Source organism: Salvelinus namaycush, chromosome 12 (assembly GCF_016432855.1).
Source record: "Salvelinus namaycush isolate Seneca chromosome 12, SaNama_1.0, whole genome shotgun sequence".
Classification (NCBI taxonomy): domain Eukaryota; kingdom Metazoa; phylum Chordata; class Actinopteri; order Salmoniformes; family Salmonidae; genus Salvelinus; species Salvelinus namaycush.
The window spans coordinates 22,629,559-22,891,590 of record NC_052318.1 but is presented as its reverse complement, the minus strand read 5'-3'; the positions used below and the strand labels follow the sequence as shown (position 1 = coordinate 22,891,590).

At 43.3% G+C, this 262,032-nt stretch overlaps 6 protein-coding genes and 2 pseudogenes across 9 annotated transcripts; 3 read left to right on the top strand and 5 right to left on the bottom strand.

The window, feature by feature from the left end:
- Positions 1 to 28,975, top strand: part of LOC120057440 — a 41,438-nt pseudogene extending 12,463 nt beyond the window's left edge.
- Positions 28,976 to 36,742: 7,767 nt separating this feature from the next.
- sim2 (SIM bHLH transcription factor 2) lies at positions 36,743 to 50,134 on the bottom strand. Its single transcript, XM_039006059.1, has 11 exons — positions 49,960 to 50,134; positions 47,202 to 47,284; positions 45,922 to 46,011; positions 43,052 to 43,160; positions 41,110 to 41,195; positions 40,060 to 40,259; positions 39,806 to 39,912; positions 39,316 to 39,463; positions 38,828 to 38,993; positions 38,029 to 38,464; positions 36,743 to 37,524 (listed from the first exon to the last, which is right to left on the bottom strand). The coding sequence occupies exons 1-11, from the start codon at positions 50,132 to 50,134 to the stop codon at positions 36,743 to 36,745; spliced, it is 2,382 nt and encodes a 793-aa protein (XP_038861987.1).
- Positions 50,135 to 81,852: 31,718 nt separating this feature from the next.
- LOC120056997 lies at positions 81,853 to 183,712 on the top strand. Its single transcript, XM_039005330.1, has 22 exons — positions 81,853 to 82,123; positions 94,140 to 94,230; positions 99,597 to 100,180; positions 146,861 to 150,275; positions 150,394 to 150,438; positions 154,228 to 154,343; positions 157,262 to 157,421; positions 157,840 to 157,979; positions 160,123 to 160,249; positions 160,490 to 160,525; positions 160,706 to 160,827; positions 161,684 to 161,813; positions 162,741 to 162,886; positions 165,287 to 165,413; positions 165,605 to 165,640; positions 165,763 to 165,872; positions 166,137 to 166,263; positions 167,450 to 167,577; positions 167,850 to 167,973; positions 182,081 to 182,239; positions 182,441 to 182,600; positions 182,962 to 183,712. The coding sequence occupies exons 1-22, from the start codon at positions 82,014 to 82,016 to the stop codon at positions 183,060 to 183,062; spliced, it is 6,294 nt and encodes a 2,097-aa protein (XP_038861258.1). The 5' UTR covers positions 81,853 to 82,013; the 3' UTR covers positions 183,063 to 183,712.
- A 1,998-nt stretch (positions 183,713 to 185,710) lies between these two features.
- LOC120056498 (B-cell CLL/lymphoma 7 protein family member B-A-like) lies at positions 185,711 to 193,877 on the bottom strand. Of its 2 annotated transcripts, none has more exons than XM_039004675.1 (6): positions 193,717 to 193,877; positions 193,108 to 193,183; positions 192,943 to 193,042; positions 190,899 to 191,063; positions 190,656 to 190,732; positions 185,711 to 185,964 (listed from the first exon to the last, which is right to left on the bottom strand). In XM_039004675.1, the coding sequence occupies exons 1-6, from the start codon at positions 193,806 to 193,808 to the stop codon at positions 185,848 to 185,850; spliced, it is 627 nt and encodes a 208-aa protein (XP_038860603.1). In that variant the 5' UTR covers positions 193,809 to 193,877; the 3' UTR covers positions 185,711 to 185,847. The 2 variants fall into 2 exon arrangements, with proteins under 2 accessions (XP_038860603.1, XP_038860604.1); XM_039004676.1 differs by lacking the exon at positions 185,711 to 185,964 and adding an exon at positions 186,751 to 188,068.
- Positions 193,878 to 195,745: 1,868 nt separating this feature from the next.
- LOC120056497 (transducin beta-like protein 2) lies at positions 195,746 to 201,683 on the bottom strand. Of its 3 annotated transcripts, none has more exons than XM_039004671.1 (7): positions 201,267 to 201,683; positions 200,072 to 200,190; positions 197,889 to 198,073; positions 197,324 to 197,475; positions 197,027 to 197,153; positions 196,784 to 196,936; positions 195,747 to 196,654 (listed from the first exon to the last, which is right to left on the bottom strand). In XM_039004671.1, exons 1-7 carry the CDS (start codon positions 201,394 to 201,396, stop codon positions 196,195 to 196,197), a joined length of 1,326 nt encoding a protein of 441 aa, XP_038860599.1. In that variant the 5' UTR covers positions 201,397 to 201,683; the 3' UTR covers positions 195,747 to 196,194. The 3 variants fall into 3 exon arrangements, with proteins under 3 accessions (XP_038860602.1, XP_038860599.1, XP_038860600.1); XM_039004672.1 differs by having other exon boundaries at positions 200,072 to 200,187; XM_039004674.1 differs by lacking the exons at positions 200,072 to 200,190; positions 201,267 to 201,683 and having other exon boundaries at positions 195,746 to 196,654; positions 197,855 to 197,940.
- A 1,578-nt stretch (positions 201,684 to 203,261) lies between these two features.
- On the top strand, positions 203,262 to 206,626 carry LOC120057438 (annotated as a pseudogene).
- A 3,156-nt stretch (positions 206,627 to 209,782) lies between these two features.
- Positions 209,783 to 218,291, bottom strand: pom121 (POM121 transmembrane nucleoporin). The gene is made up of 13 exons (XM_039005329.1): positions 217,719 to 218,291; positions 216,729 to 216,944; positions 216,371 to 216,538; positions 216,159 to 216,239; positions 215,842 to 216,013; positions 215,352 to 215,443; positions 215,167 to 215,246; positions 214,908 to 215,020; positions 214,714 to 214,813; positions 214,353 to 214,628; positions 212,793 to 214,238; positions 212,457 to 212,564; positions 209,783 to 212,297 (listed from the first exon to the last, which is right to left on the bottom strand). Exons 1-13 carry the CDS (start codon positions 218,267 to 218,269, stop codon positions 212,197 to 212,199), a joined length of 3,504 nt encoding a protein of 1,167 aa, XP_038861257.1. The 5' UTR covers positions 218,270 to 218,291; the 3' UTR covers positions 209,783 to 212,196.
- Positions 218,292 to 232,593: 14,302 nt separating this feature from the next.
- Positions 232,594 to 237,355, bottom strand: ypel2a (yippee-like 2a). The gene is made up of 4 exons (XM_039004670.1): positions 237,090 to 237,355; positions 235,250 to 235,293; positions 235,007 to 235,115; positions 232,594 to 234,509 (listed from the first exon to the last, which is right to left on the bottom strand). Exons 1-4 carry the CDS (start codon positions 237,195 to 237,197, stop codon positions 234,420 to 234,422), a joined length of 351 nt encoding a protein of 116 aa, XP_038860598.1. The 5' UTR covers positions 237,198 to 237,355; the 3' UTR covers positions 232,594 to 234,419.
- Between the last annotated feature and the right edge of the window lie 24,677 nt (positions 237,356 to 262,032).

The window sequence follows — 262,032 nt, the reverse complement described above, 5'->3', positions numbered from 1 at the left end:
GCACAGGTCACCCCCACCACCATAGACCTGCTAGAGGAGTAAGTTAATGTTACTTGCACCTTGCTCTGGGACAGGGAGGGGGGGGTAGCCGGTCAGTAAGGGCCAAATTCTAACCTAAGACTTACTCCAACTTGAAGTTTCACAGAACTCTCCTTTGACGTCAATGCATGATTTACGCAGAAGTACAAGTTGGCTGCACTCATATCTCCAGTTAGCATCTGGGGCTTAGCGGGTGTGGGTGGTAAATTTTGAGTTTACAAGCGTTGTTAAATGAACATTGACACATACAATGACAAACGCACTGTGATACACTTGTCAGCGTAGCGCCACGAGGTGATTGGGGGTTTAGTAGTAGTGTCTAAATGAAAGTGAAGTTGTCAGACACCAGTGTGGCGAGAGCAGTGCCTGCACCATTACAGGGGATCTGGAGAGATTGATAGAGTGATAAAAAGAGAGAGAGAAAGCAAATGCGATGGAGAGAGAGAGAGAGAGTGGTTGGTCCACCAACCATACTGTGGGTTGGCGGGCAGTCTGCTGGGCTGGAACTAATTTAATGGCTGAGTGACCTCACTGTAGCAGAGGCAGACTGCACCTAATAGAGGTCTTTGTCTACATCCCTACATCTCACTGGGAACTTGCCAGTCAACAGGCGGGATCCTAGGAACAGGTGGAAGCTATTAGAGCTGTCATAAAGTTTGAAAAATGGATTCTGGACCTGCGCTGAAGTGATTGGAACTGACAGTGTTGTCATTAAGGTTGTAAGGTAACGAAAGAGGGAGGAAAGACAAGGGCACGTGAAAAAAAACTGGTCTCCAGTTTTGAGTTTTGATTTCTCTCCCTCTGATTTTTCAGCGTTTTAATTTCCAGATGGTCCCCAGTCTTGATTAAGTGGTATTATTCTAGAGGAAAGCCACTTGATGGATTGCTTTTCTTTGTTTTAGCCTATCCCTCAAGCGTATGGAGTTCTGTCAAGTGTATGGAGTTCTGTCTATTATTTGAAATTATAGGATGACTGTGAGGGAACTGCCATTGTTTACCTGGACCGCACTTGCTCCTATCAAAAGGGAGCACCTGGGTTGTGTTCATTATTAAGCACCAAATGGAAGAAAATACTCCAAAACAGAGTGAAACAGGGAGGTATTATCTATACTTGTCCAATAATAACTCTCGTTTTCATTTTCCATTGCAAAACACTTTTTCAACGCTGTGTCCTAATGAACACAGCCCTTGTGATGTCAATTTAACACTCACCGACACCAACCATATTGGCACCTGGCCGCCTACCCAGTATTGAGTGTATTTTGGCATTATGATATGGACTGGTAATGATAGTGAAACTACAGTAGGTATCAAGTATGTGTGACTCTCAGTCATACTCAGTAGGTCTTTATTTAGTCTGTGCAACATGCTTTTCTCAATGAATTTGCCGGCCTGTGCTCTTAGATGTGGGGCCTGTTTTTGTGCAGTTGGTAGTGGAATACTGTACTACTGATCCATGACAGTTTAGGAGCTCCTCATGGAGGTCCACCAGGACACTGGATTTAATAAGCGTTCCCTTTATTATCAAGTGTTTATTTAATTCAAAAGGGGGACTATTTTCGATGCAGGGAGGGTAAGTGCAAAACTAATAAGTTATTCATCCATAGAGCAGATTTCTTTTTTTCCCCTATTATAAACCAAAGAAAGACAGGAAGTAAAAATAGGCTGAATAATTCATGGATATAATTGAACTGGCATAAAACAGCAATTAGCTGCACATTCCTATGTAAATGCTTTTTTTATGGTGGTGTAGTCGTCAGTGTTGGCAAGGAAATGTAATTTCAAATTACTTACCGCAGGGAAGAAATGTTCTGACCAATGTATTACTCAAGCAACAACAAAACATGTTAGTTTTTTTACCTTATTTTTCTACAGAATGATGCCATTGTTGTATGTATATCTTTTAGTATACAACAAAATGCTCACAATTTTTTGCACCTCTTCCTCTTCAACTGAAGTTTAATTTAATCAAAGGCTATACTTTGTATAATTTCCAGGTAAACTTTACTGTCCATTTGCAAATTTTTTAACATTCTTGATCATGTTTCAGTTAAAAATAAATTGCTAAAATATATTTTTTTAATTATATAAACGTACTCCCCAAAACGCAGCTTTAATTATAGATTAATCAGTTCTTCAACTCAATGGTTGAGATTTTATTTTATTGTGGGGATAAATAGTGGGCCATTGAAGAGGAGATTAATAAAAGGGGAATTTGTGGGGCGGGGGTAAAGTGCCTGGATCATTGGCTGAGGGCGCTGATGAAGATAGGGGGTTGGTATAGGGTGGTTGGGGGGGACTATATTGACGGCCAGGCCGGGTCTGAGCTCAGGGAGGAGGCGGTATGTTTGTCCAGAGTATTAGTGCTTTGTTTGGCCAGGAGCAGCTAATAATAGGCTGAACCGAAGACAGAGGATAGTGTTCTCACAAGGTCACAACCAAGCTGGAAGCCAGTGGGCAGGTTACACACCTACTAACCCCACCGCTACACACTAACTAACCCCACCGCTATACACTCACTAACCCCACCGCTACACACTCACTAACCCCACCGCTACACACTCACTAACCCCACCGCTACACACTCACTAACCCCACCGCTACACACTCACTAACCCCTCCACTACACACTCACTAACCCCTCCACTGTACACTCACTAACCCCTCCACTACACACTCACTAACCCCTCCACCTCCACCTCACAATCACTAACCCCACCACTACACACTCACTAACCCCTCCACTATGCACTCACTAACCCTTCCGCTACACACTCACTAACCCCTCCGCTACACACTCACTAACCCCTCCACCTCCACTACACACTCACGAACCCCACCGCTACACACTCACTAACCCCGCCGCTATACACTCACACACCCCAAAGCTACTCACTCACTAACCCCACCACTACTCACTCACTAACCCCACCGCTACACACTCACTAACCCCACCGCTACACACTCACTAACCCCACCGCTACACACTCACTAACCCCACCGCTATACACTCACTAACCCCACCGGTATACACTCACTAACCCCTCCACTACACACTCACTAACCCCTCCACTATACACTCACTAACCCCTCCAACACACACTCACTAACCCCTCCACCTCCACCTCACAATCACTAACCCCACCACCTCACAATCACTAACCCCACCACTACACACTCACTAACCCCACCGCTACACACTCACTAACCCCACCGCTATACACTCACTAACCCCACCGCTATACACTCACTAACCCCACCGCTACACACTCACTAACCCCACCGCTACACACTCACTAACCCCACCGCTACACACTCACTAACCCCACCGCTACACACTCACTAACCCCTCCACTACACACTCACTAACCCCTCCACTATACACTCACTAACCCCTCCACTACACACTCACTAACCCCTCCACCTCCACCTCACAATCACTAACCCCACCACTACACACTCACTAACCCCTCCACTACGCACTCACTAACCCTTCCGCTACACACTCACTAACCCCTCCGCTACACACTCACTAACCCCTCCACCTCCACTACACACTCACTAACCCCACCGTTACACACTCACTAACCCCACCGCTACACACTCACTAACCCCACCGCTATACACTCACTAACCCCACCGCTACACACTCACTAACCCCACCGCTACACACTCACTAACCCCTCCACTACACACTCACTAACCCCTCCACTATACACTCACTAACCCCTCCACTACACAATCACTAACCCCACCACCTCACAATCACTAACCCCACCACTACACACTCACTAACCCCACCGCTACACACTCACTAACCCCACCGCTATACACTCACTAACCCCACCGCTACACACTCACTAACCCCACCGCTACACACTCACTAACCCCACTACCTCACAATCACTATCCCCACCACTACACACTCACTAACCCCACCGCTACACACTCACTAACCCCACAGATATACACTCACTAACCCCACCGCTACACACTCACTAACCCCACCGCTACACAATCACTAACCCCACCACCTCACAATCACTAACCCCACCACTACACACTCACTAACCCCACCGCTACACACTCACTAACCCCACCGCTATACACTCACTAACCCCACCGCTACACACTCACTAACCCCACCGCTACACACTCACTAACCCCACCGCTACACACTCACTAACCCCTCCACTATACACTCACACACCCCACCGCTACTCACTCACTAACCCCACCACTACTCACTCACTAACCCCACCGCTACACACTCACTAACCCCACCGCTATACACTCACTAACCCCACCGCTACACACTCACTAACCCCACCACTACACACTCACTAACCCCTCCACTACACACTCACTAACCCCTCCACCTCCACCTCACAATCACTAACCCCACCACCTCACAATCACTAACCCCACCACTACTCACTCACTAACCCCACCGTTACACACTCACTAACCCCACCGCTACTCACTCACTAACCCCACCACTACTCACTCACTAACCCCACCGTTACACACTCACTAACCCCACCGCTATACACTCACTAACCCCACCGCTACACACTCACTAACCCCACCGCTACACACTCACTAACCCCACCACTACACACTCACTAACCCCACCACTACACACTCACTAACCCCTCCACTACACACTCACTAACCCCTCCACCTCACAATCACTAACCCCACCACCTCACAATCACTAACCCCACCACTACACACTCACTAACCCCACCGCTACACACTCACTAACCCCACCGCTATACACTCACTAACCCCACCGCTATACACTCACTAACCCCACCGCTACACACTCACTAACCCCACCGCTACACACTCACTAACCGCTCCACTACACACTCACTAACCCCTCCACCTCACACTCACTAACCCCTCCACTACACACTCACTAACCCCTCCACCTCCACCTCACACTCACTAACCCCTCCACCTCCACCTCACACTCACTAACCCCTCCACCTCCATCTCACAATCACTAACCCCACCACTACTCACTCACTAACCCCACCGCTACTCACTCACTAACCCCGCCACTACTCACTCACTAACCCCACCTCTACAAACTCACTAACCCCTCCACTATACACTCACACACCCCACCACTACTCACTCACTAACCCCACCACTACACACTCACTAACCCCTCCACTACACACTCACTAACCCCACCACTACACACTCACTAACCCCTCCGCTACACACTCACTAACCCCACCGCTATACACTCCCTAACCCCACCGCTACACACTCACTAACCCCACCGCTACACACTCACTAACCCCACCGCTATACACTCACTAACCCCACCGCTACACACTCACTAACCCCACCGCTACACACTCACTAACCCCACCGCTATACACTCACTAACCCCACCGCTACACACTCACTAACCCCACCGCTACACACTCACTAACCCCACCGCTACACACTCACTAACCCCACCGCTACACACTCACTAACCCCACCGCTACACACTCTCTAACCCCACCGCTACACACTCACTAACCCCACCGCTACACACTCACTAACCCCACCGCTACACACTCCCTAACCCCACCGCTACACACTAACTAACCCCACCGCTATACACTCACTAACCCCACCGCTACACACTCACTAACCCCACCGCTACACACTCACTAACCCCACCGCTACACACTCACTAACCCCACCGCTACACACTCACTAACCCCTCCACTACACACTCACTAACCCCTCCACTATACACTCACTAACCCCACCACTACACACTCAATAACCCCTCCACTATGCACTCACTAACCCCACCGCTACACACTCACTAACCCCTCCACTATACACTCACTAAACCCACCTCTACACACTCACTAACCCCACCGCTACACACACACTAACCCCTCTGCTACACACTCACAGACTCCACGGCTACACACTCACTAACCCCACCGCTACACACTCACTAACCCCTCCGCTACACACTCACTAAACCCACCGCTACACACTCACTAAACCCACCGCTACACACACACAGACTCCACGGCTACACACTCACTAACCCCACCGCTACACACTCACTAACCCCTCCGCTACACACTCACTAAACCCACCGCTACACACAAACTAACCCCTCCGCTACACACTCACTAACCCCTCCGCTACACACTCACAGACTCCACGGCTACACACTCACTAACCCCACCACTACACACTCACTAACCCCACCGCTACACACACACTAACCCCTCCGCTACACACTCACTAAACCCACCTCTACACACTCACTAACCCCACCGCTACACACTCACTAACCCCTCTGGTACACACTCACTAACCCCTCCGCTACACACTCACAGACTCCACGGCTACACACTCACTAACCCCTCCACTATACACTAACTAACCCCTCCGCGACACACTCACTAACCCCTCCACTACACACTCACTAACCCCACCGCTACACACTCGCTAACCCCTCCACTATACACTCACTAACCCCTCCACTACACACTCACAAACCGCTCCACCTCACACTCACAAACCCCTCCACCTCACACTCACTAACCCCTCTGCTACACACTCACTAACCCCACCGCTACACACTCACTAACCCCACCGCTACACACTCACTAACCCCACCGCTACACACTCACTAACCCCTCCACTACACACTCACTAACCCCTCCACTGTACACTCACTAACCCCTCCACTACACACTCACTAACCCCTCCACCTCCACCTCACAATCACTAACCCCACCACTACACACTCACTAACCCCTCCACTATGCACTCACTAACCCTTCCGCTACACACTCACTAACCCCTCCGCTACACACTCACTAACCCCTCCACCTCCACTACACACTCACGAACCCCACCGCTACACACTCACTAACCCCTCCGCTATACACTCACACACCCCAAAGCTACTCACTCACTAACCCCACCACTACTCACTCACTAACCCCACCGCTACACACTCACTAACCCCACCGCTACACACTCACTAACCCCACCGCTACACACTCACTAACCCCACCGCTATACACTCACTAACCCCACCGGTATACACTCACTAACCCCTCCACTACACACTCACTAACCCCTCCACTATACACTCACTAACCCCTCCAACACACACTCACTAACCCCTCCACCTCCACCTCACAATCACTAACCCCACCACCTCACAATCACTAACCCCACCACTACACACTCACTAACCCCACCGCTACACACTCACTAACCCCACCGCTATACACTCACTAACCCCACCGCTACACACTCACTAACCCCACCGCTACACACTCACTAACCCCACCGCTACACACTCACTAACCCCTCCACTACACACTCACTAACCCCTCCACTATACACTCACTAACCCCTCCACTACACACTCACTAACCCCTCCACCTCCACCTCACAATCACTAACCCCACCACTACACACTCACTAACCCCTCCACTACGCACTCACTAACCCTTCCGCTACACACTCACTAACCCCTCCGCTACACACTCACTAACCCCTCCACCTCCACTACACACTCACTAACCCCACCGTTACACACTCACTAACCCCACCGCTACACACTCACTAACCCCACCGCTATACACTCACTAACCCCACCGCTACACACTCACTAACCCCACCGCTACACACTCACTAACCCCTCCACTACACACTCACTAACCCCTCCACTATACACTCACTAACCCCTCCACTACACAATCACTAACCCCACCACCTCACAATCACTAACCCCACCACTACACACTCACTAACCCCACCGCTACACACTCACTAACCCCACCGCTATACACTCACTAACCCCACCGCTACACACTCACTAACCCCACCGCTACACACTCACTAACCCCACTACCTCACAATCACTATCCCCACCACTACACACTCACTAACCCCACCGCTACACACTCACTAACCCCACCGCTATACACTCACTAACCCCACCGCTACACACTCACTAACCCCACCGCTACACAATCACTAACCCCACCACCTCACAATCACTAACCCCACCACTACACACTCACTAACCCCACCGCTACACACTCACTAACCCCACCGCTATACACTCACTAACCCCACCGCTACACACTCACTAACCCCACCGCTACACACTCACTAACCCCACCGCTACACACTCACTAACCCCTCCACTATACACTCACACACCCCACCGCTACTCACTCACTAACCCCACCACTACTCACTCACTAACCCCACCGCTACACACTCACTAACCCCACCGCTATACACTCACTAACCCCACCGCTACACACTCACTAACCCCACCACTACACACTCACTAACCCCTCCACTACACACTCACTAACCCCTCCACCTCCACCTCACAATCACTAACCCCACCACCTCACAATCACTAACCCCACCACTACTCACTCACTAACCCCACCGTTACACACTCACTAACCCCACCGCTACTCACTCACTAACCCCACCACTACTCACTCACTAACCCCACCGTTACACACTCACTAACCCCACCGCTATACACTCACTAACCCCACCGCTACACACTCACTAACCCCACCGCTACACACTCACTAACCCCACCACTACACACTCACTAACCCCACCACTACACACTCACTAACCCCTCCACTACACACTCACTAACCCCTCCACCTCACAATCACTAACCCCACCACCTCACAATCACTAACCCCACCACTACACACTCACTAACCCCACCGCTACACACTCACTAACCCCACCGCTATACACTCACTAACCCCACCGCTATACACTCACTAACCCCACCGCTACACACTCACTAACCCCACCGCTACACACTCACTAACCGCTCCACTACACACTCACTAACCCCTCCACCTCACACTCACTAACCCCTCCACTACACACTCACTAACCCCTCCACCTCCACCTCACACTCACTAACCCCTCCACCTCCACCTCACACTCACTAACCCCTCCACCTCCATCTCACAATCACTAACCCCACCACTACTCACTCACTAACCCCACCGCTACTCACTCACTAACCCCGCCACTACTCACTCACTAACCCCACCTCTACAAACTCACTAACCCCTCCACTATACACTCACACACCCCACCACTACTCACTCACTAACCCCACCACTACACACTCACTAACCCCTCCACTACACACTCACTAACCCCACCACTACACACTCACTAACCCCTCCACTACACACTCACTAACCCCACCGCTATACACTCCCTAACCCCACCGCTACACACTCACTAACCCCACCGCTATACACTCACTAACCCCACCGCTACACACTCACTAACCCCACCGCTACACACTCACTAACCCCACCGCTACACACTCACTAACCCCACCGCTACACACTCACTAACCCCACCGCTACACACTCTCTAACCCCACCGCTACACACTCACTAACCCCACCGCTACACACTCACTAACCCCACCGCTACACACTCCCTAACCCCACCGCTACACACTAACTAACCCCACCGCTATACACTCACTAACCCCACCGCTACACACTCACTAACCCCACCGCTACACACTCACTAACCCCACCGCTACACACTCACTAACCCCACCGCTACACACTCACTAACCCCACCGCTACACACTCACTAACCCCTCCACTACACACTCACTAACCCCTCCACTATACACTCACTAACCCCACCGCTACACACTCAATAACCCCTCCACTATGCACTCACTAACCCCACCGCTACACACTCACTAACCCCTCCACTATACACTCACTAAACCCACCTCTACACACTCACTAACCCCACCGCTACACACACACTAACCCCTCTGCTACACACTCACAGACTCCACGGCTACACACTCACTAACCCCACCGCTACACACTCACTAACCCCTCCGCTACACACTCACTAAACCCACCGCTACACACTCACTAAACCCACCGCTACACACACACAGACTCCACGGCTACACACTCACTAACCCCACCGCTACACACTCACTAACCCCTCCGCTACACACTCACTAAACCCACCGCTACACACAAACTAACCCCTCCGCTACACACTCACTAACCCCTCCGCTACACACTCACTAACCCCTCCGCTACACACTCACAGACTCCACGGCTACACACTCACTAACCCCACCACTACACACTCACTAACCCCACCGCTACACACACACTAACCCCTCCGCTACACACTCACTAAACCCACCTCTACACACTCACTAACCCCACCGCTACACACTCACTAACCCCTCTGCTACACACTCACTAACCCCTCCGCTACACACTCACAGACTCCACGGCTACACACTCACTAACCCCTCCACTATACACTAACTAACCCCTCCGCGACACACTCACTAACCCCTCCACTACACACTCACTAACCCCACCGCTACACACTCGCTAACCCCTCCACTATACACTCACTAACCCCTCCACTACACACTCACAAACCGCTCCACCTCACACTCACAAACCCCTCCACCTCACACTCACTAACCCCTCTGCTACACACTCACTAACCCCACCGCTACACACTCCCTAACCCCACCGCTACACACTAACTAACCCCACCGCTATACACTCACTAACCCAACCGCTACACACTCACTAACCCCACCGCTACACACTCACTAACCCCACCGCTACACACTCACTAACCCCACCGCTACACACTCACTAACCCCACCGCTACACACTCACTAACCCCACCGCTACACACTCACTAACCCCACCACTACACACTCACTAACCCCTCCACTATACACTCACTAACCCCACCACTACACACTCAATAACCCCTCCACTATGCACTCACTAACCCCACCGCTACACACTCACTAACCCCTCCACTATACACTCACTAAACCCACCTCTACACACTCACTAACCCCACCGCTACACACACACTAACCCCTCTGCTACACACTCACAGACTCCACGGCTACACACTCACTAACCCCACCGCTACACACTCACTAACCCCTCCGCTACACACTCACTAAACCCACCGCTACACACTCACTAAACCCACCGCTACACACACACAGACTCCACGGCTACACACTCACTAACCCCACCGCTACACACTCACTAACCCCTCCGCTACACACTCACTAAACCCACCGCTACACACAAACTAACCCCTCCGCTACACACTCACTAACCCCTCCGCTACACACTCACTAACCCCTCCGCTACACACTCACAGACTCCACGGCTACACACTCACTAAACCCACCACTACACACTCACTAACCCCACCGCTACACACACACTAACCCCTCCGCTACACACTCACTAAACCCACCTCTACACACTCACTAACCCCACCGCTACACACTCACTAACCCCTCTGCTACACACTCACTAACCCCTCCGCTACACACTCACAGACTCCACGGCTACACACTCACTAACCCCTCCACTATACACTAACTAACCCCTCCGCGACACACTCACTAACCCCTCCACTACACACTCACTAACCCCACCGCTACACACTCGCTAACCCCTCCACTATACACTCACTAACCCCTCCACTACACACTCACAAACCGCTCCACCTCACACTCACAAACCGCTCCACCTCACACTCACAAACCCCTCCACTACACACTCACTAACCCCTCCACTACACACTCACTAACCCCACCGCTATACACACACTAACCCCACCGCTATACACACACTAACCCCTCCGCTACACACTAACCCCTCCGCTACACACTAACCCCTCCGCTACACACTCACTAACCCCTCCACTACACACTCACTAACCCCACCGCTACACACTCACTAACCCCACCGCTACACACTCACTAACCCCACCGCTACACACTCACTAACCCCTCCACTACACACTCACTAACCCCTCCACTATACACTCACTAACCCCACCACTACACACTCACTAACCCCTCCACTATGCACTCACTAACCCCTCCACTATACACTCACTAACCCCACCACTACACACTCACTAACCCCTCCACTATACACTCACTAAACCCACCTCTACACACTCACTAACCCCACCGCTACACACACACTAACCCCTCTGCTACACACTCACAGACTCCACGGCTACACACTCACTAACCCCACCGCTACACACTCACTAAACCCACCGCTACACACTCACTAAACCCACCGCTACACACACACAGACTCCACGGCTACACACTCACTAACCCCACCGCTACACACTCACTAACCCCTCCGCTACACACTCACTAAACCCACCACTACACACAAACTAACCCCTCCGCTACACACTCACTAACCCCTCCGCTACACACTCACAGACTCCACGGCTACACACTCACTAACCCCACCACTACACACTCACTAACCCCACCGCTACACACACACTAACCCCTCCGCTACACACTCACTAACCCCTCCGCTACACACTCACAGACTCCACGGCTACACACTCACTAACCCCTCCACTATACACTAACTAACCCCTCCGCGACACACTCACTAACCCCACCGCTACACACTCGCTAACCCCTCCACTATACACTCACTAACCCCTCCACCTCACACTCACTAACCCCTCCACTATACACTCACTAAACCCACCTCTACACACTCACTAACCCCACCGCTACACACACACTAACCCCTCCGCTACACACTCACTAACCCCACCACTACACACTCACTAACCCCTCCGCTACACACTCACTAAACCCACCACTACACACTAACCCATCCACTACACACTCGCTAACCCCTCCACCTCACACTCACTAACCCCACCGCTACACACTCACTAACCCCACTGCTATACACTCACTAACCCCTCCGCTATACACTCACTAACCCCTCCGCTACACACCAACTAACCCCTCCGCTACACTCTCACTAACCTCACCTTTACACACTCGCTAACCCCACCGCTACACACCATCTAACCCCTCCGTTACACACTCACTAACCCTGCCTGCTGCCCACTCACACTTATTTTATCTCATGACTTTAGACATCAAACCAAAAGCCTTTGAAACATTTTATAAGGATGCTGATATCTTGCATATATCTCTGCTTCTTGTCGCATTTTAGTCATCTTTATTATTGCATTGTATGATGTGTGGTATTTTGGCCACATTCAATCAGACTGTGACAACTAGTTAGTATTGTTTGATAGTCAGAATAATTTCTCAATGGTGGTGTGTGGCATCAAAACAGATTGGTAGCAACCCCTCACCCAGACAGACATCTCCCTCGAGTTCACTGGGGAGGCGCATTCTGCATCCGATAGCCGTTTAAAGAGCCTGTTTTGTTAAGGCCAATTGGCTGCCAGGCTGGTTGTTAACGGCGTGGAAGTGTTTATTTGTGAACAAGGTGGGAATAAGACCCCATGGTGTTCCTGAACACTACTCCACTGGGCCCAGAGAGACATAATGATGCTTTTCCTGCTCTGGTGAACCTGATCCTAGCCCCTGGAGCGCCACACTTACTTTTGTCCGGCGGTCTCTCCTTCCATTTCTCTCTCTATCCCAGGCCAGGCAGCAGGCCCCGTACAGAAAACCCAAGGGCCCACTTTTCCTCTCCTCTAACTTATTTTCTTTTTCTAACTAAACAAAGTTTGGCCCTGGTGAGAGGAACAAGTGATGGATGTAAAATACAAACAGAACATTTCCTCTGAAAATGTTCTGTCTTCTATAATGTGGTTTATCCTTTATCATACTTCTCAGTTAGTTTTGTTTGAGCGAGAACAATTATTTTGTCCTTCATTACCACCAACAGCATATGCTTGACTTTCTGAATTTGAGATACTTTCTAAAAAGAATGACTTGAAAGATGACCACCAGCAGTGTAATTTAGCAGTGAAAACCCACCATGTATTTGGTTTGAGTTGCAGGGACATAAACAGGACCCTGTTTAGCTAATGGGAGCAAAACACCTTCCTCCTCTGGAAGTGGGAATAAGAAAAACACGGCGAACAAGGGGCTCTTCTGGTTAAAGCGGCCCAGTTGTTGAGCCAAAGCACTGGCAATCACTGTTTGTTTTGACAGGGAATCCAAAATCCAAAACGACACTGTATGGAATTAAGGTCCTGTTTCCTGTGAAAAATACGAACTTTGTGCAGCGAAAAACGAGAGAGGGAGAGCGAGAGAGAAAGAGAGAGAAAATGGACGCCTTATAACTGCATAAAAATAAAATTGGTCCAATTGACCTTGCATGCTCTACCTGCAATTATCTAAAATTGTAAGCAGATGCCTAAAGTCCTCATTTCATATTCTGGTGAACATCTGGCACGGCAGGCTGGCGTTAAAGTTTCCATCTCTAGTGAGTCGGCATTATAAGGAGATGGAATCTGCAGGTTAGGCTGGAGGAGAGGGCATTGCAGAGCACAGGCTTCAGATAAGAGTTCAAGTGGAGAAGGAGAGAGAGAGAGAGACACACACACACACTTGCACAAGTGGAAAAACACCCTCTGGAACACATGAACAACACACGGAGGAGTTAACATTATGAGCATATTTTGTTGTCAGAAATTCAATAGGTATCATCATCAGGGAGCAGAACAATATGGGCTCAACACTTTGTGATAAAGGTTCTACCTATGTCATGAAAACACAAGCTCCAAGGAAAGACCAACATCCTCTCCAAGACATACAGTGCCTTGAAAAAGTTTTCACAACGCCTTGACATGTTCCACATTTTGTTGTTACAGCCTAAATTTCAAATGGATTCCAATTTTTTTTACTGGCCTACACACAGTACCCCATAACGTCAAAGTGGAATTATGTTTTTAGAAATGTTTACAAATTAATAAAAAATGAAAAGCTAAAATTTCTTGAGACAATAAGTATTCAACACCTTTGTTATGACAAGCATAAATAAGTTCAGGAGTAAACATTTGCTTAACAAGTCACATAATACGTTGCATGTATTCACTCTGTGTGCAATAATAGTGTTTAACATGATTTTTGAATGACAACCTCATCTCTGCACCCCACACATACAATTATCTGTATGGTCCCTTAGTCAACCACAAATACCAGACCTTTCGGTAGATGGGTAAAAATAAAAAAGCAGACATTGAATATCCCTTTGAGCAAGGTGAAGTTATTAATTACACTTTGGATGGTGTACCAGTCTCTAGAAAGATACAGACGCCCTTCCTAACTCAGTTGCTGGAGAGGAAGGAAACTGCTCAGGGATTTCACCATGAGGCCAATGGTGACTTTAAAACAGTTACATAGTTTAATGGCTTTGATAGGGATGGGTCAACAACATTGTATTCACTCCACAATACTAACCTAATTGACAGAGTGAAAAGAAGGAATATTCCCTTAACATGCATCCTGTTTGCAACAAGGCACTAAAGCAAAAAATGTGGCAAAGCAGTTAACTTTATGTCCTGAATACAAAAAATGTATGTTTGGGGCAAGTCCAATATAATACATTACTGAGTACCACTCTCCATATTTTCAAGCATAGTGGTGGCTGTATCATGTTATGGTTGTAATCATATATGTATGCTTGTAATCATTAAGGACTGGGGAGTTTTTCAGGATAAAAAATAAATGTTATGGAGCTTAGTACAGGCAAAATCCTAGAGGAAAACCTGGTTCAGTCTGCTTTCCACCAGACATTGGGAGATTAATTCACCTTTCCGCAGGAAAATAACCTAAAACACAAGGCCAAATATACACTGGAGTTGCTTACAAAGAAGAAAGTCAATGTTCTTGAGTGACTGAGTTACAGTTTTAACTTAAATAATGGGCAAATGTTGCGCAATCCAGGTGTAGAAAGTTCTTAGAGACTTACATAGAAAGTCTCACAGCTGTAATCGCTGCCAAAGGTGCTTCTACAAAGTACTCAGAGGTGTGAATACGTATATAAATTAGATTTTTCTGTATTTCATTTTCAATACATTTGAAAAAATATATATAAACATGTTTTCACTTTGTCATTATGGGGTTTTGTGTGTAGATGGGTGAGGAAAAAAACCTATATAATCAATTTTGAATTCAAGCTGTAACACAACAAAATGTGGAATAAGTCAAGGGGTATGAATACTTTCTGAAAGCACTGTAGGTCCTAAAACAAAGACATCACAGAAAAGCACTAACTCTAAAGAGAGACATCAAGTGGCGTCCCTCCATATGTTCTAAAGAGTGGGCTTTCTGACTGAAACTCTATTAGGGCCATTAAAGGGTCAGTCTAGCCTGGTCCAGCAAAGTCAGGGAAAAGAGGGCATCCCGCCCTCGTCTGCCCTCAGTAATGGACGACGCCTCCCATTGAACCCCTCCAAGGGTGCTATTTGAAAATGATAATTTGCTCCGCTCTTTGACGAAACAGGATTAGCGCAATTAATCACATTTCCAGATTAGTTTTTCCTCTCCTATCGACCATCACTTTTTGCCGGCGGATGATCAATGCAAACTTGCTTATACTAACCATGGCAAATCCAGTTGTGGAAATGAGCATCGACAGCAGAAATAATCTCTTAATTTTAGATATTTTGATCTGGGGGATTGGATAGGGATTGGATGGGAGAGTTATTTGGGGGGAAATGGCTTTCAGTAAAATATCCTCCAATAAACGACTTATATCACTCTGCCTGATGAGTTATATTTGAATTAAAGTTGTATTATCGGAAAAGAAAATCCAGTCAAATCAAACAATTTTGACATTGTCTGAAAGTTACTGTCATGATTTATGTAACATGGAGGCCGTCATCCATGTCAGTGTGGTCAAAAACGGGTTGCTCTTTATTTGCCAACACCACAACAGCCATTCCTTGTGAGTCTTCATCTGGTGTTTGAGAAGAACCAACAGAGCAAAGCTTCAACCCTAGGTCTACTGAGGGCTAAAATCCACTTTCTGTCTGCTGTGTGTGATGTGTTAAGTATAACCCCCCACCCCCCACTGGTGTACCACACAACCCCGCAGCCCCCGCAGCTAAATGTGTAGAGTTGCAGGAAAACAGCAACATTTTCTCTCAGCCCCATGACAAAATGTGTAGAATTGCAGGAAGTTAGCTGTTTAAAAAAATACATTGTTTTGCTGCTCAGACCTTGCAGACCTTGCAGGGAGCCCTTGCCAAAATGGGGTACACCCCCCCCCCCCCACCCCCACACACACACACACACACACACACCGTTCTCCTCCATACTGGGCCTTTACGCTAATCCAGGACACACACATACACCCTGTCTATGTGTCAGTCTAGTGGGGTGTGAGTTACCACTCCTCCCCACTTGTCCCACAGATGACTTGGCTGGTGGCTATTTATCCTCTGACCCCTTGGCCCTGGGTAAGTGACCCCTTTGGCTCAGCCCCCCCCAGCCACACAAAAGCCTGGCCAGACTTAAAAGGACCCTGCTCTTCTGCTGGGAGAGTTGGTCCTCTCTTTCATCCCCAGATGTGCTACTTTGTAATGTCTTTGTTCTGGGCTTGTAATGTCTTTGTTCTGGCCGGGCCCGGTCAGCGGCGATGAAATGGATGCTCCTGCTGGATGTAGTTGGTGATTGAGTAGTAGGGGTTACTACTGCTTTACTACTGCTGCAGTGTTTGCACTCAGAGTCTCTCTTTCACTCTACCTGTCTCTCGCTCTATCTTTCGCTCTCTCACCCTCTCTCTTGCTCTTTACCCCTATTTCTCCATCTCTCTTTATCTTAATACCTTTTTGCCTTTCCTCTCCCTACTTGAAGGTATTGCTCTTTCAGGTTTAATAGTAGTGGACCTGTAACTGTTTGCCTGAGGTCTTCAGACTTCAGTTCCCTCTGGTTAAAGGTCACAGCATTGTTTTGCATCCAACAGGTTAAAGTGTATAGAGAGGGTTGGAGGGGGAGGGGGCGAGAGAGAGAGAGGTAGAGAGAGGGCGGGGAAAGAGTGTGTGTGGGTGCACGGTGCAGGTTGAGGAGGGAGTCCCTCCATGTGGCTGCTGCTGTTGTTCCCAATCAGTGCCATGCTGCTGATTTGAGGAGACCAACCTAGAGCAACACAGCTGTTTTGTGCTACAGGCCCAGGCTCAGGGAGAAGCAGGCCATATCGTTGGGCCACCACCAGCAACCCAGATATATTGGAGAAGATTACACAGAAGATTATACAAAATTCTTGCCTGATGATCTTCTGAACTTCCCAATGCCTTTCTGGTGCATTTCAGTCACTTCAAACCATTATTCATTAGGACTAAAGTACTGTCAGACTGATTTGTAGTAGACTGTCATAGTCCAAATTAAAAAAGTTGACATTGGCCTTTGTTTACATGGTGGGTCGTGATTTTCTTTGTATCAAAATGGAGTCGCGGGCCAAAAAAGTTTGGGAACCCCTGGGTTAGAGTGTCCGCCATGCGATTGGAAGCTTCGGAATGCAATCCCCAGCCGAGTCATACCAAAGACTGTAAAAATGGGACTCGATGCTTCTCTGCTTGGCACTCAGTATTAAGGAGATAGATTGGGGGTAAGGCCCTGTCCAGAGGGTGTACATGTACATCACGCTACAGAAACAGGAGATGGGCTCCTGCTCCTATGAGCCGCTCCGGCTCGCACAAGTCAAGGCTTGTGTAAGGCTACTTACAGTGCCTTCAGAAAGTATTCACACAAGTCACATAATAAGTTGCATGGACTCACTCTGTGTGCAATAATAGTGTTCAACATGATTTTTGAATGACTACCTCATCTCTGTACCCCACTCATACATTTATCTGTAAGGTCCCTCAGTCGAGCAGTGCATTTCAACCACAGATTCAACCACAAAGACCAGGGAGGTTTTCTAATGGCTCGCAAAGAAGGGCAACTATTGGTAGATGGGTAAAAACATAAAAGGCAGACATTGAATATCCATTTGAGCATGGAGAAGTTATAAATTAGACTTTGGTTGGTGTATCAATACACCCAGTCACTACAAAGATACAGGCGTCCTTCCTAACTCAGTTGCCGGCAAGGAAGGAAACCGCTCAGGGATGTCACCATGAGGCCAATAGTGACTTTAAAACAGTTACATGGCTGTGATAAGAGAAAACTGAGGATGGATCAACAACATTGTAGTAACTCCACAACACAAACCTAATTCACAGAGTGAAAAGAAGGAAGCCTGTACAGAATAAACATATTCCAGAACATGCAATCTGTTTGCAAATCAAATCAAATGTTATTGGTCACATACACATGGTTAGCAGATGTTAATGCGAGTGTAGTGAAATGCTTGTGCTTCTAGTTCCGACCGTGCAGTAATATCTAACAAGTAATCTAACAATTTCACAACAATAAGGCATTTTAAATATATATTTAAATATATATACCACTTTTAATATATTGAAGCATTGTGGTGGCTTCATCATGATTAAAAAATAAATAAAAAATAAATCACCTTTATTTAACCAGGTAGGCCAGTTGAGAACAAGTTTTCATTTACAACTGCGACCTGGCCAAGATAAAGCAAAGCAGTGCGACACAAACAACACAGAGTTACACATGGGATAAACAAACGTACAGTCAATAACACAATAGAAAAATCTATATACAGTGTGTGCAATATAGTAAGATTAGGAGGTAAGGCAATAAATAGGCCGTAGTGGTGAAATAATTACAATTTAGCATTAACACTGGAGTGATAGATGTGCAGAAGATGAATGTGCAAGTAGAGATACTGGGGTGCAAAGGAGCAAAATAATAAATAACAATATTGGGATGAGGTAAGTGGGTGGGCTATTTACAGATGGGCTATGTACAGGTGTAATGATTGGTAAGCTGCTCTGACAGCTGATGCTTAAAGTTAGTGAGGGAGATATAAGACTCCAGCTTCAGTGATTTTTGCAAATTCATTCCAGTCATTGGCAGCAGAGAACTGGAAGGAAAGGCGGCCAAAGGGGAAGTTCACTTTGGGGATGACCAGTGAAATATACCTGCTGGAGTGCATGCTATGAGTGGGTGCTGCTATGGTGACCAGTGAGCTGAGATAAGGCGTGGCTTTACCTAGCAAAGACTTATAGATGACCTGGAGCCCGTGGGTTTGGCGACGAATACGAAGCCAGGGCCAGGAAACGAGAGCATACAGGTCGCAGTTGTCACACCCTGATCTGTTTCACCTGTTCCTGTGATTGTCTCCACCCCCTCCAGGGTGACAGCGTGTTTTTCCCGTACTCCCTGCCCGACTCTGGACTACTTTCCCGCCTGCCTGATCATCCTGTCTGCCCTGACCTTGATTCTGCCTGCTCTTCGGTACCTTTTGGACTCTGTACTGGTTTTGACTCTTTTGCCTGTCCACGACCATTCTCTTGCCTTACCCTATTGGATTAATAAATATTGTAAGACTCCAACCATCTGCCTCCTGTGTCTGCATCTGGGTCTTGCCTTGTGTCATGATAGCAGTGGTGGGTGGTATATGGGGCTTTGGTGACAAAACGGATGGCACTGTGATAGACTACATCCAATTTGCTGAGTAGAGTGTTGGAGGCTATTTTGTAAATGACATCGCCGAAGTCAAGGATCGGTAGAATAGTCTGTTTTACGAGGGTATGTTTGGCAGCATGAGTGAATGATGCTTTGTTGCGAAATAGGAAGCCAATTCTAGATTTAATTTTGGATTGGAAATGATTAATGTGAGTCTGGAAGGAGAGTTTACAGTCTAACCAGACACCTAGGTATTTGTAGTTGTCCACATATTCTAAGTCAGAACCGTCCAGAGTAGTGATGCTAGTCAGGCGGGCAGGTGCGGGTAGCAATCGGTTGAAGAGCATGCATTTAGTTTTACTTGCATTTAAGAGCAGTTGGAGGCCACGGAAGGAGTGTTGTATGGCATTGAAGCTCGTCTGGAGGTTTGTTAACACAATGTCCAAAGAAGGGCCAGAAGTATACAGAATGGTGTCATCTGCGTAGAGGTGGATCAGAGAATCACCAGCAGCAAGAGCGACATCATTGATGTATACAGAGAAAAGAGTCGGCCCGAGAATTAAAACCTGTGGCACCCCCATAGAACAGGTCCTCCGATTTGACACACTGGTTATGCTTATGGGTATGCTTATTATCTGAGTTTTTTGGGCATAAAAAGAAACGGAATAGAGCTAAGCACAGGCAAAATCCTAGAGGAAAACCTGGTTCAGTCAGCTTTCCAACAGACACTGGGAGACAAATTCCCATTTCAGCACGACAGTAACCTAAAACACAAGGCCAAATATACACTGGATTTTCTTACCAAGCATGTTGAATGTTCCTGAGTGGCCTAGTTACAGTTTTGACTTAAATCGTCTTGAAAATCTATGCCAACACTTGAAAATGGCTGTGTGGCAATGATCAACAACCAACTTGACAGAGCTTGAAGAATGTTTTAAGAATAATGTGCAAATATTGTACAATCTAGGTGAGGAAAGCTCTTAGAGACTTACCTAGAAAGACTCACAGCTGTAATAGCTGCCATATTGACTAACATGTATTGGGTGTGAATACTTGTGTAAATAAAATATGTATTTATTTATTTTGAAATACATTTGCAAAAATGTCTAAAAACATGCTTTCACATGTCATTATGGGGTATTGTGCGTAGATGGGTGAAATTTTGTTTTGGGGAATTCAGGCTGTAACACAAAATGTAGAATAAGTTAAGGGGTATGATTTTTTTCTGAAGGCACTGTACTTACTTACACTGGCAGGAGGAGTTTTTCTTTTTGTTATTGGAGCAGTACACTGGCATGAGGAGTTTTTCTTTTTGTTATTGGAGCAGTACACTGGCATGAGGAGTTTTTCTTTTTGTTATTGGAGCAGTACACTGGCATGGGGAGTTTTTATATTTCTTATTGGAGCAGTACACTGGCATGGGGAGTTTTTATATTTCTTATTGGAGCAGTACACTGGCATGGGGAGTTTTTATATTTCTTATTGGAGCAGTACACTGGCATGGGGAGTTTTTATATTTCTTATTGGAGCAGTACACTGGCATGGGGAGTTTTTATATTTCTTATTGGAGCAGTACACTGGCATGGGGAGTTTTTATATTTCTTATTGGAGCAGTACACTGGCATGGGGAGTTTTTATATTTCTTATTGGAGCAGTACACTGGCATGGGGAGTTTTTATATTTCTTATTGCAGCGGTACACTGGCATGGGGAGTTTTTATATTTCTTATTGCAGCGGTACAGACACCACCATCCAAATGATCTGAAGTACTTGTTGCTTCCCTTCAGTATAGACCATGAGGTTTCTCATCTAAAACAGTGTGAATTAACTCCTCGTCTTTTGTCTCCCACTACATTTTCTCTCCTCTGCTCTTATTCTATTCAGGGAGAGGAGAGTTTCCTTGTCCATTTGTTTCACTTGCAGGTGAAAGCCCCGCCATTGTAGCCATCTAATTGCTAATTGTGGGCCTTTTCTCTCCCTCTTTGTGGACGTTACTGAGAAATTTTCTAATGCGTTTGGGCTTTTCTCTGAGCCAGTGGCAACGACGCTCCGTGGATGTGCTTTCAAAATGAGATTAACTTTCTAGAGGAATGCATTAGCCCCCCAAGCTTTACAGCCCTGGACTGGCTGAGCTGGCCCTTATTAGAGATGGCTCTTCACTCAAGCACACACACACACATACACTCACATGCACTTGCTTCTACGCACTCATATACATGTACACGCACAAACACCCATACCCCCCACCACCTCCTTTATTGACAACCTCCCATTGAGCATATAAGAGCATTACCATGTTTAGGAGTGAGATGTTTTGTGTGATCCGTTGCTGATCTCATATTTGCGTTGCAGAAATTAATTTGATGCTGGTTTGCAATGCTAAGCTGGCCCAGGGAGAGAAGGGGGAACTGATTTCAGAGGGGACAAAGCCCCTGAAAAAGAGACATTGGGGGGGGGGCTCATTTTGAAACGGCTCATTTTGGTTCCCAGCTTTGGGACAATGCAGCTTTTCTTTCTCCTCTCTCTGTGGCTAGGCTGTGGACTGACTCTATAGTGGAAACTGGACCAGTCTGGGACTCACTGCTGGGCTGGAAGAGACAGACTGGAAGTGGCTCTCCTTTTCTTTCTTTTTTTCTTTCTTTCTGTCTCTCTCTCTGGCACTCTCTCACTCCAGTTCCAAATTCTACCACTCACCACAGTAACCTTACCACTGTTTTTTAAAAAGCTGCTTTTGAGACATTGGACTAATAAGGATGCTGGAGCAAGCAATTGACTTGCACTTATTTTACCCATTACCAAAGCATATGAATCAGTGGTCCACGATTTGGGCGAATATTGCCAATTGTGAAGGTAGACTTCCATATGGATATTGCAATACACTTCAGCTAGAGCTAAACCTTAGTGTACGTTTTATGTCACACTTACTAACTTAAAAAGTGCATTGAGTATTCATCCCAGTGTTTTTTTCATGAGGTGCTTCAAACGTACTACCCTTGGATGCATCTTCTCACATTGCCAGTAGTACATCTCCTCTTTTTTCACCCACTTCCCACTGCATCTCAGTCCAATGCATCTCAGTCCACTGCATCTCAGTCCACTGCATCTCAGTCCACTGCATCTCAGTCCATTACCTTCCTCCTTGGCTGTAAACAACGTAAAATCACACACGCACACACACATACCTCTAACACACACAAATTGAAGTGCACGTGCACACCCACATGCTGCCCACACCCCCAGCTGTATCCGACACTTATTGGTGGACAACGCTATCCTGGCAGCTTGGTGAGAAGGTCAGCGCCTGTCTTCCTAGCCTTGTTAAGGCGCTGATGTTCTTATTAAAAGCTAATTCCTGGGGCTGAAGGACTCCAAAGAGCTAGCCTGGCCCCCCATTCGCCTCCCCTCAAGCCTTGATTGGCGAAGGGGCGGCCGTCGTCACGGAGCAGCACGCAGGGTTCTCCGGTGGTCCTGCCAAACTGCGCCAGCGCTCAATTAGGGCCCCTGCGCGGTGCTGCGAGCCTGGCCACCTCCTAACTGGCCTCAGCCACGGGGAGGTCATGCTCCTGCTAACAGGGCTCACACACGGCTCTCACATACACACAGCTCAAACTGCAGCTACACACTGTCACGGGGAGCAGCCGGCTGCCACCCCTCGCCTGGTTGGGAGGTGTGTGTGTGTCTGTGTAAGGGAAGATTTATAAAAGCAGTGTCATATTTACTATGCCAGTATACAGGATCTCATGCCTTTTTTTAACTAAACCATCCATGAAACTATTTTCTCATCACAGGTTCATGGCCAAGCATTACTCAACATCATCCTAATTGATTAGCCTGAATTACATGGTACTTTTTTATTTGTATTCCTTCACCATTTTATTAATCTTATTTTGTCAAATAAAGTACAGCAGAATAAAACATGTTTTCCTTGTGTCTAGAGATTTCCAAGGCTTAAGTTTTTTGACACAGCAACCTCCCAAGTTTTTTGTTTTTGTTGGTTTTTACTCGTAGAGCACGTGATGGCAGTTTTTTGGCCGTTGGGCCATTATACCACGTCCAATTTAATTACTATCAGTTTGAGAGGACAAATTCCGACATCTGCAAAATCAGAATCTTTTTTTTTTACATTTTATTTTCTCTTATTTCTCTTTTTGGCTTCCACCAGTCTCCGCCATGCATCTCTCTGACACATTTGCAAAGATCAAGGGATTTGCAGCTAACAATAACATTATGAAATGACTACAAGAAATATATATCTTGTCTGCAGCTCAGTAGCTCCCCAACCCACTCAGGCTACCATTTTTCATCTGAGAGATTGGATTTATTTGGTTTTGATTAACTTTTTGAAAATGTGTTTTTAAAAATGTATTGTGATAATTCTACATTGCTGTACATCCAAGCACAATGAACAAGTCCCTACAATAAAGTGAGCCCTAGTAACATCCAGCCAGACATACCATATGTTAGGTCCTAGATTGAGTCATCAGGGGGGGCTGTAGCCCCAACCATCCCTTTGATAAACACTGTCCCTAAACAAGGCTCTTTAGATGAAGGCTGTTTGGCCACAGAGTTTGGGAGGATTAACACGGGACTGTTCTAATCTGATTTGCTGACACGGCCTCTTTGCATCAGAAAAGCCCACATTCCCCTTCTCTCTCATCTGTCCTGCCAGCTCCACAGTCTTTGAGAATGGGCCAGTAGATGAAGGGCTTCTTAGCTAAGACCTCTGGGTCAATTCATTTTCTCTGGAGATGACAGCTTGTTCAAATATTTCACTTCACGGTTATTGACAGTGTGTTGCATCCAACTGTCAAACGCTGTCTATTTTGGCAGTGTGGATTTGTTTGTGGTTTTCAAGGTGTACATTGGCCATGGGGTCTTGTCAGTCTTTGAATGACTCCAGAGTCATTCAAGCTAGGTGTGCTTACATTAATGTGCATTTTCTACACACTGCACAGTGTATACACACACACCATCCTTACATGGCAAAGACATCTTGCTGACCAAATGTTTAAGATAAGATTGTGTCCAGGACCTATGTGTGTGTCTAGCATTCGTGGTGTGGGTTTGGGGTGAAAGGAGAGGTGCAGAGTTAACACCTCTACTGGCTGAGTAGTTTATCTTTAACAGAGTGTGATTAATGCAGGGTGGCCATGCAGCGCGACACTAGTAGCCCAGGGCCTTCTAGAAAGGAAACATTAACTACCAGGCGCCTGCAGCCAAGCTACTTGAGGAAACATTCTAAAATGATTGATAAACAAAGTCCTCTTTTTACTCTCAATGGAAAGGCAGTTGCTTGTGTATTTGTGTTTGACTAGTAATCACATATGAAGTAGGCCTATGTTTTTGGTGAGTTGTTGAAGTAGACATACGTCACACATAGGGAAGCAGACTACTTTGACTATGTGATTAATTAGCATTAGATCCCTTCATTGACACCTTGTTACTGTGTGTGTCATGTGTGTGTATGTGTGTGTGTCACAGGGGTCAAGTGGACACTTGTTTTCTTTGGTGGGGGGGATTGTTTGACTGGAGCACCTGGTGATAGGAAGGTCAGTGGTTCAACTCCAGTCCAGAGGGGCTAAGGGCTGGGCACTGATGGGATGGGGGGGGGTGTACATGTAAGTGGGCGTGTGTGTGTGAGAGAGTGATAGAAGGACCACTCGACTCAGCCCTTCCCCCTCAACTACCTAATACTTTGGGAAATGATTTCTCATAGCGACACCAATGAGTGAATGCAGAACTAATGTAGCTACTCAACTACCATTTCTCTTGGAGCTTTTCATTTGTGTTGCAATTGTATGAGTAATACTTGATCACTATAATCAGTTATGTGAAGGCAACACTTTCCTCTTTTGACAATTCTTCTTCCTTCCCTCCTGTCCTCCCCAGGTTGATGCTCCAGCTGCCTGAGGAAATGGGGTTAATGTCTGTAGCTGCTCGACAGACCCAGGGTAGAGGTCAGTTTCCACCACAGCTCTATCTCTCTCTGTCTCAATGCACCTACATTGGTTAATTGTTGTACCTCGTCCCAAATGAATAACCTAAATTGTTACATCGTGTCTCCTCTCTCTCCCTCTTTGTGTTTTTGTTGTTGTATTTTCTGTGTATGTCAGGCCGCGGGGGAAGGCGTGGCTGAGTCCTCTGGGATGTGCTATGTTCAGTGTGCAGGTGTCTGTGAGCTCCAGACTGGGCCAGAGGATCCCCTTCCTGCAGCACCTGGCTGCGCTGGCCGTGGTGGAGGTTGTACGCACCCTGCCCGGTTACCAGGTACAAACACTGCATACTGCTGCGTGGTACCACCATGCTATCTCCAAGCTATAGCCATAGACCCACCCTATCCCAATCCATGTCACTGAGCTTCAGCCTGTGATCACTAGACTACCTTACTTACTACACTAATACATTTCCATTGGGAGCACTCCTTATCCTGAACAAAGGACTCCAGGTTTCACACAGCTGTTCATAGCCAGTCAGGTGTCCCTCTTCTTATTGTTCTATTCAGCGCAATGCACTTCCCTCTCCAAATGGATGGTGTGTCCAACTCACTGATCAAAGGGTTTTGTGCTAGAACCCTCCTTTCTCCCCTTCTCATTAAACATTTATTTTATATGGTGTAAGGGCCCTATTTTGCTTCCAGGTGCGTGCGTGCGTGTGTGTGTGTGTGTGTGTGTGTGTGTGTGTGTGTGTGTGTGTGTGTGTGTGTGTGTGTGTGTGTGTGTGTGTGTGTGTGTGTGTGTGTGTGTGTGTGTGTGTGTGTGTGTGTGTGTGTGTGTGTGTGTGAGAGAGAGAAAATATATGCACTGCAGTGTGGGAGTCTGATGAGAAACACTCTGGTGTCACACTGCCCAGTTGTTTATGGGCTCTGGCCAGTCAGCCAACATGTAGAACAGGCCAACGCATGGCACAGGATGTATTACCGGACGTGATGAAATAACAGCCAATGCTAACTTTGCCTAAATATTTATCTTAATCAAGACTAGAGGTCTTGGCTGGATATGCCATTTTTGGAGGTACTATAGGCCTGTCAAAGCCATTGTAGAAATGTAGACGTGGGGCATGAGTTATGGGTAAATATAAACAGACATGGTGGCCGTTTTAGGTGATGTACTGCAGATGGGGCAGAACCTAACCTTCAAAGCCGGCCAGACTCAGAAGAGCTGCTCAGGTTGACAGATATACAGCATGGCATTTTGAACCCATGGAGACACTTGTACAGATTGGTTTTACAGACAGGCCATGTAAAACTCCGATTTCTTTTTCTATCTCTGATTTAGCTTGTAGTATTAGATCTGCTGTTTGTATGTGTAGCATCATGTCTTACAAGTGATGTCTTTTAAGTGGATACTGTATCATAATACTTGTACTTATGTACCTGTACAGTATATACTAGTAATGTATTGTACCTCTGAGTGCCACTTATTTGTCATACATGTTTGTGTATCTCATATTCAGTTTTGGTCTCTTTCTAGGACATTGACCGCGGAGTGAAGTGGCCTAATGACATTTACTACAGTAACCTGATGAAGCTTGGAAGAGTGCTGGTGACATTAACAGTCATGGGACCAACCTTCCATCTCCTCATTGGTCAGAATCCTCTTATATTTATGTTAATGCCAGTGCACGGTAATGGATGACCTAGTCTAGCCTTAAATCATAACATGGATTTAAGGCTAGATTATGTTGATGTTTATGCCGGGGCTTGGATAAAAAGTCATTTATATTACTCTTGGTGAAGAGTGTGTTCTTAATGAACGTCTTTAAACAATCTCCTTCTCCAGGCTGTGGCTTCAATGTGAGCAACTGTATCAACTGTATCAACAACCTGGTGATGCAGCACAACCGAGAGTGTGGCACCAGCATGGAGGCCCTGAGCTCAGCACAGCTCATAGGTCGCACCCTCACCTCCCTGGAGCAGCTCATCTCTGCCTTCCAGGAGAGGGGTCAGAGGCCGTCCTGCCCCTCTACTACAAGAGATGGGTGCACAGGTAAACAAGCTGCAACACCCCTACTGTAATCTGTGGTACACTCCACTCCTCCTCAGTGGGTTTGGTTTCATGAATTTTTCACATAAAATAAACATTTTCATTGGTCCTGATATTTATTTGAGGGCATTGTGCAACAGAGCAATTCTGCTAAAAGAGAACGAGAATGCACCGGTACTCTGCATGCTATCTGTAAAATCTGCAGCTGCTGATCATGATATTAATTGGCATTCTAGAGGAAATTAATCCCACATCTCGCCACAGTCAAAACAATAAACATCTCCTAATCTCCAGACGTAACGTAACATGTCCACATGTAAACATGGGGTTGCGTTTACACTACATTGACCTTGATGTGCCCTCTGCCCTGTCTCAATGGGACCCAGGTGTGTCTGTGGAGCGAGGACGGCCCCCATGCCGACGTGGTGGGCCTCGACGACAAAGGCTTCCTGTAGGTGCGCTCTGAGGAGCAGGGTTTGGTCTCCGTGCAGCCTAATGGCAACTCCTTCGACATGCTGAGGAACCTGGTGGTCACCAAGCAACGCTAGGACCCTGTAAGGACCCCCATGGAGTATGCCCACCTGGTTGCCTGAAGAGCATTTTAGCCAGTGACATCATGAAAGAAGATTAGCCAGCTCCTTCGTAGCTTGAGTCGGAGATACACTGTTTGTGAGAGGATCTCACACAACTAACCTGCTAGGTAAAATTACTACTTAAATTTTTTTATTGTTTTTTACTTGATAGAATAAGTAATTTACTCTATCAATGACTTATCTGCAAGTAAAAATACAAATTTTCTCTTATTTTACTTGATAGGTTGGCTGAAGCTTATTTGGAGCCTAAAGCAACTGAATTCTTTTTTTATACCATCCCATAGTATTTAGGAAGCTTTATTTAAGTCAATCTGAAGTTGGCCTGTTTAGTGTAGTGTGGTGGTAGTGGAATTACTTGAGTAGTTCATATTACACTATCAAATTATAATTGGCAGCTACAGGATTTCTAAAATACAGTCGTTTATGAAGAATACAAAATGTGTTATTCACCAAATTCACTTATATTATGCTATACAATAGCATGATTTAAGTATTATTTAACAGTTATCTTGTTCAAAGGTTGTAAAATCAAATTGTCAACACTGATTATTTCTTTTTGTAATGTAGTATTCCATGTAATATCTTTAGTTACAACACTCAAAGACTATTGAGAAGGTGCTAGCTGTCGACAACAGTATTTCTTTCCAGAGGTGTTGACGTGAGGGCTATTAACATGTTAAAACACGTCTTTAACGTGTCGCTTGGAAATGTACCAAATCTGATTTGCGTAAAGACGTTATGATGCTATTGACATGGGAGGTCACACTTAGATGCAAATGCATTCACTAAGTGCAAACACATTGTGATAGACTGCCCGAAGGCTGACTCCTATCCCAACTGCTGGACTGTTAAGCATTGGTTTCTACTGAGCTACAGGCTAAACGAAGTCTGTTGCACTGAGTCATGTATTAACTTGTGTTATCATAGAACTTCATCAATTTGAGAACTATAAGTTCATATTTACTTTAAGCCTTACGTTTGATGTTTTGGAGGTTAGATAGAGATTTTTTTTGCTCTTTAGGACAGGCTTCCTTTAAGTTTCAGAGACTATAATCGATACTCAATGTCTGACAAGATACATATTTGTAAGATAAAGAGGTGATCTGTATATTTGATAACACACACAATTGATGTAAAACATCAGCACTCTATAACTATGTAATTATGTGATAAAGGAATACTGGTTGCACTTAAAAGTTATTTGGTAACATTTGAAGTGTCAATGATATAACTTGTCATTCCAATAAGAGCTACAGTATTATTCAAACACTATACTGAAATAAATAGATGTACTGGACTTAGACTGGGATTTATCATTTTTCTGATAACTTTGCATGGGTATGAGGGTGTAGACACATTAATGAATACCCCTAGAGCGGAATTGGCTTTCAAGCCCGCTTGAAAATAATGCTGTTTGCAACAACGCAGTCTCCCATCTTAAGGCCTGTCGTTGGACAACAAAAAGGGGCCTCTCAAACGAAAGGAAGGAGGGTTCCTATTGCTCTCTTTGCTCTCCCTTTCCCTTCTCCATGCCCCTTGAGCTGTACTAAAGAGAAAAACACTGTTGATTGAGTCCAGCTTTGCCCAGCAGTGGCTGTGGAGTGGGAGAGGGAGGGGGAAGCAGATTTCCTCCGCCTCCCGGTGGGGGAGTGATGAGGTGTGGGAGAGCCCTTTGGTGCAGGTGGCCAGTAGGGAGAGGGAATGGGTAGGGAGAGGGGGGCTCTTCAACTGTGTTGGGCTTATTCCAATGGTCCTAAATGACACTTCATTTGTCTTCAGCACCTCAGGCCTTGGGCTCATCTCTGCTAGATTAGGTGAAAATATGCATGCAAGCTCCACGAACTGGACACAGCCCTCACCTCATTACAAGCTCATTCCACCTTCTCAGGTTTTAGGAAATATACCCAATATGGTTTCATCAAAGATTATGTAGGCTAACAGAGTGGGTATTCAATGGCAACATTGAGGTATTGACAGTGCCTGGTTGTATGAATACTGTGTTACTTATTGAGGAATCAACGTAGTCCTCTGAATGCTGATGAAAACAACTGGATTCCAATGTAGCGATTTTGATCAATGGAGATTTAGGTCTTAGCTGCACTGTGCTGATGTAGCTGATGACGTGTGCATGCATGTACACTGTAGTATCCACTATAAAGACAATCCTGAGTTTCTCAAGTCTAAAGTTCATTAAGTAAATAGCTTACCTCTGGATCCATAAATAGCGCCTCCTCAATATCCTATTAAACAATTTCAGTGGCAGGTCTCAAGGGTCAAATTTGATATATCCTGTTTAATATTGGCTGCATAATATCAAATCTCAATCCAGCCTCCCCAGGGACACAGCAGAGCCCTTTAGCTCACCTTCAAATATCAGAGCTTTTCTTCAAGAAAAACAACACTCCGTTTTAAAGGGTAATAAGATAGTAATCCTTGGTGTCTTTTTACGCTAATTCTGTATTCTGTAAGTTATAGAAGAACAGAACGAAAGATGGAATGAAGGATTTTCTGCTGGTCTGCTGAAGTTTTTAATACAAGCGTTCTGCCATGTGTACTGGTTAGATACAGAATGGTTGACTGACTATTCATATCCCATCGTGATGAAACCTGAACAAAGACTAGCAGTGAAAAAAAGCATATAGAGTGGACATACTGAATGTACATACACTGAAGGGGCTTTGAATACTACTGAAAGGTGTATTGTTGTATTTCAATATTTGAATCTCTCTTTGAAACATGAAAATACCCAGTGGTTACTTGAAATGTTGTTTTTTGTGTGTTACTTTTTCTCATCTTTTTCCATGAAGCACAAATGACACAATGGTTATTTTAGGTTGCTTTAGAAATAGCTGGGAGCATAATTGATAGACACTGATTTTGCAAAACATTAGGAACACCTGCTCTTTGCATGACATAGACTGACCAGGTGAAAGCTATGATCCCTTATCGATGTCACTTGTTAAATCCACTTCAAATCAGTGTAGATGAAGGGGAGGAGACATGTTAAAGAAGGATTTTTAAGCCTTGAGACAATTGAGACATGGGTTGTGTATGTGTGCCATTCAGAAGGTGAATGGGCAAGACAAAAGATTGAAGTGCCTTTGAACAGGGTATGGTAGTAGGTGCCAGGCACACCGGTTTCAGTGTGTCAAGAACTACAACGCTGCTGGGTTTTTCACATACAACAGTTTCCCTCCCGTGTGTATCAGGAATGGTCCACCATCCAAAGGACATCCAGCAAACTTGAGTCAACATAAGCATCCCTGTGGAACGCTTGACACCTTGTAGAGTCCATGTCCCAACTGTTACAGGTTTATTTTTTTCCATTTATGTTTTGAGGTTGGACTTTAGTATGTATAGCTCGTTAGCACGTAGGGCGCACCGATTGGTGTCACCTCGTTAGTTAGTATGTATTGCACCTGTGCTGGTTGCCATCTCGTTAATGGGAAGGTGCTTCACCTGTGCTGGCCCAGGTGCTATTTAAGACTGGCTGGCCCAGTGCTCCAGTTGTGTTGATAGATGCGAAGGGTTAACACCTTTAGTTGCCGTTCCCTATTTGGATATCTAGAAAAACAATCCTTTATCTGATTTCCCAGATTTAGTTTTGCTCCACCTTTTTGGTTTGCTTCCCGTCTTTAAGTTTGGTGTGGATTTTTCTTTTGTTTGCCTCTTCTTGGGTGAACTTAGTGGGCACTTATGGTGGGTGTCTTTTAGGTTCCAGTTGTTGTTGTAAGTCAACTTTAAGTGGACACCCCCATGAGTGTCTTTCAGAACCTCTCCTAAAACCCCACCTACTTCATTTTGGTTGTTGGTCAGTGACTCTGTTAGTTCCCCCTTCTGTTTGAGTGACAATATTTGGGTTTTCTTGCTGGGGAATGTAACACAATGAATTGAGGCTGTTCTGAGGGCAAAAGGTGGTGCAACTCAATAGGTGTTCCTAATGTTTTGTACACTCAGTGTACGTAACACTAATATGAGAATAATATTTTTGTTGTTGCATGTAAGTGCCTATTATTATTCAGTTTTTCAGAGCTTCTGCTGATGTGTGTTTGAATGTCAGACTGTGTAGATGTGGACCTCTGGCTGTGTGACTGTGGCTCCCTGGCTGTGTCCTAAGCAAAGTTCCCTCTGAGCTGCATGCAGTAGCCCCGAGAGCGCCGCGCAGCTCCCCTGGGACTGCCATGCAAAATAAATATCAGCTCACAGAGAAGAACAAGATGGAACTTCACTCAACTTTATGGTGCAGTGGTCACCAACCGGTCCATTGCAATCAACTAGTTGATCGCCAAACATTTCTGTAAAAACCAAACGATAAAACCTTGTTACAATTTTTCTTATTCCTCTCGGCTGTTGGCGGTAGGTGCACCTGATTCAGCTGCCCTGCGCGCCGGGTAGGTGAACTGTTGCTATTTTGAACCATTTCATGTGTCTGAAGGTACAAACTCTGCCCTACTGGCAGGCCCAGAGAGCAAATCAAGTGTACTGTAGGCCTACAGCTTGCCAATCGGGTGGCTCAGTTTATCGTGTCTGCAGTAATGTAGCAGGCATAATTTAAAGCTACAGCAAAGTGGATAATGTGAGATTTCAAAATGTTTCAAATGAATACGGAGAGACTGTCAAAAAATACAGCAAAGAGCTGCTGTTTTTATGATTTGAGTTCATGTTTAAATTCTTACTCAGCACTGTCAACACTTTGTGTTCAACACTTTTATAAGCCATAAAATGTGCATTCTTCCTATTTCCACTCAGTGCTACAACAAGCACTGCAGTAGTAATGAATGATTAGGAAAGTGTATCTATAGGCTTGCGTTGTTGTTTTTATTATTTATTTGGTCAGTGTCAGTGGAGGAAAGGGAGAGCGGAGGGATGTTGAGAGGCGGACCCTCAGTCTGCTGCTCTCTCCCTCTGCTGAGACTGACCATCAGATGCAGGCACCATCATACCAGTAAAAGTAATACAGTCAACGGATCTATTACCGGTGTGATCATATAGCCTACCTCAAGTTGGGAAATATAACTTTAAAAAATGACCCTAACAACAATGCATCGGCAGGGCACTTCAAGCAAAGTCAATATCCAGTGATGTATTGGACCTATGGCTTACCGCACAAACCTCATTGCTACAGTACTGTTTTTAATTGGTTAACGTTGCATAGGCTTAAGTTTAAATCATGTAAAAAAACAAATCTGAGTGGTAGATCTCGGCTTGCATTTTGACTCAGAAAGTGATCTTGACTCAAAGGTTGGTGACCACTGTTCTTTCCCTGTTAACACTATCAACGTTTCCCTTTACTGTGGCAATTGTGATCGAATCAACGCAATGTTAGCCACTTTCAGTGCACCATACTGAAACAAAACGAATTATGCAAGATATTTTGTTGTAGGTATAAAGCATCGGCGTAGGATTCTATTGCATTGACACGCACAACTCAGCCCGTACTCCACACAGACCAGTGTGGCATAAACAATCAGAGCTGCAGTAGGCCTACATACAAATAGACCATTGCCGTATATGGATCTGTGCCATTTACTTTGAACTGGACTGTGTTTACAGCATGAGCAGTAATGGGCTTGTTTTGAGATCAAAGCGAGTGTTGTATGTAGCCACGTGTGCACATTTTGTTCATATCCTTTGCTAGTTAGTGAGTTATTAGCCCCGTTATAGATCATTTTAGTCAGCAATAGGGGAGTGATTGCTTCCTACAAGAGCACGAAACGTGTACATTTCTGAAAAGGGAGTCAGGTAAATATATTTTTTTGTCTTAATGGCGCAGTGGTGTATTTTTGGACAGGCTTGAATAAGCTAAGTACTGTAGCCAATAGACAGAGGGTAGCATAATTTTGTCTGACTCTGTGTATTAATGGTATGGGAATAATAATGCATTTTATTTTGTGAAGTGGTTTCTTGCATCAAACAACACAACAGTCACCTCCTTCTATGAAGGACAAATGGATAAACAGGTTAATGTCAAGCCCTGCATGTTTTTCTTTTCAAAAGTCTCATGGAATGTAGGCATAAATTGATCACCCTGAAGAAGGCACAGTGATACCGAAACGTTGGTGGTTTACCCAATAAATGACGGGGAGTTTATAAATAGAGTGTGTGACTCTTTGTTTTTATAGCATTCAGTGAACACCACACATTGGCTGCTACTGTAGGCTCAATGATGTTAAAATGTTATGAGAAGGCTTTTCTCCATTGTTTTTGATGGTAGGCGACTCTGGTAGACCTACATTATGATCAAATAGCCACAGTAGCCTACTTGGCCACTGTTAAAACTGGAAGTTAAAGTGGGTACAGCCTCAGTGTTCACAGTAAATGTGCGCTGGAAGTTGCACAGAATTTTCCAAACGTTCAAGTTTTGTGCTCAGTAGACCTGAAATTTGCTCAACGCTGTAAAACATTTGAGGGTGCAGTGGTCCTAAGGGAAATTTGGAGAGGTGTATGGATACAGAAGACCACAGTGGATAGACAGATTCTTGTAGTCATTGGTAGAACACACTCCCACATACACAGACATTTGGAGGGTCCATTTGACCAGGTTGAAGGGATACAGGCAGGAGGACATAAAGGTGTATTTCAAGATGACATCATAGAAGAAAGTAAGGTTATATGTACCTATTATATAAAAGTGTTTGTTATTCTGACATTTACATGTGCTTGATATCACAGCAATGTCCAGACCTCTTCAATAACCAGATGATATCCACTATGCATTCTGAAGAATAAAGAAGAGCTGAAAATAGAAACGGACAACGACTGTCTGGCAGGACATTTCATTTGAATTGTTCATTCAGAATTAAAGCAAACTACCGTGTTTTATTTCATTTCATTTTCCCCAATGCAGTTGACGTTTTTCTCATTATACATGTTAGATCCTGGTTTTCTTCATAAATAAGCAAGCTGCTATGTGTTGCACAATAATAAATATACACATTGTGTTTCCCATCTCTGCCATTGATATAATTGACCAAATTAATTCATGTTAACTTCAAAAGAGGGTGAACAATATTTAATCTCATTCATGTTTGCAAGAAAGTGTCCACGTTCAATACTTTTGCGTCTGTCATTTTTCCATTCAATATACAAGGTAGGGAGTGACAGCATTTATTATTTTGTGCTGGCATATCTTATGCCCTTTTTAATGTCGCTGTCACAAAAAAAGAAGTGCATTGGAAACCGTTTGCACTTAAACTAGCTTGCAAATTGGGTTGAAATCATTCTACATTCAATCTAAATGCTGCTTTTTTAGACCGTTTTATAGTATCTTCTTGTTCAGGTCAGTTATGATTGGTGCTTCTGAGTTACAACATTAGAGGGGTGTATTCTTCACAGGCAATTTGTACCTCAAATTATGTACTGTATCATGGCTCAAAGGTCCTTGAGATTTTGTCAAAAAAATGGCTTTGAACTAGAATGTGACAATGCATTTATGCTATTGGATAAACAGTATGCAAAAATATAATATAATCAAGAAACCTGAAATTACTGGCTCCTTAGAGGAGTCTGACGTTGGTTTATTTGCGTAGAAAACATCTGAAAAACAGAAATGGAGAGCCATGTGGTCTTAACCAGACAGGGTCCCCAGAAAGTGATTCGACTTCTGGCTGACACAGTTACAAAGTCACTGATACAGCTTCTGGTCATTGTCTGTGTTTCTGACCAAAAAGGCTGAAGTCTCAGGGTGTCTGTCCCTCCTTGTCCTTCGACCCCCGAGCTGTGTCACCTCTCGTTGGTGATGATGACGGACGTGCCGATGTAATGAGGGATCTCCCTGTGGATCTCAGGGGAGGAGCTGGAGGCGGGGCTTTGGCTCTTGTAGTCGTAAGAACCCATTTCGTCACCACGGTAACCGTAGCTGTCTGTCAAGTGGCCGAGGGCAGCATAGGGCGGGGCCTGGAAGGAGCTGTGTTTGGCCAAGACGTGGTGGAGGTTCAAAGACACGTACGGAGCCTGGGTCGGAAGGCCTACCGCAACTCCCATCCCAACTCCAACCCCCATCCACATCCTCCTTTCCTCCTCCCCCGCCTCAGGATCCAGCAACTTGGGGCTCCCCCGCTCCCCATTGCTGTCCGTGTGCTCCAGGGGGCCGGTGGCACTGTGGCTGTAGGGGGATTCCATCATACACAGCCTCCTGCGCTGCTCCAGGACCACCTGCATGGGGAAGGGTTGGCCCAGGCCATGGAAGGACCGGGACTGCTCGCAGCTCACCTTCCCCAGCACAGAGCTACTCAGCAGGGGACAGGACACCGGCTTCTCCCCTCCTACACAACCACTCCCCTCGGAGGCCTTGTGGAGGTAGTCTCGACTGAACGGCAGCTTGCTGTCCTCTTTAGTAGCCTGTGACTGGGAGTGCAGGCGGTCCTCTGTGGTCTTGCTCTGGCCAAGCGTGTGATGCTCATAGGGCTCTTCCTTGAACCTGCTGTTAGGGCGCGGGGTTGAGCAGCTGGAGAAGCCATCATGAAGGGGCTCGCAGGGGGGGTACCTCCTGCTCGCCGTGGGGCCTGCCGTGGAGAAATTAAACTCTACGGTGAGATTCAGACTAAAATGCTACAGTGAAACTGAGCTAAAACGCTATCTTGAGAATGATTAGGGTTTAACAGTGACATCAGAGGAGCAGGGAAGTGAGCAGTGCAGCATACACTGCGTTTCCCCAATGCTACAGTCAGCAATGATTTTTCATGTTTTTCATGAACATGTCTGACCTGAGAACAAAAAGGGAAAAGGCGTAAAAGATAGAGCACTTTAAAGTGACAGTTCACCTTTTCTAAGTTTTAACTTATTTTCAACTTCCCTAAGGTGTTGTTTCCTCCAAGCTGCTTCTAAATGTGTTAGATGGTTATTTAGCAACATCCAGAATTTCTGTGCAAGCATTTTTTTGGAAAATATAGCAATGCTACTGGAAACCTGATCGTATCAGTTAGCAGTGCATTCAAAAGCATGCAGAAAGAGCTCTGCGTTCCTCAGTTCTGATTTGGAAGCCCCATGCTTTTGAGCCAGAGCCATACCTGAATATGCTGCTGTGGTGGCTGTAGTAATGGAGCACGATGCAGCGAATGGTCTCAGGGTGTGAGCAGGGTTAGTACCATGGTGGATTTTGGCGTTGGCACAGCTCCACCGCCCCTCGCTCCCTCGACCCTGCAGGGAGCTGAGCAGCTGCTGGGCGGCCAGGCCAGGGGAAGACGGGGATGGTGAGGCGGAGGAAGAACCCTGGGTGTGTCGCAACCTCCTCTGGGAGTCTGTGTGGGGTAGGTGTCCATAGGGGTAGGGGAAGGAGAGGCCATAGGGGGCGCTGCTACTACACAGGACCTCTCCAGCCTCTGGGCCTCCAGAAGGGCCTGAGATCTGCCCGTGACAGGGGTTCAGGGGGTAGGGGGTGCTCTCCTTCCAACTTCCTCCCTGGGGGGAGCAGTCCAGCTTGTCTGGGTGGTAGGTGCTGTTGGGCTGGAGGTGGAGACAGTAGACAACAGATTATGGTGGTGTTGTTATTTTTTAACATAGACAGTGTTGTGTACAGTTCATTTGTCAAGCTAAGACAAAGAATCAAGTCCTACTTGTTATATTTTTGGGATAACTATGAAGAGGATATTTCATGAATTTTCAAAAGGAAAGTTACTGATTGTGAATACAACGCAAAAGGTCATTGCGTTGAGGAGTTTGCAGTGTCTCCTTTTTTTCCAAGCTGGATAAAGCTATTCATCCTGATATCTTAGTACGCGTGAAAGTACAGGTACAGTATGTAGTGTGTACTACACTGCATATGAACTGTATTAGTAACCCAGTGTGAGGAGCAGTAGTCTGTAGTACCTGAGGGTAGGGGGCTGTTTTCAGTTTGCTCTTGATCTTGACTGCTTTGGTTTTGAGTTGTTTGCGGAGGTCCTGAGAGGAGGCCAGGCCACTCTTAAAGGCTAAGATGGGTTTGGCCGCTCGACTCTGCTCCTGAGACAGCTGCATGTCTTTATACTCTACGTCCCTGAGGAGGGACATATACATACAGCACAGAACAGCTTGGATTAGCATCTCACACATGTTATATCCTCCACACGTCAGCCCTGCACTACGCTTGGCCAACACATACTTTATCCTCAGGAAAGAAGAGCGCTCCATTTCGTACTATGTAACATACACAGACAAACCGGGGGCATCACCTTACAAATTAGCCTGTGTTTCAAACCCAGACCTTTTGCCACAAAATGTCCAAGACTATTAAATGGAAGTGTTTTAGGGAGTGATTCACCTGTCACAGCCCCACTCAGGTCAAAGGTGAAAGGTGAAAGGGGAAAGTGTTGACTCACGTGAGAACGTAGTTGACGCTGACGATGCAGTGGGGTCTGGATGAGCGGCTGTTGTGGACGATGGTGGCGTAGCTCTGCACCCACACCCAGCCCCCGTGCTTGGACAACATACGGTAGTACTTAGTGGTGACCTGCCCTTTCACCAACACTGCAGGAGAAAGGGGGAGAGAGAGAAATATTGGGGTGAGAGATAGATCAAATCACAGACTGGACAGTGCCTGAATAAAAGATTGAAAGACAGAAAGAGAAGTGCACATAGCGATGGAATACAAACAGAATGCTTGGGAGAGAGTGCCAGCAAAAGGCTGAGTTCCTTTGACAGGCGTGACTCATTAATACTGTATCATTTTTATTCTCCTCTTGAACCTGCATGCATATTCTGTGAGAAACTCCATAGCTGCCACTTATAGAAATCCTAACCCTCTCAAAGAGAGTGTGGGTTGTTTAGTAATAAGAGTCTCAATGTGGCCACAGAGGGGGACTGACTCACAGAGGTGGTGAGCGAAGCGTAGATGGAATACGTCACAGCCGTGCACGTGGTGGTACAGCGTCTTCTCAATCAGGTCCTGGGGTTCGTATCCTGTCAACTCAGCCACCCTTGAACCAAAGGTCAGGGGTCAAAAGTAAAACATTTGCAATCATGATGTTCAAATCCTTTGTTGTGTTTGTATTTTATTTTGTATTTCCTTTTTTTGTCTAATTGTACATTTGTTTGTTTCATCCCTCCCTCCTTTCCTTCCATACCTGGAGTCCAGGAAGATGAGCTTGAGGTCCAGGCTGGCCCTGAACATGAACATATTGCTATGGAGCTTAATCTCTGTGATTCCACTGGGAGGCAGGGAGTGGCCCACCGCTACCAGGCCCACGATCTGATAACACGTGTCATACAGCGCCATGTCCATCACGTACTGACGGATCTTCAAATAGCCACTGCAATGGATCACCTGGGAAGCACAGAGATGAGAGGGGCTATACACAGTGATATAGAGATAGATACAGATACATGCATGTACATAGATATAGCTAGACAGAGTCTTTACACCTTGCCTTAACATGTGTCCTGAATGTGGTTTTGTGTCCAAATTTAGGTAGATCTGAGAGATAGATAAATTGAGACACAACATTGTTGGTAATGCAGAATTCTTATCTCACTCACCCTGCAAAAGAAAGAGCAGGTTCAACCTTCAGTTTACACCCCACTAAGTGCCCCCCCCCCCCCCCCTCCACCGCTCCCATCCACCCCTCCCCTTCCTGAAACAGCTACGTGTCTAGAAGCTAAAGGGACTATTTATCTTCATCACTTCCTGTTTACCTATGCCAAAGCCGGCCTCGCCCCGGTCATTCAATAGCACTCGCCCAGTTCACACGGATGATTTATTCTACTACTTAACATAAATGGCTTGTTTATTGCCAATGTAAATTTACAGCAGATCTCCATTGCAATCTGCTAGGTGATTTATATTATATGGGGAGAGGGAAGAAGGAGGGAGTCAAGAATACAGCTGTTGCATCTAAAGATGAGGATGGTGGAGGAACGACTGTGGAGTGTCTTAGGAGAGAGGTGGTTGTCGTCGAAGATTTGAGTGGAAATGCTGCAGCTGCTGAGACTCAGACAAATAATATGCAGTTTCAAATAGTTATGCCAGTAACCAAAAGGTTTCTGGTTTGAATCACAGAGCCGACTAGGTAAAACATCTATCGATGTGCCCTTGAGCAGGGCACTTAACCCTAATTGCTCCTGTAAGTTGCTCTGGATAAGGGTGTCTGCTAAATGACCAAAATGTAAAAATGTACCTTATATCCTCCACAGGTCAGTCCTGCATTACGCTTGGCCAACACACACTTCATCCTCAGGAAAAAAGAGCGCTCCATTTCGTACTCTGTTACACACACACACAGACAGCCGAGGAGAGTGACCATTAGCACATAGACACAATAAAAACTCTTCACAGTCATACACTCACCCTGGTTAAATAAAGCAGCAGATGTGGTTAACACAAGTGTGTGTGTGTGTGTGTGTGTGTGTGTGTGTGTGTGTGTGTGTGTGTGTGTGTGTGTGTGTGTGTGTGTGTGTGTGTGTGTGTGTGTGTGTGTGTGTGTGTGTGTGTGTGTGTGTGTGTGCGCATGTGCGTGTGTCCTTACAAAAAAACATGAAAAGATTAGGTGAAAAATGTGGCTTTCGTACAGGCATGAACACACGTGATTTTCACGACTTTTCAGACACGTGTTTTGTTTCAAATACACATGAAAAATGTCACATGAGGAAAAAAAGACACGTGATTCGTGGTTTTTGGACGCATGTGTGTAGTTTCACATGGATTTTTCACGAGACATATGGTTTCCCAACAGTTCATGTGATATTATACATTTCACATGTGCTTCTGTAACTGGTGGGATTAGATCCCGGGCCTCCCACGAGTCGCAGGTGGGGCTACCTCATCAACCATAACTGACTAATGTCCGCTACACTTTCACATGTGCATTTTCGCATTTGAATGCCAATAAGGGTTGTCAAATTATTTAAAAAATGTGATCGAGTTTATTACTGCGATCACGATTAATTGCAAATTCCTAATTTACTCAAATTGAGCTGTAATTTAAGATTTCCTTATACAAAAAGCATTACATGAATATTTACATTTAGATTTTGTTCAAAGTAACATTTAGCAAAATCTGGTCAATTGACCTCAGTCAACTTGTTTTGACATCACATTGTTTATTTTTAGCTTTATAGATTATGTATTTTAGACAATGCGATAAAACAAAATTGTGCAGTAAAATGAATAACTTTGACAGCGCAAATGTCAACATGTTAAAAAGGATAAATAAGGAGACACGGCGCGCAAGCTTCTTTTCAAATGAAGAAGAGAGGCCTGCCCCTCTAGCAGTAACACTCCAAATGGATGGCTCAGAAATAAGAAATATCTTTTTTAACACACTTCAGTTATTATTCTCAGGTAGGCTAAGTTATCTTTTTACAGGATGGCATTACAGATTGTTTTATTTAACCACCATGTGGAGTTTTCTTACATGTGAAACTGAAAATGTGATTTTCACATGATTTATTTTAACATGTGAACTTGCAATTCCACATGTTTTTAACATGTGAAACCGCAAATTTCACATCTGCAATTGCAATTCACGTGAGGTGAAAACATGTTTTCTTCTCACATGTGAAAAAGTGGTGTTAACATGTGAACTCTAAATGTAATAACCTCAACATGTGAAAAAAGATATTTGACATGTGAAAATGCAAAAACAGTACTCCACTGCATGTTGAGTGCTGTTATCACATAAGGCTTAAGATGCTGCTCCTAGAGGATGTTAATGAAAACCTGCCCATCAGAGAGGCTGCCTGGGTGTTGCCTTGTATTATGTATCATGGTGCTATACGTTGAAGTATTATGTGTTCTTATAGCAGCTGCATAGATGAACTATTTGAGCTATTTGTATGATGATGTCACACTGACTGACTTCCTTCTTACAGAAGAGGTAGACCTCGATGAAGTAGCATTACTGTTGCTTACAAACATACAGAGAGTTGAGCATGCGGGAAAATTGTGATCAACTGACTGTCGATTGGGAGAGAGAGGGAGAGAAATAAGTGAGAGTGAGAAAAGGTGAGGGAGAGGAAGCGTGAGAGAGAACAAATAAAGACACAAATTTGACAGAGAAAAAAGGGAGGGAGAGAAAGAATATAAAGACAGAGATTAAATAAATCAAGTATGTTAGGCACCTTGCAGGAAGTGATGGTGGAGGGGCTGATGGGCGCTGAGCACAGCCGTCATTTCATCATGATCTGACGGGTGGATATACTCAAAAATACTGTTTCCCGTCAGCTCCACCTGACAGAAACAAATCAATCAGTCACTTCACATCAAGTTTCATCAGGCTGAGACTAGAGTAAATGGCAAGTGACAATATAGATTAGAGACCAACATATAATTTCTTCAATGACATGTAATCTCTAGCCTTATGTGAAGAAGACAGTCTTTCTGAATAGTGTTTTGAGGTCTTTTGATCATTTAGCAGGATGATACTCTGTCATTACAAGGGATTACATCATCACAGAGAAATGCCTATTGTAGGGGGACACTGACTGACTGTGTGTGCGTGTGTGTGTGTGTGTGTGTGCATGTGTGCGTGCATGCGTGAGCGTATGTGAGTGTGTGTGTGCCTGCGTGAGCGTATGTGAGTGTGTGTGTGCCTGTGTGAGCGTGTGTGTGAGCGTGTGTGTGTGTGCGTGCGTGCGTGCGTGCGTGCGTGTGTGCGTGTTAGAAGGGGGGGGGAATCTCTTGCCGCCCCTGAAATCGATCTCTGCATCCCTTTCAGCTCTGCCTCAAAGGGGGATGATGTCAGGAAACACAAGGGTTAATTTATGAAAGAGGCAATCATTTGCATGAGAACACAGAACACTGTCCAGGCCCCACTTTGATCTATTTTACCTCCCAAATTTTGGGGTGGAGTCACTCAGTGAGCGGGTCACTGCTCACCACTTCAACAACAAATTGGTTTCTTAACAGTGTGGAGTTAGGCTGGACTAATCCATGCTTTGTAGTGAGAGAGCATTTGGACTGAGCATGCTTTTTGGTGTCGTAGAAACGGTGACAAGGAATAGCATGCGAGAGCAACAAGTGAAATATGTGTGTTCAAGCACCAATGTAAGTTAATATATGTGGGTTACTGATAATAAACAGACCTTTAGATTTTACACTGGAGGATGGGTTAACCTCAAAGTAAAAGCAGAGACATTCTCAACAGACTCAAGTAATGAGTGACTTTCACTGAATTCGCTGTTGTCTCTTTCGCAGTTCATTTTAAAACAACACGGACCTTAGCCCACTATACCTCCACCTGACACACACACACACACACACACACACACACACACACACACACACACACACACACACACACACACACACACACACACACACACACACACACACACACACACACACACACACACACACACACACACACACACACACACACACAAGATATCAATAAAAGTGGATGGTCCATTTGAATAAGCTTCACAGTGTACACAGGTGTGCACTAGCAGCATTTGCATCAGGGCTGCGTGCAAGAGTGGAACATTTAGAGTAGGTGGTGGTGTTGTTTTTATAGGATTGAGTTATTGCTGTTGCTCAGCCCCCCTGTTCTCTCGAATGCTTCCTGAGCACAGCCTTCAGTGTGTCTGTCCATGCTTGCTCAGGTGAGGTATATTCAAGACATCAGCATTTCTGTTTGCTATCCACAGCTCAGTACACAATCACTTCACATGAGTGCAGTGTTAGAATGACAGTGGTTACCTACTGTAGGTTCTGGCCACTTTCAGAATCAGAACGCCCCTATTAGTAGCTAAGCAAAAATCTATGTGGACACACCCATTATAAAAAACTGCTCCATAGAATAGTACCGTTGGTCTGGCTCACCATGTCTAGGGCACCCCAAAAAATATTTTCTGTCGCTCGTTTTGGAAAGTGAACCATATAGGACGACCATATGTTCGAAGTAGAGACCCAGAGTATATGCATCAGAGACAGGACTTCAACGATAAACATTTGTTTTGAGGGAGGCTGCCGCAGACTACATTTCGCTTGATATTTTCAGTCACCACGTGTTAGATAGACAGTATCTCTCTCTGGGGGAACAGCAACTCTGAAGAAGTGGGCTTGTCAAGCAGCAAAGCCCACTCCTGAGTGATGATCACACTTCATTCTGATCATTGATGGCACCAAAGAATAGAGCCATAGGCTGTCCTACTGAAATATATAAGCCAAACCAGCAACGATACACTGCTCCTCAGTCAAACTGCATGGGCCTCAGTTAAGACAGGGTAAACAGAACAAATATTTGACACACACACACACTCACACACACACACACACACACACACACACACACACACACACACACACACACACACACACACACACACACACACACACACACACACACACACACACACACACACACACACACGTGTATGCAGACACACACAAACACACAAACATTTACACATTAACACACACGCAAAACACAAAATCATCTTGGATGTCCAGCAAAGTCGATGATGACGTTGCTCCATTTAGAAAGGCTGCAGGGAGGACCATTCTAAAATAACATCTTCAACCTGGCTAGCTTAAGTTCCAACTGCAAATACCCCCCAGAGAGACAGAAGTCAGAAGCAATAGCTAGCTAAGCTAACCTTAAATATTAGCATGAGCTGACCAACTGTTTTTTTTGTTTCCTATACCAATGCTACACTCACAGCATGAATAGCTGGACGTTTTCGCACGTCCCATATTTTTAAATGAACAGCGCCCACACACAAAGGAAGTCAACAACACCTAGAATAGACTCACCGATCATATTCTGTGACCAGTCCATGCCCTCTGACTTATCTGTGTTAGGTGAACATAGGCAACCTTAGTTTAGCATTCTGCAGCCTGTTTTACTGACTGTCAAATCAATGTTTAAACAGGCATATCAGGAGGCAGATGTCCCTTAGGTGACCTTGGTTGTGTTGAGGGAGGCAGACAGCTCGTGGCATACGCAATGGCCGCCCAGGTCCAAGATGGAGGCAGAGTTATGTCTTACCTGGGATAGGCCAAGGTGGACTGACGCTGTCTCAGAGATGTACATGATTTTGCCATCTGAAGCGACAACGAATACAAAGCCGTCCAGAGTCTGGGGAATGAAACATGGGTTAGACCCGAAAATACACTGTTCCATTTGCATTAAAAAAAATGCATAGAAGGTCACTTAGAATTGTATTTTATACATTGCATTGTGATAGTTATAAATCAGCATATGGGAGTCTGATTAATAATGGGTTTTATGTCTACTCTTTTGTAATGTCTTTAAAAAACACACTCATTCTAATTTCTATCACATCTGGCTCTAATCATGACATGAAATCTATTACAAATTCTTGGCAAAGCCTACACATGAATTCCATAGCAAAAACATTTAAACAGTGCATTTTATCAAAATAATCAACTACATTTCCTCTTAAGAACTTGACAATTTTCCTAAATGCATATAATAGTGTTATACACATCTAAGCACCACTCTGCTCCAGGGTTCTATATTTACGATGTATATTTTTGCACTATACATTTACCTTGAATCAGTGTAGTATTTACTGTTATAGATTTGTTTTCTATTTCTGTTTACTTATGTGTGTTGTATATTGTCTAGTGCAATTATTGTCTTGCATATAATCTTATTGATAATATTGTGTTGTATTTACAGTATGTTGCATATATACTGAGTATACCAAACATTAGGAACACCTCCCTAATATTGAGTTGCCCCCCCCCCCCCTCCCTATTGCCCTCAGCACAGCCTCAATTCGTTGGGGCATGGACTCTACAAGGTGTCGAAAGTGACTCCAATGCTTCCCACAGTTGTGTCAAGTTGGCTGGATGTCCTTTGGGTGGTGGACCATTCTTGATACACACGGGAAACTGTTGACTGTGAAAAACCCAGCAGCCTTGCAGTTCTTGACACAAACCGGTGTGCCTGGCACCTACTACCATACCCTGTTCAAAGACACGTAAATCTTTTGTCTTGCCCATTCACCCTATGAATGGCACACATACACAATCCATGTCTCAATTGTCTCAAGGCTTAAAACCCATTATTTAACATGTCTCCTCCCCTTCATCTACACTGATTGAAGTGGATTTAACAAGTGACATCAATAAGGGATCATAGCTTTGCCCTGGATTCACCTGGTCAGTCTATGTCATAGAAAGAGCAGGTGTTGTTAATGTTTTGTACACTCAGTGTATATTATGTGGCATTTATTGTGTTACATACATGTAATTGTGTTGTGTATATTGTATTATATATCTGTGTTGAATATATCCCACCTGCAGTAGATGGGAGCCCAGTTCCTTAGCCATGTTGTCCAGAGGGCTGATTCTGGTCGGCTGGCCCCAGGCCTCCCCCAGCCCTGTGGAGGAAACACACAACAGGCTTAGAATACATTACCTAGAGCTGCTTCCAGGAGAAGAGGACACTATGAAGGGGACACAAGATATAGCCTTACATTGTTTTTCTTCCTGGTCTGATCGGATACTGCAATTTCAAGGGTAAGGGTTTATGTCTATGACTCACATAGCTCTGCCTATAGGCTGTGTCTGACTTGGACTATAACTTTACTAATGCGATCACAGCCTGCAAAAGGCCATTCAGGCATCTTTGGCACTGCCACATATAATGCAGAGACACACATACTAAGCTATTGACCCAATGCCTTCTACGCCAAAAGAAAAGATGGACACCAGCCAGCCTTAAAGGGTACATAAACCATGACAGATATCCCTTGAGATGCTGCTCATAATAGTTTGAGAAGTATTGAGCCTTGTAATGTATACAGTGCCTTCAGAAAATATTCATACCCCCTTGACTTATTCCACATTTTGTTGTGTTACCAGTCACTAAGAACAAGATACATTTTCCCTACAGTCACTCTCCCTCGCTGTGATTTCATTTGGCTATTATATGCTTTGATCAGATACTAGGACATGCAAATAACATCTGTGTGTTTATACTCAACATGTCTGTTTGCAGATGAGGCCAGCAAATTGTGACTTGACAAAATCACCCCTGAAATGTTTTTACAGATCCATGTTTTAAAATAAAGTGTTAGTAACATTTCAGAACTGTCATCTAAAATTATACAACTTTAATTTGAAATTGACTATGATGTGCGATAAAGTTGAATATTAGCATGCCAGGTTAGTCCATCATATACATTTGTAGCAGGGTGGAATTTGTAAAATGCTGTGAAATCAATAGCCAATTACACTTGTTTCATAGTCTGGGTTTTCTCAGAAAAACATACCATCACCCTACATTTTCTCAATGTAAACGTATACTTTGATTTGATTTGAGTGCTTTGATTTGACTGAGAAAACTGAGAAAATATGAAAAAAATATTGCAATAGCCAAGTAGTCTAACTGACAACAAAATATTTTTCAAGAATGTTTTGGTCAAACATTCAGAGTTAACAGCTCACGTTTTTTACTGTTATATTTTCATACTTTCACCATCAATATCCATTTCCTATGATTCCCTGTGTCTTGATTAGACGTCAGCTAAAGGATTAGGTGATGTGCAGGACAGGCCTTTTCCGGATCTATAGTCCCAAATAACGATAAGTGGCAGCGACAGAGACGTTTCACCTGCGCGGAAATGTCAGAAATGTGTTTTCTTATTATTTATGAACATTTTTTAAAGAACTACCTCAAACTAAAATACATTCTTTGTGCAATTTGCACATTTTGCGCATGGAATACACGAGATAAACATGCATAATTGGAATGAGGTGATAGGCCTATTATATTTAACGAACTTTTGCGCATCATAAATATTGAAATCTGCCAAAGTTTCTGATTTCCCAGAATAGTTATTTGCAAAATAAGATTACACATTAATTTGACAAATGTGAGGGAGAGTGGCCATTGAAATAGACTCGTTGGACGGCGGTCACATCTTTCTCAGTCCAAGGATGTCGGGAATTAAATTGAGACTCAGACAATATTCAATAGGCTACATCTGATGTCAAAAGAGAACATAAAAACAAAAAATGTATGGCAGACTGTATTTTAGCCGAGGTCTACTTAGGCAAGGATACTGTCTACAACTAATTAAAAAGTTATATTTCGTTTGAAAGAATGTAATTAAGGTGAAACAACCCTATCTAATTATATATGCTATAACCAAAGTGCTAAACTAAAATGTATCTACAATTTAAAACACAGGCCTATGGTCTGTACTTTTGAAATAGCCAGCAGATATTTGCCTACTTCATCTATATAATTTATTAGTCCCAATTTATAATTCATATTCTGTTTTGTTGTGTAGCCTATAGTGTTTTGTAATATTGTTATACAGTGTATTTCTTTATTTGATTCCACAAGATATCACACTTTTTATTAGTGAAATGGTCATAAACTGAACTACTCAAATCCAGAACTAACGGGTGGCCCTTAGTCCGTGTCTTTAAGGTTTCTGTGACTTTATGAGTGATGACAGACCAATTCTATGAGAGGAAGAGGGCTGTTTTCCTGGGGTTTAGTCTGTCGAAGTGTTAGTTTTATTGACCATAATTGGATGATTTATCATAAATCATAATCTAGAGCCTCGTGTTTAGGAGTGAAAACATAAATCATGCAAACAAACTTGTAAAATAAGTCATTTTATTAATTGCATGACCAGGTGGGAAAGGGGAAAGTTGGTGACACTTATAATCACACTTTTACGCACACATGGTCACCGTCACTACCCACCTGTATATTGATATTTATAATTTGTATAGCACGTATTTTACTGGAGAATAATTTTCGAAATAAAACTCAAATTGTATATGGGAACATTAACTTTGGGAAGTGAAAATGGAAATCTACATTACTTCGAAAATGTGATTATATTTTGGACATATGAGTGTCCTGCTGCGCTCAAAATTAACATGTATTTAGTTATATTTCCTGACCCGTTTTATGGGTATTTGTTAGAACCATAATACAAAGACCAATATTATGTTTCGAGAACTGACATGTTCCTCTTCTCTTGAAGACATAATTATGATTAATCTTTCAACTGATAGTGGTAGCATAACTCACCATCTGGAAACACGGCTCTCATCTTCAGGTAACTGGTTGTCAGCCGAATGATTGAAGCCTTATCCAGTTGTGATGTGATGGCCGAAGGTAAAGGCAGTAATTTCGCCAGTTCATAAAATTCTCCATTTTCTTTCTCTCGTCTCGTCTTCGCTGCATTCTTGGACTTTTCCTTCATCGCTGACTGATGTAAAGTAATGCCTGTTGCATAACAGAACACCTTCCTCTTCGCCCTCAACACGTAGATTTAGCCTTTTTATCTTTGAATCAGAAAATGCACTTAACAATTAGATAGAAGCATAACGATATTGCAGCATATTCATTCTCATTTCTTGAACGATCTACACGTGAAAAATAGTTCCTCTCCTTGTAGATTCCAGATACGTGCATGTTCACTGAAAATTGTTACATGTAATTCGTTAAATTCAATCTAAAAACCATTAGGCCTACATGAAGATACCAAAGTTGTAAAAAAAATTGGACTTGGTCTCAAACGTTGTTTTGCGACCCGTGTGCGTAACACAATTAATGTGGTAAACAACGCTAAAGTTACCAGTGCCCTGTAATCATCTGAACGGCTTTTTCTTAGATTACTTTTCATTCAAAAGAGTCAGTGAGTACACATCTTGGGTAGGCTCCCTTTAGTCTCCAAGTGTTGGCATGAGAAACATGATGCTCTATTGAGCGATTAAACAACGGAATACGTCGACTCTGACAAACATCCCACGGATGAACGCCCCGTTTCGACAGGAATGACTCCCTTGAAGTATCAGAAAATGTCCGATGTTAGTCACACCATCAACAGAAGATTCGGTTAGATTCGCTGTACCTTATTGTTGTGAATGTGTAGGCCCCTAGACATATTATTAATATGCATGAATCGAAAGTTGATTTAAATCGTTGACTAACGAAAGCATGTGGATTAAGCCCATGTAGGTATACTGTTAACGTTTGAAAATAATTGGACGCGAAATTCTTCGTGCGTTATGGAAATGTAGGCCTATCCAACTATTCCATTTGCCAAGTAATTAAAACCTCGATGCACACATGCCCCAGACACATTTCAGGACGTCCATGATGTAGGGACGTTTTTACAAAATATCAATTTGAAGTTACCTGCGTCTGGACTGTTATGTTTCACACTTAATTCCTGCGTGTGCTCGCTGACATGACCATCAGAAAAGTGTCTTCGATGACGCACTGGCACTGCAGTTAGGATGATTAGTGAATAAGGCCTATGTGTCCTTCCCATGAAATGTCCACCTTTTTTCATCGACTCAGGAAGACATCAACTGAGTTCTCAATTTCTTAATTTCAACGCCAGGATAAGGATACATAGGAACTACGTTACCAATGGAGAGCATGAGAAGTTGCCTCAGACATTGGTAGGAACAATAACGCAATATTTCCCTCTTCAAGAAGTCTCGTTGTTCAGGTTCAATAATCCCAAAAGGCAGACCGATATTCCAAGCAGCATAAGTTAATTCCTTTCGCAGAACCAAAGGCGGACGAGGGCGGTACGTGGGAGAGAGGGCACGGTTCCAAACAGTTACGTCACGAAATCTCCGCTGCCTCTGTCAAAGCAACCGTGCAATAAATAGTCTAAAAACAATACCAAATGCAGCGCAGGGCTGACATGACAATAGACTGCATGCGTGTCTCTTCCAAATTCATCTGGTCACATCTTGTAGGCTATTGTCCAATTCAATGTGATGTAGCCTATGAAGTCAGTCCTGCAAGCCTTGTAGGAACGTTTTTAGAACGATTAAAGATTTTAGGCTTTATAACCTCTTCGGCCTACAGAATTTGAATTCCTTAATGTTCATATCCTACAAAATGTATATTTTCAATAACAGTCTCAAAATATTAGCATAAAGATTTCGTAGGTCTGGGCCATAGAGCACTGGCTGAACGATTCAATGTGGTAATTTGAATATGCGTTTATAGAATCCCCTCGTTATGTTTGCTTTCCATAATTTGTATTCCCATAATTTTGCATATTCAGTAGGCTATTCAAAACACACTTTGCCATATGATATACTCGTAATACCTCCTATATTGCATGGCGAGACAGCATGCAAAGTCAAACCAGGCCAGAAGCAAGAAACACACATTATCTACAGAGTAGGGTTCCCCGACCAGAGGCCCGCGGATGGTTTTATTTGGCCCCCTAAGTTTTCTGAGCAAAAAAATAATTTGTTATTTTATTTTTGTAATTATTTCCGTTCCGAAAATAAAAGACTGTAAAATCACCAGGAAATTAGCTCAAAGTGATTTTGCTTTAGGAAATCTGTTCCCAAGTATTTCCACGCATAAATAGGCATATATGAATATATGTGGAAAATACTGTATGAAAATACTTATATATATATATATATATATATATATATATATATATATATATATATATATATACTTTTCAGTACTCCTTAAGTCATTTTTTAGGGTATCTGTACTTTACTTTACTATATCTTTTGGCCAACTTTTACTTCAATACATTCCTAGAGAAAATGATGTACTTTTTACTCCATATATTTTCCCTGACACCCAAAAGTGCTTGTTATATTTTGAATGCTTAGCAGGACAGGAAAATTGTCAAATTCCCACTATCAAAATAACATCCCTGGTCATCTCTACTGCCTTCTGATCTGGCGGACTCACTAAACACAAATGCTTCGTTTGTAAATTATGTCTAAGTGTTGGAGTGGGCCCCTGGCTATCCATAAATGTAAAAACCAAGAAAATTGTGCTGTCTGGTTTGCTTAACATAAGGAATTTGAAATTATTTATACTTTTACTTTTGATACTTAAGTAGTCCTATTTTAGCAATTACATTTACTTATGATACTTAAGTATATTTAAAACCAAATAGCCTACTTTTAGACTTTTACTCAAGTAGTATTTTACTGGGTGATTTTCACTTTTACTTGAGTCATTTTCTATTAAGGTATCTTTCATTTTACTCAAGTATGACAGTTGGGTACTTTTTCCACCACTGCTGGCCCCCGACCACCCGCTCAAGTAAAAATCGGCCCACGGCTGAATGTAGTTGGGGACCCCTGCTATGGAGGCTATATATCTAGGTCCATCATTCATTTTCTATTTTGTTAGCTTGTAATTTCTGTTTTTCAGGCCTACTGTTTATATTCCTATTGTGTAGGCCTACTTATAACACTGTAGCCTAATTAAAAATGCAATTCACTTTGTAATGTACTAAAACATTATTCAGATAAATATCATACTAGCATTTCCCCACTCGCTTTTTTGTGTATTTGGAGAAATATTCCTTTTAAAATAAACTTGAAAATACTAATACAACTAATTTGCCACTAGATCTTTTCTCATTAATATATATATTACGGATTCATAGCCTTATAGTTTTGTGAAATAAGAAAGTGCTTATATGCTCAATATTTAATTAATACGTTAATTAGATATCTTTACAAATGGCATTGGCCTAATATTTGTAGTTTTTATATATTTTAATTATAAGTTAATGTTTACTGTTGCCAAAATAATTCACATAGGCCTACCACTATTCGTGCAATTAATTGTCCAATAACAATCTATTGTTGCCTGAATTTATATCTCAAAATAGACTTCAGACTACTATAAAAAAAATGATTGAATCTGTCAGAGAAATCTAAATGTGAGTGTTTTGAATGGTTGTCCCATCTAAACAGAAATTCCAACTTTAACGGCCATCCTACTGGGAAAAAACTAGAATCAACGATGTTTCCACTTCATGTCAACCCCCAAAATCAATGTGATTACTTTGAATCAACATGGGAAACTGGTTGGATTTGACAAAAGTAATAGACATAAGTGCATTTCTTCTTTTTTTCACCCAACCTTTAACCTAAATCCAATGACATGGAGAATTTATTTGTTGACTTCACGTTGAATTAACGTTAGTCGACAACTCAACCAAATGTAAATCCAAACTAGACATTGAACTGATGTCTGTGACCAGTGGGATGTTGCCAGTATAATTTGTGAATGTCTGAATGTAAACACACCAAGATTATGTTTAAGGATCATCACATAATTATAAAGCATCCAAGTTCTATTGATGTCTGTATGGTAAAATGTTCTAGCTTGATGTCAAATAGAACATGCATTTGGCTAACTTGCAGCTATGCTCATAAAATCAGCCCAAAAGTTTGACAAAAAGTTCCTTGGCAGAAGTTACTGCAACCAGGTAAGGTTATGAAAATTAAGGAAGAAATTAAAGTAACTGTGGTAAGCTAATATAAAATACCTCAAAATTAATTTATTTAAAAGATCTGTGCATCCATTCAGCAAACAAATAATCTTTCAAACTGTATTTGGATTTAAGAGCAATTTAATCTGAGCAATGTTGTTATTTGCCCAATTATGTCTACTCTAGCAATTAAGTCAATTTTAAACAACTACTGTTTACCTGTGTATTTCAACGTAATTAACAATTAGAGACCTCTCCGTGACTTGACACAAAATGAACCCAGTCAGCATACACTCATGGTCTGTTTCAAGAGCATAAAAAAATCTTTGATACCAATGTGCCAGCTTCAATAAAAATGCTGAATATGGTTTTCATACCTGGCACACTACTGTAGCGCTCACAGGAAATAGCTGAGTGGGAACTGGACGCAGTTCTGTTGCAGGGACTGTGTGTGTGTGTGTGTGTGTGTGTCCGTGCGTGCATGCGTGCGTGTGTGTGTGCATGTGTTTAGTTTAGTTTAGTTTATAAGGATCCCCCTTAGCTTCTGCTCATGCAGCAGCTACTCTTCCTGGGGTCTACATGTGGATGTCCATGTGTGTGTGTGTGTGTGTGTGTGTGTGTGTGTGTGTGTGTGTGGATGGATATTCCTTTGACATCTTGGTTACAGATAGACCATGGGTACCCAATCGATCTCTGTTCTCTCAAACTGACAGCAGCAGGGTTCGAACATCACCTGTCCCATGTGCAATGAACTAACCTTCAGGGAAACTCAAAACACAAAATTAAATATAAAATAATACGTTGCTGTAATATTTGCTATAGGCTAGTCCTAGTCATCCTTGACTATTTTCCCATGTAAACAACCAAACACAAGGCTAACCACCCCATACAGTTCCAATGCACATAGAAGAGTCCTCAACACCTCTCATCTTTTCACTAACCTAACATTTAGCTCGGTTAACACATTATTATCATACAAATGGCACTATATCATATGAGACGGATAATTGCTCAATGAAAAAAAAACATGGGAGTCATTCATCCCTTCAGTCCTGGCAGCCTTTTAAAAAGGGCCTAATCAGCTCATTTATTTATGTTGTAGTGTTGGCTGTGATACTCAGGCTATCGCTTTCTGCCTGGCTGTCACCGCTGATGGATTAACAGAGCGCTGGGACGATATGGAAAATCCTGCTGGAGGAGGAACTTGAAGGAGACACTAAAGGCCAATGCTTGTGGTTTCCCCCATCTGCCCGCCCACTCGTCTCACCCTCCCCATCTTAGACATCCTTCTATGTTCCTGGACTGGCCTATATGGATCTCTTGGATTCTAGAATAACAGTGAATGAATGGAAGACAGTGAGTGCTTTATTACCTGGAGGGTGTGAGGGTGCAGGTTGGATAGTTTGAGGGTTGCCATGCAGAGGATGGTAAGTGACTGATGAACTTCACTTCACTTCTCAAAATGGCCCACTGATGAGAGTTGTGTCAGAGATAAAATATGAACTCACCCTACATGTTGTTCTAGGAAGCTAAACTTGTATAAAAGTCTAAATAGGTGTGTGCGCTAGTGCGTGTGCTTGTGTGTGTGTAAGAGAGAGAGAGAGAGAGAGTGACAGAGGAAGGTTGAAGAGTGCTGGAGGGTGGAAAGGAGCAGAGGCGGTGAGTAGGTTAACCCCTTATTAACCTCTGTTTGGGGAATTTACACACTAATTTAACTTTCACACTTCCAGGTGTTCTGCTCCCGCCCAGGTCATTGTGTTCCCAGCAGCCTCTGGGCTTAGCCTCACCTCACACTGAGAGAGCAACCTGATATCAAACGACATTCACCAATACAGCCAATATGCACCACGGTAATGCTTAGAGAGTATTGTTCTAGATAAAGGAGAGAGATATTCCATGTTACATAGATGTGGGTTGTCCATACAGCTCACTCCTATTCCATACTACGTTATTTTAATTACAGGCAATAACGGACATGCAAGAGGAAGAATATGTTTGGGACAACAGCAATATTATTACGTTCTAATGATGTCACTTACTGTGGTAGCAGAGTATTACAAAGATGTAGATTGCAATATTTGGAGCAGTTCAATAAACTGAAACATGTGGAGAAATGCCCATGGAAATGTATAGGCCTATGTAATTTGCCATTATTTAATACCATATCACCTTTATAAAAGGGTGAATTGTTTTGGATTCTACCACTCACGAGAGGATTTCTCTCGAGGGTGTGTGTCCATACTGCCAATGTTTATCTCATTGACATTCAGATGAATCGAGGTGGAACATATTTGCTTGTTATTTAATTTAGGCTGGTGTGGAATAACATGAAAAATAGATTATGAAAATATGTAGTGCATGAAAATAAACAGTAGAGGTAGGATGAGTGAAGAGGATCCAAACTGCGGCTAAATGGTATTGGTATGTATTTTGCTTTCCTACAGTCAGTCCTCTCTCAGATTGCTTTTAGTCTGCATACACTCACTAATGCAGAAAGGTTGATATTCAGCTGTAAGTGAAGTAAAATATAATTCTGGAACATGCTCTCTCAAGGTTTGTTTCATACACCATTGAGTTCTGGGCATAGTCTCTCCTGCAGGAAGCTGTTGCTGCCGTTGGTTGCAGGAACAAAGGTACGTATGGAGTTTAACTACAAACGACAAACATTTGAACAGTTCTGCATGAGCATTTAGTTTCACTGAAGAGGGTGTTGGAGGGCAAAAGTGAATAGGAAAATGTGTTATTCCCAGCATTTAAATTAGATAGCTTTACAAGTTTGACTCTGAGTGCAGAAGTTGTTGTATTGAAACTTTATAGTGTGCATATACACAGTGGTGTAAAGTACTGAAGTAAAAATACTCTAAAATACTACATAAGAGGTTTTTTGGTGTATCTTTACTTTAATATTTACATTTTTGACAACTTTTCCTTTTACTTCACTACTGTACATTCCTAATGAAAATAATGTAGTTTTTACTCCATGTATTTTCCCTGACACCCAAAGGCAGGACAGGAAAATGGTCCAATTCACTCACTTATCCCTGGTCATCCCTACTGCCTCTGATCTGGCGGACTCACTAAACACACGTTTGTACATGATGTCTGAGTGTTGGAGTGTGCCCCTGGCTATCCGTAAATTAAAAGAAAATGGTGCCGTCTGGTTTGCTTAAAAGAAGGAATTTGAAATTATTTACTTTTGATACTTGAATATATTTGAGCAATTACATTTACTTTTGATACTTAATAAGTATATTTAAAACCAAATACTTTTTGACTTTTAGTATTTTACTCGGCAACTTTCACTTTTACTTGACTCATTCTCTATTAAGGTATCTTAACACACCTACTCATTCAAGGGTTTTTCTTAATTTGGACTATTTTCTAAATTGTATGATGATAGTGAAGACATCAAAACTATGAAATAACACATATGGAGTCATGTCGTAACCACAAAAGTGTTAACAAACCCAAATATATTTTATGTTTGAGATTCTTCAAAGTAGCCACCATTTGCCTTGATGACAACTTTGCACACTCTTGGCATTCTCTCAACCAGCATCATGAGGAATGCTTTTCCAACAGTCTTGAAGGAGTTCCCACATATGCTGAGCACTTGTTGGGTGCTTTTCCTTCACTCTTCACTCATCCCAAACCATCTCAATTGCGTTGACGTCGGGTAATTGTGAAGGCCAGGTCATCTGATGTGTCCAAACTTTTGACTGGTACTGTATATATATATATATATATATATATATATATATATATATATATATATATATATATATATATATATATAACTAGGTTTGATGCCAAAATGAACATCTGGAGATCAGTCTCCTCCCACCAACACTTGATTTTCTGTTATTCTTTCTTGAAATAACAGAACATGGGCACCCGGTTGATCCATAGGGGCCATGGGAGCCAAGAACAGTTATAATTTCACTCTACAGTGCACTGTTGTGGTTTCTGAAGGGGCTTGTTTTAGAATGATGGAGCATTAGACTAGATACGCCAAGACATTCTGGGTATGGCCTACTTTAGTACGTGGTGCAGCAGAGAATAGCTTTGTCAATTTGTTATAAGCAAATTCCATGTTCATTTTAGAAATTCAAGTCAAATTAACTAACTTTGCTATGGAATTCTGTGTGACTTAATGGGCATATGGCCGGAAGGTTAGTGGGGTTCATAATAATGTTGATGGTGATGATGATGGTTCATTGGTTGTAGCACAGAAAGCTGGAGAGGGGGAGAGATCAGAGAAGGAGAGTAGTACAATGTTGGATAGATGTTGAGGGTTGTCAGGCCAGACACACACACACACACACATACATAAGCACCTCTAATGTTTTGGTGGCCCACCTCATGGCCGGAAAGAAAAATTGGCAGCTTTAAAGTTAATGTCCTGCAATTGTACACATTTTGCGAAGGGGCAGAGATGACATTTAGCATTTTAAAATAAATTACATGCGATTCGACTCATTTTGTCATGGGATGGAGAGAAGATGTTGCTATTTTAAAGCTAATTCCCTGCATTTCTACCCATTTTGCCATGACTTATGTCATGTTCATATGATATCTGAGTGAGAGTGACCAACAAAATCAATGGGGGCCTTCTGGAGGTCAGGGCCCCTGGGTTAGTAATTCGGCCATGATTACTACAAGGTTTAGATAGCTGGGGCCCTATGCGCAGCGCATAGTCTGTGTATAGGCAGAGGCTCTTCTGTAAACACACACACACTCAGTCTCTCAATCTTTCTTTTTCTCATACATTAAGAAAGTATAGATGTAGACCGACACTGCTGTCCAGCTGTAGATCTAGCTGTAAAGTTATGGGAGTGGTTTGGAGTGGTAATAGGAATGTTTTTGGGTGGTTGTGGGAGTTGACTTGACGTATCGTCCCCTCACTGTCCAGCTGGTGATGGGACACAGAAAAGTAGAACGATATCAGGTACTCTGGCCAATATAAATAATAAAGCACAGCCTGTAAACATAGGCGTGCCACTAATTATGAAAACAGCCTATTGCTGGATAACTGATGTGATATTCCTACACAATATCTTGTGAGCCACTTTACATAGCAGTTCAGCCATAACTCATTCTTTGCTCTCAAGTACTTGAATGATTTGCCATCACAAACATCTCATAAATTCTTGTCTGAGGATAGGTCAACCAAATAAATCAAGAACTTGTCATTGCAAAAAAGACAGATGTCTGAAGAACTGCTAGTTTGTAGCATGGAATTGTACTGTATTGTAATTTGTAAGAGTTAGTATTTTGAAGGTGTTGATTGTGTTTGTTTATTTAGCACCATTGCTTCCTATGGGGCGACACAATTCAGTCCAATTGTTTAAAAAGTATCAAATGCGGCCTCCCGGGTGGCGCAGTGGTCTAGGGCACTGCATCGCAGTGCTAGCTGCACCACCAGAATCTCTGGGTTCGCGCCCAGGCTCTGTCGCAGCCGGCCGCGACCGGGAGGTCCGTGGGGCGACGCACAATTGGCCTAGCGTCGTCCGGGTTAGGGAGGGTTTGGCTGGTAGGGATATCCTTGTCTCATCGCGCTCCAGTGACTCCTGTGGCGGGCCGGGCGCAGTGCACGCTAGCCAAGGGGGCCAGGTGCACGGTGTTTCCTCCGACACATTGGTGCGGCTGGCTTCCGGGTTGGAGGCGCGCTGTGTTAAGAAGCAGTGGGCTTGGTTGGGTTGTGCTTCGGAGGACGCATGGCTTTCGACCTTCGTCTTTCCCGAGCCCGTACGGGAGTTGTAGCGATGAGACAAGATAGTAATTACTAGCGATTGGATACCACGAAAATTGGGGAGAAAAGGGGATAAAATAAAAAATAAATAAAAAATAAATAAATATAAAGTATCAAATTCTTCTAACATTAAGAGTTGGACTGGTTTAGAGGCAGAACATTAGCAGGCAGATAAACTCTTTCTCCTACAGTAGCAACCTCTTATCTATGTTTTCCTCTATTAAAAAAACAGAGATCTATCAAAAATATAATGCCTGAAAGGCCCTTGAAAAAACAATTCAACAGATTTGCTGTATTAATGTTCTTCAGTCTCTTCCATTGAAGATATTTAGTACTCAAATCATTCTGATGGCAAGAGCAGGAAGTGAAAATAATGCTGACTACCTGGGGAGTGTATGTGTTCTCCACCATGATGCAAAGACTCCAAAGTAGCAGGCTGCACTGATTTACCACATCGACAGACACATTGACCCGTTTGTACCCACATGACTGGGGGGGCTTTTTACCCAACCTCTGACGAACTGTTAAAAACTCACTTTCCGACCCCAAAAATATTTTTGAGGTAATGTTTTGTCCCTCTAGTCACACTTGTGGCATTTCTCAGCCACACATTATCAGCAGGACTGGAAATGGTTGCCTACATGTCAGATTTCCCTGAGGAAATGGCTTCACGGTCCTGTGAGAAAGAGAAGGCCTTCGTTCAATCACTCACTCCTGCTGTGGCGGACCCACCCCATTTATACTGTAAGGACCTACCGGCCTAATGGAAAAACAGAACACACCTTGAGCAGAGGATGAAATACAGGCAGTCTAATGACACACAGTTAGAAGGAAACACAATACTCTAACTTTCCTAAGCGGGATAACCTTTCTTAAGGGCTATTTCCCACTTTGGGGTACCAGCTGAAGACATAGCGACTCCTGGGTCCGAGAGTTGAGTTCATTTACTGAGTCCATTCATGCTGTAATGCAGCCCACAGGGTATGAGTGTCAATTAGCTTGTGCGAAGTCTTCAAAGAATCATGCGTACAGCTCTGGCAAGTCATGGATGTCAAACCACTTCCTGGTAATAGTGGGGAATGTTCCTCTATACTTGAACTTGACTGATTACACACTGGGCCATTCCTGTGGTTGAACACCAAGGAAATAGCCAGTGACAATACCAGAAAGTTAAGTCAATATTTGATTTGAAAGGTTGTAATAGTTTTCATAAAGTCTGCATCCTGCACCTGAAGAGAAACATTTTAATGTAAAGAATGATGTTGGGTACGTTGTCCGTGTTCTGGGGATATTCAAACGATTTGTATCTGCCCAATATGTCCTGTAAAGTTATGGTCATGGCATTTTTGATAAGGGTAACTGTTTATTGTGTGGCAAATTTATGAATAGAATTCAAGCATCCTCCTCTGCGTCAATGGATGAGGATCCATGTGGATGAGGATCCCTGTAAATGAGGATCCATGTAAATGAGGATCCATGTGGATAAGGATCCATGTGGAATTAATTAATTAAAAGGGTAAGACATAACAAGACTGAATGGAGATATTTTTCAGTTCTAAAGGGAGCCAATGTCTCTCTCTCAACACACACACACACCCAGGGTAGTTTTATTAAAACCTTTAGAAAATGAGCCAAGCTTATGTAGACAGCACAGCTGCAGTCCTAGTTTGTAAGGGAGCTTCTTGTATAATAGAGCTCACAGCATATTATGGTGAACAGAGACACTAAGCTCTCCTGTAAACACCCGATATTGGACAAACAATAATCACTTCTCACTGAAAGGTTCAATTTACCACAATAATGCAAAGGCATTTAAGGCAAAGAGGGTATTCGGCTTTAATGAACTTCTCTCATTTGAAATTTAATTTCTAGGTAATATGAAATCGTGCACCACATGATTTACACTTTTGCACATCAGTTGATTTTTATTTTAATGTGTCCATATATAATAACTCCTTAACTTAAACTGTGCTGAAATGTTGGGAATGCCTATTTTCGAGAAAATATATTTGCTGTAACATGCAGGGGTGTGATGATTGTTTGATTTAGTCTTTCTTATTTTATCTAATCAAGTGACCATGTCCTTGAACACCTGTATATGCACGAGTAGCCTAGTTCAGAGAGAGGTCAAGTTATCCAAGTTAACTGTAACCTTTTCCCTTTCCACCTTCTAGGCAAGACCTACATTGTGCAGTGATTCATCCATGCAATTTTACAACAGTCATTGGGCTTGTTCGACATTGCAGCCGACAGTGCAGCCGACTGACTGGTCTACAAAGAACCTTGCATCCTAACTACTCATTATTATTTGCAGATCAGTCAGTCATTTTCCCATACGATGGGCCTGTAGCCTATAAAAATACTACAAGAAATTACTAGAGAAAAAAATATATAGTTTTATATTTCCCATCTAAGCTATAAAAAAAGTCACATATCCGATGCAGAATTAAACATTTTGCCTAAATTAGGCCACTTTTTGGAGCGACTGGTTTTACACGAAGGAAAAATTTAACCTCACATGAACCAGGACTAAATATGAACTTAAAAGGTTACAAATAATGCATGCATTTATGCCTAGAATTTTTTTGACATTACATACATGCATGGTTTTTCTTGCGGGAAGAAACAGGCACGACTGGTAATGTGATACAAGGGGCAAGCATGCTGTAGAATACATTCTGTGCATTCAAGTGTTTACATTGCGCGCGCGGGAGAACCCGAGAGAAAATGTAGACCTAGTAAATGAATTAGCCTGCATGCTTCCTCACTTAAATTATTTATAAAATATGTGGGATAGTGTAATTATGAGGTCCAGTATTATTTTGCTTTGGTGGTAGTCCTAATAGCCCTCGTATACAAATATTTTTATGTAGGATAATTACATTGACTAAATTGTTAAACAACTTTAACAATGACAATAATAAACAATGATAGTCAAATAATAATAAACAATGATGATGATGATTTAGACTAACCGTATTATTTTATTTGTATTTTTTTATTTCACCTTTATTTAACCAGGTAGGCTAGTTGAGAACAAGTTCTCATTTGCAACTGTGACCTGGCCAAGATAAAGCATAGCAGTGTGAACAGACAACAACACAGAGTTACACATGGAGTAAACAATAAACAACATATAATTATGTTTTATAATTATTTTATAATACTAATGTAGCCCAAAGCTTATGTAATAGTGCTGTTTTAGGCTACTGTAGGCTAATTAATATTCCACATTGTGTCTTTAACTTTTGATATACATTTTTATTGAGCCTAAAGTAAGACAACCTTCCGTTCCATCGCAACCTCTTGCCAATCCTGATAGTGCAGCCCAGTACTTATTCACATGACGCCTTTTCACATGCTCATGAATAAGGAAAGAAACATGATTTTATGGTGGGTAGGCTACAGATGGTTACTACTTTGGATATTTCTAAATCAATTCTTGAACATGATCAGTGACTTACAACTTGAGCATTAGGTCACTGATATGTGACATTGTGGAAATATTTCTGGTGCTTTTAATAAAAGGTGCCCATTATAGTTTATTTTCATCAAATGTGCTATCAATTGTTAAACATTATGAATATGTATAATATGCACACACAAACACACTTCTTGACTTTGACTGAGTTTACACAGGGAGCCCAATTCTGATCTGATTGGCCAAAATAAAATATATATATCAGAATTGGGCTGCCTGTGTAAATATAGCCTTTGTGTTCCTTTACATGAGAACATTTGAAACAGTACTTTAAACAAGGGTTCCCCCTAGTGGATACAACATTCAAAATAGCCTCTTATGAATTACATTTTACTGTATTTGGGCACATGTCTGCATTTTCAATAAATCCAAAACATTTTTACAGGGCCATTTTACTGTAGATCAACTGATCAAATGTCCGGATTGTGGTCTAGACATCTGATAATGATCCTCATTTAAAGCCAGAATCCTTAACTGAAACAATAACAAAGCAGTCAACCCACCTCTGTTTAGGTCAAAAGCTGAGGGATGGGAGAAATGTAACCACTCTCAAATTCATAGACAAGGCTATTGATTCAAGGACAGACCATCCATGATATAAAAATAGCAGTTTACATTTTTTTTGAGACTGCACAGCATTTGATTACATTTATATTGTTCACTAACATTGGAGTAAAACAAGCTTAAATTTCAGGTTCTGATGGGGTAAGACAGTTAAACTAAGCTCATGAAGCATTTATAAATGATATTCTTCAACAATCAATTAACATATTGGGTAACGGGGTAACTCCCATCTCATTTTGCTCAAATGAACAGCAAACCTGGTTTCAAAAACAGATGAAGCAACACCTCACGGTCCAACACCTCTCCCCTATTTGACCTAGATAGTTTGTGTCTATGTATGGATATATAGGCTATGTGTGGCATTTTTAAATTGATGTAGTTTTGTCCTTGAGCTGTTCTTGTCTATTAATGTTCTGTATTACGTCATGTTTCATGTTTTGTGTAGACCCCAGGAAGAGTAGCTGCTGCTTTCGCAACAGCTAATGGGGATACTAATAAAATACGAAAATACGAAAACTAGTTTCCCCTAAGAACAATGGCCAATTTCTGACACAAAAATGCAAAGATAGGTCAAAATGAGGTATGTGGATGATGGTCAGGCTTAGGCAAACAAACTATGAAGATTAATATGTCATTTTTTTTTGTAATTAACTCTTAAAAGTTAAAGTCTAGGTATCATATTTTAATTAAATCAATCAAATATTGAAACAAAATAGCATTGCCCATCTCACTATTAATATCCTCACTATGATGAAGTTTTGATGTAAGGTCCATCTTAAAATTTTCATGCCAAATCATGTCCAAATCATCCTAAAGTATCTAAAAAATTACTGTGTAACTCAATGAAGTTACTTGTGGATGATTTGGACATGACCTGGACATTATTTGCAAAATTCGCATTTAGGTACCATTGGCTTACACTGGATTGGGGGGGGGGGGGGAGTTACCCCCAACACACTCACCTTCAATTTTACTGCTTTCCCTAAACAAGTGGATAATTTATCTTTAGGCTCCCCTAATTGTATTTATGGTAAACCTCAGACCCTTTGCTATTAGACTCGAAATTCGGCTCAGGTGCATCCTGTTTCCATTGATCACCCTTGAGATGCTTCGACAACTTGATTTGAGTCTGCCTGTGGTAAATTCAATTGATTGGACATGATTTGGAAAGGTACACACCTGTCTATAAGGTCCCACAGTTGACAGTCCATGTCAGCGCAAAAACCAAGCCATGAGGTTGAATGAATTGTCCGTAGAGCTCCGAGACAGGATTGTGTCGAGGTACAGATCTGGGGAAGGGTACCAAACAATTTCTGCAGCATTGAAGGTCACTAAGAACATAGTGGCCTCCATCATTCTTAAATGGAAGAAGTTTGGAACCACCAAGACTCTTCCTAGAGCTGGCCGCCCGGCCAAACTGAGCAATCGGGGGAGAAGGGCCTTGGTCAGTTAGGTGACCAAGAACCCAATGGTCACTCTGAAAGAGCTCCAGAGTTCCTCTGTGGAGATAGGAGAACCTTCCAGAAGGACAACCATCTCAGAAGCACTCCGCCAATCAGGCCTTTATGGTAGAGTGGCCACTCCTCAGTAAAAGGCACTTGGAGTTTTCCAAAAGGCACCTAAAGACTCTCAGACCATGAGAAACAAGATTCTCTGGTCTGATGAACTCTTTGGCCTGAATGTCAAGTGTCACGTCTGGAGGAAACCTGGCACCATCCCTACAGTGAAGCATAGTGGTGGCAGCAACATGTTGTGGGGATGTTTTTCAGTGGCAGAGACTGGGAGACTAGTCAGGATCGAGGCAAAGTACAGAGAGATCCTTGATGAAAACCTGCACCAGAGCTCTCAGGACCTCAGACTAGGGTGAAGGTTCGCCTTCCAACAGGACAATGACCCTAAGCACACAGCCAAAGTCTCTGAATTTCCTTGAGTGGCCTAGCCAGAGCCCGGACTTGAACCCGATCGAACATCTCTGGAGAGACCTGAAAATAGCTGTGTCATTATGGGGTATTGTGTGTAGATTGATGAGGGGGGAAAATTATTTGATACATTTTAGAATAAGACTGTAACGTAACAAAATTTGGAAAAAGTCAAGGGCTCTGAATACTTTCCGAATGCACTGTTTAAATACATATGTATATATACAGTACCAGTCAAAAGTTTGGACACACCTACAGTACTTATTCAAGGGTTTATCTTTATTTGGACTATTTTCTAAATTGTATGATGATAGTGAAGACATCAAAACTATGAAATAACGCATATGGAGTCATGTCTTAACCACAAAAGTGTTTACAATTCAAAATATATTTTATATTTGAGATTCTTCAAAGTAGCCACCCTTTGCCTTGATGACAGCTTTGCACACTCTTGGCATTCTCTCAACCAGCTTCATGAGGAATGCTTTTCCAACAGTCTTGAAGGAGTTCCCACATATGCTGAGCACTTGTTGGGTGCTTTTCCTTCACTCTGCGGTCCAACTCATCCCAAACCATCTCAATTGGGTTAACGTCGGGTGATTGTGGAGGCCAGGACATCTGATGCTGCGCTCCATCACTTTCCTTTTCGGTCAAATAGCCCTTACATAGTCTCGAGGTGTGTTTTGGGTCATTGTCCTGTTGAAAAACAAATGATAGTCCCACTAAGTGCAAAACAGATGGGATGGTGTATCGCTTCAGAATGCTGTGGTAACCATGCTGGTTAAGTGTGCCTTGAATTATAAATAAATCACTGATAGTATCACCACCAAAGCCCCCCCCCCCCCCCCCCCCACCATCACACCTCCTCTTCCATGCTTCATGTCGTGGTTTCTTTGCAACAATTCAACCATGAAGGCCTGATTCACGCAGTCTCCTCTGAACAGTTGATGTTGAGATGTGTCTGTTACCTGAACTATGTGAAGTATTTATTTGAGGCTGGTAACTCTCATGAACTTATCCTCTGCAGCGGAGGTAAATCTGGGTCTTCCTTTCCTGTGGAAGTCCTCATGAGAGCCAGTTTCATCATAGTTTTTACGACTGCATTTGAAGAAACTTTCAAAGTTCTTGACATTTTCCAGATTGACTGACCTTCATGTCTTAAAGTAATGATGGATTGTCGTTTCTCTTTGCTTATTTGAGCTGTTCTTGCCATAATATGGACTTGGTATTTTACCAAATAGGGCTATCTTCTGCATACCTTGTCACAACACAACTGACTGGCTCAAACGCATTAAGAAGGGAAAAAAATCCACAAATTCACTTTTAACAATGTTAATTGAAATGCATTCCAGGTGACTACCTCATGAAGCTGGTTGAGAGAATTCCAAGAGTGTGCAAAGCTATCAAGGCAAAGGGTGGCTACTTTTAAGAATCTCAAATGTAAAATATATTTGGATTTGTTTAACACTTTTTTAGATACTACAAGATTCCATATGTGTTATTTCATAGTTTTGATGTCTTCACTATTATCATACAATTTAGAAAACAGTAAAAATAAAGAAAAACCCTTGAATGAGTAGGTGTGTCCATACTTTTGACTGGTACTGTATATAGAAGGTTTATAGATCTAACTTAATTAGATTATGTGTAACTTTTTCTGAATGACAATAGAATAGATCAGCTTACCTCAGAATGGTTTTGTTAGAGTGACTAACATTTTGTTGATGAGACAGTAGTGGTAGCCAGGGAAAGTGTTGGACATTCTTTTTGTGACAAAGTGGTTTCTGTGAGCATTACGGTGGAGGGGGGTTGGGGGGGGCTAGTTACCCCACGTTACTCTATCATAAATTTATAAGTCCAAAAATGGATGTAGAAACTAAGGATTCTAGCTTTAATTGTTAGATATGACTTTAACTGAATAAGTCTAAATCAACAAGATCCAACAAGAGCTATTACCTTGTGTTGTTTTCCTGGGCTAAACATCTACCATTCAAATACCCTTTCACACTACTGATCCAAAACAAGCCAACCCGCACCTCTCTGATCCAGAGGGGTTGGCTTAAATGCGGAAGACACATTTCAGTTGAATACATTCAGTTGGACAACTGACTAGGTATCCCCCTTTCCCTTTCCCAACCCATGGATAAGCATCTGCCATATTTGATTTAACTGTGCATTGAGGAACAACCTGAAAATAAGGTCTGTGGGTGACAAACACGTCTGATTGTCAATATAATCTTTTTGGTTCAGTTTCAACCTCTATATCTCCTAGAGGGGGTTGTAAGGTCACCATGTCTCACCTTTGTGTCTCATCAGATTAAAAACTCTCTCGCTCTCTTTGCATGAGATGTCCGCCTTAATGGTTTTGTCGTTCTGGCATCCGCGATGTTGCTTTTGCTGCCCTCCAGCTCCGCGCGCACATGGCCGCTGTGAGTGAGTAAAATAAGCAAAACATGGCTCTGTAAAGTGGTTAATCACAAGCCCCGTTAGCGATGCATTTACCCATCTATTAATCCTAATGACTCGCTAATGAACTATGTCATTCCTCCCTAGGCCTCTGTGCTAAAGAACTCTGCGGCTGTTTATGCAGCCATGCAAGTGGTCATGGTTTGTTTTTTAACCATTTAGACTTGTCATGTAGGGTCGTTTGATGAACCTTAAGTGGTTTGTGCCAAATGTTGCAATGCATGTGTTCATGACCGATAACTAGGTGCTCGTTACATTTTTCAAATTATATTAATACATGACATTTCATACGAAATTATTTCTCCATAAAGAGTGGCATTATCTGAAGTCATTCATTATTTTAAGGGATGGGATGAAATGAGAAATGTATGGAAGTTCAGGTTTGCACCTGTCTCATATTGTAGCCTCTTTCATGTGTGTTTTGAGTCATGACTGCAGGTTGCATTGAGGGTTGAGTTGGTTGGGGCAGGCCAGCTGGCTTCTGTTAGGTGTCGCTAGGTGCAAATCTCTCTCTCTCTCTCTCTATTGTGTATTTCTCTCTCTCACACAAGCTCTCTCTTTCTTTCTCTCTTTCAGGGATGTCAATGTCCCCTATCTCACCATGTAAGAGGTGGTAGCCTCTCTGTGGACAACGTCACCCTCCTTGCAAGTCGTGGAAATCCTGTGTGAATCCAGCGCCAGCCATTTACCTCTGACCCATCACCTGTGCAATGCCTTGTCCAATTAGCCTTGCTTAACCCTGCAGATGGAGAGTGTGTTTTCACAGACCACAGTCTATTAACATACACACAGAGACATACACAGACACACCATCACACAGGTACACCCAGACTCCACAGTCTAGTGTCCAAATAACTCAGGCTCTGACAGAAGAGCAGACGACGGCAACCAGAGCTGAATAAATTGTTCCTCTCCCGAATTAGAAGAGAAAAAGGAAAAGGCCAGATCCTGAAATTAAAGAATGTTTTCATTAGCTCCTTCCACACACATAGACAGTCATACACGGACATGCATGTACGCACACACACACACACACTGATTGCTGAAGAAAAACAATAGCTAATTGTCACTGGTATAACATTTAACAGTGTTCCTTTCTCTGCGGAGAGCTGGGGTATTAGTTCTGATGAAATCCAGACCCTCCTATCAATACTCTCTATGGGATGGAAGACTTGCTCTGGAAAATGTAGTTCTGCATCTATAATATTGCGGCCTCTCTTTTATCCTGGGGCCCCTGGACCCTGGGGACTAATAGTTCTTAGCCAGTTAGGTGGCCCCTAGACCCTGCTCTCCTCCCGATGGCAGACATATGGCTCCGGCATTGTGTGCGCCATACAACAGATGTCATCGTCAGGCAAAGCAACCCAAAAACTAACTCACAGATATGTGCATAAACACATGTACACACACATACAGGCACACATTGTCACGTTCCTGACCTGTTTTCTGTTGTTTGGTATGTGTTTATTGGTCAGGGCGTGAGTTTTGGGTGGGCAGTCTATGTTTTCTGTTTCTATGTTGGTTTTGGGTTGCCTGGTATGGCTCTCAATTAGAGGCAGGTGTTTGACGTTTCCTCTGATTGAGAGTCATATTAAGGTAGGTTGTTCTCACTGTTTGTTTGTGGGTGATTGTCGTCCGTGTCTGTGTCTGCGCACCACACGGGACTGTAGCGTTTGTTCGTTCGTTTGTAATAGTCTGTACCTGTTCCTACGTGCTTCGTGTTGTATGTAAGTTGTCATGGTTTAGGTCAGTCTACATTCGTTTTGGTTATTTTGTATCCTTCCAAGTGTTTGTTTTCGTGTTTCGTCGTTTGCTTTATTAAATCATTATGAATTCACACCCCGCTGCACTTTGGTCAAATCACTACTCCTCCTCTTCGTATGAAGAGGAGGAGGAACACCGTTACACACATGCATGTGCACGCACGCAAACACACACACACGCTTAGACTTAAATTACAGAAAATAGTTGTTTCAAGTGATCAATCAAATAGTGGTTTTCATTGTACAGCTACAGTATATGAACATTATTTCTTGAGCCCCTCTCCCCTACTTTCCCTCATAAACACTCTGTTTTTGTAAGTATATCTGTATGGTGTTCAAGAGTGTTCAGACTTTTAATAGGTTCATTGAGAGTGTATAGTAAATGCAAATATACTCACTGTACATCTGGACTGCGTTGAATGATGAATAGACAGCCTACATATAACCAAACCCAGCAACTAAGGACCAGAGTTTGAATGGTGGTCTAATTGCAGTGACTGTCATGGTTGCTTAAGCAATTCTCGTTCTTATACATTTTTATAACTTTGATCAAAATCCCATTTCAGTTTTGGTCACATGCTTCCATGATCACACTAGCTAACATTAGTGCTAGTAACAATGTAACACAATTACAATGTAAGAAACCACAGTTTTTTGTCAATGTTTAATACTGGTGGTGATTAAAGAGGAAGTTCAGTATTTTACAATTTAATGTTATGTCACCCTGAAAGTAGTTTATGGGCTAGGAGAAACTGTAATCCATGGATTGGTTTTCTTTAAACAGCCACTACATACTTCAGCTTAATTTATCCACAACTAGCAAAAAATAAATGGAAGTGATTTGGGTAACCATGAAATGTAAAATTATGGCCAAATCAGATTTAAATAATGTCAAATCCAAATAGTTGAATTGAGTCTGGAACCAATAGGACCCTGAACAGCTTCTACCCCCAAGCAATAAATAAGACTGTTAAATAGTTAACCAATAGTCTACACCTGTTTACAAAGCATGTGACAAATAACATTTCATTTGATTTCAGTTGTTTTGGCCCTGAAATTTAGAAAATTGTACTTTGCAGAAACTTCTTAGCAACGTCTGTGTTAGCAATAGAATTGCTCCATTCTTTCTTTGCCTCTTTTTTTGCATCTCATTTCTACCACCTGCAAATAGTACCTTGGGTTGGCACTGATAAAGACCAGCAGACAGTGTACTGAAATAGAGAAAGAGAATGTAGTGAAAGAGTGTTCAGCCATCTGTTAGGCTATCTGTCAGAAAACTCCTAGCACAAAGCAGAGATCCAACAGGAGGGATTTACCATTGCTCAGACTAGACCCCCAACATGTAAAGATAACAATAACAGGTCTATAGCCATACCCAAGCCCTCTCCACCTTCCTCTCAGCTGGACTAGCTCTTGGTCTAATTTGGGTCCTCTCGCCCACTTACAATAAACACATGGTGCCTGCTGCCCAGACTCCTAGCACGGAGAACAAGCCCCGCCATTAAGATTTATTAAGGTTAAAATAAACAGATCATTAAATTACACCAGATCTGTTTCCTATAACCGTAAGTGAGGGGGATATAGCTGTCAGGCTCATTTTCTGGTTCCTATTAATAAATGTGGGTCCAATTACATGCTGTTACAAACCATTCCAAACCGACATTCTGTTCTTAAAAAAAATTAGACACCCATGTTTTATTTAAAAAAATGTCTGCAAGAAATTACAATGATTATCTGCGTAAAATCTGTGTAGTATTTGTGTGTAGTATGACTTAACCGGTTCTCAACACCCTAGTCTTGGGCGTTTTGCCCTCTGTGTTTTTTTATGCCACACGCTCTCATGCAATTGTTACCTGTTCAACTCCACAAAATGAACTATGTTAAACTGATTCATTGTAGAATACATTTGTTTTTGTTTTTATAAATTAAGATTAATTAATTGTTTTACCAAGGCTGGAATTCAATAAGGAAAAGGTGCACTGCACCTTCACAAGTGTTTGATTTTCAGAGCAGTGTCCCATGTGGACGGAGTTGACGGTGGGTAAAAATGGGTAGTTCTGTGGTGTTTGGTGAATGACCCGCTCAGCTTAGCCGTGGGAAGTAGGTTGGGGGTGCTGTGATTTTATTCTATTTTTTAGATTTTTCAGGGGGTGCTGCAGCACCCTTAGCACCCCTACTTCTTGCAGCTATGCTGCTCAGTACTGGCTGTGATGATCTAGTTTCTCTTCAAAGTTATCTAGCCTTGTAACAACAGATAATGAAGTTATATCGGATAAGTAAGGGATTTCAATAAGGGGCTATGCATTCTATGGCAAATAATGAACGACGTGGAAAGTGTGTTCCACTACGCACTACCGGAGTGGAACTGACATTCCACAGAGTTGCATTATTTTCCGGAGAAGGCATAGAGCCCCGAGTTGATTATCCCATTTATACCATGGCTATAATTTCACACATTTGTGTGTTCATTTGCCATTACTCAACGGGTGGGTCTAATCCTGGATGCTGATTGGCTAAAATCGCATTCCAACCAGTGTCTATTCTACAAGTTACCACCAGCTAAATCTATGACATTGAAATGCCTATTTACTCTGTTCCATCTGACTGTGCAATTCACTGTCTCATCAGCCATGCCAGGCAATGTATATACTAGATCTACACTGTAAAAAGCATCTAGACATTACCTCCCATTTCTTTTAGACTAACATTTGGTTTTCAACAGTGGAGATTTGTATTAACTTTGCTGTCTGTCTCTTCGACATTTGCAACATTGTTTCAATATTGAAATTCGATCTTCAGCTGTCCCATAGTAATGAAGGTTGGGAGTTGGGATGAGACAGACAGGCTGAGAGCTTTTCTCAGCCAATCGAAATCATGAATCATGATCATTTTTATGGCTACATACCAGTGGTGGAAAAAGTACCAAATCTACCTTAATAGAAAATGACTCAAGCAAAAGTGAAAGTAATCGCAGTAAAATCCTACTTGAGTAAACGTCTAAAAGTAATTGGTTTAAAATATACTTAAGTATCAAAAGTAAATGTAATTACTAAAATATACTCAAGTATCAAAAGTAAAAGTTTAAATAATTTCACATTCTTTACATTAATCAAACCAGACTGCACCGTTTTCTTATTTTTTTATGTTATTTACGGCTAGCCAGGGGAACACACCAACACTCAGACATTTACAAATGACGCATGTGTGTTTAGTGAGTCCGCCAGGTCACTGTTAAAAAAGATTGCTAACGTTACAAAGCAAACACAATCACTTCAAACTGAAGTTGCAATGACAGCAAACTAACTGCATTTTGTGTTTTTCTATTGACATTGCTTTGTATATATCAGTGGTGTAAAGTACTTCAGTACTACTTGGGGTATATGTACTTGACTTTACTATTTATATTTTCTGACTACTTTTACTTTTACTTCACTGCATTCCTAAAAAAAATGATGTACTTTTTACTCCATACATTTTCGCTGACACCCAAAAAGTACTTGTTACATTTTGAATGCTTAGCAGGACAGGGAAATTGTCAAATTCATGCACTTATCAAGAGAACATCGCTGGTCAAATCAAATCAAATTTTATTGTTCACATACACATGGTTAGCAGATGTTAATGCAAGTGTAGCGAAATGCTTGTGCTTCTAGTTCTGACCATGCAGTAATATCTAACAAGTAATCTAACAATTTCACAACAACTACCTTTACACACAAGTGTAAAGAAATGAATAAGAATATGTACATATAAATATATGGATGAGCGATGGCCGAACGGCATAGGCAAGATGCAGTAGATGGTATAGAGTACAGTATATACAGTACATATGAGATGAGTAATGTAGGGTATGTAAACATTATATAAAGTGGCATTGTTTAAAGTGACTAGTGATACATTTGTTACATCCCATTTTTTATTATTAAAGTGGCTCGAGATTTGAGTCAGTATGTTGGCAGCAGCCACTCAATGTTAGTGATGGCTGTTTAACAGTCTGATGGCCTTGAGATAGAAGCTGTTTTTCAGTCTCTCGGTCCCAGCTTTGATGATCATCCCTACTGCCTCTGATCTTGGCGAGAGAGCAAACGTTCTACGCCAGGTGAAATCTCACATCATTAGGGATGTGTCCCAAAAAAATTCACTAGAAAATAGCTTAAACAAACTCAAATGCAGCTACTTTGCTGTTATTCTGGCTGCACTGTTTGATGTGAGTGACTGTGTTAGCCAAAGTTGGCTAGCTAGCAAGGGAAAGAACGTTACCAGCCATCATGTCAACGGAACATTTAGAAAGAACGACTACCAATTGGATATCACGTCCATAGACTTAGAACAAAAAGACATATCAAGGGCCTCCCGAGTGGCGCAGCGGTATAAGGGACTGCATTGCACTGGGTCTCCTGGACTGAACCAGGAGGCCCATGAGGCGCCGCATAATTGGCCCAGCGTCGTCGTTACCAATTGGATATCACGAAATTGGGGAGAAATATGGGTAAAAATAAATATATAAAAAATATAAATAAAAATACTTAATGACTGTGTCGTGCCTCTGGCAACCGAATCGATAGAAAGAACGACCAGCCGGCTTGGGTAGCAACCCTAAATTTGCATCCGGACTATTGTATTATATAATTTCTCGTGGAATAATGAAATAGTATTAATACATTAATTAAAAGAATGTTTTAAATAAAAATGTCAATCATTATTTGAATATGTTGGTGATAATGCCCTTGAAGTCAGTGTTTGGAGGATATATTGGCACGGTTTGAATGCCCTCGACTTCGTCCAAAGAAATGTGTTCAACGTCCACTAAGTAGCTAGCTAGCAAGTTTAATAGCTACATTAGTTGCCATGGTAACCAAACTTGCTAGTATATCTAACCAAACCATCAGTCGCCTAGCTTGCCATTATACAAATCGAATTCAACAATGCCAATGTTTTAAATTTGACTTTTACTTTCAAAAGCAGCTCAAACATAGAATATGTACTGTACAATTATACCATGCGTTAAAGCCGGTATTTTTAGGATATATTGGCACGGGTGTTGTTAGGCCCAAGACGAAGTCGAGGGTCGGGAAAACAGGTCAATATATCCTCCAAACACCGACTTCGAGGGCATTATCACTTTTACACAATGGGTTACCAACATATTCAAGTAATGATTGACATATTTTCATTAAAAACGTTATATTTATGAAATACTATTTTATCATTCCACAAGATATAGTCCCGTCACAAATCTAGGGTTGCTACCCAAGCCGACTGGTCGTTCGTTCTATCCGTTCGGTTGCCAGAGATGCAACCCAGTCGTTCAGTCTTTTTGTTCTGTATCTATAGTTCGTTCTAAATGTTCCATTGCTATACTGGCTGGCAACTTCCTTATCCCTTGCTTGCTAGCTTTGCTAGCTAGCCAATTACGGCTAACTTACAGTCAACTAAAAAGTGCAGCCAGAATAAGAGCAAAGTAACTGAATTTGAATTCGTTTTAGCTGTTTTCTAATGACATTTATTTGGATACATCTATAACAATGAGCTAATGAGGCTCCTCAGGACAATGTTGTTCAGAGGAGCTAGCCAACGACACAGCTAACACAATCACTTCAAACTGAAGCTGGAAAGACTGCAAACTAGCTACACTTCATTTAGTTTTACCTTTTTTCAGTTGACATTTCTTTGTATATATCCCAAAAAATTATGCCAGCTGATTCATGATTTCAACTGGCTGAGAAACGCTGCCTGTCTGTCTGATTGGTTCCGACTCCTGACATGTTCATTACTATGGGACAGCTGGAGACCAAATTTGAATATTGAAACAATGTTACAAATGTCAGAGAGACAGAAAGCAAGGTTTATACAAATCTCCGCTTTTGAAAACCTAATGTTAGTTTAAAAGAATAGTGAGATAATGTCTAGATGCTTTTTATAGTGGAGATAAAGTTTATAAATTGCTTGGCTGGGCAATTCAGTCATAGATTTAGCCGGTGGTAACTTGTGGAATAGACACAGGCTGGAATGCGGTTTTAACCAATCAGCATTCAAGATTAGACCCACCCATTGTATAAAGGAAAAATAATGCAGGCTCTAGAATGACCTTCAAGCCAATCAGAAACAAGCATTCAACCACTGAAAAATCGTAATAAAAAAAAATATATATATATAAAAAAATGTTTCCATTTGATTTTTTCCCAAAAGTAGTGCACTGGGCCTTTACTGGTTCTGTATTAGCAGACCGATATAGCCATCTGTAGCACGGGCAAAAAAAATCCATGTTTTATTTCCTTGGCCTCTGCATAAATCAGGGCATTTATACTTGTTGTGCTTCGCCGAGCAGTGCAGAGCTGTTTTTATTTATTTAACTGGGCAAGTCAGTTAATTAAGAACAAATTATTATATACAATGACGGGCTACCAAAAGGCTACCTGCGGGGACGGAAGCTGGGATTAAAAATATAGTACAAAACACACATCACAACAAGACAACAACAAGAAACCACAACACTACATAAAGAGAGACCTAAGACAACAACATAGCATGGCAGCAACACATGAAAACAAAGCATGGTACAAACATTATTGGGCAAAGACAACAGCACAAAGGGCAAGGTAGAGAAAACAATACATCACGCGAAGAAGCCACAACTGTCAATAAGAGTGTCCATGATTGAGTCTTTAAATGGAGAGATGGAGATAGAAACGGTCCAGTTTGTGTGTTTTTTTATAGCTCATTCCAGTCGCTACCTGTCCATGAGCTGCTGTGAAGGAAGTTGTCAAGGAAGTGAGTTTGTTTATACAGGACCTCCCACCGTCACCTGCCGTCAACCAATCATGTCAATGCTGAGATATACAGAGCTCTCCACGTTGTTACAACATTTGAGAGGCATACATCGATGCAGTACAGAACTCAATTTGGCCTCTGTGCCTCCCAAGGCAACGAATTGGCGTCACACCATCCATATGGCTCCTCGGACCACATTTTCAGATCAAGCATAATCATTGATGAAAAACCCAAACCAGGAACTACAGATTCTCGCCGTTTCATTTGTCCACGAGCGATTAATAATCGCATAACGTCCACTGCTAATTTAATAACATAACAAAATCCCAGTTGACTCCCCCACTCACTCTCTCACACACACACACACACACACACACACACACACACACACACACACACACACACACACACACACACACACACACACACACACACACACACACACACACACACACACACACACCAATTGTACGTCTGCATGGAAGGCAGAAGAGGGAGCTCTTCTCTAAAATATGTCTCTATTCAACAACACAGCATGGGGAGCAATAGTTAGCAATTCCCTTCAACTAGGATGAGTTTACCCTCCCCAGCTTCTAATGTTAACCATAGCGGGAAGTGCGGGGCGTGTATGGACTGTCTTTTAAATCAATGTGTAGTAGGAACAGCCTAATCTTACCCAACAGCAGCGGTTTGACAGTTTGCGCTATGTAGGGCCAGTGTCAGTGCTAATGAGAGAATGTATTGCTGCAAGTTGTATTGCTGCAGGTATTCCATTTGGATCAGTTGTGGTCCTACTCTCGGCAGTTTATAAGGTCTAGAAAGGCACAGTACCAGGCCAGTCTCTGTATTTTTACTTCTGATGCTGAGATGCGCTGTCTGTTGCGGATCATCATTCTCCCAAGTCATCCCAAGTTCTCCCACTTAAAAAGATGAGAGAGGCCTGTAATTTTCATCATAGGTACACTTCAACTATGACAGACAAAATGAGGAAAAAAAATCCAGAAAAACACATTGTAGGATTTTTAATGAATTTATTTGCAGATTATGGTGGAAAATAAGTATTTGGTCAATAACAAAAGTTTATCTCAATACTTTGTTATATACCCTTTGTTGGCAATGACAGAGGTCAAACGTTTTCTGTAAGTCTTCACAAGGTTTTCACACACTGTTGCTGGTATTTTGGCCCATTCCTCCATGCAGATCTCCTCTAGAGCAGTGATGTTTTGGGGCTGTTGCTGGGCAACACGGACTTTCAACTCCCTCCAAAGATTTTCTATGGGGTTGAGATCTGGAGACTGGCTAGGCCACTCCAGGACCTCTTACGAAGCCACTCCTTCATTGCCCGGGCGTTGTGTTTGGGATCATTGTCATGCTGAAAGACCCAGCCACGTTTCATCTTCAATGCCCTTGCTGATGGAAGGAGGTTTTCACTCAAAATCTCACGATACATGGCCCCATTCATTCTTTCCTTTACACGGATCAGTCGTCCTGGTCCCTTTGCAGAAAAACAGCCCCAAAGCATGATGTTTCCACCCCCATGCTTCACAGTAGGTATGGTGTTCTTTTATGCAACTCAGCATTCTTTGTCCTCCAAACACGACGAGTTGAGTTTTTACCAAAAAGTTCTATTTTGGTTTCATCTGACCATATGACATTCTCCCAATCTTCTTCTGGATCATCCAAATGCTCTCTAGCAAACTTCAGACGGGCCTGGACATGTACTGGCTTAAGCAGGGGGACACGTCTGGCACTGCAGGATTTGAGTCCCTGGCGGCGTAGTGTGTTACTGATGGTAGGCTTTGTTACTTTGGTCCCAGCTCTCTGCAGGTCATTCACTAGGTCCCCCCGTGTGGTTCTGGGATTTTTGCTCACCGTTCTTGTGATCATTTTGACCCCACGGGGTGAGATCTTGCGTTGAGCCCCAGATCGAGGGAGATTATCAGTGGTCTTGCATGTCTTCCATTTCATAATAATTGCTCCCACAGTTGATTTCTTCAAACCAAGCTGCTTACCTATTGCAGATTCAGTCTTCCCAGCCTGGTACAGGTCTACAATTTTGTTTCTGGTGTCCTTTGACAGCTCTTTGGTCTTGGCCATAGTGAAGTTTGGAGTGTGACTGTTTGAGGTTGTGGACAGGTGTCTTTTATACTGATAACAAGTTCAAACAGGTGCCATTAATACAGGTAACGAGTGGAGGACAGAGGAGCCTCTTAAAGAAGAAGTTACAGGTCTGTGAGAGCCAGAAATCTTGCTTGTTTGTAGGTGACCAAATACTTATTTTCCACCATAATTTGCAAATAAATTCATTAAAAATCCTACAATGTTTTCTCATTTTGTCTGTCATAGTTGAAGTGTACCTATGATGAAAATTACAGGCCTCTCTCATCTTTTTAAGTGGGAGAACTTGCACAATTGGTGGCTGACTAAATACTTTTTTGCCCCACTGTATATATGGCAAATAAAACACCAATATAGCTTGATTAGATAGGTATTCAACCCCTTGAGGCAATACATGTTGGAATCACTTTTGGCAGCGATTACAGCTGTGAGTTGTTCTGGGTAAATCTGGATTGTACAATATTTGCCCATTATTCTTTAAAGAATTCTTCAAGCTCTGTCAAGTTTGTTGTTGATAATTTTTTTAGACAGACGTTTTTAAGTCTTTCCATAGAGTTTCAAGATGATTAAAGTAAAAACTGTAACTAGGCCACCCAGGAACATTCAAAGTTGTCTTGGTCAGCAGCTCCAGTGTATATTGGCCTTGTGTTTGAGGTAATTGTCCTGCTGAAAGGTGAATTTGTCTTCCAGTGTGGAAAGCAGACTGAACCAAGTTTTCCTATAGGATTTTGCCTGTGCTTAGCTCTACTCCGTTTCTTTTTATCCTAAAAAATCTCCCTAGTCCTTGCCGATAATAACCCATAACATGATGCAGCCACCACCATGATAAAAATATGTGGTACTCAGTGATGTTGTGGCGAAATCCTATAATGTGTTGTGTTTGATTTGCCCCAAACATAATGCTTTGTATTTAGGACAAAAAGTAAATTTCTTTGCTATTTTTTGCAGTATTACTTTAATATCTTATTGCAAACATTCAAATATTTTTATTCTGTACAGGCTTCCTTCTTTTCACGCAGTCATTTATGTTACTAATGAGTAAATACACTGAAGAAAAATATAAACACAACATGCAACAATTTCAAAGAGTTACAGTTTATATAAGGAAATCAGTTAATTTATATAAATTCATTAGGCCTGGGAATACAGATATGCATCTGTTGGTCACAGATACCTTTAAAAAAGGTAGGCGAGTGGATCAGAAAACAAGTGATTATCTTGTGTGACCACCATTTGATTCATTCAGAGCGACACATCTCCTTCGCATAGAGTTGATGAGGCTGTTGATGGTGGCCTGGGGAATGTTATCCCACTCCTCTTTAATGGCTGTGCGAAGTTGCTGGATATTGGTGGGAACTGAAACAAGCTGTTGTATATATCTATCCAGAGCATCCCAAACATAGGTGACATGTCTGGTGAGTATACAGGCCATGGAAGAACTGGAACATTTTCAGCCTCCTGGAATTGTGTACAGATTCTTGTGACATGGGGCTGTGCATTATCATGCTGAAACATGAAGTGATGGCGGCGGATGAATGGCACAGCAATGGGTTTCAGGATCTCATCACGGCATCTGTCTGCCATCTGTGCAGTACAGTTGAAACCAGGATTCATCCGTGAAGAGCACACTTCTCCAGCGTGCCAGCGGCCATCGAAGGTGGGCATTTGCCAACTGAAGTTGGCTACGGCGCCAAACTGCAAGCAGGTCAAGACCCTGGTGAGGACGACGAGCACATAGATGAGCTTCCCTGAGACAGTTTCTGACAGTTTGTGCAGAAATGATTTGGTTGTGCAAACCCACAGTTTCATCAGCTGTCCGGGTGGTTGGTCTCAGACGATCCCGCAGGTGAAGAAGCCGGATGTGGAGGTCCTGGGCTGGCGTCGTTACACGTGGTCTACGGTTTTAAGGCCAGATGGATGTACTGCTGAAATTCTCTAAAACAACATTGGAGCCGGCTTATGGTAGAGAATTCTCTGACAACAACTCTGGTGTACATTCCTGAAGTCAGCATGCCAATTGCACGCTCCTTCAAAACTTGAGACATCTATGACATTGTGTTGTGACAAAACTGCACATTTGAGAGTGGCCTTTTATTGTCTCCACCACAAGATGCACCCGTGTAATGATCATGCTGTTTAATCAGCTTCTTGATATGCCACACCGGTCAGTTGTATGGATTATCTTGGCAAAGGAGAAATGCTCAGTAACAGGAATGTAAACAAATGTGCAAAACATTTTAAATAAATATGTTTTTTGAGCGTATGGAACATTTCTGGGATCTTTTATTTCAGCTCATGAAACATGGGACCAACACTGTACATGTTATGTTTATATTTTTGTTCAGTTTATTTGGTCGTTTCATATCCTTCAGAATGCAAAGGCATAATCTACAATACATCCATAGGACACACTTCAGCTACAGTGTAACCTACCACAGGTTGTGACTTGATATGAGAATACTGTACAGTATAGTGCTCAAGTATGGTTTTAATTTTAATTAACTGTTGGACTAAATGTATTATCTTATCATACATTTCCTCTGTGCTTTAATGCTGAAGCTGACAATAAACATCTCATAAATCATTTCAAATGTAATAAATCAAATATTACATTTGATAAAGTAATAGACGAAATATGTTAAAATGCAAAATAGTCTACCACATGTAGGCCTAGTCAGTCACTAATAATCACTATAGAGGGTTTGAGTACCGTGGGAATATGGACATTCGGCAATTAGGGAATACGCAAAGTGGGACATAGCTTGGACCATGCTACCTCAACTGTATGACGAAAAATTACACATAATTTGAATATGCCAAGTACCCTAGCTCCTCCCCCATTTCCTATGCTACAGCGTTGTAAGGGTTGGACTGGAGTAGAGCGCAGAATTATGTCCATAAGGAGACGAGACATGAAGGAATTGACGAAACTATAGTTTCACACATTTTTATCGAGGTCACCTCAGGGACTCGAAGCTATTCAACTCCTTGTCCAGATGTGACTTTTTCCAGGACCGTTATGTCAAACATGAAACGACAAAGTTCATGGCAGGAGGATATCGCCCGAAACTTTTCCAGACTTTTTCAAATAAGTAAATCGCAGGACCCTGAGAAAACAGAGGAAATCAGGTATGGTTCATACGCGGTTAACATTGTAACAATAACAATACATCAGTGTCATGGTTTTAAATTGTAGTTATTGCAAGATTGTATAAAAACCGCGCTTGAATATGATGTGAAGCACGAGGGCCAGAGATTTGACCCGAGTAACGTTAGCAGAGACAGTGGTCGCAATCTGTTATATTTTCCATCTATATTGTAGGCTTAGTTAACCGTTCTCTCGATTAACTAACATTATCATTCTGTTTTCTATCAGCAGCGAAGTAGATACATATCTCTAATGTAACCATATTCATTTGCTATTAATGGCAAAGTAAACAGCATTATGATCGTTAACGTAACGTGCCAGGCAGTGGCGAGTGCGAGAACTGGCACAAATCTGACCATCTGTCACAGTGGAGAAAACAATTGAGTGGTTTATAGTAACCCTCTTCACACAGCTACAATGGTCGCCATAGAACAAACATTCTCGTTTTTGCCTGCTCTGATATAGTAGGGCCCAATAAACTTGAATAATAAACATTGTATTTTAAACCTTAGGCTACTTTTGTGTTATGAATGATAACGTTCTTTACATGGCAAAAACGCTGTACGAAACAGTTCAGTTGTCAGAGGGTGTGTCGATACTCTACCGTATTGCTGCACCTGCCCCAGGTGCCATCTTTTGAGAATCGCTGCCCTCTTGAGACTTGTGGGAACTTGATACATATCAAACTGGTTAAGTCAGGGAAGGATTCATACTTATAAAGCCTTCAGAAATTATTCACACCGCTTTACTTTTTCCACACGAAATACTCTAGTGTAAGATTATAATATTTTTTATTCTGTACAGGCTTCCTTCTTTTCACTCTGTCATTTAGGTTAGTTCTGTGGAGTAACTACAATTTTGTTGATCCATCCTCAGGTTTTTCCTATCACAGCCATTAAACTCTTAACTGAATTTTCTCCTCATGGCGAAATCCCTGAGCTGTTTCCATCCTCTCCGGAAACTGAGTTAAGAAGGACGCCTGTATCTTTGTAGTGGCGGCGTTGTATTGATACACCACCCAAAGTGCTCAAAGTGATATTCAATGTCTGCTTTTAAATGTTTTACCCATCTACCAATAGGTGCCCTTCTTTGCGAGCCATTGGTAATCCTTCCTGGTCTTTGTAGTTGAATCAGTGTTTAAAATGTACTGCTCGACTCAGGGACCTTACAGATAAATTGTTTGTATGGGGTACAGAGATGTGGTAGTCATTCAAAAATCATGTTAAATACTTATTGCACACACATTGAGTCCATGCAACTTATTATGTGACTTGTTAACAATTTTATTTATTTATGCTTGCCGTAACAAAAGGGTTGAATACTTACTGACTCAAGACATTTCAGCTTTTCATTTGTAAAAATGTAGAAAAACAATTCCACTTTGACATTATGTGGTATTGTGTGTATGCCAGTGACAAAAAATCTCAATTCAATCCATTTTAAATTCAGGCTGTAACGCAACAAAATATGGAAAAAGTCAAGAGGTGTGAAGGCACTGTATGTCTCTGAAGAGTGTGCTGTCAATATTGCTGGGTTAACAAATGACACGGTAGAAGTGTGTTTGGTTGGGAGGCCCAACGAGTACACCATTTTCAACAACATAGTACTATTTGGTGTATGGCAATAAACCCACTTGTTAGCCCTCATTCTTCTGCCGATGTGTAGTATAACATCCCCCATGTTCTCTGAGCTGAAGGTATACAGATGCAGATGAGCTATACAGTGCCTTCGGAAAGTATTACGACACCTTAACTTTTTCCACATTTTCTTACGTTACAGCCTTATTCTAAAATGAATTAAATAAAACCATTTCCTCTGCAATCTACAGACAATACCTGTCACGCCCTGACCTTAGAGACCCTTTTTATGTGATTTGGGGTGGGCATTCTATGTTTTGTTTTCTATGTTTCTTTATTTCTATGTCTTGGCCGGGTATGGTTCTCAATCAGGGACAGCTGTCTATCGTTGTCTCTGATTGGGAATCATATTTAGGTAGCCCTTTTTCCCGGAGTAAGCACGAGAGGCAGACCCCAATATTTTTTGGGGGGGCACACGGGGAGAGTGGCTGAGTCCGGGTATAGACCTGAGCCAACTCCCCGTGCTTATCGGAAGGAGCGTGGTACTGGTCGGGCACCGTGTTATGCGGTAAAGCGCACGGTGTCTCCAGTTCGCTCTCATAGCCTGGTGCGCTACATCCCAGCTCCCCGCATCTGCCGGGCTAGGGTGAGCATCCAGCCAGGACGAATGGTACCAGCTCAGCGCGCCTGGTCTCCAGTGCGTCTCTTCGGCCCAGGATATCCTGCGCCGGCTCTGCGCACTGTGTCTCCAGTGCGTCTGCACAGCCCAGTGCGTCCTGTGCCAGCGCCCCGCATTTGCAGGGCGAAGATAACCATCCAGCCAGGACGGGTTGTGCAGGCTCTACGCTCGAGACCTCCAGTGCGCCTCCACAGCCCAGTGTATCCGGTGCCTCCGCCAAGAACCAAGCCTCCAGTATGTCTCCCCAGCCTGGTGAGTCCTGTGCCTGCTGCCAGAACCAGGCCTCCTGTATGTCTCCCCAGCCTGGTGAGCCCTGTGGCAGCTCCACGTACCAGACTGCCCATACGTCTCCTCACTCCAGTGATGATCCATGGCACAAAGCCTCCAGTGATGATCCATGGCAAGAAGCCTCCAGTGATGATCCAAGGCAAGAAGCCTCCAGGGATGATCCATGGCACGAAGCCTCCAGTGATGATCCATGGCAAGAAGCCTCCAGTGATGATCCATGGCACAAAGCCTCCAGTGATGATCCATGGCACGAAGCCTCCAGTGATGATCCATGGCACGAAGCCTCCAGTGATGATCCATGGCACGAAGCCTCCAGTGATGATCCATGGCACGAAGCCTCCAGTGATGATCCATGGCACAAAGCCTCCAGTGGTGATCCATGGCACAAAGCCTCCAGTGGTGATCCATGGCACGAAGCCTCCAGTGATGATCCACGGCACGAAGCCTCCAGTGATGATCCACGGCACAAAGCCTCCAGTGATGATCCACGGCACGAAGCCTCCAGTGATGATCCATGGCACAAAGCCTCCAGTGATGATCCATGGCACAAAGCCTCCAGTGATGATCCATGGCACGAAGCCTCCAGTGATGATCCACGGCACGAAGCCTCCAGTGATGATCCACGGCAAGAAGCCTCCAGTGATGATCCATGGCACGAAGCCTCCAGTGATGATCCATGGCACGAAGCCTCCAACGAGGGTCCCCGGTCCGGAGTCTCCAGCGACGGTCTCCAGTCCGGAGTCTCCAGCGGCGGTCCCCAGTCCTGAGCCTCCAGCGACGTTCTCCAGTCCGGAGCCCCCAGCGACGTTCTCCAGTCCGGGGCCCCCAGTGACGTTCTCCAGTCCGGAGCCCCCAGCGACGGTCTCCAGTCCGGAGCCTCCAGTGATGGTCCCCAGTCCGGGGCCCGCAACGAGGGTCCCCAGTCCGGGGCCCGCAATGAGGGTGCCCAGTCCGGGGCCCGCAGCGAGAGTGCCCAGTACGGGGCCCGCAGCGAGGGTGCCCAGTCCGGGGCCCGCAGCGAGGGTGCCCAGTCCGGGGCCCGCAACGAGGGTCCCCAGTCCGGGGCCCGCAACGAGGGTCCCCAGTCCGGGGTTGGCGACGAGGGTCCCCGCACCAGAGGTACCACCAAAGGGGGGTGAGCCAGAGGTGGAGCGGGGTCTGCGTCCCGCACCTGAGCCGCCACCGCGGATAGATGCCCACCCAGACCCTCCCCTATAGGTTCAGGTTTTGCGGCCGGAGTCCGCACCTTTGGGGGGTACTGGCACGCCCTGACCTTAGAGAGCCTTTTTATTTGTCTATTTGGTTTGGTCAGGGTGTGATTTGGGGTGGGCATTCTATGTTTTGTTTTCTATGTTTCTTTATTTCTATGTTTTGGCCGGGTATGGTTCTCAATCAGGGCCAGCTGTCTATCGTTGTCTCTGATTGGGAATCATACTTAGGTAGCCCTTTTTCCCTCCTTTCAGTGTGGGTAATTGTCTTTGTTTGGGGTACTATAGCCCTCTTAAGCTTTGCGTCGTTTTGTATTGTTTATTGTTTTTGTTGGCGACATTATCCAAATAAAAAGTAATGTACGCTCACAACGCTGCGCTTTGGTCTTCCTTCAACGACGGCCGTGACAATACCCCATAATGAGAAAGCGAAAACAGGTTTTTATAAATGTTTGCACATTTATTAGAAACAAAAAAACAGATACCTTATTTACATAAGTATTCAGACCCTTTGCTATGAGACTCTAAATTGAGCTTAGGTGCATCCTGTTTCCATTGATCATCCTTGAGCTGTTTCTACAACTTGATTGGAGTCCACCTGTGGTAAATTCAATTGATTGTACATGATTTGGAAAGGCACATGCCTGTTTATATAAGGTCTCACAGTTGACAGTCTATGTCAGAGAAAAAACCAAGCCATGAGGTCAAAGGAATTGTCCATAGAGTTCCAACACTGGATTGTGTTGAGGCACAGATCTGGTTAAGGGTACCAAAACATTTCTGCAGCATTGAAAGTCCCCAAGAACACAGTGGCCTCCATCATTCTTAAATGGAAGAAGTTGGGAACGACAAAGACTCTTCCTAGAGCTGGCCGCCCGGCCAAACTGAGCAATCGGGGGAGAAGGGCCTTGGTCAGGGAGGTGACCAAGAACCCGATGGTCACTCTGACATAGCTCTAGAGTTACTCTGTAGAGATGGGGGAATATTCCAGAAGGACAACCATCTCAGCAGCACTCCAGCAATTAGGCCTTTATGGTGGAGTGGCCAGACGGAAGCCACTCCTCAGTAAAAGGCACATGACAGCCCGATTGAAGTTTGCCAAATGGCACCTAAAGACTCTTAGACCATGAGAAACAAGATTCTCTGGTCTGATGAAACCAAGTTGAACTCTTTGGCGTGAATGCCAAGCGTCACCTTTGGAGGAAACCTGGCACCATCCCTACGGTGAAGCATTGTGATGGCAGCATTATGCTGTGGTGATGTTTTTCAGCAGCAGGGACTGGAAGACTAGTCAGGATCGATGCAAAGATGAATGTAGGAAGGTACAAAGAGATCCTTGATGAAAACTTGCTCACCTTCCAACAGGATAACATCTCTAAGGACACAGCCAGGACAACGCAGGAGTGGCTTCGGGACAAGTCTCTGAATGTACTTGAATGTCCCAGCCAGAGCCCGGACTTGAACCTGATTGAATATCTCTGGAGAGACCTGAAAATAGCTGTGCAGCAACGCTCCCCATCCAACCTGACAGAGCTTGAGAGGTTCTGCAGAGAAGAATGGGAGAAAGTCCCAAAATACAGGTGTGCCAAGCTTGTAGCGTCATACCCAAGAAGACTGGACTGTTTGATGGCTGCCGTTTTATTGGCTCTTAAAAACTTCTTACAGCTGAAATCCCGTTAACGGGATCGATTTGACAACAGCCAGTGAAAGTGCAGGGCACCAAATTCAAACAACAGAAATCTCATCATTAAAATTCCTCAAACATACAAGTATTATACACCATTTTAAAGATAAACTTCGTGTTAATCCCACCATAGTGTCCGATTTCAAAAAGGCTTTACGTCGAAAGCACACCATCTGATTATGTTAGGTCAGCGCCTAGTCACAGAAAAACACATCCATTTTCCAGCCAAAGAGAGGAGTCACAAAAAGCAGAAATAGAGATAAAATTAATCACTAACCTTTGATGATCTTCATCAGATGGCACTCATAGGACTTCATGTTACACAATACATGTATGTTTTGTTCGATAAAGTTCATATTGATATCCAAAAATTTCAGTTTACATTGGCGCGTTATGTTCAATAATGTTTTGCCTCCAAAACATCCGGTGATTTTGCAGAGAGCGACATCAATTTACAGGAATACTCATCATAAACGTTGATAAAAGATACAAGTGTTATGCATAGAATTAAAGATATACTTCTCCTTAACTTCTCTAGGATAGGGGGCAGCATTTTCACGTTTGGATGAAAAGCATACCCAAATTCAACTGCCAGCTACTCATCCCCAGAAGATAAGATATGCATATTATTAGTAGATCTGGATAGAAAACACTCTGAAGTTTCTAAAACTGTTTGAATCATGTCTGTGAGTATAACATAACTTATTTAGCAGGCGAAACCCTGAGGACAAACCATTCAGATCTTTTTTTTTTAGGTCATTCTCTTTTCAATGGGATTTCATTGGGAATACAGACTTCTAATTGACCTTCTTGCAGTTCCTACCGCTTCCACTGGATGTCAACAGTCTTTAGAAATTGGTTGAGGTTTTTTCCTTTGTGTAATGAAGAAGTACGGCCATCTTGAACGAGGGTCACTGGAAGTGTACTGTTAGTTAGAGGCGCGTGACCAGAAAGTTAGCTACAGTTTGTTTTAATCCTGTATTGAACACAGATCATCCCGTCTTCAATTTTACCGATTATTTACGTAAAAAAATACCTAAAGTTGTATTACAAAAGTAGTTTGAAATGTTTTGGCAAAGTTTACAGGTAACTTTTGAGATATTTTGTAGTCACGTTTCACAAGTTGGAACCGGTGTTTTTCTGGATCAAACACGCCAAATAAATGGACATTTTGGATATATATTGATGGAATTAATCGAACAAAAGGACCTTTTGTGATGTTTATGGGACATATTGGAGTGCCAACAACAGAAGCTCGTCAAAGGTAAGGCATGAATTATATTTTTATTTCTGCGCTTTGTTTACTCTGTTGCTATCCTCAGATAATAGCATCGCTTGCTTTCGCCGAAAAGCCTATTTGAATTCTCACATGTTGGCTGGATTCACAACCAGTGTAGCTTTAATTTGGTATCTTTCATGTGTGATTTAATGCAAGTTAGATTTTTATAGTAATTTATTTGAATTTGGCGCTCTGCATTTTCTCTGGCTTTTGGCCAAGTGAGACAGTAGCGTCCCGCCTAAACTCAGATTTTTGGATATAAATATGAACTTTACCGAACAAAACATACATGTATTGTGTAACATGAAGTCCTATGAGTGTCATCTGATGAAGATCATCAAAGGTTAGTGATTCATTTTGTCTCTATTTCTGCTTTTTGTTACTCCTCTCTTTGGCTGGAAAAATGGCTGTGTTCTTCTTGACTTGGCTCTGACCTAACATAATCGTTTGGTGTGCTTTCGTCGTAAAGCCTATTTGAATTCTGACATGTTGGCTGGATTCACAACAAGTGTAGCTTTAATTTGGTATCTTTCATGTGTGATTTCATGAAAGTTTGATTTTTATAGTAATTTATTTGAATTTGGCGCTATGCATTTTTACTGGCTTTTGGCCAGGTGGGACATTAGCGTCCCACATATCCCAGAGACGTTAATGCAACCGCTGTGTCAGATTTCAAAAAAGCTTTATGGCAAAAGCACACCATGCGATAATCTGAGTACGGCGCTCAGCCACCATACAGATACCCGCCATGTTGTGGAGTCAACAAAAGTCAGAAATAGCATTATAAATATTCACTTACCTTTGATGATCTTCATTGGAATGCACTCCCAGGAATCCCAGTTCCACAATAAATGTTCGTTTTGTTCGATAAAGTCCATAATTTATGTCCAAATACCTCCTTTTTGTTCGCGCGTTTAGTCCAATAATCCAAATGCACAACGCGCGAGCACTAAGTCCAGACGAAAAGTCAAAAAAGTTCTATTACAGTTCGTAGAAACATGTCAAACGATGTATAGAATCAATATTTAGGATGTTTTTATCATAAATCTTCAATCATGTCTCAACCGGACAATTCCTTTGTCTTTAGAAATGAAAAGGAACAGAGCTCACTCTCAAGGCCGCGCTCGTGACTAAACTAATGGCATTCTGCCAGACACCTGGTTCAAACAGCTCATATTCGCTCCCCCTTCACAGTAGAAGCCTGAAACAAGGTTCTAAAGACTGTTGCCATCTAGTGGAAGCCTTAGGAAGTGCAATCGGACCAAATTTACACTGTATCTTGGATAGGCAAAGACTTAAAAACCTACAAACCTCAGATTTCCCACTTCCTGGTTGGATTTTTTCTCAGGTTTTTGCCTGCCATATGAGTTCTGTTATACTCACAGACATCATTCAAAAAGTTTTAGAAACTTCAGAGTGTTTTCTATCCAAATCTACTAATAATATGCATATCTTAGCTTCTGGGCCTGAGTAGCAGGCAGTTTACTCTGGGCACACTTTTCATCCAAACGTGAAAATAGCGCCCCCAGCCATAAGAAGTTAACCAATCGTGCTATTGTTTGTTTTTTCACATTGTTTGTAACTTATTTTGTACATAATGTTGCTGCTATCATGTCTTATGACCAAAAAGAGCTTCTGGATATCAGAACAGCGATTACTCACCTCGAATTGGGAAAAAAACATTTCTGTAATGAGTCGAATGGGAAGGATATAGTCCAAACACACGAACAGGCCCTCATCCCCGTTATTCGCAGGAGAAAGAAACTGAAATCCTTAACTGATTTCCTAGTGGCTAATCTGCCTTTGCCATCCTTACTGTTAGCTAACGTTCAATCGCTGGAAAATAAATGGGATGAACCAAGACCACGCATATCCTACCAATGCGACATTAAAAACTGTGATACGTTATGTTTCACCGAGTCATGGCTGAACGTTGATATTAATAACATACAGCTGGCGGGTTATACACTCTATCGGCAGGATAGAACCGCAACCTCTGGTAAGACACGGGGTGGCGGCCTATGTATATTTGTAAACAACAGCTGGTGCACAATATCTAAGAAGTCTCGAGGTTTTGCTCGCCTGAGGTAAAGTGTCTCATGATAAGCTGTAGACCACACTATCTACCTAGAGAGTTTGTATCTGTATTTTTCGTAGCTGTCTACATACCACCACAGACCGATGCTGGCACTAAGACTGCACTCAATGAGCTGTATACTGCCATAAGAAAACAGGAAAACGCTCATCCAGAGGCAGCGCTTCTAGTGGCCGGGGACTTTAATGCAGGGAAACTTAAATCAGTTTTACATCATTTCTATCAGCATGTTAAATGTGCAACTAGAGAGAAACAATTTTAGACCACCTTTACAACACACACAGAGACACGTACAAAGCTCTCCCTCGTCCTCCATTTGGCAAATCTGACCATAACTCTATCCTCCTGATTCCTGCTTACAAGCTAAAATTGAAGCAGGAAGCACCAGTGACTTGGTCTATAAAATAGTGGTCAGATGAAGCAGATGCTAAACTACAGAACTGTTTTGCTAGCACAGACTGGAATATGTTCCGGGATTCTTCCGGTGGCATTGAGGAGTACACCACATCAGTCACTGGCTTCATCAATAAGCTCATCGATGTTCCCACAGTGACTGTACGTACGTACCCCAACCAGAAGCCATGGATTACAGGGAACATTCGCACTGAGCTAAAGGGTAGAGATGCCACTTTCAAGGAACGGGACTCTAGCCCGGAAGCTTATAAGAAATCCCGCTATGCCCTCCAACGAACCATTAAACAGGCAAAGTGTCAATATAGGACTAAGGTCTAATCGTACTACACCGGCTCGGACGCTCGTTGGATGTGGCAGGGCTTGAAAACTATTACAGACTACAAAGGGAAGCACAGCCGAGAGCTGCCCAGTGATACGAGCCTACCAGATGAGCTAAATCACTTCTATGCTCGCTTCGAGGCAAGCAACACTGAAACATGCATGAGAGCATCAGCTGTTCCGGACGACTTTGTGATCACGCTCTTCACAGCCGATGTGAGTAAGACCTTTAAACAGGTCAACATTCACAAGGCAGCAGGGCCAGGCGGATTACCAGGACGTGCACTCCGAGCATGCGCTAACCAACTGGCAAGTGTCTTTACTGACATTTTCAACCTCTCCCTGTCTGAGTGTAATATCAACATGTTTCAAGCAGACCACCATAGTCCCTGTCCCCAAGAACACTAAGGTAACCTGCTTCAATGACTACCGACCCGTAGCACTCACATCTATAGCCATAAAGTTCTTGAAAGGCTGGTCATGGCTCACATCAACACCATTATCCCAGAAACCCTACACCCACTCCAATTGGCATACCACCCCAACAGATCCACAGATGATGCAATCTCTATTGCACTCCACACTGCCCTTTCACACCTGGACAAAAGGAACACCTATGTGAGAATGCTGTTCATGGACTACAGCTCAGCGTTCAACACCATAGTGCCCTCAAAGCTCATCACTAAGTTAAGGACCCAGGGACTAAACACCTCTCTCTGCAACTGGATCCTGGACTTCCTGACAGGCCGCCCCCAGGTGGTAAGGGTAAGTAACAACACATCCACCACGCTGATCCTCAACACAGGGGACCCTCGGGGGTGCATGCTCAGTCCCCTCCTGTACTCCTTGTTCACTCATGACTGCATGGCCAGGCACGACTTCAACACCATCATTAAGTTTGCCGATGACACAACAGAGGTAGGCCTGATCAACGATGAGACAGCCTATAGGGAGGAGGTCTGAGACCTGACCGTTTGGTGCAAGGACAACAACCTTTCCCTCAACGTGATCAAGACAAAGGAGATGATTGTGGACTACAGGAAAAGGAGAACCGAGCACTGCCCCCATTCTCATCGGCAGAGGTGTTGTGGAGCAGGTTGAGAGCTTTAAGTTCCTTGGCGTCCACATCACCAACAAACTAACATGGTCCAAGTACACAAGACAGTCGTGAAGAGGGCACGACAAAACCTATTCCCCCTCAGGAAACTGAAAAGATTTGGCATGGGTCCTCAGATCCTCAAAAGGTTTTACAGCTGCACCATCAAGAGCATCCTGACGGGTTGCATCACTGCCTGGTATGGCAACTGCTTGGCCCCCGACCGCAAGGCACTACAGAGGGTAGTGCGTACGGCCCAGTACATCACCAAGCTTCCTGCCATCCAGGATCTCTATACCTGGTGGTGTCAGAGGAAGGCCCTAAAAATTGTCCAAGACTCCAGCCACCCTAGTCATAGACTGTTCTCTCTGCTACCGCACAGCAAGAGGTACCAGAGCGCCAAGTCTAGGACCAAGAGTCTTCTAAACAGCTTCTACCCCCAAGCCATAAGACTCCTGAACATCTAATCAAATGGCTACCCAGACTATTGGCATTGCCCCCCCCCCCCCCCCCCCCCCCTTCTACGCTGCTGCTACCCTCTGTTTATCATCTATGCACAGTCACTTTAATAACTCTACCTACATGTACATATTACCTCGATTACCTCGGCACCGGTGCCCCCGCACATTGACTCTGTACCGGTACCCCCTGTATATAGCCTCGCTATTGTTATTTTACTGATGCTCTTTAATTATTTGTTACTTTTATCTCTTAGGTATTAGGTATTTTCTTAAAATTGCATTGCTGGTTAAGGGCTTGCAAGTAAGCATTTCACTGTAAGGTCTACACCTGTTGTACTCGGCATATGTGACTAATAAAATTGTATTTTATTTGACTCAATGCTGTAATCGCTGCCAAAGGTGCTTCAACAAAGTACTGAGTAAAGGGTCTGAATACTTTTTGTAAATGTGATATCATTTTTTCTAAAAAACAGTTTTTGTTTTGTCATTATGGGGTACTGTGTGTAGATTGATGAGGGGAAAAAACGATTCAATAGATTTTAGAATAAGACTGTAACCGAACAAAATGTGGCCCTGAATACTTTTCGAAGGCACGGTATTTCCATGAGGAGAGTGACCACCATGGGGCTAACAGTTGTCAAACAATGTCCTGTTGAAGATGTTGGTACTCAGTACTGTAATGTCTACATACCAGTAGTACTGTACACAACTCTAGTGCTCTAAGGCTGCAATGTATGTTTGTTTTCATCCTTTCCTTTCGATCAATGACCGGTGTGCTGCAATGACCGGTGTGCTGCAATGCCAATTGAGTGCCAGGGAGAACCAGACTTCCGCTGTATAAAACAAATGTTGTGCACCTCTGGTTTATTCTTCTAAGAATTTTTTCTCCAATCACCAGTGGCCGGCAGAATGGAGTCAACAGCAGCCTCCACAGTGAGGCCAGTGAAGGGGAACCATCGCTGCACCAAGAAGACCTGGAGCTGTCCAAGGTATGGATGTCAAGCAGTGCTGCCTGGTCAATCCATACCTGGTACCCATGACTGTGTACAAGTAAACAAGGCTCACACAGAGAGAACCTGTAACACTAACAGTACTGCTGTCAGATGCTGAGTAGAACATTTGAAGGCACGGGGCATGAGCTGAGGATTATGATGATTGCATAAGAAGTGGCCCAAGGGGTGTGTGTAGTGCATAAGTAAGGAATCTAACCATCAACCAGGGTGGTTTGGTTTTGCAGTCAGGGCTTAGAGCTCATATTTTCCACATAGCCTACTGCTGGGAAATTATAATGCTGACCCTGGCAGCATATTATTTGCACATAACCAGAAATAATTCTAGCATAGTTTTTAAAGCCAGCTTTGAAACAGGATTTGCTCCTGGATGTAATTAGACTCAAGTGGTCTTTTTTATAGTAGGGATGAAATGAATGCCGGTTCTGTAGCCATCTGTGTAATTTTTCTACCAGACATCCTCAAGCCAAATAAGGGCTTACACGTTTCTGGGAAAATAAATACCGGTGTACTGGGCTCGTTAGGCATACGTTTCAGATAATTTTTTCATAATCTATCTCTGTTTTCAGTTTCGATTGTTTGTTCTTCTAAATTAAATGCACTATTTATTATGTGGGTTGAATGCTGTAACACAGAATACAACAATTTAATAAAAGTCCAATGATGGTAGTGACTGCCCATTAATGTTATCACTTACAGTATTAACCATTATTTATTCACATTACTTTACTATAAAATATTTCAGTTGTTGTGTATATTACATTTGTTTTATTTTATGACTTTATTATTTCATTCCAAGTCATCTCATCTCTATAGCACTGCTGCCTATGCTGTCTGACAAAATCACAATTTTAGTAGTTCTTCAAAGTTAATAAGGCATACTTTTTTGACTGCTGAATACAAACTATCAATCACTTAGATTATGTATTTTCAGTTGGATCAAAGTACCAGCACCTCCAATGCTCTTCTGCTTGAGACCTCTATAGAATATTATCTCAAAAGTAATGTGGAGCTCCTGCACCTAAATATAAACAGTCCCAGCACCCAAAATAAGTTTCAGTCCAAGTCAAGCACTGGATATCTCCCAAATCAACTGCTCTCTATCCCTCTCGATCACACGTTTCTCGGTCTCTTCTCTCCGTGTTTATCAGGGATTTCTGTTGGAGAAGCAGTTTCTGCCTATCTTCATACTGTCTTTGTTTGAATGGTCTGCTGGGAGACATTTCGATAACTGTACACCCACACTGTACACCCCGTAGAAAGGGTGCTGTGTTTTCCATCCAAATAGGACACATTTTGTAGAGTTGTTGCGTGTGCTAATTTTCAAGTTATCAAGTGTGGCCAACAGTGCTTGTCTAGCAACACATTCACTCAACCGTATTGTAAGGTCAAAATGTTCAAATGTAAAAAAATATGAAAAAACAAACTATATTCATAGCCTTGAGAATTCTCTTTACCCCTTAATCTCTTCTGCCTCTTGTCCCCCATTTCCTCTCTTCAACCCCTCCTCGTCTCTCACATGGTTCCTTATTAGCTGCTAGCCTCTCTGTGTGGTCTGAAAAGATCCCTTTATTAATGTGCTAAGAACCATGTTGTCTCTGCTTAGAACCCTGTTGTTGACATTGTGTTAAGTAAAGTACCGTATCTATCCCTGGCAGTCAGACATATTTTGTGGATCACACATGCTTAGCCTACAGAGGGTGGAAAATGCTGACAATTGCTGGAAAGACAGAACAAACAGCATTGTGACTCGTGATGCACCGATATTACATTTTTGGCCGATACCGATATCCAATATTTTCCTTGCCACAAAAAAAACGATACCGATAACCAATATTTTGAATTTTAGTGGCCTTTTAAGCATTCTAGTACAGTTAAATAGTTAACACACACACATGGACGCAGCAGTCTAAGGCACTGCATCTCAGGGCAAGAGGCGTCACTACAGTCCCTGGTTCGAATCCAGGCTGTATCACATCCGGCCGTGATTGGGAGTCCCATAGGGCAGCGCACAATTGGCCCAGTGTTGTCTGGACCATCATTGTAAATAAGAATTTGTTATCGGTATCGGCCAAAAATGTCATATCGGTGCATCACGAGTCACAATGCTGCTTGTTCTTAGCTATAGCATTCTGAGTTTTCCTGGCTTGTCACCCTCTTCCTCTGTAAAGGTTGTTCTTGGAAATATTAAGTAGGTCAGCGGTAGCAACAGAAAATAGGAGGTTGCTTTTCTCCCTCAGTTTGTTAGCTTTGTTAGCTGGCCAAACAAGCAGAGAATGAGCTCATCAAAACACACTCCCCTAGCTCACCGCCGGCCGCCCTTTCAGCCCTCATCAACATCCTGCGGAGCTTCTCGCCACAGAAATAGTGGAAGGAATAGAGGGAGTTATAGAGGGGGGAATAGAGGGAGTTATAGAGGGGGGAATAGAGGGAGTTATAGAGGGAGTTATAGAGGGAGTTATAGAGGGGGGAATAGAGGGAGTTATAGAGGGGGGAATAGAGGGAGTTATAGAGGGGGTTATAGAGGGAGTTATAGAGGGAGTTATAGAGGGGGGAATAGAGGGAGTTATAGAGGGGAGAATAGAGGGGGGGATAGAGGGGTTATAGAGGGAGTTATAGAGGGAGGAATAGAGGGAGTTATAGAGGGGGGGATAGAGGGGGTTATAGAGGGAGTTATAGAGGGAGGAATAGAGGGAGTTATAGAGGGGGGGATAGAGGGAAATAGAGGGGGGAATAGAGGGAGGAATAGAGGGAGTTATAGAGGGGGGAATAGAGGGAGTTATAGAGGGGGAATAGAGGGAGTTATAGAGGGAGGAATAGAGGGAGTTATAGAGGGAGGAATAGAGGGAGTTATAGAGGGGGGAATAGAGGGAGGAATAGAGGGGGGAATAGAGGGAGTTATAGAGGGGGATATAGAGGGGGGAATAGAGGGGGTTATAGAGGGAGTTATAGAGGGGGGAATAGAGGGAGTTATAGAGGGGGAATAGAGGGAGTTATAGAGGGGGAATAGAGGGGAGAGGGAGGCATCTGTCTGAGTGTGATGTTGTCTGGGTGCAGGATATAGCTAGGGGCCGCATCAACAGACTGGGTCTACTAGATGGAGAGTCATCTAAGTAGGTATACCACATGATGACTGTTCATCTGGTCACCTAGAATGTATCAAATCATCATTTTATTGAAATTGTGTCAAAACACTCTTCAAATAAAAAAGAAAATAACAAACAAATAAATTCAACGGTGAGTCCAGTAGGGCAGGAGAGACGGTGAGTCCAGTAGGGCAGGAGAGACGGTGAGTCCAGTAGGGCAGGAGAGACGGTGAGTCCAGTAGGGCAGGAGAGACGGTGAGTCCAGTAGGGCAGGAGAGACGGTGAGTCCAGTAGGGCAGGAGAGACGGTGAGTCCAGTAGGGCAGGAGAGACGGTGAGTCCAGTAGGGCAGGAGAGACGGTGAGTCCAGTAGGGCAGGAGAGACGGTGAGTCCAGTAGGGCAGGAGAGACGGTGAGTCCAGTAGGGCAGGAGAGACGGTGAGTCCAGTAGGGCAGGAGAGACGGTGAGTCCAGTACGGCAGGAGAGACGGTGAGTCCAGTGACGCCCGTGAGGAATGGTGGAGGGATCGCAGGGCAGAGTGTAAGTTTACATCTGGATTATAAAGACATTTGGGACAGTGAGGACTATTTATGCCTACTCTCTCGATCAGTCCAGAGAGATTGTCTGGCCTCAGTGCCCTTTAATGACAATGTCCTGGAGTCATACCTGCCCAAAAAGTTTTATTTCTATAAAGTTAACATGGCTGGCAATGTTTTTGACCTATAGAAGACCAGGTCATCGTCAAAGCCTATTTGAAGTATACTTTTTGGGAGTATTAAAAATATATGTTCTGCGCTGAATAACCATTTGATATTTATTTGATGTAAGTCTGTGAGACATGGTGGAGTGCTAAATCCAATCCCAGCCATGTGAGACATCCCCTGTCTGTCTGTGTGTTCTCCTCCTTTGTGATGAGCTGAAAGATAATTGAATGAGATGTCCACTTAAGGCCTCTCTGTGAAGGGTGAAGCACACAGTGATACCAGAGCTAGTTCACTGGTTGAAGCTGTCCCAGAAGAGACGTTGTGCCCATATGCTGAAGGACAATGGGCTTTATGTCCATGTAATGGTTATAATATTATATGTTAATATGAATTCATTTGAATGCCTTTCCTTCATAATGTTCTCAGAGGACTGGAGGAACAAAGCAACATGGTTAAAACCTTTCCAATCCTTTCACCTAAAAGCAAACGAAGAGAGGAGTATTGAGAATCAGCCCCCTACCTTCTGCTCCTCACTCTGTGGTCCATTGTGTCTGGACCTTGACAGCCGCTGTCTGATTGATTTGGTGACCCTAATTCTGCCCCCTGCCCCCCTTCCCCCCCAGCCCCCACATCCTAAGATTTGTCATGCTAAAAGCTAGTAGCACATTGCTTTGTGTCTCCTTGTGGATACTGTAGTCTCAAGGCAGGAAGTGATTTACAGTAGCTGAGGAAGTAAACAAAACCACAACATGAGTGTATGTTTTAATTGTTGACTACTAATGGACAGAGAGTGAAGGATGTCTATATACATGTGGGTGGGGTGAGTGTTTCCCATGAGTTTCCTCCTACATGTTACAAACAACATTTAACCAAAACAGACAACATTTGAATAGGGTAATAATGTTGGGGGACTTTTCGAATGAAGATTAACCTAGTGGAAAAAACGGATCGAAATTTCATCGTAATTACATCATTTTGTCATGATGTCATTTCCACTAGTTTTACCTGCTGGGAATGGTTCAATTAGACAGCCTTGATTCTCGTATTCTGTGCAGGAATGGTTTAGGTTGACAATGGCTATGACATAAATGCAGCAGAAGAATGCATGTGGTGCTCTTTTCCCTCTGTATTACTCATGCGGGGACGTACGGATGTGCAGCATGCTGTAAACACCGGCTCCATCTCTTTTACTACCCTGGCTGATTGCTGCAGTGCTGAGAGAGTTAACTGCATTGTGGGCAGGGCTATGGGGGAGGGGAGTGCTGTGTGTTTCATAGACACATTTGCATTAGAGTGCAGTTGCTGCCACTTAGCTGCTGTTGCTGTAGAGGGCACAGTCGATGGAAAGAGAAGAGGGAGAAAGAGAGTTTACCGGCTTTTCATGGGAATCTCACTCTGCACTCGTCCCCTGTTCTACCCTTTTGCCAGGGTGCTGCTGTGTACTGCTTTGTCAGTGGCAAGCCTGCGACTGAGAAAGTTAATCTGATTTGCTTTCACACACACACCCCTCTCTTTCTCTCTCTCTCTTTTTTGTATCATTGTCTTGGGGTTCCAGGCATTCCAAGGCACGGAAGAAGAGGGAGATGTAAGGGAAGGAGTGCTGGGAGAGGCACTGGAGGACAGAGAGAGCCAGGGAAAGGAGAAAGGAGGAGAGGGCAGCAGCAGCAGCATATCGGACAATGCGGAGGGGTCCTCCAAGGACCAGCCCCTCGTCCCGCCCCCCTCAGTGGACTCTGTGCCTTGCTCTCCGGCGAGCCCCCTAGGGCCCGGCTCTCCCACACGTCCTCCCCCTTTAGATGCCTTCTTCAGGAGACTGGGGAGTCTATTCCACTTCAAGGCTGAACCCGCCACAGCAGTCCAGCAGCAGGAGGAACAGCAGCAGGCAGAGGAGGGAGGAGAAGGACAAGAGGAGGAGGAAACAGCATTAGCAGTGGTGTCTATTGATCCAGACCTCTCAGGAATGACATGTGGTGCAGAGGGGGACCAGGACCACTGTGACTCTGCCGGAAGTCTGACGGGAGAAAAGGACACTCGACACACAGAGACAGAGGACAGGAGAGAGGGAGAGTCTGACATACACAGTGTATCGACATCCACAAGGAGTCCAACACACACAGACCTAGAGACTCTGGAGAAACCGTGAGTACTGTACTTCCTTCACGTGCATGTGTCTGTGTGTGTGCACGCTTGTATGCGCGCATGTGTGTGTGTGTGTGTGCGCTTGTATGCGCGCGTGTGTGTGTGTGTATGCATGCATGCGTGAATGTGTATAATGGTTGAAGGACAGTAATAACTTACAACTCCCTTAGATGTTTATCTATGTAACTCTCTATGTAACTCTCAACAAACTAGACATATTTTTGTTAATCCTAAACCTCAGTTTCTCGCCCTTTCTTGGATTGTTTCCGGAACGGCACTTTGAGTTTCCTTAGACCCAGTGTAGTAATACGAGTATCTTGAACAGCTTAAATCAGAATTGGGACAATAACAACATCCAGGAAGTGTAAAGACCCTGGACAGACCTTCCATTGTAGCCTGACCTTAACGGGGGATAAACTTCAAAGGCAGCCTTAGCAGACCTGCTGGTAATTAGCAGTAGTGGTGCCAGGCCTGGAATGTATACTAGAGGTCGGAGGTGCCCCTGGGCATGGGTGTTGGCACTCCTTGGCACCAGCGACGGTCACCAATGTGAGCAGGAGCGTGCGGACAGGCTCTGCCCCAATATGGAACCTTACACCATCGCATGGTGGGAGGAATGAACCCTTGAGGCGTCGCAGAATGTTTGGGATACAACAGGTCTGTGTTGCGACACCCGTACTGTTTGACAGTGCTGCCTTTCATGTGGCTGCCAAACCAGAAGTAGGATGAAGTGCCACTAGACACTGATCTATAATCAGTTTTGCATTTATTCTCTAATGGTTAAAGTTAGTATTTAGGGGGATGGTAAACTGATCTTAGATATGTGCCTATGAAGAAGTTGGGCAATCTAGGTTCATGGTTGCTGCTCTACCCGAAGGAGAGGAGCTGGGCTCTTGGACCATATCAGGATAATGTTAACATCTTTATGTAAACCCACAGCCAGTTAAAAGAGGAAGGAGCCTTTTACTTAGCCCTAATCCTCTTCAGTTACCTCAGGTTGACCCCATGGAGAAAACTACTGATTTGTGTAGCTCACCAGTGATCCAAACGGGTTTGTCTTAACACTAGACTCAATGCATCCAGAGGGATAGGTTGCCAAGGTCAGCATTCATCAGTTGGAAGTGCTCCACGGTACAGTAGCTGATGGGAGTGGTAAAGATAAGAGAGGCTAATGCATATACAGCAGGAAAGTAGTGCTTTATAGATAAGTGCTATTTAGCAGCAGACGAGCTGTCACAAATCAAGTCAGTACTCAGAAGGGACAACCTATTCTTCTTAAGTCTTCCTGGAGACTCCTCTCAAACCTAAATACTATTGGTCAGTGATTGAAATATGCAGTTCATTATGGTGTGGGTATGTGTGTTCGTTTGTGTCAGCACTGAGAGGTGACCAACCATGACTATGCACCACATAAACATACGTTATGTTCTTCTACACACATACGTTGTTATTTTATCCCTGTGAGGACCTAAAATCTATTTCCATTCAAAATCCTATTTTCCCTAACCTTAACCCTAAACCTAACCACTAACCCCTTACCCAAACCCTAATTGTAACCCTACTTCTAATTGTAACCCTAAACCTAACCCCTAAGCTTAAAATAGCCTTTGTCTTCATGGTGATGTGGGAAATGTCCCCACAAGGAGGAACTGGCCCCTAAGCTCATTATTAAGCACTATTACATGTTGGCACACTGTCCCTATGCAATACTATTTTTATTTATTTATTTTATTTATTTCACCTAACCAGGTAGGCCAGTTGAGAACAAGTTCTCATTTACAACTGCGACCTGGCCAAGATAAAGCAAAGCAGTGCGACAAAAAACGACACAGAGTTACACATAGGATAAACAAAAGTACAGTCAATAACACAATAGAAAAATCTATACACTGTGTGTGCAAATGGCGTGAGGAGGTAAGGCCATAAATATGCCATAGTAGCGACGTAATTACAATTTAGCAAATTAACACTGATGTGTTAATAGATGTGCAGATGATGATGTGCAAGTAGAAATACTGGTTTGCAAAAAAGTAAATAAAAACAATATGGGGATGAGGTAGGTGGTTGGGTGGGCTATTTACAGATGGGCTATGTACAGCTGCAGCGATTGGTAAGCTGCTCAGATAGCTGATGCTTAAAGTTAGTGAGGGAGATACAAGTCTCCAACTTCAGTGATTTTTGCAATTCGTTCCAGTCATTGGCAGCAGAGAACTGGAAGGAAAGGCGGCCAAAGTGGGTGTTAGCTTTGGGGATGACCAGTGAAATATACCTTCTGGAGCGCGTGCTACGGGTGGGTGTTGTTATGGTGAACAGTGAGCTCAGGTAAGGCGGAGCTTTACCTAGCAAAGACTTAGAGATGACCTGGAGCCAGTGGGTCTGGCGACGAATATGTAGCGAGGGCCAGCCAATGAGACCATACAGGTCGCAGTGGTGGGTGGTATATGGGGCTTTGGTGACAAAACGGATGGCACTGTGATAGACTGCATCCAGTTTGCTGAGTAGCGTGTTGGAGGCTATTTTGTAAATAACATTGCCGAAGTCGAGGATCGGTAGGATAGTCAGTTTTACGAGGGTATGTTTGGCAGCGTGAGTGAAGGAGGCTTTGTTGCAAACTAGGAAGCCGATTCTAGATTTAATTTTGGATTGGAGATGCTTAATATGATTCTGGAAGGAGTGTTTGCAGTCTAGCCAGACACCTAGGTATTTGTAGTTGTCCACATATTCTAAGTCAGAACCGTCCAGAGTAGAGGTCGACCGATTATGATTTTTCAACACCGATACCGATTATTGGAGGACCAAAAATAGCCAATACCGGTTAATCGGCCAATTTTTTTATTTTATTTGTAATAATGACAATTACAACAATACTGAATGAACACTTATTTTAACTTAATATAATACATCAATAAAATCAATTTAGCCTCAAATAAATATTGAAACATGTTCAATTTGGTTTAAATAATGCAAAAACAAAGTGTTGGAGAAGAAAGTAAATGTGCAATATGTGCCATGTAAGAAAGCTAACGTTTAAGTTCCTTGCTCAGAACATGAGAACATATGAAAGCTGGTGGTCCCTTTTAACATGAGTCTTCAATATTCCCAGGTAAGATGTTTTAGGTTGTAGTTATTATAGGAATTATAGGACTATTTCTCTCTATACGATTTGTATTTCATATACCTTTGACTATTGGATGTTCTTATAGGCACTTTAGTATTGCCAGTGTAACAGTATAGCTTCCGTCCCTCTCCTCGCTCCTACCTGGGCTCGAACCAGGAACACATCGACAACAGCCACCCTCGAAGCAGCGTGACCCATGCAGAGCAAGGGAAACAACTACTCCAAGTCTCAGAGCGAGTGACGTTTGAAATGCTATTAGCGCGCACCCCGCTAACTAGCTAGCCATTTCACATCGGTTACACCAGCCTAATCTCGAGAGTTGATAGGCTTGAAGTCATAAACAGCGCAATGCTTGAAGCACAGCGACGACCTGCTGGCAAAACGCGCGAAAGTGCTGTTTGAATGAATGCTTACGAGCCTGCTGGTGCCTACCATCGCTCAGTCAGACTGCTCTATCAAATCATAGACTTAATTATAACATAATAGCACACAGAAATACGAGCCTTAGGTCATTAAAATGGTTGAATCCGGAAACTATCATCTTGAAAAAAAAATGTTTATTCTTTCAGTGAAATACGGAACCGTTCCGTATTTTATCTAACCGGTGGCATCCATAAGTCTAAATATTCCTGTTACATTGCACAACCTTCAATGTTATGTCATAATTACGTAAAAGTCTGGCAAATTTGTTCACAATGAGCCAGGCGGCCCAAACTGTTGCATATACCCTGACTCTGCGTGCAATGAACGCAAGAGAATTGACACAATTTCACCTGGTTAATATTGCCTGCTAACCTGGATTTCTTTTAGCTAAAAATATGCAGGTTTAAAAATATATACTTCTGTGTAATGATTTTAAGAAAGGCATTGATGTTTATGGTTAGGTACACGTTGGATCAATGACAGTCCTTTTTTGCGAATGCGCACTGCATCGATTATATGCAACGCAGGACACGCTAGATAAACTAGTAATATCATCAATCATTTGTAGTTAACTAGTGATTATGATTGATTGATTGATTGTTTTTTATAAGATAAGTGTAATGCTAGCTAGCAACTTACCTTGGCTTCTTACTGCATTCGCGTAACAGGCAGGCTCCTTGTGGAGTGCAATGTAATCAGGTGGTTAGAGCGTTGGACTAGTTAACTGTAAGGTTGCAAGATTGAATCCCCAAGCTGACAAGGTAAAAATCTGTCATTCTGCCCCTGAACAAGGCAGTTAACCCACAGTTCCTAGGCCGTCATTGAAAATAAGAATGTGTTCTTAACTGACTTGCCTAGTTAAATATTGGTGTAAAAAAAAAAGAAAACGGTGTCCAAAAATACCGATTTCCGATTGTTATGAAAACTTGAAATCGGCCCTAATTAATCAGCCATTCCGATTAATCGGTCGACCTCTAGTCGAGTAGTGATGCTAGTCGGGCGGGCGGGTGCGGGCAGCGATCGGTTGAAGAGCATGCATTTAGTTTTACTAGCGTTTAACTTCTCTGGGATATGTGGGACGCTAACGTAAAAATGCAGAGCGCCAAATTCAAATAAATTACTATAAAAATCAAACTTTCATTAAATCACACATGAAAATAGCAAACAATGCTATTATCTGAGTTAGCACCATAGTAAACAAAGAGAGAGAAGCATATTTCAACCCCGCAGGCGCGACACAAAACGCAGAAATAAAAATATAATTCATGCCTTACCTTTGACGAGCTTCTGTTGTTGGCACTCCAATATGTCCCATAAACATCACAAATGGTCCTTTTGTTCGATTAATTCGGTAGATATATATCCAAAATGTCCATTTATTTGGCGTGTTTGATCCAGAAAAACACCGGTTCCAACTTGTGAAACGTGACTACAAAATATCTCAAAAGTTACCTGTAAACTTTGCCAAAACATTTCAAACTACTTTTGTAATACAACTTTAGGTATTTTTTTACGTAAATAATCGGTAAAATTGAAGACGGGATGATCTGTGTTCAATACAGGATTAAAACAAACTGTAGCTAACTTTCTGGTCATGCGCCTCTAACTAACAGTACACTTCCAGTGACCCTCGTTCAAGATGGCCGTACTTCTTCATTACACAAAGGAAATAACCTCAACGAATTTCTAAAGACTGTTGACATCCAGTGGAAGCGGTAGGAACTGCAAGAAGGTCAATTAGAAATCTGTATTCCCAATGAAAACCCATTGAAAAGAGAATGACCTAAAAAAAAAAGATCTGAATGGTTTGTCCTCGGGGTTTCGCCTGCTAAATAAGTTATGTTATACTCACAGACATGATTCAAACAGTTTTAGAAACTTCAGAGTGTTTTCTATCCAGATCTACTAATAATATGCATATCTTATCTTCTGGGGATGAGTAGCTGGCAGTTGAATTTGGGTATGCTTTTCATCCAAACGTGAAAATGCTGCCCCCTATCCTAGAGAAGTTAAGAGCAGTTGGAGGCCACGGAAGGAGCGTTGTATGGCATTGAAGCTCATTTGGAGGTTCCCTTCCAAAGAAGGGCCAGATGTATACAGAATGGTGTCGTCTGCGTATAGGTGGATCAAGGAATCACTCGTAGCAAGAGCGACATCATTGATATATACAGAGAAAAGAGTTGGCCCCGAGAATTGAACCCTGTGGTACCCCCATAGAGACTGCCAGAGGTCCGGACAACAGGCCCTTCGATTTGACACATTGAACTCAAAATCAAATCAAATCAAATGTTATTTGTCACATGCACATGGTTAGCAGATGTTAATGCGAGTGTAGCGAAATGCTTGTGCTTCTAGTTCTGACCCTGCAGTAATATCTAACAAGTAATCTAACAATTTCACAACAACTACCTTATACACACAAGTGTAAAGGAATGAATAAGAATATGTACATAAAAATATATGAATGAGCGTTGGCCGAACGGCATAGGCAAGATGCAGTAGACGGTATAGAGTACAGTATATACATATGAGATGAGTAATGTAGGGTATGTAAACATTATATAAAGTGGCATTGTTTAAAGTGGCTAGTGATACATTTATTACATACATTTTTCATTATTAAAGGGGCTAGAGATGAATCAGTATGTTGGCAGCAGCCACTCAATGTTAGTGATGGATGTTTAACAGTCTGATGGCCTTGAGATAGAAGCTGTTTTTCAGTCTCTCGGTCCCCGCTTTGATGCACCTGTACTGACCTTATCTGAGAAGTAGTTGGTGAACCAGGTGAACCAACTATACCGTCAACCACTGCACTATTCCACTTTCCACACAATCTGTGTGGAAAGTGACAGCTTATCACATACTGAACTAAGCAAATCCAGGCATTAGGTGCCCATTGAAATGCATAAGCCTGTTGATTTCAATATGGATGGACAGCAAGGCAGATGGATGGTCTGAGATAGTGTATCCTCAGCAGATGCTGTGTAATGAAAGACAGTGATACACAGAGGCCCTGCGGTCCACAGGCAGTTCTGTTCTGTTCTGCCCCCGTTATGGAACAAGAGAGGAAAGCAATAGTCAGACTCTGAGAGGGAGGAATAGGCCAAAAGACACCATGACCTCAGCAGAAGGGAGGGAGAGTGGGAAGTGGAGAGAAGAACAGAAGCAGTGTGCACAGGGAGCTGGGGAGAGAATGAGGGAAAATCACAGAGGAATGTGAGAGTCATGATGAGAAAACAGACATTTGAAATGCAAACTAATAAACAAGTGGAGTGAGGATATTTTGCTGCCTGGCTGAGACCCATTTGATTTGGGTACTACTCACTATCAACAAACTATCAGTTTCATTTGCAACTCTGTTGATGTGCAGTAAATACATTCACTACTAACTATCTTACCCAGCAGTTCTAGTTTCTGCATGTGCAGCTGATAAACTGAGGCTTTGAGATTACCATGTTACCAATGGTTAGGAGTGAACTAAAATCACCCACATGACTCAACAAGGCCCTGACAGAAGGACATCTGTAGCAGAACATCATCCAAGTTAACTGCAACACTTTGACTGAATTGAATTCTGTCTGGAGTTATGTGAGCTTGAGTAATGGAGATAGGCATGTGTGAATAGAAGCAAAATATAAAAATAATACCATTCATTTCAGAGATTACCTTTTTTCTCAAGGTCAGCTGTCAGACAGCTGACTTTTATTTTTTGTTCCAAGATGGCGTAGCAGTCAGACGTCCTCGTCTTGTCGTGTCCCGTGTATATATCTTTTTATATCATTTTTCTTCGCATATACTGTATTTAAAAAAATATTTGTTATATTTTTATTAACCTCTATTTTTATTAACCTCAACTTCAACATACTCTCCTGCAATCCGCCTCACCCAATGTGGTACGGATCTGCTATTTTCTTTACTTTTGAACTGGAACCCCCAACAGAAGCTAGCCAGCTAACTAGCTACTAGCTAGTAGTCAGCCAGCCACTGCTAGCGGTCATCAGCTAACCTTTAGCCCGGACAACTCTTGGCAGTCTGCACAGCGCGATTCGAACCAGAGCAAATCTGATTTATTTTTTCTCCATATCTCCGGATTCCTACCGCAAGCTCTGAACCTTCTCACCTGGATCATCGCAGCTAGCTAGCCGCTGTCCGAGTTGCCACTCCTGGCTAACGTCTCTGTCCCGAAGCGAAAACCAATTCGCCTGGAGCTAGCCTTTGCTAGGCCCATCTCCCAGCTAGCCGAAGAGGTCCATCAGTCACTCCTTGGGCTACAATACCTATTTTGCCAATTGGCCTGGACCCCTTTTACTGCCGACACGGAGCCCCGCCGATCCATCACGACTGGACTACCGACTTAATCTGCCCGAGGGGTTTTTTCAACTGGCTCCTTAGTCGCAACGTCCACTGAATGCCAATCTGCTAGCCTGCTACCTGCGGCCCGCTAGCTGTCTAGAGCATATTGGACTGTTAGCTGAAGAGGCGAATTGGACAAATTCTTTGGCCACTATACCGATTTTGCCAATTGGCCTGGACCCTTTTACCACACGGAGCCCTGCTGATCCTTCACGACTGGTTTGCCGACGTAACAATATGAGGGGGCTACAACAGACTTCTTCCGGCTCGACGTCCCTCTAAGACCCTTCTGCTAGCTTCTACCGACTCAGAAACCCGGATCCGGGAGCACCCCCCACCCCCCCACCAGTAAAAAAGCTGAATAGCATAGCTAGCATAGCGTCACAAGTAAATACTAGCATCTAAATATCATTCAATCACAAGTCCAAGATACCAGATGAAAGATCCACTTCTTGTGAATCCAGCAATCATTTCTGATTTGTAAAATGTTTTACAGGGAAGACACAATATGTAAATCTATTAGCTAACCACGTTAGCAAAAGACACCATTTTTCTTTGTCCACCATTTTTTCTCTCCACCAGTAGCTATCACCAATTCGGCCAAATAAAGATATTGATAGCCACTAACCAAGAAAAAACCTCATCAGATGACAGTCTGATAACATATTTATTGTATAGGATAGGTTTTGTTAGAAAAATGTGCATATTTCAGGTAGAAATCATAGTTTACAATTGCACCCACCATCACAACTCGACTAGAATAAATACAGAGAGCAACGTGTATTACCTAATTACTAATCATAAAACATTTCTTAAAAATACACAGCTCACAGCAATGGAAAGACACAGATCTTGTGAATTCAGACAATATTTCAGATTTTCTAAGTGTTTTACAGCGAAAACACAATAAATCGTTATATTAGCATACCACATGTGCAAACGTTACCCGAGCATTGATTCAAGGCAAATAGAGCGATAGCATTATCACCACCAAAATGTATTAATTTTTTCACTAACCTTCTCAGAATTCTTCCGATGACACTCCTGTAACATCATATTACAACATACATATAGAGTTTGTTCGAAAATGTGCATATTTAGCCACAAAAAACCGTGGTTATACAATGAGAATAGTAGCAAAACTGGCCTGAAAATGTCGGGCGCCATATTGGACAGTGATCTAGTCTAATGAATAAATATTCATAAACTTGACTAAAAAATACAGGGTGGACAGCTATTGAAAGACAAATTAGTTCTTAATGCAATCGCTGAATTACATTTTTTAAATTATCCTTACTGTGCAATACCGGGTGCGCCAAAGCGAAGCTACCCCAAAGAAAATGGCGGAATATGCGTTTAACATTTTTCTACAGAACAACGATTTATCATCATAAATAGTTCTTACTATGAGCTGATCTTCCATCAGAATCTTGGGCAATGTATCCTTTCTCCGGTCTAATCGTCTTTTGGTCGAAAGATGTCCTCTTGTCCCGTCGAAATGGCCACTAACGTTCGGCATGTACTAGAAAAGTGCCCAGCTCTTGGAAGTGCGTCACAAAGAAATGCCAGAAAATCGCACTAAACGGATATAAATTGCTATAAAACGGTTTAAATTAACTACCTTATGATGTTTTTAACACCTATAACGAGTAAAAACATGACCGGCGATATATTACTGGCTAAACCAAAGCTTGGAAAGAGGCCAGTCCGACGTCCATCGTGCGTCAAGCGCAGGGGACAAAAGAAAGGTGCTTCCGGTCTTTGGCCTTTTATACAGGCCCTGATTGCGCAATCGACTCCATTCAAATTGTCACCACTTACTGACATCTAGAGGAAGGCGTAGGCAGTGTTTGTATCCTCATAGCATTCACAGGGACATTAAAACTGACCTGGGACCAGAGGCCAAGATTTCTGAAATCTCACTCCCTGTCAGGAAAAGTGCTGTAGAATGAGTTCTGTTCCACTCAGAGACATAATTCCAACGGTTATAGAAACTAGAGAGTGTTTTCTATCCAATAATAATAATAATATGCATATTGTACGAGCAAGAATTGAGTACTAGGCAGTTTAAGCTGGAGACCAATTTATGCTAAGTCGAAACAGCACCCCCTATATTCGCAAGAAGCTAGCTTGCTAGCCCCGGCCCGCTAGCTGTCTGAATCGCCGTGTCTCCAGCCTGCCGAGCTACTCACTGGACCCCTATGATCACTCGACTACGCATGCCTCTCCCTAATGTCAATATGCCTTGTCCATTGCTGTTTTGTTAGTGATTATTGCATTATTTCACTGTAGAGCCTCTAGCCCTGCTCAATACACCTTAGCTAACCCTTTAGTTCTACCTCCCACACATGCGGTGACCTCACCTGGTTTAAATTATGTTTCTAGAGACAATATCTCTCTCATTGTCACTCAATGCATAGGTTTACCTCCACTGTATTCACATCCTACCATACCTTTGTCTGGACATTATGCCTTGAATATATTCTACCGTGCCCAGAAACCTGCTCCTTTTACTCTCTGTTCCGAACATACTAGATGACCAGTTCTTATAGCCTTTAGCCGTACCCTTATCCTACTCCTCCTCTGGTGATGTAGAGGTTAATCCAGGCCCTGCAGTGCCTAGCTCCACTCCCATTCCCCAGGCGCTCTCATTTGTTGACTTCTGTAACCGTAAAAGCCTTGGTTTCATGCATGTTAACATTAGAAGCCTCCTCCCTAAGTTTGTTTTACTCACTGCTTTAGCACACTCTTTTTTTAACCTTTATTCAACTAAGCAAGTCAGTTAAGAACAAATTCTTATTTTCAATGACGGCCTAGGAACAGTGGGTTAACTTCTTATGGCTGCAATCCCGTTAACGGGATCGATATGACAACAGCCAGTGAAAGTGCAGGGCGCCAAATTCAAACAACAGAAATCTCATAATTAAAATTCCTCAAACATACATGTGTCTTATACCATTTTAAATGTAATCTTGTTGTTAATCCCACCAAAGTGTCCGATTTCAAATAGGCTTTTCAGCGAAAGCACCACAAACGATTATGTTAGGTCACCACCAACTCACAGAAAAATTCTGCAATTTTTCCAGCCAAAGAGAGGAGTCACAAAAAGCACAAATAGAGATAAAATTAATCACTAACCTTTGATGATCTTCATCAGATGACACTCATAGGACTTCGTTGTTACACAATACATATATGTCTTGTTCGATTAAGTTCATATTTATATCCAAAAACCTCAGTTTACAAGGGCGCCATGTTCAGAAATGCCTCCAAAATATCTGGAGAAATTGCAGAGAAATTGCAGAGAGCCACGTCAAATAACAGAAATACTCATCATAACTTTGACGAAAGATACATGTTTTACATAGAATAAAAGATACACTTGTTCTTAATGCAACCGCTGTGTCAGATTTCAAAAAGCTTTCCGGCAAAACACAATATTCAATCATCTGAAAACAGCGTTCAGCCACAAAAGCAAGCCATACAGTTACCCGCCCAAATTGTACAGTCAACAAAACTCGTAAAAAGCATTATAAATCTTCACTTACCTTTGCTGATCTTCGTCGGAATGCACTCCCAGGACTCCCACTTCCACAAGAAATGTTCGTTTTTTTCCGGTAATGTCCATCATTTATGTCCAAATAGCTATTTTTGTAGCGTGTTTGGTGAACACATCCAACGTCAGGGAAGCACGTTCACTAAAACCTGACGAAATGTCCAAAAGTTCCGTAACAGTCCATAGAAACATGTCAAACGATGTATTGAATCAATCTTTAGAATGTTTTTAACATAAATCTTGAATAACGTTCCAACCGGAGAATTACATTGACTTCAGATGAGCGATGGAACAGAGCTCCCTCTCATGTGAACGCGCATGGTGAAAGCATGGTCAGGTCATGGCAGACCTGACTAATTCCCCTCTCATTCGGCCCCCCTTCACAGTAGAGGCATCAGACAAGGTTCTACAGACTGTTGACATCTAGTGGAAGCCGTAGGAAGTGCAAACTCATCCATATCTCGCTGTGATTTCAATGGGATCTTGGTTGAAAATCGACCAGCCATATGAGTTCTGTTATAGTCACAGACATAATTCAAACAGTTTTAGAAACTTCAGAGTGTTTTCTATCCAATACTAATAATAATATGCATATATTAGCAACTATGACTGAGGAGCAGGACGTTTACTCTGGGCACCTCTGTGCACCTTTCATCCAAGCTACTCAATACTGCCCCTGCAGCCATAAGAAGGTAACTGCCTTGTTCAGAACGACAGATTTTTACCTTGTCAGCTCGGGGATTTGATCTTGCAACCTTTCGGTTACTAGTCCAACTCTCTAACCACTAGGCTATCCGCCGCCCCAACTCTGCCAACCCGGATGTCCTAGCCGTGTCTTCATCCTGGTTTAGGAAGACCACTAAAAACCCTGAAATTTTGACCCCTAACTATAACATTTTCCGACAAGATAGAACTGCCAAGGGGAGCTGAGTTGCAATCTACTGCAGAGATAGCCTGCAGAGTTCTGTCTTACTATCCAGGTCTGTGCCCAAACAATTTGAGCTTCTACTTTTAAAAATCCACCTTTCCAGAAACAAGTCTCTCACCGTTGCCGCTTGCTATAGACCACCTTCTGCCCCCAGCTGTGCCCTGGGCCATATGTGAATTGATTGCCCCCCATCTATCTTCAGAGCTCGTGCTGTTAGGTGACCTAAACTGGGACATGCTTAACACCCCGGCCATCCTACAATCTAAGCTTGATGCCCTCAATCTCACACAAATGATCAATGAACCTACCAGGTACAACCCCAAATCCGTAAACACAGGCACCGTCATAGATATCATCCCAACCAACCTGCCCTCCAAATACACCTCTGCTGTCTTCAACCAGGATCTCAGCGATCACTGCCTCATTGCCTGCATCCGTAATGGGTCTACGGTCAAACGACCACCCCTCATCACTGTCAAACGCTCCCTAAAACACTTCAGCGAGCATGCCTTCCTAATCGACCTGGCCCGGGTATCCTGGAAGGATATTGACCTCATTCCGTCAGTAGAGGATGCCTGGTTATTCTTTAAAAGTGCTTTCCTCACCATCTTAAATAAGCATGCCCCATTCAAAAAATGTTGAACCAGAAACAGATATAGCCCTTAGTTCACCCCAGACTTGACTGCCCTTGACCAGCACAAAAACATCCTGTGGCATCCTGCATTAGCATCGAATAGCCCCCACGATATGGAACTTTTCAGGGAAGTTAGGAACCAATATACACAGGCAGTTAGGAAAGCAAAGGCTAGCTTTTTCAAACAGAAATTTGAATCCTGTAGCACAAACTCAAAAAGTTCTGGGACACTGTAAAGTCCATAGAGAATAAGAGCACCTCCTCCCAGCTGCCCACTGCACTGAGGCTAGGAAACACTGTCACCACAGATAAATCCACGATAATTGAGAATTTCAATAAGCATTTTTCTACGGCTGGCCATGCTTTTCACCTCGCTACCCCTACCCCGGTCAACAGCCCTGTTCCCCCCACAGCAACTTGCCCAAGCCTCCCCATTTCCAGATATCCAGATAGCTGATGTTCTGAAAGAGTTGCAAAATCTGGACCCCTACAAATCAGCCGGGCTAGACAATCTGGACCCTCTCTTTCTAAAATTATCCGCCGAAATTGTTGCAACCCTTATTACTAGCCTGTTGTCTTTTATACTGATAACAAGTTCAAACAGGTGCCATTAATACAGGTAACGAGTGGAGGACAGAGGAGCCTCTTAAAGAAGAAGTTACAGGTCTGTGAGAGCCAGAAATCTTGCTTGTTTGTAGGTGACCAAATACTTATTTTCCACCATAATTTGCAAATAAATTCATTAAAAATCCTACAATGTGATTTTCTGGATTTTTTTTTCTCATTTTGTCTGTCATAGTTGAAGTGTACCTATGATGAAATTTACAGGCCTCTCTCATCTTTTTAAGTGGGAGAACTTGCACAATTGGTGGCTGGCTAAATACTTTTTTGCCCCACTGTATTTCACTGGTCACCCCCAAAGCCAATTCCTACTTTGGCCGCCTTTCCTTCCAGTTCTCTGCTGCCAATAACTGGAACGAACTGCAAAAATCACTGACGCTGGAGACTCATATCTCCCTCACTAGCTTTAAGCACCAGCTGTCAGAGCAGCTCACAGATCACTGCACCTGTACATAGCCATCTGTAAATAGCCCATCCAACTACCTCATCCCCATACTGTTATTTGATTTATTTTGCTCCTTTGCACCCCAGTATCTCTACTTGCACAGTCATCTTCTGCACATCTATCACTCCAGTGTTTAATTGCTATATTGTAATTATTTCGCCACTATGGCCTATTTATTGCCTTACCTCCCTTATCCTTCCTCATTTGCACACACTGTATATAGACTTTTTCTATTGTATTATTGACAGTATGTTTGTTTATTCCATGTGTTACTCTGTGTTGTTGTTTGTGTCCCACTGCTTTGCTTTATCTTGGCCAGGTCGCAGTTGTAAATGAGAACTTGTTCTCAACTAGCCTACCTGGTTAAATAAAGGTGAAAAAAAATAAAAAATAAAAGACAGGACTGAGTGGAAGTTAAGGCAGTGTTCTGAGTAGAAGAATCACGGAGAGACTAACAGACCATCCATGCATCCCCATAGGGTGTGAGGGAGGCAGGAGAGGAGGAAGGGAGGAGGGAGATACAAAAAAAGAGTGTAGGGGACAGGAGTGTGAGAGAGAGAGAGGGATGAGATAAAGCGGCGGGATTGTCATTGAAGGGGAAACTGCTTTTCATGCACTGGGTGAAGAAGTAGGCCAAACAACAATTATATTCATAGCACAGCAATTAACTACTGGAGAATGGAGTAGCCACTCAGACAGCTGTGGCTGACGCTGGGGAACCAAATTAAAAAATAAATGACATGGCTGATTTAGAGTTTTTCTCCTGTAGGGATGTTGATAGGGGAAATGTAACAGCGGGATTGGAGGGGAGGGAAACATCTGATTGCAACAAGGTAATGGCTCTGATTAAATAAGGGATTTGCAAACACTGTCTGGGTCAATAGTTATAAAACACCAGTGGATTCTCCTCATCACACATATGCAATGACAATGAGCTATAAATAGAATGAGATATGAGAGGGACAGATTATCTAGGTTTTCATCCAATTGGTGACAGATCTTCATGCAAATATTTAAAGAAAATCTGCATAAAAACAATATGTGCATTTTCCCACCAAATATGTGTTTCCATCAAATTGACTTGTTGCGGATAAGGCTGTGCGTGATGACGTAGTGCACATAAAATTAACTTTTGCGATTAAATTGCTATGTACCATATACTAAATAGAAGTTTCAACTTTACTGATGGCTTTGTCACAACATTTTTGCGTTATACACTCAGAGGCCAGTTTATTAGGTAAACCCATATATTACCGGGTCGGATCCCCCTTTGCCTCCAGAACAGCCTGAATTCTTTGGGGAATGGAAACGTTGCTCAAGTGATATCAAGGGACCTAATGTGTGCCAGGAAAACATTCCCTACATCATTACCCCACCGCCACCAGCCTGTACCGTTGATACCAGTTAGAATGGGCACAGGGACTCATGCTGTATACGCCAAGTCATGACGCAAAAGGAACTGGGATTCGTCGGACCAGCCAATAATTTTTTTGTCACATATAAACTCAGCAAAAAAAGAAACAGCCCTTTTTCAGGACCCTGTCTTTCGAAGATAATTCATAAAAATCCAAATAACTTCACAGGTCTTCAATAATGAACATGCACCTGTGGAACGGTCGTTAAGACACTAACAGCTTACAGACGGTAGGCAATTAAGGTTAGAGTTATGAAAACTTAGGACACTAAAGAGGCCTTTCTACTGACTCTGAAAAACACCAAAAGAAAGATGCCAGGGTCCCTGCTCATCTGCGTGAACGTGCCTTAGGCATGCTGCAAGGAGGTATGAGGACCAGGTGGCCAGGGCAATAAATTGCAATGTCCGTACTGTGAGACGCATAAGACAGGGCTACAGGGAGACAGGACGGACAGCTGATCGTCCTCGCAGTGGCAGACCACGTTTAACAACACCTGCACAGAATCGGTACATCTGAACATCACACCTGCGGGACAGATACAGGATGGCAACAACAACTGCCCGAGTTACACCAGGAACGCACAATCCCTCCATCAGGGCTCAGACTGTCCGTAATAGGCTGAGAGATGCTGGACTGAGGGCTTGTAGGCCTGTTGTAAGGCAGGTCCTCACTAGACATCACCGGCAGCAACGTCACCTATGAGCACAAACCCACCGTCGCTGGACCAGACAGGACTGGCAAAAAGTGCTATTCACCTACGAGTTACGGTTTTGTCTCACCAGGGGTGATAGTCGGATTCGCGTTTATCGTCGAAGGAATGAGCGTTACACCACCAGCCATACTGCTCGTTCTGTGCGTGATTTCCCGAAAGACAGGAATGTCAGTGTTCTGCCATGGCCAGCGAAGAGCCCAGATCTCAATCCCATTGAGCACGCCTGGGACCTGTTGGATCGGAGGGTGAGGGCTATGGCCATTCCCCCCAGAATGTCCGGGAACTTGCAGTTGCCTTGGCGGAAGAGTGGGGTAACATCTCACAGCAAGAACTGGCAAATCTGGTGGAGTCCATGAGGAGGAGATCCACTGCAGTACTTAGTATCTGGTGTGGCCACCAGCTGCATTCAAATCAAATCAAGTTTATTTTATATAGCCCTTCGTACATCAGCTAATATCTCGAAGTGCTGTACAGAAACCCAGCCTAAAACCCCAAACAGCAAGCAATGCAGGTGTAAAAGCACGGTGGCTGGGAAAAACTCCCTAGAAAGGCCAAAACCTAGGAAGAAACCTAGAGAGGAACCAGGCTATGAGGGGTGGCCAGTCCTCTTCTGGCTGTGCCGGGTGGAGATTATAACAGAACATGGCCAAGATGTTCAAAATGTTCATAAATGACCAGCATGGTCAAATAATAATCAGGAATAAATGTCAGTTGGCTTTTCATAGCATATCATTAAGAGTTGAAAACAGCAGGTCTGGGACAGGTAGCACGTCCGGTGGACAGGTCAGGGTTCCATAACCGCAGGCAGAACAGTTGAAACTGGAACAGCAGCAAGGTCAGGTGGACTGGGGACAGCAAGGAGTCATCATGCCCGGTCGTCCTGACGCATGGTCCTAGGGCTCAGGTCCTCCGAGAGAGAGAGAGAAGGAGAGAATTAGAGAGAGCATACTTAAATTCACACAGGACACTGGATAAGACAGGAGAAGTACTCCAGATATAACCAACTGACCCTAGCCCCCCGACACATAAACTACTGCAGCATAAATACTGGAGGCTGAGACAGGAGGGGTCAGGAGACACTGTGGCCCCATCCGATGATACCCCCGAACAGGGCCAAACAGGAAGGATATAACCCCACCCACTTTGCCAAAGCACAGCCCCCGCACCACTAGAGGGATATCTTCAACCACCAACTTACAATCCTGAGACAAGGCCGAGTATAGCCCACAAAGATCTCCACCACAGCACAAACCAAGGGGGGGGCGCCAACCCAGACAGGAAGATCACGTCAGTAACTCAACCCACTCAAGTGACGCACCCCTCCTAGGGACGGCATGAAAGAGCACCAGTAAGTCAGTGACTCAGCCCCTGTAATAGGGTTAGAGGCAGAGAATCCCAGTGGAGAGAGGGGAACCGGCCAGGCAGAGACAGCAAGGGCGGTTCGTTGCTCCAGAGCGTTTCCGTTCACCTTCACACTCCTGGGCCAGACTACACTCAATCATATGACCTACTGAAGAGATAAGTCTTCAGTAAAGACTTAAAGGTTGAGACAGAGTCTGCGTCTCTCACATGGGTAGGCAGACCATTCCATAAAAATTGAGATCTATAGGAGAAAGCCCTGCCTCCAGCTGTTTGCTTAGAAATTCTAGGGACAATTAAGAGGCCTGCGTCTTGTGACCGTAGCGTACGTGTAGGTATGTATGGCAGGACCAACTCGGAAAGATAGGTAGGAGCAAGCCCATGTAACGCTTTATAGGTTAACAGTAAAACCTTGAAATCAGCCCTTGCCTTAACAGGAAGCCAGTGTAGGGAAGCTAGCACTGGAGTAATATGATCAAATGTTTTGGTTCTAGTCAGGATTCTAGCAGCCGTATTTAGCACTAACTGAAGTTTATTTAGTGCTTTATCCGGGTAGCCGGAAAGTAGAGCATTGCAGTAGTCTAACCTAGAAGTAACAAATGCATGGATTAATTTTTCTGCATCATTTTTTGGACAGAAAATGTCTGATTTGACTGTTATTGACTGCATTGACTGTTACTTTTGATTTCAACCCCCCCCCCCCCCCTTTGTTCAGGGACACATTATTTAATTTCTGTTAGTCACATGTCTGTGGAACTTGTTCAGTTTATGTCTCAGTTGTTGAATCTTATGTTCATACAAATATTTACACATCAAATCAAAGTTTATTTGTCACGTGCGATGAATACAACAAGTAGACCTTACAGTGAAATGCTTACTTACAGGCTCTAACCAATAGTGCAAAAAAGGTATTAGGTGAACAATAGGTAAGTAAAGAAATAAAAACAACAGTAAAAAGACAGTGAAAAACAGTAGCGAGGCTATATACAGTAGCGAGGCTTTATAATTAGCAAGGCTACATTAAGACACTGGTTAGTCAGGCTGATTGAGGTAGTATGTACATGTAGATATGGTTAAAGTGACTATGCATATATGATGAACAGAGAGTAGCAGTAGCGTAAAGAGGGGTTGGCGGGTGGCGGGACACAATGCAGATAGCCCGGTTAGCCAATGTGCGGGAGCACTGGCTGGTCGGGCCAATTGAGGTAGTATGTACATATGTACATGAATGTATAGTTAAAGTGACTGTGCATATATGATAAACAGAGAGTAGCAGCAGCGTAAAAGAGGGGTTGGGGGGGCACATAATGCAAATAGTCCGGGTAGCCATCTGATTACCTGTTCAGGAGTCTTATGGCTTGGGAGTAAAAACTGTTGAGAAGCCTTTTTGTCCTAGACTTGGCACTCCGGTACCGCTTGCCATGCGGTAGTAGAGAGAACAGTCTATGACTCGGGTGGCTGGGGTCTTTGACAATTTTTAGGGCCTTCTTCTGACACTGCCTGGTGTAGAGGTCCTGGATGGCAGGCAGCTTAGCCCCAGTGATGTACTGGGCCGTACGCACTACCCTCTGTTGTGCCTTGCTGTCGAAGGCCGATTAATTGCAATACCAGGCAGTGATGCAACCAGTCAGGATGCTCTCGATGTTGCAGCTGTAGAACCTTTTGAGGATCTGAGGACCCGTGCCAAATCTTTTCAGTTTTCTGAGGGGGATTAGGCTTTGTCGTGCCCTCTTCACGACTGTCTTGGTGTGTTTGGACCATTCTAGTTTGTTGGTGATGTGGACACAGAGGAATTTGAAGCTCTCAACCTGCTCCACTACAGCCCCGTCGATGAGAATGGGGGCGAACTCGGTCCTCCTTTTCCTGTAGTCCACAATCATCTCCTTAGTCTTGGTTACGTTGAGGGATAGGTTGTTATTCTGGCACCACCCGGCCAGGTATCTGACCTCCTCCCTATAGGCTGTCTCTTCGTTGTCGGTGATCAGGTTGTTGTTGTGTCGTCTGCAAACTTAATGATGGTGTTGGAGTCGTGCCTGGCCATGCAGTCGCGGGTGAACAGGTAGTACAGGAGGGGACTGAGCACGCACCCCTGGGGTGCTCCAGTGTTGAGGATCAGCATGGCAGATGTGTTGCTACCTACCCTCACCACCTGGGGGCGGCCCGTAAGGAAGTCCAGGATCCAGTTGCAGAGGGAGGTGTTTAGTCCCAGAATCCTTAGCTTAGTGATGAGCTTTGAGGGTACTATGGTGTTGAACGCTGAGCTGTAGTCAATGAATAGCATTCTCACATAAGTGTTATTTTTGTCCAGGTGGGAAAGGGCAGTGTGGAGTGCAATAGAGATTGCATCATCTGTGGATCTGTTTGGGCGGTATGCAAACTGTAGTGGGTCTAGGGTTTCTGGGATAATGGTTGATGTTGATGTGAGCCATTACCAGCCTTTCAAAGCACTTCATGGCTACGGACGTGACTGCTACGGGTCTGTAGTCATTTAGGCATGTTGCCTTTGTTTTCTTGGGCACAGGGACTTTGGTGGTCTGCTTGAAACATGTTGGTATTACAGACTCAATCAGGGACATGTTGAAAATATCAGTGAAGACACCTGCCAGTTGGTCAGCACATGCCCGGAGCACACGTCCAGGTAATCCGTCTGGCCCCGCAGCCTTGTGTATGTTGACCTGTTTAAAGGTCTTACTCACGTCGGCTACGGAGAGCGTGATCACACAGTCGTCCGGAACAGCTGATGCTCTCATGCATGCCTCGGTGTTGCTTGCCTCGAAGCGAGCATAGAAGTGATTTAGCTCGTCTGGTAGGCTTGTGTCACTGGACAACTTATGGCTGTGCTTCCCTTTGTAGTCTGTAATAGTTTGCAAGCCCTGCCACATAAGACGAGCATTGGAGCCGGTGTAGTATGATTCAATCTTAGCCCTGTATTGACACTTTGCCTGTTTGATGGTTCGTCGCAGGGCATAGCAGGATTTCTTATAAGCTTCTGGGTTAGAGTCCCGCACCTTGAAAGCGGCAGCTCTGCCCTTTAGCTCAGTGTGAATGTTGCCTGTAATCCATGGCTTCTGGTTGGGGTATGTATGTACAGTCACTGTGGGGGGGACGTCCTCGATGCACTTATTGATGAAGCCAGTGACTGATGTGGTGTACTCCTCAATGCCATCGGAAGAGTCACTGAACATGTTCCAGTCTGTGATAGCAAAACAGTCCTGTAGTTTAGCATCTGCTTCATCTGACCACTTTTTTATCGACAGAGTCACTGGTGCTTCCTGCTTAAATGTTTGCTTGTATGCAGGAATCAGGAGGATAGAGTTGTGATCAGATTTACCAAATGGAGGGCGAGGGAGAGCTTTGTACGCGTCTCTGTGTGTGGAGTACAGGTGATCTATACTTTTTTCCCCCTCTGGTTGCACATTTAACATGTTGATAGAAATTTGGTAGAACTGATTTAAGTTTCCCTGCATTAAAGTCTCCGGCCACTAGGAGCGCCGCCTCTGGGTGAGTGGTTTCCTGTTTGCTTATTTCTTTATACAGCTGACTGAGTGCGGTCTTAGTGCCAGCATCTGTCTGTGGTGGTAAATAAACAGCCACGAAAAGTATAGCTGAAAACTCTCTAGGCAAGTATTGTGGCCTGCAATTTATCACAAAATACTCTACTTCAGGCGAGCAAAATCTAGAGACTTCCTCAGATTTTGTGCACCAGCTGTTGTTTACAAATATGCACAGACTGTCCCCCGCCCCCTCGTCTAACCGGAGTGTGCTGTTCTATCTTGCCGGTGCAGCGTATTTCCCGCTAGCTGAATATCCATGTCGTCATTCAGCCACGATTCCGTGAAACATAGGATATCACAGTTTTTTATGTCCCGTTGGTAGGATATTCGTGATCGTACCATCTTCTAATTTATTGTCCAATGATTGCACGTTGGCGAGTAATATTGACGGTAATGGCAGCTTTCCCACTCGCCTTCTGCGGGTCTTCACAAGGCATCCCGCTCTGTGTCCCCTGTACCTGCGTTTCTTCCTCTTGCAAATAACGGGGATGTTGGCCCTGTCGGGTGTTTGGAGAATGTGTCTTGGTTGTTGAAGATAAAATCTTCATGTTAAGTTTGCTGAAAATAAATGCAGTTGACAGTGAGAGGACGTTTCTTTTTTTGCTGAGTTTAGGTGCAGTGAAATGTGTTGATCAATGAAAACCCATTGAAAAGAGAGTGACCTCAAAAAAAAAAAGTCTGAATGGTTTGTCCTCGGGGTTTTGCCTGCTAAATAAGTTCTGTTATACAGAAGTGCAACGCTATTTGGCTGGCAGCCACACAAGTAAATGCACTTACAATGAAAAAGCAATTTTCCAAATTGGAAAATAAAAAATAAAATAAAATAATTTAGACAAAGTGGGGGGAAAATTATTAGGTACACCACCCCGTTGAATAATGTGACCGGTGAAATAAGAACGTGATCTGCTTTATCTCCTAACGCATTGCATTGACTGAAGGTATGTACTTAAAAAATAGCTACAAATATTAAAATCTATTGAAAAACTTCAAATAAATAATTTCAATAGTATTGACAGTATTGAAAAACCACCCCGTGGCTATTTCCAAATACCCCGGTACGCTATATATACGCAGTGGCGATTTTCGCATTAATGAGTGAGCTGGGACTGACGTTGTCAATATAACTATTTGTTCAGAACTTTTGAAATGTGCAGCGACAGAATTTAGAACATGTACACCAAGTCAGAACCGTAGGATAAATGACGGGGGCATATAAGATGACAATGAAAGCTCTTACAATATTCGATGATTACATTTCTCTAAAACTAAGAGGGGAAAAGGGACCAAATTATTAGCGTGAGGCACATGGGCTACTAACAGCTTACTACACAACACACTTAGTAACGTTATTACTTTCTTAGCTACAGTATACATATCTCCCTGGCATATTACATCATTTATGCAGCAGCATACAATACCTTTTTGGACTCACCTTCCAAACCACGCATTGTTGAATTTGCGATTTCCAACTTGTTGTGTAATGTTTATGTTCAATGGCCGATGAGCAACGATACGTTTTATCTATAATTTCTCTTCATTATTTATCTTCATATGACAAGGATTGAAAAGGATTTGCCAGTAGATTGTTGACTTTATTCATGATGATGACTGCTAGCTAAGATTTTGAAAGTATGATGTTGACATGATCAGTCAAATCAAAGCTGCTGTACATATAACGTGATTTGATGTCATTTTATCTGTGGCCAATGACCTTGAGCCTTTTTGGATGGGCACTTCTAATGTCAGCAGCCAAAGGGCTAGAATTTTCGAGGTCTCCCCTTACACTTCGCGGTGACGTAGTTTCCCCATGAGTGACAAAACACTGAGCCAGTCACGGCACAACGCTCCGTATTTTCTGCTGGCTTGCCCCACCACCACAGAAAGCACTGAGCTAGGCTGAAACACCTGCATTTTGGAGCTGCCTTACTCAAGAAAACAAAAAAGAGACCATGTGTGTATGCGGCTTTATTAATTCAATGATATATATATTTTTTTTTACATTGTTTGCAAACTGATATGTGACACATATTACTGTTATGTGTCCCCCCTTTCCCTTAATGACGGGTCGCCACTGTATATACGGTATACTGCCCAAGCCTAACACACACACAAACGCCAAAGGAAATGCAACACCAAGCCCGCAGACAGCATACCAGACATTAACACCACAGTCCATACACCATCAAATCCACAGACACCACACACCATGAAGGACACATATACATACTTGTGCCATGAAGGCATATTAACTCTATCTAGCTGCTATGTCATTCCAACATTCCTACAAAGCTTGCCAAAGGATGCCAACATGAGATGTGGCTTCATCCACTCGACAAACCTTATCTTGACCTTCCAAAGTACAACACACACGTTTTCCACTGCCAAGGAGGCTCAAGACATCTTGGAGAAACACATCAAACCCAACACACAAGGGTACAAGACAGATCTAGGCTAACCCCAATTTGACTGGCTCAATATTCAGGTATGCTATTCACGCACAATCACACAGCAATGGCTATGATGCTGCCCTCAGCATAAGTCAATGATGAGGACACCCCCTCAATTAGGTAAAAGGAACACAATTATTACTATTATAGCTGAACATTGGACTTCATTATTATATTGCCTATGGTCCAGGACATTTAGACAATGATGACTCCACGCCAATTAATGAACAATGGACAATATATTGAAGTGTCATACAGACTGGGTTTGCTTCCTTGTGGGGCACATTGCATCCCTATGGGCTAAACCAGGGTTCCCCAACTGGCTGCAATTTGGCCCGCGGTAGTTTTTTGGGGGGGGGGGGTGGAATGTTTGGCAGACCGTCTACAAATTATTTGTAATTATGTTCCAGCCCCCCGACCATCCGCTCAAGAAAAAATCGTCCCGCGGCTAAATCTAGTTGATGATCCCTGGGCTAAACTGTTTAGGATAGATGCCCAGTCCGATATGGGCTACCACACGATACCTTTTTTATTTTTTATGGCTGTCCCTCTCCGTTTACGCTGCTGAATTGAGCTCCCAGGGACTTGGCCTACAGGCCATGATTAATTATTGTGAGGATCTAGATTGTAGCCTATCGCCGCCTGTCTTTGATAAACACACGTATATTAAACTTTTTCCAAAATGTTTTCATCCTGTCTCAAGACATATTTACCCAAATTGATTCATATGAACCAAAGAAAAATAAGTTTCTCCTCGGATAACCTTTGTCGACTATTACATATCTTAGATGCTTCATCAGAAACACCTGTGCACATTTGTTCATATCCTATGCTAGTTAGTGAATTATTAGCCAAGTTATAGATAAGTTGTATTCAGCAATGGGGGAGTGATTACTTCCTACAAGAGCACAAAATGTGTACATTTCTAGACATCTTTGGTCGTGTGTACACTTGATACTTGCATGCGACTTCTGCTATCAGAATATGAATATTGTATTGAAAAGACTGGTCTAGATGCACAAAAGTCACTTTGTGGTTCGATTGTGTTCAGATCTGGCTGACCACTTCAGGAGGTGGTCAGGAATGCATTGTGCACAGATTTCTCTTCAGTCTGGATGCAATCAGGCTACCGAAAGTGCATACAGTGGGTGACTTCATCAGCACTCCTCCCAGAAGTCTCCAGAAAACTTGTCTTTTGGGGCCCGAACGGCACCTTTTCATTAGAACGTTCTTAGTGTGTGAGGAACATTGTTTGCTGGACTCATAAAGGCTAGCTAATATATTTTTTTTACTATTTTTTGTTTGGCTAGACTTATGCTAACCCGTTTGCAATCCATATAGCGTTGCTTGCTAGCTTGCTGGCTAGCTACAGATGTTAGTTGTGTAGTTATCCTCAGTAGTTAGCTACTGCCATCAGTTACTGCCATCATATTTAGCCTATTCCACCATTTGTAGAATGCATACTGGCATTGGAATATAGCGCTGAAAAAGGGAATCCTGACACATTGTGGACATGGTAGACACATTCAAATGTAAGTGTAAACGTATGACATGTTCGGAATTCCATGATCAGAATTCTATAGCTGCATGAACTGTCAAGTCTAGACATGACCTTTGAAAAGCAATTCAGGTAAAGTGCTTTTTTTTGTCTTAAAGGGGCAGTGTTGTATTTTGAAACCAGCTTCAAGCTAAGTAGCCAATAGGCAGAGGGTAGCATAATTTGTCTGATTCTCTGTAATAATACTATGGGAATAATAATACATTTTATTTTGTAAAGTATAGTTTAGTTTTCTTTCATCAAACAACACAATTTTCAGTCACCTTCTTGTCTGAAGGACAAGTGGATAAACAAGTTAATGTCAAGCCCTGCATGTTTTTTTCAAAAGTCTCATGGAATGTAGGCCTACATTAAACACCATACATTGGCTGCTACTGTAGGCTGAATGATAGAACAGCTATTTCCATGTTAAATGTTATTGGATACATTTTCTCCATTGTTTAGTGATGGTAGACCACTCTGGTAGACCTACATTATGATCAAATAGCCACAGTAGCCTACTTGACCACTGTCTGAAACTGAGACTTCATTAAAGCAGGTACAGCCTCAGTGTTTACAGTAAACACGGTTTAAGTTTGCGATCAGCAGACCTGAAATTTGTGCTGAAAATAATTTGAGGGAACATTTGGTTACAGTGCCTTCAGAAAGTGTCACGCACGCCCTGACCTTAGATATCTCTGTTTTCTATATATTTTGGTTCGGTCAGGGTGTGACTAGGGTGGGTACTCTAGTTTTATGTATGTCCAGGGTTTTTGTAGGTCTAGGGGGTTTTGTATGTCTATGTTGGTTCTCAATCAGAGACAGCTGTTTATCGTTGTCTCTGATTGGGGATTATATTTAGGCAGCCCTTTTTCCCACTTTCTGGTGTGGGATCTTGACTATGTGTAGTTGCTTGTCAGCACTATATTGTATAGCTTCACGTTTCGTTTGTTATTTTGTTCGTTTGTTCGGTGTTCATTCTTTTAATAAAGAGAATGTACGCGTACCACGCTGCACCTTGGTCTCCTTCATACGACGAACGTGACAGAAGATCCCACCACCTAAGGACCAAGCAGCGTGGTCAGGAGGAATGGACCTAGGAGGAGATTTTGGATGGAGCAGGACCCTGGACGTAGGCTGGGGAGTATCGCCGTCCAAGGGAGGAAATTGAGGCAGCGAAAGCGGAGCGGCGACGTTACGAGGAGTTTTACCAACGAGGCAAGCACGAGGGGCACACAGGAAGATTGCCAGAGTCTGGGTTTAGACCTGAGCCAACTCCTCGTGCTTACCGTGGGGAGCGTGTGACTGGTCAGGCACCGTGTTATGCAGTGATGCGCACGGTGTCTCCAGTTCGCATTCATAGCCCGGTGCGCTCTATTCCAGCTCACCGCATTGGCCGGGCTAGAATGGGCATCCAGCCAGGACGGATGGTGCCGGCTCAGCGCTCCTGGTCTCCAATACACCTCCTTGGACCAGGATATCCTGCGCCGGCTCGTCTGCACAGCCCAGTGCGTCCTGTGCCAGCGCACCGCACTTGCCGGGCTCAAGTGAGCATCCAGCCAGGACGCGTTGTGCCAGCTCTATGATCAAGATCTCCAGTGCGCCTCCACAGTCCTGTGCCTCTTCCCTGCACTCGCCCTGAGGTGCGTGTCATCAGCCCGGTGCCACCTGTACCGGTCCCACGCACCAGGCCTCCAGTGCGCCTCCATAGTCCAGTACGTCCTGTGCCTCTTCCCCGCACTCGCCCTGAGGTGCGTGTCATCAGCCCGGTACCACCAGTACCGGCACCACGCATCAGATCTCCAGTGCGTCTCCACAGTCCAGTACGTCCTGTGCCTCCTCCCCGCACTCACCCTGAGGTGCGTGTCATCAGCCCGGTACCACCTGTACCGGTCCCTCGCATCAGGCCTCCAGTGTGCCTCAACAGTCCAGAGCTTCCAGCAACAGTTCCCAGTCCAGAGCTTCCGGGGGACAGTTCCCAGTCCAGAGCTTCCGGCGACAGTTCCCAGTCCAGAGCTTCCGGCGACAGTTCCCAGTCCAGAGCTTCCGACAACTGTTTCCAGTCCAGAGCTTCCGGCGACTGTTTCCAGTCCGGAACCTCCAACGACGATCCACAGTCCGGAACCTCCAGCGACGGTCCCCAGTCCGGGGTCTCCAGCGACGGTCCCCAGTCCGGGGTCTCCAGCGACGGTCCCCAGTCCGGAACCTCCAGCGACGATCCTCAGTCCGGGGCCTCCAGCGACAGTCCCCAGTCCAAGGCCTCCGGCGATGATCCACGGTCCGGTTCGACAGAAGCGGAGGGATCAGCATAAGGAGGTGGGGCTGTGTCCAGAACCGGAGCCGCCACCAAGGGTAGATGCCCACCCGGACCCTCCCCTATAGGTTCAGTTTTGCGGCCGGGAGTCCGCACCTTTGGGGGGGTACTGTCACGCCCTGACCTTAGATATCTCTGTTTTCTATATATTTTGGTTAGGTCAGGGTGTGACTAGGGTGGGTACTCTAGTTTTTTGTATGTCTAGGGTTTTTGTATGTCCAGGGTTTTTGTAGGTCTAGGGGTTTTTGTATGTCTATGTTGGCCTGATATGGTTCCCAATCAGAGACAGCCGTTTATCGTTGTCTCTGATTGGGGATCATATTTAGGCAGCCCTTTTTCCCACTTTCTGGTGTGGGATCTTGACTATGTGTAGTTGCCTGTCAGCACGATATTGTATAGCTTCACGTTTCGTTTGTTATTTTGTTAGTTTGTTCGGTGTTCATTCTTTTAATAAAGAGAATGTACGCATACCATGCTGCGCCTTGGTCTCCTTCATACGACGAACGTGACAGAATGCATTCATACCCCTTGACATTGCACATTTTGTTGTGTTACAGCCTGAATTCCACATATATATAAAAAATATATTTAATACACAATACCCTGTAATGACAAAGTGAAAACATGTTTTTAGAAATGCCTAAGTCAATACATGTTAGAATCACCTTTGGCAGCGATCTGGGTAGGTCTCTAAGGACTTTTCACACCTGGATTGTACAATATTTGCATATTAGTATTTTTCAAATTCTTCAACCTCTGTCAAGTTGTTGGCAAACTGCTCTTCGCAAATTGTTGTGTTTGACCAAATACAATGCTATTTCAGTGCAGCCTTTAATATTATTGACCATAACCTGAGAAAACATACACTACCGTTCAAAAGTTTGAGGTCACTTAGAAATGTCCTTGTTTTTTTAAGAAATGCAAATTATTTGTCCATTAAAATAACATCAAATTGATCAGAAATACAGTGTAGACATTGTTAATGTTGTAAATGACTATTGTAGCTGGAAACGGCAGATTTCATATTAATCATATCACTAATCATATTTGTATGAATATTTTGTTAACACCTATAGGCTATAGCGATGCATTCAGGTAATGAACTCATTATTATACATCAACATTTTAATTTGATTAGAATTATTTATTGTCAATCATTCTTGAATTAGATTTTTTCCCCCAAGTCTACTCTATTACCGTATACATCACATTAAATTATGAGATTGGATAGCACTTTTTTTAATCAGGAATAAAGAAACTGTCGCAAGTTATACTTCCCATTGTGAAGTATAAGTAGAGGGACTTTTGTCAGAGGTTGCTTGTTGTGAGAGCTGAGGGAACTGTATAAACTTAGCCAGATGATTCTGCATCTTTGTTGCATTCTTCACATATGATTTGGCACAGTATTTGCAAATGTACACAGCTTTTCCTTCTACATTAGCTGCAGTGAAATGTCTCCACACATCAGATAGTGCCCGTGGCATTTTCCTGTAAAGATTAGAAAGAAAATGAGTAAAAAAACAAAATACAATTCCATGTACAGATAAATAGTTAAGCAGTTAGATTAAACATCTCCTTTGTAAGATACATGTTTTAAAATGAAATTGTTAACAAGTTAGAAATGATTTAAACACTTTGCTGTAGGATACTATTTACTAGTTAATAAAAAATCATGTATGTCATATAAAATATATTCACCCCACCCAGTATTGTAGTCAATACAGACAGTGTAGTAGTGTGGGCTCAATAGCATGTCATTAGTGTGCAAGATCTTAGTGTGCAAGATCTTGAGAATCAGCTGTACATGTGATGGAAGACACACTTACATAAAACCATTGCCAGAAACTTTAACAGAACACTCAAATCAATTCAATCCAACCTCAGTAGATGGAATAATGTCCCAGTTGCTTTCATCTGCAGAATATAATTTGTCAAAATGAATATATTGCCACAGCTAAGTTTCTGTAGTTCAGTGCTTTCCATGGTGCCCCCTTCTGGCTATTGGGATCAAATTCATAGTGCTATTTCTAAATGTATATGGCAAGGTAAACAATCACGGATAAAATTAACAAATTTACAAAGAGGGAAAGATGTAGGAGGACTATCCGTACCAAACATTAAATTGTATTTCCAGGCACTAGCATTTCTTCCCGTCCTAAATTGGTTTAGACATGGTTCTTCTGACCCTGGCTGAGTATAGAGAGAAATATGGTGTCTCCTATTGCCCAGGAAGAGGTGGTCTTCACTGATATATCCCTTAAACAATGTAAACTACGCTTTGGTCCTATTATTGTTCACACAATTTCTATTTGGCACAGAATTTTAAAACAATGTAACTGGGAATCAAAATGGCATGCCCATAATCCAATATTTCACAATAATATTTACAATTTAGATCAGCTATGCTGGCCTATGGATTCCCTTGGGAAACCCAACTACCGAACCATCCAATGATGGATTTATAAATAAATTGTAACGGTGTTCCTCCTCCTCTTCATCCGAAGAGGAGGAGCATGGATTGAACCAAAACGCAGCTTCTGAAGTTGACATTATTTATTTACAGAAAAGACGAAAACACGAACTTCACTATAAACTAACAAAACAACAAAACGGAGTAGACAAACCTGGACATGCGAACTTACATACAACGCAGAACTCACGAACAGGAAAATGACTACACAAAAGACCGAACGTACAAACAAACCGAGAACAGTCCCGTGTGGCGTAACATACAAACACTGACACAGGAGACAACCACCCACAAACAAACAGTGAGAACAACCTACCTTAATATGACTCTCAATCAGAGGAAACGTCAAACACCTGCCTCTGATTGAGAGCCATACCAGGCAACCCAAAACCAACATAGAAACAGAAAACATAGACTGCCCACCCAAAACTCACGCCCTGACCAATAAACACATACAAAACAAGAGAAAACAGGTCAGGAACGTGACATAACCCCCCCCTTAAGGTGCGAACTCCGGGCGCACCAGCACAAAGTCTAGGGGAGGGTCTGGGTGGGCATCTGACCACGGTGGTGGCTCAGGCTCTGGGCGAGGTCCCCACCCCACCATAGTCAATCCCAGCTTCTTTATCCCCCTCACAATGACCACCCTCCTATTCCACCCACCTAATATACGAGGCAACACAAAATTAAGGGACAGCTCCGGGACAAGGTAGCTCAGAACAGAGAGGTAGGTCAGGATAGAGAGGTAGCTCAAGATAGAGAGGTAGCTCAGGATTGAGGGGCAGTTCTGGATACATGGCAGCTCTGGACGCTCATGACTAGCTGACGGCTCTGGACGCTCATGGCTGGCTGACGGCTCTGGACGCTCATGGCTGGCTGACGGCTCTGGACGCTCATGGCTGGCTGACGGCTCTGGACGCTCATGGCTGGCTGACGGCTCTGGCCGCTCATGGCTGGCTGACGGCTCTGGACGCTCATGGCTCGCTGACGGCTCTGGCAGATCCTGTCTGGTTGGCGGCTCTGGCAGATCCTGTCTGGTTGGCGGCTCTGGCAGATCCTGTCTGGTTGGCGGCTCTGGCAGATCCTGTCTGGTTGGCGGCTCTGGCAGATCCTGACTGGTTGGCGGCTCTGGCAGATCCTGACTGACGAATGGCTCTAGCGGCTCCTGACTGACTAACGGCTCTGACGGCTCGGGACAGACGGGCGGCTCTAATGGCTCGGGACAGACGGATGGCTCAGACGGCGCTGGGGAGACGGATGGCTCAGACGGCGCTGGGGAGACGGATGGCTCAGACGGCGCTGAGGAGACGGATGGCTCAGATGGCGCTGAGGAGACGGATGGCTCAGATGGCGCTGCGGAGACGGATGGCTCAGATGGCGCTGCGGAGACGGATGGCTCAGATGGCGCTGCGGAGACGGATGGCTCAGACTGATCCTGTCTGGCGGAAGGCTTTGGCTGCTCCTGTCTGGCGGAAGGCTCTAGCGGCTCCTGTCTGGCGGAAGGCTCTAGCGGCTCCTGTCTGGCGGAAGGCTCTGTAGGCTCATGGCAGACGGGCGGCTTTGCAGGCTCATGGCAGACGGGCGGCTTTGAAGGCTCAATACAGACGGGCAGTTCATGCGGCGCTTGGCAGACGGACAGTTCAGGCGCCGTTGGGCAGACGGCAGACTCTGGCCGGCTGAGACGCACTGTAGGCCTGGTGCGTGGTGCCGGAACTGGAGGCACCGGACTGGAGACACGCACTTCAAGCCTAGTGCGGGGAGCAGGGACAGGGCACACTGGACTCTCAAAGCGTACTATTTGCCTGGTGCGTGGTACCGGCACTGGTGGCACCGGGCTGAGGGCACGCACATCAGGACGAGTACGGGGAGAAGGAACAGTGTGTACAGGGCTCTGGAGACGCACAGGTGGCTTAGTGCGTGGTGCCGGAACTGGAGGCACTGGGCTGGAGACACGCACCATAGGAAGAGTGCGTGGAGGAGGAACAGGGCTCTGAAAACGCACTGGAAGCCTGGTGCATAGTGTAGGCACTGGTGGTACTGGGCTGGGGCGGGGAGGTAGCGCCGGTAATACCGGACCGTGCAAGCGTACTGGCTCCCTTGAGCATTGAGCCTGCCCAACCTTACCTGGTTGAATGCTCCCCGTCGCCCGACCAGTGCGGGGAGGTGGAATAACCCGCACCGGGCTATGTAGGCGAACCGGGGACACCATGCGTAAGGCTGGTGCCATGTATGCCGGCCCGAGGAGACGCACTGGAGACCAGACGCGTTGAGCCGGCCTCATGGCACCTGGCTCAATGCCCAATCTAGCCCTACCAGTGCGGGGAGGTGGAATAACCCGCACCGGGCTATGCACACGTACAGGAGACACCGTGCGCTCTACTGCGTAACACGGCGTCTGCCCGTACTCCCGCTCTCCACGGTTAGCCTGGGAAGTGGGCGCAGGTCTCCTACCTGCCCTTGGCCCACTACCTCTTAGCCCCCCCCCCCAAGAAATTTTTGGGGTTTCTTCACGGGCTTCCGTGCTAGCCGTGTACCTTCATAAATCCGGTCTCGAGCTTCATTCTCCGGTTTCCAGCCACGTCTCCTAGCTGCCTCCTCATACCACCGCTGTTGGGCTCTCGCTGCCTCCATCTCCTCACGAGCGCGGCGATATTCCCCAATGTGCGCCCAGTGTCCTTTTCCCTCCAATACTTCTTCCCAAGTCCATGAGTCCTGATTTCTTGGCCGCTGCTCAAACTTGCGCTGCTTGGTTCTGGATTGTTGGTGGGTGGTTCTGTAACGGTGTTCCTCCTCCTCTTCATCCGAAGAGGAGGAGCATGGATTGAACCAAAACGCAGCTTCTGAAGTTGACATTATTTATTTACAGAAAAGACGAAAACACGAACTTCACTATAAACTAACAAAACAACAAAACGGAGTAGACAAACCTGGACATGCGAACTTACATACAACGCAGAACTCACGAACAGGAAAATGACTACACAAAAGACCGAACGTACAAACAAACCGAGAACAGTCCCGTGTGGCGTAACATACAAACACTGACACAGGAGACAACCACCCACAAACAAACAGTGAGAACAACCTACCTTAATATGACTCTCAATCAGAGGAAACGTCAAACACCTGCCTCTGATTGAGAGCCATACCAGGCAACCCAAAACCAACATAGAAACAGAAAACATAGACTGCCCACCCAAAACTCACGCCCTGACCAATAAACACATACAAAACAAGAGAAAACAGGTCAGGAACGTGACATAACCCCCCCCTTAAGGTGCGAACTCCGGGCGCACCAGCACAAAGTCTAGGGGAGGGTCTGGGTGGGCATCTGACCACGGTGGTGGCTCAGGCTCTGGGCGAGGTCCCCACCCCACCATAGTCAATCCCAGCTTCTTTATCCCCCTCACAATGACCACCCTCCTATTCCACCCACCTAATATACGAGGCAACACAAAATTAAGGGACAGCTCCGGGACAAGGTAGCTCAGAACAGAGAGGTAGGTCAGGATAGAGAGGTAGCTCAAGATAGAGAGGTAGCTCAGGATAGAGAGGTAGCTCAGGATTGAGGGGCAGTTCTGGATACATGGCAGCTCTGGACGCTCATGACTAGCTGACGGCTCTGGACGCTCATGGCTGGCTGACGGCTCTGGACGCTCATGGCTGGCTGACGGCTCTGGACGCTCATGGCTGGCTGACGGCTCTGGACGCTCATGGCTGGCTGACGGCTCTGGCCGCTCATGGCTGGCTGACGGCTCTGGACGCTCATGGCTCGCTGACGGCTCTGGCAGATCCTGTCTGGTTGGCGGCTCTGGCAGATCCTGTCTGGTTGGCGGCTCTGGCAGATCCTGTCTGGTTGGCGGCTCTGGCAGATCCTGTCTGGTTGGCGGCTCTGGCAGATCCTGACTGGTTGGCGGCTCTGGCAGATCCTGACTGACGAATGGCTCTAGCGGCTCCTGACTGACTAACGGCTCTGACGGCTCGGGACAGACGGGCGGCTCTAATGGCTCGGGACAGACGGATGGCTCAGACGGCGCTGGGGAGACGGATGGCTCAGACGGCGCTGGGGAGATGGATGGCTCAGACGGCGCTGAGGAGACGGATGGCTCAGATGGCGCTGAGGAGACGGATGGCTCAGATGGCGCTGCGGAGACGGATGGCTCAGATGGCGCTGCGGAGACGGATGGCTCAGATGGCGCTGCGGAGACGGATGGCTCAGACTGATCCTGTCTGGCGGAAGGCTTTGGCTGCTCCTGTCTGGCGGAAGGCTCTAGCGGCTCCTGTCTGGCGGAAGGCTCTAGCGGCTCCTGTCTGGCGGAAGGCTCTGTAGGCTCATGGCAGACGGGCGGCTTTGCAGGCTCATGGCAGACGGGCGGCTTTGAAGGCTCAATACAGACGGGCAGTTCATGCGGCGCTTGGCAGACGGACAGTTCAGGCGCCGTTGGGCAGACGGCAGACTCTGGCCGGCTGAGACGCACTGTAGGCCTGGTGCGTGGTGCCGGAACTGGAGGCACCGGACTGGAGACACGCACTTCAAGCCTAGTGCGGGGAGCAGGGACAGGGCACACTGGACTCTCAAAGCGTACTATTTGCCTGGTGCGTGGTACCGGCACTGGTGGCACCGGGCTGAGGGCACGCACATCAGGACGAGTACGGGGAGAAGGAACAGTGTGTACAGGGCTCTGGAGACGCACAGGTGGCTTAGTGCGTGGTGCCGGAACTGGAGGCACTGGGCTGGAGACACGCACCATAGGAAGAGTGCGTGGAGGAGGAACAGGGCTCTGAAAACGCACTGGAAGCCTGGTGCATAGTGTAGGCACTGGTGGTACTGGGCTGGGGCGGGGAGGTAGCGCCGGTAATACCGGACCGTGCAAGCGTACTGGCTCCCTTGAGCATTGAGCCTGCCCAACCTTACCTGGTTGAATGCTCCCCGTCGCCCGACCAGTGCGGGGAGGTGGAATAACCCGCACCGGGCTATGTAGGCGAACCGGGGACACCATGCGTAAGGCTGGTGCCATGTATGCCGGCCCGAGGAGACGCACTGGAGACCAGACGCGTTGAGCCGGCCTCATGGCACCTGGCTCAATGCCCAATCTAGCCCTACCAGTGCGGGGAGGTGGAATAACCCGCACCGGGCTATGCACACGTACAGGAGACACCGTGCGCTCTACTGCGTAACACGGCGTCTGCCCGTACTCCCGCTCTCCACGGTTAGCCTGGGAAGTGGGCGCAGGTCTCCTACCTGCCCTTGGCCCACTACCTCTTAGCCCCCCCCCCCAAGAAATTTTTGGGGTTTCTTCACGGGCTTCCGTGCTAGCCGCGTACCTTCATAAATCCGGTCTCGAGCTTCATTCTCCGGTTTCCAGCCACGTCTCCTAGCTGCCTCCTCATACCACCGCTGTTGGGCTCTCGCTGCCTCCATCTCCTCACGAGCGCGGCGATATTCCCCAATGTGCGCCCAGTGTCCTTTTCCCTCCAATACTTCTTCCCAAGTCCATGAGTCCTGATTTCTTGGCCGCTGCTCAAACTTGCGCTGCTTGGTTCTGGATTGTTGGTGGGTGGTTCTGTAACGGTGTTCCTCCTCCTCTTCATCCGAAGAGGAGGAGCATGGATTGAACCAAAACGCAGCTTCTGAAGTTGACATTATTTATTTACAGAAAAGACGAAAACACGAACTTCACTATAAACTAACAAAACAACAAAACGGAGTAGACAAACCTGGACATGCGAACTTACATACAACGCAGAACTCACGAACAGGAAAATGACTACACAAAAGACCGAACGTACAAACAAACCGAGAACAGTCCCGTGTGGCGTAACATACAAACACTGACACAGGAGACAACCACCCACAAACAAACAGTGAGAACAACCTACCTTAATATGACTCTCAATCAGAGGAAACGTCAAACACCTGCCTCTGATTGAGAGCCATACCAGGCAACCCAAAACCAACATAGAAACAGAAAACATAGACTGCCCACCCAAAACTCACGCCCTGACCAATAAACACATACAAAACAAGAGAAAACAGGTCAGGAACGTGACATAAATTATCTGGGCTCCTGAATAACTGATCTCTATAATATATAAACAAGTTTTGGAAAGATCATATTCTGAGCTAGCCAATAAAAAAGTATGGTCCACAGATCTAATTGAATCTGAACAACACTTTAACTGGGTCAGAATATGGAATAATATGACCTTGGCATCCCGTAATCCGAACCATCAATTTATACATTTTAAGTTTGTTCACAGACTGTATTTAACACCAAGGAAACATTTTATGATGAAATTGGCCCCAACTGTTCACTGTGTCCCCTACATCAGGTACAGTAGGCACATTCCTTCATATGATGTGGGAGTGCTCTGCAGTTAAATGCTTCTGGGGCAATGTTCCAACATTTATTTAGAAATGCATTCATTTAAATATTCAATGCTTTGCATCTGTTATGTTTAGGGGTGACCCAATTAAGTAAACTGGTCGATTGTTTGCTCGATAGGCTGTTGGTTGACCAAGATTTCTTTAGTCGAGCAAACGCAACATTTTTTATAAAATAAAGTCATGGCGTACCTGTCTGATTTGCGCCTGTCTGAGTGGACTGATCCATTGTGGAGGCCATGGGGATGGCACAGTCCTTCAGTCTAAGACGTGCTACTGAAATTGTATATGGTTATATTATGTAAGAACACAAATAAAAATAATATTATTTTATAACAAATGTGCTTTCTCCCGCGTTGGATAGTGGTCGCTTTTGGCGGTTCTGAAACACGTCAGTGCACTGTTGAATTTGCGCCTTTTCCTAGACCATGTTGCTATGTGCATAATAGCAAAGTTAACCAGCATATTGGTGTTTAGAACAATGCGGCGGCGGCAGCAGCAGAGTTAGGAGACGAGAAAACAGCCCTTGCCTTAATTGTTTAAGAAAAGTGAGGAGAGCGGAAACGCCAACTTAATTAGGTCTATAATCAATAGCCTAACTGTTAAATGTGCCTGGCTTTATAAATCACAAAAAATATATATCTACAGAAATAAGACAGATCCTGCTTCTGTTGCCTGTTTGAGTTTGTTTTATAGCCTTCTGATTCTGTGAGCACCAAGCCTCACGCAACCACATGTCAGATAAACAATTTCACAAATTTGGCTGTTTTTAATCTTTGCTATGCTCTTATAAAGGCTTTACACTTTTTTGTTAGAACAGCCTCTCTGGTATTATTTATAATTAATTTAGTGTTTACACTGTTCCAAATTGTCAGAAAAATTATGTTTATAATAATAATAATAAACTTCCTTTTTCCTTGATCTCCTGCTTATTTTTATTTTTATTATTACTATTATTATTATGATCATCATTATTATAATAAGTAATGTCATTATCATTAGTAGGCTTAGTATAGCAGCCTTGTATAACCACCAGGTCATTATCATTAGTAGGCTTAGTATAGCAGCCTTGTATAACCACCAGGTCATTATCATTAGTAGGCTTAGTATAGCAGCCTTGTATAACCACCAGGTCATTATCATTAGTAGGCTTAGTATAGCAGCCTTGTATAACCACCAGGTCATTATCATTAGTAGGCTTAGTATAGCAGCCTTGTATAACCACCAGGTCATTATCATTAGTAGGCTTAGTATAGCAGCCTTGTATAACCACCAGGTCATTATCATTAGTAGGCTTAGTATAGCAGCCTTGTATAACCACCAGGTCATTATCATTAGTAGGCTTAGTATAGCAGCCTTGTATAACCACCAGGTCATTATCATTAGTAGGCTTAGTATAGCAGCCTTGTATAACCACCAGGTCATTATCATTAGTAGGCTTAGTATAGCAGCCTTGTATAACCACCAGGTCATTATCATTAGTAGGCTTAGTATAGCAGCCTTGTATAACCACCAGGTCATTATCATTAGTAGGCTTAGTATAGCAGCCTTGTATAACCACCAGGTCATTATCATTAGTAGGCTTAGTATAGCAGCCTTGTATAACCACCAGGTCATTATCATTAGTAGGCTTAGTATAGCAGCCTTGTATAACCACCAGGTCATTATCATTAGTAGGCTTAGTATAGCAGCCTTGTATAACCACCAGGTCATTATCATTAGTAGGCTTAGTATAGCAGCCTTGTATAACCACCAGGTCATTATCATTAGTAGGCTTAGTATAGCAGCCTTGTATAACCACCAGGTCATTATCATTAGTAGGCTTAGTATAGCAGCCTTGTATAACCACCAGGTCATTATCATTAGTAGGCTTAGTATAGCAGCCTTGTATAACCACCAGGTCATTATCATTAGTAGGCTTAGTATAGCAGCCTTGTATAACCACCAGGTCATTATCATTAGTAGGCTTAGTATAGCAGCCTTGTATAACCACCAGGTCATTATCATTAGTAGGCTTAGTATAGCAGCCTTGTATAACCACCAGGTCATTATCATTAGTAGGCTTAGTATAGCAGCCTTGTATAACCACCAGGTCATTATCATTAGTAGGCTTAGTATAGCAGCCTTGTATAACCACCAGGTCATTATCATTAGTAGGCTTAGTATAGCAGCCTTGTATAACCCCCATCGAGCTGTAGCCCTAAGAGTGCATCCTGTTTAGTCTTAATACCGTAACTTACTTAGGCCAGTATTTCAATACTTATATAGGCTACTGCAGTCCTTCTCAAATAGTGGGGCGCGCCCCCCTGGCGGGGCTCGGAGCGAAGCCAGGGGGGGGCGCATGTGACCCCGGGGAACATGCTTTTTTTTGCCGCAGGGAGTAGTTTTTTTTTGTACCGAACAAGAGCACACAGCACAGAGCAGGAGATATGAAGTGCAGATAACAAACCCTTAAGAGACACCATGGAAAAATATTTAACAGAGATGAAAAGAAAGGCGGAGAGAGACGGAGATAATGAGACAAACGTAAGTCTCCCGAAAGCTAAGACGAGGAAATATGACGACGCGTATGTAGCGCTTGGCTTCACTGTGACTACAGTTGGAGACGAGGAAAGACCGGTATGTTTACTGTGTCTAAAAATGTTGGCAGCGGACAGCATGAAGCCAAATAAATTAAGGCATCACTTAAAGACATTACACCCCAATCACGCTGATAAGCCGCTTGAGTCTTTTCAGCGAAAACGTCCCGAATATTGCCAACAATCGTCCCGCTTTGTGAATGCTACTTCAGTAAACCAGCGAGCACTGTTAGCATCATATAAGGTGGCGTACCAAATTGCTCAGTTTAAAAAAAAAAAACACTCCATAGCAGAGGAGCTGATACTGCCTGCAGCATTAGACATGGTCTCTGTCATGCTGGATGACGCAAGTGCTGCAAAAATAAAAACTATCCCTCTGTCCAATGACACTGTCGCCAGACGTATAAATGACATTGCTAATGATCTTAAAGAACAGCTGGTAGATACTCAAAGACAAACGTTTTGCCTTACAGTTCGATGAAGCAACTGACAGCAACAAAGACTGTTTGTTTATCGCTTATGTACGTTTTGACATGACAAACTCCCTGTGTGAGGATCTACTTTTTTGTAAATATGTCAAAGACAGAGCCACAGCTGAAGAGCTATTCAAAATGCTGGACTGCTTCCTGACTGAGAATGGGCTAAAGTGGGAGAACTGCATTGGTGTTTGCAGTGATGGTGCACAGACCATGGCAGGGATGAGAAAAGGACTTCGGGCACTCATCAAGAAGGCCTCACCTAATGCTGAGTGGACACACTGTGTTATACACACAGAAGCACTGGCATCAAGGCACCTTTCCTCTGAATTAAGTGAGGTTATGACTGACATTGTAGGTGTAGTCAATTTTATGAAGACCAGACCACTAAAAACAAGAGTCTTCTCTGCTATCTGTGAGGAGATGGGAGCTGAACATCAAGCTGTGCTGTTTCACAGTGAAGCAAGGTGGCTGTCACGAGGAAAAGTCTTGTCCAGAGTTTTTGAGCTCAGAGAGCAGATAAGAATGTTTTCGGAGAAGGAGCACAAGTATGACCTCGCAGAAACATTTAGTGATGAGAACTTCCTGGCAAAACTGGCCTACCTGAGTGACATATTTGGAAAGCTAAATGAACTAAATCTACAGCTTCAAGGGAAAGATAAACACCTCCCTCAGGTCACAGACAATATCAGCTCTTTCACTTGAAAGCTAGCAATGTGGGGCAGGCGACTTGATGAAGGAAATACTGATTCATTCGAGAACCTGCATGAATTTGTTGACACTACTGACTATGATGCCACCTCAGTGATTCCATATATTAAGGAGCATATTTTATCACTGATGGGATTCTTTAAAAAGTACTTCCCTGAAAACAGTTCCCAATATGACTGGGTGAGAGATCCTTTCAATGCACCAGCTCCAACTGGTTTCAGCTCTGCAGAGGAGGACCAGTTCATTGATATGACGTCTGACTCCACATTGAGACTGAGGTTCACATCACAGATACTGAGTGAATTCTGGCTGAGTGTAGAGAGGCAGTATCCACTCTTAGGGCAGAGGGCCATGGGCATTCTTCCTTTTGCAACATCTTATCTTTGTGAGACTTCTCTGCTGTTGCTGCACTGAAGACCAAGTACAGGTCCCAGCTAAACATTGAGCAGGAGCTGAGAGTTGCAGTATCATGCTTCAAACCCCGCTTCGAAACGCTGTGCTCTGCAAAACGTGCTCATTGTAGCCATTAATCTTGACTTCCTCATTTTGATTTGAAAAAATCAGCACAAATTGTTTTATTCATTTTTGTTTTATAGGTCAAAGTGTTTCATATATTGTGCTCCTGAGTTGCTGATCAATTTGAATTTATTATTATGTATTGATTATATTTAATTTAATTTTTCAGTATCAAATGGTCAAAAAATGTTTACAGTTTAAATAAGGTTTGCATTTTTTTTTTTTTTGGGCAAATTGATGCACTTTAAGTATTTTCTGTTACAGACTAAAAAACAATGTTAATAAAGTTATTCTTTGTTGTAAGTTGATCTATATTTCTTTCTTTTTTCTTTTTTCTTTTTCTTTAATGTTAATAAGGATACAATGTTATGCAGAGTTGTACTTATAACAATTTTATAGACAAATTATACTATTTACAGTCGCGGCGGAGAGTTGGGGGGCGCGAAATGTTTACTTCTTCCTAGGGGGGGCGTAACAGAAAATAATTGAGAAGCACTGGGCTACTGTATCAATCAATCATTTATTCGTTCATGTTATCACATAGCATATGAGTCATTCATGATTTGAAATGCAATCAAGCATTTTAGTTTGAAAATAAAATAACAAAGCGACCATTGAATAGGCCTAATTAGCGTAAACAATAAATAGGCCTAAACCGTTCATTCATTCACGAATGAATGCGACTGTTTTTAGTCTTTGCTGTAATAAAAGCTTAAAACGTTAGAAAAAAATCTCTTACGCTTATAATTGAATTAGTGTTTTTACATTGTTCCAACCAGTCAGAAAAATTATAGCCTATTGTAATCTAACAGCACCTGTTTGGCACACATAATATACATGCAGTGCTTCCTCCTGACCTTTTTCTTGATCTCCAGTATTTTCCACAACTAGTCAAATTTATTCCACACATCTGACTTCCCCTTTACCTCCTGAGCAACCAGTAAACATTCCCCCGTTTCGAGTTTATTTGTCACGTCCTCTGCATCCATTTTGCTGTCACATGTGTTACTGTGTTCAGAGTTTGTTATAACCAGTTTATTGATGTGATTATGATATGCTAAAGGTCAGGCCCTATTGGTCACGTGCATGCGATACATACATATGTCACGTAAAGAGAGCAAGGGTTGAGAGAATAAGGAATGTTTTTCCGAAACAAATTAGGGATTTCGGTTACATAACTTTTCAGTCAGAAATGGCTGTAATTATGTTGCAGCTTCAGCAACACGGACAGCTTGATACACACTGTTGTGCTGTGGTTGTCCTGTGGTGTTCGCTGCAGCAGGAAGGAGAGAGAAACAATGGATGCTAGTCACACAGTTACTCGCTGTCTTTTTTTTTTAATACAGCGCAGGAAGTCTGAGGCAGGCCCGGCACAATCAAATAAATTGCGGTCAGACTCCCTCTAGTCATTTGTGTCTTAATTATTTAATTAAAATGTTTGCTTAAAGCATCAGACAAGCTCATTGCATATAGTTGATTTGATTAAAACAAATAGCATACGTCTATAAATGAAAAAATACACATTTAAAAATTTTGATTGGTCAAAGAAAGGAAGATTCTTGGTTGACCAAGATGTTTTTTAGTCAGGGACAGCCCTAATTATGTACTTAGCGATGATAGCCCCTTAAATCTCTTAATCAATCAGAGAAGATTACTGCTGGCAGGCAGCACTGCTGCAAAATAGTTTTTAGCTCTAAGATGGCAACAAGCTCACTCTCTCCCATTTAACCAGTGGATACAGTTACTATTAGAAGTTATAGCATTATAATTATCGACAGCGAGAATGGGAGGCATGGTTTCCGAGTGGGGAGGGTGGATGCGGGCAGGTGGATAGGGCTGGATAGGGCTGATGGTTTCACACTTATTCTGCCAACTACTCTATGATTTAACTGTTGTGGATGCTGACGTTTGAGGAAAGAACATCTATTTAATTCATTTTAAATTCAGGCTGTAACACAACATAATGCGGAATAAGTCAAGGGGTATGAATCATTTCTGAAGGCACTGTAAATGTTTTGTTACCTCAAGACTAAAAACACAAGAGCAATTGACTTGTGAAGGTTGAGAATGCCTTTGAAAATCTTACCATAGGACATTTACTAGTAGCTTATTTTAGAGCACAAATCTTACAAATCTTGACGGTGGTTTATTGTGGTTCCGCCAGGTCTGTCATTGAGCAGTGGTAATATGTAGGCTGGGTGTGTGTATAGGAAGACAGAGGGAGCAGGATAATTGTCCAGTGTAGGCTAGGGTGGAGACTGGTTATGGTGTGTGTGTGTGTGCGTGCGTGCGTGCGTGCGTGCGTGCGTGCGTGCGTGCGTGCGTGTGCGTGCATGCGTGCGTGCGTGAGTGCGTGAGTGGAGGAGTAGGAGGAGGAGGGAGGCATCTGGCTAGCTAAGCCCTCCTGGCAGCCAGTCAGTTACTGGTGCTAAGTCAGAGTGGGGAGACGATGCATGGAAACACTGACAGGAATCTCGGACATTTGACACTAGAGCATGCTTACGTTCTCTCTCTCTCTCTCTCTCTCTCACACACACACACACACACACACACACACACACACACACACACACACACACACACACACACACACACACACACACACACACAGACACACACACACACACACACACACACACACACACACACACACAGACACAGACACAGAGAGAGAGAGAGTTCCTCACACTCATTCACACAGCACAGCATGTAGGGGAAATGTTTGTAATGATTTGTCCCTGTGCGTCCGAGATGCTGGCAGGGCTGGAAGAGCATCACTGGTTGGAATGGTTTCAGCCATTTGGCTGGTGAGCAGGAAGTGGGAACATGGCTAAGTTGCAGGAATGAGCCAGCCTGGTTTCCCTTCTCGACCCTGATTAGTGCTTTGACATCCATTTGTGTCACGTCTGCTCCCGCTCTTCCCCCCCTGGCACTTGAGGGTGCCAGGCTGCCCTGCATCAAGCACTCCTATCATCCATTACGCACACCTGCCTTCCCTCGTCACGCGCATCAGCGATATTGGACTCACCTGGACTCACTCATCACCTGTTTATTTCCTCCCCTATATTTGTCAGTTCCCCAGCTCTGTTCCCCGCTGATGCATTGATTGTTTTTTGTCTTTGTTTTCTTGTATGCTGACGCTGTTCCTGTCTCGTTCCTTGTCCGTTCATTATTAAATGTTTTACTCCCCGTACCTGCTTTGTTTCTCCAGCGTCAACTCATGTGACAATTGGCACTGTACTGACCACGGATCTATTTCAATATGGTAAAGTAAAGAGAGAGACAAGATTTGCACAGTCATTGGATAACATGTTGTTACACTCAAGTGGCTTGATTGGCTCACACCCTTTAACAAGTTGGAGACCTGTAATTTTTCAAAAGGAAAAGGAAACATACAAGGTAGAACTATAGGTGAAATATAATATATACTGTAGGTCACATAAAGTCAGTGTCATGTTTTTAGCCCAAAGTCTCCTCTCCTCCCGTGGCACACACCTCATCATACACACAGTGACTAATATTTTGTGGCTCAATCAACCATCTATAAAATTAATCTATCTGGGCCCCTGTTTGTGATGCGTCAAAGCCACAGTTTGTACACAGTATCCTGGAGCTGTCACGACGCACTGATGTCCCTGGGGCCTTGGAGTCTGAAAACTGAAAGCCATCAAGACAACGCTATAGACAAACAATCAGCTCCTTGTCATTGTACTGCAGTGGCGGTCAGTGCTGTTTATGATGAGGGAGGACACATATTTATTTTTCCACGAGTATGGCCTTATTTCTATTACAGCATATTGGATGACTGTCATTCATATTTCATCCACCCAGTTCAATGTAACAGCAATAGGTTTAGGCTACTACATGATATTCAAGTTTTCCCTGTACCCATCATGATGTTGTTCCAACCTAGCCTATGAATTAAAGTTTACAACGTAGGTTCATACAGGTCGAGAGAAATATTTGAGGTGACAGACAGTGACACATGGACAGACAGTGACACATTCAATACCGCCTTGCACACTCTTGCCTGCATCTAGCTTATCTAGGGTGTAATCATTAGTCCAACAGTTGCAAACGAGAGTTTCTATTGGACAAATTCAGGTATTTTTTATCACAGTTTTGTTTGCTTCCGTTTAAGAAACGTTTTTCAACAGAATCGGCGGAATGAATACACCCATGATCACGCGTAAACACCACGTTGTATTCCTTCTCGCCTCTATGCACCCTCCTCCTCTCACCTTTTCCCTTCCTTTGTGGACTTCAACACATCAGCTGTATGTGACCAGGTGAAAAAAACTTTCCAAGCCAAACCATGTCATAACCGCTACACACAGCCTACATCGTTGTCCCCATATTAGCTAAAGTAACATCCAAGTCAACATAGCTAATATAACTAATGTGTAAGTAAACCTGCTACAGTCATGCAGTAATGTTAGTGTTTAGTCAGTAAGCAGTTACACCGGCGGGCCACGGTGGCAATAAATTAATAAAACCAAAAGCTTACCCTGACTTGGAACAGTTCCAGTGTTGTGTTGGATAGTCATAGCCAGCTAGCTAGCATAGAATCCCTCTGTTTGAGCCAGGTGTTTGAGTAGCTAAACTAGCCAGCTGCATTTGCTAGCTAAGTAAGTGAAACTGGAAGTAAAAGAAAATTACAATCTCTCTCTCTCTCTCTCTTGCTTCTCCTTCATTTTTTAAAGAAATTAATTTGTTGAAAACTGTTAAACTATTGTCTTTCTCTCTCTTTGAGTCAACTAATCACCACATGTTATGCACTGCAGTGCTAGCTAGCTGTAGCTTATGCTTTCAGTACTACATTCATTCTCTGATCCTTTGATTGGGTGGACAACATGTGGGTTCATGCTGCAAGAGCTCTGATAGGTTGGAGGACGTCCTCCGGAAGTTGTCATAATTACTGTGAAAGTCTATGGAAGGGGGTGAGAACCAAGAGCCTACTAGGTTTTGTATTGAAGTCAATGTACCCAGAGGAGGACGGAAGCTAGCTGTCCTCCTGCTACACCATGGTGCTACCCTACAGAGTGCTGTTGAGGCTACTGGAGACCTTCATTGCAAAACAGTGTGTTTTAATCAATTATTTAGTCAAATGTGAATATATTTAGTATAGTTTTATCTAAAAAAGGATAACTTTTTTTAATGAAGTTCACTGAGGAGGATGGTCCTCCCCTTCCTCCTCTGAGGAGCCTCCACTGATGTACTGTATTTATAGTCCTCTTGGAGAATCCAATTAGACATTGTCATTGTTATATGAAAGGCTTTTTTAGCAGTCAAGCTGGAGATATATTTTTTTAAGAATAACAGATTTTTTAAAGAATAACTCCGGGATGCTGGCCTTCTAGGCAGAGTTCCTCTGTCCAGTGTCTGTGTTCTTTTGCCCATCTTAATCTTTTCTTTTTATTGGCCAGTCCGAGATATGTATTTTTCTTTGCAACTCTGCCTAGAAGGCCAGCATCCCGGAGTCGCCTCTTCACTGTTGACGTTGAGACTGGTGTTTTGCGGGTACTATTTAATGAAGCTGCCAGTTGAGGACTTGTGAGGCGTCTGTTTCTCAAACTAGACACTCTAATGTACTTGTCCTCTTGCTCAGTTGTGCACCTGGGCCTCCCACTCCTCTTTCTATTCTGGTTAGAGCCAGTTTGCTCTGTTCTGTGAAGGGAGTAGTCCCCACGTTGTACGAGACCTTCAGTTTCTTGGCAATTTCTCGCATGGAATAGCCTTCATTTCTCAGAACAAGAATATACTGACGAGTTTCAGAAGAAAGTGCTTTGTTTCTGGACATTTTGAGCTTGAGTGAGTGATGGTTGCTGATAATGGGCCTCTGTACGCCTATGTAGATATTCCATAAAAAAATCAGCCGTTTCCAGCTAAAATAGTAATTTACAACATTAACAATGTCTACACTGTATTTCTGATCAATTTGATGTTATTTTAATGGACAAAAAAGAGGCTTTTGTTTCAAAAACAAGGACATTTCTAAGTGATCCCTAACTTTTGAACGGTTGTGTATGTATGAATCACCTAACCCCCCTCTCCTCACCCAAAGCAGCACTGAGGGAATATGTGTCCTTGTTTGTATTCTAATTCACCTTGTCTCTCTGTGTATTAGGAACAGAGCCTTGGAGGAGATGCAGGCGGAAGGCCACAGGGGAGGATGCCGAGAGGGCAAAGCAGCGGCAGACAGCAGCCCATTGAGTGAAGTTGAAGAGGCGGTGGATGAGCATCAGCGGCGCCTGGCCCTGGCCTGTCCGCCAGTGGTGACGTACGGGACATACCGTGGCCAGAGGGACAAACACAGAATGAGGCAGAGGCACCAGGTGCAGGTGGAATCCCCCAATTCAGGTGTAGAGGGCAGCACCTTGGGTCCGGTGACACACTCCACTTTAGAACTCGCCATTTCAAAACAAAGTGACATTCAGACTGTATCGACAAATCATATTGGAGCTACAACCTCAGAAACCAATGAGAGAGGAGCTTGGACTTCGGAAACAGACTCTGTTTTGGGTCCAACTGGACCTGAGTCTAGTCACATTCCACCAACAACACATACAGCAGAAAGGGCTGTGAGTCAAAGTGCCTTCCCTTCATCCGGAGAGACAAGCCTGGCTACTGTAGGAGGCCAGGCCAAGGATTCTCTCTCTGGGGTTGGCTCCGTCACATACTCCCCTCCCGCACCCACAGAGGACTCTGCTGATGCCAGGACTAGTACAGCAGTCAGTGAGACCCACAGTGCAGAGCTGAGCCCACGGGATAAAATTACTCATGCAGAGATGGCCAGCGAGGATACGAACAGGGACACAGACGGGGACAGAGACACAGGGCTAAGTGAGCAGATAGAAACCGTATCTGCACACTGTTTTCAGACTGGGTCACCTACATTTGCTGCTGTGTTGCTCAGGGAGCCGCCAGACACCGGGGGGACTGCGCAGCACACACATCTGCCTGCCGCTGTTTCCGATGGTGATGGAGGCCAGCTGGCTCCGCATCCCATTTCACCGTCTGCCTCGCTTTTATCAGCAACCGAAAGCCAGGAACCCATTCCAGCAACTAGGCACTCAGATTCTGGGGATGCACTGGATACAGGCCCTGGTGCTGGACTGCACTGCTTTGAGTCAGGGAAGGAGGAGTGGAACATTGGTCCTCCAGACGATCTGTTTGAGGAGGCCCTTCATTTGGACTCTAAAATGATGGTGGATAACATTCTGAAGAATGCTCTAGCGGCCCTGGAGAGAATCGAATACTCTGAGTTGGAGGAGGGTGAAGTGCTCCAGAAGGCCAGTGAGGAGATTTACCTGGTCCTACCCGTAGGCAGAGTGGAGGAGGAGGACGTGGATCGGTCCTTCGAGCCGGATAAGCTGGTGGAGGTAGAGCCTTCAGAGAGGGGGGATGACAGACATCCATCAGCCGTCCCGGCAGAACAGACTCTCTCATTAAACCCCAACCCTCTATCGGAGGGCCCCAGGTCCACCCCCTCCTCGGGGTACGAGTCTATCGCAGGCTCGGACACTGACATCAGGAGCAGCCCTGGGCCGGCTTGTGAGAGCAGTGCCCCCACCATCAGTGTCTCAGACCACAGGCAAGGAGAACACTGTGCCGAGGGGACCAAAGGCACTGGTCTTCACCTACTGGTCAAAGGTCAACGGCTAATGGATGCTAATGCTAATGAGCAACCGCAAGGGGAAGAGGATTCCCAGCCAAATTATCCTATTGAATCTGAATACAGTGGTGATAAGCACCAGAAAGATGTGTTTCCTCTCTTGGGTGGTGGAGTGTCCTTCGAGAAACCAGGTCTCTGTGGTGATGACGGAGATATTATTCAAATAATGAGAGCGGATCTTGAGTATGAGTCTGTCTCAGGGAAAACTAATGAAAACAAAGATCAAGTGCTCTGCACTTCAGGGGACAATGGTTGTAACGAGGTGCTAGGCGTTAAAGAAACACAGGTAGGAGACGGCGCAGTCCACGTAGCCAAAGATGATATCGAAAGCAATAGACATAGTCCTAAACAAGATGGTAATGCTGAATATGGTCATGTTTCTGTGTCCAATAACTCGGAAAGTCCCAATAAGCTCAACAGCACTCTGAATGACAATACTTACCTGAGAACCCAAACAGCATTTCCTGAGCCTGATCTGCTTAGGAAAAGTTCCAAATATGAAGCTAAGGGCAATTCTGAGGCAAACCTCATGTCAGTCAGACCGAAACACACCCCAAACTCACTAGAACCATCTCAAGTCAGACATGCTATAAGTCAGAAGCCTGTTGCCTGTATAACGCTTTATGATGACGGCCAAGAGAGCGACCCTGAAATATCATTGAAAGTTAGGCTGAACGGGCTGAATGACATCCCGGTCAGTGGGGATCAAAGCTTTGTACTGGTTGAGACTTACTTAGCCTCTGTGTTCTCAGAGGGCTCTGACTCTGGGGGTGAAGAAGATGAGGCCCACTGCAGAACGACAGGCACCATCAGCATGGACCCCTCTTTCTCAAGGAGACTCCCCAAGGACCTGAGCACCTCAGAGGGCCTTGTGTCTAATTCAGCTACTGACTCCAGTAACGAGGACAGGCCACAGTTGAGCTCGGTGAGCGCGTATCGATGCAACATCTCTTTGCAGCAGCAGAGTCAGGACTCCGAGACACCGGGACACAGTGGTGCAGGTTCAGCCGCAGCAGTTATGGCAGGGTTTCACCAGGACCTGGGCAGCAGGCTAGCTGGGCTCCATGCTACAGGAGGCCGGAGAGCCCCAGGCCTCGAACCTCTCCTCCCCCTCCTCCCTGTCCCCCATCTTGCCTTCCACGACATGGAGGCAAGTGGTTTCTCCATCATTGACGAGGAGGAGGAGACGGATGCGGTGTTCGTCAATGACACAGGCCCCATGCTGAGCCCCACGGTACGGCGGGCCAAGGCCTACCCCTTCTCCCTGTCTCCCATCGTGGAGGAGGACAGTCTTCGCAGCGAGGCAGAGGGGGGCCTGTCGCAGGAGGACAGGGGCCTCATGGTGCCCCCGGCCACAGAGGAGCTGAGGAGTCTGAGCGGAGGTGTAGGGATGGAGCAGCTAGCCTCATCCTCCTCTTTGTCCATCCTGTCCCTGCTGCAGTCGGTCAGCGAGCGCCTGCAGTCCAGCGGCTACTCCGACACGGACGCAGACTCAGAGGAGCCCTACACCCCTCCTCTACGGCGCCCCCTATGGGAGTTCTTCAACAGGGGCCAGGGGGAGGATAAGGAGGGGGATGGCCAGGAAATGGATGGAGACCAAAGCAGCAAGCAGGAGGGCCCATGCTCTCTGACACTTCCTACTAATTTATTCACTATAGGACCTCGAGATGGGGATCCAATGAAGGACGTGAAGAATCTTTCCACCCCTTGGATTACAATCCAAAAGCCTGCAGATTCACCAATGTATCAGTATTTGAAATCAGTGCATCCAGTGTTGCTAGAGCCTGATGATGACAACAGTAACCATCATGCTAAACTCATTCCGCACCTCAGTGATAACAACTGTCCATCAACAGCAACTGACATGGTAAGTTCAACAGCATCTGACATTTGTATTCAATAATATTATGTAAAGAAATGGTTATGCACCCTGACATTTAGAACTAATATATGTTAATATTTTACCCCTGTTGATGTCATTTCAGGGGGGAAATTGGAGTTATGGGAAGGTCATCCCAAGGCCTACACTGGTGAGATCACATGTATTACATGAGTCCTCTACTTTCTCACTGTCATACTAATTTCTGATCTCATCTTAATGACTGTCTTAATGTTTTAGGCAGTCTGCCTCCTAATCGCTATGCTGCTGAATAGATTGGAGATGCCAGACTGCCTTTGAGCTGGACAGAACATTTCTCTTTCATTTGTTAATGATACCTCAGGCTGCAGAAAGTAGGGCAGCAACTCATCTTTTCAGTTTAATCTCTTCATAAGGCCTGTCATAAAGGAAGATGTGATTATGCAACGGTCTATTAATTGTTGTTGAAAGCTATCATCTGCTATCAAGGGCTGTAGTTTCTCAGAATCTGTGCAGAGGAGTGCGGGTCTCTTCTATAGCACTCTAATGACGAGTGAAAACCACCTACAATGCTAGTCTGCAGCCTCGAGAGCTGAATGCAACAGTGAGTCAGGAACTTGGATCACAATCACATTAATATTCCTGTGGTCTAGCACTGTATATGTAAATCAGGAATGGGTTTTTCCAACAAACAACTTGTATGCGGTTTTACATAGATTATGAAGTTTATAGGCTCACAACACAGGCAGTGAACAAAGCACTGAGTGCCAGAGGTTTTGTCTACATTGTTGTTTCACATAATCACTAATGGAATTGCTTTGCAACCGCACAACCACGGTTTTCTATTCTGTTAGCCGCGTTGGAAAAGTATTTGTTATCAAGGAGGAAACAAAAGGAGCAAAGCAGCAAAACTATCAAGACTGGGAATTAAAGCAGTATGAAAGAAGGCAGACACTCGTAGCCTGGTAGGAGTGAAAAAAATGAAAAAACACAAGAGTGTTAATTATAGAAGAGGCTGTGTTCTATAATGACTGCTTGGGGCATCTTTTGGGCTGGTTAGGGGACTAACGACACCCTTTCCTTCCTCCTTGGCCCCCCTTCCTCTCTCCCTTTCTGTCATCAGAAATGTGCTCGGGGCCTCAGGCGTAGTCACTCAACACCAATGTTCCCACAAATTTCTTGGGGTACTGAGCAAATTTCAGGTTTTCTGAGCGCAAACTTGGACGTTGTGAAAATTCTGTGCAACTTCCGGCACCCGTTTACTGTGAACACTGAGGCTGTACACACTTGAAATTCCAGTTTTAACAGTGGCAAAGTAGGCAACTGTGGCTATTTGATCATAATCTAAGCCTACCAGAGTGGGCTACCATTAAAAAAACAATGTATAAAAAACATCCCATAAAATTTGAACATGGAAATAGCAGTTCTATTATTCAGCCTACAGTAGCAACCAATGTGTGGTGTTCAATGTAGGACTACATTCAATTAGTCTTTTTTTCCACTTGTCCTTAGACAATGAGGTGACTGAAAATGTTGTTGTATTGTGTTTGATGAAAGAAATCACTTTACAAAATAAAATTCATTATTATTCCCATACCATTATTATTATAACAGAGAATCAGACAAAAATGTATGCTACCCTCTGCTGTCTCAAAATACAACACTGCCCCTTTTAAATACATAAAAAAAGCTCTTGACACATTTTTCAAAGATGGCTAGAAATGTACACGTTTTGTGCTCATGTAGGAAGCAACCACTCCCCCATTGCTGACCAGAAATTAGCTATAATTGTGCTAATAATTAACTAGCAAAAAATATGAACAAATATGCACACATATGCACACAGGGCTACATGCAGCTCTCGCTTTGATCTCAAAACAAGCACATCTACTCGCAACCACTTGTGCCTTTAATGCAATAGAATCCTACTCCGATGCGCTCTGCAAAATCTCTTGCATAGTTAGTTTTGATTCCCTGACCTGTCAATGTGTTTAATATTTTTTGATTTTGTTATACTCTTGTGAATTCTATGGTTTTTACTAGATTACTTGTAATTTTACATACTGTCTGTCTGTAATTGTCTAATGACTTGGTGCTGCCTATCTTGGCCAGGACACTCTTGAAAATGAGATTTCAAATCTCAATGAGCCCTTCCTGGTTAAATAAAGGTTAAATACTAAGGGTCGATTGACATTAGTAAAATATGTCTAGTGAGATCTATCACTTTTCACCATCAGATTAGCAACTTTTCTGTTCACACTGGCCATGGATGTGATGTGGCCAAAGCCACATTCCTGCTTCATGTTTGAGAGCAGCTATTATCATACGGTAAATACCATAGTATATAGACAAACAAAATAAAGATTCTGTAGCAATTCAAATCAGGGGTAGGAACCGGTTCAGGGAACAGAACCAAAAACCAGAAAATAACAAACATTTTCGAGGAACAGAATTAGAACCGGGAACAGAACCGTTATTTTAAAAGCATGGAAACCGGTTAATAATGTTATTTTAAGTTTCAGCATTTTTTTTTCAGTCCCACAAAAATTGCAACAAAGCGCCTATGCAAAGCCCTCACTCTGTCACTTAGAAACTTATTCCAGTGTCTGCCTGACAGCTGAAAATCTTTGTCAGTGTGTGTAGGCTACCTGCCCCTCCCCCTCTGAAACATAGGCTATTGTATCCTACTAACGTTACAAGCATGATTCAAAAATTAGGGAGAGAGATTTTTTATTAGAGAGGAATGGATCAACTTTTTCAGTGCTAGTTAAGGATACTGGAGTTATCACGTTGTATTTATTAATTAATGATAAAATATATATTCTGGTGCCGCTTTGCACATAAAACCTTGTTAGCTATCTAGCTAGCTCTGGTCCAACGTTAAGCCATCTCTCAGAAGTACAAAGACATTCAAAGTTCCATCATAGAAGCCGCTCCTCCGCAGGTATAATTCTGTGAGCCTAATTCAGATAATGCATGTCATAACAAGATACGCAGTGCTTCAAACCAAGCTGCCTCCTCCACCCTCTCTCGCTCTCTCCCCACCTGCCAAAATTTCAATTGCATCTCGCGCCCTACATTTGTCCGTCCAATGCATGTAAACAACTATAGCTTGACCGCCTTCAAAGCAAGCAGCTATATCCTACACTGATTGGTGAAGTCATTTAAAGTCTAACTAAATGTAAAAAAAAAAAGATTTCAGAGGTTTAAAAAGGAACAGAAAGGCTCTATATAAACCGTAACTTTTTCAGTTCAGAACATTATTTTGCTGATCGGAACAGCGGAACAGAAGAAAAAAAGTTATTGTTCTGTTCAGAACTAAACAATTGGAAAATCATTTTGGTTCCAACCCCTGATTGTGGGAGACATCTCTTCAAGAGAGATTTGAATCTATATCCGTATCTTTACACTACACAAGTATCTCTCCTGGAACGAGTTTGTGTCGTCAAAGTAGTGTAGTGTAAAGAGGCCCAAAGTTTTGCATAGTTTTTGTTTCGGTATGTTGCATTGAAAGTGGCTAATATTACATTGATTCAATCCCAATTCCCAAAGTAGAGGGAAACATTGATAGTGTTAACTAACAGGGAAGCCTCTAAGTTGAGTGAAGTTCAATCTCGTGCTTCTTTGCACAGCTGCACATTGCTCAGCACCCTGCTCCATGCTGGAAACCCTTCCCCTCAGGCTTTTAAAACCTGACTGTGTTCACTTGCACCCAGCTTGCTGTAATAATATAATTATGAAAACAACACCCAACCACCACAGTTCAGCTGTCACACAAATATGATCTGACTTTGAAAAACCTTGATATTTAATTATTGTATGGTTCCCCTGTTTTGAGTCAATATATCAAATTCAGTTTAAAGATAATTTGCGGAGGTTGACTGTCAGACTGTATCCATTTGACAATATATTTATCCCAAATGTTGCTCTATGTTTTCTAATGTGTACTCTGTTTCTCCAGATGAACATCTATGATGGTGTGACGTTCTCTGGGGAGATGCGGGAGATCCACAGAGACCAGGAGGATTCTGGGATGGTGTTTCCACAGGGTGCCTCAGTGCGGGTCCTGGGAGGATGGTAAGAGGATCTTTAGAGCAAATTAACTTATTTTAAGGTTGCTTACTCCTTAAACAGGAGGGATGCTCTTTATGAGGTTTTATATCAGTCTTTGAATGACCAACACTCTGGGCTTCCAGAAGTGGTTCTGTCGGACCAAGGCCTAGAGTTTGTTGAAGCAGGTAGTTGAAAATCTGTCAAACTTATATTAAGTCAACTGTAAAATAGCCCACTTGGATCAGAATGAGCCAGCCTTTCTGTAGTGTCATCCTCTGCTTTGGACTTATACCCAGGTCTCTTTGCCTTCCTGCCTTACTCATGCACTCTCATGGAAGAAGGGCCTTATTATCACTGAACATAAGGCTTAGGACTTTTAGCTTATGTCAGAACAGAACATCTTGTTTGAATTGGAATTGATTCCTCTGAGACCCCATAATGTTCCTTCCAACTGTGTTGGGGGGATTAATCTCCTGGGCTGGCAGTGACAGACAGTAATTGGGTAACTCATCGCTGTTTGCTCCCATTAAAAAGGCCTGTCAGCTAAACCACACAAACACTGCCATCACTGGGAATCAAGGCCTCGTCCAAATTTGAGTTCTTGAGTTCTTCTCCTTGGCGTCATCAGTAGTTGTTACTTTAAAGGTGAATGGGGATGTTATGAGCATTTTACATTCTCAAAATAAGTATTATCATGTATTCAATCAATCAGCAGAATAAACAACATTGGACAAATGACAAATACTTTGTCAGCGCACGTCCATATCACATGATAATCTTTACATCCTTATCAATAACATAAGGTACATTCAGAGTACATGCACAGACCTATGAAGCAACAATTGATGCTACACTAATTGATTCCACCATTACAAGTAAAACAAAAAACAGATGAATTAGAAAATAAACCACAAATAAAACCCACCCCATCACACAGCTCCCATCTGAGTGACCCTTTTGATTGAACTCCTCATAGCAAGAGATCTTACACTAACAGCTGCATTTGACCACTTTCTTAATGTTCTTACATTGGCACCATGAGAACGAGCAGTGGGCATTACAGATACTTAAATGTTTGGAGGGCCTAACTATGGATAGATGGAAGTCTATACTATTCCTAAAGAATCTCTCATACATCAATGTACTATCAGCTTCATATCGTATTACTACTGCAGTTCGAAAAATATGGTTCTTTTTTTAATATTTCATGATGAAAAAGCAAAAAAGTATTAATATATACTATACATAAGTTTAGTTGTTCATATTCATATAATGCTGCAGTAGGTTTAACTAATGCACATGACAGTAAGTCTTTGTGCCTCTCTGCCAGTGGCAAAGCAGGTTCACGTACAGAAGAGCCTGGTAGCTGTGTGGCTATGCTGTAACACTGCTCTCATATTGAATGGATGCAGAACGAGAAACGTTCAGTCTTGCGAACATGTTCTGGCGCTGTGTGCTTTTTGTCAAATTACTTAAGCAAGGGCAGGCTCGCTCGACTCTGCGTGGAAATGCTAGCGAAGGTTTGGTGCCTTACGCAATATCTCATGCTTTATGGATGGACCCACCTTCCATTTGTGTACTAGTGCGTTGGCTCAGCCCCCCTTTCAGAGCCCTAGACCTGTTGTATTATTTACACCAAACCAGCCTTTCCAAGCAAAAAGTGGGAAAAGCAAAGCAGCTTTCCAACAATTTGAGTAGGAGCTCTCTCCCCGTCGACCAGATGGGAGGAGAGAAAGGAAGCGAGTCACGTTGTAGCTGCATTGTTGTATTTGTGTGCGTTCTCCTCCGTCCAATTCTCAGGTTAACCGACCGACTTGGGTCCTATTGTTCCCTCTACGGTCCACAGAGGAACAAATGTAAAGGACCACTTAGAGTTGTTCCCCAAGCTAGTTTTGATTTGCAGTACAAGGGCTATTTTACAGGTTGACTTATTTAAGTTTGACAGATTTTCTAGTACATGCCTCAACAAACTCCTAGGCAGTGGTCTGACAGAACCACTTCTGGACACCCAGAGTGATGGTCATTCAAAAAATGTTGTATTCAGTTCAAGCTCATCAGTGATGGCGTGAGCCACAAAAAGACTCTCCTACATGCTAATTATGAGGGATTTGACTTTCTCGTAAGATGCTTCCTCCCTCCTTGGGCGTCATCCCCAGCAGCCTATCCTATTAGGAGATATTGATCTGTGTCTCTCATGGTGGATGTATAATCGGTAAAACCAGGCACTAAACCATTTAGGAGAGCCCTGGCTGAGTCAATATAGACAGACTCTTACCACTTCGATGCAGTTCCTGACCATCCACATAGATTATTTATGGAATATTGTCGACACACACACACACACAATAGTGTTGTTTACACTGCACATATCACACCGCTGTGTTATTTTCAGGATCTACAATATTTGTTGACTGTTGCCATGTTTATCCTCAGATAAAAGGCAGTATTCTGGCCAGGTCTCAGCAGGGATATTGAAGTATTGAAGCCCCCAACTGTGTGCTGTGGGCCTGTAGTTCAGGGGCATTAGTAAGCAGCTTTTAATATTTAAACAGAAAAAAAACATTGGTGAGAGCCAGATTGATTTACATTACTGTCAGCACAGTGCTGTAATCTTCTCTTCAACATGTAACTTTAATCATCAACTGTTATAGTTCATGTGTTGGGTGTGTGTGTGTGTGTGTGTGTGTGTGTGTACTTGTAGGGGGTCATTTTATTTTATGCATTATTATTTATTTATTGTCACCAAGGAGTAGGGAAGGTGGGGCCTGGTTTCCATGGCAATGCCCTTGCTCTGTTTGTGTGTGCTCTGTGCAGTCAGTTGGTGGCTGGCGTCTCTTTTTGTGCTGAGTGGGTGGGAGAGAAAAAAAGACAGAGAAAGAGTCTGTGTATGAGAGGGACGGAGAGATGGAAGTGGGTGCTCACACAGTGTGTTTGTGTCGTAGCTGGCTGTTATACCTGGAGCCGGGGTTCCGGGGCCCCGGGATGCTGCTGGAGGAAGGGGAGACAGTACTGAGCCACCAACCAGGTCAGCAGCAGGCCAGCCAGGGGACAGAGGTCAAGCCCACCACAATCACCATCGGCTCCATCAGAAGACTAGTGAAGGTTGGCATATTTATTACCATGACATTACAGTGCCATGCGCCATTAGTGATTTCCCTCCAACATTTCTATTGGGAGACTATGGTTCATTTATTTAGACCTACCAATTTAGACCTACCAGGGCTGACTATCACTCCCTCTCTGAGAAGCTTTAGAGGGCCAGGGTCTCTCTGACTATCTCTCTCTCTCTCTCTCTCTCTCTCTCTCTCTCTCTCATTCTCTCCTCTTTTTCTCTGACTTTGTCAGTCTCTTTGTTATCCTCTCTCTGGTCCCCCTTTTCTCTCAATTTCCCCCTCTATCTTCCCATTTCTCAGCCTTAATCATTATAATGGGGCCTGATAGAGAAGGATTGATAGAGCTGTGTGTAGTGGAATGTCTCCACATATTGAGAGAATGTTGTTGTGTCTCCTTCACCGTTCAGGATGACGGCACTCCAGAAATCCATCTGCTTCCAGCCGGAGTGCCAGGAGGAGCCACGGAACGTCTCAACTCGGAAGCAGACAGCTTGGGAACACGTGGTGGACCTATCCACCTCTCAAACCTGACTGTCAAGTCTGGCTGGTGAGGAGGCCTATCCTGTTAGTGGTAACTGTAACTGTAGAGGAACTCAATGCCATTGTCTGAGGGGGCGCTTCAGTAGCTACAGGCTATATAGACTGAAATAGGAAGCACTTACAATGCTAAAACAACAGGGGGAATGACTCATTGAGGAGATGTGTCCTTGCCAACCAACGTCCATATTGTTTCAACAGAATTTGGTTGGATTGTTCTCAGCTGAGTCATTGAGCTCCAGCTCTCTAGCATGCACCTGCTAGGAAGGGGCATTTCCTGCTTAAACTGTTATTTTCAGGTGTGTATATAAAGCACACACATTCGGTACAGGAATGTTTATGGGTGGTAATAGAAGTGACAGAATTAACACTTAAAATTAAGTTTCATAATGTCTCACTTCAGGGTGGAGGTAGTGAGGTAGTTAATGTGGTAACTCTTCAATAAAGACCATGTCACCAGACTCTGTAAAGTCTATTTACTAACACACCCATATTTACAGTTGAAGAAAGCCACAGTTAGGATTGGAATTTGACTGCCAAAGTATGATGCAATTAGGGATGCGACAAATGTACAGTTTTGCTTAACATTTAAACAGCCATTTCTTTATCGGTTTTCCGTTAAAACGATTAGAAAAATCACAAAATTACACCTCAATTCACAATGCAGAATAATGGACCTATTACATGTGTATGACCACTAGGGCCGGGCAAGGAAATTCTATTTACCACAGTCATATACCCTTGAAAGTGCCTCGGCTACGACATGTTTGTTTGGCTGTAAGGGTACACTACGGCTTTTTAAATGCCAACACGAAATCTTCTCTGGAGATAGTTTTAAAGCGACCACTGAACGGGTATTTGACTTGTCTGTGAAGGAATGCCACTTCTGAAGCGGGACTAATGTCCATCACTAGGTGACCAGAACTGTCAATCAAATAATCTTGAGCTGCCTGAATGCAGCCTGCGTGCAGACCACTGTCTCCTAAAAAAGTACTTTAAAGTTTGTTAAATACTGTGACTTACCAAGACATTTAGTAGAAAGAAAATACATCTTCCGCTAGGAATCGACTCCTAAGATTCAGAATTTTTGGAACGGAGGTGTCACGTTCTGACCTTAGTTTCTTTTTATGTCTTTGTGTTAGGTTGGTCAGGGCGTGAGTTTGGGTGGGTAGTCTATGTTCTGTTTTCTATGTTGTATTTCTATGTCTGGCATGATATGGTTCTCAATCAGAGGCAGCTGTCGATCGTTGTCTCTGATTGAGAATCATATTTAGGTAGCCTGTTTTCCCACTATGGGTTGTGGGTGTTTATTTTCTGTCTAGTGTCTGTTCACCTTACAGAACTGTTTCGTTTTTCTTATCGTTGTTATTTTGTGTAGTGTTCAGTTTGAAATTAAAATATGACGAACACTTACCACGCTGCATTTTGGTCCTCCTCTCCTTCCACCAACGAGAATCGTTACAGGAGGAGACTGATTTGTTTCTGTACTTTCGAAAACACAAACACTTGCATCTTTCATAGCGAGCTAGTGAGGAAAGGAGAGAGAGGGGAGGGCCACAGACAGTCAGAACCGTGCATTAGGCCCATCTGTCTACAATCAAAAGCTGGATCTCGCAATTTATTGGCTTGCAATGTCTTGCAATGTCTTGCCTATCATCAAAGAATAGGCTAGGATATTCTACACGCAACAGACTGAAGACTGAACACACACTCGTGTCATTGGCGAAGAGAAAGAGCAAGCGAGTCATCTGTACTGTGACTTAAATTTTGTGTGGAAAAAGATTGTTTTTCCGTTAGGGATTTTCCTTTGTTGTTCCATAGTAACAGGTTTTCAATAAAATATTTTTCTTCTCACAGAGAAGATGAGTGGTTTCTATTGTAGTGGAGATTAGTGACACTGACAGTATGACTGTGGACAAAGTATTTGTGTTTGATCAGGCATTCAACCATGCATACATTTCATGCAGAAAGCAATGAACTGAGCAGCCTCCATAAATGTGGTGCCACATGAATAGACAATGTTTACCTGTAAATTAAAAACAATATCAGCGACGCCCGATGCTTGTAACACAAGAGTCTGCTTAGCAAACAATTGAGATTAGATTACCTGGGCCTCTCATTGATAATGCCTTTGTCTTGTTTTTCCACCTTAGTTGGCTTGCCTACTGTAGCCCTGGTTTCCATGGGAACTATGCGGTTATGGAAGCAGGCGGCTCCACAACACCTGGCGTTGGTCATCCCCAGGTCACCACTGTGAGGTCACTGAGACCCCTCAGAATGGTAAGGGTTCACCACGGTGGCATCACTGAGGTGGCTGACACTGCTTGGTTGTGGTCGGGTTTGGGCCCAATTACATTTCAATGCTGTACACTCAGGAAAGGAGTTTATATTCGATTTTCAAATTGGCCCATAGGATTTCTTAAATTTAATGGGCTATGTCTCAAAGTCTCAGAAATATATACGTCTGGGCCTCATTTTCATCAAGGTTTGGTTTCATTATGTTCTGTGTCTTTCTGACAGAGTGGGCTCAGAGTGAGGAGACCTCTGGATCCTAAGGTAAGACATTATCAATATTGAAAGTACAGCATAAACCACTATCCCCTGCAGTAAACAGCCGATCTCATACAGTTAAATAATCACTTCAATTTGCACAATGATGATTAATGATAATGAAAGTAAATTAATTTAGAAAGTGCATGAGATATAGTTTTTTGTTTGTGTGTTTTTTTTTTTTAGATGTTGGTGTTCGAGCAGCCCCTCTTCCAGGGGCGGGGCAGAGAGCTGGGAGGCCACACCCCCAGTCTGGGAGCTGTGGCTGGGCTGAAGGGGGCGTCGTCGCTACGGGTCATTGGTGGAGTGTGAGTCCATGTCAATGCCCTCCCTCCTGTCTGCGCCTGCCTGTCATCCACAGCTGATGGAGACAGATGAGGACTCTCACTCATAGACTCAGATTAATGAACATCTTAGTTAAATGTCATTCCAATTTGTATGGAGAAAATAAGGTTCGGTTTGTTTGGGAATTCACATGCATTTGTGTTTTGTGAGTGAGTGAGGGACAGAGTTAGGGAGGGAGAAAGGAAGTGCATTCATGCCAAGCTGCATACTTACTCTGGAATGCTACCTCTACTGAGGTTTTTACAAGGTGTGTCATTCTGCTGCAAACAGTTTCACAATCTACTGGTCATGTGATTCCTCAGGAATGCTACCTCTACTGTCATATGGAGCAAATGTAGCTCACCTCCCTGTGCAAACATATGCCAAGTAGAACAGGAAGTGTGTGTGTGTGGTTGTGGTTGTGGGTGTGTGTGTGTGTGTGTGTGTGTGTGTGTGTGTGTGTGTGTGTGTGTGTGTGTGTGTGTGTGTGTGTGTGTGTGTGTGTGTGTGTGTGTGTGTGTGTGTGTGTGTGTGTGTGGGTGCGTGTGCGCACGCACGCATGCTTTGGTGTGGTGTTTGGTTACAGAGAGGGTTGGTACGCCTGACATCTGATAACATTTCAATTGTAACACCACAAAAAACCCAAACAATCACAATCAATCAAACAATAAATCAATCAAACATTCCTTAGCACTAACTCAAGTGGCACCGCTAAGACACTGTTATCAGCACCAACATATCATTGACACCCAGGCTCCTATTCAAGCTGTGTTGGTATAAGTGTGAGTAGTAGTAGGAGTATTTAGCTGTGGTTTGACCTGTGACCTTTGTGTTTGACAGATGGGTGGGCTACACTGGAGAGGACTTCACAGGACGGCAGTATTTACTGGAGGAGGGAGAATACAGTGACTGTGCAGATCTGGGTGGAGCCGATCACCCTCTGCTGCTTTCTTTCCGTTTCTTACAGGCAGTAAGTAACGGGATTTTAATAATATGGTTATTTACAGTGTATTCACTTATATGTGGCCTATGTGGGAATGTGTACCTGTGCAAATCCTGAAAGCGTACTCTTGATTTGAAAGAATGAGGGAAGTCAATGAAATGTGTTGCGGTCTGTGAGTGTGCCTGCGTGTGTGTGTGTGTGTGCTTGGCAGAGTCATTTGTCTGAAACCAGGCCAAATGTTTTATATTAACCATCGGTATGACCCAGTTGACACCCAGCAGACCTCCATTCCACTCCCTTTCCATCACCTCACCACTGTCTAAGTGTCTATTTTAGCCTCCTGATATCAGTCAGAAGCACTAGCTAGTAGAAATGCTCTAACAGCGAACTCCTGGCTAGGCTACGCTTCTAATAGGATTAAACAGGTAGAGTTAATTGCTAACTGTCTACCATACCACAGGTTCATTAGCATTCCAGTTTCCTCCACCCCTAGTGCCCTCTGGCTGTTAGCAGCACCACTCTTTTGATCAACTATACACTGTTGTGTAATCACCAGCCACCAGCAGCCATTCTGTAAAGCTCCCACTACGGATAGTGCTTACGGAATGAACTACCTGAGCTAAATGCAGCAGCTATGTAAATGCAGCAGCTATGTAAATGCAGCAGCTATGTAAATGCAGCAGCTATGTAAATGCAGCAGCTATGTAAATGCAGCTTGTAGAGTTTTTCAGTTTTAGGCTACTTGAACATGAAAGAACAAGAGAAAGGGAAACTTCATAGGATTTGGATAAAAGTGGTTTGTACAGTGGTGCTAGTTTCTATACAGTTAACCAGCCCACATTTCTTCATGTAAGCTCTGTTTTTGCACTAGGCTACATTAGTGTCAGAGTTGTTGTAGCTATTTTATAAAGCAGTCTTACTCAGTGAGCTCTTCTGCATGGTTCCCATTGTTAGGACTTCATAGAGCCTTCAGTCTCACTGCAGGAGGAAAGTGGCTCTCCTGGAGCCGGGAGAAGGGACATTTTGGATCTGGACGTCCCTGATCTGGAGAAGGATGGAGCCACTGAAAAGACCACCACCTTCTGTGTGGAGAGTGGAGTGTGAGTATCAATTAGAGGACCAAGGTTGGGGTCAATTCAGGAACTCTGAGCTTCACAGTTCTGTATGGGGTTTGACTGACAGCCGTTCTGAACTTGAGCACCGCATGCGACAAGAAGTTGCCCGCTACCCTCTCGCTAATTGGGAAACTTTTGCACATGTCTGAGTTAGGGAAATGCTGTAAATGAAGAGGACTCAATGTATTTTGAAAGATGAGATGTTGAGGATTATAATAAATACAGCTTTGATGTCATAAAAGGAAGCCAAACACCCGTGAGTCCAAATGTGCACTTCACATTTCCAAATCAGAAAACTCATGTCATATACACTGAGTGTACAAAACATTAGGAACACCTTCCTAATATTGAGTTGCACCCCCTTTTGCCCTCAGAACAGCCTCAAATTGTCAGGGCATGGACTCTACAAGGCTTCGAAAGCGTTCCACAGGGATGCTGGCCCATGTTGACTCCAATGCTTCTCACCGTTGTGTCAAGTTGGCTGGATGTCCTTTGGGTGGTGGACCATTCTTGATACACAAAGGAAACTGTTGAGCGTGAAAAACCCAGCAGCGTTGCTATTCTTGACACACTACTACCATACCCCATTCAATGGCACTTAAATATTTTGTCTTGCCCATTCGTCCACTGAATGGCACACATACACAATCCATGTCTCAAGGCTTAAAAATTATTCTTTAACCTGTCTCCTTCCCTTCATCTACACTGATTGAAGTGGATTAAACAAGTGACATCAATAAGGGATCATAGTAATAGCCTGGATTCATCTGATCGGTCTATTTCTTTTTTGTACACTCAGTGTACAGTGTCAAAGTTTATGATCACTATGTTTGATGTACAGTTACAAGATGACATAGGTTCATACCCTGGGTTGTTCTGAACTGAATGAGACAATGTTTGTTGATTGTGTGGAAAATTAGCAGCAGAACATGCACCTGAATGCATTCATGTCTCCTTTCTATGCACACCAAAATTACCATCTATTTCTCTGATTTGCCTTGTGAAACCTAACACTGTAAGGTCGTATTTTATAACATAGCTAGTCATGTTGGCAATAGAACAAGCATTCAAATGTTGCCCACCTGACCCAGATTGAGATTTAAAATGGGACGTTTTGGATTGCGTTAACAGCAATAGTAATTGTGTGATGGCGGGGATGCAGGGTTGTGTTCCAAACAAAACAACTATAAGTGTGCTTGTTTTAGTTCCTCAACAGCACAGCTAGGAGAGCTCACAAAAACACCTTATAGCTGAAGACTTCTTTGTCATAAAACTGCATTAAAATTTCATAGGAACTGTGCACACTTTGGAGAGGTGTGTATTCACTTGGAGACACCAGTTAGTCCTCTCACTCAAACCTTGTATTTTTTTTGTCTTATGTTGCACCTACCCCAAATTTCCCACGAATATTCTTATGATGTTACTGAATGTATACAGAGTGTTTTCAGATTTTGTTAACAACAAATGCTGCGAAAATTACAGTAAATGTAAAATGCACATAAATCAGCAATGTAATGTTTGCATTCTGTCTTGTCAGGTGAACTGTTGTCCTCAACTTTGGTCTAATAATTTTCCCATGATCTCCAAACTGTTCCCTTTCAATTGCTACAATGTTTATGCATATGCTTTTCATATTTCTTCTGTAAGAAATATAGGCCAATTCCATATAGGCCAATTCCCACGAGTGTAAAGGGTTAAATGGAAATCACCACAACTTTGCAGAAGACCAGTTATAATAACATCTTAATAGAGGTGCATCCCACCTATTATTGCAAAGCTACCATTCATTTACCAAAGTTACCAGAAACGTCTGTAATTTTAGTAATTAACAGGTAATCTATGGTAACTTTGGTAATTTTATCTTGAATAACTTGTATTCATATAGTACTAATTTTTTTAATATTTGTCCATATTGTCCATTAGTTTCTAGTGGATAGACCATATTGTTAAAGATAATGAATTAAAAAAGTATCTAATCAACAAAGGTATTATTTTAAATTAACTCTGCATCTCTTCCAACTATTGACTTTTTTCACCACAGCCACCAGTTTGGCACCAAAACATTTACAACAAAGATATAGTCAAATAAATAAGTGTTTTAAAAAATATATAAAGGATATTTCATGCTGAAACCCTCATATTAAACCCCAATGATATTCACTAAGTTGATGGTTTAAGTACCCAAAGAGGCCACTAGATGTCATCTGTTAAAATTCAAAAGAAACTTGAAAGTTACCAAAATTCTGGTAGTTTTCCATAATATACCCTCCCTTTGAAACCCTAATCCCAACAAACTAAAGTTCACATAGTTTCACATGACTTTGTTATTCACTATTCACTGTGCCTCTGTGGTGCTGATGGTCTCTGGGCTGGTCTGTGTTTCAGATGGGTGGTGTACAGCGAGAAATGCTTCAGTGGAGAGCAGTGCATACTGGAGAAAGGCAAACATCCTGCCACTCTGCACTGGTGTGGCAACCATGTAGCAGCCAAGTCTATCCGACCCATACGATTGGTGAGCTCCATATCGTAGCCTATTAGATGAATAGATCATAAGACTGACATAAGAGTGACAAAGGCGTGACATGCAGATGAAATCCCTCCTATGTCTCTTCTTTGTAGCTCTGTGGCTCTCTGAAAATATATGGTATAGATGTTGGAAAATATGACTTGGGAAAATATGTCAAAACACTTTTATTATTACAGCAGGACCTTTATGGCACCAGAGAACCAAAGTTCATGGTATGTATATATCATTACACAACATTATTTTCACCTGTAAAAAAGAGACTAGGGAAAGAGGCTATCTGAGAATTGATACCCAGCCGTGAAGTGTGTACTAAGTTGTACTTTTGTGTCTCCAGCTGTGGGCCTACAGCCAGCCCCACTACAGGGGAGTGAGTGAAGGGTACGAGGGTGAGGCAGGGCACTGTGGCTCTGCCTCCCCCATGTCCTTCAGAGTCATCAGGGGAAGGTGAGTACTGGAGGACTACTATTTGATCTGTATTGATGCTAGAGGTGGAGTTATGTCCCCTTTTACGATTATGTTATATAAATCCAAACAGTTATTATTAAGGGTCAATGCAAATTTTTACTTATAGGTTGCTAATTATGGATTGTCAGTATTCTACTGTAGGTATGCCACAGTGTATCTTTAATTGTAGTTGCCATAGGAGGCATTGAACAATGTCTGTGATGCTTATTGTCTTACGCTCACTGCTCTTCTTGCCCCGTCCAGCTGGCTGCTTTTTGATGAGGAGGGTTGCTGTGGAAACCAGTACGTCCTGGGAGAGGGCCTTTATCCCGACCTCATTTCCTGTGGCTGTGTGGCCACTTCTGTCAGATCACTGAGGCCCATTCCCTATGTGAGTGTACCTGGCATGACCTCAGCCCATTTACTGCTATCTTTAGGTAGCACAACAAGCTAGATGAGACATGTGAGCACACATTCAGTTTTAACAGTATTATATGCCATGATAAATAGATGGTGATAAATACACTATATATACAAAAGTATGTGAACACTCCTTCAAATTAGTGGATTCTGCTATTTCAGCCACACCCATTGCTGACAGGTATATCAAATCGAGCACACAGCCATGCAATCTCCATAGACAAACATTGTCAGTTGAATGGCCTTACTGAAGAGCTCAGTGACTTTCAAAGTAGCACCGTCAAAGGATGCCACATTTCCAGGAGAACGCTACCTGCTCCAATGCATAGTGCCCACTGTAAAGTTTGGTGGAGGACAAATAATGGTCTGGGGCTGTTTTTCATGGTTCGAGCTAGGCCCCTTAGTTCCAGTGAAGGGAAATCTTAACGGTACAGCACACAATGACATAGATGATTCTGTGCTTCCAACTTTGTGGCAACAGTTTTGGTACGTACGGCTCTTTCCTATTTCAGCATGACAATGCCCCATGCACAAAGCGAGGTCCATACAGAAATGGTTTGTTGAGATCAGTGTGGAAGAACTTGACTGGCCTGCACAGAGTCTTGACCTCAATCCCATCAAACACCTTTGGGATGAATTGGAACGCAGACTGCGAGCCAGGCCTAATCGCTCAACATCAGTGCCCGACCTCACTAATGCTCTTGTGGCTGAATGGTAGCAAGTCCCCGCAGCAATGTTCCAACATCTAGTGGAAAGCCTTCCCAGAAGAGTGGAGGCTGTTCTAGCAGCAAAAGGGGGGTGGGGGGGGCAACTCCATATTAATGCCCATGATTTTGGAATGAGATATACGACAAGCCGGTGTCCATATACTTTTGGTAATGTAGTGTAGATTAATGTAGTTTCCGTTCAGCCACCATTGGAGCGTCACAAATGACAACCTTTTCCCCATAATGTCCTACTTTTGTCCTAGTCTTAGTATGACTCCAGCCAAAGGGTGTGGACTGCTTTACAAATATAGGTATAAAGGATGTATTGTGTATTTTGCCCTAATATAGTTCAATACAGGCACTTATTGAAAAAGGACAGAACATAAATAAAGTAAATCCAATGGCATTCTCATCTAAGATGGCTCCCTTCCCTTCCTGTTACCTCTGTAGAGTTTCTCCGACCCGTCCATCAGCCTGTTTTCCCTGGGTTCCTTTGAGGGCCTCAAGATGGTTGTTGTGACACCCACAGAGCACATGAAGGACTTCTTCACCCAGTCTCTGCAGGTCCACAGTGGACTGTGAGTAGAGAGATAGCCTGTCATCTCTTATGTCACTGAACAGCTAACATTACTGCCAGACACTCTACATAGAGAAGGAACTTAGGTTTCTTTGGCCTCAGACATGTGTCATGTTCAGTAAGAAAACAAGTGACACAGGGAGGTACTACCTGATACTACCTGAACTTGTCCAATAAGAAGGCTAATTTTTGTTTTCTGTTTTAAGATGTTTCTCTGCGTTGCGCCGTAATGAATATGGCCCTGTTTCAGCTGAATGTGTGTGTCTTTGGCAGGTGGGTGGTGTATGAATACAGTAACTATAAGGGCTGTCAGATGCTGCTGCAGCCAGGGGAGCTTCCTGTGTGGGGAGAGCACAGTGGCTGGGACACCATTGGCTCCTTACGGCCCCTCAAACAGGTAAAACACACACACAAAATTGACAATCACTCTAATCACTCTAAGTATCATTTCCCATCTAGTACATTTGGTTCTTTGGAAGTTGTGGGTATGTTTTTCATTTCCCATTGGTTCTGGGAAAAAGCTATATGTTTCCTGATCTGTAAAACTGAAGGTTTTTTAAACGTTCTGAGAATGGAAGTGAAAATGTTGCCTGTTCTGAGAACATGCATTTTTATGCAGCAGGGATTTTCTGAGAACATTTTACTGTAGTTCCCTGAAAGTTTTCCTGGGAAGTTTTATTAACATTTTGTGAATGAAAATTATAGGTTATTTTGAGGTTTTGGAATAACTTCCTTAAAACTTTCAGTGAATGTTTCAATAAGACTTTTAATAACACTGCGAACTTAGTTTGGGTTAACTGTTTTGAAATCCAAACACATATAGGACACAGGAAAATTTATTTGTATAGGCATTAATCATGCAAACAGATGTATTTTTTACTGTGGCACAGCGTCAGTGAGATTCGAACCTACAGTGCCTTCAGAAAGTATTCACACCCCTTTACTTTTTCCACATTTTATTGTTACAAAGTGGGATTAAAATGGATTTAATTGTGTTTTTTTTGTCAATGATCTACACAAAATACTCTAATGTCAAAGTGGAAGAAAAATGCTAACATTTGTAAAAAAAAATATATATAAACTCAGCAAAAAAAAGAAACGTCCCTTTTTCAGGACCCTGTCTTTCAAAGATAATTCGTAAAAATTCAAACAACTTCACAGATCTTCATTGTAAAGGGTTTAAACACTGTTTCCCATGCTTGTTCAATGAATCATAAACAATTAATGAACATGCACCTGTGGAACGGTCGTTAAGACACTAACAGTTTACAGATGGTAGGCAATTAAGGTCACAGTTATGAAAACTTAGGACACTAAAGAGGCCTTTCTACTGACTCTGAAAAACACCAAAAGAAAGATGCCCAGGGTCCCTGCTCATCTGCGTGAACGTGCCTTAGGCATGCTGCAAGGAGGCATGAGGACTGCAGATGTGGCCAGGACAATAAATTGCAATGTCCGTACTGTGAGACGCCAAAGACAGCGCTACAGGAAGACAGGACGGACAGCTGATCGTCCTCGCAGTGGCAGACCACGTTTAACAACACCTGCACAGAATCGGTACATCCGAACATCACACTTGCGGGACAGGTACAGGATGGCAAAAACAACTGCCAGAGTTACACCAGGAACGCACAATCCCTCCATCAGTGCTCAGACTGTCTGCAATAGGCTGAGAGAGGCTGGACTTAGGGCTTGTAGGCCTGTTGTAAGGCAGGTCCTCACCAGACATCACCGGCAACAACGTCGCCTATGGGCACAAAACCACCGTCGCTGGACCAGACAGGACTGGCAAAAAGTGCTCTTCACTGACGAGTCGCAGTTTTGTCTCACCAGGGGTGATGGTCGGATTTGCATTTATCGTTGAAGGAATGAGCGTTACACTGAGGCCTGTACTCTGTACCGGGATCGATTTGGAGGTGGAGGGTCCGTCATGGTCTGGGGTGGAGTGTCACAGCATCATCTGACTGAGCTTGTTGTCACTGCAGGCAATCTCAATGCTATGCATTACAGGGAAGACATCCTCCTCCCTCATGTGGTACCCTTCCTGCAGGCTCATCCTGACATGACCCTCCAGTACGACAATGCCAGCAGCCATACTGCTCGTTCTGTGCGTGATTTCCTGCAAGACAGGAATGTCAGTGTTCTGCCATGGCCAGCGAAGAGCCCGGATCTCAATCCCATTGAACACGTCTGTGATCTGTTGGATCGGAGGGTGAGGGCTAGGGCCATTCCCCCCAGAAATGTCAGGGAACTTGCAGGTGCCTTGATGGAAGAGTGGGGTAGCATCTCACAGCAAGAACTGGCAAATCTGGTGCAGTCCATGAGGAGGAGATGCACTGCAGTACTTAATGCAGCTGGTGGCCACACCAGATACTGACTGTTACTTTTGACTTTGACCCCCCCTTTGTTCAGGGACACATTATTCCATTTCTGTTAGTCACATGTCTGTGGAACTTGTTCAGTTTATGTCTCAGTTGTTGAATCTTGTTATGTTCATACAAATATTTACACATGTTAAGTTTGCTGAAAATAAACGCAGTTGACAGTGAGAGGACATTTCTTTTTTTGCTGATTCCTCATTCCAAGTTTTTTTTTGCTGATTCCTCATTCCAAGGTTTTTCTTTATTTTTTACTATTTTCTACATTGTAGAATAATAGTGAAGACATCAAAACTTTGAAATAACACATGGAATCATGTAGTAACCAAAAATGTGTTCAACAAATCAAAACATATTTTTTATTTGAGATTCTTCAAATAGCCACCCTTTGCCTTGATGACAGCTTTGCACACTCTTGAGATTTTCTCAACCAGCTTCACATGGAATGCTTTTCCAACAGTCTTGATGGAGTTCCCACAAATGCTGAGCACTTGTTGGCTGCTTTTCCTTCACTCTGCGGTCCGACTCATCCCAAATCATCTCAATTTGGTTGAGGTCGGGGGATAGTGGAGGCCAGGTCATCTGATGCAGCACTCCATCACTCTCCTTCTTGGTCAAATAGCCCTTACACAGCCTGGAGGTGTGTTTTGGGTCATTGTCCTGTTGAAAAACAATTGTTGTCCCACTAAGCCCAAACCAGTTGGGATGGCATATCGCTGCAGAATGCTGTGGTAGCCATGCTGGTTAAGCGTGCCTCTAATTCTAAATAAATCACAGACAGTGTCACCAGAAAAGCACTCCCACACCATCACACCTCCTCCATGCTTTACGGTGGGAAATACAAATGTGGAGATCATCCGTTCACCCACACCGCGTCTCACAAAGACATGGCCGTTGTAACCAAAAATCTCCAATTTGGACTCCAGACCAAAGGACAAATTTCCACCGGTCTAATGTCCATTGCTCGTGTTTCTTAGCCCAAGCAAGTCTCTTCTTCTTATTGGTGTCCTTTAGTAGTTGTTTCTTTGCAGCAATTTGAAATATCTGAGGCTGGTAACTCTAATGAACTTATCCTCTGCAGCAGAGGTAACTCTCTGAATTTTCAATTCTTGTGGCGGTTCTCACGAGATCCAGTTTCATCAAATCAAATTTTACTGGTCACATACACATGGTGAGCAGATGTTATTGCGAGTGTAGCGAAATGCTTATGTTTCTAGATCCAACAGTGCAGCAGTATCTAACAGGTAATATCAAACCATTTCAAAACAAAACCTAATACACACAATCTAGTAAAGGAATGGGATAAGAATATATATTATAAAATATATGGATGATCAGTGACAGAGCGGCTGAGATACTATAGATAGAATAGATAGTGTAGGATACAGTATACAGTATATACATATGAGATAAGTAATGCGAGATATGTAAACATTATTCAAGTGGCATTATTAAAGTGACTAGTGTTCCATATATTAAAGTGGCCAATGATATCAAGTCTGTAGGTAGGCAGTCGCCTCTCTGTGCTAGTGATGACTGTTTAACATTCTGATGGCCTTGGGATAGAAGCTGTTTTTCATTCTCTCTGTCCCAGCTTTGATGCACCTGTACAGACCTCGCCTGGATAGAAGCAGGGTGAACAGGCAGTGGCTCTGGCGGTTATTGTCCTTGATCTTTTTTGCCTTCCTGTGACATCGGGTGTTGCAGGTGTCCTGGAGGGCAGGTAGTTTGCCCCCAGTGATGCGTTGTGCAGACCGCACCACCCTCTGTAGAGCCCTACGGTTATGGGCGGTGCAGTTGCCGTACCAGGCGGGGATACAGCCCGACAGGATGCAAACTTGATGATTGAGTTGTAGGCGTGCATGGCCACGCAGTCATGGGTGAACAGGGAGTACATGAGGGGGCTGAGAACGCACTCTTGTGGGGCCCCAGTGTTGAGGATCAGCGGAGTGGAGATGTTGTTTCCTACCTTCACCACCTGGGGGTGGTCCGTGAGGAAGTCCAGGACCCAGTTGCACAGGGCGGGGTCAAGACCCAGGGCCTCAAGCTTAATGATGAGTTTGGAGGGTACTATGGTGTTGAATGCTGCAAAATCTGGACCCCTACAAATCAGCTGGGCTAGACAATCTGGACCCTCTCTTTCTAAAATTATCCGCCGAAATTGTTGCAACCCCTATTACTAGCCTATTCAACCTCTCTTTCGAATCGACTGAGATCCCCAAAGATTGGAAAGCTGCCGCGGTCATCCCCCTCTTCAAAGGGGGAGACACTCTAGACCCAAACTGCTACAGACCTATATCTACCCTGCCTTTCTAAGGTCTTCGAAAGCCAAGTTAACAAACAGATCACCGAACATTTCGAATCCCACCGTACCTTCTCCGCTATGCAGTCTGGTTTCTGAGCTGGTCATGGGTGCACCTCAGCCACGCTCAAGGTCCTAAACGATATCATAACCGCCATCGATAAGAGACAACACTGTGCAGCTGTATTCATAGACCTGGCCAAAGCTTTTGACTCTGTCAATCACCACATTCTTATCCGCAGACTCAACAGCCTTGGTTTCTCAAATGACTGCCTCGCCTGGTTAAACAACTACTTCTCAGACAGAGTTCAGTGTGTCAAATCGGAGGGCCTGTTGTCCGGACCTCTGGCAGTCTCTATGGGGGTGCCACAGGGTTCAATTCTCGGGCCGACTCTTTTCTCTGTATACACCAATGATGTCGCTCTTGCTGCTGGTGATTCTCTGATCCACCTCTATGCAGACAACACCATTCTGTATACTTCTGGCCCTTCTTTGGACACTGTGTTAACTAACCTCCAGACGAGCTTCAATGCCATATAACTCACCTTCCGTGGCCTCCAACTGCTCTTAAATGCAAGTAAAACTAAATGCATGCTCTTCAACCGATCGCTGCCCACACCTGCCCGCCCGTCCAGCATCACTATGGACGGTTCTGACTTAGAATATGTGGACAACTACAAATACCTAGGTGTCTGGTTAGACTGTAAACTCTCCTTCCAGACGCACATTAACCTGTCTGGGAACGGGGTTCCGCTAGCGCCAACAGCCAATGAAATTGCGCCAAATTCAATCAACAGAAATCTCATAATTCAAATTTCTCAAACATACAAGTATTAGACACCATTTTAAAGATAAACTTCTCGTTAATCCAACCACGGTGTCCGATTTCAAATAGGCTTTTCGGCAGAACATATCATTATGTTAGGTCAGCAACTAGTCACAGAAAGCATACAGCCATTTTCCAACCAAAGAGAGGAGTCACAGAAAGCAGAAAAAGAGATAAAATGAATCACTAACCTTTGATATTCTTCATCAGATGACACTCCCGGGACAACATGTCGCACAATACATATATGTTTTGTTCGATCAAGTTCATATTTATATCCAAAAACCTCAGTTTACATTTGGCTTTGCCTCCAAAACATCCCGTGAATTTGCACAGAGCCACATCAATTTACAGAAATACTCATAATAAACATTGATAAATGATACAAGTGTTATTCACAGAATTAAAGATATACTTCTCCTTAATGCAACCGCTGTGTCAGATTTCAAAAAAACTTTACGGAAAAAGCAAACCATGCAATAATCTGAGTACGGCACTCAGACAATAAATCAAGCCAAACAGATATCCGCCATGTTGGAGTCAACAGAAGTCAGAAATAGCATTATAAATATTCACTTACCTTTGATGATCTTCATCAGAATGCACTCCCAGGAATCCCAGTTCCACAATAAATGTTTGATTTGTTCGATAAAGTTCATCTTTATGTCCAAATACCTCCTTTTTGTTCGCGCGTTTAGCCCAGTAATCCAAATTCATGACGCGCGATGACTAGGTGCAGACAAAAAGTCAAAAGGTTCCGTTACAGTCCGTAGAAACATGTCAAATGAAGTATAGAATCAATCTTTAAGATGTTTTTAACATACATCTTCAATAATGTTCAAACCGGAGAATTCCTTTGTCTTCAGAAATGCAATGGAACTCAAGTTAACTCTCACGTGAATGCGCATGGTCAGCTCATGGCACTCTGGGAGAGACCTTACCCAATCACCTCTCATTCGCCCCCACTTATCAGTAGAAGCATCAAACAAAGTTCTAAAGACTGTTGACATCTAGTGGAAGCCTTAGGAAGTACAATATGACCCCATAGACACTGTGTATTTGACAGGCCAAGAGTTGAAAAACTACAAACCTCAGATATCCCACTTCCTGGTTGGATTTTTCTCAGGTTTTCGCCTGCCATATGAGTTATGTTATACTCACAGACATCATTCAAACAGTTTTAGAAACTTCAGAGTGTTTTCTATCCAAATCTACTAATAATATGCATATATTAGCAACTGGGACTGAGTAGCAGGCAGTTTACTCTGGGCACGCTTTTCATCCAAACGTGAAAATGCTGCCCCCTAGCCCAAACAGGTTAAGCATCTCCAATCCAGAATTAAATCTAGAATCGGCTTCCTATTTCACAACAAAGCATCCTTCACTCATGCTGCCAAACATACCTTCGTAAAACTGACTATCCTACCAATCCTTGACTTCGGCAATGTCATTTACAAAATAGCCTCCAACACTCTACTCAGCAAATTGGATGCAGTCTATCACAGTGCCATCCGTTTTGGCACCAAAGCCCCATATACCACCCACCACTGCGACCTGTATGCTCTCGTCAGCTGGCCCTCACTACATATTCGTCGCCAAATCCACTGGGTCCAGGTCATCTCTAAGTCTTTGCTAGGTAAAGCCCCGCCTTATCTCAGCTCACTGGTCACCATAGCAGCACCCACTCGTAGCACGCGGTCCAGCAGGTATATTTCACTGGTCATCCCCAAAGCCAATTCCTACTTTGGCCGCCTTTCCTTCCAGTTCTCTGCTGCCAATGACTGGAACAAACTGCAAAAATCACTGAAGCTGGAGACTCATATCTCCCTCACTAACTTTAAGCACCAGCTGTCAGAGTAGCTCACAGATCACTGCACCTGTACATAGCCCATCTGTAAATAGCTCATCCAACTACCTCATCCCCATACTGTTATTTATTTGATTTATTTTGCTCCTTTGCACCCCAGTATATCTACTTGCACACTCATCTTCTGCTGAGTGTGATCTATCAGTCCAGTGTTTAATTGCTATATTGTAATTATTTTGCCACTATGGCCTATTTATTGCCTCTATATAGACTTGTTCTATTATATTATTGACTGTATGTTTGTTCTTTCCATGTGTAACTCTGTGTTGTTGTTTGTGTCACACTGCTTTGCTTTATCTTGGCCAGGTCGCAGTTGTAAATGAGAACTTGTTCTCAACTAGCCTACCTGGTTAAATAAAGGTGAAATTAAAAAAATATTTAAAAAATGCTGAGCTGTAGTCAATGAACAGCATTCTTACATAGGTATTCCTCTTGTCCAGATGGGATAGGGCAGTGTGATGGCGATTGCATCGTCTGTGGACCTATTGGGGCGGTAAGCAAATTGAAGTGGGTCTAGGGTGACAGGTAGGGTGGAGGTGATATAATCCTTGACTCGTCTCTCAAAGCACTTCATGATGACAGAAGTGAGTGCTATGGGGCTCTGGGCCGGCAGCCTTGCTAGGGTTAACACGTTAACATGTTTTACTCACGTCGGCCACGGAGAAGAAGAGCCCACAGTCTTTGGTAGCCGGCCGCGTTGGTGGCACTGTGTTTGCCTCAAAGCTTGCAAAGAAGTTGTTTAATTTGTCTGGAAGCAAGACTTTGATGTCTGCGACAGAGCTGGTTTTCTTTTTGAAATCCGTGATTGTCTGTAGACCCTGCCACATAAGTCTCGTGTTTGAGCCGTTGAATTGTGACTCCACTTTCTCTATACTGACACTTTGCTTATTTGATTGCCTTACGGAGGGAATAACTAGACTGTTTGTATTCGGCCATATTCCCAGTTGCCTTGCCATGATTAAATGCAGTGGTATGTGCTTTCATCATAACGCTTGATGGTTTTTGTGACTGCACTTGAAGAAACTTTCAAAGTTCTTGAAATTTTCCATATTGACTGACCTTCATGTCTTAACTTATCTTGGTTAGGGGGCAGCATTCAGAATTTTGGATGAAAAGCATGCCCAAATTAAACTGCCAGCTACTCATCCCCAGAAGATAAGATATGCATATTATTAGTAGATTTGGATAGAAAACACTCTGAAGATTCTAAAACTGTTTGAATCATGTCTGTGAGTATAACAGAACTTATTTAGCAGGCGAAACCCCGAGGACAAACCATTCAGACTTTTTCTTTTTGAGGTCACTCTCTTTTCAATGGGTTTTCATTGGGAAACCAGATTTCTAAGGGACCTTCTTGCAGTTCCTACCGCTTCCACTGGATGTCAACAGTTTAGAAATTGGTTGAGGTTATTCCTTTGTGTAATGAAGAAGTACGGCCATCTTGAAGGAGGGTCACTCGAAGTGTCCTGTTTGTTAGAAGCGCATGACCAGAAAGCTAGCTAAAGTTGGTTTTAATCCTGTATTGAACACAGATCATCCCGTCTTCAATTTGATAAATTATTTACGTTAAAAAATACCTAAAGTTGTATTACAAAAGTAGTTTGACATTTTTTGGCTAAGTTTACAGGTAACCTTTGAGATATTTTGTAGTCATGTTTCACAAGTTGGAACCGGTGTTTTTCTGGATCAAACGCGCCAAATAAGTGGACATTTTGTATATATATCGACGGAATTAATCGAACAAAAGGACCATTTGTGATGTTTATGGGACATATTGGAGTGCCAACAACAGAAGCTCGTCAAAGGTAAGGCATGAATTATATTTTTATTTCTGCGTTTTGTGTCGCGCCTGCAGGGTTGAAATATGCTTCTCTCTCTTTGTTTACAATGGTGCTATCCTCAGATAATAGCATCGTTTGCTTTCGCCGAAAAGCCTATTTGAATTCTGACATGTTGGCTGGATTCACAACCAGTGTAGCTTTAATTTGGTATCTTTCATGTGTGATTTAATGAAATTAATGTTTGATTTTTATAGTAATTTTTATAGTAATTAATTTGAATTTGGCGGTCTGCATTTTCTCTGTCTTTTTGCCAAGTGAGACAGTAGCGTCCCGCCTAAACTCAGATTTTTGGATATAAATATGAACTTTACCGAACAAAACATACATGTATTGTGTAACATGAAGTCCTATGAGTGTCATCTGATGAAGATCATCAAAGGTTAGTGATTAATTTTATCTCTATTTCTGCTTTTTGTTACTCCTCTCTTTGGCTGGAAATGGCTGTGTTTTTCCGTGACTTGGCTCTAACCTAACATAATCGTTTGGTGTGCTTTCGTAGTAAAACCTTTTTCGGACACTTTGGCTGGATTTACAACAAGTGTATCTTTAAAATGGTGTAAAATACTTGTATGTTTGAGGAATTTAAATTATGGGATTTCTGTTGTTTTGAATTTAGCGCCCTGCAGTTTCACTGGCTGTTGACGAGGTGGGACGCTACCGTTCCACATACCCTAGTGAGGATGTCTTAAAGTAATGATGGACTGACATATCTCTTTGCTTATTTGAGCTTGGTCCATAATATGGACTTGGTCTTTTACCAAATAGGGCTATCTTCTGCATACCCCCTACAAATTAACTTTTAAGAAGGCACACCCGTTAATTGAAATGCATTCCAGGTGACTACCTCATGAAGCTGGTTGAGAAAATGCCAAGAATGTGCAAAGCTGTCATCAAGGCAAATGGTGGCTATTTAACACTTTTTTTGGTTACTACATGATTCCATATGTGTTATTTCATAGTTTTGATGTCTTCACTATTATTCTACAATGTAGAAAATAGTCAAAATAAAGAAAAACCCTTGAATGAGTAGGTGTTTTAAACTTTTGACCGGTAGTGTATATTCAGTATATAATTGTGATGTGCTATACATAAAATCAATTGCATGTGCTCTATTGCTCTGATTTTGCTCTCAATTGATAATATTGGAAGAAAAAGTACAACAAATTACAGATCTGTGCGGCCCTCTGAATGATTGGCTCAGCCCAAAGTGGCCCCCTTACAAAGATAGTGAGTAACACTGCCCTAGATCTATATGTTCACATTCCATTGGGGTTTGTGCATGTGGGTGGTGGTGGTGCTGACTGCAGTGTTTCCCAACTCCAGTCCTCGAGTACCTCCAACAGTACACATTCTGATTGTAGCCCGGGACAAACACACCTGATTCAACTTGTCAACTGATCATCAAACCCTTGGTGAGTTGAATCAGGTGAACTTGTCCGGGGCTACAAAAAAAGTGTAATAATAATAATAACTTTATTTGTATAGTGCTATTCAATACAATTAAGAAAGTGCTTCACATCATAAAATAATAAAGTACTAACCGAAAAACAATGACAGGAGGAAGGAGAATGAAAAAAGATAGCTAATTAAAATCATACATTGAAATCATCTTCATAAAGCTGTATCTTCTGCAGGAATTTAAAAAGAGGCACTGAATCTGCAAGCCTGATCTCCTCTGGCAGACCATTCCAAAGTCTAGGGACCGTAATGGTAAATGCATGGTCTCCTTTAGTTTTCAACCTAGGCTTCGTTTTCAACCTAGGCCACGTGTTCCATTTTAAAATTGAAGTAGTTCTGTCCTTGAGCTGTTCTTGTCTACTAATGATCTGTATTATGTTATTTTTCATGTTTTGTGTGGACCCCAGGAAGAGTAGCTGCTGCATTCGCAACATACCTAAAATACCTAGACTTAGGAATGGTCAACAGTGCCCTGCCAGAGGATCTTAGGTTATGTTCTGGCTCGTAGGGAGATACAATATCAGAAATATAGGATTGGCTAAACCATGCCGTGCCTTAAACGTGATTAATACAATTTTAAAATCTATTCTAAAAGTGACTGGTAGCCCGTGCCATTTTGATCTTACTGTAGATGATGGAGTGATTTCTGACTGAGACATGTATAGAAAGAGTTACAGAAATCTAGATGTGAGGAAATAAAAGCATATATAACTTTCTCCAGATCAGTAAATTAAATAAAATTCTTGACTTTAGCTATATTTCTAAGATGATAAAAGCAGGACTGGACAACCTTCTTTACATGCAGCTCAAGGTTTAGGTCAGGGTCAAAGAAGACACCAAGGTTTAGGTCAGGGTTAAAGACACCAAGGTTTAGGTCAGGGTCAAAGAAGACACCAATATAGCAAGTCAAAGAAGACACCAAGGTTTAGGTCAGAGTTAAATAAGACACCAAGATTTAGGTCAGAGTTAAAGAAGACACCAAGATTTAGGTCAGGGTTAAAGAAGACACCAAGGTTTAGGTCAGGGTCAAATAAGACACCAAGGTTTAGGTCAGGGTTAAAGAAGACACCAAGGTTTTGGTGTTGGTCCCATTTTTCATGAAGTGAAATAAAAGATCCCAGAAATGTTCCATGCGGACAAAAAGCTTATTTCTATCAAATGTTGTGCACAAATTTGTTCACATCCCTGTTAGTGAGCATTTCACCTTTGCCAAGATAATCCATTCACCGTTCAGCTGTGGCATATCAAGAAGCTGATTCAACAGCATGATCATTACACAGGTGCCCCTTGTGCTGGGGACAATAAAAGGCCAGTTTTGTCACACAACACAATGCCATGTGCAGTTGGCATGCTGAATGCAGGAATGTCCACCAGAAGTGTTGCCAGAATTGAATGTTAATTTCTCTACCATAAGCTGCCTCCAATGTTGTTTTCGAGAATTTGGCATTATGTCCGACCGGCCTCACAACCGCAGACCACGTGTAACCATGCCAGCCCAGGACCTCCACATCTGGCTTCAACTGCGAGATCGTTTGAGAACAGCCACCCTGACAGCTGATGAGTCTGTGGGTTTGCACAACTGAAGAATTTCTGCACAAACTGTTAGAAACCGTCTCAGGGAAGAGCATCTGCATGCTCATTGTCCTTACCAGGGTCTTGACCTGACTGCAGTTTGGCGTCGCAACCGACATCAGTGGGCAAATGTTCACCTTCGATGGCCACTGGTATGCTGGAGAAGTGTGCTCTTTACGAATTAATCCCTGTTTCAACTGTACCGGGCAGATGGCAGACACCGTGTATGGCGTCGTGTGGGTGAGCGGTTTGCTGATATCAACGTTGTGAACAGAGTGCCGCATGGTGGCGGTGGGGTTATGGTATGAGCAGGCATAAGATATGGACAACAAACATAATTGCATTTTATCAATGGCAATTTGAATGCACAGAGATATCGTGACGAGATCCTGAGGCCCATTGTCGTGCCATTCTTCCATGGCCTGCATACTCACCAGACATGTCAAACATTGAGCATTTTTGGGATGCTCTGGATCGACGTGTACGACAGTGTGTTCCAGTTCCCGCCAATATCCAGCAACTTCGCACAGCCGTTGAAGAGGTGTGGGACAACATTCCACAGGCCACAATCAACAGCCTGATCAACTCTATGCGAAGCAGATGTATTGCGCTGTATGAGGCAAATGGTGGTCACACTAGATACTGACTGCTTTTCTGATCCAGACCCCTACTTTTCTTTTTAAAGGTATCTGTGACCAACAGATGCATATCTGTATTCCCAGTCATGTGAAATCCATAGATTAGGGCCTAATTAATTTTTCAAATGACTGATTTCCTTATACGAACTGTAACAGTCAAATCTTTGAAATTGTTTCTTTTATATTTTTGTTCAGTGTAGTTGGAGTACAGTACAAATGGCAAAACCTACACACCCAATGCTAGGTAACCACTTCAGTTATTTTAAGTTATAAGTTAGTTTTTCCCTTTTGTGAACAATGTAGTTTCCCTGCAGCCATGTCTAGGGTTTATATAAAATGTTGTGAAAGTTGCAGTGGCGTGCCGTGGGCCTGGGGCCTGGGCCTTCAGTGAGGTACTACACAGTCCCACCCGAATTAATCCAACTCATTATGATGCCATGGCTCTAGAAACTATACATTTAGACAGAAACGCAGTATAACCAGGCGTTGCGTCACCTTGAAATTGACAAATTGACATTTTTGGGTAAACAGTGTTTACCCAAAAACATGACACAATCAATGAGTCTTTTCAATATTTCCCTTCACCTTTTCATTGTGCAGCTCCGTTGCCCTGCGCGTTTGTTCTTTGAGCTGTAGATCCACTCCGGTGTCCCCAAAAGTTTTCAAAAGCACCATTGCTTGTTAGTGCCCAGACGTACTTTGGTGTCTCGTTGCTGCCTTGGTTAGACAACTCAAGTTTGCAAAGCCAGTGTGGCTCCAAACACCAAATCGATCACTTGCAAATAATAGGCATTCCCAGCAGTACAGTTTGCAGTGCTTCTCGGAGCCAAGGAGCCTGTGAGCCATTGACAGCGCTCGTAGTTGAAACTTTGAAAGTGGCGAGCGAACGAAGCACTTTCCCGCCTGTGACAGGCTTTGTGGCGTCGGGCGACCTCTCCTTACAATGTCTAACTTTTCTTGAAAAGTTCGTCTTGAGAATGGCGTTATAATTATATCCTCGACCAAATCGATATATTCTCCTCCTTCCGCCATTGTGGGTTGAAAAAACAGCTTAGTAGTACGCGAATTAATTCGTTTATCAAATTCAGTTTCCTAGATCTCCATAGGACCTGCCTCTCAATATTGGTAATCCAATCAAAAGACGTACACGCACTACGCCTGCTAGCTGGCTCCTGTGTAACACTGGAGCCAGCCAGAAGGCGTACAATAGCCAACTCTAAAGCTGATTGGTTGACACTAAATTTTCATTTCCATTCACTATAAGCTACAAGCGCCCGCACTGTTGATTCTGAAGGCCTGAGGGCAGATTTTAGACCCCTGGCAACACATGATGGCTGAATATGATTGGATAAAAGATCTAACATAAAGACCAGCCCTCAAAATCTCAACCTGGGGCTGGAAGCAGTGCAACCAAGAGGAAAGCTATGAAATGAAGAGTATAACTCTTACTCTGGGGAATAATTTAATACATATTTGTGGTAAAATATATTTAAAAAATATATATATTCTGATGATGTTTAGGCCAGCAGAGAAGGCCTTGCAGGCCCTGACGGCCCACCACTGGAAAGTTGTTGATCCTCATTCAGTCTGTACTGTGTGCTTTTTGTGTGGTCTCCCTCCAGCCCAGGCTGTATGTACAGGTGAAGAGCCGTGCTCTGGGCTCACTGCTGACCTCTGAGAGTGTCAAGGACGACTCCTCCCCAGCCAGAGTGACCCTGTCCCCGGCCTGCTCTCTGGACACCCAGCGCTGGCTCTTCACTGGAGGGCTGCTCCGCTGCAAGGTGTGTGTGTGCGTGTGCGTGCATTAGGGGAGAGAAAAAGGTAAAGTCTCAACATTTAAGCAAGACTAGAATGGGAATATTCTGGGAAATATGCAATCCTCTTCCCTATGGTATGCTATGGTAAGTATCTGTGCATGTGTGTGTGTGTGTGTAATATGCAGTATCTGTGTGTAATATTGACACGGTGTGTGTTGCCTGTAGGCCAGTAAGGCGTGTCTTTCAGTGATCGGGGGGAAGGCAACAGTTGGGGCCAGAGTGGCCCTGTGGCCGGAGCATGGACGCACACACCAGAGATGGAGCCTGAACCACAACGGAACCATCTCTTCCCATCTCAACCACAAACTAGTACTGGACTTAAGAGGTGAGACCATAGAGATCCACTATAATGTATGGTCTTTGATAAACACAGAGGAGCCTACTGTAATAGTGGAGAGCAGGTTTCTGTTGTGTACTGCTGCTGAACTCAACTACCGTATGCTATACTTAGTGGAGGATCTATTTTGAGATCATAACAACCATATTCGCAGAGCCATCTCAGAAAAAAGCTAGAAATTGTATTGGTATATAATTGGTTATTCCCAGAACCATGAAATGCTGTATTTCCAGTTATACAAATACATTAGGGGAAAAAAGCATGGTCGTAACTTATTTTCAGTTGTCTCCAAGACACAGTAGAAGAAAGATTGTTGCCTAAAAGGAACCATTTGTGAAATGTCTTTCAGGTGGAACGGGTTTCAAGAGGGACCACCTGGTCGTCAATGAATTTGCCACTAATCAGGCCACACAGTTCTGGGACATAGAAGAATATTTCAAAGACTCTTAAGTCCGGCCAAAGTGTCCCAGCACAGTATGGGAGATGTAGTGTTTGTTTCTATCCTGGCAGAGCACTTCTCCCAGCCATCTGGCCCACGTATACATGACGACAGAGCAAGAAGCATCGTGTTCATTTCCTGTTTGATCTCAGGACCCAGAAACCATTGCAGCAGCGCTGATACGGAGTAGCGATACAGAATCCAATTGTCTTTATCTACTTGAACATGTCAGTGTGGCACTTAATTTGTAGACAGTTGAGAACTGACAGAGGAATAATTAAATGTTAAATTAGAGGAAAGTTTTTTTTTTTTGCTGATGTCAAGGAATTTGCTGCTGTAAGCTACCCTCGTCCTTAAAACATCATGATGTCATGTCACCACTAACTGCCGCTAGCCCAAGGTTAAATAGTCACTGGCCCGCTACAAATGTGTTCAGTGGGAGTGTTTTAAATGAGCATCTGGTTATTTCACTGAAGTAAACACAGAACCTTAATATATATGTATGATATTCAGGAATAGCTGTATTCAAATATGAAAATACAAAAAATGGATGTCCATACAGATAAGATGACAGTGTACAGTTCAGGCAAGCTGATGGTATATTAATAAAGATGTTTCTTTTTAAATCTGTGATTAATATTAAAGGTCAATGTCATATCTGTTCACTTGCTGTGGGTTGTTATTCAAAAGGTTCTGAGAAATTGAGCTGATTGGGAGAAAAGGATTGACAGGTACAGCATTCAGTACATTTTCAGAGGATACACTCCAAAGTAATGCAAGATTAAGAGAATTTAATGGCTTTAATTCTTCATGCATTACTTTGGAGTTCATCTTCTGAAAATATAATGAATGCTGTACCTGTCAATGATCAAAATGTCCATAGTTCAGTTCATGGTGCACACGCATAGGCTTTTTATGTTTCTGATGGAGATTCATCGTTTGCCAGTGTGAGTCAGTAGTCAGGCGGTTTGCCCATAGGCCTGGATGACTACAGTAGTCACAATACAGTACAGACATTTGGCTGGGCTGATCTTACTGTGCACCTCGTTGTCCTCGTCACATGGGAAACAATAGCAGGTCCTGTCCTGGAAGAATAGTGTTACTGTATCACAGACCAACCATGTCCCATCTAACTTAACAGTGTGTTTATTTAATCAATTGTGTACAGACAGGCACATGTATCATAATCAATTTTCAGTAGTGCCACCAGTTGATGAAATATATGACATGATTAGATCTAGGGCTCTATTAAATCTGTATCGCTGAAGCAATAGAAATGTAACGGTAATTTCCGATTGAGCCGACATATGCAGTCTCCACTAATGCAGGAACATTACCTTTAAATGTAACGCTAAACTTCCACGATACGGATTTAATAGAGTCCTTACAGTACTATCCGATCTGTAAACATAGATTCATTTGTCACACGTCTCTCGTGACGGACGAAAACATAGCGCTCACGCAATATTTGGTTCTGGTTTGCCTAGATTACTTAATTACCCGTACATGCTTGTGTGTGTAATGTTTAAACTTTAAATAATTTAAGCACACACCAGAGCAAGGTAGACTGTCAACTGATGGAATTGGTTGTGTGCACTCTAGCGCCATCTATTGGAAAGATCCCTTTATGGCCTATTTCACCCAATGTAGAACTGATGTACAACACATTTCTTAAGGCATATAACACTTCAATCAAACCCATTCACTAAAACACATGGTATATGTGTATTCAAAAAGAAAAGAAAAACAATAGAATCTGCAGATTTCCAAATCCATACTCCTTTATAAAATAATTTGTACTTGGAAAATTACAATAAACTACAAAGTACTCTTTACAAACTCTTCTCCAAACATCCTTCTTAAAAAATAAAATAATCCATTAGCAGAATAAGCCTACCATCCCAAATTAATCTGCAAGGTGGTCATTTAAATGTGGATACAGAAGTCATCACATTGTAAATGCCTTAATTTTAGTGGCCCATTCAACATACTGGCATCACTTGAAATAATCATGTCTATTCAAGAGACTAACAGTACAATGAAGTAATAAGACTGAAAATTATAACTGTTACAAATTAGTAATAACTATTGCGGGAGTTAACTTTTGTCGCCCAGTCCCAAATATTACAGCATTTCTTTCATAAATGGCAAACCACAACGCAACACACTTATCTATTTGCCAAACTTGAGTGTAATTGCTGTCGATTGTCAGAGAAAAAAATATATATTTTTGTTATATATATATATATATATATATATATATATATATATATATATATATACAGTACCAGTCAAAAGTTTGGACACACCTACTCATTCCAGGCTTTAAAAAAATATTCACTATTTTCTACATTGTAGAATAATAGTGAAGACAAACTATGAAATAACACATATGGAATCATTTAGTAACCAAAAAAAGTGTTAAACAAATCAAAACCTATTTTCTATTTTAGATTCTTCAAAGGAGCCACCCTTTGCCTTTGACAGCTTTGCACACGCTTGGCATTCTCTCAACCAGCTTCATGAGGTAGTCACCTGGAATGCATTTCAATTAACAAGTGTGCCTTCTTAAAAGTACATTTGTGTAATCTCTTTCCTTCTTAATGCATTTGAGCCAATCAGTTGTGTTGTGACAAGGTTGGGTTGGTATACAGAAGATAGCCCGATTTGGTAAAAGACCAAGTCCATATTAATGGAAAGAACAGCTCAAATAAGCAAGAGAGAAATGACAGTCCATCATTACTTTAAGACATAAAGATCAGCCAATTCGGAAAATTAAGAACTTTCAAAGTTTATTCAAGTGCAGTCACATAAACCATCAAACGCTATGATGAAACTGGCTCTCATGAGGACCACCACAGGAAAGGAAGACCCAGTTACCTCTGCTGCAGAGGATAAGTTCATTAGAGTTACCTGCCAAAGAAATTGACAATTAACTACACATCAGATTGCAGCCCAAATAAATGCTTCACAGAGTTCAAGTAATAGACACATCTCAACAACTGTTCAGAGGAGACTGCCTGAATCAGGCCTTCATGGTCAAACTGCTGCAAAGAAACCATTACTAAAGGACACCAATAAGAAGAAGAGACTTCCTTGGGCCAAGAAACACAAGCAATGGACATTAGACCGGTGGAAATCTGGTTCCCAACGTGAAGCACGGAGGTGGTGTGATGGTGTGGGGTTGCTTTGTTGGTGACACTGCAATTTATTTACAATTCAAGGCACGCTTAACCAGCATGGCTACCATAGCATTCTGTAGCGATACGCCATCCCATCTGGTTTGCGCTTAGTGGGACTATTATTTGTTTTTCAACAGGACAATGACCCAAAACACACCTCCAGGCTGTGTAAGGGCTATTTGACCAAGAAGGAGAGTGATGGAGTGCTGCATCAGATGACTTGGCCTCCACAATCACCCGACCTCAACCCAATTGAGATGGTTTGGGATGAGTTGGACCGCAGAGTGAAGGAAAAGCAACCAACAAGTGCTCAGCATATGTGGGAACTCCTTCAAGACTGTTGGAAAAGCATTCCAGGTGACTACCTCATGAAGCTGGTTGAGAGAATGCAAAGTGTGCAAAGCTTTCATCAAGGCAAAGGGTGGCTACTTTGAAGAATCTAAAATATATTTTAACTTGTTTAACACTTTTTTTTTTGGTTACTACATGATTCCATATGTGTTATTTCATCGTTTTGATGTCTTCACTATTATTCTACAATGTAGAAAATAGTAAAAAATTAAGAAAAACCCTTGAATGGGTAGGTGTCCAAACTTTTGACTGGTACTATAAATAAATGGTTACTATTAAGTATTACAATCACACCAAAATAACATCAAATAGTCAGTGTACATGCTAACCTGATCAATTCAATTTCCTAATTTCACTCAAGTAAAATATGACATAAAACATATCTGAGAAAGACAAGTGCTTCCTTGGGTTACTAAAGACGATAACTCAAGACAGATTTTAGACTGAAACAATCTGTGTTCATTTTACAAATGAACTCTTACTTAAATAACTGAGACAACATCTTTAAGAGTTAAATAACAAAAAAATAAGGACCTAGTAGCATCATTTAAGTAAATTCAAAAACATCACATACAGTACTTGTAATTTTTAAACATTCTACAATGTTAAACTTAGTGCGTTTGATTCGCACACCAGCGTGTCCTGGATGGACGGATATAACACTTGATTTAGAAATCGGCAAAACTGACAAAAGATCCTGACAGCTAGCATTGAGTAAACAAGTGTCAATGGCACAATATGAAGCTGCATTCAAAATAGAGCCAATCAGACTTAAAACCTACAACACTGACCATAGCTTAATTCAACTATTACTTAATACATTTCCTGTCATTGCCTTGCAATAAATAGTTTACGCGAAAAGTTATATTTTGTAGACAGAAAACGGTATCTCCCAAATAAAAAATAAATTAAAAAGGGCATACATGTAACCTACCGGACTGCACTACCTCGGGAGAATGGTGGTGGAGTGCTTTGGTTTTGTATTCCGCTGTTAATCCATTGAAACTAAACAGTGTCAACTAAACTACATATTCATGGGTCCTTTAAGGGAAAAACAAAATCACTTTGAAAGAGATTCAATATAAAATCATAACAAGTATGGTGGTCCTTCCATATGTCTGGTCCTTAAAATGTATCTATTGCAGTCATCGGAGGATAGACTTGCAGTCGTGTAACTCGCTGACTAAAAGCTAAGCAGGGCCTGGTTCAAAGCATTTTTTATTTTAAAATCAGCAAATTAGTTGAGTTCAATTTGTTTAAAATGTTTTGTTCAATTTATGAACCAGAAATGTCTGTCATTAAAAATGACAGACAATTTTACCAAATCAAAAAAATTAGATTCAACAAAGTGCCTGAAGTGAATTGGGTCTGAGCCTGACGCTATGTGCAGTGTGTTAGCTCATCATTGAGGAGCTCTGCAGGATGGAGTTCTGCTCAGAACACACCCTCTTCAGTGGCGGAGCTCCAGAACACTCCTCTTCCTCCTGTGTGGGGAAATACAGCCAGGTTTGTTTGAATCCATGTTTTATCAGTTTTATGTATAATGTATAATGAGTAGATTGTTGGACAAACTAGAAGTTTGATGTGTTGTATTAAATAGTCTTGAAAGTGCACTACTGTTCAAAAGGTTTGGGGTCACTTAGAAATGTCCTTGTTTTTGAAAGAAACTACTTTTCTGTACATTTTTAAAATAACATCAAATTGATCAGAAATACAGTGTAGACATTGTTAATGTTGTAAATGACTATTGTAGCTGGAAACAGCTGATTTATTTCATTAAAAAAAAAAATGAATATCTACATAGGCATAGCATCCCGGAGTCGCCTCTTCACTGTTGACGTTGAGTCTGGTGTTTTGTGCATACTATTTAATCAAGCTGCCAATTGAGGACTTGTGAGACATCTGTTTCTCAAAATAGACACTAATGTACTTGCCCTCTTGCTCAGTTGAGCACCGGGGCCTCCCATCCTCTTTCTATTCTGGTTAGAGCCAGTTTTCGCTGTTCTGTGATGGGAGTAGTACACGGCGCTGTATGAGATCTTCAGTTTCTTGGCAATTTCTCGCATGGAATAGCCTTCATTTCTCAGAACAAGAATAGACTGATGAGTTTCAGAAGAAAGTACTTTGTTTCTGGCCATTTTGAGCCTGTAATTTAACCCACAAATGCTGATGCTCCAGATATTCAACTAAAGAAGGCCAGTTTTATTGCTTCTTTAAATCAGAACAGTTTTCAGCTGTGCTAACATAATTGCAAAATGGTTTTCTAATGATCAATTAGCCTTGTAAAACGATAAACTTGGATTAGCTAACACAATGTGCCATTGGAAGACAGGAGTGATGGTTGCTGATAATGGGCCTCTGTACACCTATGTGGATATTCTTTTTTTTTTTATCAGTCGTTTCAGGCTACAATAGTCATTTACAACATTAACAATGTCTACACTGTATTTCTGATCAATTTGATGTTATTTTAAAAATGTACAGAAAAGTAGTTTCTTTCAAAAACAAGGACATTTCTAAGTGACCCCAAACTTTTGAATGGTAGTGTATATTGAAGAAAAATATAAAGTGCAACGTGTAAAATGTTGGTCCCATGAGCTGAAATAAAAGATCCCAGAACTGTTCCATCCGCACAAGAAGCTTGTTCCTCTCAACTTTTGTGCACAAATGTATTTACACCCCTGTTAGAGGGCATTTCTCATTTGCCGAGATAATCCATCCACCTGACAAGTGGGGCACATAAAGAAGCTGATTAAACAGCATCATCATTGCACAGGTGCACCTTAAAAGGCCCCTCTAAAATGTGCAGTTGTCACAACACTATGCCACAGATGTCTCAAGTTGATGGAGTGTGCAATTGGCATGCTGCCTGCAGGACTGTCCATCAGAGCTGTTGCCAAAGAATTGAATGTTCATTTCTCTACCATAAGCCGCCTCCAATGTAATTTTAGAGAATATGGCAGTACGTCCAACAGGCCCTACAACCGCAGACCACATGTAACCATGCCAGCCCAGGACCTCCACATCAGTCTTCTTCACCTGTTGGATGGTCTGAGACCAGCCACCCGGACAGCTGATGAAACGGTTTGCGCACACCCAAAGAATTTCTGCACAAACTGTCAGAAACCACCTTAGGGAAGAGCATCTGCGTACTCATTTTCCTCACCAGGGTCTTGACCTGTCTGCAGCTCGGCGTCGTAACCGACTTCAGTGAGCAAATGTTCACCTTCGATGGCCACTGGCATGCTGGAGAAGTGTGCTCTTCACGGATTAATCCCTGTTTCAACTGTACCGGGCAGATGGCAGACACCGTGTATGGCTTTGTGTGGGCGAGCGGTTTGCTGATGTCAACGTTGTAAACAGATAACCCCACTGCCACCATGGTGCTATGGTATGAGCAGGCATAAGCTACGGAAAACAAACACAATTGCATTTTATCAATGGCAATTTGAATGCACAGAGATATCGTGATGCGATCCTGAGGCCCATTGTCGTGCCAATCATCCGCCGCCATCACCTCAAGTTTCAGCACGATAATTCACGGCCCCATGTCGCAAGGATCTCTACACAATTCCTGGAAGCTGAAAATTTCCAAATTTTTCCATGGCGTGCATACTCACCAGAAATGTCACCCATTGAGCATGTTTGGGATGCTCTGGTTCGACGTGTTCCAGTTCCCACCAATATCTAACAACTTTGCACAGCCATTGAACTGGAGTGGAACAACATTCCACAGGTCACAATCAACAGCCTGATCAACTCTATGGGAAGGAGGTGTGTCGTGCTGCATGAGGCAAATGGTGGTCACCACAAATACTGACTGGTTTTCTGATCAACGCCCCTACCATTAAGGTATCTGTGACCAACAAACGCATATATTTATTCCCAGTCATGTGAAATCCATAGATTAGGGCTGAGTTAATTTCAATTGACTGATTTTCTTATATGAACTGTAACTCAGTAAAATCTTTGAAATTGTTGCATTTATAATTTTGTTCAGTGTAAATCGGTTGAGTGACAAAGCTGTGGTGTCGAAGTGGAATGATCATTGGGATGTTAGATGCGCTTTACCTGAGTAGTGAGGGGCAACAAGTCCTCTTTAATCAGCAACGGAGGTTCGTCAGCCAGTTCACTTGGCAATGACGGCTCTGAAGAAAAAAAAAGTCAAATAAATAAACATTCACTTAAAACCTCTTAAAGAATCTGAAGATATATTTGACCTTATTAGTTGACATCAGAATAATTGAAAAAGATCTTCAGTTAACGTTCCCGTGTAGAGGTAAGTGTGTGTGTACATCTGTCTGTCCGTCTCACCCTCCATGATCTCCTGGCCCAGAGTCGGGGGCTGTGAGTCATCTGTGCGGAAGTCACACAGGTTCTTGGGGCTCAGAGGTTCACTAGGCTGGGGGCTAGAGTTACTGCTGCTGTCCACTTTGGGCTGGTACGCATCAGACAGAGAGCTCTGGTTACTGTTCTCATCTGGGGAGGAAGAGAGTACAGGGAATAGGAGGAAATGGAAAGAGTTCTAGGCCAGCATATGGTAAGGTCATACAGTGCATTCGGAAAGTATTCAGACCCCTTGACTTTTTCACATTTTGTTACATTACAGCCTTATTCTAAAATGGATATTAAAAATACTCATGAATCTACACACAATACCCCATACTGACAAAGCAAAAACATGTTTGCAAATGTATTTTTTTATTATCACATTTACATAAGTATTCAGACCCGTTACTCCTTTGGCAGCGATTACAGCCATGAGTCTTCTTGGGTTTGATGCTACAAGCTTAACACACCTGTATTTGGGGCGTTTCTCCCATTCTTCTCTGCAGATCCTCTCAAGCTCTGTCGGGTTGGATGTGGAGCGTCGCTGCACAGCTATTTTCAGGTCTCTCCAGATATGTTAAATCGGGTTCAAGTCCAGGCTCTGGATGGGCCACTCAAGGACATTCAGAGACTTGTCCCAAAGCCACTCCTGCATTGTCTTGGCTGTGTGCTTAGCGTCGTTGTCCTGTTGGAAGGTGAACCAGTTGGAAGGGTAGCACTCTGTAGCAGGTTATCATCTCATATCATCTCTGTGTACTTTGCTCCATTCATCTTTTGCTCAACCCTGACTAGTCTCCCAGTCCCTGCCACTGAAAAACATCCCCATAGCATGATGCTGCCACCACCATGCTTCACCGTAGGGATGGTGCCAGGTTTCCTCCAGACGTGACGCTTGGCATTCAGGCCAAAGAATTGAATCTTGGTTTCATCACACCAGAGAATCTTGTGCCTTTTGGCAAACTCCAAGTGGCCTGTCATGAGCCTTTTACTGAGGAGTGGCTTCCGTCTGGCCACTCTACCATAAAGCCCTGATTGGTGGAGTGCTGCAGAGATGGTTGTCCTTCTAGAAGGTTCTCCCATCTCCACAGAAGAACTCTGGAGCTGTCAGAGTGACCATCGGGTTCTTGATCACCTCCCTGACCAAGGCCCTTCTCCCCCGATTGCTCAGTTTGGCCTGGCGGCCAGCTCTAGGAAGAGTCTTGGTGGTTACAAACTTCTTCCATTTTAGAATGATGGAGGCCACTGTGTTCTTTGGGACCTTCAATGCTGCAGACATTTTTTGATACCATTCCCCAGATCTGTGCTTCGACACAATCCTGTCTCTGAGCTTTACGGACAATTCATTCAACCTCATGGCTTGGTTTTTGGTCTGACAAGCACTGTCAACTGTGGGACCTTATATACACAGGTGTGTGCCTTTCCAAATCATGTCCAATCAATTGAATTAACACAGGTGGACTCCAATCAAGGAAAGGAAAGGGGGATACCTAGTCAGTTGTACAACTGAATGCATTCAACTAAAATATGTCTTCCACATTTAACCCAACCCCTCTGAATCAGAGAGCTGTGGGGTGCTGCATTAAATCGACATCCACGGCGCCCGGGGAACAGTTGGTTAACTGCCTTGTTCAGGGGCAGAACAACAGATGTTTACCTTGTCAGCTTGGGGATTCGATCCAGCAACCTTTCAGTTACTGGCCCAACGCTCTAACCACTACCCCAGTAGAAACATCAAGGCTGATCAATGGAAACAAGATGCACTTGAGCTCAATTTCGAGTCTCATAGCAAAGGGTCTGAATACTTATGTAAATAAGGTATCTGTTTTTATTTGTAAGAAATTTGCAAACATTTAAAAAAAACCTGTTTTTGCTTTGTCACAATGAGGGTATTGTGTGTAGATTGATGAGGGGGAAAGAATTTAACTAATTTTAGAATAAGGCTGTAACGTACCAAATGTGGAAAAAGTGAAGGGGATGGAATACTTTCCGAATGCACTGTATGTCACTCAAAACGGTTCTCCATCCTCACCAAAATCCAGATGACTTGAATGTGTGTTTTCTGAGGCTGGATCTGTGGAGAAGCTATTCAGCTCCCTGACTGCTCCAGCCGGGACCACCTTACTCTTCTCCTACAAGAAGACAAAGCATTAAACTGACATTGCTACTTAGGTTGTTAAATAAGAAAATAACTTACTTCTTTTGTATCCACCACTGGTACCCATTTGAATATCCTCAAAGATGTGTCTCCGACAGTGACCCATTTCTTCTCCCTGTAGAAAACAATGAGTGCGCTCCTTTACATTCAGATAGTTCAAGGGTCAAGTGCACCCATTGAGGTTGAAATGGAAAATGGTAAAGGTTAGGCTAGGAACGTCCCAACGATCCCGGATTGCACAAACCGTTTACATATCCCTTCCATAGAGTGGAATTATACCAATGAATGCAATGCTATTAGTGGAAGCTGCTACTAATAAGCGAGGATACCTCACTGGCTATGGTTGAATAGTATCTTATTGATTACTACACGACAGTCACTGCATAGTTCGCTTGCTAGCCTGTCTGTCCATTCCCCAATTATAAGCAAGCTAGCTAACTAACTAGCTTTACGCAAGTGTACTTTTGGGTCCCGCCTCTTGTTGAAAAGCCCCTTGTCTCGAGGGAGAAAGCTTCACAGTGATAATCATTGGCTGTGCTCTCGGTCTTTCACTGTCATTCTGTCTCAAACCACGCCTCCATGTCGCTGAACTTTCTGTATCGGCAATCTTTTATGATCTTTCACACAAATAAATAGTGTTGTACTTACCATCTTCTGACCCTCTCAATGGCCGCCATCACCTTCTTCATGTCATCTTTAGCGCGGCTTCGTGTCTCAGCGCGAACCGAGCGTCCAGACATCTTTATGCTTGGTTTTAGTTTTATTTGCCTCCGACAGACTGTTTAGCTTTAGCTAGCTCTCCGTCTTGCCCACCGAATCTCGCGAGCTTTCGGTACCCATTCACTTCTTGTTCTCACAGAACGCCCTCACTAAATGTGCATGTGTTTACATGAAGAAACCATCTGGGCCACTTGTTACATTGCATTTACACTGGCATCATTAAAGCCGTGCCTAGACTTGACAGTTCATGCAGCTTTCTTGTTCTTATCCTGGAATTCCGATCACGTCATGCGTCTACACCTACATTTAAATGTATCTACCGTGTCTCTCCAATAGAAAACATTTGTTTCTCCTTGCTCCCTCAGGACAACAGACGTGCTTTATTTCAAAGGGATATTGTGTCTATTCCTTATGTCACAACTTACTGGAATACATTTGTCAATAATATCTGTTTGAAAAAAGTCTGGTTATTACCACACAAATACCTGCTAGTTAACAAGTTCAAAGAGGTCTCTTTCAAAATGATCCATAAGTATTACCCTGTGAATCATTACCTGAAGAAACTCAAAAAAAGACATTAACATTACCTGTACTTTTTGTGTTGAGCATCCAGAAACAGTTTTGCATTTATTTTGGCATTGTCTACATGTAAAGAAATTATGACAAGATATTTATAGTTTTATAATTGTTATATTCTTGATGACCTTTGTTTATTATGGGAGAATGTGCTGCTCGGTTTCCTTAACTGTAAATAAGGATAGAGGAAAAACTATTTTACCTCATGAATCTAATTGTGCTAATGGAACATTTTCATATTCATAAATGTACATTCACTAATAAAAAAACACTTCCATGTTTTCTATGAGGAATTCTAGCAGTACATTAATACCATTTTAAATTACTGGTGTTTCTGCAATAAAAAAATAAACCATACATAAAAATAAAAAAATAGTAATACGTTTTTTTTATCATTAAATCCAGGAACGTATTTCCTCACCATTGATATTTCCTATCCTCTCGCTCCCAAAACAAACGTTTTATGGAGAGCTGTAGGCAAATAGCTGAAGACGTCGCCCACTGTATGCGCTTTAGGTAGCCTGATTGCATCCAGAGTGAAGAGAAACCCTGACCACACAATGCATCCCTGACCACCAGTAGTTGGTTACTGCCATCAAGTTGTTGTTGTGTTATCAGATTTAGGTGCTTCCACCGTTTGCAAAATGCATACTGGCATTTGAATATGTTGCAGGCAAAAGGGAATCGCGACACAATCTGGGCACAGTAGATTTTTTTTAAATTTAAGTAAATTAAGAACAAATTCTTATTTACAATGACAGCCTACCCCGGCCAAACCCTAACCTGGACGACGCTGGGCCAATTGTGCGCCGCCCTATGGGACTCCCAATCACAGCCGGTTGTGATACAGCCTGGAATCGAACCAGGGTCTGTAGTGACACCTCTAACCCTGAGATGCAGTGCCTAAGACCGCTACGCATAATGTGTTCGGTATTCCTTCAGAACACAAAAGCTGCAAGAACTGTCAAGCCTAGACACCGAGTGTACAAAACATTAGGAACACTTTCTTAATATTGAGTTGCACACCTTTTGCCCTCAATAACCTAAATTTATCGGGCATGGACTACAAGGTGTCGAAAGCGTTCCACAGGGATGCTTCCCACAGTTGTCAAGCTGGCTGGATGTACTTTGGGTGGTGGACCATTCTTTATACACATGAAAAACTGTTGAGCGCGAAAAACCCAGCAGGATTGCAGTTCTTGACACACTCAAACTGGTGCGCCTGGTACCTACTACCATACCCCATTCAAAGGCACTTCAATCTTTTGTCTTGCCCATTCACCCTCTGAATGGCACATACACAATCCATGTCTCAATTGTCTCAAGGCTTAAAAATTATTCTTTAACCTGTCTCTTCCCCTTCATCTACACTAATTGAAGTGGATTTAACATGCGATATCATTGGGATCATAGCATTCACCTGGATAGGATGTCATGGAAATTATTGTTAGTTTAGTATGTCTTGTGTTTTTACAGAGGAACTGTAGAAACACAAGGCACCCCAGCTGAACTCTGGTCCTATTATACAACAAATGTTTGTGTTGCCAAAGCAAAGCAAGCTCTTCTATAGTAGTAGGATTACTGGTCCAAGAAGACAGAGAACATAGTATTCCTGACTTCGAGGAAGGCAGAGCATTCACAAAACAGAGCCATATTTCTATAGAAACATATGATTAATTTATTAAAACCAGCATGCAAATGCCACATCCCTGACAGGAGTCGAATTGCATGCCATTCTGTGGAGGCAGTGTGTGAGAGAAGGGGAGGAAGAGAGAGATCGAAATAGTGTTCTACACAGCCAGCCTGGGGGGGGGGGGGGGCTTTAGTTCTTTAATCCTTGGGTGCTGTGAGCACAGTGTCCAGCGCGCTCTGCGCCTCCTGTATCTGCTGTTTTAGCCTTTGTTTCATGCCCTCGTTCTGGGCCTTCTTCAGCATGGCCTGCATGTCCTGGATGGCCGCGCGGTAGCCCGGCGCATTGTGGAACACACGTACCGCCCGGTCCCCGCTGCACACCAGGTAGCGACTGTTGATGTCAAACCTCAGATCAGTGATCTCCTCACTGTGGACTCCGTGGAACTCCTCCTCCAGCTGACCCGTGGAGGTGCTGTACATGGCCACGCTGCAGCTGTTGGAGATGGCCACCACCCGGGCGTCCGGCGACAGGGCCACACGGCTTCCCTCTGACGACTGGCAAGGCACTGACTTCAGTAGGTAGGGGTCCTGTTGCTTCTTGTACTCCACATCCGTGTCCCACAGTCGCCATGTGCCGTCCTTGGACACAGTGGCCATTCTGGGGGAAACGAAAGACGGTTTCACATACCTCAATGGGGGAAATCTTCCTTATAAATGTTATCATAATGTCATCCATGGAAATCAACCATCAATGTTTTGATAGGATACCACACAATGCATGCCTTACCTGCGTGAGTCATTAGAGAACGCAAAGGAGTGGACTCCAGCTGAATGGCCCTTTAGGTCGAAGGCGCGGGCCACCTCTTTGAACTCGCCACCCTTCCCGAAGCACACCTCCCACACCTTCACATCAGGAGTGAAGCCACAGGAGGCAACAAACCTGAAGACAGAAAACCATCCAGAAATGATCTACCTGAGAGTACTATTACATTAGCTATAAAACCCGCACAGACACGTTTAGGGTACTGACCTGCCACAGGGTGAGATGGCAGCGTAGGAGTTGGTCATCTGGTTGGTGATGATAGAGGCCAGTACCTCTCCTTTCAGGTCCCAGATGAGGATGTTGGTGTCAGTGGAGGCACTCATGATGAACTTGCCTGGAACACAGAAAACAAGGGAGACAGATGAGATTTTAGACTGGAACAAGGGTCTCTTTCATAACTTCTAACAGTCATTCATCAGTCAATAATCATAGAAATGAGCATATCACACATTCACATCTTCCTGCCTTTTAGTCATTCAGTCTGAATACATTTAGCAGTCATACCCGTCTCTGCGATGCCGATGTTGATGACATTGGTCTTGTGTTTCTGAGGGAAGTCTTCAGGGGCAGCTTTGAAAGTGAAGCTACCATCATCCTTCTTGGTCATCTTGAAGATGCGAATAGTATCTCCGTTAGCCAGCCAAGTAATGAAGGCCCTGCATACCAAGACAGAGTGAAAATAAGTATAGAAAGACAAGAGGTTCTCTATCCATCCAGCCATCCATCTACAGTGCATTCGTAAAGTATTCAGACCCTTTGATTTTTTCCACATTTTGTTACGTTGCACCTGAGCTCAATTTCGTGTCTCATCGCAAAAGGTCTGAATACTTATGTAAATAAGGTATTTCTGTTTTTTATTTAATACATTTGCAAACGTTTCTAAAAACCTATTTTTGCTTTGTCATTATGGAGTATTGTGTGTATATTGATGAGGGAAAAAAACATTTAATCCCTTTTATATTAAGGCTGTAACGTAACAAAATGTGGGAAAAAATCAAGGGGTCTGAATACTTTCCGAATGTACTGTATCTATACCCTTTGTTCTGGACATGCATGGGTGTATGTGTACTTTGAGTCCGGGCTGAAGCGGACCAGCGTGGCGTGGTCCAGCTCTACGTTGGCCCTCAGACATTTATGGTCTCTGTCCAGGAAGTCCTTGGTGCTCCATATCCTGACAGTGCGGTCGTCAGCACAAGTAGCTAGGTACTTCCCGTTGCTGCTGAAGTCCAGGGACGTCACATTGCCACTGTGACTCTGGGGAGAAAGACAGAGACGAGTCAGCCAAGCTGTTGTCGAATTTCCCCTACACTGACTGCTAGTCCTCTCATCCAACCACCATTCACCTGTCCAATCCCCCTCCAGCAGAGGCGGGACTTCAGCCAATCCACCAGGTTAAACACTCACACCTGTCACTAATCAATGTGCAGACCAAACTTTACAGTTTGCAGAAGTGTCTTTTGCAATACCTTTCGTGTTTTTGGATGCATTTATGATAAGTTTGTTCTTATTTCTTGATTAATATTATCATTTGATTGGAGAACATTTACTGTTATTATTTCCCTTCCTTGTTTTTCCAGTTAATCATCTCCAACCATTGTGAATGAGTGGGAATCAGCCTTTTAAACTGCAACCTCCATCTCTGTGCTTTAAAAGATACCACCATGATAGCCCCAACTAAAACCAGCAACCTAAACTCGGATCAGTTTTTACACAATCGATGATCAAGCATCAGATAATTCTGTAACCTCGTCACACACCACTGGCATTACATAATTTTACCATTATTTAACTTGGCAAGTTTGTAAATAAGAATTTGTTCTTAACTATGACGGCCTAACAAAAGGCAAAAGGCCTCCTGCGGGGACGGGGGCTGGGATAAAAAATATAGAACAAAAACACACATTGCAACAAGAGAGACAATACAACACTACATAAAGAGAGACCTAAGACAACATAGCATGGCAGCAACATGACAACATAGCATGGTAGCAACACAACAACAACAACATGGTAGTAATACAACATGGCAGCAGCACAAAACATGGTACAAACATTATTGGGCACAGACAACAGCACAAAAGGGAAAGAAGGTAGAGACAACAATACATCACAAAAAAGCAGCCACAACTGTCAGAGTGTCCATGATTGAGTCTTTGAATGAAGAGATTGAGATAAAACTGTCCAGTTTGAGTGTTTGTTGCAGCTCGTTCAAGTTGCTAGCTGCAGCGAACTGAAAAGACGAGTGGCCCAGGGATGTGTGTGCTTTGGGGACCTTTAACAGAATGTGACTGGCAGAACGGGTGTTGTATGTGGAGGATGAGGGCTGCAGTAGATATCTCAGATAGGGGGGAGTGAGGCCTAAGAGGGTTTTAAGCATCAACCTGTGGGTCTTGCGACGGGTATAGAGATGACCAGTTTACAGAAGAGTATAGAGTGCAGTGATGTGTCCTATAAGAAGCATTGGTGGCAAATCTGATGCCCGAATTGTAAAGAACATCTAGCCGCTCGAGAGCACCCTTACCTGCCGATCTATAAATTAAGTCTTTATAATCTAGCATGGGTAGGATGGTCATCTGAATCAGGGTTAGTTTAGCAGCTGGGGTGAAAGAGGAGTGATTACGATAGAGGAAACCAAGTCTAGATTTAACTTTCGCCTGCAGCTTTGATATGTGCTGAGAGAAGGACAGTGTACCATCTAGCCATACTCCCAAGTACTTGTGCCTTGTTGGTGCAGCTTATCATGCATTAAACAACTGGCTTGTGGGCTGGTTCTTGGAATGTATATAAACTTCTTAGTGACCCTTGGCTATGACATCATTCACTCTTGTAAATGGCAGAGTATGCCTAAATATGTCCAGAGGAAAAGGTGAAGCGAGAGGATTACTCTGCCCAAAATCTGTCCGCGTGAGATAAGCAGACCAAGTTGGGATATTTTTGTATGGAGGACTATGAGAGAGTGTTGAATTGCGTGAGGCTTATTTGACTGAAGAGAGGTTTTGTAATGTTTATAGGCTTTTACAAAATGTACTGATATAAGTGGATACATGTGGCATTCTGGCAACTTTGAAAAAAACTGTTGTTCACACGTGTATCTGCCCTCATTGGCTAGAATGGTCCCACCTGATCTCGCCTCCCATCTTTGAGGACATGCATTTCCATTGTTAGAGCGGTCACTCAACTATCTTGTCAATATAATATATCATCTTTGATATGGCGTAACATGGGTTTCACAGTATGTGGAGCATGGCCCACCTTCAAGGAGGAAGCCAGGAGAGGATGGCTGAAGGTTTGCTGCTGGGCTTTCTCCTTGCGAGGACGCTGTTGTTTCTGTTTCTTGGCAGTGGAAGCCTTCACTGCACTTTCCTCTGCTGCTGGGGATGAATTGGCATCTCGTTACACAAGACGTTCAATATGACACTTTCTAGTAACTTCCATTATCAAAATGTTCAAACTTCTGGTTGCTTTCTCCTCTGGAAACGGTAAATGTTTTGAATCAACATCTTACAATTCTGTAACAAAACAATATTTTGGTCTATTAAATTGCTAGACGGGCAAAAACGGCAGCCATATTGGTCTAAGAGAAATCCGGTGTAATTGGAATTAATGGTAGAGTCATAATCCTTATTTTACTAATGCAGGAAAATAAAAGGCGTTTGATATCAGAAATTGTGTAATATAATTATTGTCAATCTAAAATAGTCAAATAATTATAAATACAGTTTATAAGGGTTTTATACAAATGTTCTGTACAAATAGCCTCTAAAATATATGTAAACAGACAATAAATGTCTACATTTTTGTTTCCTTGGAAAGCTTTGAGTGATATGATACAATATTGGTATTTGTTGCATTTACAACTTGTCAAGTCTTATCATCAAATGATTTCAGTCAGTCTATGGTGCAGGATTGACTGCATTGTTTGAATGGAATGTTGGCATATTGGCAGTTAATTATAAAAATTATAAAACTGGCTGCCTAGTTAGCTAACAAACAGTGCAGATACATTCTTTAAATTCATTATTTTACACAATATCTTATCACAGAACTGGCAAACCATGGTTGACCAACTCCCTGACCCAGAGAAGTATGAATTAGAATACTAATTAATTGAATAAAGTAATTTAATTTAATACGATCTCTATGGACTGACCATTATCCCATCATAAGAAGATTAATTGCCCTTCTAGTATTCTAATTCTATGGCTTTGGTCACCATTTAATTCAATCTTTCTTCCAGCAACAAGTTTATGGCTGGCTTCGGGACATGTAGAACATTTTGACCTGGTGCCAATACTTATAAATTAATATATCTATTCTAACTATCATCAAGGGTCACTGGCTTATATTACATTGTGTAACTTGCACCTGTTTGACTCAGCTAGCTAACGTTAGTACAATAGCAAACCATAGCAACAAGACATGCAAACAAGCAAGAGGAGCAACTTACCAACTGAGTCCTCTTCTTTCTGCTCTAGTTGATCACTTATTTCTCCTTTCTGCTTTCCCACAGCGATTGCGACCAAAATTATCAGCATTCCTATTAATACGGTCAAGGCAGTAAGAGCAGCAAACTCCATCTTTGCACAGTTTGTGCCACGTTAGCACTGGCTAAAATTATAGCTAACTGAAGCTAGCTAGCAAACTCTGAGAGGCTAGCCTGGGTAACGTTAGCTACTTGCTTTGCTCAGCTAGCAATATCGGTGTATTTAAATAAATAATGTTGTAGTTATTAACTGTATGACATCCAAAAACGACTAATCTAACTTGCTTTACAAATGCATAAACATTCGTCTTCATTCAGTTTCTGAAGTCAGTAGCAGAGCACGGTCAAAGACAGTACAGTATGAAACTGTCTCACGGTCGTAGGCACTTTGAGTTTTAACGTAAATCGATACCTACATTTTTCATCGGGCAGTACATTTTTTATTTATTTTTGGCAGTAAAGTATATTGCCCACTTGCAGAAACGTGGGTGTCGTGGAGATATATTAATGTAGTTGTACATAATGATAACACATTCTCTGTAAAAAAAAAAAATGTTTACTCTAAACTAGTTTTCGTGAAAGCTGCCGAGATTCTCGAGAAAGTGGAGAGGAAGCAGGCTGCTGTATAGACTGGTTTACGACAGTACATTTCAGGTAATTTGCTACAGTGTACTGAGTACAGTAGCTAGCTAGCTAACGCCTTGCTCTGTCAACATTTACCACGTAGCTAACCAGTAAACATCAAATAACACAAGCAACACCTTGCTGTTCATGCCTAGATGCTAAATATATTTTCAGCAGAGATTAACTTTACAGCAGTACTGTGGGTATTGTTAACAATAATGCTCTCACCTCACCAGAATATCAAGCATCTTTTTGCCCTGGTGTGAGACAGAAGTTTTCATCTATCCTCCAAGAGATCATTGAGTCCACAAAGCTCCTCAAACAAACTAAGATAAAAACGAATCTTGCCAAGGACCAGGTAATGTGAAACACATTGGACAATTCTCTCCCCCATCGTGCCTTTTTGAACAAAAAGCTTCTTTTTTTTAACTAGGCAAGTCAGTTAAGAACAAATTCTTATTTACAGTGACCAATTGAGAGCTGCCCTATGGGACTACCAATCACAGCTGGTTGTGATACAGCCTGGATTTGAACCAGGGTGTCTGTAGTGATGCCTCTATCACAGAGATGCAGTGCCTTAGACCACTGCGCCACTCGGGAGCCTCATTCAGCCCCTCCAACATATAGTTCTTCGAGCCTGATATTTAATATGCAGGAATTTGTTTCGACCCAGACGAACACACCTGATTATGTACTGTAATTGATTCAGGTGTGCTAGAACATGGATAGAACAAAAGCTGCACACCCTGTGGATCAGATCCCCATGGACCAAGTTTGAAGAACACTGCCCCAACACCATGGCTGGTCACTTACCTCTTGTTTGGTCCTGTCCATTACACAGGTTCTGGTGTATGACCTGGTTGTTGGTAATGGGCTGAAGTGTGGCAGGGCCTGGAAGCCTCTGATGATGAAGCACTGCTCCAGACTGCAGGCTGCCCTGGCCGGCATGAAGATCAAGCAGAAGGTCAGCTGCAACCAGGACCTACTCTCCTCCAGTCTCCAGCAGCCTGAAGGTTGGATTGATTGATCCTTATTACTCCTGTTAGAAATTTTTGAAAATAAGACATTTGAGCTGCAAAGAGATGGAGTGGCATAGTAGTCTTAGATACGAAATGTATGTACACTAATATTACTGGCTTAGTAACATGCTTCTGAAGTCTGTACCGCTGGCCAACTTTTTTGCATTATTCACACTGTCTGGGATACTTCACTGGAAATATGTTAAATATTACTTCCTCAGGCTATCAGCTCCCAAGGTATGTGCGTGTGAACATATTAAAGACCATGGTGGAGGACGCCATCGATTACCTAAAGAGAGAGGGCTTTCGCCTACCTGGGACAGGCCTAGAACGTCAGTCAGTGACAAGCCTTGGATGTTTCTTCATTCCCTGTTAATTATATTGACAGCATGGATTCATTCTAGTGATTGAGGTTGACATTAGGCAAATTAAAAACAAAATGTGTGTTTCTGATGTCCAGGCCCAATGACCTGAATCTGAAGGGGAAATCCTTTGTGGGTGACCTGCAACTTTCAGACCTGCTGGTTGTCTCTGCGAAGACAGACTTCCATGACCACAGTCTCTACAAGGCTGGCCACATCATTCTACAAGACAAGGTGAGGATTCTAAATGCATCCTTCCATCCTTTCTTCCTTGAGGTCATCACTGATCTGTACATGATTGGATGAGGTTACCTTGTAAGATCTATTCTGATAAAAGAAAGAAGCTAAGATGCATTTCAAACAGGGCCCATGGACTTGCATGTCTACTACTGTCTCCCTTATATCCCAACAGGCCAGCTGTCTCCCTGCATACTTCGTGAACCCACTTACAGGCAGCCATGTCCTGGCTCCTGTACAGCGCCGGGGAACAAAACCAGCCACCTCGCCGCCATCATGAATAACAAAGGGTAAAGCTTGATTGAAATATGGAGGGTCAATTTCCGAGACCCAGACTAAGCATAAACCTGGACTAAATACCATGTTCAATAGTCCAAAGGGTAAAGCTTGATTGAAATATGGAGGGTCAATTTCCCAGACCCAGACTAAGCATACTCCTGGACTAAATACCATGTTCAATAGTCCAGCAATATACTTATTCTGGGTCAGAGAAACTTATGTCCTGTGATGTTAATCATGAAAAAAGTTAAGGTTACAAAATGATAGCTCTTTTGATCAGATTCCAAAGCACATTGTAAGGGTTACTTGTCTCACCTCACACCTTTGACCAAAACCTCCTTTCTGGCCTGTGTTGAAGGAAACGGTTTGCCTTCGACCTGGACGCCAAGCATCTCTCCACAATGTCCACTCGCCTGCTCTGTACCGGAGTCACATGTCAGCAGCTGGCCAATCAGGACATCCTAAAGGTGGACCCGGATGGGCCGCAGTATAGATGTGGAGTACATTCTACTTGACCCATCGTTCAGCGGATCAGGTAACAACATGACCTGTCTGTCTGAGGGGTATACTACAAAGCAGGTTCAATGAGTTAGCCAGCTAACTTTGATAAACAACCAGAAATAAAATAACATTTTCTGATGTAAACTCAGCAAAAAAAGAAACGTCCTCTCACTGTCAACTGCATTTATTTTCAGCAAACTTAACATGTGTAAATATTTGTATGAACATAACAAGATTCAACAACTGAGACATAAACTGAACACGTTCCACAGACATGTGACTAACAGAAATGGAATAATGTGTCCCTGAACAAAAGGGGGGTCAAAAGTAACAGTCAGTATCTGGTGTGGCCACCAGCTGCATTAAGTACAGAAGTGCATCTCCTCATGGACTGCAACAGATTTGCCAGTTCTTGCTGTGAGATGTTACCCCATTCTTCCACCAAGGCACCTGCAAGTTCCCAGACATTTCTGGGGGGAATGGCCCTAGCCCTCACCCTCCGATCCAACAGGTCCCAGGAGTGCTCAATGGGATTGAGATCCGGGCTCTTCGCTGGCCATGGCAGAACAATGACATTGCTGTCTTGCAGGAAATCACATGAGGGAGGAGGATGTCTTCCCTGTAATGCATAGCATTGAGATTGCCTGCAGTGACAACAAGCTCAGTCAGATGATGCTGTGACACTCCGCCCCAGACCATGACGGACCCTCCACCTCCAAATCGATCCCGGTACAGAGTACAGGCCTCAGTATAACGCTCATTCCTTCAACGATAAATGCAAATCCGACCATCACCCCTGGTGAGACAAAACTGGTGAGGACCTGCCTTACAACAGGCCTACAAGCCCTCAGTCCAGCCTCTCTCAGCCTATTGCAGACAGTCTGAGCACTGATGGAGGGATTGTGCGTTCCTGGTGTAACTCGGGCAGTTGTTGTTGCCGTCCTGTACCTGTCCCGCAAGTGTGATGTTCGGATGTACCGATTCTGTGCAGGTGTTGTTAAACGTGGTCTGCCACTGCGAGGACGATCAGCTGTCCGTCCTGTCTTCCTGTAGCGCTGTCTTTGGCGTCTCACAGTACGGACATTGCAATTTATTGCCCTGGCCACATCTGCAGTTCTCATGCCTCCTTGCAGCATGCCTAAGGCACGTTCACGCAGATGAGCAGGGACCCTGGGCATCTTTCTTTTGGTGTTTTTCAGTCAGTAGAAAGGCCTCTTTAGTGTCCTAAGTTTTAATAACTGACCTTAATTGCCTACCGTCTGTAAGCTGTTAGTGTCTTAACGACCGTTCCACAGGTGCATGTTCATTAATTGTTTATGGGTCATTGAACAAGCATGGGAAACAGTGTTTAAACCCTTTACAATGAAGATCTGTGAAGTTATTTGGATTTTTACAAATTATCTTTGAAAGACAAGGTCCTGAAAAAGGGGGGGGGGGGGAAGTTTTTTTTCTTCTGAGTTTATTAAAAGCAAAACTTTTACATGTTTTTAGTTGTTGTATCAATTAGACCATGCCCATTTCAAGCGTATCCTTAAAAAAAATGTTATTTCAGAATATTAAGGCAAGTTAGATGGCTAACTCATTGACCCTGCTTTGTAGTACCTCTCTGATGTCCTCAAAACAAAATACAGATGTTTAGGGCTTGTTTATGTCTCCAGAAAGATGCACCTCAATGACCCAGAAGGACTCACAAGTCAAAGTACCTGTATGACCTCTAAAACATGTAACTTCTTTGTACTCTCAATGTCATTGTTGAGCCAAATGGGTATCTTTGTGTGTTTCTCTCTCTGGGATGGTGTGCCTGCAGGATGAGACGCCGGCATCCCAAAAGGAGCACGACAGTCCTCGTCTGAAGGCCCTGGCAGCGTTCCAGCTGCACTGTCTCAACCACGCCAGGCGCTTCCTTCGTCTGCAGCGACTCCACCAGCTCCATCCACACAGAGGAATGAGCAACTGGTTGCCGCTTGCCTGCAGCAGAACCCAGGCTTCAGGTAGGAAACAAATATCAATCTAATGATCAATTACCACATTGAATATAGAGATTATCATAGAACTGAATAAGTATTTTACCTATCTGTGTTTCTGTGATTGTAAGATCAGTAAAGCATTGTCTTGTGTAAACCTTTGATCTGAGACACCAGCTCTGTTTCCACCCTTTGTTTATGCACGCTGGTTCCTCTGCTCCAACAGTGGCCAGAGCGTGGTCCTGCTACCCTCACACAGTGTCTCCAAGCCAGCACCACCAAAGCCCTCACCCACGGCTTCGTGGCCCTGCTGGAGCGACAAACAGCACAGAGTCTAGAACAGCCGGCCTCTCAAACACTTTGAGTAGCAGTCATATTTTTTTTAATTGAACTAGGCAAGTCAGATAAGAACAAATTCTTATTTACAATGACGGCCTACCCTGGCGACGCAGGACCAATTGTGCACCGCCCTATGGTACTCCCAATCACAGCCGGATGTGATACAGCCTGGATTCTAAACAGGGACTGTAGTGACGCCTCTTGCACTAAGATGCAGTGCCTTAGACCGCTGCGCCACTCGGGAGCCCATTTGAATTACATCACATTCAATGAAACTCATTAATTGAAAGAGGATATTTATAGAGATAACATCTAGATTATACTGTTTGCTGCATGAAGTTTTAATCACCAACAAAAATGCAACATTGTTAATGCTCGTCTTAACGAGTGTAGCAATCCAGTTGCCGCTGAGATGAGTCCAAGTAGTCCTTTTGCCAGTGAGGACAAGTATGAGGCTGAGGAGGCTGAGATCACAGAAGATAAGGATGAGGAGGTTCAGGATGTGGCTGAGGAAGCCAACCCTACTGAGGAAAAGACAAACATCAGGAGGAGCGAAGAGGAGGAAGAAAAAGATGGGACTAAGGATATGGCTAAGGAGCCCAACACCATTAAGGAACAGACAGATAACAGGAGGAAAGAGGAGTAAGAAAAACAATGTTGCTAAAGTGGAATGAGAATGACCCTTTAAAGGGACACTGGTTTTGGGTGCCTTGGTAGTCAACTGTGGCTGTTATTTGGACAAGCCATATTTCGCCCTATCGCAAGTCAACATCGAAGCTTGGCTGTGCCATGTTCTAACGTGGTCTCAGAGCATTCTGTACATTCAGTATGTTACATTTCATATGGTATGTATTAATTTGTGGGTGTCCATCATCCATTTATGATATTTTACAAAATTACAAGTTGTATTATTTGTTCCGAATTAGCAAAATATACAATATGTTAAATTTGCAAAATGTATAATATGAATACCAGAAATGTTGCGCATTATAGGCAATATCAAAATGTGCAAAATAACTTAAGATATACTGTAGGTTAAATTATAGCCTTAAGTATAAGGTATTTATGTAATTGTACTGAAAATGCCTATTTAGTGCAAGAGCTGTAAGAGGGGGGAATGTCCATAGGGGGGAGTAGGCAGCTGAATAGCCACCAGCTACCTGCTTCCCCCGCAAATCCCCCTATGGACCCCTCCCACCACCATTTACCTTACCTGCTGCTCTCCCAGTTGACATTCCACCCCACCCCTTCAGTCTTTACTATGCCTCCACCCTAAAATACATTATTGATTCATCACTGGCAGTTATGTATATAGTGCTATTTTTATCATTTTTTTATTACCATTTTCATAATTTTATTTCACTTAGTCCTGCATGTTGGACTTGCCTAGTTAAAGGTTAAATAAATAAATATGTACAGTGAAAAGATTGACTATACCCTACATTCACACCTGCAACCCTGTACATGTGACTATTAAACCCACAAAGGTTGATGTCCACACCCCCACATCAATCTAATTAGCGTTATAAAAATCCCTTAAATTTAAGCTAGTTTTTATTTTTTTTGCATTGGATGCATCTCAATCCACTGCATCTGCCTATGTCGCACTTCCGCATCTGCGGTGAAAGAGCCAGAGCCGTGTTTCAGACCACAAGACATCCCGAAAAACAGTTCTCACAAAACTGTCTGTAGCGTTGGAATGGTTTGGCCTACAAACTACTATGACCCTTCTATGGAAAGGTGAGACGCATGAACATGTTTTTCTTTAGGACTCCCACAGGCCTCACCTGTAGGTCCCCTCTACACTAGTTGGGAAAATGAATTAAAGTATAAATGGACCATGTAGTACCAAAAATTAGGGCCTTAATACATGTGACTTTCTAACATCCTGATCTTAGATCGCTCAGATAAAGGACTTCAGAACAAAACTTTTTTGGGGGGAGGGGGTCTATGTTGTTCCATGTAGTGAATCTTATTCAATGCATTTGTATGGGCTTATAGCAGTAAGGCCAAAAATAATTGCTCAAATAATTTTATTTACAGGGCTTAGACTTATGGGCTAAACACTGAATCTTCAAAAGGACCACCTGGAATTTCAGTCTGTGGGTGGGATGGAATTTTGGCCTGCCCTGAAATTATTTGATATTGAGATAAAAGGTCCAATGCAGCCGTTAAGACATCCAGCTCTCAAAAACACTGTCATATTATCAAAAGTCTACATTTCAGATAAGTCATTTGGTGCCTCTTCGACAACAAAAAAATAAACACATGGAATAGCCTGAGCCCTTGGTTAAATCCATTAGGTTAAGTATGGCCACAATAAGTCAAATTAAAACACCTATACTTATTTACACAGCTCTGCATAAGGCTGAATGACGATGTTCAATTTACAAATGACTTAAGTGTATGCGGATTTGCTGAACTACTGAAGGACATCAATGTTGTACTAAATGGGTAAAGCACAAAAAGTCAAATTATGAACAGAAAAAATTACAAATCGGAGTACTAAATATTATACTACATTCAATGTTTGTGCTTTTCAATTGTGCATACCGGAAATCTCAACAATAACATAATAATTAAGCCCCATCTATGGGAACAAACACTTGAACAAAAAGGTGGCCAGGCCATTTGAGGTGGTTTGAGTTAACGCCATCACCACATTTCCCAACCATGTCATAAGCATATTTCACGATACAATAACATTTTCTCACAAGATATAAAAACAAGCCTGGTAAATGAGCAAAGCATGCATCAGTCTTCTTTCAAAAGCTGTCAGTCAAAATGACCACTGGGCATACTTAATTTCTCACTTCACATCCAAATAACTGAGGTGGGGTGTTATCAATTGTTAAAGGGATTAGGTATAACACAAAACATGGGTATCATACATAAATGGCATACTGGAATAATGCTGCATATTGAAATAGATTATTCTTTTAAATGAACAGGGTACTTGTGTGTCCCAGCACAAAAAACATTAACGTCAGTATTTTTCTATACACTCAACCACACGCGAAGCCAGTCTCGCGCTCTAAAGTGACAATTCACGTGTCAGGCTTGTACTGTACACAATGATCAGACAAACAGCATTCACATACACTAGCAGACCCAGTACGCTCTTGTATATAAAAAGTGGAGCTCTTCCAAATGGAAACCTTTAGACGCTTTTATTCCACCATTGCAATACGGTTGAGTAAAGATTAACAAATTAAAAGTAATTCAATAACTATAGACCAATTGCGCCAGTGAGCCAAGCTTGAAGGAATTCTAAAAGGCAACCTTCTTTAATACAAAAATAAAGTTTGTGCGGTTTTTTTATTTTTATGTTTAGCATTCATTGCCACTATTTAGTCAAATCATGCCCCACGCACACACACACACACACCTCTTCCAAACACTAACTGGCTCGAACAGGAGAAGTTCTGATTAAAAATTAGTATTCAAAATCCTAGTTCTGTCTCAAGAGGGGTGGACCAATTAATAACCGATTCAACACCCGAGGTAATTTTTGTAACCTACATCGTTAGTAAAATGTTTAGCGCACAAAGAGGTTAAGTTTGACTTGAAAGAAGATAATTCCCCTCCAGTTCCTTTAGTCCTGAGTTTCAATCCAGCATTAATGACAAGAACACCTCTCCTGCTGTGCACATTTGTGAATCTAGTTATAGTCACACCCAAACACATTCATCATTAAATTGTTAAAAAGTCAACAAAACTTAACCTCACCCATTGAACGTGCAGGTAAAACCCATGTCCGGCACTACCAATATGCCGCCATTCACCACATTATTTCCTCCAAGCCAGACTCACCGAGGCAAAAACAGTAATAAGCAAAAAAAACACCAGAAAAGACTTGAAGGGAATCATACAAGGGAGGGGAAAGCGGTTTGACTGCTGAAGGCGCAAGTATGTCCATCTTCAATGCATGTGAGCACCAAGCTCAGTTCGTTTTATAAATGCACTCAGCTTTGTCTTGGTAGTATACAAATGCAGGGGTATTGTGGTACAGTCCCCCAGATGTTTCTAGTTTCTACCATGGCCAGTCAGAACTCTATGATAGATCTTATGGGGGCTGTGTGTGAAGGTGGGGGCTGGCTTTCAAGACATACATTGTTCTGTGCCATGTTGGTGGGGAACACAACGCTGTATTTAACCGATCAAACAGGGTCTTTAATCAAGACTGTGACTAGTTGAATCTGGTGTTTCAGTGTTGGGCTGGGGAAAAACCCTGCATCTATGGCTCGCCAGGATCACCATACCCATCCCTCCCATAGCACACAACTGCTCTGACCACATTCAAAACGCATCCTTACGTCCTCTCCCTTGAAGTAATTCACTAGGTTAGGATAAGTGGAAGCTGCAGTAACTTGCTTTTTTCCATCCAACGGAATACAATCCACAGAAGTTACTTCAAGGGAAGGAGGAAGGATTTGTTAACGTTCTCAAACAGCTCCCTGATCAGTCTTGAATGTCCCCACCTCCCATCTTCACTATGGCGATAGCAGGAGTAGAGAAAAGGACTTAAGCGGTGGTAGAAGAGAGAATATTTTGTAGGTCAGACCTTTGGTTTTTAGCGCATGTCCAGGGTAGCCCATTTACACCAACACAATATCGACCCACGAATGACTACTACCCTGGGACTCCACATGATCATAATGCCATCCCCAGATCGGTTAAACATAAATTATGTTTATCAAAGGATTTTATTGTTCACCTTATTCTGTCATTAAGGATCAAACGAGTAGAACAAATTCCATTGTAGGAATGCTTCCCAGTGCCTGTGACACTGTACAATAATACAAGGGCATATCTGAGACCACTACACTAAGCACTCATTCAAAATACCAGTCTTCATTAACTGAGTGAAACAGCCTTTAGGAATCCAAATTGAAACTCTTTACATGTAAAATAAACACAATTCACTATCTAAAAACTGTCAACATCTCCTATACATTATGGTTGCCATGTACAGCTGGATACGTCCATGCAGATCATACTGATCATACGTCCAAAAAAACAGTTCAGCCCTTGTATAGCCGTTAACACACAGTCCTGCTTAGAATTGTATACAAAAACAAAGTGAGTGAGAAGCGTGTCGGATCTGAACAAATCCTGCTCTGTTAGCAAATCAAAAACGGGTCATAAACAGGTCTAGTAGGGGAAATCCAAAAAGCGGGGGAAAAAGTTGTTTGAATTGGATATGCTACACTTAAAGTCAAATGGATTTCAAAAGTCTTTTGTCTTTCAAGTATAATACATTGTTTCGTTCTGCCTCCTATCCCCCTTTCTGATCCTTCCTGGGAGAGTGGCTACACTGTCAGAGCAATAGGCATCCTAGGAGGGCCGTGTGCGCCTCTGCTAGCCTTGTACCACAAAGCAGGCCAGCCCAGGCCGGCCAGGGGAACAGCAGGGTGGGGGAGGCCTGTTGGTCTGACTGGGGTTACAATGGAAAGCTGTGTTAGCAATAGCAGCAGTTCAGCTCCTCTGGAGGGTGTAATGGGTGTCGTCGATAGCAGTGCTGAATGGGTAAGGGCTTCCAAGCCATGCGCTACCTGCCTTGGCAAAGCTATTTCTTCCTGGGGTGCTGCCTTCGGGCCTGTAGCCTCTGGCGTGCCCCTGACGTTTTGGAGCCAGCGCCAATGGAGAACGAGGGAGTTGATGGAGAGCCTGGTCAACAAAAAACATGTCAATATAAAGATGCACCTGGCTGTTGACTATAACCATTACAGCTTCTCAGATTTAGGAAGAAACACAGACTATGCTTTTTGCTGCACACTTCAGGCAGAACGCTGGAGAATCAGAATCAAGCTTTAGTTATTTTCTTACCGAATGCTGAGGGTGCCAAAGCACTGAATCCTTGGACTGGAGTTCCTGGGCTTCCAAAGGCAATAGGACCCGCAGCAGTGCTCTGGCCAAAAGTAGGGGTAGATGTCCCTGTAAAATAAATTAACAATTAAAGACTAGAATAAAAGACATCTATTAAAAATGTTGGTTTTGGATTGAACTGGCCTTTAAAAAAAATTGGCCAATACTGTAAAATCTCACTGCCACCAAAATGCAACATTGACCAACAACTGATTTATTTTAAATCGTAAAAATCTGTTGTGGATGAAAACAAAATCAGTAAAAGAGTGTGTGTTATATTATACTAGATCTACTGACCGAAGGCTGGCTTGTCACTAGCAGCAGCCCCGAAGTTGAATCCTGGTGTCTGTGTTGTGAGATTGGGTGTTCCAAACCGAGTGCCTGAAATTGCTGCGCCGAAGTTGAATCCTCCGGTGGTTGGCTGGACAGGGGTAGCGGGGGCTTGCTGTGCAGACACACCACCAAACGAGAAGGTTGGGGCGGAGGCTGGGAGTGTGCCGGCAGTCTGAGTGGCAGAGCCAAAGGCAGGGGCTGCTGGGGCAGCCGCGGTGTTGCCAAATGCAAAACCTGTAGAGCTGGCTCCAAATGCCAGCTTAGTGGGGGTCCCAAATGTAGAAGCTGCCGTAGTGGCAGCTGCACCAAAAGCGAAGGGGGCAGGGGTGGCCCCAGCTGACCCAAATGTGAAAGGATTAGCTGCTGCAATAGCAGCAGCCGGGGCCTGAGTCGCGCTAGGGAACGCTGATGCTGCTGAGGCGTCGAACGACGACTTCCCAAACGTGAACGTGGACTGGATTGCAGGTGCTGCAGCAGTAGTAGTGGCTGCAGTGGCCATGCCAAAGCCACTGAAGGATGCGGTGGTAGAGTTTTGGGTGGCTGCAGCCTGACCAAAGGTAAATCCCCCCTGGACGGTGGCTGGGAGGGCGAGTTGAGTGACAGCAGAGGCGGTGGTCATGGCACCAAACGAAAAGCCGTTGTTGCAAGTGGTGGCGGCTGCAGTGGAGCTGAGGGTGGGTGCAGGAGCTGTGGTGGAGGTGGCGCCGAACTGAAAAGTACTTCCTGTGGAAGGGGCAATGGTCGTGGCAGAGGTCATTGCAGGCGGCGCACTCCAGTTTCCAAACAGAGACTTGACAGATGGCGGGGCGGCTGGGACTGCGGAGGGCACTGGGGCAGGAGCGGTGCTGCTGGACACCCCAGTGAACAGGGAGGCAGCAGGGGCCACTGTACTGCTGTTGGTGAGCCCGCTGAGCAATGAAGCAGATGCACTAGCTGTGGAGGTGGCTGAGGTAGCGGCTGGCTGTCCAAAAGCACTGGTGGCTGTGGCACTTCCAAATATGGGCTTAAACGTTGGGACAGCAGGTGTGCTCTCTGGGGCTGAGGAGGCTGGGGTCGCAGGCCCGAAGATGGGCTTGAAAACAGAGGCCAGGAGGGGATTATTACTGCTGGTTGTTTCTGTGGTGGCAGTGGGGGCCAGTGAGGAGGAAGGGGCTGTCAGTGTGTTGGCCAGGCCAAACAAGCTAGCTCCACCCAGGGTGGGGACACAGCTGGGGGCCTTGGTCACTTGGCTCAGCACCTGGATGAAAGCAGAGGGCATGGTGCTGGCAGGCTGGGAGAGGGAGATTGGGGCAGGCTGGAAGGAGGAGGCTGGTGTGGGCTGAGGAGCAGTCAAGCTGGTCTCTGCCTGCAGAGCAGAAGTCACCAGTGGTGCAGAAGTCATCAATACTTTCACCAAGGAGACAGCCGGAGCTGGAGGGGGGAAAAAAAGAGAAAAACAGGCTTTAGAGTAACATCTTCACTCAAAGACAACCACCAAAAAGTAGTGTCTTCCAATTTTAAATGATTGATATGTGATTAACAGACCTGCAGTGGTGGCAGCAACACTGGCGAGGGCGTTGTTCCTCATCATTTTAAGAGACTCCAGGAGGGGGTTGGCTGAGGGGGGGGTGGTGACGGGTGCAGCTGTGCTTGAGGGGACAGGATCCAGGTTGATCACAGGGATAGGAGCCACCACACTGGCAGATGTCGATATGCAAAGAGGGCTGGCCAGCAGGGTGGCCAGGGTGGGTGTGGGGTCGCTTGACACAGGAGGTTGAGAAGATGTAGTCACTACTGGAGCTGACACAGATTTCTCTGGAACTAAAAAATGACCATAAATCAATATCAACATACTTTTTGTTGTTGACAAACTGGTTTATAAAAGTTGTGATTTGGGAATACGCACCACACTCTTCAAGGACTGTGTTGATCTGGCTGAGAGCGGCTTTCTTCTCCTGATCCAGGTCTTTCACAGTGATGATGTAGCCCAGCTCAGGAGGTGGAGGCTGCAAAGACAACATCAATGTTAAGACTCCATCTGTCAGATGATTAGCTACGTGTCCCATTTGAGTACATGTTCTATTACGCAGAATTTCTCACCAGAGAGATTTGGTCTCCTCTACGACTGGACACCAGCGGAATCTTGCGTTTCCGTTTCCCACTACCGGCAGAGTCTGACGCCACATGGACCTCGGGGGCTGGAGTCAGTTTTTCTGTAACAGGAAATATAGTGCATTGACCGTTAATGTGGTGGCTCCAGTTATTTTCAATTATTTAAAATCAAAACGTAAGTCTCTTTTGGGACAAGACCAAAAGACCTGAGCCTGATCTGAAATACACATCACAAACATGCTCTAACCAGTGGTGGGTGCTGGGTCCATCAACGCTTTGTCAGACCTCGCCGAGGACGCAGAGCTGGGTGAGCGAGCATCCTCTTCCCTGGCAGACAGAAAAAACAAGGTCATAAAATGCACACAACAATGGCAGTTCTCATTTCATCACAGGACATGGTGTGAACCTAGAAATGTCTAGAAGGGTGAATACCTGGGCTTTTTAGAGGCTCTCTCTGGGGTCTGGGAGCGGGATGACTCAGGGCTGGAGAGAGGGGAGAGGCTGCGAGTGGAGGCCTTTTTCCGCTTGAAAACAAATGTGAAAGTGGGGGTTAGGTTAAAGGGATACCTAGTCAGTTGCTCAACTGAATGCATTGAACTGAGATGTGTCTTCCACATTTAACCCAACCTCTCTGAATCAGAGAGCTGCCTTAACTAACGTCCATGTCATCGGCACCCGGGGAGAAGTTGTTGGTGGTTAACTGCCCTGCTCAAGGGCAGAAAGCATATTTTTCCACCTTGCTGGCTCTGGGATTCGACCCAGCAACCTTTAGGTTACTGGAACAACACTCTTAAACACTAGGTTACCTGCCACCCCCCGGTTTTCTGACAATACTGCTCTGTGTAGGTCAGCTCTGTCAACTGAACTCCTGGCTGTCGATCCCATCCAGAGGAGTACATTCCATCCAAATTATAAAAAGTACCTGAGCAAAGCCTTGTGAGGAGCTGAGGGAGCTGCGGATGGAGTTGCGGACCGAGCCCAGGGTGCCGCTGGGGGTTAGGCCACAGCTCACAGAACTGATGGAGGAGGTGCGCGACTTCTTCATTGTTGACTCCTCCATCATAGCGTTCAGTCCTCGCTTCAGCGTACCAGGCCTATAGGAGTTGGGAGTGGAAACAGGATTTCAGGAGAGATTGGAAGAGGGGATACAGTACTTTGAAAGCAAAGTCGCATTCAAATGTAATATCAGGACTTGAATTACAGAGAAAGACTTTTTGTACTGGCATTGCTCACACTCACTTGGGCACCAGCTGTGTAGGAGCTCCATTGGGCACTAGTGGCTCAAATGCCGAGTGAGCACTCCCACTACTGTCATGGCGCCTAAGTGAACAAAGAGCAGGTGTACGTTGTAAAAAGTCTTCAAGAGCCACACAATACCAAGAGAGACACTGAAGTGTGAGAAGAACAGTATGTTGTATACAAAGGGATTGCATCCTGTGGTAGTCACATACCTCCTTTTGCTCTTTTGCCCTGCAGTGAAGCTCCTGTCATCTTCATTGTCCACCTCTCTCTTGCGGCTCTCTTTGAGCACGCTCAGAACAGTCTCCCTGGAGCAGGGGTCTGCAGGGGCCCCCAGGCCTGGAGAACCAAGGATTCCCGGGGAGTTCAAATGATCAAAGCTGCAGACAACATCAATTGCAGAACAAATGTCAGAAGGGCCACCCAACAACTAAGGATGTTTTCAAACTGCATATGGACACTCAAATAATGTGCCACAGAAGTACAAGTTGCTTGCATCATTACCAACAGATCTACAAAACGGTTGATAGAAAAATTAAGATGCGGCAAGACAGGGCCAATATGACTTACAAAGGGGATTGAGTGGTGTTGCGATCTGGCCTAGCAATCTTCACTGTGACTGGACTGTGGACTGCCGGGGAGTTGCGAGGGGTGAGAATGTTCTTCTTTCTGAAGCCGTCCCACTGGGCAGGGGGCAGGATGCCCACAGAGGATGTGCCGGTCTGCTGGAGGGGGTAGTGGCGCTGGGGAGTTATGGTGAACCTGCCCATCATGCCAAGGGGCTCCCTGTACACAATAATGTGACCACAGGATTAGGTCATTGCAAGAAACTGTCTGACGTAGATCATTTATAAACTGATTTTATATTCCACAAAACAGGAATTTAAACAAAATAGGGGACATTTTATCTGTCAAGAGCCTGAGCTGACCAACCATTTGTTTACAACGCTACTTTAATAACTATCAATGTTTTGAAAATGATAGTAAAAGCCATTGTAACTGCAGTGATCATTACAGTGGAAAGATTCTTACTGTAAAACTTCCTATAATGCATGTTCAAAACATTGTTATCGCTTGTCTCGTGCCATACTGTCATCCAAAGAACGAACGAAATATATATATATATACAGTATATCGAGCAAGAACTGGGGGGGAAGGAACATTTCCTTGTAGAGAATGGAGCCGATAGCAACTCCCACATTTTCAAATATTGGAGGGAATGGTAGTATGTGTTGCGGCGAAGCAGCACGTCTTAATACATTTAAAAACAAGCAACTGTTTTCCTATTTAATGATGACTAACTACGACACGAACTGTAGCAACAGTGGAATCGTTTAAAATCGTGTTTGACAACTGCACCATCCATGTGTGCAACATGATCCGTAGGCGCAATTTTGTTTCGGAATTGTATTTAACTACGGTTAGCACATTGGCTACTGACAGTTGCAAACCAGCTAGCTACGTTAGCTGACAATGCTAGGCTAACTACCTAGTCATTGTTAGCTTACCTAAGAACTTTAATGCTAAATTTAGCTAGTTAAACATTATTTCAGTACTCACCTCCCGAATGACAGTCTTTTGTTCGGAGTATAAACAGCGTGGTTGGGTCGCGCCAATATTTCGCGCAGTTGTTCTCGTGCGTTTGGGTTAACACGCGAATTCGCACCGGCTCGCGGCCTCCCAACAACTGAGGGAGGACTTTCTGCCTTCCCAATGTAACTTCCCATTAGTATATCCCGAGGACTGAACAGAAATGAGTCGCTGTGTCCCGCGACTTTGCGATAAATAGCGCTCTCGGAACGTCTTTTGTCGGTTAATACTAGCGGTTCCCTAACATCACCCTTGACGGTGCGACTTCTGACTCTCCCCGCTGTGGGTAATCCGTTCGCAATCTCTGGCAACCAGCGTCGCAGCACGGGTGGAATAGTCAGACCATGGCGTGGATGAGGGCCTAACCTAGCGTTGAGTGATTCTCCGCTGTGATAAATACAGGCAACGCAACAAACTCCAAGAATGAAAGCTATATAAAAAAAGGTTGGAATATAATACACAAGTAGACAGAATATCACGATAGAGCTAAACGCTATGAACCGCTTCTCTCTTGGAGACATGGCGGCACCGCGCCGCCGGAGGACTTTGATATCCCATAATGCCGCGCGTCAACATTTTCCATAATTTATTCGCAAACCCCAATCAGCGCATATTCTGTGCAAAAATAAAGCTTTACTGTTTACATTACTTTATTGCAAAAATTCATTAATTAATCTTAAAAGAATCAGGCGAATTAAATTGCTCTAACTTGGGTTTTTCACCAGCCGGGTTTTAAAAATCATGATTACTTAGACAATCATACAGATGATTACTGAATAAACTCAGAAGAGAGAGGCTGAACTCGGCGGAAAATCTGTCCCCCTCCAGCAAGTGGCGTTGTTTCTCCTACCAAGCAAGGAGTTTTTGGAGGCCAATGAGAGTGTGGACAAAAAAATGAATGGCTTATGGAGTACCACAGTATGAGTCATAATACCCACAAAACCTAGCGGTCAAACAATGAAATGGTTCCATTCGTTTTTCCACCATTCATTTTTCCCATAGTAAAAAATACCCCACTTAAAATAAGGACTGTGTTTCTTGTACGCTTACCCTGGCGTGACGTTTTGATAACCATGTAAATCTCTCTACGACAAGATGACTTAGCAATATATTCGACTGTATTTACCCCTAAAAATGAAATTCTAAATAGCTGCTAATGTGGCTATCATAAAGAACTACAAATGCAATGATGATCTGGACGAGACTCCCGAATCGAGGAAAAGGTAAGAATTAACTATCTAATGTTAGCTAAATGTAGTAATGAATAAATTGGCTACATTTATTTAAATTGACAATTCTGTGAACTGTCATGTGCAACTTTTAAATTAACAAAATACCTGTTCGCAAAGGTCAGTTAGAGATGACATTCAAGAGCTTGCAGAGATGTTTAGTCTTGCATGTTGTCTACTTTGACGCTAATTAGCATTTTCGAATCTGAGAGTAAATAGAGCTGAATATATTGATAAAAGTCACCTTGTCCGAGAGAGATTTACATGGTTATCAAAACATCATGCCAGGGTAAATTCGCTCTTCAGAACCTTGCGCTTTCTGCTAAGGAAAGAGGGACAGATGAGCCTTGGCCAAGGCTACTGCGAAGATGGAGGCCTTTTTCATTGAAGAGAAACAAGAGTAGGCCTATAGTAAAAAGCCTATAATGGGAATTTATACTGAGAAAATATATAAACGCAACATGTAAAGTGTTTGTCCCACGTTTTCATGAAATAAAATATCCCAGACATTTTACATTCTCACAAAAAGCTTATTTCTTTCAAATTGTGGGCACAAATTTGATTATGTCCCTGTTAGTGAGCATTTCTCCTTTGCCAAGATAATCCATCCACCTGACAGGTGTGGAATATCAAGAAGCTGATTAAACAGCATGATCATTAAACAAGGTGCATCTTGTGCTGGGGACAATAAAAGTCCTCTTAAAAATGTGCAGTTTTAACACACAGCACAATGCCACAGATATCTCAAGTTGAGGGAGCATGCAATTGGCATACTGACTGCAGGAATGTCCACCAGAGCTGTTGCCAAATAATTTAATGTTAATTTCTCTACTATAAGCCACCTCCAACGTCATTTTAGAGAATTTGGCAGTACATCCAACCGGCCTCACAACCGCAAGACCATGTGTAACGACGCCAGCCCAGGACCTCCACATCCGGCTTCTTCACCTGCGGGATCGTCTGAGACCAGCCACCTGGACAGCTGATGAAACTATGGGTTTGCACAACCAAATCATTTCTGCACAAACTGTCAGAAACTGTCTCAGGGAAGGACATCTGGGGTCTTACCAGGGTCTTGAACTGTAAACCAGGGTCTTGAACTATTTCTGTAATTTGTTGGGTATGGTAGGCACTAGTTTGTTCAAAACGTTTGTGAAGGTCTAAACCAGTTTGCAAGTGTTTTGTTTCATTTCTTTGAGCCGTTTTCCTTGGCCAAATTAAATTCCAACTGTAAAGCTGTGTTAGGGGTAATATAATAGCCTGCTCATATTTTCCCTATAAACAATGGCTTGACTTACTTTTTATATTACCCTAATAAAGTTTAGAAACTTTTGTGAAGGTGTGGGTATTGATAAGCTTTAGCTACTGCAAGCCTATGATATGAAGGCAGTGTTCCAACTGACTCTGACAGTTGAATTTGAGGTAAGGAAGAATATTTCAGGCCTACCAGAATTACTCCTATAATATAACAATAAAATGCTTATCTTCATAAAAAATATTCTGATAGAAAATTAACGAATTAGCCTCCTTGTGTACAGTCGTTCTGCCCCTGAGCAAGGCAGTTAACCCACTGTTCCTCGGGCGCCGAAGACGTCGATTAAGGCAGCCCCCGTACCTCTATGATTCAGAGGGGTTGGGTAAAATGCGGAAGACACATTTCAGTTGTACAACTGACTAGGTATCCCCCTTTCCCGATATCTGTATAGCAGAAGCAGTAGCCATCTGACATTTAAAAAATTATTGTCGGCGTGGTACCGATAGCATATCGCTATCTCTCTGGGGCTAGGCCTTTATATAGGCTTTATTTCGTTTTTTATATGAATTTATCATTTGTAATTTATACAGTGGATACCTAAGCCTATAGGCCTATGTATGCAATGCCCTGATGCATTTAGGGCTCAAATCTCCGACAGCTGAACCGTGAGGTGGACAATTATTGTTTTAGGAAAGTAGCATAAAACCAATAAAAAATAGACTATAAAGTTTTGCATATGCTACACATCAAACACAAGGAATAGTGTTTTTGTCATTTGTTCTGATCTGTTTTTAAGGACATGTAAATGTGGCTCATTTGGCCAATATCGATCGTATATTGATGTCGCTGGCTGCGCCAAGTTGGCTCTGAAAGCATATGGATGTCCAGTACATTTCTCATTTGTCCGGTAAATTAAAATCTTCCCGGTCACGTTGTCCTTTACCAAATTTTCCTAAAGGAAACCGTGAAATGTGCATATTGTTTTTATGCAGATTTTAGAATATTCGCATGGAAATCCATCGCCAATTGGATGGAAACCTAGACACCCTAAAGACCTTGGCAAGTGCACTAGTTCAGTGTCAGCACGTCATGGTTCACCAGCAGCCACAAACATCTAATGAATAAGCTACAGACCAAGGTTGAATATTTTCCCGGTATTTTACAAATGTTCCATCCCAAAAATAATAACTTTTCTCCGGTATTTCCTGCCCAAAACCGGAAGTGTCATTCTAAAGCATAAAAAGCATATTAATAGCCTATGTCTGGATTTTATTAGCTTTGATTGGCATGAAAATTCAAGTCTGCTGCTATCTGAGCCTGATGAGCCATACAGTACATTAAATCAATTTAATGAGCCCTACATTAAATAAATGTTATGAGCCCAAGCCCAAAAAAGTCCATATGATTGAGACATTATCCAATACAATATGATATAGGCTACCACACATTACGCATGACAGAAAAACATAAAAGCCTATAGATGTAGCTATGTAAAAAAATTAGGTGACCCCGAAAGCCAGATTGAGATGTGTAAATTGGACGCTCATTCAAACCTTATATTACCGTAGCATATGCTGCAACAAATGTAGGGACCACAATGGAATTAAGTCCACGACTTTATTGTGCAATCCCGGTCACTTTTTAAATTATTTGTGTCTGTATATATGTATTTTTTTTGGGACAAATAAAATCAATCAATCCTAACTGTGCTGCGGGCAATTTGAATGTTACAAAACACCAACAACTTTAATGACATTCAGAGATTGTCAAATCAAGCCTTTGATACTGGGTAAGCAAGGTTTGTCAAGATTGGCATAGTCGCTTTATTGTGGTGTTGAAAACACAAACCATGATATTGAAGTGCCCAACGTTGGTATGTTTTGTTTTTTGGTTGTGTGGTGCACAGAAATCTGTTGGTGGATAATTCGTTGCACATATTTCATATAATTTTAAATATAGCATTAAAATGTTGAAAATCTGATTTCCCCATAGCTGATCGTGAATTAATGAAACAAGCAGGGAGAGTAAGCTCCTCTATGGTGGTCGATGAACCCTCAACCTTCTGGCCCGTAGCCCTGCGTGGTATCTACTGTGCCACAAAGTAGATATCAACGTTTATAAACACAGGGTCACTACAGTTATTGTACTTTGTGGTCGTAAACATTATTTTGAGTTATTTCTATGAGGGGTGAGGGTGTTCAATTTATTTTACAGTACATGGGGAGGGTCATGTGAAAATATTTGTAACATTGGGGAGAGAGGTGATTTTGTTTTAATGACCCCCCACAGTAAATTTCAATCTGTCCCTTACCTGTATATGAGAAACAATTAAGTATATGATAAGAGCCACTGACTTCAACCTACATCAATATGCACATTCTCACAGGTTCATGACAGTGGAGGACAATATAGATAGACAAACGCAATTTGCTCAAATATCTCTCATCTGGTCTAACCTATTTCATGTAATGTGCACATATGTATTTTGCCAGTGTAACAGTACACCTCAGTTTAGCCAAGCAATCTCTAACCTCAGCAGCATATCTAACTTGTGCCTAAGGACAGGGATCTAACTTAAGCTAACCTCAGTTCTGAGAGAAGAGAAATATTGCCATGATAATTTATTTTCCCCAAAAATATAGTTTACTTATAGGGCCAGATAGTGGGTAAGAGATGCTGGATTGTTTTTGTTTTGGAGGTCACATAAAAATCCAAAAGTCTTTACAATGCAAAGAAGTTTGAAAGTGCTGAGGTTTGCCAACCAGACAAAGCCAATTAACCCTGTTATGGTGTTTCTCTTTCTGCCAGGCAGATTGTGGAATGTATTCAGAGGAAACGGCGATGCCAGCCAGGAAGGACATCAGTGCTGCACAGGAATTTCCTTTCACATCTTCGCCAAAGGCTATTATTTCAGCGATTCAGCTTTATTTGGCCTTATTTTAGCTACGGCTACAGCCCAAGCCTGATGACACAATCCTTCTGGAATTCAACATTTTGTACAGATTTCAGTACTGCAATGTGGCGTTTTAATTAATTAATTTTTACCTTCATTTAACTAGGCAATCTTATCCTGATCTCAAAGTTCTAAATGTCCAAACTGATTTTGGCAAAAGGGCTTTTATGTGCTCTGTGCCATCGGCTTGGAACGCCTTACAAAATGCTTTTAAACTGGAAGAACTTGACCCGATTGGTGTTTTGACATCATTGATGAAGGATTTTGAGGATGAATCCCTGACCTGTCAATGTTTTTAATTTGCTGTTTTATGATTTTGTTATACTCTTGTGAATTCTATGTTTCTTTACTAAATTGCCTGTAGTTTTTCATGTTGTCTGTCTGTAATTGTGCAATGACTTGGTGCTGCCTATCTTGGCCAGGACGCACTTGAAAAAGATTTCATATCTCAATGAGCTCTTTCTGGTTAAATAAAAAATATATATAAGGTTGACACAGTTTGTCTCCCAAAGCTATAAACAGAGCATGTTTGGCCTTCGACAATGTGACACATTTCTCAGAATAACATCTGCTAAACACGTGTATGTGACCAATAAAATGTGCTTTTATTTAATAAGCCAGTCAGTCAATGCCAGAGTCGCCAGTCACTCCGTAAGGAAAGGAATTTCCTACCATTCCTAGGCAGGGTGATGCAACTACTTATGGTCTTCCATTCAACCCTAAAAACATGTCAAACTATTTGTTCCATGTATGGTTGCCTTTAGTGCATGTGTCATTCAGACCAACTTCCAAGGATACTGGGAGCTTTGTTCTTAAAGCTGCACTTCCACATATGTCCAGCAGATGTCAGTCTCAACTCTTTTATTTTATTCTTCACTGAAAATCCCATTTTTGTGTAAAATGTATTTTTTCCCTTTGGGATTGAAATCCCCTCTCTTTCCCGTTCCCAATGTTGTTGGATCTTAAAATACCACCGGTACAATTTGTTGAAAATATGGAGAGTTTGGTGAATTTCAGCAAGCTCTCAGTATGCAGTGTTCATTTGATGCCTATTATTTTCAAAGAAGTAAATGTTTTAATCTTTCTTTCTCTCTGTTCATTTTAGTGTGCACTGTGTGTGTGTGTGTGTGTGTGTGTGTCTACGTGGAAGAGGGTTAGTTTAGGGGTTAACGGAGTACCAGCTGTCCTAATACAGGTTTTTAGGGGCAGGTGTGTAAACACCCCCCCCCCCCCCCCCCCTTCCCATCACTTTCCTCTCCCCAAAGCTCATCTCCATTTAGTCACGGGTCAGAGGTCACCCCCTAAATCAGTAGGCCCATGCCGCTCGGGGAATAAGACCACATGAAAGACATGATGGGGGTGATGATGCCTCTGAGCGAGACTCTGTTGTCCTATAACCCTCTCTCCCACTCAACCACCCACTCACACAGTCACACACACCCCTTTCCTCTCCCTCTGGTCTGGTACTTTCGGAGAACAAAGCCACCCCAATTGGCCAGGCTCTCACTCATTAGCCATGATCAGCTCTGTGCAGATGGCGCTGGGCTAACCACTAGGCTAATGGCTGCTTGGATTAACATTCTGCTGCCAGACACCCACCCAGCACCCACAGGAGGGGACGGCCAGGCCAATTACCAATCCTAATCTTGATGGAGGGGCCTGGTGGGGTGGGGTGAGGGAACCACCTCTTTCACTGATTACTCCCTCTTTTTGTCTCACTCCTCAATTACCATTGTGTCAACACATGTGGTCTTCAAAGAGTCTTTTGTATGGTGTATCGGATGGTGCTGGTGTTTTGGGTCTGAAAGTTTAACAGTCTTTGTGTGTGTTTTTTTTTGTGTTGGAAGGTATATGTAGATGTGAGGATGTGCGAATTGCAGGCAACATTCAGTTGTTTCTCTCTTTTTGTTGGTCTGTCTTTCTGTCAAATTCTTTGTGTCACTGTCTGTTCTAAGAGTCTCTAATACATAAGTTTCATATTCAAGAGGGTCGTAAACTAAAAGCAGGGTTGCCCTGCACTCCTCTACCAGCTGTGGCTCTGGTACCTACATTAACCCCCTCTCTGCTACAGAGTACATGGTAATTACAAAATACAGACCAGCCTAACCCCAACCCCCAGCCCAAGCAGCTACCCCTTTCTTGCCTTGATGGATCCCAATTCTGGACCCCCAAACCTCAAGGCCCCCTTCTATTTTGTCTGATTCTACCCTGTTCTGTACTGGCCTTGGTAACTTGCAGGTGCATATAACGGCCATGCAGCCTTCCTGGCATCAATGCCATTGAAATGGAACAGGCCACTCTTTACAGTGACATACTTGTCATCTGCCAGCTGGACACCTCAAATCACCCTGAGTGTGTGCACTGTATGTGTTTTCTCACTGTGTGTGTGCGTGCTGTAGGTATTTTTCTGTGTATGTGTGTACTTACACACAGCAGATGGCCTTAGCGCCTCCTGAGCACACTGATCAGCTTAGTGTAGGCCAGGGCCAGTGCCTGTGAACAGAGTCAACCATGTCAATCGTAATTAGACTTGTTTATGTCCTGTGGATCCATTCTCCTAATGTTGGCCAGCGCAGTTGGAGCCATTATGGGGACAAGCAATGATAATTGTAGAAGACCTTGAGCCACTGTGGTGACAGTTTCACAGTGCATTAAATCTTTGAATAAATAGACATTCACTTGTGTTGGGCCAGAGATAACAGTCAGGTTTAGTCACCATGTGTTTGTATTAACGGATGTTGATAACATGATGAGAGGACTTACTGTATGTCCTTGGTACGTGTTACAGTACAGCAGGATGTTCTTTGTCATACTTTGACAGCCTCAACCAGGATAATCATCTTTACTATAGGCTATAATGAAGCATATTGTTAGTCAGGCTTTATGTATTGTTTAACATTCAACAACCCCATTTCTTCAGTGTGTGTGTTTATTTATTTATTAACCTTTATTTAACTAGGCATGTCTGTTAAGAACACATTCTTACTTACAACGACAGCCTAGGAACAGTGGGTTAACTGCCTTGTTCAGGGGCAGAACGACAGATTTTTACCTTGTCAGCTCGGGTATTCGATCTAACAACCTTTCGGTTACTGGCCCAACACTCTAACCACTAGGCTACCTGCCACCCCTGTTACCAGAAGCAAAGCATTAGATGTAAGTCTGTATGAACAAAGGAATTATTCTCTAAAATATCAGCAGCTCATTCACTTATAATAACACATATACAGCACCAAAGATATTTATAACTAACCAAAGAGTTCACCTTTGTCGTTTCAATGGGAGCAAATTAAGCATAGTGGGCAGAGCCAAGCATGAGCTAGTAAGATCCTATTGGTGCATTCTAGCATGTATTTGCCTGGTCTGTGAAGTGCGTGTGTGCAATAACAAAATTTGGCCATGCACTCATTGTAAACAATTACATTTTTTGAAACTTTGGTTTTGGGCCACGTCTACAAAACGTAGTGCACTCTGTTCATAACATATTGTCGTTTTGGGAACAGACTTATTGAGATCTGGATTTTTTTAAATGAATCTGTGTGTGTGTCTTTTAACCCGGTCTTTATGTGTGTGACAGTGTATGTCTTGTATGGTGTTTGTGTGTCTTTTAAGTTGCTGTTTAAACACACAAGGAAGTGTGTGTGGCTGGGAGGGAAAGCTGTATAGGGCTCTGTTATTTTTAGCAACTGCGGGTCAAAGTAATAACTCTGAGTCTTCCAGCGCTAACCACTCTTTCTTCGATCCGCAACCACTATGAGCGTCCCACCCTAACCCACCACCCAACCCAGCCTCAACCAGTATCCAGCCTCACACATGTCTAATTACAGCTTTACAAACACACATACACAATGTCAAAACCACTCACCACTGCTAATTAAAGAAGACACACAGACACCTTAAGGCTCTACTGGGCTGTACTGAATTACAAGTGTATCCCCCCTAACCCCCGTCCCCCAAGCAAATCCCTTTCATACATATGTTCACTCTTTCCAAAAACTCCACTCCACACCCATTGGGCCCGCAGACTAAATAGAGCATGTGGTTCCTGAGGCCAGGACCAAAGAAAATGGAGCAGCAGCTGCAGGAGAGAGGAAACGCTGCTCTCACTGTTCATGAAGGACTCTCATACAGGAGGAGTATGTGACAAGGCCAGCACTGTGCATTCAGAGTCATGTACAATGGCCCTATCTATAGCAAATAATGTTATGGCTTTGGGTCTAAGAGACTGGCTGGGCCTGGCTCCCCAGTTTCAATCAGAATTAGTTTTTCCCCACAAAAGGGCGTATTACAGACAGAAATACTCCTTAGCACCGCAGCTTATGGTATTTAAATGAACATTCAATTCTCTGGCAACAGCTCTGTTGGGCATTCCTGCAGGCATAATGCTAATTGCACGCTCCCTCAACTTAAGACATCTATGGCATTGTGTTGTGTGACAAAACTGCACATTTTAAAGTTACCTTTTATTGTCGCCAGCACAAGGTGCACCTGTGCAATGATCATGCCGTTTAATCAGCTTCTTGATATGCCACACCTGTCAGGTGGATGGATTATCTTGGCAAAGGAGCCAAGTGCAAAACATTTTAGAGAAATAAGCTTTTTGTGCATATGGAAAATTTCTGTTATTTTTTTTATTTCAGCTCATGAAACATGGAACCAACACTTTACCTGTTTCCTTTATCTTTTTGTTCAGTGTAGATTAAATGTTTGTTGATGTAGTGGTTAGCTAGTGGGGTCGGGTATTTTAGTAACCCTGTTCCACTGCTACATAGCTGAATGTGAAATACTGTATCAAATAAGTTAAATTTGAATGTGTGATGCTAACATTACAACAACTGCCCTGTAATTGAATATTCACATGCAACTCAAACTTTAATGCTTCTCTTCCATTGCTTTCAATGCTCTTATCTTGGCTCAAGAACAAGTCATGCACACATATCCCAACTAAACATTTCTATCCCTAATAAAACCACGCAAAATAATACACTGCTCAAAAAAATAAAGGGAACACTTAAACAACACAATGTAACTCCAAGTCAATCACACTTCTGTGAAATCAAACTGTCCACTTAGGAAGCAATACTGATTGACAATAAATTTCACATGCTGTTGTGCAAATGGAATAGACAACAGGTGGAAATTATAGGCAATTAGCAAGACACCTCCAATAAAGGAGTGGTTCTGCAGGTGGTGACCACAGACCACTTCTCAGTTCCTATGCTTCCTGGCTGATGTTTTGGTCACTTTTGAATGCTGGCGGTGCTTTCACTCTAGTGGTAGCATGAGACGGAGTCTACAACCCACACAAGTGGCTCAGGTAGTGCAGCTCATCCAGGATGGCACATCAATGCGAGCTGTGGCAAGAAGGTTTGCTGTGTCTGTCAGCGTAGTGTCCAGAGCATGGAGGCGCTACCAGGAGACAGGCCAGTACATCAGGAGACGTGGAGGAGGGCAACAACCCAGCAGCAGGACCGCTACCTCCGCCTTTGTGCAAGGAGGAGCACTGCCAGAGCCCTGCAAAATGACCTCCAGCAGGTCACAAATGTGCATGTGTCTGCTCAAACGGTCAGAAACAGACTCCATGAGGGTGGTATGAGGGCCCGACGTCCACAGGTGGGGGTTGTGCTTACAGCCCAACACCGTGCAGGACGTTTGGCATTTGCCAGAGAACACCAAGATTGGCAAATTCGCCACTGGCGCCCTGTGCTCTTCACAGATGAAAGCAGGTTCACACTGAGCACATGTGACAGACGTGACAGAGTCTGGAGACGCCGTGGAGAATGTTCTGCTGCCTGCAACATCCTCCAGCATGACCGGTTTGGCGGTGGGTCAGTCATGGTGTGGGGTGGCATTTCTTTGGGGGGCCGCACAGCCCTCCATGTGCTTGCCAGAGGTAGCCTGACTGCCATTAGGTACCGAGATGAGATCCTCAGACCCCTTGTGAGACCATATGCTGGTGCGGTTGGCCCTGGGTTCCTCCTAATGCAAGACAATGCTAGACCTCATGTGGCTGGAGTGTGTCAGCAGTTCCTGCAAGAGGAAGGCATTGATGCTATGGACTGGCCCGCCTGTTCCCCAGACCTGAATCCAATTGAGCACATCTGGGACATCATGTCTCGCTCCATCCACCAACGCCACGTTGCACCACAGACTGTCCAGGAGTTGGCGGATGCTTTAGTCCAGGTCTGGGAGGAGATCCCTCAGGAGACCATCCGCCACCTCATCAGGAGCATGCCCAGGCGTTGTAGGGAGGTCATACAGGCACGTGGAGGCCACACACACTACTGAGCCTCATTTTGACTTGTTTTAAGGACATTACATCAAAGTTGGATCAGCCTGTAGTGTGGTTTTCCACTTTAATTTTGAGTGTAACTCCAAATCCAGACCTCCATGGGTTGATAAATTTGATTTCCATTGATAATTTTTGTGTGATTTTGTTGTCAGCACATTCAACTATGTAAAGAAAAAAGTATTTAATAAGAATATTTCATTCATTCAGATCTAGGATGTGTTATTTTAGTGTTCCCTTTTATTTTTTTGAGCAGTGTATATTAGGGAGGGATGGCAACCCAGAATTTTACTGTGGCATTGTACCATGATGCAGAGTACCAGTCAGGGAACACTAATGCCAACCATTCATACTGTTGCCCCTGAAACCCAGTTGCTAGGAGACCCTGTCCCACCATCTGCTGCTATTGAAATAGAGCAGGAGGTCCGGGCACATCCGAGAGCCCGGTGATGATAACCAGCTGAGGCTAATACCCTCTTCAGACATCCAATGTACAAAATGTCTAACTGCATCTATTTTTACACATTATGTACCAGCCTTAGAGAGTCCAGCAGATGTTGGGACAAATTATTTTGTCTCATGGGATAATAAATGCATGCATGAACAGTTGTCAGTTATGCAAGTTTCTCTGAAATCCATCTTAATGGTGCTATCCTAGCAGCTGGAAAGTCAAAGCATACAGTGCCTTCAGAAAGTATTCAACCCCTTTTCCAAATTTTGTTGTGTTACAGCCTGAATTTAAAATGGATTAAATTGATATTTTATGTCACTGGCCTACACACAATACCCCATAATGTCAGTCAAATAATGCTTTTAGATTTTTATATTATTATATTCTATTCATTATTTAAAAAGTATTTTTTTAATCCCTTTTTCTCCCCAATTTCGTGGTATCCCATTGGTAGTTACAGTCTTGTCTCATCGCTGCAACTCCCGTACGGACTCGGGAGAGGCGAAGGTCGAGAGCTGTGCGTCTTCCGAAAAACAACCCAACCAAGCCACACTGCTTCTTGACACAATGCCAATTTAACCCGGAAGCCAGCAGCACCAATGGGTTGGAGGAAACAACGTACACTTGGCGACCTTGTCAGCGTGCACTGCGCCTGGCTCGCCACAGGAGCCGCTAGTGTGCGATGGAACAAGGACATCCCTGCCTGCCAAACCCTCCCCTAACCCGGACGATGCTGGGCCAATTGTGCGCTGCCCCATGGGTCTCCTGGTCACGGCCGGCTGCGACAGAGCCTGGACTCAAACCCAGAATCTCTAGTGGCACAGCTAGCACTGCGATGCAGCGTCTTAGACCACCGTGCCACTCGGGAGGCCCATTGTTTTTTTAAACAAATTAATAAAAAATGAACAGCTGAAATGTTTTCAGTTAATAGGTATTTAACCCCTGTTATTTTTATTTTATGTGCTTAACAAGTCACATAATAAGTTGCGTGGACTCACTCTTTGTGCAATAATAGTCTTTACCATGATTTTTGAATGACTACCTAATCTCTGTACCCCACACATACGTACGGCCCCTCAGTTGAGCACTGAATTTCAAAGACAGATTCAACCACAAAGACCAGGGAAGTTTTCCAATGCCTCGCAAAGGGCACCTATTGTTAGGTGGGTAAAAGAAAAAAAGCAGACATTGAATATCCCTTTGAGCTTGGTGAAGTTATTAATTACGCTTTGGATGGTGTATCAATACACCCATTCACATACAAGATACCGGCGTCCTTCCTAAGTTGCCGGAGAGGAAGGAAACAGCTCTGGGATTTCACCATGAGGCAAATGGTGACTTTAAAACAGTTACAGAGTTTAATGGCTGTGAGGATGCATCAATAACATTGTAGTTACTCCATGATACTAACCAAAATGACAGAGTGAAAAGAAGTTAGCGTGTACAGAAATATTCCAAAACATGCATCCTGTTTGCAATAAGGCACTAAAGTAAAACTGCAAAAAATGTGGCAAAGAAAGGAACTTTATGTTCTGAATACAAAGCCTTATGTTTGGGGCAAATCCAACAAGACATCACTGAATATCACTTCATATTTTCAAGCATGGTGGTGGCTGCATCATGTTATTGGTATGCTTGTCATCAGCAAGGATTAAGATGTTTTTTTGTATAAAAAGAAACAGAAAAAAGCTAATCACAGGTAAAATCCTAGAGGAAAACCTTCTTCAGTCTGCTTTCCAACAGACACTGGAAGACAAATTCACCTTTCAGCAGGACAGTAACCTAAAACACAAATATACACTGGATTTGCTTACCAAGACGACATTGAATGTACCTGAGTGGCCTAGTTACAGTATTGACTTAAATGGGCTTGGAAATCTATGGCAAGACTTGAAAATGGCTGTCAAGCAATTATCAACAACCAACTTGACAGAGCTTGAAGAATTTGAAAAAGAATAATGTGCAAATATTGTACAATCCAGGTGTGCAAAGCTCTTAGTGACTTACCCAAAAAGACTCTCGGCTGTAATCGCTGCCAAAGGTGATTCTAACATGTATTGACTCACTTATGTAAATGAGATCTTTCTGTATTTCATTTTCAATAAATGTGCAAACATTTCTAAAAACATGTTTTCAATTTGTCATGATGGGGTATTGTGTATGTGTGTATATATGGGTGAAGAAAAACATATTTAATCCATTTTGAATCTAGGTTAAGACAACAAAATGTGGAATAAGTCAAGGGGTATGAATACTTTCTGAAGGCACTGTATGTACAATACAATGACCCTGGTTGCTAGATCTGTTTCTGTTTTAGCCAGCTCATTTGTGTTTTTTATTTATTTTATTTAACCAGGCAAGTCAGTTTTAAGAACAAATGACGGCCTACCGGCGAACAGTGGGTTAACTGCCTTGTTCAGGGGCAGAACGACAGATTTTTACCTTGTCAGCTCGGGCATTTCATTCAGCAAACATTCAGCTACTGGCTCAACGCTCTAACCACTAGGCTACCTGTGGTTGTTGTCATCTCAAAAGCCAAAGAGGTTGGCTAAAGTACAAGACTAGCAACCAGGTGAGTATAAAACATACTTTGGCCTCTGTTTCAGATCGATCAAATGAGAATCTTTATTGAGTCTCCATATATTGCCATCAATCTTCCTTCCTTTGCAAAATACTTTTTTTCTTCTTTTTTTCTCTCCAAATAGTAAAAAAGTAGGAAATCTAACTGTCCCACAAGGGGCCCCAAGACAGACAGCAGAGCATAGACTAAAATAATCATCAATTGAATAAATAAAACATTGAATATGGCTATTTACATGGTGTAATACTGTTTATCGTTATATAATAATGCATATGTTCATAGTGAATATACAGGTATTAACATTGTAATTGTCGCAACCAAACAATGCATTATCTCACAGAGAAAGGCCAAGGTTTGACAGTGGCTCTCGGCCAATCACAATCTTTCATTCGGCAACTTCCTGATACAAGCAATCAACCACAAGGTCCATTGTTTGGTCAACTTATTGTTGATGGGAGTCTTTGGTTGTTGTGCTGGGACGTGTGGCACCCTCTGATTGGGTATTCTGTGGCTTTCGATTGGTTCTCCTGTTCCAGACCGTAGAAAGTACATTTTAAAAGTCGTAATTCTCAAATCTTATCAAATCAAAATCAACAACAAAACAAATAAGCGAGGAGGCAGTGCAGGATGCAGACCGAGGTAAACAGAGAACCACCAGTTCACAACCATCAGTCCTTGTGAGGTGCCTGTTAGAAGTTGCCCTTATAAACAGCTCTAGGATCAGCTTTCCCTCTCCATATCCTAACCTTAACCTCTGGGGGGATGGGGGGTGACACAACACTAACTTCAGATCAGCGTCTAGGAAAGGGGCACTCCACATGCCTAATTTCCTCATCAGTTTGCATCACCTTTATGTCTGCATTGCTTTGAGACTGAAAAGAGCTACATTTTCCCCCCCGGTCTCTTTACCCAGTTGACATGTAAACCTTGTGCACTCTGGGTTCCTCGCACACACTGCCATTACTAAAACATTCAAAGAGGGTGGTAATAGCACACTCAGATCGGCAAAGGGATGACAACTTGAATGACACCTCATTTTTAAGATTGCTACCATTGGAAGTGAGGGGGGAACCAACAAAGCTACTACCTTTTAACAAGGGGGGAAAAGGGGATTGTCCCCAAACAAAACCAAATAAATGAACAAATACATCCATAGCTTAAACACATGCTCGAATAAAAAACTAAGAACAACAAAGATTTTTTTTCAGATGAACAATCAAGCAGTTTTAGATTTATGACAATCTGTTTCAAACTCAATCCCTAACGAAAAGGTGCTGATTTGGTTGAAAGGAGTTTTGGACGATTTCAGGCTTCAAGAAGTCTGGTGATTTCTGGTTGGTTGGTGTCTTCCATGAGTCTGCCCATCATAGAGATCCTATAAAATTATTCCAATTCCTAATTCAATGGAGTCCATTGAAACATAGTAACCAAAAAATGCATTAATGTGGAAGGATCCATGTAGGGTAGTGAGGGTGATTGCAGGTAAAAAACGGAATGTTGAACAGAATTTCACCTCATTGTAGGGTTAGTGGGTCTTGGGGGGTTGGAGGGGTCCATTCTTGTCTGTCCATTACCATGGTCATTGTTCATCTCATTCATCCCCCAGAGAGACCATAACCTATGACCTATAACCCTTAACCTGTGGGCTCCTGTCCACCCTGAGGCCTGGAACAAGCTTCAGCATGCAGAGTGAATACAAACACACGTCTCTGTGCAACTGTGTGTGTGTGTGTTTGTGCATATCTGTATATGCTTTAGACTGGAGATTATCATTCTGGTAAACACACATGCACGCACACTCGCGCACACACACCCTTACACCTGTGTATTGTGGGAGTACATGAGCTGTGTGTCAGGTGAATAGGGTCATGTGGATGAGCTAGCAGTAAACCTTAGGGGGGAGGTCAGCCCCCTCAGTCCCAGCCATTGTCCTTGATCATGTGGGCCAGCTCGATAATGAACTTCCCCTCCTTGTACTTCTGACTGCTCTCAAAGGCATGCTCCTGCAGAGAGAAAGAGCGAGACACACACTGGAGCATTGTTGTGAATGTGAACAGTGTGATTTTCTATCTGGGGTAATCTCCCTTTCTTGTTATTTTATACGTAATCCTAATAGAATACGTAGTGTGCGTGTTACGTAGAGTGCTTGTATGTGCATATGCATGGGTGAGAGTGTGTGTGTTTGTGTGCTTATCATCCCCCTGTTGATGGGTGTACTAGGTCAGCAGCAGCACTTTTGGCCCTTTGACAGTGCTGGAGCATTAGGCCTCGTGGAGGATATTAATAACATCACACAGATGGCAACACCATAAAACACTACAAGGCCACGTACCATCCAGGTCTCTCTCACTGACCTCCACACACCCACATAGTTAGCCCACAAAGTGAAGCCAGGGACACCAGCAATGTGGAGCATTTGTTTATCATGTCTATAGATGTGTTATACACCTGCATGTCTAGAGATTTGTTTGAGGGGATTCCTATGTAATTAGCTACTTACGTATTTCCAGCCCAGCGTGGTTTTACAGTTTTCACAGTAGATATCAGCCACCGCGTGAAGCCCTGTCAACAGAACCCTCTCTTCTGCTGGTCCACACCCCACGTTCACCCTGAGACGGAGAGCAAGAGGAGTGTGAGAAATGGAGAAATTAAGAAAATAAAATGTAAAAAATAGAGAGGGGTGGCAAAGTGATAAAATGGGGGTTTGATTTGGGGAATAATAAAAATAGGCTCAGGTACTTACACTGAGTTGAAGAGGTAAGCTCGACCTTGACTTCCTTGGAAGGACTGGATGAGAGACAAAGAGAGAGGGAGAACAGGATGAGAAAAGTCACAATCCTTTCACGGGAGTAGACATTAATGGTCTGTTGTTTTTTTCCACCTGTTTTACACAGCGATGCTAGCATCAAGGCAGACACATGGCATCACTCACGTTCCTAAAACGAAGGTATCCCATTCTCTATCCCATTCAAAACATCTCAATGATATGCTAACATGGTATTGTTTTTCCACTTATATGGTATGTACCGTACATACCTACCTATACCGTACGTACCTACCTATCCACTTATATGGTATGTACAGTACATACCTACCTATACCGTACGTACCTACCTATCCACTTATATGGTATGTACCGTACATACCTACCTATACCGTACGTACCTACCTACCCACTTATATGGTATGTACCGTACATACCTACCTATACCGTACGTACCTACCTACCCACTTATATGGTATGTACCGTACATACCTACCTATACCGTACGTACCTACCTACCCACTTATATGGTATGTACCGTACATACCTACCTATACCGTACGTACCTACCTACCCACTTATATGGTATGTACCGTACATACCTACCTATACCGTACGTACCTACCTACCCACTTATATGGTATGTACCGTACATACCTACCTATACCGTACGTACCTACCTATCCACTTATATGGTATGTACCATACATACCTTTAACCTATATCAATTCAAGCTTTTAACGACAAAGTATTTTCAACAACGACAAAGGAGTTCCCAGGAGACACAAGCCTTTTGATAGGCCGAGTCAGAGTTCTGCTCTACCATATGGCCATAGAAAAAACAGCCCTGAGGGAGAAGGCTTTACGATTGGCTGCTTTTCCCAAGCTGGTAGTGTGTGTCGCACTGTGACGTGTGTAGCTCCGTAGCCACCAGAAGCCTGGGTGGATCTGTGTGGTGTGTATGGTGGGGGGATGGATCTCTGTGGTGTACACATTTACTCCTACAAACTCTCCTTTCTTTTCTCACTCTCTCTCTGGCTTTCTCACACACAGACACACATTACACACAAAATCATCCACCCACACACACATACAATCATTGCCCTCTTTATTTTAGTCTGACATAAAAACATGCTGCTTCCATGGAAACTGTGTGTTTGCAGAGTGAACACAGTCAATCTGCTTTGATGTGCTGCTGGCTTACACTAAAAGCCCACTAGTGTGTCTATGAAAAGATGTGTGTGTGTGTATTAGGGAGCTTTGTGGCCTGGCTTCTCCATCCACCCGGGAATATTACCCATGATGCTCTAGTCTAGAGAGTTCCAGGAGGTGACAGTAATATGATGACCTCTCTTTTATGGTTTGATCTCGCTCTCATTTCCTTCGTTATTTCTCTCTTGCAGTTGCACACAAAGCTAAATGGATTAAGGGCTTTTCCTTGATCCTGACATGTGTTAAGTAATTCAGGGCCGTTACTGTGTTAATGACCACAACAACTGGTGGAATAAAGTGAACCCGGGTCAACCTGGTACAACACGATGAATGTCCAATGTTATCGTAAGCAAATGAGCAAATGGAAGCAATCACGTTGAGACAGAATCTAGTCTTGGTCAAATGCAACCACACACACACAAACACACACTGAGGCACTGCAGTAGATGCTAGGAAGTGTGCCAGCATAAGGATTTACAGCGGTTAAAATATGGGGTTTAACTACAACTGGCCTGCAGCTCCTCTGCTATGCAGCTTCATACACATGACGTAGCTGCCCTATTCACAAATGTATTTAAACTTTTTTGTGCTTGTCGAAAAAGCCTACCTTGGAGATGAGCTCGTCATGGTTGGCCAGGTGCGCTCGACAGTGGATGCAGCTGTAGGTACGGTGGCAGTTGGGCAGGTAGGCCTGGAAGGTCTTGGAGCGTGTCATGATGACAGTTGCCTGGGAGACAGCGACGGTTTCAGGGGCGACGGCGTTGCTGTTGCTGGGCGAAGTATGGGGGCGGTGCAGGAAGGGGCTGCCGGCCCAGGACGGCTCACAGGGGAAGCACCGCAACACACAGGTGAGGGCCGTGGTGGGGCGCGGGGTGGGAGGCACACACCTGGGGGGGGGCACACACTTTAATATGGATCCACGATGACAGATCATGTTTATCGTGAAGGTACAGAAATATTTTGTGTTGAGAATGCCAAATATTAATATTACACACATGCATAAACGCACACATGTGCACGCACACAGACACAATGATCCAGACCTACACACACTCCACGGAGTGGGAAAATCCTTTTGAAAAACGCCAGTTCATTGACTCAATCTTTCCAACAAGTCTTACTTGAGGCTCTCTCTCATTAAAGCATGGTGGAAAGTGTTTGTGAATTATTACACAATTCAATACAATGCTCTCCATCAGGAGTGTGTAGCTAAATGTATGGAAGTGTCCAGGAGTGTGTAGCTAAATGTATGCGTGTTGTCTATAGACTACGGCAACCAAACACCCACAAAGAGGAGCTAAGGGAAGGAAAGGTGTGTAGGACAGGATGTGTATGCAGTAGTGGCGGAGCTAGTAAAATGCTACTTCTACTGGCCTCAGTGGCCTGCTACTGTTCCAGCACCAAAATGGTAAACATTGATGTACATTATCGTGTTTTTTATGTACTCATATCTCACAACATAGTTTTTCTTAGAATACTTTTCCATGTTCGCTGGTGTTGCACTTTTTAATAGCTCTGGAATGATATCCACCTGTACAATGTTAGCAGTGGCTTTGAATTCTAAAACAGGCCTAATTAAAACATAACGTCATATGTGAACCTTTCTGCATTTTGAATGTTCTATATCTTGAAAACCTCATTTCTGACATTAAAAACATTTTGGGACTGTATCATCAGTGGACTAATGAAACAAATACCAAAATATAGTTTGAGTGGTCAACGTCAATATACCAAGCACATTGAGAAAAGGAACTGTCCGTGAAGCAAAAAGAACATGATAAGAAGAGATCTTTACCTTGCTAATTGAATGAGAGGAAAGATTTGTTGAGCTAATCAAACATATGGCAGAGTGGTTAGCCTCACACACACACACACGATTGATTAGATGCTGTGATCAGAGGGTTGTGACATCAGCACCACAAAGGCTAAAGTGGCAAAGCCAGTTCTGAAGAGATAACAGACAAGCAGAAATTGAGGAAGGGTACACTACTGCTGTACTGTACCCACTTATCACACCGTTTGTCACAACCACCGATCGTGTGCTTTGACATGCAACGTGATAAAAAGGTAGTCTGCTTCATAGCAAAATAGCATTCCAACTACCCTTGACAAATAAAAACATGCCATGCTTTTTCATAGGTCTACATTTCACCTGGCCTGACTACAAGACAACAGCAAGAAGGAAGCAGACAGACTCGTAATTCAGACTCATGTAAGGTTTCCAATTTAAAACATTTTTGGGATGACTTTGGATGATTCCATCCTGTGAAGAAGGGCTACCACATTTGCCCCTCTGGCCACATAAACAATGGCCGTGCCCATATTTTGTCCTATGAGGTCCCTTTACAGGGGCCCTATAATGTTAGTGCACATTAGCCATACAGAGGGTGTCCAGAATGCCCACTCCTGTATCCCTACTCAGCAGTTCGCGCTAGGTAAGCGGCTCATGCCATGTAAGCCTGCTGTAAAGCCTGCTGACTAAGGACCTAGGGCCTGGCACAATATGTAGGGGCACCCACCACCCTCTGAGAGAAGAATGGAAGTGCTGAGCTATCTCTCTCTCTCTGGGCAAGGGTCACCGCCATGGTGGCCAGTCAAAGTGACAACAGCCATGACACTAAGGCCCACTGTTACCTCTGAGCTGACACTGTGTGTGTGTGTCTTTGTTTGTGTGTGTGTGTGTGTGTGTGTGTGTGTGTACCATTCCAAATGGCCAATCAATCAGTCAAGCGCAATCTCAAATGATTAAAGGTGCTAGCTGTATCAGTCGAGCCTGTTCAAATAAACACACATCCCCTCTTGACGGAATCAAGCTTGGGATTACAAACGTTAATTTACTGTGACCACCATTGATATGAAAAAGGAACTGTGCCCATAGATACCTCCTGTCTAATCATTGCCATCCTGCCCATTCAGAAGCCCCAATCAATAACTTATAGCTTAGTCTAACCATGTCAGCCCGAGAAATGACACCCATCTCCAAACAAAAAGAGGTTGGCTGGGCTGTAGAACCCATACATTGTCAGCTTTGTCTGTGGGCAACAACTGCAGCACCTCACACAGACTGCACGTGTTTATGTGTGTGTGTGTGTGTGTGTGCGTGTATGCGGTGTGGGCAGGCATCACTAGCTATTCTCTACCCTAACAAGCACAAACGACAGACTCCATCCTTAATGTCTTCCCTCTGGGCAAAACCAATGAAAACAAAAGCAAGCCTCTACACGGTTCATTAACGGAGCCTCGATAACAGCTCTACCTTCACCCCAGCAAAGCGGTTAAAAATAAACGCACATATCAAAATACAGCCAGCCAGCAAAGATAAGAGATGACAAGCTATCATGATGAAGTCGTTTCAAATAGGCCTAAAAACCAACCCAGCAACTATTTAAATAGTCTGGAAATGACTGCCTGGCTACCAATGAGCCCCAGTCATCCAACCATCCCATGTAGAGAATTTTTATTGAAGGAACTGGATTCATCTACTATAGGCCCTATGTAGCGACACTTCGCCCCCCACCGCCCTCACCCACACCGTCTGGCCTGGTAGGACACCTCCTTCTCCCAATCCACATCTAAAACCCACATTCAACACAGGACGGTGACGCCGACCAATATTCACAAGTCACTGAAGGAGACACCTCTCCATGGGGAAGGAAGTTCTCCATTGTCCTTCATGATTTCAGATCACCCAGGAACACCCCCAGCAGAGAAGGGCCCTCTCCCTCTTCATCCCCCCTTTTCAAATTGAGATTACAGACTGCAACCAAATCGCCGCCATTGAATAACAAAGGAACTAGCCTTGGTGGAGGTTGCAGCAAATGGTCCTCTGTCAATGGCAGGGCCCTTCACATCTGCACAACAAAAGAGATGTTGGATCTGGAGGACACCAAGGAACCAGAATGCTATAGTGAGTAGAGACTGAACCTTACCAAAAACATGGTTATTATTTTGAAGGAGTGAGACTGTTGAAACAGCATCATTCATTTGAGATATAACGATCTGACAGCTGTCGCAGCTTTCTGGCACATGTTGTCATTAGCAAACTGACGAAGAGTTTTCAGTTAAGGTTACATTTGTTAGTGTTTGTGAGGTTTTGCTCAGCCAACTAGCTAAAACAAGGCACATGTGTCCTGGGAATGGAGATGAGGCTGGCATGGCATGAGTGACGGTCATGAGAAAACAGAGGGGTCGGAAAAGAGAATGAAAGGGAGAGAGATCATCTAAAAAAGGGCAGGGAAAACGAGGACAGAGATGGAGCGAGAAACGAGGACAGAGATGGAGCGAGAAACGAGGACAGAGATGGAGCGAGAAACGAGGACAGAGATGGAGCGAGAAACGAGGACAGAGGTGGAGCGAGAAACGAGGACAGAGGTGGAGCGAGAAACGAGGACAGAGGTGGAGAGAAACGAGGACAGAGGTGGAGAGAGAAACAAGGACAGAGATGGAGAGAGAAACGAGGACAGAGATGGAGAGAGAAATGGTGACAAGTACAAGAGAGCAGCAGGAAGAGAAAGAGAATAAGAAAACCAGAGAGAAATAAATAAATAAAGAGAAGAGAATGAAAGAGAACAATAAGTTGAGAGAGAGATAGAGACATGATAAAATATGATAAATAAATAAAAGGAGAGAGTGGGAGAACCAGGTCAGTGGCAGCAGTAGTACTGGTGTTAGGGACATTATGCTCAGATTTTTCCAGCCTCTGTGATGGCGTACTAACCTCAGTCTAGCCATACACAGCCATTCGTATGCAGACTGACTGAGAAAGCCTCCTACTCAGAAGGCCCTGGGGCGCACAACAACACTCCCACACAGCTATATCTCTGTTGCACTGCTCGACATCATGCCAAACGCTAGGATTTTGTGAATACGCTTACAATTATTTAAAAGGTTGAAATGGCTTTTTTTTTTACATGGTACATAGCTAAGGAAAAGGTGACAAACATTGAGTGCTTGACAATATCAAGTGATGCATCTTCTATGATGTGTTCCATAGGTAGCTTCATTTGGGTGGTTTTAAAACTACCTATTAAGTGGTTGATTTATTTATTTGCCAGTTAGGTTGCTATTTCATCATAATGACCTTAAGTCAGATGACAATGAAATGTCCAAAGGAACAGAGATGTTACTGTGGGTAAAGATAGCTACCCATTCCCCCTCTGCCAACTTAGTTGAGTTGATTTAGAGTAGAGAGAAATAAAGAGAATGAAAGACTGCAGTAGGATGAGGGAAAGATAGAGACATGATAAAATTATAAATAAATAAAGGAGAGAGTGGGAGAAGCAGGTCAGTGGCAGCAGTAGTACTGGTGTCAGGTGCATGTGAGTGTGACAGTATACAGCTACATGGCCAGACTAGGCTGCTGCTGTATGTAGGCCAGCCACTCCATCACCAGACTGCACATACGGCTCCCAGTAACTCAGCACTGCTAGGCTACCTAGCGCTCATCATTCAGTAGCAGAGCACAGAGTCTGGCCAGACAGACAGGGGCTGGGCCACTGAGGGCTGGCTGGATGGCTGGCCGATGACGTCTGCGGAGGATGGATACACACACTGACATGCATGTAGGTCTACATTGGCCTGCACACATTTTGACATGCACAATACACACACACACACACACATTGATAGAAATACACACTACATACACATAGAAACACGCACCATGCACAAGCACACACTCATCACATATGCTGCAGCTACTGTTTATTATCTATCCCAGGGGTAGGCAACCCTGATCCTGGAGTGCCACAGGCACTTCCTATTTTTAATTTAACCGACCTGAAAAGACCAGGTGTGTTGAATTTAGGCAATCACTGAACTGATCAATTAGCTCAGTTGGTCAGGTGTGGTGCCTAGTTTGAACAAAATCCTGTAGTACCTGGGCCCTTCCAGGAACAGGGTTCCTACTCCTGATCTATCCTGTTACCTATTCACTTTAACCCTACCTACACTACATGGCCAAAGGTATGTGGACACCTGCCCATCGAACTACTCATTCCAAAATCATGGGCATTAATATGGAGTTGGTCCCCCCTTTGCTCCTATAACAGCCTCCACTCTTCTGGGAAGGCTTTCCACTAGATGTTGGAACATTACTGCAGGGACTTGCTTCCATTCAGCCACAAGAGGATTAGGGCACTGATGTTAGGCGATTAGGCCTGGCTCGCAGTCGGCGTTCCAATTCATCCCAAAGGTGTTTGATGAGGTTGAAGTCAGGGCTCTGTGCAGGCCAGTCAAGTTCTTCCATACCGATCTCAACAAACCATTTCTGTACGGACCTCGATTTGTGCACAGGGGATTTATCATGCTGAAACAGGAAAGGGCCTTCACTAAACTGATGCCACAAAGTTGGAAGCACAGAATCCTAGAATGTCATTGTATGCTATAGCGTTAAAATTTCCCTTCACTGGAACTAAGGGGCCTAGCCCGAACCATGAAAAACAGCCCCAGACCATTATTCCTCCTACACCTAACTTTACAGTTGGCACTATGCATTGGAGCAGGCAGCGTTCTCCTGGCATCCGCCAAAACCAGATTTGTCCGTCTGATTGCCAGATGGTGAAGCCCGATTCATCACTCTAGAGAACGCGTTTCCACTGCTCCAGTCCAATGGCGGCGAGCTTTACACCACTCCAGCCGAAGCTTGCCATTGCACTTGTGTGCGGCTGCTCGGCCATGGAAACCCATTTCACAAAGCTCCCGACGAACAGTTATTGTGCTGACGTTGCTTCCAGAGGCAGTTTGGAACTCAATAGTGAGTGTTGCAACCGAGGACAGAGGAGTTTTACACTTTACGCGCTTTAGCACTCGGCAGTCCCGTTCTGTGAGCTTATGAGGCTCCTGAGTGGCGCAGCGGTCTAAGGCACTGCATCTCACTGCTAGAGGCGTCACTACAGACCCTGGTTTGATCCTGGGCTGTAACACAACCAGCCGTGATTGGGAGTCCCATAGGGCGGCGCACAATTGGCCCAGCGTCGACCGGGTTAGCGGAGGGTTTGGCCGTCATTGTAAAATAAGAATTTGTTCTTAAATGACCTAGTTAAATAAAGGTTTAATAAAAAATAATTATAAAATACCACTTCGCGGCTGAGCTATTGTTGCTCCTAGACGTTCCCACTTCACAATAACAGCACTTAGAGTTGACAGGGGCAGCTTTAGCAGGGCAGAAATGTGACACATTGACTTGTTGTAAAGGTGGCATCCTATGATGGTGCCACGTTGAAAGTCACTGAGCTCTTCAGTACGGGCCCTTCTACTGCTGATGTTTGTCTATGGAGATTGCATGGCTGTGTGCTCGATTTTATACAGTACCTATCTCAATTACCTTGTAGCCCTGCACATTGACTCAGTATTGGTACACTGTGTATATAGCCAAGTTATCATTAACCATTGTGTATTTATTACTTTTTATATTATTTTTCTCTCTGCATTGTTAGGAAGGGCCTGTAAGTATGCATTTCACTGTTAGTCTACACCTGTTGTTTACGGAGCATGTGACAAATAACATTTGATATGATTCCCAGTGGATATGTGGTGGTAGTCTATTATTACCATGGATTTTCATGTCAATCAGATCCTGTTCAAAGCATAGACATGGAATGTACCACATCCTTCACAACACAGGACAAACTCCTGAATGTGTGGAGGGGGTGTAGAACTTTCTGCTAATGTCCCAGCTGGTGTGAATGACTGGCAGGAAATAGGTGTGACCAGCTGGATAGAAGGTGTAAACATCCCCACCATGCTCTCTCCCTCCATTTATTAGCATTGGATGAATGAAAGGGCCAATGCAGACAGCTGGTCTCTGAATTGATTCACTGCCATATGAGGACCCAGCAGTGTCCTTTGAATAGCACTCTTTTTACACACACAAGATGCTATGAAGCGGTGAAGAAGATACACACACACTAATATCATATCCAGTTGGGGTCTATTGACTTGTACAGTGTTCTGTTGCATATGTGATGCGCATTAGGGTATGTATACTATACCGTCGTTACCTCACACAACCCTACCAAGATGCAAAGTATGGAGTAAACACTGACTGAATATACAACATTGTAGGCTGTTCAGGGGAAATGGAAGTTGAATTGTAAGATTCTTGACTATGAGTATCACCAGCTTGACTGTATTATACCTGTCCTGTATGCTCTGATTTTTCTAGTCTCTGTTGTGGCGATTGAATGGCAAAGTGAGCTACCGTACTAACCTCAGTCTAGCCATACACAGCCAGTCGTATGCAGACTGACAGAGAAAGCCTCCTACCCAGAAGGCCCTGGGGCGCACAACAACACTCCCACACAGCTATATCTCTGTTGCACTGCTCGACATGTTGGCACTGACTTCATGCCAAACGCTAGGATTTTGTGCTTATGCTTACAATTATTTAAAAGGCTGTTTTTTGTCATAGTACTGAGTGGCTAAGAAAGAGGTGACAAACATTGAGCGCTTGACAATATCAAGTGATGCATCTGCTGTGTTCCATAGGTAGCTTCATTTGGGTGGTTTTAAAACTACCTATTAAGTGGTTGATATATTAATTTGCCAGTTAAGGTTATGACTAAATAGGAACCTAAGCAGTAGCTGTGCATAGGTAAAAATCAATGGGGAAGCCAAGCACCCTACTTGTAGAGAAACACCAATGCCATCCTCCTCTCTTTCATGTCTATCACGCTATCACAGTACACACTTTTATTTTTTGTAATCTTAGGCTACGTGGTTAAAATGCTTGCTCGCTAGCCTAACTTCCATTCATGTGCAACATTAGCTAGCTAACATTAGCCTTCTACATCTAGCTACATATTGAACTTCCATCCTCTCAGGCCAGGGACACAACAATGTATGAATTAATGGTTGCATCAGAATCGCCATTATAATCATTGGCCAGTACGGAGAATTAAGTAAAACCACAATTCCAAATCCCTATCTCCATCCATAGCTAATTTAGGAAAGGGACAATTTTAGCTAGCTAGACACCGGAGGCCAATAACGCAATGAGATGCAACAATTCAAGTTGTTTCTGTTAATGACATATGCTCTCAAAGCGATTGAGCTCGCTCAGTTTAGCTCAATGCTGATTGGAAATACTGTTCTATTTTTTTGGTCAAGGGAGGCCAAATGCTCCCTGGCTTCGCTATGGCTGGCAAAAATGTAATATTCGTTTGGACCAGATATCAGATAGATGGCCTACACGTTAGAGAGACAGAGGGGCGCTGTTTCGCTCACTCGGATGATAATGAAATGTCCAAATGAACAGAGATGTTACAGTGGGTAAAAATAGCTACTCTTTCCCTCTCTGCCAACTTGGTCATGCTGATTTAGAGTAAATTAGATCTATGAGACTAATCAAGGGGAACCAGCTGTCATCTGTTTATGTGGCCCACCATAAAACTGTATTCACTATTTTGGTATGGTGTTGTAGGAATGGAGAAAAACGATAGAGCCCTCTCACTAGGCTATCAGGTCACTGAAAATCAATAGGAAAGATTGACATCGGGTATTGTCGAACCTTTGACAAAGACATCGATGTTAAAATGTTACAACCATAGAATTAGGAATTATAATACAACCACTAAACGATGGTAATATTTTGAATAGCTGTTAAAACAACCAATTTAAGCCTGTCAATTATATTAATATGGCAGAAGTAATGAAAAATGATTTTCAACATTGGACAAAACTGTCAACAAAAACAAGTCAGAGCCATTTAATTTTATAACGCATTCCTCTTTGCAACTTCCACTTCCATCGCGCGCATACAGTTTTAGGGTAGACGACAGTGAAGCGGTGGTGCAGAATACGCCACTGCCAACTTTGTGTAATCTAAACCAGCTCATCCAGTGCCACTGCGGACATTCGACATCAATTCCACTCGCATCATAAACTACACCCGCAGGTTATACACCAAGCATAGTCGGTCAGAAATGTTATTGTGTAATTGTTGTAAAATAGTTATAATCATTTCTCAGGCCCCGTTATGAACTTTCGGACAAGATGCAATCCGTTTTAAACCTACCTGTACAGTTGTGCAATAACAATAAGCATTGACTATACCTTTGGATAGAGAAAATTCAATCGTCGCCTCTTGTCCTTTGCAGATCACAACTTTGTGTTGCAAATCCTGCTCATTCCGTTAGAGGGTTTTCTTCTACGCGTTGATTTCAAGGCTCGATAAGCAGAGGATGTTAATCGGATACTAACTGTAGAGCGCACGGTTTAAATGAGCAAAGACAGTACCCCGTCTAGGGCAGACTGACAATCAAGGGAACCAATCAATGTAATATTACAGCATAGCAACATTGTGCCCATTGGCTACAGATGGTAATGTGGCTGACCAATCGTTGCGCCGTGAGCATCAAGTACCTACTTTCTTTTACACCCGCTAAATTAGGTGCTTACTGTACGTTTCGCAGTAGTGAACCACATGACTGGCGATCATAAACAGAAGCTCTTTGCACACTTTGCGCATCAGTAAGTAACGTTAGCCTACCAATTTACCAAACAACATGGTCAAATTTCAATATTGTCCATAATTACAGTCATGGTAGAAAAGCAAATAGGTCTACATACATTACGCGTATGTTTTTAAACTTCTGCTACTCGCTGTATGTTATCTATGTATAGTCACTTTACCCCTACCCACGTGTATAAATTACCTCGACTAACCTGTATCCCCGCACATTGCATTGGTACCGGCACCCCCTGTATATAGCCTCGTAATTGTTATTTTACGTGTTTATTTAGTAAATATTTTCTTAATTCTATTTCATGAACTGCATTGTTGGTTAAGGACTTGTAAGTAAGAATTTCACGGTCAGGTCTACACTTGTTGTATTTGGCGCATGTGACAAATAACATTTGATTAGAGCAAACCTTGTACCTGCAGAACCATATATTTGTAACGTTCATCGAGGAGGAGGAGTAAGGGTCGGACCAAAACGCAGCGTTGTATGCAGACATAATGGATATTTATTAAAGAAAGACGAAACACGAAAACTCTTACACAAACTACAAAACAAACGACGTAGACAGACCTGAACTTGAGAACTTACATAGAGACACGAAGAACGCACGAACAGGAAAGACTAACTAACTAACTAACTAACCAAACGAACAAACGAAACAGTCCCGTGTGGTGCAACAGACACAGGAACAATCACCCACAAACAAACAGTGAGAACAGCCTACCTTAATATGGTTCTCAATCAGAGGAAACGTCAAACACCTGCCTCTAATTGAGAACCATATCAGGCAACACATTTAACCCAACATAGAAACACATAACATAGAATGCCCACCCCAACTCACGCCCTGACCAACTAAACACATACAAAAACAAGGAAAACAGGTCAGGAACGTGACAATATTAATGTTAAGCATTATAATAAAAGCTGGAAGTATGCATGACCATGCCATACATACAGCACTGAAGGACAAAATTAAGGAAAGACTAAATATACATACGAAGCATTGGAAATGACAGCGTTATTTATACTTTTGCAGGGGAAATAATTACTTTCTGTTAGGGGCCCATGTTGAGAATTCTCACACCACACTCGAGAACTTGGTTAACTGCGACATCTAGTGGGTAATGCTGACGTTAATTCGACAAAAGCCGCAGTCTTTCTAGCCATGACCAAGTTCCGTGGCAGAAATCAGCTAGAGGGGTCGGGGACAGTGACCACTTTACATGTATACTAATATTCCGTTATTATTCGGATACTCAATTATTTTGTTTTTGAGTTGACAAACATACCCCGTTTACAATAACTTCAAAAATGTTGTATCCCGGTTATGAGAAACCCGATAAAATGCCTGGAATATGCAGATCTAAAGACGGGATACTGTGGCATGTAAACAAACATCTTATCCTGTTTACTGTTGTTTTTTCGGTCTGCGCAGGCTCAGTTTCGCATATCATTGTGGTTGTGTGATCTTTTCATCTGATTGTCAAACAAATCACTTAAAAAAGTAGGCTACCTGCGCAGTTCGATCCACAACAATAATAATTAGTTTACTACTGGCTACGTTCACCCCTAATTTAGACAAGTTTATGCTTATAATTTCTGACATTTGGTAGGCCAATTGTTTGTCAACTATAGTTTGATACATGCAGCTTCTCTTATTTCATAACTTCTTGTTCCAGAAGACTAAATAAAGTAGTGCTCACTAGAATAATGTCACTAGAATACTGATCAAATGCATTAGTAATCTAGTTAAGACCGGTAAAGTTGTCTGTTTCGTTTAGGGACTGGGGAGAAAACACAATAACTCCAAAACAGATTGGTCCTGTGCGAAATGTCCAAATGTCATCAGTTTGACTGGTTTTAAGGAAATGAAAAACTGAGAACGAAAAAACGCGTTTCTGATAAGACTTCAGTGGGTCTTGGGTGCATATTTTATATATACTGTCTGTTTGCATAACAGTGTAAAAGATAACACATTGCATGCATATTCGCATTTTCTCAAGAGGAGATGCTGAAATAAATCAATCATATTTCTCCACTCCTTTTCCTGAGACAAAATTAACATTTGTTGTATAATTTCACTGCAATAACTGCATAATTCTGCAGGAGTTACTATTACGCTACATGTGAGAGGTTATAGGCCTACAGTCAGTGTCCATATTTCAGTTACTATTCCAAGCACGCTGGTTTTCACAGCATTTCTATGTTATTTCGAGGTGGGCTAAAACTGCAGCAAGCGGGGAGAAATTATCTACAATGCTGGCCATATCAATATATATATTTTAAGTTTCTGAAGTATCACGAGGGACAAGTAGCTAGCTACTTGAGGTTCGTTTTTTGAAAAGTCAGCTAACCTCGTAAGCTACCTATGTATAACCAACTAGCTAGTTAAAGCACCTAAAAAAAGTATGCATATTATTGACCTTAACGATTGGCCATGTTAACCCAGTCGCGAGTTTATCCAGGGTCAGTGATACAGAGTATATATATTTTTTTTTAAATTGTAAACTTTATTTAACTAGGCAAGTCAGTTAAGAACAAATTATTCTTTACAATGACGGCCTACCCTGGCCAAACCCAGACGACGCTGGGCCAATTGTGCGCTGCCCTATGGGGCTCCCAATCACGGCCGGATGGGATACAGCCTGGATTTGAACCAGGGACTGTAGTGACATCTCTTGCACTGAGATGCAATGCCTTAGACTGCTGCGCCGCTCGGGAGGCCAACCTTTGGAATTTAGGTACATTATGAAAATAAGGAGATGACAATTAGGCTACAGGAGATGAGGGTTACAGGTAACATTTTATGATGTTCATTTAATTTCATTCATTTTAGCAATGTTGCTAGCAAAATGATTCCAGTTGCACCCATAGATGAACAGTACATGGTTGCTCTATGTTAGAGGTATTCACGGGTCCTTTGGACCTGTTTCGAAATGGATCCGTGACTTTCTCACCCAACCAAAAAATACATTCTTTTTTTTTTTAACAGAAATCTGTTTCGAGTGGACCAGAGGACAGTCATCTGTTACAAAATGGCCCGTGGAAAAACAGATCCGAGAGTAGAAAGAGAACAAAAACTCCAACTGGGCGCTGCCAGCGCCATCAATAAATGAGTGACGTTGGCCAAATGATCCACAGTTAGGCCCTACGTGTCCTTACCTGCCTATAAAAAAATACAAAAACACTTTTCGATGTGTATCATATTCAAGACTTTATAGCTTATATGCCTTCACGGGTCCAACAGAACCCGAAATTCCGAGATCCGACCTGGGAAAATTCTAACTTTTTGTCTAGGATCTGGGTGGGTCTGATATAATTGCCATGGGTCTCGGGTATGTGCAATTAAAATGTATTTACTGACTGGACCCATCCTCTGTTAATTTAACGTCTGTGAGGTGATGAGAACTGAGCAAGCTTGTAGCTCACCTTTGCTGCTGAGAAGAGAGCGAGTGAAAGGAGCCTTGGCCTAGGCTACTGTTAATTGTGAAGATGGAGGCCTTTTTCATTAAAGTAAAGCGAAAGTTAGAAGAAACATATTTTTAAATATACAGCGGACACGTAGGCCTGTATATGTATACAATGCCCTGATGCATTTAGTGCTCAAATACCCGACAGCTGAACGGAGAGGTGGGCAATTATAGTTTGAAGACAGTAAAGACAATAAAATAAGCTATAAAGTTTTGAATATGATACACATCGAATAGTGTTTTTGTAATTTGTTATAGGCAGGTAAGGACACGTAGGGCCTAACTGGATTATTTGGCCAATGTCACTCATTTATTGATGGCGCTGGCAGCGCCCAGTTGGAGATTTCTTTCTACTCTCGGATCTGAATGGGTCTGAACCAGCACGGGTATGTTTTTTCATGGGCCTTTTTGGAACAGATCTAACTGTCCTCGGGTCCATTCGTAACGTATCTGTTGGAGAGGAAAAAAATGAATGTATGCATGTTGGGTTGGGTGGGAAAGCTCATCTCCTGTAGCCTAATTGTCATCGCCTTATTTTCATACTGTACCTAAATTACAAGGGTTGGATTTGCATTACACAATTCATGTCAGCACTTTAATTTAACTAGGCAAGTCAGTTAAGAACTAATTCTTATTTACAATGACGGCCGGACATGATACAGCCTGGATCTGGTTTGCCTCATATGCATTGTCTAATGGTATAATTTTAAATTGAGAACATATAGCTGAACATGTAAACAAGGTATGCCTTTAGCTATTCTCTAATTCAGATGACAGATGCCCACAAAGCCAGTAATGCCATCATGCTGTAGGCCTATGGCTGCAAAATGAATTAACATAGCTGATATACTGAGAGTGACAATTAAATAAAACAGAGTAGAGAACTTACAACTAGACAAAAAGGAAATGTTCATTTGAGGACACAACCCAAAAACATTACAGACAGAACACATTCCCCTCTTTATTGCAGGATTGTGATATGTGCTTAATCAACATTGACACTAGTTCATTAACAATTAAAACAAAGTTTAAACGCTTCACTTCAAAATGTACAAATAAGCTAACTTGTATGTAAAGATTATACAGCTTAGTCTTAACAATAGATAATTCAGTCCTAACAAGTAGGCTATTATTACTAAAGCATAATTTCAAGTTTTAAAAAATGTAAAAACTTTGCTGAGCCCTGAGCTACTGGGTGAACAGACTTCTATTCCAGCCTAACAAAAGCACACTATTATCAACTCGTTAGATTTGAGTTGAATCAGGTGTGCTATTGCTGGGCTGAAACAGAACCCAGCAGACCTCCAACAGGGTGGGCCTGCTCCAATTGTAATAGGTTTATACATTGTGTGTGATATTTAACTGTAGTTTTGTATGCAACATTTGCTAGCATAGGTAGGCCTACACATATAACCCATGGGATATATGATATACCCTTACAGGCTGACTACACCGCTCGCATCGCAAAATACATTTAGAAATCTATATTATTCAATTATTGCACCCACACTGCTCGCGCGCGCCAATAAGCATCTGCGTTGCTAAGGGCTAAAATAGAAGTCAGTTCTATTTCTGAAGCAGATCGCGCTGCAAGTCCTGCCTCTCCCATCTCCTCATTGGTTTATAGAAGCAGATACCCTCGTGCCATCTCCTCATTGGTTATACCCACGTGGGTGACTGAAAGACAAATGAGGTCAGTGGCGGTAATGCACCTAATTTATGAAAGTTGCCAATCGCGCAATATAAAGAGAAGAGAGAGACGAGAAGAGAGAGAAGAAAAAGCCTTGAAGGAGAAGAGATGACTAGAAACAATTCGGTTGACCGTTTTATGTGTGGATTAATTGTTTAAGTAGAGGACCTTGTGCATTTCAGGTAAAATATCAACTCAATGTTTATATCCCAGGACAAATTAGCTAGCAACAGCAGGTTAGTGTTACGGAGTCTAGTTGATAGGTAATCGACTTGTTGGACTGTTCCCCAGACTCCAGGCGTAGGGATTTGTACAATGCTTAACAAGGCTATTGAACTTAACATTGGTGTCTGTCTTTATTCCTTAATCCAACTTATCATACAGAAACATGGTATCAGAAGTGGCTCGGAAAACACACGTTTGTTATTTTTGTAGCTAAGTACAGTATAGGCGCAGTTACGTTCCATATGCGAACACAAGCCGTTTCCTACTCACAACACTGATCAACTCGTTGTTAGCTGGCTAGCTAGCATCACTACCTACCTCCATGACTGAAGGCAAAGAAATCTCCTATTCCATTGCTATGGCAGCGAACATTCCGCCACCAAATCACATGGTTCTCACAGGGGACTGGAATACTAATTGGGACAACTTCAGGGATGAATTCGAGGACTATGCGCTGGCGACCGGTCTACATGAGAAACCCAACGAGGTACAAGCGGCAACTCTGAGGAGTTTAATGGGCAGCGAATGCAGGCATATCTACCAGCACAATCTCACCCTCACGGCACGACAACAGTGTGATGCAAAGGCTATATTGGATGCATTGGAGAATTACTTCAAACCCGCCAGAAACGTAATTTACGAGCGGTTCGTTTTCGGAAGCTGCAAACAGGAAGAGGGTGAGTCAGTACACAACTTTGTAACCCGTTTGAGAGAGAAATCCGCCACTTGTGAATACGGGGGATTGAAAGATGAACTGATTCGTGACAAAATAGTACTGGGAATTGCAAATGAGAATACGCGCCGGCGTCTACTGAGAGAGAGAGGCTTAACATTAGTAACTGCCATCGAAATGTGCCGCACTGCTGAAGTCACTGACATGAGAATGAGAGCAATGGAAACGGAAACCCCACGCTCCGACGTTGATACTGTTCACGCTGTTGCTAGGCAGACATTCAGACAAAACCAATCGAGGCAGAGTAATTCACCACGAACGGTGAACACAGAGAGCCCCGTAGCATGTAAATACTGTGGGAATACACACACACGTGGCAAAGAGCACTGCCCGGCCTATGGAAAACCATGCAGAGCTTGTGGAACTAATAATCACTTTGCAAAAGTGTGTCTCAAAAGCAAAAGAAGGGTGAGTGAGGGCAAGATTCACTGTGTTGATGATGTTACTCAATGTTCAGAGCTGAACAGTGAAAGTGACATTTACATGCATGAATCCATTGGGGCTGTACACTCAAGAGGGAAGAAATGGTTTGTGACACTACGATTACACAACAAGCAACAACAATGTCAACTGGATTCGGGTGCTACATGCAACGTAATGAGCTACAAAGACAAAATCAATCTGGCACCTGACACACATCTATTTCCCAGCGATACTAGACTAAAGCTGTACTCAGGAGAACTAATGAGCTCTATGGGCACCTTTGAGACCGAATGTGTTATTCGGGGACGCAAACACAAGCTGGAGTTCGAGATTGTGAAAACCAGTCAAAATCCTCTCCTCTCAGGCTCTACATGCGAACGCCTGGGACTGATGCAGTTCACTGTACCAAATGACCTGCACATTGTGGATCATGTCCAGCATGGACCCCTGTCCAAAGAACAACTACTCAGCAGATATGACGATGTATTCAACATGCCCGTTGAATCAGTGCCTGGGGAGGTACACTTTGAAGTGGATGAGAGCATTACTCCAGTCCAGTGTGCTCCTCGCAATGTGCCCATTGCAATGAAAGTGGCTGTGAAGGCCCAGCTGGACAAGTATGAGGCCGATGGCCACATGACATCTGTGACTGAACCAACTGACTGGATCAGCAATATGGTCATAGTGAAAAAACCAGAGAAGCTGAGGGTCTGCATCGACCCAAAGCATCTGAACCAAGCACTGAAACGATCCCACTACATCATGCCGACAATAGAGGATGTCCTCTATAAGCTTCCCAAGGCCAGGATTTTCACCTTGGTGGATGCCCGAGATGCATTCCTTCAATGCAAGCTGGACGAAGAAAGCAGCTTCATGACTACCTTCTGGACCCCCTGGGGTCGGAAACGCTGGCTCAAGCTCCCGTTTGGTGTCTCAGTGGCGCCTGAGGTATACCAACGCAAGCAGCACGAGTTACTGGCTGGGCTCAAGGGCATTGAACCCATCGCCGATGATATCCTGATCGTAGGCTGTGGTGAAACAGACGAAGAAGCAGAACGCGACCACGATGTGAAGCTCCTGGCACTGATGGAGCGCTGCCGATCAGTTAAGCTTCGTCTTGGCCTGAAGAAGCTGCAGTTCAAGGTGAAAGACGTCCACTTCCATGGCCACATTCTCTCGGCAAAAGGCCTGAAGCCGGACCCAGACAAGGTCCAAGCGATCCTCGACATGCCAAACCCGTCTGATGCAAAAGGAGTACAGCGTCTCATCGGCTTTGCAAACTATCTTGCAAAGTTCATGCCACACCTATCAGCAGTCTGTGAGCCTCTGCGCCGGTTGCTGGACAAAGACACACCATGGCACTGGCTACCCAAGCACGAGGCCGCAGTGCAGGAGATGAAATCTCTGGCTTCATCCATGCCAGTGTTGCGCTACTACGACGTCACGAAGCCTGTCACAATCCAGAGCGACTCTAGCCAAAGGGGACTTGGATGCTGCCTTATGCAGGAAGGCCAGCCCGTTGCGTTTGCCTCGAGAGCGCTCACCCCCACCGAACAAAACTATGCACAAATTGAGAAAGAGTGCCTCAGCATCGTCTTCTCCTGCCAGCGATTCCATCACTACTTATATGGTCGAGAGCTGGTCACCGCTGAAACTGACCACAAACCACTCATTGCCATATTCAGTAAACCTCTCCTCAACGCGCCCAAGAGGCTTCAAAGTATGCTCCTGACTCTGCAAAACTACAGCCTGAAGGTCATTTACAAGCCAGGACCTGAGATGTACATCAGCGACACACTGAGCAGGGCAACAGCACAATGTACAGGTAGAGGCACTGCCTATCAGCGGCAGGCCATCTGTTCGCTACAGCAGGAACAACAAGATGTTCAACAGATCAATCAGGCAGACTACTTAAACGTGACAGATCACCGCCTAGCCCAGATCAGGCAACATACTGACAAGGACGAACACCTACAGTCACTGAAGTCCATGGCTCTCGCAGGTTGGCCATATCTGAAAGAGGAGACACCTTTCACAGTGAGAGAATACTGGACCTTTCGAGATGAGATCAGTGTGCAAAATGGCATCTTGTTCAGAGGTCAGAAGGTCATTATTCCCAAATCACTACGTCCAGAGATGCTTACCCGCATACACTCCAGTCACGTTGGAGGTGACGCATGCTACCGTCAGGCTCGTGAAACATTATACTGGCCAAACATGCAAGCAGAAATTAAAGACTTTGTCAGCAACTGTACCACATGCAACGAGTACGCTCATGAACAGCAAAAGGAAACCATGATGTCACACGAACTGCCCACAAGGGCCTGGCAAATCATCAGCATGGACTTATTCAGCCACAGACAAAAGGACTATCTTCTCCTCGTTGATCATTACTCTGACTTTTGGGAAATTGAACTGCTCCCTGACTTGTCTGCAGAGACGGTCATAAAGCGCTGCAAGGCGCAGTTTGCAAGGCAAGGTCAGCCTGACAAGGTAATCACGGACAATGGCCCACAATTCACTGCACAGTTCAAGCGTTTCGCCTCAGAATGGGAGTTTGACCACGTGACCTCCTCTCCAAGACACCCAAAAGCAAATGGCAAGGCAGAATCAGCTGTCAAGATTGCAAAAAACCTGTTAAGCAGGGCCTTGCGCGACAGCAACGACCCATGGAAAGCGATCTTACAGTGGAGGAACACACCCACCGAAAACATGGACAGCAGCCCAGCACAACGCCTTCTGTCCAGACGTCTGAAGACTACTATCCCCGTAGCTAACAAGCTACTTGAGCCCTGCGTCATGGTTGGCGTCACGGACAAACTGCGTCACAGAAAGCAGCTCGCTAAGTGCTTCTACGACCGGACTGCTCGAGACCTACCAGAGCTGGAGGTGGGTGAAACTATAAGGATGAAACCGCTGCCGGGAGACCACACAGGACTTTGGAGGCTGGGCACATGCCTACAGAGAGTTGCACCACGTTCTTACCTGGTGGATGTTGGTGGCTCCCTCTATCGTCGCAATCGGGTGGATCTGCGCGTAGCAGAGCAGACAAACCAGAACATGCCATACACTCACCTAGATGAGCTGGATCACAGTCCAGGCCTAAGGGTAAGGGGTGCAGAATTGAGACATGAGCCAACTGAAGGTGAAGCTTCTACCCCACCAAACTCTCCAGCTCGTGGCCCTAATCCTACCCCTGTCAGAGCCAATACTTACTCACGGGTGGGTCGGCTGTGCAAGCCACCGGACAGGCTTACTCTGTAAGCAAGAGACTTAACTTGTTGTCTGTTAATTTAAAAAAATATTTCAAAAATTTAAAAAATTTAAAAAAGGAAGATGACAGCTGAAGTAAAAAGAAAATGTCATGCTTTTCAATTGTTATGACTTGACTGTTAAGAACTCAATGTTATGCCGTTATGTTTGCACTTTCTATTGAAAAGGATGATGTTACGGAGTCTAGTTGATAGGTAATCGACTAGTTGGACTGTTCCCCAGACTCCAGGCGTAGGGATTTGTACAATGCTTAACAAGGCTATTGAACTTAACATTGGTGTCTGTCTTTATTCCTTAATCCAACTTATCATACAGAAACAGTTAGCTAAATAGAACAAATTAGCTAGCAAGTGCAAGCTAGCTAGCTAAATTTCCCTAAAGTTTTAATTATTTTCGACCTGTCCCCAAATTAATGTAATTGGTTCAGAGTTTGTTTTGATATTTTAACCTGCGTGTCGTGATCGCGTTTGGTGTGGGGGGACAAAATAAATGTATGCACGATGGCGTAGGTTTGGGTTTGGTGTCAGTCTCTTGGGACATTCATTGGGACCTCTCTCTTCATCTGCAAACAGGCTTTCACAGCTTTCCATATCTGATTATCTCTCTGCCTTCAAAGTTTTCCCTTCTAGGGACTGGAACTGGAGAATATTTTCATGTCCTCCCACGAAATTACCTGCCCTTTCCAGTAGCCTACACTCTCCCTTTACTGATAGCTGGAGCTGCAATTTCACCCTTTCCATAGCTATTATCTACAAATGCATTAGGAGTTTTTAATTTACAATGATTCCATCAAGATAGCTAGATAATAGGAAGTTAGCTAGCTGATGACAGTTCATTTACTTAGCTAAACAGTGTGTAAAGTTAGCTAGCTGAACAGTTGATTTAGCTGACTACAGTAGGCCACTTTGCAGGCTAACTAGCTAAAAATAAATACTTTTTACATTTACATTTTTTTAATTTACTTGAATTGGTTCTTCCACTGCCTCAGTTTTTTTGGTCCTTACAAAAACAAAATAATGGGCAATCTTGACGATATTTTAGGTGGTAACGTTCGCAAAGCGAAGCAAGCAACCATGTGGACGAATGGAGACAAGGAAAAAAGTAACGTTATGTTTCCTCACCAGAGCGATTTAGAACGTGTTGTGACGTTTGACTTTACCAACGTAAGCCACTTTCGATTTCAATAAATAAAAAACAGACTGTTGGCCACACTTTTTAAAATATATTTTAAAATATATATTTTTAATTCACAACAAATCAATACAGAAAGTACATGAGGGAACACAAGTATATATCGATTATATACAATGGACAATTGAGCTAGGGTGTACAATATCACATTACACAAGGACCTTAAGGGACATACATACACCTATAATTCTAACAGCTTTTTTTGTTAGTAGAGTATTTAATTGTCTTAAAATACAGTTCAATTTCTTTTTGTAGGGTAAGAAAATGTGTTTTTTTGTTTGTAAATTTACATTTGTGAATATGAAATTTGGCCAAAAGAATAATGAAATTAATTACATAAAAATGTTTCAGCTTATTCCTATCGTAGGTAAAGAATCCAAGCAGTACATCTCTCCACAATAGTGTAAGACCTTCATAAAAGTGTTAAATTATAAATCTACTGATGTCTTGCCACAGTTTTCTTACATGAATACAATGCCAAAAAAGATGCAACAGTGTTTCTGGGTTGTCATTACAAAAGGAGCAATTTGAGTTGATGTTTTCCTTAAACTTCTTCATATAGTGGTTGGCAGGATAATATTTATGAATAATTTTAAAGGAAACTTCCTTAATTTTGTTAACAAGTAGGTATGTGTGGCAACATCCAAACTTTTTTCCAACAGATATTATCAATAAATCCATTCCAATAAGGCATGACATAAGGTATATATAACATCCTGCTGAAACAAGGTCCGTATCGCTCTGTTGTTGAATGGACCAAAAGAGAAACAAATCTTTCCTAATGATGAGTCAACAGGGTCATAAGAGGGTAGGCTCTGAGGGTCAGGTCTTGACACGTTCCTGAATAATAGAGCAACACCTGAGGGAATGACATCTAAAACAATTGCAAAATCTTTAGGTGTTACAGGGACCTTGTAAAGTGATACGAATTCCTTATAACTGAGTAAAAGACCCTCTGCATTTACCAGTTGGCTCACCAATAGGATATTATTTCGGAACCAATATTCTAAAAACAAATAAGTATTTTTATACAATATATCCCGATTATTCCATATATAATATCTGTGTGGAGAAAAATTATGTTTATAAATGAAGGACCATGACAAGAAAACCTGCCGATGAAGCAGAAAGTTTCACTGGAACTTTGTCAATATTATAATTGCAAAACAACATGAAGTTAAGCCCACCAAAAGTAGAGAAGACATGATGAGGAATACAATTCCAGATAGAAGTGGGTCTTCTTAGGAATTGTTTTATCCAATTGATCTTAAAATTATTATTTAAGGTAGTAAAGTCCAGAAAATTCAGCCCACCATTCTCATAAGTGTTCATTACAACAGTTTTCCTAATGTAATGGGTACGATTTCTCCACAGAAAGTTGAAAAGCATCTGGTCTATCTCCTTGCTTATTTTACTGTCAAGACATAAAGATAGAGCGCCATATGTTAGCCTAGAGATACCTCCAGCCTTGGTTATTAGGACTCCACCTTTTAAAGATAAGTCCCTCTGTAGCCATCTGTAGCTTCTTCTGCGTTTTTTTAATAAGAGGGTTAAAATTTAGTAAGCCTCTAGACTTCTGATCCTTTGTAATGGTTATGCCTAAATATGTAAGTTCTTCTTTTACTGGAATACCATAATATGAAGGTGTCACACAATCTTTGACAGCCATGAGTTCACATTTATTAATGTTAAGATATAGACCAGACGCTTTGGAAAAGGATTGTATCACATTGATCGATATGGGAATTTGGTTAGCTTCTTTCATAAAAAGTGTAGTATCGTCAGCCAGCTGGCTTATAATAATTTATTTACCAGCTATGGAAATACCTGGTACAGGTCTATTATTTAAAGAATTTGCAAGAAGTTGGGTGAATAATAAAAACAGGTACGGAGAGATAGGACAACCTTGCCTAATTCCTCTCTTTAACTCAAATCTAGGTGAGGTGCCATATTTCAATTTGATAGAGCTGTTACTATTTGCATAGAGAGTCTTAATAGCCTTACAGAAAAAAATCCACAAAGCCAAGTCTCTCAAGGGAGTGGAAGAGGAACTGATGCTCTACTGTGTCAAATGCTTTCTAAAAATAATATGAAGCTATCCTCAGTTATTAGGTCTGAGTAGTCAAGTATGTCTAATACTAGTCTGACATTGTTAGAAATATGTCTGTTCCTCATGAAGCCAGACTGTGTTTCATCAATGATTGCATCCAGGACTTCTTTAATTATTTTTGCAAGTAGTAAGGCTAATATCTCATAGTCATTATTAAGAAGACAAATTGGACGCCAGTTATCGATGAGAAGCACTTCTTTTTTAGGATTAGGTATCAGTGTTATTAACCCCGGACTCATTGTAGGAGGGAGAACATTGTTTTTAATACTCTCTAAAAAGACTTCAAATAGGAAGGGAGCTATTTGTTCAGAAAATCATTTGTAAAATTCTGATGTAATTCCATCAACACCTGGTGATTTATTGTTCTTTAGATGTTTGATAGACTCTATAATCTCTTCAACTTTGATGGGTTCATCACACTGTTTAGATTCTATATCACTGATAGTGAACATTATTCAGTGAGTCAAAAACATATCGGTGGATTCCTGACAGTACGTAGAGCTATACAATTTTCTGTAAAAAATTGCTACAGTATTTAGCGATTCATTTTTGGTCATCTGTAATAACACCATCAATGTTTAACTTATGGATAGTGTTATTTTTAGAGTGAAATTTCTCAAGTCTAAAGAAATAGGATGAATTCTGTTCTCCCTCCTCAATCCATTTTTTCCTAGATCTAATAAAGGCTCCTTCTGCTTTTAATCTATATATATTATCCAGTTTATTTTGTAACTCAATTAGTTCCATCTTCTCCTCCCCCGAGAGGCCGGCTGGGGACCTCTGAGAAAGGGACGTTATCTTAATGATCACCTTTTCCTCCTCAGCTCTTCTGGTTTTAGCAAGATTACTACCATATTTTCTAAGGTATTTGGACACCTCAAATTTAGAGAGCTCGCAGTTCTTGCAATAAGATTTTTCTTCACAAGCCCTTTCCCAAAAGTGTGAGAGCAGATCTTTAACCTCAAACTTAACTATATCATTATTTAATAATGAGCTATTTAGCTTCCAGTAGGATGCTCTACCAAGGTTAGTATCAGGGGTAAATATTTTGATATCAATGTAAATGGCCCTATGGTCTGTGAGGGGAGTAGTACAAATATTTGAGTAACACTCACTATCAACACATTTGTATATAAGCCAAAAATCTATTCTGGATTGTCTGGAACCTGTTTTGCTACTCCAAGTGAATGATCTGTCTGCCGGAAACCTCTCTCTCCATATATCAGTTAGATCAAACTTTTCCATAAAAAGTATTAAACCCAAAGTCTGATTGGTTGGCCTACCTGGGGGCCATCTATCAGTTGAATTATCTATAGTAATGTTAAAGTCCCCTCGTATCAATAATAACGAATTGGGAAATTTAGATAACCAATTAAGTATATGTTTCTCTATAGATTCAAGCAACTCATCATTCTGTTGGCCACACTTGATAACAAGCATAGGCAACAACTACGCGGACGGGAAACAATTACTCACCCCTTCTACCCGCGTGTGGGGGGAGGGTTCTTAAAATGTAACATCCAATCAGCGGACCATTCAAACCGTTTTTGTAACAAAATTCTCCAGCCCTATAAGGGAGCCATGACAACGATGTGATATTCGAGGTATGGCAACGCGAGACTAGGCTTCACATAATAAACGTTACATGCTATTTCATTTATTGAGGACAAACTAATGGATGTGTGATCTCACCATTATATCAAATCAAATCAAATTGAATTAGTCACATGCGCCAAATACAACAGGTGTACACCTTACAGTGAAATGCTTACTTACGAGCCCCAAACCAACAATGTAGTTAAAAAAATATGGATAAGAATAGGAAATAAAAGTAACAAGTAATGAAAGAGCAGCAGTAAAATAACTTTTAGCAAGACTATATACAGGGGGGTACCGGTATAGAGACAATGTGGGGGGGGGCACCGGTTAGTAGAGGTAATATGTACATGTAGGTAGAGTTATTAAAGTG

What these genes read in the sequence shown, in the direction of transcription:
- sim2 (XM_039006059.1), bottom strand. Translation starts at nt 50,134, where the DNA reads ATGAAGGAAAAGTCCAAGAATGCAGCGAAGACGAGACGAGAGAAAGAA. An exon ending in GAGAGCCGTGTTTCCAGATG is followed by an intron (nt 47,285 to 49,959) that starts GTGAGTTATGCT and finishes TTTCCTCCACAG; the next exon opens with GGCTGGGGGAGGCCTGGGGC. An exon ending in AGCGTCAACTACGTTCTCAC is followed by an intron (nt 38,994 to 39,315) that starts GTGAGTCAACAC and finishes GTCCCTCCTCAG; the next exon opens with GGACGTAGAGTATAAAGACA.
- LOC120056997 (XM_039005330.1), top strand. Translation starts at nt 82,014, where the DNA reads ATGTCAAACATGAAACGACAAAGTTCATGGCAGGAGGATATCGCCCGA. An exon ending in CCTTACGGCCCCTCAAACAG is followed by an intron (nt 167,974 to 182,080) that starts GTAAAACACACA and finishes GTCTCCCTCCAG; the next exon opens with CCCAGGCTGTATGTACAGGT. An exon ending in ACTAGTACTGGACTTAAGAG is followed by an intron (nt 182,601 to 182,961) that starts GTGAGACCATAG and finishes AATGTCTTTCAG; the next exon opens with GTGGAACGGGTTTCAAGAGG.
- LOC120056498 (XM_039004675.1), bottom strand. Translation starts at nt 193,808, where the DNA reads ATGTCTGGACGCTCGGTTCGCGCTGAGACACGAAGCCGCGCTAAAGAT. An exon ending in ATTGAGAGGGTCAGAAGATG is followed by an intron (nt 193,184 to 193,716) that starts GTAAGTACAACA and finishes TGTTTTCTACAG; the next exon opens with GGAGAAGAAATGGGTCACTG. An exon ending in CAGTGGTGGATACAAAAGAA is followed by an intron (nt 193,043 to 193,107) that starts GTAAGTTATTTT and finishes GTCTTCTTGTAG; the next exon opens with GAGAAGAGTAAGGTGGTCCC.
- LOC120056497 (XM_039004671.1), bottom strand. Translation starts at nt 201,396, where the DNA reads ATGGAGTTTGCTGCTCTTACTGCCTTGACCGTATTAATAGGAATGCTG. An exon ending in CATCGGCATCGCAGAGACGG is followed by an intron (nt 197,154 to 197,323) that starts GTATGACTGCTA and finishes TCTGTGTTCCAG; the next exon opens with GCAAGTTCATCATGAGTGCC. An exon ending in GCCATCTCACCCTGTGGCAG is followed by an intron (nt 196,937 to 197,026) that starts GTCAGTACCCTA and finishes TTCTGTCTTCAG; the next exon opens with GTTTGTTGCCTCCTGTGGCT.
- pom121 (XM_039005329.1), bottom strand. Translation starts at nt 218,269, where the DNA reads ATGTCTCCAAGAGAGAAGCGGTTCATAGCGTTTAGCTCTATCGTGATA. An exon ending in AGAGCCTCTAAAAAGCCCAG is followed by an intron (nt 215,247 to 215,351) that starts GTATTCACCCTT and finishes TCTGTCTGCCAG; the next exon opens with GGAAGAGGATGCTCGCTCAC. An exon ending in CACAGTCCTTGAAGAGTGTG is followed by an intron (nt 214,629 to 214,713) that starts GTGCGTATTCCC and finishes GTCATTTTTTAG; the next exon opens with TTCCAGAGAAATCTGTGTCA.
- ypel2a (XM_039004670.1), bottom strand. Translation starts at nt 237,197, where the DNA reads ATGACACGCTCCAAGACCTTCCAGGCCTACCTGCCCAACTGCCACCGT. An exon ending in GCTTACCTCTTCAACTCAGT is followed by an intron (nt 235,116 to 235,249) that starts GTAAGTACCTGA and finishes TCTCCGTCTCAG; the next exon opens with GGTGAACGTGGGGTGTGGAC. An exon ending in CCACGCTGGGCTGGAAATAC is followed by an intron (nt 234,510 to 235,006) that starts GTAAGTAGCTAA and finishes TTCTCTCTGCAG; the next exon opens with GAGCATGCCTTTGAGAGCAG.